Raw genomic sequence first — 288358 nt, 5'->3', positions numbered from 1 at the left:
TCTCTGATGCTCCAACATTTCTTTTCTTTCTCGTTGCCTTCTAACAGTCTCTCTCTCATATGTTTCTTCTTTACCCTTTTCTTTCTCCTGTTTATAACTTTTGCCAACTGGCACTCGATGACCCTACTGGGCATCAGTTTAAACCAACACAGGGTTTAAGAAGCCTGCCAACACCTGCCTGTCCAGAACCTGGAGGCAGAAAGAATCTTGCCTGTGCTTTGCTAGACTTGATTTGTACACAGGTGCTGCTCTTTTGCTATGTAAAGCACGCCTGAAGTAAGCATGCAGGCAAGAGCCATCCAAGATTCACATTTTTGTTATTACCTACCAAGGAGGAGGTCCTGACCAGTCATCAGCATATTAGGGCAACAAAGTGGACTCCTGAACAACAGTCGATCACACAAATCATTCACCCTATTTGGTAGCGATGGGAAGGTAGAAAGCGTGGTAAACATCCCTAAAACCAGTTAGATTTTCCCTTCCTTCTTGGTAGGGTGTTTGTCAATGTAGTCATGGCAATAAACACAGAATAGCTGGCTGGAAAGGTTAAAAGCAACTTTAGAAATCCTCCACAGCAGCAGTTTCCAAACATAGTTCATGTACATCAGAATCACTTGTGGTGCTTGGTAAAAAGTAGGATTCTCAGACCCTAAACCAAGGCCTTCCAAACCACAGCCTCTAGACACAGGACCCTAGAGCACTATTTCATGTGAGTATCTCACCAACAGTAGGGTTTCAGAACTTCTGTTAGGCCAACCCACATTTACCCACTTGCTCTACATGCTGTTCTTTGGGGGAGCAGATGGCCATGGAGATTGAGCACAGTGGCTTCTAGAAAGGGTCAGAATGGAAGGCAAAGTTAGGGAAACTAAGAACCTCCAAAACAAACTGGTGATGTCTTTGAACAGACCTCCAGGTGACATTGCCAGGCCCTGGCACATGAGACATTTACACTGTAAAGAGCCTGAGTTTGACATGACAGAGACTGCACAGCAAGCTAAAGCCATGCTCCAGTTGTTGTCATTCAAATAACCTTTGTTTCCGGAGAATGGAGCTCAGTGGCAGGAGCACAGTGTTGTCACTGGATCATTGGCCTAGTCTGCCAGAATCTCCCTGACTCTCCAGGCCAGGTTAGTTTTCCTTCCACTATGTTCCCTTGGGACCCTAAACAATGTCCCTATCATATGACACATGTCACAGTGCATTAAATCAATAATTATCTATTTACATGTCTTTTTTTTCCACTGTAAACTCCATCTAAGGTATCTGTTTTTACTGTATATCACTTTCCCTATAAGGTATCTATATATTACCAACACCCAGCAGGAAGTGCTCAGCATTTGCTGAATGAATGAGTGTGTATTTTAGATCATTCCAACTTGGTTAGGATTTTTTCTGCAGGATTCCAAATACATTTATTTAGAAAAGCAACCTATGTGTTTCACAATTTAAAACACTGTCCCCCCTGAGGATGGGAAACAACAATCACAAAGGTGAGGCCGCCCCTGCCAAATTCAGTTGACCTATTCTTGTAAATAAAGTCTTTCAAACACAGTCCCTCCTCTTCATTTGTGTTATTATTTATAGCTGCTTTCATGATAAAATGGCAGAGCTGAGTAGCTGCCACAGAGAGACAGACTGTATGGCCCACAAAGCCGAAAATATTAACAATCTGGCCCTTTCCAAAAGTGTTTGCCAACTCCCGCCCTAAAATCAGATAGACCTGACTGTGTGACATTGGACACGTTGCTTAACCTCTCTAAACCTCGGTTTTCTCATCTGGGTAGTGGGGGTAATAATGGCATTCTACCTTACAGGGTTCTTGTTTGGAACAAATGGGATAATCCTATAGACCTGCGTGAAGTAGGTGTTCAGAAAATTATAGCTGTTAGCTTTAGAAGTTTAAAAAATGTGCCTATATTCCTTCTTGTCCTTTTTCTGTTATTCCTCATCTGTTTGTTTTTTAAAAAATTGATAAAACTAGAACATTCCCTAACTTTAATGGAGGATTTGCCATTTGAAAGAACTTTGGGCTCAACCCCTTTTTTATGATAAACTGCTCAGCTCCTCAGAACAAAGACTCTAAAAAAAAAAAATTCTTTAATTCTATAAAAAGCCCAAGGCAAGATCTTTGGGTGTTTAATAAACATGCTTTGATATGAGATGTTTGTTTTGCACAAGCTTCAATCATAATAGACAGAGCTGGGGTTTGACGTCACATCCATTTGTCCCCTAATGTGGGACCTGTCTTACATGGTATCCACTGCCTCTAAAACCAAACACCCACAGCGCTTCTATTAAATTTCTTTAAAAAATGTGGAGGCGGGGGTGGAGCACTAAATACTTCATTTTTTTTCTTTTCTTTTCTTTTTCTTTTTAGCAAGAAAGGTCTGAATGGTAAATAAGAGACCAAGCCAAGAATCTCCAAAGGCATCTTTTACTTAACTTGTAACCCTCATTTCTGGAAAGCCTGCTGACCACTCTTGTTAAAATAAATAGCTTAAGTCCTTTAATCAGACAGATGTCCCACAGAGAGGATTGTAGCTCAAGCTAAGGAGGATAGCCCTCTGACTCACCTAACATCTTACTTATTAGTTTCTCTTTCTGATCATGGAGCTTAAATGAAATTTCAGTCTTTCCTTTAGTATTCACAATTTCCAAAGTTTTGGCATTGACCAAGACTCTGCCCTACGGCAAATTCCAGCAGCAGGCAACTCCTACCTTGACTGCTTTCAGGACTCATCTACTCATCTGAGGAGTTACCTGCTGGGACATTGGGTCTAGTCTGCCATAGGAATGAAAATTTAGAGCATTTGCTAGTGTACAAGCCTGTGCTCTAAAAGTCCGGCTGCGGTGTGGATTTGTAGAGTTGGGATATTCACGCATTGGATTTGAATCTGTCTAGATTCAAGAAATTTCTTTTGGAATTTTACCCTGACCTTCAAGGAATAAGCTTAGTCTGCTCTTGTGTCAGTTTGGGTTCTTCAAGAAGAAGCCACTAAGAAATAATTAGACATGCCTGAGAGTAACTGGGAGCAAAGCCCATAAAGGGGGCACAAAACTAGGGAGTAGGCAGGGGAGCCTTCAGAATGTGATGCAGGCCTAACCTAAGTGAAAGGAGAGAAGAACTGGGTAGAAGGAACCTCAGACTGCAGCACAACTCTGTGGAACTTTCGGCCAGGCCAGTGGGGAGACCCAGAGCTAAGACTGCCTGTCGCAGACACCTTATGTTGGGCAGAAATGGCCCAGCTCTAGTCTCCCCCATCTCAGTCATTGGCTGAAACCAGTCTAGGGAGACTGCGGGCTTGCAGGGAAAGCTGGGGTGCACCCGAAGGTGCAGTGGTTGGATGATGAACTATACGTCTTGCATTTGAAAGGGGATCCGAGGAGCACACTTCCATGATTACCACTGCCCACCCCTTATGTCTCACAGATCCACTTCTCCACACAAGTTCAAAGAGCAATTCCTTCATGGTTCCCATAGTTCATTCTTCCTGGGGAGACACTTAGAAAAAGGAGGTTAGTGGAACAAACTCGAGTCCCATCTCTGCAGTTAGCCTTAGAACCAAAACTGGCACTCGCCCTCTCTCCTCTACTATCCAGCCTAAATTTCTCTTGTTTTTAGCCTTTACTTCGACAGGTGTCGGTGGCTGTCATGCTGCTCGAACCCCAACCCCCATCCCTGAGGGGTGTTCACATCCTCCCAGCACCAGGGTTGCTACCTGTGCCTGTTCAGTTCCAGCCAGGTCACAGATTACCAAGAGGTGCCCAAGGAGGTAATCTGAATTATACATGTGCTCATCCCTGCCCCCATTTTATAAAAATCTCTCTTTTTCTGATTGGGGTCAATTATTTCTGATTTTATCTCTTGTCTGCTAGTCTCTGGACACAAGGGTTTCAAAATGTCCAAGCTGGGGGTGTACCTTGTAATTCAATGGGACTCTTTGCTCTGTCCCCAGGCAAGAGAGTACTTCCTTGGAGGAGCAGGACTTCGGACCCTGCAAGGCCCAGAATTACCAGGATGAGTCAGTCGTGCGGAGTAACTGTCAGTGAGATAGACCCCCGTTTCTGACTTTGTATTTTTCCTAGAGGCGATACGTTTTCATAAAGCGGTCTTTAAAAGGTCCTGTGTCCTGAAGGATGGCACTCCATCCTGTCGGGTGTTGCCACCATATTAGCACTTCAACTGTACCTGCAGGAGGCCATTCTAATGCTCTAGGGGGCCGCTGCTTCTGGCCATTGGCAAGGAATGTGTTGTGGAAGGAGTTTCCAAGCTGGCTCCTAATGGTCTCTACCTACTAGGATTCATGCCCTATGTAATTCCCTCCCCCTGAGTGTGAGCTGGACCTGGTGACTTACTGCTAACAGACAGAACGCAAGCAAAGTAACGGGATATCATCTTTGAGATTAGCCACAAAAAGACTGGCTTCTATCTGGCTTGCCCTCTTATTTTCTTACTTACACACTCACACGTCCAGATGCCATGTTTGAGTTCTCATAAGGAACCTGTGAGGCAAGGAACTGAGGCCCTCAGGCCAACATCCTGCGAGAAACAGAAACCCAAGAACAACCATTTGTGAGTTTGGTCCCGGGTGCTCCCTCAATTGAGCCTGGAGATGACTCCAGCTTAGCTCACATCTTGGTTGCAGCCTTGTGAGACACCCTTAGCCAGAAGATCTAGCCAAACTACACCAGATTTCTGACCCACAGAAACTGTGAGATATGTGCTGTTTTATTCTGTTAAGTTTTAAGGTGATTTGTAATGCCTCAATAGACAACAAACACACATTTTTATCTTGGGCCATTTCTTCACAAAGTAGACACTCAGGTATGCTACTCTCAGCTCTGCCGGTTAGGAGCATTTCCTTTCTTCACGCCCTTTGAAGTTCATTTCTGAGGGTGGCTGTAATGTAGCTGCTGTCCACTTTTGGCTTGCTCCCATATGCAAAGCCAGCCCATTCCCAATTCAAGCTCAAGCATTTTTCTTCTGTTTAAGCTGGTCACATAGCTCTCCCCCCCCCCGCCCCACCCCCTTAAATGGCATAGGTAGGTGCAAGTTGAGGAAGAGATGCTGGTGAAACTGTGGTGGGTGACATGGGAGTCTGAACTATCTGCTCCTAAAGTTTACTTGTGCCTTCTGGTACTGCTTGGGCTCAATCCTGAATGCACCAGTTCTGTCTTTTAATGGGCTACTGCTGGATCTGTCTTACTTTATGACTTGGTGGGCCTAAAATAATCCAATTCATAAATCGGGTAGTTCTGGGTATTTGGTGCCCCTTGCTCAAGCATTTGATGTCTGCCAGGGCTCAGTACCACATCAAGAGCTATTTCTTGAAAGGTACATAATGTTTAGCTGCAGATGGCGTGACCAAGCTCGGAACTCCAGGCGCCTGCACTGTGATTCTCCCCCTGGGACGTACCATAAATCCACTTTCCCACCACTGACAACTTGACCAGCATAGTCTGGGGGAAGTTATGGCCCAAGCAGCCCAGCGGCTTGTATTAGACCTGCTGCAGAGCCCTTTTCTGCTCTGGGCCCCATTTGAAGCTGGAAGTCTTTCATGACCCTGGTAATATGGACTGGCACAATATTCCTAGGTATAGAGTGTCTTGCTCCTAGAACCTCGAAGGCTTCTCAGTCACAGTGCTTCCTTCTTTGTAGCAGAGGAATTAATGTAAAATGCAGTAATGATGGGTCTCTTGACTTTCTCCATCTTCAACTTCAATATTTGTCCATCTCAATTTTACATTTGAGGACAAGGGAAATGACCCCCATTTGGATCCATGGGCCCAGTGGAACCACTGTAAGTTGGGCTTCAGCCAGGACTTTAATTGTACTCTCATGCACCTACTGTTATTTATTCATTTGTTTATTTTACGTCTCTCCAGAATATAAGCTTTTAGAGAGTCATAACTTTGTAGATTTTAGTCTCTGCTGTATCTCCGGCACCTTCAACAGTGATTGGCACATAGTAGGTGCACAATGATTGAGTGACTCAATTGCATCATCATTTTAATTTGAATTGCTTTGAGTAAGACTGTATTTCTTGTCCTGTAAACTGCCTTTTCCTCACTGTCATTATCATTAAAAGTATAATAATAGTATAGTAATAATAAATTTTGCTCCTTCCGTTGCTGGACATTAGCTGTTGCCATCTCAGAGCAGACAAAGGGGCTGCTCCAATCTTGAAAATCTAATTGTCTAAGGGTGAACTTGGCAACGGTCTGGATTATTTAGAGACCATGAATATATCCTAACCTCTTGTGTTCTGTTAGCATCCTGTTGTCAGCTGTAAAGGGACACTTACACTGTATTACAATTGCCATTTTACTTGTCTATTACTTCCCCTAGATTAGATCCCTTACAAGAAGGAACTTCTTTTCATCATATACAACTGGGACCTAGCACAATGCCTGGCAAAGAGTGGGAAATTAAATGAATGCTCATGAATAAATGAATCAAGTCAGCCTGTCAGGGCTAAGCAGCACATTAATTTAGATAAAAACAGATTCCTTCTGAGCTTCACTCTAAAGCAGCCACTTTCAACCTTTTTTCACCTCATGGCACACATAAACTATTACTACAATTCTGTGGCACACCAAAAAAAATATTATATTTCTTGCCAATCTGACAAAAAAAATAGGTATAATTTTGATTCACTGGATGACTATTGTGTTGGCTGCTGTCATTTTTTTAGTTGACAATCTAAGGGAAAAGGGGTCAGTGCCCCTGGCTAAATAGTCAGGTACTGCATGTTTTAGAAATTATTGTGGCACACCAGTGTGCCACGGCACACCTGCTGAGAATCGCTGCTCTAAAGTGATGCTCCATATTCAAGCACCAACATGAGAATGAGTCAGCTGTCTCACTGGATCTGGGCCAGAACTGGACTGAACTCTGGGAGTTTTGAAAAGGAACTTTTTCTGGACTTTCACCCCAGGGTATTCATTGCTCTGTGGGATATGTGATGAAATTTCTATCTTTAGAAATAAACATTGCCTCAAGATAGAAAAAGGAGGAAAAAGATTATACTCTATTGACAGACTTAAAAGTTGTTGCACTATGAAAAAATCTAATCTTCTTACATATGTGTGTGTACCTGCATTTATATTCACATTATATAAGTAAATATGTGTGCACATGTATATACATGCATACATGTAGAAAGAGTTATTAAAGTCTAGTTTGCCTTAGCAGGAAAATACAAAATGATGAATAGATGTTAATGGTATAGGGATTTTTCTATATTTCTCCTATGGAAGATAATCATTTGGTAGTTTAAGTAGACTTACTCTAATTAAATATGCCAGGGTATTCATTTAACAAACATTCAGCTAATACATACACTATTTACTGCACAAGTACTATGTCTCCAGTGTTATTCTAGGGATATATTAAGGAGGGTAGGGGAGGGGGGGAGAAAGAGAGAGAAAGAGAGCCCCTGTCCATGGGAAACATAAAATAAGCATAATAAAATGATATAGTTTGTTAGATGGTGATAAGTGCTATGGGGGGAAAAACTGAGCAATGTAGTTCAAAAGTGTGCAAGTATGTATGTCTGGGAGAGAGGGAGTGGCAGGAGTTATGGAAGGTGAGAGTTTACAGAGTTAAATGGGATGATCAGAGTAAGCCCATTAAGAAGATGAAGCTTGCCCGGCCAGGCGTGGCTCAGCAGTTGAGCATCAACCTAGGATCCAGGCGATCAGGGTTCGATTTCAGGGCAGGGCACATGTCCGGGTTGCGGGCTCGATCAATGACTCTCTCATCATTGATGTTTCTATCTCTCTCTCTCCCTCTCCTTTCCTCTCTCTGAAATCAATAAAGATAAAAAAAAAAAAAAAAAAAGAAGGTGAGATTTGAACAAAAAGTTAAAGAATGGGAGGGAATTAGTAAAGTGATTATCTTTGAAATTAACATATAAAATATTATCTAAGTTCTTATCATATAGTAAAAATATTTTAATTAAACTAAGAGTTTCAATAGTTATATTCAAATGAATATCTGAATAAAGACAGACATAATTAATTGTAAAAATCAAAATATTGAATACCTATAATTAATAAAATTCACTATTTTAACTGAAGCTTATACAGTGTAAAAATAATTGAGAGCTAAAGGAAGAGGGAAACTGTCACAGAACATATATTACAGCTGCCAAAGAAATGCAATTATTTCATCTAGTAACTTGAGTACTTAAGGTCTCCTATTATGTAGTGAAGACCGAAGTAGTCCAAAGCAATGCAATAATAACAAATGATCTGGAGGGCATTTGCTATTGGCCACACCCAGGGTTAAGCCTTTTTCATGGATTATTTTGTATAATTATTTCAAATACTACTCATGTTATAAATGATAAAACTGAGTCTTGGAGAGGTTACATTATTTACCTGAGGCCACACAGTTAGCAAGTGGCCAGTTCTGGATATGATCCCAGGTTTGTTTGACATCAGAACCCACTATCTCACTCTTTCAATTCTGTTGCCCCTCTACTACATTTTACTATTACATTTGTGGCTGTGATGGGAGATAGAATGTGAGATAAATCTTCACTGGAGCAGAGGAGAAATGTAAATAAGATCTGACAATTATATTGCACTATTACCTGGTCCCAGAACTTAAGAAGAGTTACTCAAAGACATTAAGGCTGTAATCCACATGTAAGCCTTGTGACTCGATAGCCTTTGGAAACCAAGGTTGTACAGCTACATCTTAAGTGAGAACACACCAACAAGCACTTTCCAGGATTTGAGATTACTAAACACACCTGTTGAAGATCTAAGATAGTCCCAGTTCTATTTAGCAGCCCGTATTATTTTCAGGCTCCACTGCAGAAAGTCAGAAAGAAAATGCTGAACAGGCAATTGGCCTATTTGTAAACTACGGAAGTAATTGTGACTCAAGATACAGCGCTGCATAAACCAAACATGAACAAAGCCCTGAGAAAAGCATGATAAGGTAGTGAGAAGATTCCAGAACTGAGAGCAGAAGATCTGAGTTCTTGCCCTGGCTTCATTAATTCATGTGACCTTAGTCAAGTCACTCACCTCTGTGAGCTTTGGTTTCCTCATACATATAATATCCAATGCTGTAAAGCTTAAATGGCATTGAGTGTACTTCCTCCAGTGACTAAGGATTGGCTGTCACAAATAATTCATTTGTATATGTATCTCCAGAGCCAGAAAATTTGGTTCAGGAAGCTCAGAATGGGAAACTCCAGTGCTGGGGAGGCAATAAATACTAAGAGGTAAGTAATCATGAACTTAGTAAGGATTGGCTATCAGGTACTCCACCGAACCCAAAGAGCCCTCAAGGCCAGAGTTACAGGAATGAGTAGTTTCTCCCAGCCTCTGTGTGTTCTGCCCCGTGAGCCCCACTACAGTGCAGACGCAGAGAAGCAAAGACCACAACACAAGAGGGCCCAGTGCATGAAATTAGGGAGGAGAGAAGAGTGGAGGGAAAAAAAAGACGTGAGGCAAGGAGGTGTTGTTAGCTCTTAGGCTGGTGCAGTAAACACAATATTCAGGAAAAGTTAGCACCTCTCTATCAGGAAGGAAGGGAGACTCAGGCACCCATTCAAAGCTCTGAAAATTCCTCAACATATTTTGGAAGTGAGAGCATATTGACTTTATTGAGAGTAGTTTCTGGAGTAGCATGGGCTTCAGGAGTTCCTGGACTATGTGACCCAGGAATGAGCACGCCACAGAAGAAGTCTAACAACAGTTAGCAATGTCCATTTAGTGCCTGGCTTTTGAGCCTGGCTGACCCATTGCCCTGGACATGTCATCCAATTTGACTGTCATTCCCTGCTTCCCTGTTAGCTTTACCTTAGGGGGCCAGCCCTTACTCTCATTCCAACTGCCTGAACTCTGAGTAGGTTTCAGTTTCTTTTAATCAAAAGCAGCTTGACCAGCAAGAATACCACCATGTGCCTTCCTGCTGGCTCATAAAATAGGCCAGAAACAAGAGCAGTGTTTCTCCCCAATCTCCCCACATCCACATTCCTGGTTCTGTGCCAAGTCTGTAACAGCTGCTAGAGTGGATGGGTACCAGGCTTTCCTCCTGGGTTTTTAGGCTTTAGCTTCACAAACCAAGAGATACCTCCTCACCCTCTTGATTTTGGTGTCCCCCGTTATCTCTGGTGAAATAGCCCCTGTCCCTGTAGAACTCATTAAGGCAACCAGCCACCCCACCCTTGAGGCAGGGGACTCACACAGTCAGCATCAAAGATAAGGAAAAGTCACTGGGGCTTGGGAAGCAGGTGGCAATGAGAAGGAGGGAAGATCCCAACTGTGTAAAGAAAGCAGCATGGTGGCTCCCAATAAATTGATGGAATTGGATAATAACACCCTATAGAAAGGTGATCAGGGCATTCTAAGCAATAATTGGTTATCTATTCCTTAGAGTTTCTTCAGATCTGAGTGGCTGCCTCTATTTTCCACATTCCTTCCCAAGGCATGTTCATGGAAGGCATTTGCCGGGTAGGGATGATCTGAGCCTGAGCTGCCAACATTCAAGTGTTTGGTCTTACCTTCTCAGGAGAAAAGTGAAATTGGAGGGGTTAAAAATATCCTATCCACACAGCTTCTGGAGCACTGCCAGAGCCAGGGAGGAGGGAGGGCCCTCAGGAATGCCAGGTCACTCCCTGCCGGGGCAGCTTATGGCTTCAGCTCACAGGGAAGCCAGACCAGGCCAGTAATGCCAAGGCAGGAAGGGAGAGCCAGGTGAGGAATGGGGATAGCATGTGGTGGGTCAGAGATCAGAGGGAAGGTCAACCAAGGGGCTGATACCAGAGATGGAGCTTAAAATGTAGGAAAGACCAAATGAGAGTTGGGCAAGGATGGGATAAATCTGGGGAGTGCAATAGAGTTTATTAAGATGAAACTGGCAAACTGCCACAGCCCTTCAGTGCACATTTAGTACACTCCCTTAATATCCTGAAGCAAGGCCTTGAAGTGTCAGTTTCTCACTGGACTTGCAGTGCACAGGCCAGGGCATGCTGGGAACAGAGGAGAAGCCCTGAGCCAACATGAGTGGGACTTGCCAGAGACAGGGGCAACCCAGAGGAGAGCCTAGCGATAAGAGACCAAGAGCAAGACCAAGACCAAGAGAAGGTTTAGAAAATACTGCCCCATTTAGAAATACTGCCAAGGTCAAAAGGACAACTAACACAGGAGAACAGCTTAAGGAAATGGCCTCAGTGGCCTCTGGCAGACACCAGGAGTGGGATAGGATGGAAGACGGTTGGGATGGGGGATTGTGAGATGTAAAGCTAAGTCTTTTAGGAAAGTCTATCCAATAGGAAATGGAGAAGAGCAAGAGATGGTCCAATCCCAGGTAATGGGCAGGCAAGTGTGTGCAGGGGATGCAGATACTTGATGGTGGGGTACAGGGTGGAATTCCCCTGAGTGAACTCAAAAGCCCAAAAGAAATAAATAGAAGGGAGCATAGAGGGGCACTCAGGGGCATCCAGAGAGAATCATTGCCCAAAGACACTGAAGCACCTGGGGCTTATTTCAGCCTGAGAACCAGAAACCATTTCCAGACCTACATTGACTGGTAGGGCAAGGGTTATTGATACTCCTCCCAACCAGAAACCCCTCAGGCTTGGGATGGAAGGGGTAGGCTTTAGATGCCTGGGTACCAATTATGAACAGTGAGATGAGATGAGGATCGGTATAGAACCTAACAAAGAAAGATTCAGATGGGAGCCAGCAAGAGTACCTGAGACTCAATGGGACTTATGCCAACTCATGAGAGAAAGAAATCAAGGGCTGTTGTGGTGAGATGGCCATTCAAACATGCCACTGTCAAGATTGTGAATAGGTGTATTCTCTCTGGAGTCCAAGTGGGCAATATGTAGAAATATCCATGAAAATATGCCCTGGCTTTGATCAAGAAATTCTGCTTTTGGGGATATAATCTAAGGAAATGAGGATTGGTGTGAACTCGGCTTTCTGTACAAGGAAGCTCACCATCATGTTACTCATATCTAAGGAAAATTGGAAGCAATACAAACATTCAATGATAGAGAAATGAGCTGGCGAAAGTAAGGAACTTTTGGAAAATGAACTGTTATATGGTCACACTAAATATACCGTTGAGGAATCCTACATGGTATGGAAAATCCTTATGCTGTAAATGCTAAGTGGGAAAAGAAAAATCAAATCAAAACAAAATAAACAGAAGTAGAAAGTGGCATATATAGAGTAACTTTGTGAAAAATTTAAATATATCTACACATAAAAAAAGATTGAAAGGAGGAAACACTAAGACATTAATAATTACTATCTTGGATAGTGATATCATAGGTTATTTAGAAATTCTACTAATTTGTAAACATGAGCCTATATTATTATAAAGAGAAAACATAAACATATTGTGTACACCCAAAGGGAATTAGGGGGTGGGGTGAAATTTATTATGTTGAGGTGTTCTGCCTCCTTATGAGACACTTCATAATTGGCCTCAAAATTACACACATGCACATGGTTTGCAAGGCTTCTACCATATTTAGAGCACTGCTGTTTCTCATTACAAACACACAACATTACAGACACAAAATACCCTAAATTTTTTTACTTCTAAATTACTGAAATCTTTCTTTAGCTATACTTGACCCATACGTGTAACACAGTAAAGCCAAATGAGACCTAACCTAGTTGAAACAAATACAAATGTTTACTACTGTATTATTCAATGGGATCAGTGTTATCATAGCCCAAGCGCCTTGATTTATAAAGCCTGCCAGAGCTTCTGCAGCAAGTGAACTGGGAAAGGGGGAGCAGCAGAGCTGGGGGTAAGAAGGACTAGCGAAGCTATAGTAATGAGCAGCCCAGAGTCAATAGTGGGCTGGGTATCAGGATCACTGGGATGGTATCCAGGAATTCTAATCTGATGGAATTCAGCAGTAGCAGATGGTTTCGTGGATTGTTTTTTTAAATGTTTCAAGAATAGAGACTCATTTAGCTCAGTTAATGGTGGAGATGGGGAGAGTAAGAAGATGGTGGTGTAGGGATGCAGAATGTAAGGAAGTCAGGGAACACTCTTAACAGCTGTACAGTTGCATCTCACAGAGACCACAACATCATTTAAAAGCTAGAAGCTGCTTTAGAATGCAATGCATCTTGCATTATCCTGGGGGCCCCTAGGCACCCATCAGCCTGACTCAAAGGCCATCTTTGCAATGATACAGCTATTCTTGGTCATTGTTCTATTGTTCCTGCCACTTACTGCCAACTTTCTGTATTCTTCTTTTTGTCTTATGGCTTCTGCCCACTGATGGCATCAGTCACCTCATGGTTTGTGCTTTCTGTGTATGTTTTTCCCTCTATGTGTTTTTCTAATATCTGTTCCTGCCACCAATAGCAGGGGCTCTCCAATGCCTCCTATTTAAACTCTTCAACACAGAAGGTCTTATTGGTGCTGTCGCTTATCTTTTTCCTCATGAGGTAGAGCTTACTTGTCAGAGTACTTCACCGAACACTGATAAACCTACAGATGGGCCACCTTTGGATGAGACGTCCAAATTTGGCAGAATCAGCTAAGGGCAGGATGTGGAAGCTGTGGCCAGCTTTCCTCAGAAGGGGCAATGGGCATTCCAGGAGTATAAGAGATTCCTCCTCAATGCAGAGGTTCATCCAATTTAAGGTAGACCCCAGCCAGAGGTTAAAGTAAGACAGATTTCTGCCCTTAGAAAAATAAAAGCTGGTGAGGTTGTCAGAATGATAGTCTCGGGAGGGAAAATGAATCAGGACTAATTAAATAGACAGGGCACACATGGGAAAAGACTACCACATAATGCACATTTGAATGCCTACACTCAGCCATATCAGATTTCAGGCTTGGGATCATGTAACATAGATGGTGGTAGGTTGGTAGACGGACTTCCTATCACAATAAGTTTTTCTTGGTCAGTATTAGCTCAGGACTGAGCCATATTGAACCAACACACTGGATGCCTCTGGACCCCTGTAGAAATTCCACAGATGCTTTCACATTATATAGGGAGGCAACTTTTCCTCTCTGATGAGTATATTCTTTAGCTAACAGTGGTTCAGGAAATACTTCCTGAAGTTTTGGCTCAGGAACTCTGGACTAAAACATTCAACATAGATTTTCCAGTCCATCCTAAAAGAGCATTACAGTATTAAATATTTTTTCTATAACATATGTATCAGTTTCCTGTGGCTGCTGTAACAAATTACCATAAATTTGGGTGGTTTAAAAAAATTTTATTCTTTCACAGTTCTGGAGGCTAAAAGCCCCAAATTAAGGCATTGGCAGGCCCATGCTCCCTCTGAAGGCTCTAGATACGAATCCTTCCTGGCTTCTTCCTGGCTGTTGATGGTTGCCAGTGATCCTTGGTGTTCCTTGGCTTACAGCTGTACTGCTCTAATTTCTACTTTTCTTTACCTGGCCATCTTCCCCCTGTGTATGTAGGTCTTTGTCTCTTTCTCTTCTTATAAGGATTTCAGTCATCAAATTAAGGCCCACCCTAATCCTGTATGACTTTATTTTAACTAGTTACATCTCCAAAGACCCTATTTCCAAACAAGGTCATATTCTGAAGTTCCAGGCAGACATGAATTTGGGGGTGCATTAGTCAACCCAGTACAACATGTTAAACATTTTGCAATCTTTGGTCAAACTAATAATGGAAAGAAAATCCTATGTTTTTCTTAGACTCCATTAGATGAGGTATATTTGTTATTTGTATCTCTAAAATGGACTGAAACTATGAAACCTTAGGTCTTTGACTAGCTACCTAGCATTATTATAGATTCTCAAAGGATCTGGGCAGAAGGGACATTGGGTAAATGAACACTGCTTATGACTAAGTGGGACTTTGGCTCTTAATCCCATGGAGCACCCCATTTTTAAAGATTTGGGCTGAACCATGGGGCCTCTGGTCTAATGCCCTGAACAAAGGCAAGAAAATGACCCAGAGTCAGGACTATAATTTTCCATAGTGACAAGAGGTCAAAAAGGATTCACTCAAATAAAAAATGTCCCAATGGAAAGAGAAAGTTGATCTCTCTACCCTGGGAAGCAGCAGACACAGAGGATAAAAACATGGGCTTTGAGTCAAGTTTGACATGAATTCAGATCCTGGTTTCACCACTTACTTTCTGGGTGACTTTATTCAAACTAATCATTCTCTTTAAGGCTCAGTTTCCTCATTATAACAATGGAGATAGTAATATCTTCCTCACAGAGCTACTGTGAAGAGTAAATGAGATAATCTACGTCATTCATTTAGTACATGGGAAGTGCTAGCTACAATCATTACCAAGGCCTGGAACAACCTGCCTAAACTGTTCCTATCAGGCCTTTCATCTTCTGGACCCCACACTGATTTCTATTGGAACTTCCTAGATCAAGAAGGCCCTCCCCTGGGGGAGGCATTCTAAGACCCTCTGTTGCCAGCTATGTGAGAGACAAGTTCTCCAAAAAGCCAAACCAAAGAGCACACTCATCACTCACCTAAGCTAGAAGTTGTAACCTGGAGGTTGCAGACTGGCAGCTCCCAGGCCAGATTCTGCTCCTTATGAGATTTTCTTGACCTGAACAAAATTTTTAAAAATTTGGAATTTGTTGGCCACATTTAAAAATCCAATGATGTTTTTTAAAATCCAAATTTCTGGTTTAAAAAAATCAGAAATCAGGCAATACTACGCCTAAGTTTTCCTATGACTAAAGTGTCCTTACACTGTATTGTACAAATTGGCACACTTCTGAAAGTGAGAGGAGGCTCTGTTAATAATTATGCCGAGCAGGTATTAACTGAAACTGCCTGAGGCAAGTCGGGATACGTGGTCAGTCACCCTCCCTCAGTGGTCTGGAGCTAAGTAAGAATAAATTTCTCCTGCTGGGGGTCTGTCTGCTTGTCCTTACCTCTAGGGTTTTGAGTTTTCAACTTCTTTTTTAACACCTTTGTATATCACACCTAATAATTAGTTTTCCATCACCAGAAGCCAGCATCTCTGACCTGGGCCTCTATCACCTTCCTTCTCTAAGAAGGAAGAGTGTAGGGCAAGCCACCAGTCAGTATATAAGCTGGACTTCATTTAGGTGCTATCAGGGATTCTGATAGAATTTCCAATAGAGTAACAAGAACTATGTAATGTCATTAACACTTTGTCATCATCTGATCTCTTATTAAAGAATTCTTGTCTGCATCTATAAGGCATATATCATTGAGTTATGTCACATGTATCACAATAACCATTTAGAGACATTGCAAAATTCTTGAAGTGTCTTCTGAATCATAAAATGATTGGTTTGAGAGGAACATCAACAAATTCTTTGAAAATTCTTAATTTTCAAGGAGTCCCCATCTAATGAATATATTGTATTCCAAAAGTTTGCTTGTAAGTCTAGCATAAAGAAGCAATGTGTTGTCATCCAACACACATACACAGACCAAAAATAAAATGTATTACATATATTACAAAATAAACATGCTATAAAATATCTAAAGATTAGTACTGAGTACTGATCTATCCCTAGGTATTAGTAGTCGGAACTCTATTTAGTAAGAGAAAGTATCTTCTAGGTGTTCTTTTTTTCTAAAAAAAATTACACTTTAGAAATTCTGAACCAAGGCCATTGGTGGGAGAAGTAGCTTACTGAGGGGGTTAGGGAGACATTCTCCTCTTCTGCCCATTTGTATGTGCAAATGTTTATTCATGGAGTGTTTGTAGGACAGGTACAATCTGTATAATAAATATCACAACTCTTTATTACATAGAATATTTAATGAATAGAGAAAATGTCGTTCCTTGATCAGAATGGATTATTTGAAACTTTCAGTGTGGGATATTTAGAGCTGGTGGGTGTATAGGAGAGCCCGGTTTGAAGAAACAGGTGATTGCTTTAAGTTCAATCTCTGCTATTAACTTGTTGGGCAACTTTGGGTAAGTAGCTTACCCTCCTTGAGATACAGCTTTCTTATCAGAAATCTGAATGAGAATGATAACAATAATTCATATTTCACAGACTTGTTCTGAAGATAAATTGAAATAATACATGTATGTGATAGAGCTTATACACTGTGAAATGTTATAGAACCAAAAATAATAGAAAAGTAAATTGATGCTTATTGAGCTCTTATTATGAATGAAGAACTGAGTAATGAAATTATTATTAACTAGCCATCAATACTAATTGCAGTGGCAGCAATAATATCCTTAAAATTGCCAATCTAACTCTTCCTCTGTTGGATACAAATGAAGAGACCAGAGCATCCCTTCTACTCTAAGCAGAAACCAATTAGCCTCCTCCCACTGAAAACACTTACAGGACACCAGTCTTGTAAACACCCTGCCTTCTAATTTTGATGACAATATTACAAATGGATATGATGCTGCATCCTGGCCCACACCCCAGAGTAGGAGTGATATTGACTCATTGAGACTTGTGAATATCATGAAGAAGAAATGCTCCACTTAAAGAGTTGGATAATGGCAACTTTCAGCCAGACTTGTATTTAATATTTCTATGGGGTGGGCGAAGACAATGGTCTTGGGTCGAACTAGAACCCACTAATGATATTATTATTTTGTGCCTAGAACTTAGACTGTTATTGTGTGTTAGTTTGCTGCCATAACAAAGTACTACAGATTGAGTGGCTTAACAGAAACTTATTTTCTCAAAATAATTTAGTCCGGAAGCTAAGAGTCTAAGATCAAGGTGTTGGCGTGGTTGGTTTCTTCTGAGCATTCTCTTGGCTTGTAGATAAACAGCTGTCTTCTCCCTGTGCCTTCACATGGTCTGTGTCCTAATCTCTTCTTATAAAGACACCAGTCACTTTGGATTAGGGCCCACACTAATGGCCTCATTTTAACTTAAGTACCTCTTTAAAGACCCTATCTCCAAATACAGTTACATTCTGAGGTAGTAGGGGTTGGAACTTTGATATATTAATTTTGAGGGGACACAATTCAGCTCATAACACCTTCCCTGTCTACTTCCCTGTCAGTGATCTACTCCTCAAGAAAATTTCTCTGTGATCTCTATCTCCTTTATCTTTCCTTTCTCCCCATAGTCCTTCCCTGCCCCCACTACCAAAACAACGTAGCCCCTTCAGTTTTCAGAGCATTTCAAACAATGATTCACAAATACAACATTGCTGTTGGCAGCAGCAGCTCCATTTCTAAGACTTGGTGTTCAGAAAAGCTCGTGTAGATAGATGGAGTAGAAGTAGTATCACAGAGATACCACTTCTCCGTGAAACACTCAAAAAGTTCTTCTAGAATCCACTGTTCCTTGACCCATATTCTAAGCTTCTACTTTTTTTGAGTCTCTAAGTAACTCCAAGATCTATATCACAACCTCTTATCTACCGGTCTACTTATTTCCTTAAATCCTGGTTTCTTGGTAAGCCTGTTTTATCTTTCAGTCATTTTTCTGGCATGAAACCCTTTCCTCGTCCCCCGCTTGGTTCTTAGTCATTAGCCAGAGGGAAATCATTAGAATCTGACTTGATCTTGTTCATGCCAATTAAGGGTATTGTCTTCATCTATTCACAGAAGAGATCTGAAACAGTTTCATTTTGCAGCCCAGCTCAGGCGAACTTTTAAACAAGGCAACTTGTTGTCTTGATGCCTTGCTTGCCAGTCCATCTGTTCTCCACCCTGCATATACTAAGCTGATGGTTTCAGTGATGTTACACAAGAGGTATTTCATCAGTCTTTTGGCTAGTAAGACATATAGGCATGCTTGTGACCTCATATATTCTGGTTCCATGTAGCTCCGAGACGAAATTAATTGTACTGATGAATATCCTAAACTGAATATGTCATCAAGCATAATATGGATATCAAATCCATCCATGGACAAGGGTGTTAATCCATCAGTGAAAATCAATTCATTTTTTAAGGTCTTTGAAGCAAAAGTTTATAGAGATTTTGAGGCACCAATCTTATAGGATTATTAACTCATAATACTATTTTCCCCCTGTATTTTATTCTTCTAGTTTAAGCCCCACATTGTCAGGTATTGGAATAATTTCAGAATAAAATCATTTAAATCTAGATATCTCAAGTGACTGGATAATAATAGCTCTTCTGATGCCATGGAATGTAACGTCCTCTTGAATGAACTTAAGAGGAAACTTTGCTGAAACAGGTTTGTAAAACTAAATATTTTTCAACTTTTACAAGCAGTCACTTCCCAATCCTCTGGCAAGCATGCTACAGGCAGCCACCCCTATATAAATATGCAGTTAGAAAGATAAACACTCATTAAAGTCCCTAGTGGTAGCATTGTTTCTCAGGGTTCAGCAATATTTGTTCAGTGGGTAGATAAAGAAAGAGATTAGCAATGTTTCCTTTGGGCTCTATTTCTTCCTAATGCCAGCCAGACTTTTCCCTAAGAGAAAGGCTGTACTCTGGGCAAGTGTTCCAGAATGGTTCAGGACAACTTTCTACTTCAAGAACAGACCAGCTTGTCATTGGTTCCATGTTAAGCCACCCAGTTTTTAAGGGCCATTATTTTTTACTAACTTAATAAGGCAGACCTCCAAAATAATAAAAGTAAATTTGCAGTATAGATTTCATATTTAAAGATGTTAGTATAGCTTAAATATTTACACATTAAACTAAGAATGATTCAGATAGATGCCTGATCTAATTTCATAGACTCACAGACATTTGAAGACCTTAATCTATCAGTTACTATGGAAAGATCCCTGGTCTTGGTTCCAGTCTAATTAGGCCAATGACTAACTGTGATTTCTGGGAAAGCTGGGCTGGCCTTTCCTTATAAAATAAAACCGTGGAGTAGGTGAGTTTTAACATCCCTCTGACTCTGAAAATTATGATATTTTCTTGGGGGAAAAAACACCAGATCTCATCTTCCCATCTCATAGGTTTTTGTGAGGACCAAATGACAAGATGTACCCCAACGCATAGTCATCCATTGAATAAAATACACAGGTGAAGGGTGGCTCTATTTGCTTTCTTACCTAGTTAGCATTTGGTAGAATAAATAAAAGAAAAACAATAGCAGAAAATGTTTACCTCTCCACTTTAGAGGAGGAAGGAACTAATTTAAGAACCTAGAGTTATTTATGGTTCTTTCAGATAAAGACTAGGTGAAGTAATTAAACTTGGCACGTATTATTATGTTGGTTACAAGCAGTTGATGCAAAATCTTTGTCAAACAAAGCAATATGGTCTTTTTATCTGATTAAAACTTTAAAAATATTAATAAGCTAATCTTTTTAAGAGATAAATTTAGTATTCAGTCATATGTACAGTTATTTTCTTTAAGCCTTTTTGTTTATTGATTAATTCCAAGTACTTTTCCAGGGGCTGGGGGATACAGTGGTGAACAAAACAGGCAGAGTCCCTTCTATCACATAGCTAACATTTTCACACTGGTGTGGTAAAATAAAAAATATACCAATAAACTAATAACTATAATAAGCCAGTAGAGGGGTAAGTGCGATGGCAACGTTTAAAGCAGGGTAAGGAAGATAGGGCTGGGGAACATGTCAGTGGTCTGGAGCATTTGAGGAGAGATTGGAAGGAAGCAAAGAACAAGTCACATAGCTATAGGAAGGGAGCCCATTCCAGGCAGAGGGGACTGTAAAGGCAAAATCCCCAAGGCAAGAGAGCCCCTGGGATACGTGGGGAAGAGCAAGACAGCCAGGGAGGCAGAGGAAGAATAACAGGAGTGATTCTCCAGGATGTTTTTCTAAGAAAAGTGCGGTTAAACTCATTTTCATCTTAACATTAATTTGCATTAAGTCTAACAGAAATTATTCAACTTTTGGTCTCTGCCTCAGTTTTTCATTTGTAAAATGTTGTGAGGGCTAAATGACTCACTAAATATAAAGAATAATTAAGACAGTGTCTAGCCCAGAGTTAACCATGGAAGGCTAGTTTTGTTTTGTTTTTAATAAAAAATTGTATTTACTTAGAAGCATCAGAATGTCAACAGCTGCAACTGTTTTTTCAATTACAGAGTGGTACTTAGTTGACAGAATAATAATTATTCCCTATAAGCTGCGTCAGAGACAACCGAAGATGAACAAACTACCATCCCCATATCTAACTAATTTGGGCGCTGCACCAACAAGAACCTGCTTTAAATTTCCATGCCAGTTTCCAACCCCCACGCTGCACCAGGGAAGGGTAGTGGCTGCTGAAAATGCCACCAGGACAGGGTTACCTAAGGACACATTTGGTAACATGTTAAGTATACAAAAAAAAGACTGTAAGGTTTAAAAACAAATCTTGCACAGCCTTACATTTCCATTTTTTTTCTTAAAAAGAGTGAGTTGTGTACGGGGAGAGTTAAATACTTTATAGACAAGAAAAAAAAAACCTGCAGTAAAGCCAGCTTACTCACCATCATCACCTTCTTCACCTTCCTCCTTTCCCTCCTCTTCCTTCTTTTTCTTGCCTTTTCCAGCCTTGACGGCCCCCCTTTGTGCCGCATCAGGCTCTCCTTCGCTCGGTGTGCAGCACCCCCTTTCCATATTCCTCCTTCAGCTCAGCAGCCTTCTCTCCCCAGGCTGCTTGTCTCCTGCGGCAGCGCGGCTCCACATCTCTCCCACCTTCTTTGCGGCATCACCGACGGACAGGCCGAGATGCTCTCCTTTAAGTTTTGGGATCCTTGAATTCCTTTTTTCGTTTTCCCTTTAGAAGGGATATAGTTTTCATTTCTCTTTCATAACGGGTCTTGTCCGCCTTTGCCATGTGTTCAGATTTTCCTTTCTCTTTAGCAGACATGGTCTTCCACTCTCTGAGCACTTCTTAGAAAACTCTGAGAAGCTGACCGAAGCATCTGGATGCTACTTCTTGTGCTCTTCCCGGCAAGTTTGCAAAGAAAGCATACGATGGCATTTTGCCCCTCGGATTCTTAGGATCTCCTTTGCCCGTGTTTAGTTCCTTTTCCTCAGTGGGTACACAGTTGCCCAGTGCCTGTCTAGCTCACGCTTGGCCCAGCACTGTCTCCATGGAGCTCAATGTACTGCAATGGAGGTCTGTGGAAGGCTAGTCTTTATTACTGTCATCACCATCATTATCATCTTTTTATTCACAACAATATCAACAGTTCAATTTTTAGGCCAATAGTATTATTTTGCACCAACCATTTATTGGGAGAGTTTCCTTACACATGTTGTTAAAATATTAAATAGGGTCATGGTACATAGTGACTCAAGCACAGAGGTTGATTTATCCAATGTCTTGCAGAGAGCTTAAAGCAACAAAAAAACTGGGGTTTGAAACTTAATATGTTAATCTAGACATACAATTAATATGATATCACATCCATACACTCACTTGAATTTTTCTTTACTTTTTTCCAGCCTTACTCTGTTTCCTCTCTCCTCATGACAACACAGAATTCTTGAATGTTTGCAATGTCTTTCACATTCATTTCCAGCATGTGGTCTGAATTGATTCCTTGTTTCTCAATTACAACCATCATGGAATCAAGATTAATAACCTGCTTGGTGAGTTTTGTCCAGTTTGGAATCTGGCACCTTTGTACTCAGTGTGGCCTGTCAGGCTCTCCACGATTCTTTCTAAAAGTCCCAGCAGTGGGGGTCAAAGACAGCTACAGTGACTGAGAACCAAACTGCCTTACCTGCTTTCATTATTTCAACTCTTCTACAAGGCATTTAATCACGGTCAAGGAGAGTCTGAAAATGGATTTAAAGTTCACCAGTATAGTCCCAGTGCTTAGAACAATGCCTGGCACATTGGAGGTACTCAGTAAATATTTGTGCAATGAATAAAATGGGATAGGTCTGGCTGACGATGGATGCTGCACTCTCCTAAACAGACTGTCACTTAAGTATGACTGAGAGGAAGAGGATCTGTCCACTGTACCCTTCTGTGGGGTTGGGCTCCCATCTCCACTGTCCACATGGAGCATTTGCCTTCATTACCAGTCCCTTCATCTCAGGGCACTAGGTACCTGGACAGACTTTGCTTTAGGCAAGTGATTTTGTAGCTGTTGCACTTGGTTTCACTAGTTAAACAAGTTGAGCAGAGTTTATGGAAAAGACAAAACAAAACAAAAACAATATCTTGGATTTTTATTTCTGGGCTCACTGGTCAATCCCTCAATATTTCTCCAGAAAATACTTAGTCCCTTCTATACCAGACACAAACCTACGTAACATAATACTGTAGGCCTTCACAATCTAGTTAGTATAAATAAACACTACCAAATAAAATACTGCATGAGAACCACAAATGCCACAAAAATAGGGTTCTAAGTATCACATCATGTCAAATGGGATGATTGTTTTCAGTGAGGAGAAGAGGAAGGCTTCATCAGAGGAGGTATTCTCTCTAGCATGGAAAGAATGAAGAACATTTCAATAGGCAGAGTGGTTATATGGCATTAATAAGTACTGTAATTACAAGATAGCAACACTATACCATCTGTCATATATGTTTAACTATCAGTCCAGCATCCATTATGCCTCTGATTTTTGTTTGTTTGTCTGTGATTCTTTGTCTTTCAAAGCCATGATCCTGAGTCATTTTAACCAAGAAACATTTATATATAAAAAACAAGTGTGTGTTGGTGTGTAAGGGCAGGTGCTGGGACACTGTTAATAGAATGTGGTGCTGGTATTGCCCTTCATTCCTTCTTTTCTTTACCAAGCACATGAGCCACCTGTCCCAGATAACAGATTTTTGATATTCATTCTTTCTCAGTTAATAATTGTATTTATTTTGCAAAAATGAGTTGCCATCTTTCTCTGTTTACAAATATCATATTGTTCCTGACTAAAAAAAGAAGAGTGGATGCCCTGGCCAGTGTGGCTCAGTTGGTGGAGCATTATCCCGTGCACCCAGAGGTCGCCAGTTTGATTCCTGGTCAGGGCACGTGCTCTGGTTTCAGGCCTGATCCCAGTAGAGGGTGGGCAGGAGGCAGCCAATTGATGCTACTCTTTCATTGATGTTTCTCCCTCTCCCTCTCTCTTCCTTTTTCTCTATAAATTCAATAAAAATATATTTTTTAAAAAAAGAAGAGTGAAGAATATGGCAGATGTTTAACATATTTTTTAAAAAAGTTAAGGGGAGGTTGAGGTTGAGGAACTTTTCCCAATTCTTTTCCCATAGTTTTACCTATTTACTCAGTTAACACTTATGGAATGTCTGCTATGTCTCAGCACAGATGATGGGAAGGTGTTCTCGGTAGAGTGGTTATATTACAATATATCCTCTAACTCTTCAAGAGAAATGCTGTACTTTTTTCCTATATGTTGTGTGATCTAGCTCTAGATAAATGCTTTAATTTTGGTTGTTCGTTTCCCCTACCGTGTTGATGAATCTCACTACATAAGGAGCATTTCATGGTAAGGAGCAAGTAGCACAGTTAGGGGGTCATGCATTCAACTAGTATTTATTGAGCAATTTTTACGAGCTAAGTACTGTACATAAGAATTGAGTAATTTAGTTTCTGAGAACGACAATCAGTTTAAGCCAGAAAAGAGTGGAGCAGTTTTACAGTTACGCACAAAATTTATTTTTGTTCGGTAGGGGTGTGGGAAGAAGGCAGACAAAAGTCGAAGATCAGATTCCTGACTGGAAGGAATTCAAAGTGTCCACCTGAGAAATCTCCATTTAAGCATCAAGGGCAGAGGAACTGCTCTCTATCGGAGGGTGCAAAAGGTGACTTGTTTCTAAGCCCCCTTCGCCCGTCCTGGGGCGAGCCGCACGGACTGGCCCACTCGGCCGGACAGTCTGCGGGCTCTGGTGCAGCTGACAGGAGGCGCCCTGCGCGCGGGAGCCAGCGACCACCCCACCTGCCGCAGGGCGCCGACCCCGCCCCCGGGCGCCGAGCCCCGCCCCCAGGCGCGCGGGCCAATGGGCTGGGCCCGAGGGGCGGGGCGAGGCCGGGCGGGCGGAGCGAGGCCGGGGGCGGGGCGGCGGCGGCCAGCGCGGTCGTGGCGGTGGCAGCCGGGGCGGCGGCGGCTTGGCCGAGCGTCCGCGGGTCGTGGGGGGATGGGGTCTGCGAGCTCCAGCCCTCGGCCGCCGGGGCGACGGCCGTGAGTGTCGGGCGGGCGTCCGCGTCCGGGACGCAGGATGGAGCGTTGCGGTGAGTGTGGGTCGGCGGCGCTCGCTCCGGCCGCGGCGGCTGCGACTCGGGGCTGGGGTCACCCGGGGCGGCCGCCGGCGAGGTGCGGTACAAGGTCCGGGCGGCCCACGCGGTGGCCCTGAGCGAAGGCGGTGCGGCTGCGGTGTGCGCCAGGGGCCGGGCCGGCGTCCTCAGGGCTTCTGGCCCTTCGGGGAGGGTAAACCGAGGGACCGGAGCAATGGGTGAGCCGGAGCGGCAGGAGCGGAGAAGCCGGGCGGGCGCGAGCCGCCGCTTCGCTGACACTGCGGGTCCCGGGTGGGTATCTCGAGTTCGCCGCCGCCGCCGGGGGGAGACTCGCCGGGCGGACTTTCACCCCACTCCAGGTTCCCGCGAGCTCCCGGCCGCCCCTCTCCCCGTGCTGGCCCCGCGCCCTCCCCCGCCTCCTGTCGGAATGCAGGGGCTCCTCTCCTTTCCCCCACTGGGTCTTCACGCTCGCCTTCTTCACTTGGGATCTTTTTCGAAGTTTGGTGACGTTTTCCGAAATTTCAGTCCGACAAATTCAAAGGCTTAGATAAAATAACAGACATCTCTTGTGCCATATCTACTTTTAACTTTAATTTAATTTTATTTATCACTCTTCACCTCACCTAGGCCCAGGCTGTTTATCATTTGGGGGTGGGAAGCTCTGAATGTGGAAAACCCCTCTCCTTCCCTTTCTGCCCGAGTGCCCCCCTCTGGTGCGTCACTGTCACTCTCTCCATACCTCTCCCCTTCTACCCCCACTTCTCTCTCTTCCTTCTGTAGCTGCCCCTTCCGTCCCCCCACCCTCACCCCTACCTCCACCCCCACATCTATCATTTCCCAGCCTTGGCCCAAGAGCAAATCCTGTGCTTTGCAAAATGCAGCTACCACTAGAAGGAGAGAGTATCCCTGGGAGTTTGTTTCCCTAAACATCCCAGGACTTCATGATCCAGACCTCATTCTCAGGTCAGCTTTCCTTTGGCAGGAAGAGTAACCAGGGACTCTTCTTGTCTGTGATCCCCTCTGACTAGTCCAGACTCTATCTTGCTTTTTCAACACTACTCCTCATTAGAGACAAAAGTGACTTTATCTTCGCGCTCCCCCCCACCCCCATTGAATTTTTTGGATCTTTGATATCCTGTCTTCTGACCTTGGCGCTTTTGGAGAAGTTGGGAGGTGCTTTGTGAAAATTCCAAGACCGCGATGGAACTGAAATAGCCAAGGCGCTTTTGGTTCCACATTTACCCTTTTCTTTCTAATTCTTTTTTGGGAATTAGCTTCACCTCCTATTCAGTTGGGGGGAGGCCTTTCCTCGTCACGAAAAATAATTTTAAATTAGATGTGACTTAATATTTAGAATGAGTAAAGAAATCACAACAAATACTGCGAAGGTCTTGGAGATTTAGATCTGTTTCTTCAGAGATTTCTTTAGGCAGTTTGCCAGAAATGCATACTTAGAAATGCTTCTTGATTGTAGGAACTGCGCAAGTGAGGAATCCTGATGCTTATGCTTCATTAGCTTTTATGGTACAAATAGCTCTAGTGTTCTGATTCCGAGAAGAGTTTGAGTGAACTTGAAGGAAAGTGATAGGACTGGGTAGAAAATGTTTCAGTCCCCACATTGGCAGGAAATAAACTTTGGCTGAGATGAAAAAGCACTGTTCAGGGAATCTGTGGTGGCTGGTCATTCTTGCTCTGCCCACCTCTCTAAAATAGAACACCCACCTAAATTATCAGTGCCATCACCTCTGACTGTAAAGGCCCTTTAGCTAGGAATTTGGACTTCTGCAACCATTGCTGTTGGTCCCTAGGATTAGTAGTATGTTGAACAAAACTCATGCCCAGAAGGCACCCTGGAAGAATTTGTATTGGTGGTTCATTTCAGCATTCACTCAGGCAATTGAGTGTGATCCCATTCTTTGTTAAGGTCCTATGGAACCTTTTAGTCTATTGGGTAGAAGTAGACAATTATGAATAAATAGAGCCTAAGACAATCTTGGGTTACCCAAGAAATGTATGTTGAATGTCCTTTGGGGAAAGTAGAGGGATGATTTATTTTCAGTGGAGAGAATGAAAAGGTTTCTTAGAAAAGGCTATGTTTTGTATGAATTGAAGTTAAGAAAATGATTTTAATAAGCACAGAAGGCAGAAGGGTCCTTCTGGCCAGAATTGCTGGTTATGTCTAATGCGTGCCAGGATGCCACTGATCGGCGCGCGTGATTCTTCTTTGAAGACTATTTTGTGTGCTTGTTTGTAATTTCCTACCTCACCTCCAGCATGATGATGAGCTACAATACATAAAGGCACCTTCACTTGTAATGAAACGAGGTTTGAAAGGAAGGTTAGGAATACATTTTGGTACGATGAGGATTTTTCTGTTTCTGTTTTGTCTTTATTATTGCTCCAGTAAGCACAAGAGCCATTTGGTGATACTGCTTCCCTGGAAAATAATTTTTCTTTTTTTAAAAAAATGTTTTAGAATTTGTCACCAAGAAAGTTTTCCAATACCATAATCTTCCTTTCTAAGGAAGAGGGCGGAAAATATTTTTTAAAGTATTATGGAAGGATGTTGAGTTTGAGGGACTATTCAAAAGGAGCTTCGTATAGTTTTACTTATTTATGTAGTATTCATTGAGCACCAGCGTGATAATAGGTGTTTATATACTTAGAGTTTTGACAGATGTATACACCCATGTAATCACCACAATAATCAAGATATAGAACATTTCCATCACACCAAAAACTTCCCTCAGGCTTATTTAGAACTCCCCCACCCAACCACCACAATCCCTGTCCCCAGGCAACTATTGATGTCTTTGTTACTAGTGGTTATTTTCCATTTTTTTTTAGAATTTCATGTATATGAAATCATACAGTATATATTTTGTGCCTGGCTTCTTTCGTTTAGCACCTCAAACACATTGAGATTTCATCTATGGTTCATCTATGGTTTTTGCTATAGTGTGGATATTTATTAAGTAGTATTCCATTGTAAGGCTGTATCGCAATTTGTTTATCCATTTATGTGTTGATGGACATTTGTGTTGTTTCCAGTTTTTTACTATGATGAAAAAAGTTGCTATGTACATTTGTGTACAAGTTTTTGGATGAATTTATGTTTTCATTTCAAGAGTAGAATTGCTGGGTTGTATGGTAAATGTATGTTTAACTGGATAAGAAACTGCCAGGTTGTTCTCCAAAGTGGTTGTGTACCTTGTGTAGCAGCAATGAGTGAGAATTTTAGTTTTTCTGCATCCTGCCCCAAATTTGGTATTTCCATCTAGCTAAAATTAAGAATTTTAGTAGATATTCAGTAGTACTTCATTGTGGTTTAAATTTGCATTTCCCTGATACTAATGGTGTTGAGCACTGTTTCATATGCTTATTGCCCAGTTGTGTATCTTCCTTTGCAAAATGTCTGTTTATATCTTTGACTCATTGAATTTTTGTTTTCCTCTTATCGAGTTGTAAGAGCTCTTGAAACAATTTGTATGCAAGTCCTTTGTCAGATACTTTCTCCCAATTTGTGGCTTATATTTCATTCCTTAACAGTTGTCTTTCTAAGGGAAGTTTTAAATTTTGATGAAGTCCAGTTTACCAATGTTTTCTTACGGTTCTTGTTTTTTGTGTCCATCTAAGAAATTGCTCCCTAGATTTTCTCCCATTTTTTTTTTTTTTTTGAGGTATCCTCAAGCCTTTTTTAATGGACAAGATTATAAATATTTTAGGCTTACAGGCTATAGCAATACAATTACTCAGTTCTGCTTTGTAGCTCAAAAGCAGTTATTGACAATACATAAATGATTGGGCAGTGCTGTGTTCCCCCAAAGCTTTTATTTATAAAAATAACCAAAGAATATATATGCATAATCCGATGTAGTGAACCCAATGTGGTGCAGGGGCTGGGTGGAGGGGGGAAAAGGGTGGGAAAATGGGGGACATCTGTCATACTGTCAACAATTAAAAAAATGGGCAGCTACCCCCTCTGACTCCTGAATTTAAAGAATTTATTGTTTTTTAAAAAATATGTCTTTATTGATTTCAGAGAGAGGAATGGAGAGGAGAGAGAGAGACAGAAACATCAATGATGAGAGAGTCATTGGCTGCTTCCGGCAAGCCCCCCACTGGGGATCGGGCCTACAACCTGGGCATGTTCTCTGATGGGGAATCAAACCTCGATCTCCTGGATCATAGGTCAATGCTCAGCTGCTGAGTCATGTTGGCCTGGCAAGAACTGGTAGTTTTAAGTTATATATTTAGGTCCATGATACATGTTGAGTTAATTTTTGGGTACTCTGTGAAGTAATTGGAGGATCATTTTTCTCTCAAATGTATATCAAGTTATTTAGCACCATTTGACTGCCTTTCTCCCATTGAATTACTTTGGTACCTCTTGAAAATCAATTCACTGTATATATGTGGGTCTATTTCTGGACTCTTCTATTCTGTTGATCCATGTCTCTCTTTATACCAACATCATTCTATCTTGACTACTGTAGCTCTGTATTAAATCTTGAAATCAGGCAGTGCAAGTCCTACAACTTTGCTCTTTTTCAAAACTATTTTGGCTGTTCCATATCTTTTACATATGTACATTTTAGACTTGGCCTGTCAATTTCTACAAAAAATTCAAGGGGGGATTTATTTGGAATTGCTTGAAACTATACATGAATTTGAGGGAAATTAAAGTCTTAACAGTATTGAATCTTCTAATCCATGAACATGGTATACTTGTTGATTTATTCAGTTCTTTAATTTGCACTAGTGTTTTGTTTTAAATTTAGGATCTTATACATATTTGGTTAAATTTATTTCTAAAAATATTTTGTTTTTTTGATGTTACTGTAAATAGTATTAGTTTCTAAAATTGTATTTTCCAGTTGTTTGTTGCTAGTATAGAAATAAAATTGATTGTGGTATATTGGCCTTGTATTCTGTGACCTTGCTATGTTTATTTATATGCCATTCGGATGTCAGTATAACCCCATCTGCAGTTTTGACAAGCTTATTTATAGGTCCCTAAGGATTTTCTAGGTATACAAACATGTCATATTAGAATAAAGCATTTTACTTCTTCCCTTTAAACTTGTATGTGTTTTTTTTTCTTGTTTTATTATACTGTCTAAAACCTTCAGTAACATTTTTGATCCTGATCTTAAGGGGAAAACATTGACTTTCATCATTAACTATGATGTTGGCTGTAGATTTTTGGTAAATGCCTTTTGTGAGGTTGAAGGAATTCTTTTCTGTTCCTACTTTGCTGACTGTTTTGATCATGAATGGATGTGGGATTTTGTCATATGCTTTTTCTGCATCTATTGCGACGATACTCTTTTTCTGTTGAATATTAAACAAAGCTTGCATTCCTGGGGCAAACTCTTTTTGGTGATAATGTATTATCTTTTTAATATATTGTTGGGTTTCACTTGCTAATACTGTGTTAAGAAATCAGGTATGTTTTTCTGGAAATGTCATTGTCTGGTTTCAGTATAAGGGTAACATTGACCTCAGAAAATGAGTGGGAAAGTGTTCCTGTCTTCTCTATTTTCTGAGAGTTTTTGTCAGATTATTTTATCTGACTCAATAGATTTCATCAGTGAGGCTATCTGGGTCTGCAGTCTTTGTTCTGAGACATTTTCAATTTATTCAATACCTATAAGGTTATTCGAATTTTCTATTTCTTGTGTTAGGTTTGGTCATTTGTGTCATTCAAGAAATTTTTCCACTTTATCTGAGTTGTTGAATTTATTGGCAAAGTTGTTTGTAACGTTGCCTTGTTACTGTCTTAATATCTATAGGGTCTATACTGATGTCTCTTTTCTTCATTAATGGTATTAGTAATTTGTTTTCTCTCCTTACTTTTTTTTCAGTCTAGCTAGATATGTATTTTTATAAATGATTTTTTCAAAGAACAAGCTTTTAGTTACATTGATTTTTCTCTGTTGTCTGTTTTCTATATCATCGATTTCTACTCTTACCATTGTTTCCTTCCTTTTACTTTGTTTAAATTGTTCTTTGTTCTCTAGCTTCTTAAAGTAGAGGAAGCTTAGATCATTGACTTTAGGCCCTTCTTTTTAACACATCAGCTAAAGCTGTGTATTTCTCTAACCACTGCTTTCACTGTGTAACTTACACCTTTTGAAATGAGTTTTCATTTTCATTCGGTTCAAAATAATTTCATATTTCCCTTGTGGAAATGATGCATGGATTACTTAAGAGTATAGCTTATAATTTACAAATATTTAGGGATTTCCAAATTTAATTTTGTTTGGGTCAGAGAACATATACTGTATGATTTCAGTCCTCTTAAATTTATTGAGACTCATTGTATGCATGGTCCCATATATGGTCTTAGTGAACATTTTATGTGCGTTTGAAAAGAATGCGTTTGAAAATTCTGCTGTTTTTAAGTAGAATTTTTTGTAAATGTCTATGAGGACAAGTTGGCTGATAATAGTGTTCAAATCGTCTATACCCTTACAGATTTTCTGTTATCTGTTCTATCAGTTAATGAGACAAGATTGTTGAAATCTTAACTGTCATGGGGTATATCTATTTTTCCTGACACTTCTGTCAGTTTTTGCCTCATATATTCTGGTGCTCTATTTTTAGGTGCATATACTTTTAGATTAAGTCTTTATAATGAATTGACTTAGTTATCATTATGAAATGTTACTCTTTAATCTTTGGTAAAACTTATCTGATATAATAGAACTATTTCTACTTTTTTATGATTAATATTTGCATGCATATCTTTTTCTGTTGTTTTACTTTCAATATATCTGTATGTTTACATTTCAAATCTGTTACTTCTAGTCAGTATGTAGTTGAGTCTTTTTTATCAAGTTGGACAATTTCTGCCTTTTCATAGGTGTGTTTAGAGTATTTCTGTTTAACGTAATTATTGATATGATTGGGTTTAAGTCTTTCACCTAGCTGTTTATTTTTAATTTGTCTCATCTTTTTTTTTTCTTTTCTCTTTTTCTTCTTTTGGATTAATTTTTTGAAATTCCATTTATGTCCATTATTGGCTTACCAACTGTACCTCTGAAGATTTTATTATATATTTCTACTTATTATAGGAAACCTTCAAATAATATGCTGTTTCACATATAATATAAGAACCTTATTGTGTACTTTCATTTTCCTCCTCCCTTACTTTTTGCTATTGTCAAACATTTTACTTCAGTATGTGTTGTAAATGCCACAGCACACTGTCACTTTTGTTTGAAATTTTTAAATAAATTTACAAAATGAGCCTTGTTTTGAAGCTTCCATTGGGTGAGTCTAGAATGCCATTTTTGTTAGGATTGGTTTGAATGTACTACGAACACATGCCTTTCTGGGATCTCCTTGAGTGTTTAACAGGTCTCTACTCTGGCCGATGAAAACTCAAGAGGTCTCCCAGTCCTGTGGGAGCAGTGGGGAAAGTCCTGCTACAGCTCCCAGGAAATTCTTTGCCCATCCTTGTGGAATTTCACACTACACATGTGCAGCTTTATATTCAGCAAGAGAATTAAGGAATTGCCTGTGCAAATTTCTGGAGTCTTCTTCCTTCCTCTCTGTTACTCTGTCCTACAGATTCCAGCTGCTGCCCCAGTCTCCCTGGACTACGATCCCTGTAAACCTCAACTTAACGGGAGTACCAGGCTTTGCTTGGCTTCTCTCTTCCTGTGCCATGGGTTAGAGTGTGCCTCTAGGCAGAAAGTTGGGGCAGTTGTAAGGTTCAGCCTCATTAGTTTGTGATCCCTTCTCTCAAGAATCACAGTTTTGTGCTGTCTGTAGTACAATGTCTGAAAACAGTATACTAGAAGGGCAAGTCTGGTCTCATTTATTCTTGTACTTGATATATATAAATTTTAAGGCTTTTTTAAAAACTACAGATTTTCTTTCCATCTTTTCCTTGCAGTTTATATGTTTAATAAAGTGTGTTGTTTGCTCTATAGAACAGCTGAGTCTAGATTTTGCTGAGGGCAGTCTGTGCTGTAATTTAACATGTTCCTCTGTCTTCTGCATTGCTTATAGAGTGGTAATTGGATCTAGAGCAAGGTTTCTTAGCCTTGACACTATTGACCATTTGGGCCAGGTAATTCTTTGGTAGGGGTTGGAGTGGGAGGGTTGCGCGTTTCTCTCCTGTGCAAGTAGGATATTTAGCAGCATCCCTGGCATCTATCCACTAGATGTCAGTACAACCTCTTCCTGAGTTGTGACAACCAAAAATGTCTCCAGGCATTGTCAGATGTTTTTAGACCCATGTTCTGTTATGAAAAGTAGGCTACTTAAACTACAGAATCAACTTAAGGAAGATGAAGACACCTCCCTAGCAAAAATAACAATACTCTATTAACACTGCAGAGAACTCATGAAAAAGATTTTAACAGTATGGAAGTTGAGGCTTCACAGATGGCTGACTTACGAGCAACATTACAGAGGATATGAATTTCTGTTTGAGAAGGAAAGAATACTAGAGACAATAATAATGTAAAATGGTAAAAATTTAAGTAGTTTTTCAGTTATATGTTTCTTCAGTAAATGTTTTTTCTGCAACTTGTTGAACAACATTTTAAGATGTTGAACTTCTACAATAGATGTACAGATAATTTTACTTTTTTAAAAAAAATATTTTACTGTTTAATTATAAACCAAGAATTTGGGACTTGCAGAAAGGTATTATTGCAATAACATACTTTTCATACTTGTAACTTATATATGTGTGTTATTACTATAAACAAAATACAAGTGAGGGGATTAATAAAATAACACTTTTAATTTAAAAGTGAACTACCATTTTTTCAAATGTTTCCAAATGTTATTATCCTCCTTATCAAGGAAGAAGGATTGAGAAGATAACAGAAAATGACGTATTTTTAAAAAGATTTAAGAGGAAGATTGGGATTGAGAAACTTGTCAAGAGTTTCCTCAGATAACCTTACTTAAAATTTAACCACCTAGTGTTCATTGAGGACCCACTCTCTGACAACAGTTGTGTGTTTTGAGATAGTTTAGAGAGAGATCTGGTGGGAACGTTCTGAAAGTAACCCAAAGCAGATTTTCCTCCATTGAGTTCTTGAGAGTTGCCCTGCCACTGCCCTCCTCCTTGGCCTTCAGAATCCTTTCCTCTCTCCCCATTGGTGTCCTCCAGTTTAGTCACCAGTGGTTTCCATGGTGAGTGTCCATGGTGCATCATTGTAGTTATCTCTAGTATCTCTCGTGCTTTAGATCTTAGTAGTGTTAGGTTTAAGGCTTAATTGGGTAAGTTTTTAAAAATTAAGTCTATGAAATAAATGTAGAGGCCAGGTAATCAAGGAGCCTGGGGCTCTCATATTAAACAACGTAGGGGCCTAATTGGCTTTCCTTCCCTAGTACTGTGTGCGTGAGAAGTGTCCCTCTTCCCTTTCTGTCAGTGGGCAGTCTCTGTCTCTATCATTTCTCTTTGTGTCTCTTCCTTGTTCTGTCTCCATCTTATTTTCCCCTCCACTTGTCTCTGCATCTTTCTTGGTCTTTCCCTCTGTCTTCTTCACCTCTCCACAATTGTTTCTTGCCTTCTCACATCTCTCTTTGTCTCTCGTCCACAGATTTTTCTCTCTCTCCCTCCTGTGTGCTCCTTTCTGTCTCTTGTCACACCACTACCTCCACCCCACATACCCTTTCTCCCCATCAAGACCTTGTTCAAGATGTTGTTAATGACATTGCCAGTTCCACTTTAATAAGAAACGCAATCTTCTTTATTAAGAGTAATAGTGGATAAGATAGCACAAAATAATATATTCTAAAATAAATGTAAGGGGGTGTTTCAGGTTGAATGACTTTCTCATATTTTTTCTTGAAAATCTTAATTATGATTTTATCAGGGTTGCACTGCTCCCCCACCCCCACTCCTTTGGCCTGGGATGTCCTGAGTCTCTTCTTGATAGTTTGTTTCAGTTCAGGGCATTATCAGTTTCCATGGTGAAAGTCCATGGCGCGTTTTTCTTTTTAAGCGTAGTTAGAAGGACAGTTTGTTTTTGAGGTTTCCTAAGTATCTGTGGCATGTCCTTGGTACTGTTGTGTTTGGGGTTTAAAGGAGTAAATTTATGTAAGGTGAGTTTAAAAATTCAGTGTGGGGCTAAAGTAACCAAGGAGCTGAGCATTTTCATATTTATCTTTCCCAAGTAACACTTGAAGGACCAAATTTGCTTTATTTCGCCAGCATTGTTTTTCTTGTAAGAGTTCAAAGATGTGAGAGACGTTCCTCTTTGTCAATGAGTATGTTCTCCCTCTCTCACTACTTCACTTGTTGGCTTTATCATGCTCACTTCCTTTTTCAAATATCTCTGTAAGTAGGTAGTTTTTCCTTTCTCTTATTTCTCATTCTTGTTTTCTTTTGGCCTTCACCTGTTTCTGCCTTGCTTGGTTTTGCCTCCCCCTGTGCCTGCACCCCCATCTTTTCTCTCTCTCCTCCTCACAGACTTTGTCTGCTTTCTCCCATGTGTGATAATTTTTCTCTGCCTCCACCGCTATCCAGTCGCCCTCCCCATACGCCCTTTGTTTCTCCAGTTCTTTGTGAATGTTCCAGCACTGTGGTAAATGGCATTGCTTGTTCCAGTGAGTAGTATGACATGGAAGCTTATGTGCTTTCAGCCCCTGCTGCTTTCTTTATTTCGTCTTTCAAAGACATTTTTCTTATTCTGAGCAAGTTTGAGAGTTGAAGAAAGTAATATCGCTTTAAGTTAGCGATTTTCAACTGGTGTGCCATGGCACACTAGTGTGCTGCGAGAATTTTTAAAACATTCAATACCTGACCATTTAGTCAGGAGGACCTCTCTTCCCTGAGATTGCCAAATAAAATAATGACAGCAGCCAACACAATAGCCTTCCGGTGTGAATGAATCAAAATTATACCTATTTTTTTTGTCAGATCAGCAAAAAATGTATTTTTTGGTGTGCCACAGAACTTTAGTAATTAGTTTATGTGTGCCATGGGATGAAAAGGTTGAAAATCGGTGCTCTAAGTGGAAAGTATTCCCCTCCACAGAGGGGAGAGTAGTTGGCTGGTTTTGAGGTTGGTTCATTCTTCTAAAACGGAGTTGAGCCCCAGGCCTCGTTACACTTTACCTGCGTGCGTCCTGTTTTTGTTTTCTTAAAGGAGTTGGAGAGGAAGAAACAAGGTGGTCGAACGAAGTTCGTCGTAAGAAATGCAGATTGCTCCCCTTGGGAAACTCCCATTAGCCAGATCTAGTCGTCAGGTGACTCGTCCCGAAGGTTCGCTCCGCCTAGCCCGCTGCGCTGTGTCTACCGTGTTGTGCTGTTGGGACAGCGTGTGGCTTTGGGTGCCGCTGACAGCCAGAGTCCCGCGCGCGAGAACTGGGCGTCGAGCCCCGCCCCCAGGCCTGCTGGCCAATGGGCTGGGCCCAAGGGGGCGGGGCGGGTCCGGGCGGGAGGAGCAAAGCCAGGGGACGGGGCGGGGCGGCGGCTGCGGGCGGCGCGGTCGTGGCGGTAGCTGCAGGGGCGGCGGCGACTTGGCCTGGCGTCCGCGAGTTTTGGGAGATGGGGCCGACGAGCTCCAGCCCTCGACGGCGGCGTCGCCGGCGGCCTTGAGTGTTGGGAGGGCGTCCGCGTTTGGGACGCGGGATGGAGCGCCGCGGTGAGTTTGGGGCGGTGGCTGCGTCCCCGGGCTTGGGGTCACCCGCGGCGGCCGCCCGTGAGCTGCCGTCCAGGGTCCCGGCGGCCCACGCGGTGGCCCCGAGCGGAGGCGGCTGCGGTCTGCGCTGGAGGCTGGTTCTTCGGGGAGGGGTCGGACCCGGGCGAGGGGCGCGCGGCCCCGGGGCGTTGGAGCCGGGAGGGCGCGAGCGGATGGTGACGGCAATAAAAGTAAACACAGCACGTCCCACGGTCGGCATCCTGTTCTGGGAGCGCTCCTCGTTTAAGTTCCTTATTTCTCACGACAGGTCCGAGGTTGCTTCACTCGTTTTTCACGTGGGAAAACAGGCTAGAAACCTGCCGGAATATATAGACCAGGAACTGGCAGAGCGCGGCTTTAAGCCCAGGCCGCTGGGCTTCAGAACCTGGGCTCCTGACCGTTACTCCCGGTCTCGCTCTTCCTGCGGCGGCCCCGCTCGCGCTCCCTGACAGCAGCCCTCGCCTCAGCTGGGTCCATTCCCGAGACTAAGATTTCCGTGGGGCATTGTTTTCCTCGTCTCTGTGTTTTGGGCTGAGGAGGGGTGTTTCTTCCTGTCTCAATGATTTTTTCCAATTCCGTTGTGGATGTGTTTGGGGCTTGACGGTATTTTTGGGTTTTTTTTCAATTTCTTTTTGATGGGTGAGCTCAAGTCTGAGACTCTTCAAACTGGAGCCCTAGTGACTGAGGAGCCTCTTATCTCCATGTTAAACCCCCCCCCCCCCCCAAGAAGAAATTGGCCTCATACCTTTTCGGAGGACAGGACTGTAGCTGCTGAAGGATCAGCTGAACGCCCTTCCCCTTTCCCCAGCGTCTCCGTGATCATCTCCTGCCCCTCACTGTCAGTGTTCGCCGCCCTTTTTGCCCCATTTCCCCCCTCTGTTTTTAAATCCTGGGGTGGAGAACGTGCTCTTTGGCATTGGGTAGTTTGGGCTGGTCAAGGCAGAGCCCTGCCTGCCAGGAATGCTAGACATTCTGGAGGCGGGAGAGGTTGTGCAGCTTCCTCTTTTTAAAACGTGCTGGGTTCTAACTGCACAGGAATGAAGTGTATGTGCACTGCGTGCCTTTCTTTCAAATTACAGTTATTTGCATATTATTGCTAAAACTTTTGACATGCTCCTATTCTCTTTTTGTGGAGAGTGTCTTCTAAAAATGTAAAGACCTCCAGAATGAGGTTTTTTTCTGATTTATTTAGAATTTTTAAGTTAGATTCTTACCAAATCAGAAACTGTGCTGAAATAGCAGATTTCTGAAATAACTGGCAGTTTTTTCCTGAGTTAGAAAGAGTAAGATGGGAAACATTAACTGCCAATATTTGGGGCAGTTTTATACTTCAATTAGCCTACTGCCTAAAATGAAAATACTTCTATAATGATACATTTAGGGTGGTGGGGGGTACATGGGGCACCCGACATTACCACAGGCTATTGAAGTCTTGGAAAAACCACGTTCCAGGGTACTGGAAGTTAGTGTTCACATTTCTAGAGAAATTAGTTTTGCACAGTAATTTTCTGTTTGCTACAAAGTTCTTTGAAAGAAGTTTTTAATGTTGATGGTTTGGAGTTGAAAGTGATGCATGGGAATTAGGAGAGTTTCACAGATATTTTGCTCAACAATGTATTTGCACAGTTCAGACTTCACTTGGAAGTGATTTAGTAGGTTTCCATGAAGTCAGTTATGTTTCTGGAATTGTTTCTAGTCCTATATTTCTTGCTCACAGTCTCCAGATATATTGTAGTGAAGCCACATCTTGTTCATTACTTGTGTTAAAAAATAATCTCCCACAATAAAGCACTGCTAGTAATGACTAACAGTTATTGAGTCTTCATGATGAGACAGGCACTGTGCTAAGCGCTCACCATATTATTACCTCATTTAATTAAATTGCCAGTTGCAATCTGTTACTAACTACATTTTCTGTTAAACCAACTGGAGAATGTTCATTTTGGGACATGGAAAAGTAGTGTGGATGATCTCAGAAAGTGTATATCCTCCAAACTTTCTCGTTATCATTGTTCAACTTTATGAAAGCTTGAAAAAACCTAGTTATTTAAAATTTTTTAACTGTAAATTTTTTTCAGTTTGAAATATGAAAAGTAGTAAAGTATGTATAACAAAATTAGTACATTACTCACCATAATGCTGACTAGAGGTAGAGTATAACCCTTTTTAGTTCCTTCTTTCCCACTGCTTTTTGTTTTCTTTTTTTTTTACTGAATTTCTTAGTCTTGACTAAAAATGTTTAAGCAGTTTTGAAACACTTTACAACTTTGAGTTACTAATATGACACTTGTTAAATAAATTATTTTTTGCTGATATAAGTGAATTGTTTTATTTGGAACTTTTGATACGACTTCAGTTTTTATAACCACCTTTTTACCAATGACAACGACCAATTCTCTAATTTATTAAACTAAAAGCTGTCAAAATTAGTCAGAATGACTTCATTAAGTAAGCTGCAAAGGTGATGTTAGGTTAATAGTCTTCTCAATTAGTGATTTGTAAAAGAGCTGCCAAAATAAGACACTTAAGTGTTTGGGGATTTTTGTTGTTGTTGGGGAGACTTACGTATAACAATAGTGCATTAAAAATTGTCCTACGTTCATTTTAGAAATTATTTACACATTTAAGGGTTAATGTTAGGTAGGTTTGAACCTAGTTTAAATGTAGAAATTACATTCTCAGAAATAATTTGAGATTAAAAAGACTATTCAATAAGGGAACTTTGAAAACTATTAAAGAAGTATTGGGACATCTTTAATCATCAGAGGTAGAGAAATAATAATAGAAATCCAACTTTGATTTTTAGTTTTATGTAATCTGGCCTTTACTCAGCTTCGTATGCTTGGGGTTTTGTTGTTTTATTTTTGTGTGTGTTATTTTGAAAGATACTGTTTTAGAGACAAATTTTAAAAAAACATTGATATTTTCCAATTAAAACACTGCAACAATCTGGAGTTAATCATTTTTGTTTATATAAAAATTAATTAAAACTTTATAAGCTCAGGTTCATTCTGCAAATAGTTGTCAGTATCATCCCTCATATGCCACATACTATGCTATGAACAGAAAACAAATGGTTAGCAAACAGATGTGGTCTTGATTTCTTTGAGACTGTCACCTAGATAGTATAAGGTTCATGTCTTCCTATCGAGGTGAAAGCACCTAATAGGAGATTCTGCTGTAGCTTGGTGGTGGTAGTGGTGGTGTTTATGGGGGCAGGGGTGGTCCAGGAAGGTTTCTTGGAGGAAGTGATCTTTGAGCTGAGATTAGAATGGATAAACAAAGGGAAAGGAGTAGTCCTGGCAAATGGAACTGCGTCGAGATAGGACCAGGAGTTGAACAGTCATTGCTTTTAAAGTTGTAGGGTCATGGACCCATTATGAGTGTGAAACCAATTTGGTGGGTTGCAACCAGCATTTTAAAAAATGAAATGGAATAGAATAGAGTATATCATCTGAGTATATCACCTGGCTCCTTATCCGGAATCTGTTTTCTGTTATGTATTCCTACACATAACACCACACACAAACACAACATACTTAATGTGTATACTGGCTCATAATATAAAATTATTTTTTACTGTGGGACACGGTAAACATTGTCAGAAGAATGAGAAGCAGTTGTATGTGGCAGGAGTGTTGAGAGTGTTGACTAGGAATCTTGATTCCAGAGGACATTGCAGAGGTAGATAGGAGCCAGATCTCATGCTGAGCCTTGTAATGCACGATAGCTTCTTCTTCACCCTTTGAAAGAGTTTTGAGCAGAGAAATGACGTAAGATTCATGTTTTGAAAGTATACTCAACATTTTGGAGTGGGAAAAGAATGATGTTGATAGATCATTAGGAAATTAATAACTAGCGTAGACAAAAAATGATAGTAATTCACCTAGAGTGGTAGTAGAGATAGAAGTGGATAAATGAAAGAGAAGTAGATTAGGAAGAAAAATAGAGAGTTAGGTGAGGTTAGGATAGTGTAAATGATACAATAATGTATCTTACACATGACCTGGAAATGAATATTACATAAAAGTTGTTTAAATCTTACAGAAGTCCTTAGTAATTCTGCCATTTTCAAAGTATCTAAATATTCAAGACAAAATATTTGAAAAATGTTTTAATGATGATGCTTGAGCTAATTTAACTCCACAAGTCATTTCCTTTTTGATTCTAAGAGATACAAACAAAATTAGGACTTCTTCTTGTGGAAAGGTAAAATGTAAACATGAATCAGAAACAATTTTCTTGACTTCCAACTATGTACCAGGATTAGGTGTTTTATCATATGAAGTCTTTTTAAAAAATATATATTTTTATTGATTTTTTAGAGAGAGAGGGAGAGAGAAACATTGATATGAGAGCAGAATATTGATTGGCTTCCTCCTGCTCCCCCATCCCGTATCCAGCCTGCAACCCAGGCATGTAGGCATGTGTTCTGACTGGGAATTGAACCAGAAACCCCTTGGTGCACGGGACAGTGCCCAACCAACTCAGCCACACTGGCCAGGGCATCATACAGAGTCTCTTTTAATTTTGTGTTTCCTTTTAATCCTCATACACAGCCTGTAAGCAAATTGTACAGGTCACATATTTCGAAAGTATTCAGCCAGGATTCAAATCTAATTCCTTCTTGTTCCAAAAGATTGTGTTTTTAATATACCATCCTAAAATTACCAAAAATAATGCCCCGATAATCATACATTTGTTTGTTCAACCAATCCAGATGTGTCAGATTAGTGGACACCCTAAGAACTTGTTTTCAACAAAGAAATATTCTTGCTGAAACTTGGTAACCCAGATTATATCTATTCATATGTGTATGTATGTGTATGCATTATTATTGAGAACTAAATGTAATTGAACTTCTTTTATGTATTGTATGGATACTTTTATACCATTGTCTCTTTTATTGCTTACAATAATCTTATGAGGTAGATATTGTCAGGATGTTATTCCCAAAGTAAAGAGATGATTAACGGTTTATCAGATCACACATAGTAAGTGATGGAGAGGGATTTTGAAAACAGGTCTTTTTTTTTCTTCAAAACTCATATTTCATCGTTATTTTTGAAGGTGATGTCATAGAGGGAGAATATGTCTTTCCACTAAGTGACATTTCAGGATAACTTTTGCAAATTACAAAAATTCTGTACCCTAGGAGTTAAGAGCATGGGTTTAGATGACAAGGCAGATCTGAGTTTAAGTACCAGTTCATCATTTATCAGCTAAGAGCTCAGACAAATTATTTAACCTCCAAACCTCAGGTTCTTTAACATAATATGTGAAATGAAGATAATAGTAGTTTGCATATCATAAAGTTGTCAAGATTTCTGACAATAAATGGAAGCTGCCACTGTTAATAGTAGTACAGTACAGTGTTTGTGGTGGTTGGTTTTAATACAATTCTGAGGTGGGCTATGGGCTATTTGTGTAAACCTAATAGAATGTTCCCCCTGGTTGATGTGGTATTTGTGTTTCTCTTTTTTTGTTGTTTTTTTCTCACCCCTTTAAGGATTTCAGTTTTTCTGACTGATATATGAAAGGATGATTGCTCACAAACAGAAAAAGACAAAGAAAAAACGTGTTTTGTCATCAGGCCAGCTCTCTACTGATGTTACAACTTCTGAAATGGGGCTCAAGTCTGTAAGTTCCAACTCCGTTTTTGATCCGGATTACATCAAGGAGTTGGTGAATGATATCAGGAAGTTCTCCCATATGCTTTTGTATTTGAAAGAAGCTATTCTTTCAGGTTTGTCAACTATTTTCTCTTAGCATACTTACTGGATAGGTTGTAAAATTTTAAATGCCAGCCTGGTTACAGATAAGTGTGTACATAGTGGTAGAAAGAGGGTATTCTATAATTATTTTAGCCTTTCCCCCCAAATGTTTGATGTTTACAGTGTAAACTGTTTTATAATCAGATACAGTGCAGTGCATTGTGGGAATGTGAATACAAAAACAAAAAGAGGGCTTCGGTTCTTAGCAGTTGGGCCCATTCGGCAGAGGGAATTTTAGATCATTGGAATTTTAACCTTTTTAATAGTAACAGTACATTGATTGATCTTTAATACGCTGACTTATGTTTATAATTTATATGGTTGATACTTCTGCCTAGATTTGGTTTTCTATAAACCTAATCTAAAAATCACTGCATTTGAGTGAGTTTTTTTCCCTTCAAAAATCAAACTTCATCTTGTTTTGCTGTCCTTCAGTTTGCTTCAGTTAAGGGATAATCACAGCAGTTACTCCCCGTTTACTTAGCTGTGGCTAGTGGAGCACGAGACTTGATTCTTCAGAGGTGAAGAATTATACACATCTGTACTCCCTGACTTGGTCTTAGTACCCAAGTCCTGTAACTCTTAGTGCCTCTTTTATATACAAATTTGATGGCATTGATAATAAAGATACAGCCTGTGTTCTTTTGTGATAAGTAGCACTTCATTTCTATGTTTGTAAGTGGTTTGTCTGGGTGTGGAAAATGAAGATACCTAGTGTTACTCATATGAGACCTCCAGGTGTTTCATAGACATTTATAAGAAACCAATAAATATTTTCTGTGTATATAAGTTAAAAATTAATTTTCTGATAAACAGAAACTAAAACCATATCATGTTTTAAATATTGCTTTAGGAGTTTATTCTAGCCTAACTCTAATTTTTCAGGTGGAAATGCCCAAAATAACTGGACTTGAATTGTAGCCTCAAATTTTAGCATTTGAATTTTCTTGAAAGCAACAGTCACATAAGCCATTCTTTTGAGACTATGTGTATGTGTATGTGTGTATGTATATGTATTTTATATTACTTTTAATTTGTGAGTAGACAGTTGAGAGATTAGGAAGAAAGAGAATTGAAAGCTGATCCTAAGTGAAAAAAGAGAAAAATGACATCACATGTAAGATAGCCTAAAGAGACCACCCCTTGAGATAAAAAAAGTATGTGTATAAAAATATCTTTTTTCACAGAAATTTAATATTAAGAAGCTGTAAGCATATTATCCTTCTAGTAAGAAAACCAGTACTTCAGAATTTAAATATTTGATTATATTGCTTATAATCAAATGGCTGGCAAATTAATTAAAAATGTAAAATTAATCTTTTGGATAACCAACTCATTAGTAAGCAGTAGTCAGAGAATTTTCATTATTTACCTTTGGATTGATTTTAATGCTTGGTTCTTCAATCAGAGTTAAAAGGATATATGTATGCCATCTCAGAATAAATCTTGGATTTGACAGGAATTTGTGTTTTTCTGTCTTTGGATCATTATTATCAAAATCTGGAAATATATTATTTAGTTTATTTGAGTAGTTTTCCTTAAACAAGGCAGTATGTATAACATATAAATAAATTAACCTCATTATAAATGATAAGCTACATAATATTGATCATGATTTTCAGCCTGTTAGAGTATCAGACTATTATTTAATAGAATTGTTACAAGAATCACAAAATATAATCTTTAGGAAAACAGATAAAAAATGTAAAATTCTGTAACTCTTTAAGGTGGTATTATTATATGTTTCTATAGACTAGACATAGGCCATTCTTTTGTATTCTGGGTAGTGAGAAATATCCCTAGACTTCTGCTATTCTTTGGTACCATCATAGTTGTAAATTGTGGCCAGGCAGCAAAGAGCTATTTCACCATTTTTCTTTTGCAGTGAAGGAGCCTTGTCAGGGGCCTTGCCAATATTTTGTCTTTGCCTCCTTAAGAGGAAGGATGCCAAATTTTTGTCATTGTTTATGTATGAACTTTTAATTCATATCAATTGACTGTTAAAAAGCCAAAAAGTTAGCTTTTAAGAACTTAGAATGTAGGTATACAATTAAATCACCTTTTGGTGTGATTTGAATGCCATTTTCTTTATATACTTTATCTCTCATGAAGCAGTGATTAGCAAATCACTTGACTGTTGCCTCTGGTGTTCAATCATATTGTTGAGGGTAGACTTTACGTTTTACAGAGTACTTTTACATACAAGCAGTATTGAATAGCGGTCTCCACAAAGACAGGTACTTTTAGCCCCATTTCACAGATGAGTTGTATGTATAACAGATTGTGTGATGTCATCAACCCTTTAATGATTTAATAGTGGTTTCATTTGGAACCCAGAGGTGACAAATGCAGAATGGTGTGTTCTTTCCATTCTCTATAACCCGCATAACATGGCAAGTACTCTGTAAAAACACTGCTCAGTTTTCATTATTTCATTAGCTAAATCTTTTTTCACTGGGGATTATCTAGATCTGCACTATCCAGTATGGTAGCCTCTAGACATGTGGCTTCTTAAATTTTTAATTAAAATAAAAAATTCAGCTTCGCAGTTGCAGTAGCCACATTTCAAGTGCTTTTTAGCCACATATGGCTAGTGGCATATTGGACAGTGAAGTTACAAAAATTTCCATCATTGCAGAAATTTTTATTGGACAGTGCTGGTACAGACATTTGGCCTTTATCAGTCTTGAGAAATTGAGATGAATTCTTAACTATAAGTATTTTTGATTTCTATAGCATTAAAGGGAAATCTAGAAAATTGTTATGGGAGCAAATTTGAGAAACTTTTACCTGGAAATAGGCACTCTTGGGGTCTATTTGAATTCCCCTTCCTTAAGTTGCCTTTGGAGTGTGTATAGCTTTTATGCCCTTCTTTGATTTGAACAAGCTCATCAATTTCCTGGCAGGTTATAGAGTTTGGTTCAATAGGTAGTAAGGGATGACAGAAAGAGCTCTGGAAAGAAAATCGCATGACTTAGGTTCTAGGTCTACATCTTTTACTGACTAGTTTTGGAATATGGCCTAAGTCACTTAATAATTTGTTAAGAATGAGGTGCTTACACCAGATGCTATCAGTTTTATAATCCTGTGATTCAAAATTTGATAGGAGTTGGAGATTCTACATTGTTCTGAATATTGTCAGTTCATAGCTGAAGAAGACAGCTGAGTATTTGTTTTCAAAGTACATAGTGCATTTTAGAGGACATCCACCTCCCACCATTCTATAGGATTTTTTAAATGTGAGTTTTATTATAATTATCTTAAGTGTGACATTTATGAAAATTTCCCAAGTGAGAATGTAAGGCTCATATTGCAGTAGTTGTTGAACAACTGATTAGAGAAAATAGGTGTTTGCCAAAGAGCCCTGTGTCCCTTAACAAGGGTTAAGATATGTGTGCAGTTTGCCTCTACTGTTTTTATTTACAAATAAAAGTGGAGAGCCTAATGCCAGAGTTCAGAGAACTGTGAAAACACTTGCTTTGATAGGGTAAGAGATGGAGTTGTTAATTCTCTCTGTCCCCTACTTATTTCCAGAAGGAGGTTACCCTGCAGTCTCATACAAGTAGCAGATGTGGAATTTGAAGTTTATGTCTCTATCTTGTGTTATTAAGATGCATTATGAATAATTACAGGGGCCAATTTTGCATCTTACATTAAAATGCTGAAGGCACTGAACTAAACATACATCCTCTGTGTTTAAGTATAACACCATAGATTTTTTTATATATATATATATATATATATATATATATATATAGTGTAAGTACCAATTCAGGTTTATGGTTGCCCCTTGAGGAATAATGTGTTCTGAATTCCAAAGAACAGATTCATAAATCTTCCAGTTTATACAGTAATCTTAAACTCTCTTTTTGACAAACCTCATTCACAGGTGGAATACCACTTGAAGCTCAAAATTTGGAAATTTGAAAAGTGCAAGGCTTTTTAATTGGGCTAGAAAGAATAGTGCAGATTATGTAATTTTTCTGGTACTTAATGCTTTGAAGTCTCCTTTGCCATTATAAAATATATTTGAAAGTCAGCAGTTGGTTTAATACTTCTTTTAGTATATTGATTATATGACACTATTTTTTAAATGTACTTTAATAAAAGTTTACTATTGTGAAAATGGTGTCTTGCTTTTCTCTTTCGTTTGTTTTTTAAATAGGCTAGAAAGGGAGATAAAACTGTCATCAGTTTCAGAGAAAGTAGTTCTTTAACTTTTTTTTTTTTTTAAATATATCTTTATTGATTTCAGAGAAAGGAAAGGAGAGGGAGAGAGAGATAGAAACATCAATCATGAGAGAGTCACTGACCAAGCCCGCAACCCGGGCATGTGCCCTGACCGGGAATCGAACCCCGATCACCTGGATCCTAGGTCGATGCTCAAGCTCAACCGCTGAGCCACTCCCGGCCGGGCTTTTTTTTTTTTAATATCTTTATTGATTTCAGAGAGGGAGAGAGAGAGTTGAAACATCAATGATGAGAGAGTCATTGATCGGCTGCCTCCTGCACGCCTCTGACTGGGGATTGAGCCCGCAACCGAGGCATGTGCCCTGACCAGGAATTGAACCGCGATCTCCTGGATCCTAGGTCGATGCTCAACCGCTGAGCCATGCCCGGCTGGGCTCTTTAACTTTTAAAAGGACTTTCTAACTTAAAGAGTTTTTGTCACTTTTATTTTGTAAAATAATGAATTCGGGGTCCTAAATTTGATAGAACTATAGTTAGAAGAGGGATGTTAACTTTCTAGAGCAAATTTTATTGAACAAAAGGACTTAAATAACAAGTTTAATGACATTAATATGTTTTGTTATGAGAGGGAAGTTCTGCATAAATTTTCCAAGTCTTAATTGAAATCCTGTCTTACATATTAACCCAATTTTTCCCAGGGTGAATGAATATACAGGAGGATATGTAAATTTCAGACAAATTTCAGTGAGTGTTAATTTGACTACTGATGACTGTTACTTAGTTTATAGCCCCTATAGTGTACCAGAAATTTTGTGAAATATTAGAAACATTAAGTTGCAAGTCTCAGACATGCCCTTTTGCTGTGTTCTTTTAGAAGTAAACCTCTCTAGAGGTGATTTCTAGTGGATATCACTTTAGGATTGGTTAATGTGAATGTTAATAGGTTATACCTTAGTGCCTAGAAAATATGGATTGAATCTTTGAGGAATGAAGTATGACATGCAGGTAACTCATTCATTACACATGTGCCAGCTCTTGGGAGGTTACTTTCCTCTTCTGTACTTGCTTAGAATGGTTTACCTAATGTAACACCACTTAAAATAGTAACTGGCATATTCAGTATGTCAAAAGCCTATTAGATCACAGATTATAGAATACTGTCATTAACTATGACTTCTTTAACCATGTTGATATATTGATTAAGAGCACAAATTCTAGAGCTGGAATGCCTAATGTGGAACCTTCATTTTGCCCCTGGGTAAGTTACTTGTCTTCTCTGTGCCTCAGTTTCTACATATGTTCAAAGAAGTTAATAGTACCTTCCTCATTGGGTTGTTGTGAGGATTAAATGATTCCATAAAAGTAAAGCTCTCAGAATAAGTGTTTTAAAATGTCAGTTGTTATTTTTACAATCCCCAAATGGCTGGATAAAGAAAGCTGCTGTTCACGTTTCACTTTTATCCTGTAAATTCACAAGTTATTACAGCAAAAAAACGGAGTTTCCTAGTGATAAGTTCTGAAACTTTTCCTCGTTTTCATTGCTCTCCCAGAGAGGTTAAGCTGAATTAACAAGACTGATTTTAAAAATTGTCAGTTTTTTTAAACCAAGGAAAACACCATGGACTTTTTCATTTATTTACTTAAGTATTTCCATGAAGTGTTTGCAGTATAAACACTGTGGTGTATTGTGTTAATACATGAGAACTAAAAAGTGGAGCTGGCTAATCTGTTTTCACTTGATAAGCTGAATGAAGCAGAAAATAAATGGCACAAATGAGTGAAACAAATTAAAATTTGGATTACCATATTACGGGGATGGTAGATAAACAAACATTGGGATACTGGAGTTTTACTATTCCAGATAACTAGTGTTAAGATTTTGGTTGAACATTATTACATTTGCATAAATAATACCTTTGTGTAGTATAAATTAAATTTCATTACATTTACAATGTGGCTTCTATAAAATTTAAAAATTATCTTGTATTTAGTTATGTGACTAAGTTAAATACTGTAATTTAACTTTATAGGTATAGAAATATTTTTATAAAGTATATCTTTATTTTCTTTTCAAGTAGTTTACTAATTTATATTTTATGTACAAAATGAAATTGATACTTAACTTTAATGTCTCATTTTTATTAGCCAAATTATTGTGGGATCTTGCTATATAAGTGTGTTTGTTATTGAATGTAATTTTATGTGAGACAAATCTTTTCAAAGGTATTTAGTTTGGCTTACAGATTTAATAGTAATAATAGCTGTTTATATTAAAACTATAAAGCAGTTTTGTTTCTGCTAATTTATTTGATATTCACAGCATATTTTTTTTTACAGTAGCTAGGACAGGCTTTCTTATTAATTCCATTTTACTGATGATTAATCTGAGATCAGAGAATCTAAGAGTTTTGTATAGAGTCATTTCAAGGAAGTGTGGCGGGTCAAACATTGGAACTCAGACTTCTTAATCTAAATCTATTTTCTACCATCCCAATTAGCCACTTAACCTTTCTTCTGTCCTGGGGAAGAAGAGTTACTGCCTCGTGTGCTTTGCTCGTTGCTGGTACTGTCTGTGTGTCGTGAGGGTGGGGGAATATTTAGTGTTGCTGAAGGAGCTACTTAAACTCCTTAAAACTTTTTTAAAAACTTATATTTTGAGCTTGCAGAAAGAATTTGAGGTAGCTTTATTTTTTTATAAGGGAAAAGAACATTTGGTAAAAAAAAGTTCTAGCTGAAGTATTATCAGGATATAGTGATGTGCTAGTAGCTGACACTTCTACCAAAAATTACAGGAAAGTTTATGAATCTTTGTAATCAACATTTTCTTTAGTTGTAATGTTCATTTTTGTTGCTTAATAGACATCAGAAGTGTGTTCAATCACAGGAAATTATTTATAGGGTAATTCTAAATAACTCAGTTACTATTTTTCAGCATTTTGATTTGAAACAACTTCAGTATGTATTTATAAGGACTTCCTTTTAGGAAAGAACTTCAACTTGGTAAAACATTTATGTTGATAGTTATTGGAATGTTTGCAGTGATTTTTTGAGAAAAACCTTGATAGCATGGAATCTTGATGTTAAAAATTATTCCCAAAGAGTTTTTGTTTATGTACCCTGTATCTATTACTGTTTACTGTGTTAGAAATTAAAACTAAGAAAATTGAAAAACATTTAATAGTTTTGAAATCTGTTCATTTCAACATATTTAATTTCCTTGACTCTGAGAAGACCAGAATTAATTACCTTGGTTTATTTAGGCATTTATGCCATTAGTATTTTGTAGTTCCTGCTTTTAATATCCAACAGTAATTTTGAATATCGATGGTTGTTGTTGACACTCAAAAATCAAGCTCTTTTGGCCTGAGACCTCAAAATAAGACAAAATATTCTTACAGTATTCTCTAAGTATATTAATGTCTCTAGATTTTTATTGTGAAACATCAGAGTAGGGGATAGAAATGACTGTCTTTCTTTTCTCTTTTAAGCTAACATAGGTTTCAAAAAGAGTCCAGTACAACTTTATGATACTAGATATGAAGTAGCTACCATTATCTTCTTTTTACAGGCTAGGAAACTGAGGCACAGAGAGGCTAAGTAACTCAACCAAGGTCTCTTAGCCATGGAGTGGGAATTCACATTCAGGCAATCTGGTTTTAGAGGCTATGCTTTTTTTTTTAACCCTCACCCAAGGATATTTTTTAATTTTTTTAAAATTTTTTTTATTTTAGAGAGAGAGGAAAGGAGAGTAACCTCAATATGAGAGGGAAGCATTGATTGGTTGCCTCCCTTGAACCCGAAATGTAGGTATGTGCCCTGACCAGGAATGGAACCTGCAACTTATGGTGTATAGAACAATGCTCCAACTAACAGAGCCACCTTGCCAGGGCTACAAGCTATGCTTTTAACCAACCGCTGAGCTATATTGCCTCAACTAAGTAAACCAACTGAACTAACACCCACAATTATAAAACACAAAATAGATGTTGATCATTTATTTAATTAAGATAATTAATAACAATTATTCAGCTACTTTCATACACACATTTCCTAGGAAATAAAAATACATAAATGAATTTTTAATTATAAAAGTAATACATATTTTTGGAAAACATTTTAATAGTACATAAAGTTTCTGAAATCCTTTGCCTATTTGTATTTCATTTTTTAATAGACTTTATTTTTATAATAGTTTCAGATGTACAGAAAAATTGAGAAGATAGCACAGAGAGTTCTCATATACTCTTAAACCCAGTGTCTCCTATTAACATCTTACATTACTATGGCATATTTGTTAATGAACCAGTATTTGATATAATGATACATTATTAATGAAAGTCCATAGTTTATTCAGATTCCATAAGTTGTTCCTAACGTCTCTTCTAGGATCCTATAATTATCATGTCCTTTTACCCTCCTTGGTCATGAGTTTCTCAAATTTTCTCACTTTTGATCACCTTGACAGTTTAAAGAGTATTGACTAGGTATTTTGTAGGATGCACTGTGATTAAAATTTGTCTGCTGTTTTTCTTGTGATTATCCTGGGGTTATGGGATGTTGGGAGGAAGATAGTGCCATGTTTATCACATCATATCAGGAGTACTTATTATGAACATGGTTTACCACTGTTGATGTTGACCAGGATCACTCCTGTTAAGTGGTAATTGTTGTTTCTCTACTGTAAAGTTACGCTTTTTCTTTTCTTTTTTAAAATATATCTTTATTGATTTCAGAGAGAGGAAAGGAGAGGGAGAGAGAGAGAGATAGAAACATCAATGATGAGAGAGTCCTCATTGATCATCTGCCTCCTGCACACCCCATGACTGGGAGTTAAGCCTGCAACCCGGGCATGTGCCCTGACCAGGAATCAAACCACGATTGCCTGGATCCTAGGTCGATGCTCAACTGCTGAGCCATGCCCGGCTGGGCTACTGTAAAGTTACTCTTTTTGCCTTCCTTTCCATACTTTTTGGAAAGAAGTCACTATGCACATGCTTCACCTTCTTGAGGACAAAGTATCTCTATCAATTATTAAGAACTCTTCTATACAAGAGATGATTTCTTCTCTTTCACTTACTTTTATTCAGTCATTTATTTGTATCAGTATGGACTCATGGATATTTACTTTATACTTTGGGTTATAATGTAGTACTACTTTATTTATTTGTAGCTCAAATTGTTCTACCTTTGGACATTGGGAGCTCTTTCAGTTGACTCCTGTGCACTCTTGGCATACCTCTTTAATATGAGGGGTTGTTTCTTTCAAGCTCTTACTTTCCGGTACTACAAGATACTCCTAACTCATCTTCTGTATTTCCTGCCCCAGTCCTGGATTCAGCCATTTCTCTAAAGAGTCCTGGTTCCTTTTATTGGAGAATGGTATTAGAAACTAAGATCAGGGTGTTAGGTGTGTTCCTTGTTACTGGAGTGCCACTTCTTTTAGGCCCTCTAAGCTGACAGAGCAAAGAAATATGTGTATACTAACCTATATACTAACGTATATCTACAAATATTTCTATATGTAGCCACGTATATCTATATTAAGCTAAACATGAATTCTTACTCAAGTACCCACCTCTAATCCCTCACCACATGCATCATTATAGCCTCCTCCCCCGCTTAATTGTACATTTTCACTCCGACAGTGAGATGCCTGGCTTCTAACTCAGTTGTTTAGTTCCAGTATACATGTATAGCAGTATTATAATTGCTAACCTGAATCTTCATTGAAAATACTTTATCAGATAGAGTACAGATTTTATGTGCATTTTATTTGCCCTTAGTTTTGTAGACTATTTATTTCCAAGGCTACTTAGGCCAGCACCTGATCCCTTGTATTTTTTTTCCTATCAGAATTTATTGGTTGAATTAGTCAGATTTTCTCTTGAAGACACTATTCTCTCTGCTTCCATCACTACCTGAACTATTTTTCTATGCCTCTTCTTAGAATACTCTTCACCCTGATATATGCAGCTCCCAGCCTTGCCTGCTCTTCTTATCCTACATAGTTCTCTTTCCTTTGTTTTTTGGTTAATCCTCACCTGAGGATATTTTTGCCATTGATTTTTAGAAAGAGTGGAGGGGATGGGGGTAGGAAGAGAAAGAGAGAGAGAGAGAGAGAGAGAGAGAGAGAGAGAAACATCAATGTGAAAGAGAGACATGTATTGGTTGCCTCCTGCGCGTGCCACAACCAGGGCAGCGGATCGAACCTGCAACTTAGGTATGTGCCCTTGACCAGGAATTGAACCCAAGACCCTTTGGTGCATGATCTTGATAATGCTGTTAGTGACTGGAATATTTGATGGATGATAGTAGAATTTCTTGTTTTTGTTTTTTATCCTATACCCAGTTTTTCTAGTGATTATCTTTTAACATTTCTCTAAAAATTAATTGTATAATTATAATATGATACTATTTTAAATGTTTTTTTCAATTATTTCAGTAGGGAAGCAGTATATAACATTGAGAGTGTGGCTTCTGGCCCTGGCCCGTGTGGCTAATTTGGTTGAGCGTCCTCCCGTCCATCTAAAGGTTGCCGATTCAATGCCTGGTCAGGGCGCATGGCTGGGTTGTAGGCTGGACCCCCGGTAGGGGGCCCTAGGAGGCACCAACCCATGTTTCTTTCTCTGTCCCTAAAAATCAATAAAAAAATATATTTTTAAAAGTGTGGCTTCTAGAATTACACTCTATGATTTAAATTCTGGTTTCATAGTTTAGTAACTTGGTGAACTTAGGTGTGCCTCAATTTTCTCATCTGTTACAATAAAGATTTTGAAATCATCTGCCTGTTAGTATCAGTGTGAAAGTTAAATGAGATGATATTGTTTAAGTCCTTTTAACAGTGCCTAGCACATAGGAAGCACTTAATGTTAACTATTATAAAACCCTAGTGCTCTGTAAGGTTATGGAAAGGAAAATTACTTCGGAGTATTGTATTTAATGTGATTGTCTTTTGAAACTTCTGAGGATTATTTCAGGGGTTTTAAAGGTTATAGGGTGATTTTACATTTTGGTTTCCCTGGGATAGTGACCCAGGAATATGCCTGTAAGTGCTGTCATGATTATGAGTAGCACCCCAGTTTTCACTGGCTAGAGTATTCTGGTTTGAATGAAAAATTATATGTTCTTGACTATTGGTTAATATATCAGACATTGTAAGGCTTTACTCTGTTATGTATTAAAAAGCATATTAGAATAAAAACACTAAGACAGGAAAAACGTACCTTATAAAGTTTCCTTAAGGGAAATCTGGAGAGCATATTTAGAGAGAGAAAACTAAAAAAGGTAGTGCCAAATTGACCATTACTGTCAGAGCATTGAAATCATTAATGAATTAAGATGATTAAAGTTTTTTTGAAGGCTATACATATATATAAATTGAATATAATTGCAGTGGTGAGAATAGAAGTAAAAATATTAGTAGGCAAAAATTGTGGAGCCAATGCTTCTACTTGACATATGCTTCAGAATGGTGGTTCATACTTTAGATTCCTGAAACTTGGTTTTGGAATAAAATTTAATTTTTTTTTTTTCTTTTTTAAAGACTGCTTTAAAGAAGTCATTCACATACGTCTGGATGAACTTCTCCGTGTTTTAAAGTCTGTAATGAATAAACATCAGAACCTCAATTCTGTTGATCTTCAAAATGCTGCAGAAATGCTTACTGCAAAAGTGAAAGGTAAGAAAGGTGTATTAAAGTGGGTTGGTGAGGGCAGAAAAGATCCAAATGATACATTTTCATTCATAACCACAATAGAGCAATCTCCTCTCGTGGCATTTGTATGATATATATTAATAGAGGCTATATGTATTTCAATATTTAATATTCCCACTGTCATACCTAAAACTCTTCCTCTTAAAAATTAAGACTTTATTTGGCAGAAAACACACTAAAAATACTAACTGAAGTAAACTAAACAACTGATGTTTAAGATGTTTGAGTTTTTAAAGTGTCCATGCTCTTTTGAAGTAGGCTATTAGTGTACAAAAAGTCTTTGCCGTGTGAGGACAGTTGGTGCTAGAAAAGTTATAGTGACTCAACTTAAACTAGGGAACCAAATGGAGAAAAAGAACACTTAATTGGAACACTACTTAAAGTGTGAAAAATGAAACTAAAATTGTATAGTAAGTTTATCGTGTGTGTGTGTGTGTGTGTGTGTGTGTGTGTGTGTGTGTGTGAAAAACGTGCTAAAAGAATCAAGAATTGGGACATTATCCTCTGATTAAATGACTTGCTGCCCCAAAGTAGTAGAATCTGGGCTGCAGTATATAAGAAGGATTGAGGGCAAACGGAGTATTGGGGAAGAAATGAAACTGGTGGCACAGAGCTCATTTAGGAAATGGTTAGAAATAATGAGCCAGAGGAGGGTTGGCAGCCTGATCTAAGGCAGAAGCTGGGATGTGGCAAAAGTGGAATATGGTTGTTACAGAAGAGGGGATGGATATTGATTTGATGAAACATACCACAGGTTGAATATTAGGGGTTAAGTTGGAGCTTGGAATTGAAGATGTGGACTTGAGAGTTGTTGATGTGTAAATGGAGATGGGAGAGGAAGACACTGACTCGGTGTGCAGAGTAAATAGAGGACTGAGTTTGAGATCCCAGAGACAGAAGATAGAGAAACCAGAGAAACACCTTAAGATGTAAGGAGATGATCTGGAGAAAGATGTAATGAAATTTAAAAGTGCAAGGGTCTAAGGAGTGCTTTTCAATGTTAAATGTCACTGATACGTAATGTGATTTTAAGTAATGTAACTATAAAAAGCAACTCCCCATGGGTTGAATAAAGAAAGGAAAGGCTAGGCTTCATTGTGGAACATAATTACCTGTCCTGCGCCTCAAAGGTCAAGTAGGTTAATACTGGGCTAGAGGGCAGTGTTGGAGCCTGTGACAGAGGGCGCTTGTATAAGAACTCTGGATGTTGAGGAACATGATATATAATTGGTGAACACATATCTAGCGAGGGCAAATGGCAACTGTCAAGAGATGAGGCAGGAAGAGCAAAAAAATCATTTTTAATAAAACATAGTCTATGTACTTAAGAACTGCCTCCTCTACTTTTTACATAGACTTATCTTGTGTGGTTCTCTTTTTCTGTATTTCAAGCACTGAAAAGAAAGTAAATGAAAACTTCTCTTGTGACTTTTTAAAATTTGCTTAGTAACCAAATTTGTTTTTAAATAGACTGTTTATAAGTGCCATTTAACTTAACTTAGATAGGGAAATTTGTGTCTATAGATAGTAAAATTTCCATGCTTGGAAATAGCAACCACAGTTCATTCAATTGTTGTCAGTAGCTATTGTGTACAGTCAGGATGTCCTGGGGAAGGAGTGTGCCTGTGCGTAGCTGGTGTCCACATTCCAGAAACAGACTTGAAGAAAATGGCCTCTCAGCTGTCTTGAAGATTTTTTTTTTTTTTTTGAGGAAAAGCAGTCTTTTGAATATTATTTCCCACTATGACTGTCTTTACCCTTGGGATTATTGTTAGGATTTTACTTTTGTGTTGGATGAAATTTAAAAGGTTACTTTGTTGGGAAACTTATTCTGGTTCAGTAGGATTACATGAGACTGGAGACTAGAAAACTTCAAAAAATTACATTTTCTTTGATGTAAGTTTGTTTTTAAATACCCCCAACACCCTCCCCCCCACATACACACACTTTTATTCTTGAGGTCGTCTAAAAATATCGCTGACACCTCAAATGAAAATACTTGCGTATGTGTATGTCAGCACTACAAGATGTTCTCTTTTTATCATCCTTTTTGTACAAGTGATAGCATTCTGCTCCTTGCTTATTGTTCTGAGTTATCTGTACATAAAGGGCGTCCTCCTCCTCTTGTTGTTATTTGTTTTCTTTTTCCAAAGCTGCATGGTATAATCCATTATATTTATATACTATAATTTATTTTACCAATTCACTACTAATAGATGTTTGAATTGTTTCCAGTTTTTTTTTTTTTGTTACAAACAATGCTTCAATGATACCTATGTAAATTCCTAGATGGGTAGTTACTGGATCAGAGAGTGTGTGCATTCATATTTTGGGTATTGCCTGATGCCCTCTATAGAGATTTCCCCTTCTGATAGCAGTGCTGAAAAGGTTGATTTTCTGCACCTTTGCAAGAAGAGCTGGTTATAAAGCTTTGTTATCCAATCTTTGAATACCCAGTTATAGTAAAATTGGTACCTCAGTGTAGATTTGATTTGCATTTTTTTCTCATTTTGAGTGCAGTTAAGTATCTTTTTATATGTTTCAGAGCCATTTTTACATCCTTTTATGTGAATTGACCCTTTATCCATTTTTTTCCTGATGGTTGGTCTTTTTTTTTTAGTATTGATCTGTATGAAGTCTCTGTAAGTGAAAATTAGTCCTAATCTTTGATATAAGTTGAAGATTTTCTTTAGTTTATCTTTCCATTTGCTTTTTTTTTTAATTTTTTACATTTACATTTATCAATCTCTTGTATGTTTTTTGGTTTTAGGAATTAGAAAGGATATCTCTGTTTTGAGATTATAATAGCATTCTCCAGTGTTTTTTCTTCTAATGTTTTTATGGTGTCATTTATTAAATAAGTCTTTGATATGTTCTAGAGTATTTCCTTGTCTAGCTAATTTATCAAATAATTCATCTTTTCCTACTGATTTGTTATGTCATCTTTATCATACATACACTAGGTTTTCACATATTTTTATATCTATTTCTGGTCCTTTTGGTGTCCCATTGATTTGCTTACTCATGTGCCGATAGCACACTGTCTCTATCGTAGTTCCACAGAATGTTTTAGTATCTAATAAGGGTAGCTCCCCTTTCCAGATTTATTTTTCCATGAAGATATTTGAATTGGCTTGTCTAGTTCCAAAAAATATCTTGGTATTTTGAGAGTTATTTGAGTTAATTTTATGAATTAAGGAGAATTTATGTACTTAGCATTTCTGTATGAGAATATAGTATGCATTTCATTTCAAGATGTCTTTTATGTTTTAGAAACAACTTTTAAGTTTTCATTTTGTGACTCTTTCAGCTTTTCCGCCCTCTCAAGCATCCCCCCATGCAAGTGGTGAATTTTTTCTTCCATTATATCTTTTAATTCAGTGGTTTTCAAACTTCAAACCTGTTTTATGACATCAAGTTAGTGGACCATGACCAGCATTTTTAAAGTATGAAAGAGAATAGAAAAGGAAAATCAGAATGCAACACTCATTGAATAAAACTTAAGGATGTTTCAAAAACTTTATAGGTGTTATATAACTGATCACTATTATGTGTGTATGGTATGATATACTAGGTCATCATGTTAAACTGTATTTCTTAATGAAGGTGTGGTTAAAAAAGTTTGAAAGCTGCTATTCTTATAGGTTGTATGTATGAAAGATGTTTATGTGATTTCTTAAAGACATAGTCAATGTAAGTCTTAGTGCTTATTGTTGAGACTTAATAGGGAATCCAAGGGAGAAAATTATTTGAACCTGGAGCAAAATTTTGATGAGATTTTGAAAAAGGACTATGAGTGGAGCAAGAGTAGAGACAGAGACACCAGTGAACAAGTTGTTAAATAGTTCAGACTAGGGGTACAGTGTGGCCTTTTGAACTAAGTCTTGGCAGTGGGGATGGAAAGGAGAAGAAACTATTTTAGAGGCATTTTGAAAGCTAAGCTAATGAACTAAGGCATGTATGGAAAAGAGTAGGTTTGAGGGGCAGAACAGAAAGGAAGATAAAGTACATCTTGAGATTGCAATGCTGATGGGTAAAGACTGGGAAGTAGGGGGAAGAATATATGAAACAGACCATTGGAAAGGTGGGTCTGAAGCTCAGAGGTTAAAACTAGACAAATAGTTTAAGAATTCATTCCCTTAAAGGTGTGCAAGTGAACGAGGTTCTGTGGGGATAATGTACAGAGAAAGAAGAAGGCCAAGGTGAGAAATTCAGGCTGGGTAGGAACAACTGTATGAAGTGCAGATTATCTAGATAGATATAGAACATGAGTATGCTTATGTTTACTAATTACCAAGCACTGTACTCTAGATGCTTTACATTTATTTTCTCAGTTGTTCCTTTCAATAACAAGTTGGGTAATGTATCCAGAGTGACACAGGAAGTGGTAGAGGCCAGATTTGAACTCAGATCTGAAACTCTGAAGCCTTCTAATTACTATAACACATTGCTTCTAAGAAAGCAGAATACTTCAAGGTGGAAGGAAGTGTTTAAAATTTGTAGTAATAATAGCTCACATTATTGAGGATGTACTTACTCTATGCCAGAAACTGTTAAGCTCTTTTCATGGATTATCCCATTAATCCTCGCAGCAAATTTTTGAGGTCAATACTATTGTTTCATCACCTCCTGTTTTGCAGCTAATGAAGCTGAAGCCTAGAGAAGTTTGCCCAAGGTTGTGTACATATTAAGTGGTAGAGTTTTTGAGCATTGCAGAATGGTCAAGTGGGATGAAAATTTAGAATACAAAAGGCCACTAAGTTTGACTAGTAGGGGATTATTGTTGACTGTGTTGTTCAGTGGTATTGAGTGAAAATATTAACTAACATGTATTGAACATTTTCGGTGTAACAGGCTCTGTTCTAAGTTCATTCAATCTTTACAACAGTTCTCAAAGTACATTTTCATTTTATAAATGAGGAAATTGAGGCACAGAGCAATTAAGTTACTTAACCAAGTAAGAGACAGCGTTAGGATTTAATCTAGGCAGACTGGCTTCAGAACCCATCCAGTACCCAAGTAGCCAACTACTACCAGTGGGCTAACTCTGGCCTGCTGCCTGTTGTTGTGAATAGTTTTATTAGAACACAGCCACTCTTATTTGTTTGTGTATCATTGTATCTCATTTGTTTAAGTTTGGCTCCTTGAGGCAGAGTTGAATAGTTGCAACAGACCACATGGTCTGAAAAGTCTAAAATATTTATTATCTAGCTCTGTACAGAAAAGGTTTTCTAACCCATGATAATCATTAAACTGGATGAAAAGCCAAATTGGTGAATTCAATCATGACCTATTTATAGAGGCTTGGCAGTAAAGAAATGTTATGTTAGATTGGGTGGTAGCTTTAAGAAGAAATATGGTAAAATGAAAATTTTTTTTCACATAGGAAAGATTTGTGTATGTCAGTAGCATATGAAAAAACATGTCAAGTGAAGCTATGAGAGAGGAGTGATGGTGGTAAAAGGTTTTGGAGAATGCAAGAGAGTGGGAAGTTTATTATTGGAAAGGAGCCAAAGACTTTTTTTTTTTTTGAAACACTGAGGAGGAGCCAAAAAGAGAAAGGATATTAGAAATACAGGGCTGTTTTGAAATGGAGGCAAGGGCAGTAATAGGAATTTTCATTAGATGGCTGTATCTCGTTCAGGTGGGGATGAAGATAAGGGAGGAAAATGGTTCAGATAATTGTCTGTTCACTAAAAATTATTTTTTTAACCCCCCAATCACATTTAGTATATCTGAAAAAGTATATTTATAGGAAAGTAAAGAGTAATTATAGGATTTTGGATAGTGTTAAAAAGTATTTAACAAGTTAAAGTTTGGAAATATGAGTAGGCTTTACGTTTTTGCTCATGGTACGTTATAAATTACTATTTAAAGTCTATTTTCCAATGAGGTTTTAGAAACAACTTTATTGAGGTACAATTGACATACAGTAAACTGCACTATTTAAAGGGTACCGTTTCATCAGTTTTGACATGCATGCTCTTGTGAAACTATCACAATCCAGATAATGTATGTTCTTTTTCAATCCCTCCCCTCTGTGCCTCCCTGAGTATCCCTGTCACCAATTTTGATAAGTTGTGTTTAATTTTCATTCTGTGCAAAATACTTTCTACTTTCCTTTTTTCTTTGTTCCATGAGTTATTTAGAAGTATGTTACTTAGTTTTCTAATATTTAGGGATTTTTCCAGAGATCTTTCTGTTTAATTTATTCCATCTAGTCACAGAACATATTTCGCCTGATTTGAATCTTTTTAAACCCATTGAGATGTGTTTTATGGCCAGTAATATGGTAAATATTCACTGTGACCTTGAAAAGAATGTATTTTGTTGTTATTAGAGCATTCTATAATTATCCATCTGGTCGAGGTGGCAGGTGGTATTGTCAAAGTCTTCCATATTCATACTGATTTTCTATCTACGTTTTCTGTCAGTTATTGAGAGGGTTATTGAAATCTCTGGCATTACTGTGAATTTGTCTACTTCCCATTGTAGTTCTATTAGTTTTTGCTTCATCCATTTTGAAGTTTTTATTGGGTGCATGCATGCATAGGATTATGTCCTTTCCATAAATTGACTTCTTTACTATAAAATGACCTTCTTTATCCTCGGTAGTTTCCTGTTGCTCAGAAGGCTACTTTGTGTGATGTTGGGCAGTAAGCCGGGCAGTTATAAAGCTTACCACATTTGTTTCTTGTCGTTCAGAGTTCTTGTCCTTTGTTGCCTGATAGCCAGTGTCTTGAAAACCTCTGTCTCATATATTTTGTTATGGGTTTCTTTTAGTTGTTGCAGATAGAAGTATATGCCTGTTTTTCCATCTTGGCCAGAGCAGAAGTCCAAAAATGTTTTAAAAATTAATTATGATGGTTCTTAGGTTTTTCCTTTTGTTTGTATTGGGAATACGTAGAAGAATCTGATGAAAGATAGGGACCTTAGCCCCACCTATCTACAGAGGCTTATATGTGTAAAATCTTGGTTATAATTTCATGAGGTTTGCAGGCTTAGGGTTTAATTCATTCCTGCTTAGGGATCCTTCTTTCCCGCAAGCATTTTCAACCCTAGTTACACGCTAGAATCACCTGGGGAACTTTAATATATATCTGTGCTTCACCCAGACCTATGAAATCTGCACCTTTGGTGGTGGGACCCAGACTTTGGTTTTAAAACTCCCCAGGTAATTCTAATATGCAGCCAAGTTTCAGAACAACTCTGTTTTAAGGCAAAGAAGTGCCTTCGTCTCCAGCTGGTTTCTCTACCTTCCCTTTGGTGGCAAGGATCCTAGGGAAGGTAGGATACAGGAACCCAGTTGCTTCAGTTGCTTCTTAAGCTCAACCTGAGTAGAATGAGTTACTTTTTAAAAATGGATAATTCCCCCTTCAGGTTTTGTTCTGATAAATTGTATCTGGATTTTTAGCAAAGGTGCACACAGAGAAATTATAAGAAGAAACATTTTTCAGTTATGTTTCACAGTTTGCTTTAACAATGCAAAGTGTTAGAATATCCCTCTGATAAGCAAAAGACAGCTGTACATGGACCTCAGAGCCCAAACGCCTGTAAGAAAGAAGGCTGTAAATAAGTAGGAATTTACATTTTCTAAAACATTGGGTATTTTTTATATGATATGCTTTGTGTATAGGTTTTATGCTATGTCAAGTGTATATATGATTTGTTATTGGTAATTCACAGTGAAAAATGTACTTCATGTTGACTTAAGTAAGCCACAGTGTGTTTAGCTGTTTTTTAAAAATGCCATAAAGCAATAAGCAAGAGAAAAGAGCACAGAGCACTCTTAATGAGAGAGGTCTGGTGTAACATGGACTCTGGGACTCCAAGACTGATTGATTTCACATTGAGTCACTTCTTAGATGTGTCAAGTTATATATAATGCATGGAGTAGTCAGTTTGGAATGCCAGCTACTTTTATGTAAGCTGATTCTTCTGTGTGATTTTTTAAAAAATGAAGAACTTGAACATCATGTTCATTTTGTGTATTATGCTGTTCATTTTCTGAATTGTCTAATGCTTCTATGAGTAATAGTGAATTTTTAAGGGATTAAATGACTTTATATAAATCTAGTTTAAAATATTTTCTCCCTCATTGACTTTAATCAACCTCTACCTATAGCTGTGAACTTCACAGATGTTAATGAAGAAAACAAAAATGACCTCTTCAGAGAAGTGTTTTCTTCCATTGAAACCTTGGCCTTTACCTTTGGGAATATGTAAGTAGAGGACTGTCATTTAAAGAATTTTGGGCCTAGGTATCTCAGTGAGAATTATGTCACGTAATTCAGTAAATGCATGTTAAGTAAAGTGTTAACCGATATAAAATATCACATTGGAAAAGCTATATACTGTGTTGTTTTATTTCTGTATTTGAAGGATGCCTTTAGAGTTGTTTAGAAGCATCATTCATTTGCAAGTGACTGTGTGGTTTATGTGAATAGAGTTCTAGGAATTTATTTCTTAGGGTCTTATTGAAAAAAATGTATTCTGGATGACATGTTGAATGTAAATTCTGTGACAGAGCAGTGTAATGACTTGTCTTTTTATTTGTTTCTCTTTTTTTTTTAACCTTTTTCAATAGCCTGACAAACTTCCTTATGGGAGATGTAGGCAATGATTCATTATTTCGACTACCTGTTTCTCAGGAAAGTAAGGTAGGCCAAGTTTGTGTGAAAGCAGACTTTAATATTTTTAACTTAATATTTCAGTAATTTTCTAATCTTAATCTCAGCATCACTCTTTCATAGTTTTTTATCTTTGCAGGAAAAACACATCAGTTTATATTAAATATAATTTATAGTCAATTTCTAGAGCAAAAAAGTAATTGTACTTTTTAAGTAGAACTGTCATTTAAAAGAACATATCTGATAATTTTAGTGTCTTATGTAATGAATCTATGTCATATGGTCCAAAATTTTAGTAAGCAATTCTTATCTATTTTTCCCTCTTGACATTGTCTTAGATCTTAAAGACTGGTGGAATCTTAGAAAAATAATGCAAGAAGTAAAGAAGTGTTAATCTCACAAATCCTACAGTTTGTTATCATGAAAGACTTGTTAACAGACCTATAGGTCTTAAGTCTCCCTAGGAGCATCCCTATAAGTATGTCAGAGGATTGGGTTCTGATTCCCAAGTGGAAGAAAAATTGCTGTGAAATAATAGGACATAGAGGAATGTATGTAGAATATTGCTTTAAAGATTTATAGTAGTAGTATTCTTATTTAAATAATTTCCCCACCCACCAAATGCAAAATATTTAAACAAACTGCATTAGGAACATATGTTGATCATTTGCTGTTAAGGACGATCAAATCCAAAAAGGATTTCAACAAATATTTGGAAATGTGTTAAATACTTGTATATCAAAATAATATAAAAGTTTCAGGTCTTTCTTAAAATGATACACAACATATGAATGACTAAGGCATTTGTTGTATGTGCTACAATATTGAGAAAAGAAACTTGACTATTTCTGAAGTCATCCATTGATGAATCAAGGAGGATAGTGTATAAACCACATCAGGATGGTGAACAATTTTAAGATCTTTGAATATTTTGCTATCTTTCTTCATTATTATCTTTCAAACGTGCTACTAGTTCAGAAGATGTAATAAAAATTATATCTGTGTGACAAGGCTCTGAACATTTTAACTTTTCAGTGTGAATCATAATTCCTGTTCCTGTGCCTCTGTTACGCATACAAATTATACTAATTTTTAATAGGAAATACTTTTGGCTTTTTTTCCTTTGTACATTGTTTTCCTTTTTGCAGTTTTTAATTCCTTGAAATTGAAATAAAATCCATGATGATACAATACTAATAATTAAAATAAAATTACTTTGTTTGATGAAGAGTTTGAAAAATATCTTTAAAAATAATAGTTTCCATTTATTTAATAGTGCTTATTATGTGTTATATACTGTGCGAAGCCTATATCATCTCAGTCCTTAAAATAGCCTTATGAAAGTAGTGTTCTTATCCCATTTTACAGATGGGCAAACTAAAATTAAGTGAGCTTAAATTAAATATGTAGCCCAGTGTCATACAGCTAATATGTGATAGACCTGGATTTTAATCCCAGGTCCTTTGGTCCCTTTTGCATCGAATCCCTGCATATTCTATATTGCCCAACTAAACAGATCAAATTTGTTTGTGATCTCACAATTTTGGTGGATAATGTTTTCCTGCACTGTCCAATAAGGCATCCTCTTGCCACATGTAGCTCTATTCATTTAAATTAATTAAATTAGATAAAATTAAAAACTTACTTCTCATTTACATTAGCCACTTTTCAAATGCTGAAATAGCTACATGTAGCTGATAGCTAGCTACCTTATTGTACATTACAGATGTAGAACATTTCCATCATCATAGAAAGTTCTGCACTACACTCCCCAATAGACATTCAGGGAAAATACTTGTCATATAATAAAATAGTAAAAGATTGCTGGAAGAGATAGGTCTTTGTCTTCTATTTAGATAGCAATCTATTTAGATTTCTTCTATAACTTCTTAATATTTTTGAGATCTACAGAACTTAATGTTTTGAGTGGATTCATTAATGTTAACGCTGTTAGTAAACAGTGAGGTTATTCATTCTTGGACCTTGAGAACTGCTGTTGTAAAAAGCTATATAATTCTTAGAAAATGTTTTGGCATTTGAACAGAATTCTCAGGCCTTTTGAGTTCTAAATATTTGAAATTCTTTAGCAGGAATTATGTCAGTAACAAATTAGAGTGAAAAAATTCTGAAACAAAGATCTGTTACCTTCTGCTCTAATCTTAAATTTGTTTTCTTCCATGTTGTAAGTCTTTTGAAAATGTTTCTATGGAATCAGTGAACTCATCCAATGAAAAAGGTAATTTAAACCTTTTTCCAGCTTTTTGCAGTTATTCAATAAATGTTTTGAATTTTGATAAATGTTTTGGATCTCTTCTTGCTTAGTAACCTAATATATTTATTTTAACATAAACTGATATGTCAAGTTTTACATATAAAACTTAAGGAAAAAAACCTGCTAGGGAAGATATTGTGATGATAGAGACTGATCAAGAATTATATTGTGCTTGTAACTTGATGAATAATAGAAATACTCATTAAGATGAAAATAAATTTTAATTTGAAACATTTTAAGTTTAAACTGTGACCCTGTAATTCTAAATTTGTAACTTGTATTTTTTAAACCAGTCTTCATTGAAGAACATTTTAGAATTTGAATATTTCTTTGTTTAGAATTTACATGATCATATCTAATGTGTACTTACCTTAATACTTTTATTTTCAGTAAATTTTTCTCCTGTAGAGCTAGACAGCATGCTGTTAAAGAACACTGACCCTGTAGAACTGGCTTTGTCATATGCTAAAACATGGTCAAAGTATACTAAGAACATAGTGTCATGGGTTGAAAAAAAGCTTAACTTGGGTAAGTAGCCCTTTGGGGCATCTGATTAACTTTGGAATGTAAGAACTAAATTGTTTGCAATTCATTTGCTACAGATTGTGAGTAATATGATTCCAAATTAGTGGCCGTTCATTGTAGTGACTAAATCATTGTCCATTGTCTCTTGAAATAAGAAAGACTCTTCTTACAATAAATGTACTTATTGAACATGCTGTAGGGCAACCACTACATCTGGGCACACAGAGACAAACAGTATACCGTGTTTGCCTTTAAGGAAGTCATACTTTAGTAGGTAAAAAGAAATGCAATCAGATAATATGGTAAAAGGAGATAAAATCAGCAACAGATGTATGAACAGAAGGCAGTGGAAACATAGAAGGAACATCTTAATAGCTAATATTTTCCCAGTGTTTATGGTTGACAAAATGCTTTTACATCCATTATCTCATTTAATCCTTACCAAAACCCTGGGATGTAGGCAAGACAAGAATTAGTATTCCCATTTTACAGCTGAGACAAACAAGATAGGTGATTTGCTTAAGGTTAGAGCTCAGATTGCCTAAGATCACATAGCAGTAACTGGAAGAATATAGAATTGACCCAAAGCTGATGAGAATCCCCTCAGGGTCACCTGAATAGTCTTATAGAAGGACAGTGTACAGGCCTAGGTCCCATTCCCCAGAGAGGCGAGGTCTAAGCAAGTGTCTTTTGAAAGTTTCCCAGTTGATTTTGACAAACACCTCTGATAATCACAGCATCATATCATGATGTGGAACAGTATTTGTGATCACTTTTTGATTGGGGAATTACCAAAAAATTTGGAGCATGGGAGAAGATAAAATAAGTTTTATAATCTTCTGATACTTTCTTTGACCTTTTCAGAATTGGAGTCCACTAGAAATATTGTCAAGTTGGCAGAGGCAACTAGAACTAACTTTGGACTACAGGTAAGTGTTTAGTGAGATTATTTAGATGAACTCCTGATAGTGCCTTGCAAAATCAGAAAATTTTATAGTTAATATAGGAAAGAACTTAAATGCTAAACTTTTTATTAACAGAATAAAATCCTTTTAAATTGACCCGGATACCCATTATGAAAAAAACCTAGAAAATTCACAATTTTATATGAATGTTATCTTGTTAGCTACTAATTTTGCTAATTTTATAATTAATTTTTTTCAATATTTTTCCCATAGTCATATTTATGACTAGCTATTTTTCTTTTAAAAAAAGGGTTAAGCTTAAAATTTCTCCTTTTGAAGAAGAGTAGTAGGGGGAGGGTTTGGAACTCTAGTGCAATTTCTATTGGAAAATTTACTTTTCAATTTTAAATTCTAGGAGTTTATGCCACTGCAGTCTCTCTTTACCAATGCTCTTCTTAATGATATAGGGAGCAGTCACCTTTTACAACAAACAATTGCAGCTCTCCAAGCCAACAAATTTGTGCAGGTAAAAATTTATATGTATAATACACCTTTTAAAAAAATAACAGCATATCTTTAGAAAACAGCTTTTTTCTTTCTTTTTTAAAATTACCCTTGACAGCCTCTACTTGGGAGGAAAAATGAAATGGAAAAACAAAGGAAAGAAATGAAAGAACTTTGGAAACAGGAACAAAATAAAATGGTTAGTATTTTAATGGAGTTTTATCTACCTATTTGTGAATATCTCAAATCATCTGCAATATTAGGGTGTCCCCAAAACTGTATGCACACTTTGAATAATTATTAATTCCAATGGGTTAATTCTGAAAAGAAAGAAACATCAGTTCAGCTCTCAGCTTTTAGTAGTATATACATTTTGGGGGACACCCTTGCAGCAACTACCCTGGGAAATGCATATCTTACTCCATAGTTTTTCTAAAATGCTGTATTAACTATCTTGCTGAATATGCTAAAGAAACCTGTAACTTAAGAGTTTCTTTCTTATTCTGTATTTAATACTCTTTTTTTTCTGTGTAGCTTGAAACAGAGACTGCTCTTAAAAAGGCAAAATTGTTATGCATACAACGTCAAGATGAGTATGAAAAAGCGAAGTCTTCCATGTTTCGTGCAGAAGAGGAGCATCAGTACGCAAGTGGTGGGTCAGGAAAGAACCTCAACAAGCAGCTGGAAAAAAAGCGAAGGCTGGAAGAGGAGGCTCTTCAAAAAGTAATGATTTTTTGTTGCTTTTTGCCGGTTAAATTAGCAGTAATCTAGAGCTTTGGTTCTCTAACGTTAGCGTGCATCAGGATCACCTGGAAGGCTTGTTGAACAAGACCACCGGGCCGCACCCCCAGGGTTTCCGAGTCAGTAGATCTAGGTGGGTGTACCCCAGGCAGCTTGAGTTTGTCGCAGGGCCCCAGGTGCTGCTGCTCCTGGTGGGGATCCACACTTTGAGAATCACTATAAGTAAAGAGATTTCTGCTTATCTTTTGAATTCTTTGGTTTGTTTGTGAAAGAAGTATCTTAGAGAAGGCAGTAGTTTAATATTTTTGACTTGATTCTTTATGAGTGTATATGTGTAGTAATTCCAACACCTGATAACAAGGCCAGGCTGAAGCTGTGTCTTTATGAAATATCATTTGATAAATTTTGTAAGAAAATTATGTAGAAAGTGGAAAATGTACGTAAAAAGGGCTAAGTAGAATGGACATTTATTTTATAGGCAAACAATATACTAATTGTACATCGCATTTGACTAGTCATTAAAGTTAAGTGCTTTTGAATAACTGGCCAAAACAAATTATTTCTCTTTAAAAGTTTGCTATTTAAGACAAAAATTTCAGAATTTTTATACATAAAGGCTTTCAATTATTTAAACTGAGCTTTACTACAATAGAATTTGTTTTAAAATAGAGATTCTCAGGTCTAGTGTTATTTTTTTTTCTGTGTTACTCCTGAAGGTAGAAGAAGCAAATGAACTCTACAAAGTTTGTGTGACAAATGTTGAAGAAAGACGAAATGATCTAGAAAATACTAAAAGAGAAATTTTAGCACAACTCCGGAAGCTTGTTTTCCAGTGTGATCTTACCCTTAAAGCTGTAAGTACTTTCTTCAGTACTTTGAAGACAAGAAGGGAAAAAAAGTATTTACCTGCAGAAGGGAGAGAGAGATGCTTGATGTGTCATGATTAAATTAAATCCCATGATTCTTATGGAATTTAATTTCTGCAGTTAATGGAACATTTAGAGTTTGAAAATTTACTTTCAGTTCTTAATAGTGGTATATGATTTAAGTTACTTTTTTTTTTCCTAGTTTCCCCCACTCCCACCCCATGAATAGATGATTTGTTTAATTAAAATTGATGTCTAAGACTTTGAAATTGCCTTTGTGCCACTGTCTATTTTGACTTGGTTGACAAAATGGATTTGACCTCTGAAACATGTCAGCACTATGAGATCTGTTTTTCAAAATTTGAATAAACTAAATATTAAAATTGAGCCCAGTGATCAATTTGAAAAAAAAAAAAGTCTTGTCCTCAAGTGTTTTCATTGGCCTCTTTTTAAAAAAATTTATCTTTATTGTTGAAAGTATTACAGATGTCCCCTTTTCAACATGTCTTTTTTATGTTGTGTTACATTTAAACCTATGTAAATATTTGTTTATTTTGGGGTATGTTGTGAATGTGATTGATTGATTCATAGAGAGAGATATATACACATACATAATTTATGTGTATGTATCTGTACATACACATACATTTACTTAATTTTAAATTCTGGTCACTTATTGTTAATATTTGGAAATACAATTAATTTTTGTGTGCTGATCTGGTATCTTGCAACCTTGCTAAACTCATTATTAGTTGTAGGAGCTATTTTGTAGAACCATTAGGGTTTTCTATGGAGAAAATCATGTTGTCTGCAAACAGGGACTGTTTTATTTCTTCCTTTCCAACCTGTATTCCTTTTCTTTCTTTTTCTGTTTGCACTGACTTAGGACTTCCAGTTTATTATTGAATAGGAGTAGTGAGAGAAGATAGCCTTGCCTTATGCTTGATCTTAGAGGGAAAGCACTTAATCTTTCATTATTAAATATGATGATAACTTTAGGTGTTTTGAAAATGTCCTTTATCAGGTTAAGGAATTTCCCCCTTTTCTGGTTTGCTGGGAATTTTATCACAAAGTTGTTGGATTTTGTCAGACGATTTTTTGGAACCAGTTGATTGATCTGATAATGTAGTTTTCTTCTTAATATGATGGATTAACTTATATTCGAGCGTTGATTTAGCCTTGTATTCCCAGTGTCAGCCTCTCTTGGTTGTGATGCATTGCTCCTTTTATATATTGGTATCAGGGTAATTCTGGCCTCATACATTGAGTTGGGAAGTGTTTTCTCCTATTTTCTGAAAGGGATGTTGTAGAACTGATGTTCTTTTTAAATGTTTGGTGGCATTCTCTAGTGAAAGAAAGCATTTGGGCTCTGAGTTTTCGTTTTCAGGAGACATTTACTATGTATAGTTTCTTTGATATAGGCCTACTTGAGTTAATTGTTTGTTTTTGGGTGAAGTTTTGGTAGTTTGTGGCTTTCATGGAATTGGTCCCATTCATCTAAGCTGTCAGATTTATGTGCATGGAGTTGTTTATAGTATATTCTCTACCCTTTTAATGCCTGTAGTGATATTCTCGCTTTCAATCCTGATATTGGTGATTTGTGCCTTCTTTCTCTCTCTCTGGTTAGCCTGGCTAGGGGTTTATAAATGTCATTGCTCTTTTCAAAGAAACAGTTTTTTATTTCATTGGTTTTTCTCTCTCTTTTTTAATGTATTTCTGCTTGATATGGGCTTATTTTGCCTTAATTTTTTTTCAAAGTTTATTTTATTTTTTTCCATCACCTTTTTTCCCCTATATACCTCCTCCACCTCCACCCACCACCCTGCCCACCCCTGCAGTCACCACACTGATGCTTTTGTTTTTAATTACTTAAAGGTGGAAGCTTAGATTGTTCATTGAAACCTCCCTGCTTTTTAAATACAAATATTTAATGATTTAAATTTTCCTCTAGGTACTGTTTATCTACATCCCTCAAATTTTGAACTATGTATTTTAATTTTTGTACAATTCAGAATGTTTTCTAATTTCCCTCGAAACTTTATTTTTGTCCTGTGGATAACATAGAAGTTTGTTAATTTCTTTTTCTGGCTGTCTTCCTGATACTGATTTCTAGTGTAACTCTGTTATGGTGAGAGAAATACTGAGTATGATTTCAGTTCTCTTAAATTTGTTATGGTTTGTTTTATAATTCTGTCTTGATGAATGTTCCAAGTGTGCCCTTGAAAACAGTGTTTATTCTACTGTTGTTGGCAAGAGTGTTTCAGAAATGTCAATAGTTCCTGTCGGTTTATTGTGTTACTTATTTCTTCTGTGTCCTTGGTTTACTTCTATGAATTACTGAAAAAGGAGTTTTGACATTTTCTACATATTGTAAATTTTTAGTTCTATCAGTTTTTGCTTCCTGTATTTTGAAACTGTTAGATGCTTATTCATTAACAACTGTTATATATTCTTGGTGAATAGATCCTTTTATTCTTATGAAATGCCTTTTTATCCTGGTAATTTTCCTTGCATTTTAGTGTACTTCATTTAATATTGCTATAGCTATTTCAGTTTTCTCTTGCCTTATTTTTAGCGTGGTATATCTTTTTCCATTTTTTACTTTTAACTTTATCATTATATTTGAAGTGAGTTTCTTATATAGCATATATTTGTCTTGACTTTTTATTTTTTTAAAGAATAGTTTATTGACTTTTAGAGAGAGAGGAAGAACAAGGGGGAGAGAGAGAGAGAGAGAGAGAGAAAAACATCGATGAGAGAACAAAACATGGATCAGCTGCCTCGTACATGCCTCCTACTGGGGATTGAGCCCAAAACTGGGGCATGTCCCCTGACCAGGAATCAAACTGGCAACCTTTTGGTACATGAGACAACACCCAACCAACTGAGCCGCACTGACCAGGGCTGTCTTGACTTTAAAAATCTATTTTGACAATCTTTTAAGTGAAGCGTTTAAACCATTTATATTTAATGTTAATGTATTTTCAAGATTTAGGTCTACTGTTTCATTATTGGTTTTCTGTTTGTACTTTATATTTCCCTTTATCTGTCTTTAGCTGCTTATTTTAATTTACATTTTAATTTATCTATTTAATTTACCTAATACAAGGGTGGGCAAAAAGAGGTTACAGTTGTGAGTATGTGAATTTATTCTTGTATTATTATTTATTGATTAATTATTGTATTTTTCATATAAATAACTGTAAAGTACTTTGTTCCATGCTGTATATATTCCTTTTGTAATAAGAATCTGTCTTTTGAACAAGATTCCCCACATTATTCATTTGCATATTAACTTTTTTGAAGCACTTGTTTAGAGAGAAGTTATAAATAACTTGATCAAGATTGCCTAGCATATAAGTTGTAAAGCTCTAACATAAGAAAAACCTGGTTGAATGATGTTAGAGCCTATGCTCTTAAATACTATGCTATCTTGATGAATGATTATTTAGTCTGGATTTCAACAACTCCAGAATTAGTATGATGTTTATATTAGCTAAAAAAGATCTGTTTCCTTGTCGACCTTTGAAGTCGTACTGTACTAATATAATTCCTCTTCCACAAGACAACACTTTAAATATTTAAAGATAATTATTATCTTCCTTCCCTGGATTTCCCCCCCATATTAAACATCCCAAAATCTGATTACTTTTTTTCATATAGCATGGTTTTAAGTTCTCTCATGAGCTGCAATCTTGTTTATCTACATTCCTCTTAAAAAAAGAGATGCTACTTGGTGATCCAACAATTATGATTTCCTTTAATTTGATATTATGGGAACAAGAGGTTGCCTAATGTTGTATATAATATATCTTGTGTTTATTAGTGCCTACTAGTTACATGAAAGAAAAGTAAGACAGCTGCTCTCAAGGAGTTTAGCATCTATTTAGAGAGAGAGAACTAACACATCTGAAAAATTGAAAAGCAATATATATCAGTGTATAAAGTAAACTTAGAGTTCCCCAAACTTGAACAAATTCCCAAACTCATAAAAACCACTACTTTATGTAATGTGTAGGGACAGTTTATATAGAGGTTCTACATACATATTTGGAAGTAAAATTTCTTATTAGCTAGAATTCTTTTGAATGGCATTATTCACATTCAGATCCAAGCAGAGAGCAAATCCTGCATCAGTTCTTGATTGTAGATATTATTTTCTAGTTAAGAATCATGACTGTCTCAGATATATGTTTTCTTCTCCTCCATCAAATAATGTGGTCTTTTTGGTGACTTATTTTTCAATACTACCTCCCAAATTGTTTTTATTTTTTATTTATTTATTTATTTATTTATTTATTTATTTATTTATTTATTTATTTATTTTAAATATATCTTTATTGATTTCAGAGAGAGGAAAGGAGAGGGAGAGAGAGAGATAGAAACATCAACGATGAGAGAGTCATTGATCCGCTGCAGCCTGCAACCCGGGCATGTGTCCTGACCGGGAATCGAACCCTGATCGCCTGGATCCTAGGTGGATGCTTAACCACTGAGCAACGCCCAGCCGGGCCCCAAATTGTTTTTAAAAATATGTTTCCACTCTAGGATATATCATTGCGTATATATTGCAGAGAAGACAAAATCATTTGAAATATAAAGATGATAGACTATCAGATTGATTTACTACCTTAAGGAACATACACAAATCAGATTCACATTTCAGAAAAATAGTTATATCATGGCCATTCTTGAATATTCAGAATTGTCTTGATGTATAGAGTACTGAAATATGTGGGATGTAGAGCATAATTACATTTCTAAATGAGAGGAAGGAGAAATAAATGACCAAGTCAGTTACTAAAGACCTAATCAAATCAATGGGCTTTGAAGAATGGGAAAAATGAGAACAAGTTTTGTTTTATTTTATTTTAAGAACCTTCAAGAAAATTATAATTAAAAAAAATACAGGATATAAAATTATATTGAACAAAAATTAATTTTTAGATTATTGCTCATTTATGTAGGAGAAATTTTTCCCATTGATTTGGAATTATGGAAAATTGTACTTCACGAACTGTCGGAAAAATTTGCACTAGTCCATGTGCCAGTGGAGTAACTAAAAATTAGATGTAGATGACAAAAGCTGGACTTAGAATTGGAAGTCCTGTGTGCTTGAGTGAGCAATATCAGAAAACATACAAAAGTACAGTATGACCCTGACTAATAACACTTTCTATTACTATTTGTTTGGTCATTTCCCCAAATGGGGATACTGGCAATCCATTGGGGACCTAGAAGAAAGGGACTAAGGTCCTGACGCAGACAGTACATTGGGGGCCAAAAAGGTTTAGAGGCATGATGACTTTTTAGGTACCTGTGAGCCACCCCAGTTAAGATGCCTAACAAGTCCTGCACGACCTACCCCAGGGGGGCCTCACTCTAGCATTTCTGTTCATTGTGGGAGAAGGCTGAATCATTTAGGGAAAAGAGATTTTAAGATTGGACTACCTGTGTATATTATTGCTTAAGTCTTTTATTATTAATAAACACCCAGAGACATTCAGCGCATGAATGTGTTACTCCAGTCTATTCATTTGGCTTTTCAAATTATTGGTGTTTTTAACTAGGTTCATAAAATGTATTAAAAGTATTAAAAATATATGGTTACCTTTGGTATCAATAGAGTAAGTTCGGTTTACCATTAAATGGAGAATTTCATGATCATAGCTAGTTGCTGGACCTAAGCTTTATCATCTGCAGTTTGAATTTCCTTGGTTCCTTGAAAAAGGAACAAATAAGCTGTTCTGTTAGGTGCACTTTTCACATACTATTTGGGCTGAGTCTTAGTTATCTTTGAGGAATGCCTGTCTACCTTGGAAAAGACTTAGGGGCTAATCGTAAGTTCAACATATCACTAGGTATATCTAGAGCTGAAGAGGAAATGTGACAGTCTTTGAAATAACATTGAGCCAATGTTGGCATTCATTCACATTCCCCACAAAGGAGACAGAGTGGTATTTAAAAATATGTCAGATCTGTTGTACTTTTTTTTCCCTTCTCGTTTCCTTTTTGAAAAATGTACCTTTATTGTTGAGAGTATTACAGATGTCCCCCCCTCCACCCAGTCCCTCCTCACCCCAGGCCTTCACACTATTGTCGGTGTCCAGGGGTTATGCATATATGCATATAAGTTCTTTGGTTAATCTCTGCCTCCCACCCCTCCCCCCTTCCCTCTGAGACCCATTAGTTTGTGCCATACTTCTATGCCTCTGGACGGGTTTTGTTCGTCAGTTTATTTTGTTCATTAGATTCCACATATAAGTGAGATCATGTGATACTTGTCTTTCTCTGACTGGCTTATTTCACTTAGTATAATACTCTCCAGTTCCATCCATGCTGTCTCAAGGGTAAGAGATCCTTCTTTTTATAGCTGCATAGTATTCCATGGTGTAAATGTGCCAAAGCTTTTTTATCCACTCATCTACTCATGGGCACTTGGGCTGTTTCCTTTTTATTGAATTTATTGGGGTGATAATGGTTAACAAAATTATTCAGGTTTCAAGTGCACAATTCCACAACACATTGTCTGTACACAGTATTGTGTGTTCTCCACCAGTCTCCTGCCATCACCATTTACTGCCCCCATACCCTCCTCCACCTCCCTCCACCCACCCCACAGCAGACACTCATGTGTCCATGAGTTTTTTCTTTTTTTTCTATTTTGCTCAGTCCCTCCACCCCTCTCCTAGACCCCCGAATAGCTGTCCAGGCTTCTTATTGTGGTTTAGATGACTGCCCCCCTTTCTGGCCCCACTTTTTCAATCTGCTTCAGTCATATTGACCTTTCATCTGTTTCTTGAGTGCAAAAAGCTGTTCCCCACTCATTTTGCCCTAAGGTCTTTTGTCTGGATTGGTTTTTTCACTGAAACTTTTAATTCATTCTTTCTTATATCAGGTCTCAGTTCAAGTGCTATTTCCTCAGAAGGGCCTGCACTAATTTACCATTTAAAAGTACCCTTCCGTAAACATATCTGGTCATATTTCATAGCTTGACAATCTTATATAATATTATTAACAGTTTCCACTACCAGAAATTATCTTATTTACTTAATTTGCTCTCTTTGTTTGACACCAGTGTGAGGAGAACTTAAACTGTATGAGGACTGGGATTGCATCAGTTTGTTTGCCATAATATACTCAGTGCCTAGGTTTTTGTGAGCATTAAATTAGTTAATTCATGTGAAGTTCTCAGAGTGGATCTGGTATATTAGAAGCTATCAGCTGTTATATTGTTGTTACTATAAGTAGTAGTAGTGATAGTTTATTTACACATTTGTAGAAACTCACTGGAATCATGTACTTTGAATAGAGTACATTCAAGATAATACCTAATTATAAAAATTGAGCACTCTAGGATACATTTTACAAATAAAGCATTTTTATAGGATTGAAAAGTGAAAGTCAAAATAATAGTGCTCTGATTAGAACTTCCCCCCACATTTTTCATGTAAAAGTGGAGACAGTTGTGGTCAGATCATTAGAGTACAGAGCTGGGGATCCTCAGAAGTATATTTATCTCCCCAAATTGTGAACCAGTAGGAAACGGGGTTGTGTCTTTGAACTTTCCGGTTTAAAGCCAGTTCTGCTGGAAATGATTGCACCTAGATTGGATGAAAACTTTTCTTTCTCTTCTAGACCTTGCACAGAGTCAGGCAATGTGGTATGCCCACGATGATACTTAGTGTTGTATGCTTCACTGCATTGTCTTTTTCTTGGTGCTGCCTCTTGAAATAAATGCATATTTACATAGCATTCTGTATATCATAAGTTATTTTGCCTTTTGTCTCTATCTGTGATCATAGGTAACCGTTAACCTCTTCCAGATGCAACAACTACAGGCTGCCTCCCTCGCAAACAATTTACAGTCTCTCTGTGATAGTGCCAAACTCTATGACCCCGGCCAAGAGTATAGTGAGTTTGTCAGGGCCACGAATTCAACTGAAGAAGAAAAAGTTGATGGGTGAGAATTAATGTACAGCTGAAATTTTTTTCAAGAGATAAAATATTTATTGCTAAGTTCCTGTCTGGTATAAAGTGGTCTTTTTTAACATTGGCAGAATTAACTTTAATTTTTTCTGAATTTTTAAATATTATTTAAGATATAACTCACTTAAGAGTAAAAAAACTTTGTTTGACCCAGAGCTCAGTTCTTTGAGATTTAGGAATCTTTTAAGAATGGCAGGTCATGGTTATATGTATTTTGAATGTATAGTACACAGATTTAACCTACATTTGCCACAGAGATTATACTAGAAAAGTTGAACTGTAATATGAATTGACTTTACTTTTGCTACTCTTCTTTATTTCAGCTGTAATAAGTATAAATGATTAGTTTTACTCAAACCCCCTTTAGGAAGTTGAACCATGTAATATGGTTTGTTCTTCATATTTAGTTAAATTACTCTACATTCATTAAATTAACATTTTTCTGAAAATAGAATAAAATAGACTGCTTATTAGTCATCCTCAGTGATGAATTTTATTTGGGTTTTCCTTAGGAATGTAACTAAGCAGTTAACAAATAGTTCCCACACTTCTGGATATGGACCTTCTGACTCTTTAGAGGACGTTGTGCGCATTCCCGACAGTTCTAGTAAGATTGAAGAGGACAGATGCTCCAACAGTGCAGATATCACAGGTAGATTTTCACATTAAAGACAGCACTAATTTTATGAAAGATCAGATTTTTAAATGATTATTAAATGAGTTGCAACCCTAGAATTTAAAAATCAGGCCTCGAATTGTAACTTTATAAAGCCGTATTCACAGTTTTAAGCACTGTGCTTGTCTTAAACTCAATTATTGATTACGGTTAAAGCAACTTGATTTATCTCATTTTATGTAAGTCAGTATTTTGCCTTATGCCAAGTTTAACTTCAAATATTCTTGTCTTAAAGGTCCTTCTTTCATAAGGTCATGGACGTTTGGGATGTTCAGTGACTCTGAGAGCACTGGAGGAAGCAGCGAGTCTAGATCTTTGGATTCGGAATCTATAAGTCCAGGTATGTAACTATTTAAGTCTAGCAGTGAAAATTCAGTGAAAGATTAAAATATTTCTTTTGGGAAATATTTTATAACTACCTTATTTTTATAATGAATTGTCTCAGAGAGAGCTGTGTGTGTGTGTGTGTGTGTGTGTGTGTATTTAAAAGAAAAAAAATGAAACAAACCATCTTAAATTCACCACCCAGCCTAAGAAATAGAACATTATCAGTAAATTAGGTACCTGTGTACACCTTCTTGATAACATTGTCCATTCCACCAGAATAAACCATCGTCCTGAATTTTGTGACTCATTCCCTAGCCATTTTAAATGTTTTAGCACCTCTATGTAGTTGAGCTTTGACCTCTTCAGTGTGATTTACAGATAGAAACATGCTGTTCTTTTGTGACTTGTTTCATGTGTCTTTTTTATTTGAGATCCGTATTGGTGTAAGCAGCCATCTTTATTTTATGCTATACTTTGAATAGTATTCTATTTTGTGAACATAACTATCATCTGTCTTTTGGATAGTTCATAGTTAATTGCTATAATGAACACTATAGTTAACACTAATTCTTGTGCCTGTGATTACTTATTCTTATTAATTTTTTACAAATGTACTTTATGGGTACTTTGATAATCTCATTCTCTTTAGAGAAGCAGAGAAGGTGTTTTAAAAGCTCCTATCGTGGCTTCAAAGAGGATAACGTGCTGTGGGTGATACTACAACTAGCAGGAGAACGTAGCACTTGAACCCAGGAGATTTTTACTTTGACATTTTTCTTCTCTACTCCTCTACCAAAGACCATTCTAGTTCTGTTCTTCCTGGTGTTGTACCTTCCTCTAGGACCTTAGCTCTGCAGGAGATAATGTTAAGGATTTAACAAAGTCCAGGCATTATTTTTTTAGTATTCTACATATTATAGATATATATGCATATACATAAATCTCTCGAATTTAAGTTAGAGATAATTTCCATGCAGCACTGGCATTTGCAGGTTTACTTTGTGTCCTCCTATAAAACTAGCTCTGTTCAGGGGACACTCTGGAGACGTGAGCCTAAATATTTAACTAAATTTTTGTAATTAGCTTTATAGAAACAATGTGGTTCCAGCAATCCCCAGAAATTAAGACCTGTTCTAGAGAAGACCCTAAATTATTTGGAATCCTATGAGACTTCATGTAAATTAGACAGAAATGTGCAAACTCGGTCACAAGGTAAATGAGTGAAGACCTGAGAACGCCTAGTTTGGGAAAGAGGAAACTTGAGGACATGACAGCTGTCCTTAAATATTGAAAGTGTAAAGGTAGAATGCTTTTGCTTGCTCCTTTAGGGAGAAGTATGGCCTAAGACTAGGATTTATAGAGAGGCAGATTTCTGCTCAATAATATAAAGAAGCCATTTTACAATTAGAATAGTTATAAAAATAGAATATGTGACCTCATGATTTCTCTTTCATTGCCGACACATTCAAAGCAAAAACTAGGTGACTACCTTTTAAGCATATTGTGCAGAGGAATCTTTGGGGGAGAGAGTGTTGGTTTAAATCTTTTATAAAGCCCTTTCTAACTCTGAACCTTAGACAGTTAAAGCTGTGAGTTAAGTGAATTCTTAACTATAACCCTGTTTCTAATATCAGCAGGGAGCAAATAAAAATAAACATCATTGCCTAGTTGGGCTGCTTCTGAACATGCTCTAATACACATGGCCATGTCCTTTGCTGACATAGCTTGCATCCTAGGCTCTCAGCTCCCTGTCAGGAATCATTGTTCCTGGTTCTCAGTCTCTTGTCTTACTGGTAACATAAATATGATTCTTACTATTATATTTCTGAATTTAAATATTTCTGTGTATTTTACAAAGCTTTAGGTTATATTGTATACATTATTTATAGCTTAATTCAACAAGCACTTAATGACAACTTTGCTATTGTGCCAGCTACTCTGTCAGGTATTAGATACGACATGAGTAGAAAATACTCCCTGTCTTGTAGAGCTTACAGTTTCTAACACTATCAGAAATTGACAATTAATTGCCTCATTGGGATGTATGATCCTCAATTTTAAATTTATCTGGAAAAATCAGTTTGGGTTCAGTTTTGTTTTGTTCCCAGGAATAAGTATCAGAATTTCCTGTATCCAAAGTCTTGAGAATGGAAGCAAATTTTTTACATTGTAGCTACTAAAATAGTATGACTGTGTTATTCAAAAGATGTTGTCATTTTTGCCTTTGCTGGGTAGCTCCTTTGGTTAGAGCATTGTCCTGATACACCAAGGTTGCAGGTTTGATCTCTGGTCAGGACACATATAAGAAGCAACTAATGAATGCATCAATTAAGTGGAACAGCAACAACAAAAAGATGTTGTTATTACCCATTTATAAAATTCTACAGTGCATGGTCAGGTAATTATATTCATAATTTTCTTTTAGGAGACTTTCATCGAAAACTTCCACGTACTCCATCCAGTGGAACCATGTCTTCTGCAGATGATCTAGATGAAAGAGAGCCACCTTCCCCTTCAGAAGCTGGTATTGACACACTCTGAATGTCACCGAATCAAGTTCTCACTGAATCAGTTGAATCAATAGCACTGCATAATATTAGGAAATAGTATAATTTAAAGAATTACTTTGCTGTGTATTAAACAGAAGCCATTATAATGACTTAAATATATCAAATATATCCCAACAAGTTATGTACAAGTATGGGTAGATAATAACCAAATGTTACAAATACAAAAAATGACACTACTTGATCTAAAATGTATTAGCATGGTGCTAAAATAGGCTAGATATTTTGATCTTTCATAAACCTAATCTAGTGATTTAACTGTTAAAAGGGTTGCCATGCATGAGAAATTCTGAAAAAGCCTCTTCAATAGAAATAGAGCAAGGAGTTAAACAGGAAAAGTAAATAAGAGTATTTCTTGAGGACAAGGAAGGTTGTGGATGTTGAAGGATATGAAAGAGAAGTCTTTTACCTTAATGACCTGAATTAGACTCATATAAGTTGGTTTTGTATATTTGAAACCTCCAGATACCTGTTTTGGCATCGTTTCCTAAAACAATACAGAACATTTGACCTCCAGCAGGATATTCATATATTTCTAGCTAGTATTATCTATAATTCTGATAACTTAAGAATAGCTTTATCCTTAATGCAGATATGACATTTACCTCATACAGCTGGTGGTCTTTGAAGCTTTTATAAAAGGGTCATTTTCTGAGAATGTGATGCCACCTTTGTAACACCCTTTCCAGCTCAATAAAGGGCATATTAATAACAGTGTTAACTTTCTGATTCTGAAAACATGCTGAGCTATTTTAGAAGTATCTTATTGGTTTGGTGGTGATTTTTACTCATCGTTAAAATGTTTGTTAAATGTATGCCTTGTAAAAGATTTCTAAGTTAGATCTCTATTTTGATGTTGTAGACGCAAAATAATAGCTTTTTGTAATATAATATATAAATGATTGCAAATTTTTCAAAATGTACTGTCCTATGGAAAAAAAGGGTCATCTTACGATTCTTGTATAATGATCTCTTTCTATTGCAAGGACCCAATTCACTTGGAACATATAAGAAAACATTGATGTCAAAGGCAGCTCTCACTCACAAGTTTCGCAAATTGAGATCCCCCACGAAATGTAGGGATTGTGAAAGCATTGTAGTATTCCAAGGTGTTGAATGTGAAGAGGTAAGATTCTGGAATTACAGTAGGCCCTTAATGCTTTTGTTTTATACTTTTTAAATTATTTTTACTGATTAGGATCATTTGCAAATAAATTGAACCAAAATGTACCTTCTACAATTTTATATTTCATTTTGCTGTTAAATGTATTTCAGACACCACAAGTAATACCTTCTAAATTCATTATTGTAGTCTTACCACTCTACCTACAGCTTGTCCAGTTGTGAATAGTTTTAAGACAAGTTAACCAGTTTTAAACTATCATTTTCTTTTTCTTTTCTTTTTTAAGTTTTATCTTTATTGTTGAAACTATTACAGACATCCTCTTTTTTTTTTTAGTGTCTCCTTGTTTGTCACCGAAAGTGTTTGGAAAATTTAGTCATCATTTGTGGTCATCAAAAACTTCTGGGAAAAATACACTTATTTGGAGCAGAATTCACACAAGTTGCAAAAAAGGAACCAGATGGCATCCCTTTTATACTCAAAATATGTGCCTCAGAAATTGAAAGTAGAGCCTTGTCTCTACAGGTAAGTTGTAACTCTTGACATTTAAATTTTTAAACATAAATGCCTATGTGATTTGCTCTAATGATAAGAACACTTTAAAGGAAAACAGTGCTCTCAATTTTTAATAAGTAATTTTATTCAGATTTATTTGGAAAATATTACCTTATTTGACCCAAGTTATTTCTGTAATATATTAATAAAAATTGAAAGAGACACATTAGAGATATTTAGATGTCTGCATTTAGCCATTTGTTCTAAAGCAGAATTTTGCAATATTTTCCCCCTTTCTTCTCAAGGGAATTTATCGTGTATGTGGAAACAAAATAAAAACTGAAAAACTGTGTCAAGCTTTGGAAAATGGAATGCACTTGGTAGACATTTCAGAGTTTAGTTCACATGACATCTGTGACGTCTTGAAATTATACCTTCGACAGGTAAAGTCTTTACCCTTAAAAGCTACCATTAATTAGAAAAGACAAAATATGATTTATATTTTGCTGATAACATTTGTTACACATATATACAGTTTACAGACCGTTGGTACACTCATTTCCCATCACCTAACTTAAAGAAATAGAACGTTACTATACCTTTTAAGAGGGTTCTGTTTGCCCCTCCCCATTGTAGCCTATAACCCCACCCTAGTGGTCTTTCCTAACCATGTTAATAACTCCCTCTCTTTTCTTAATAGCTATAATACCTTTTGTGTATTCCTAAATAGTGTATTATTAAGTTTTAGAAAACTAAGCAGAAAGCGTAAATCTAGTTGTATAAAGAAAGGCTATTGTTCACATTGTTGTAAGAAAGGTCGATTCAGTAAGAACAGTGTCTAGATCCTAGTCAGCTTTACCTTCATTGGTACAGTATTTTAAAATTGCTGTGTGGAAGGTCAGTGGGCAAGGTCATGAATGCATCCTGGAAGTTCACACACTTGGGGCATCATGCAGAGCTATCCTATAAGCTGGGTTCTGGAAGTTCAGCAGGAATATGGTTGGGGAGTGGGCTACTGTGTATCTCTTCTTTCTGTGCTCACCGTTACACCTGCAGTTTACAGGATTAGGTCCAAAGAAACACTTACATGGGGTGAAGTAAGTGGCCTTTGTGGCTTCAAGGAGCAGCCCATAGAGGGGTTACTGGGACACTCAGCACATTGTCACGATGAGTCAAGTGTTAAAAATGACCTGGGCCAAGCCCAGCTTCCTTCTGTTTTCCCGTGAAAATGAAGGGACAGCATAGTGACCACAGACCTGAACATGGCGCTCTTCAGAGTTCTGCTCTCCAGCTGTCATCCTGGCACCTTTCTTCTCTGCCCTCTTCTCTTTGCTCTGTCTTACTGATTTATTCTTATGCTTTAGTCATGCCCATCTCCTGAGCAAGACAGAGTAAGAGTAAATATTTAAAACCTTATTTATCTGTCTTTATTCTGTTTTCTTAATGGTAATTGGAGCGTGTGGATGATATGGAAGGATATAGTATTTGAGGCTGGAAGTTATTTTTTAGTTCAGAATTTTGAAGGCATTTTTTTTGGTTCTCTTTGAAGCCTCAGATCCTTCCTGTTCCCAAGTCTTTGTATGTGGCCCATACAAAGCTTGTAGACCTCCTTTTTCTCTCTGAAAGCTTGTAGACCTCCTTTTTCTCTACTCTGAAAGGTCACAGTGCTATGCCTTGATGTGGATGTATTTCATCTAGTTTAGGCACTCCAAGAGCTCTGTCATTCTGGCTACTTGTCCTTTAGTTCTTGGAACTTTCATTTTATTAGTGGCCACCATTTAGACATAGTTTTTATACATAGTATAGTTTTAGACCTTCAAGTTTATCTTCCAAGTTTTTAGGTTTTTTGTTTGTTTTTTGCCTATTTTGATTTGTCTTCCATTGTTGTTTGCTTAAAATGAAAGAGTTGGGAATTGAGATGTCTTTGGAAGCTCTTGAATACATGAAGGCTTTGAAGATTTGGAGCTTTACTGTAGTGTGATCTAGGTGGGCTGTTTGAGAAACACCTGGTGTCTGCATCTCTAGGTCTCTATTGGGCTGGTCTGATACCTTAGAAGAGGGTCTTTTACTTCCCAGAGATGTGGTGTCAGACTTTGGGAGTCACGTAGGGTAAGAAGGTTCTAGGATCTCTGCATTTAGCATGCATACAGTCACTGAGTTCCTGTTTTTAGATAATTGCTCACCTGCTTCTTGTGCTTGGCATTGCCAGTCCAGAGAACCCTCAGTTTTGCACTGCTCAGAGAAGAAATCCCAGACTTCTGGGGAAGAGGTTGCTCAGGAACAAGGATCTGGAGACCTAATGCTTCTTGGCTCGCCCTCCCTCCTTTAGAATCAGAGGACCTCATGCTGGCAGTGCCTGAGTTCCCTTAGGATCCTGTAAACCATGTTGGATCTCAGTTTGGAATTGCAGCTTTCTCAGGCCTTCTAAGTCAGCACTTGTTTATCTGCTCTTCAGCTTGTGGAATGTTGCTTCTGGCTCCGTTCATTCCTGTTCTCTCAGTTCTGTGGGTTTAACTGTATTTCAGTGAGGTTTTGGAGAAAAAGAAATTAGGTACAAATGTTGGACCTGCCAGATTAGCCCAGGAAACTATTGATATCTCTATAATCATACTTTACAGGATTCTCAGCTGAGAAATGGAAACAAATTACCTTGGAATGACTGTGAATCTCAGTTAATCATCCTTTATCTCTTCTAGCCAGTCAGGGAAAGGAAGTGAATGGGGTCCAATACTATCAGCTCTTATTCTGTCTCAGGAATAGTATTGAACCAAGACTTTAGTGTGGGAAGCCATACTGAAAATCTACAGTTTTAGAGATTAGCCTTTGTTTTACTCATATACCAAGTGGGAAATCTGAAACTCCAAGAGGTTAATTTACTTTCTGCAGATCCCGCAGTGGTAGAGGTAGAAATTGATCTCAAAGCATCCCCTCTCTGGGACCAGCAGGAGAAACTGGATAAGCAAGTGCCTGCCTCACCGCAGATAGTATAGGGCATCAGCTAAGTAGAGATACACTGTATTTTCTGTCACTGAGCAGTGGAATTATTGAAGTGAGTTATGCCAGTAGACAGATCAAGGTGGCATACCCTTTGATAGTTTGAGAGAACTTTTTCTTTTCTCAAGTTGTATTTAAAAGTTAGATAAAATGTTGACAGTTTCTTTCTTGTAAGTCATATTATCTTATGCTAATCTTCCTCTGATTTAAGTAAAACACAAGGACCCTATGGAATTTTGTTCTGTTTCTCCCATACCAGTAAAACTCAGAGTATAAGCTTTTCCTAATTAATTTGACTTATTTTGTATATCATCCTGGGTTTGTTTCAATAAAACAGCTAAAGATCATGCTAACTTTGTGACAGTAATGAATGTAAGGTTTAGAGTTTTACTGAATATCAGTTAGCTCATTTTTAATACAGATAAAATTTATGTATTATGTCAGATTCACTGTATAGATTGAATCTGTAGCAAATGTATGTACATTTCTGAATGAACATATTGACCTTAAGTCTTGTTGATCTAAAGGGGCATGTTAAACCATTCAGTAGCTATTCAGTAGATTATTAACAGGGGGAGGGGATGGGAAGAGGATTGGACAGGACAGTATGACATTTCTAATATATTTTTATTTCTTTAGCTTCCAGAACCATTTGTTTTATTCCGATTGTACAAGGAATTTATAGACCTTGCAAAAGAGATCCAACATGTAAATGAAGAACAAGAGACAAAAAAGGATAACCTCGAGGACAAAAAATGGCCAAGTACATGTATAGAAATAAACCGAATTCTTCTAAAAAGCAAGGACCTTTTAAGACAATTGCCAGTATCAAATTTTAACAGTCTTCATTACCTCATAGTACATCTTAAGCGGTAAGAACTTTGTATAAGAAGAGCATCCATTAGGGGATGGATAATTGATCAGGTTTTGTTTTTGTTTTTTAAAAAATTGTAGTAAGCCTGGCTGGTATGCTCAGTGGTTGGTCGTTGACCCATGAACCAGGAGGTCGCGGTTCGATTCCCAGTCAGGGCACATGCCCTGGTTCTGGGCTCGATCCCCAGTGACGAGTGTACAGGAGGCAGCCAATCAGTGACACTCATTATTGATGTTTCTGTCTCTCTGCCTCTTCCTTCCTCTCTCTGAAATCAATAAAAACATACTTTTAAAAAATTTTAAAAAGATTGTGGTAAAATACACGTAACAAATTTATCATCTTACTCATTTTTAAGTGTACTTACAGTTCAGTAATATTAAGTACATTCACATTATTATGCTATTGGTTGTTGTTTTTTCTTTAATTTACTGATTTGGGGGAGAGGGGAGAGAGAAACATTTATTTTTTGTTCCCCTTTTTATGCAATTATTGGTTGATTCTTGTATGTGTCCTGACCTGGTATTGAACCCACAACTTTTGCTTACTGGGATGACACTTTAACCAACTGAGCTACCTGGCCAGGGCTGTGCTATTGTTTTTCAAATGAACATTGCATTTCTAATATGTGTTAGGGAAAGGGAGATAATGAATGTATTCACGAAGCCAACATCTTTCCTTTAGATGCCTTCTATGTGTGAGGCTCTGGTTAGGGAAACAGGAATGAAAGCATAAGGTTTCTGTCACCTGTTGTGCTTGTCAACTTGGGGGCTAGACCTGGAGACAAATGTGATGCAGCATCAGTTGTGAATCAGAGAAGGTAGCCCTGAGCCAGATTTGAAGAACTAAATAGTGGTTTGGTGGCAGAGAATGTGCAGAAGGCATTCCTGAAAGAGGGTAACAGACACACAGATGTAAGGGATCATTTTGCATTCGGGAAGTGTAAGTAATTTGGTTAGGCTCGGATGTAACAAGCAGTAGCAGGAGTGAGCTACATAGAGGCCTGGTAAAGAAAATCTTACATACCTAGCAGATGAGTTGAATGTCTTCCTTCTGTACCCACTGAAAAATTTTGAGCCAGGAATTTGACATGCTCAGATTTGCCTGTCAGATCTTTCTGGCAGCAATATGGAGAATGGTTTGGAGGGGAGGCCTTTACTCCAATTACGATTTTCTTGATAGAAAAGATGATGAGAGGGTGAAGTAAAGCCAGAGCAGTGGGAGTGACAGTAGAGCAGAGAGATCTTTAGGATGTAGAAATCACCTAGGCGTAAAGACTAGTTGTGGGCAATGAGAGAGAATTTGACAATGATGTTTAAGTTTCCAGCCTAAGGACCTACAGCTTTGAAGGGTTTTTTTCCCCTGCTGATAAAACTCTAGTAGTTCCTTCTACTTACTTAAATTTTACCTGATACTATGAAACCCAACTCTGTGTGTTTTCAACATTTAATCAAATAAAATTTTTTTTTTCTTAATCTTCTACAACCTATTTTTTCTCCACGCTTCCTAACCCATAGTTAACTTCTCTCAAGGAAGTCTGACAGGCAGGTCTCATGCAGCTTTCTGTATTCTACTCTGCAGGGTTGTGGATCATGCAGAAGAAAACAAGATGAACTCCAAAAACTTGGGGTTGATATTTGGACCGAGTCTCATTAGGCCAAGGCCAACAGCTGCTCCGATCACCATCTCCTCTCTTGCTGAGTACACAAATCAAGCGCGATTGGTGGAGTTCCTCATTACTTACTCCCAGAAGATCTTTGATGGGTCCCTACAGCCACGCGATGTAATTGTGTGTGGTACAGGTGGTGGTGCACCACAGGCAGATCAGGGCTGTGTTCTGAAGCCTCCGTTATCACCGGAAGAAAGAGAACCAGAACATTACATGAAGTCACTGTTTTACTCTTCAAAGGAAGTGAGTTTTGACCTTTGTGGAGTTGTGTTGGAACTTCGTAGTGTTTATGTTAAGTTAAAAATCTTTGAACTATTTATTGTGGGATGTGTTTTGCTTCAAGTTTAAATGTTCTCTCCCATCAACAGGATATCCATACTGCAGACAGTGAAAGCAAAATTCTTGAACCAGCTGCATCATTTGAGGAATCAGAACAAAAGCAGAACGCATTAGAAAAATGTGATGCTTGTCTCATTGGTGAGTGGCCATGTAAAATACTTAAAGCTATGTCAGTAAACCGTGAATAAAAGCCAGGGTGAGTGGGGATGAGGGAAGTCAGAGAAGGAAGCTTCTTCAGTAAATGAATCTTGCTAGCCATGAAGAAAGCTGTCCGCGAATGTATCTCACTTTTAAGTGAATATCATTCTTCAAATAGTCTTTCTAATAAACATAGGTGTTTGTGTGCTCTTTCTGAAACTTTTTCTTGTTTTTATTTTTGCCATCAATTACAGTCATGGCAGAAGTGTGTTGAATAGTATGATAGCTCATTAGTATCTCTGTTACTATGCATCGTTGTGTTGATCTAACTGCCCATAAAGGGTCAACCAGACTTCTAAAATTTTTTAAATTTAGGCTCCTAAAACTCCTAAATATTTTTTCAAATGTTTTACCTGTCACCTGCCTTTCGCACATTAAGCACATATATGTTTATGTCTTTTTTATCTCCTTGACTGCAGTCATTTTATTCATTGTAGGATAATTTTAGTTGCAGTGATTGGTAACTATCAAGCTGGTGGAAAGTCTTCCATTTATTACTGTAATTCTATACATCACTGGAGCTGAATTCCAGTTTTTAAAAGTTTAGCCATATGTGTTAAATTTCATGTTTAATCAAGTAGCAGTGACATAGCCTGGCTGGGTCTCAAAAGTAGGGGGCTGACATTCACTTAGTACCGGCCTGCTTTCTGCTGAGCACTGTGCTTATTGTTTGATTCCACTGATCTGAGTAAATCTTCGTAACAGTGCTATAAAGTAGGTGGTATTAGCCCCACTCCCCGTCGTCTAATAGTGCAAGAGAGATGAAATCATTCCAAAGGTCATGCCCCTAATAAATCATTCAGTCTGTATTTGAACCTGTGTTTGTGCTTATTTCACTATCCTATGATCTAGTACTCCCAATTAGAATAGTTATAATAATAAATGTCATTTGTGAGTGTTTATTACATAGCAGATAATTCTAAGATTTTTCATGATTAGATCATGTAGGCCACACATAGCATAGATACAGTTATGATTCTCTTTTGGCAACTGAAGAGACACTGAGGGACAGTGAGATTGCCTTGCCCAGTGCAGAAGTGGTAGAGCTGAGCTAACCCCAGCAACTGGACTTTGGAGTATGCACTCTTAGTCATTAGGCTATGAGTTTTCTCCTCAGAACTTAAGAATATACTTTGATGGGTGCCTACAGCCCGACCACAATGAGTCACGTTCTTTAGAGTGAACTGTAAATGTGGGGATGGAAAACAACAGTGTTGCTTTGGAAACCCCGGGAAGAGAGATGGGCAGTCTCAGATAAGGAGGAAGGTTAGATGAGATGGCAGCTGACAGTGATTCTGATGGGCACCTGTCAGCAGACCGCTGCCCAAAAGAGCATGAGCACAGGGCTGAAATTCTTCAGAAATGGGAACTTTTTAAGGGAAGACGCAGCAAAAAGGTACAGGGTTTAAAGGAAGTGAGGGTTCTAGTTTGCGAAAACATGGACCATGGGTCCAGACTTGATAGGAGAAGAAAGTAAGTCTGGGAGTAAACAGTAAATGGAGTGAATGGCATTTTTTCCTTAAAGTAAAACTATTGAACCTTAATTGGACAGAATGAATGTTATAGTACATTTATTAATTGATCAGATTGAAAGACATCTAAGGCATTTCATATAATAGCTCTCACTGTGGGCTGAGTGTAACTGAAAAGCAGATTTAGGGAGTTGGCAAAAGCATTGGGATTCAAGGGCACATCTATATCTGGCTGGTCTGTAAATTGGTGTAACTTTTCTGAGGTGAATTTACCAATGTCTGCTTGTTAAAACTGTGACAGCCTTTTGACCCAGCAATTACTTATTTGTTCATGCACGGCACATAAAAAAGTTCAGCCCGGCCGATATGGCTCAGTGGTTGAGTGTTGACCCATGAACCAAGAGGTCCCCAGTTCGATTCCCAGTCAGGGCGCATGCCTGGCTTGTGGGCTCAATCCCTGGTGGGGAGTGTGCAGGAGGCAGGCGATCAATGATGTTTCTCTCTCATCGATGTTTCTATCTCTCTGTTCCTCTCCCTTCCTCTTTCTCTAAAATCAATAAAAGCGTATTTTAAAAAAAAGAAGTACTTCAAGTGGTGGGGGTTTTTTGTTGTTTGTTTGTGTTTTACCAACCTGCAGTGGATTTTGTAACTTTATTATATTGATTTAGGTAAATATAAAATTCTAACATTTTAATTCAGAGTCCACCTTTAAACTCCTCTGCACAAATAACTGAGAATAACTTGGAAAATATGTGTAAGACCCTTGTTGTTTGGAGAGCATGTCTCTCTGTAACTTATTCAGATTCTTTTGCTAACCAGGTGCCAGGAAGTTTGATTTTTAAATAAATCTGTTTCTTTTTCAGACAACAAAGTGCGTTTGCTGGTTGACCACGAGCTTGAATCAGCATCACAAAAGATGGAAGATTTTTATAAAACTTCTAAGCCATTTCCTTTGAAATCCAATAGGGAAACAAACAGTGTTGTTGAGAGGTATACTCCAAGGACCAAGATTAGACCTGTAAGTTTGCCCGTTGATAGACTGCTGCTTCTTGCAAGCTCTCCTCATGAGAGAAATGGCAGAAATGTGGGAAATGTAAATTCAGACAAGTTTTGCAAGAATCCTACCTTTGAAGGAGTTAGTAGAAAAGACACCCCTACTATTTGTTGCAAATTTGATGGCTTTGACCAGCAAACTCTACAAAAAACCGGAGAGAAACAGTGTGAACAAAATAACCTAAATTCAAAGACTGCAGTGATTGCACCCAGTACACTCCAGGAAGGAGGAGTGATGACGAGCATCAGGGTTGTTGGGGACCATCAAGTCAGTGCCACCCACCCCAGTAAACCATACACAGAACCAGTCAGGTCAACAGTCCAGGTGTTGGAGAGGCGGTCCTCTGACTCCTGCTCTCCTGCTCCTGTCAGAGCCCCCAGAACACTGCAGCCCCAGCACTGGACAACGTTTTATAAACCACGTGCTCCTGCTGGTAGCGTGAGAGGGGCTGAGGAGAAGCCTGCAGCATCCTCCCCTGCAGCGCCTCCTGGCACAGCTCGCGCTGCTCAGGGGCATGTGCTGAAACCGATTCCAGACTCTGAAAGCACACCAGCCTGTCCCGGGCAGCCGACGAGCAAGCCTAAAGAGAACTCTGAGGAGCTTGGCCTGCCCGAGGTGCATCCCACATGTCAGAGGCCAAGGCTTAAACGAATGCAGCAGTTTGAAGACCTTGAAGATGAAACCCCACAGTTTGTGTAGAGTTGTCAAAATTCAGCTTTTCTTTTTCTGTTTTGTTTTGTTTTGTGGTATCGTGTTTGTTTTGTGAAAGAATTTTTGACAGGGCCTTTTATATAGGATTGCCAAATCGTGGATTTTGCGTTTTGTCATTGTATGTGTTACCCTGTGTTGGTTGTATTGAATGGTGGAATGTTTCAATAGGGCCACATCTGTGTCTCACTGGAATGATCTGTATTTTTGAAGTTGTGAGTAAGTAGGTGGACTCATATTTTTTAAAGTTAAGTTGATTTTCCCCATGAAATGGTCCATTTAAATGCATCCCTAATATATGATATAGTTCTCAACTAATAGCTGCAATTGGGAAAACTCAGCTTTATTTTTTGAAATGAAACTGTGCTTATTTATAAAAGGAATGTTTCTGAATGCAGGTGCCTGAAAGATCTTTGTTTAGTATGATTGTTTTTTTAAACACAATTTTATAGTGCATTTTTGACCCTTGTGCTTTTATGGTATGTATGTAACCTTTTGTCAATTGGCAGTTTACTTTCTAATATTTACGTAATGGCCAAAAGGCTTGCAAATCTGTATTTAATTGCATTTCAATTAATTGCCAGATTTACAAGTAGTAGATGAATTATACCAAAAAAATGCACTTAAACCTATTTCTAAATTGTATAGTGCAGTTATGTCTCATTTGGTTTTAGGTGATTTTAATACATTTAAGAGTTTTTTACCTTTTGGCTTTGTTCTGCATACACTTTTGTTGTCCAACAGTTCTGAACCTTTTGGTATTTTATATAATGGTCCAAAAAGTGTTTTAAAATTTAATGCATTTCCTCGTGATACTGTCTTGGTTAAAAAAAAACACCAACACAACATTTCTTTTGTATGAAATGTTTTACTTGTGAATAATTTTATGTACTTTTTCTACCTGTACTTTTAACCATTGACAATGTATGTTTCATCAGAATCGTGCAGAAGATTTATTTAAGTTGATTCTAAGTATAGTTCAGTAAGCCTCGTGTTTGGAACGTGAGAGGAGGTATAGAGGATTGGATATATTTCATGTATAAAATTCCCAGTTTTTAGAACTAGTGCAGTTCTTTTATTTTCTGGGTTTCATCATTTTGCCTAAAAAAGGATATAAAAGGGACAAAAAAAATAAAATAGCCTCTTTTTGTATGTGTGAATTCTGTTTGTAGTAAATGCTTTTGTATGACCATATTATACTTGATAAAATATATATATATTAACCTGTTAAATTATTTCAAGTTCTTGTGGCTTCTCTGAAAGCGTTGCCTCTTAGAGTGTGAACCTTGACGCTTTATTAACCATTGGCTTAGTGATCAACACTTGGGCTCTTATGTCCTTTGACTTACTACAACATGGTGGAATGCATTTTACGGGACGCTGTTACATAGTTTTATATAACAAACGCTTTGTGCTGGGGCCTTGTTTTTAGTTCTCATTGTAGAAAATATAAAAATTGTATTGCTACGAAAACTTAAAAAGAAAATAAGGGTCAAGAGTTATTGAGCCATCTCTGTCTGCTAAGTCCCTACATAAATTATTTCAAGTTCACAGCAGCCTATAGTGAGTAGGAAAGTATTTTATTCTTCCCGTGATACAGACAAGGAAACTGAGGCTTAGTTAGATGACATGCTCTGGGCTCCACAGGTGTAACAGTGGGTCACATCTCAAACACAGGGCTGTCAGATGCTGATGGATAGTGCTCTGAATGGCTGTGTAATTGCTAAGTAATAATATCAGGCAGTGTTTAACAGTATAAAATTCGCCTTTTGGTGGCATTAAGTACATTCACATTGTTCTGTAACCATGACCACTGTCCATCTCCAGAACTTTCTCATCACCCCATACTGAAACTTAAAATATACTTTTAAACTCTGTCAGTTTTCTTTTACTGAATTGAGACAACCCAGTGAAAGGATATGTAGTCAACTTGCCGCTCTGCTTCCCCTCACTGAAACCTCACAAGCGAGAGCTCCGCTTCCGGGCTTTTTCTGCCTGCAGGGCTCTCTGGCATCGTGTCCAGCTCAAGCTGTTAGTCTGTAGACGCTCCTTAGTTTCCTAGGGCATTAAGCAACTATCTCCTGAGAGGATGTTGCCGTCTCTAGAGAACCCGGGACATGCACTGTGCCCCGATACCCAGCAATGTAGTGGCAGTCACTGGCCAGGAAGCTGTTTTATGGCACATGGAATGAATGAGCCAGGGAAGGGGCAGTGGCGGGAAGTCCCTCTAGAGCTGCCAGACCAGAAAGCTTTGTGGAAAACATATTGTTCAAGTTCCCAAGAAGTCATTTGTGAAGGGTTGATAATAACTGTACTAGGTAGGCTTTTTTTACATGCTGAGAACTTAATTAGGATTTATGAGTATAATTACTTTGAGGGCACCTCAGGCAATGTATTTCTTTTGATACAGAGATGAAGAGATGACCCCTATGAGATTTGTTGCCTAGAGATCTCAGAAGCAAATAGTATCATACCTCACTTCCTTGGGTGATTTTAAGATGGTACTGTGATTACACTACCCCTACTAACACTGTTACTTACGGTATTTATACAACTATAAAAATCTCTTTAAATGGAAAGCATTGTGTATTTTTATGACAAATTATAGTCAACATAGTTCTCTGGGTTTTTCTTTCCCAGAGGCAGGAAATTGTTTTGATGTGTTGGTTATGATTATAAATGTAGACAATTCAGTAACTAGTTACACTAATCTACAGTTTAGCAAAGTTGCCACATTCACAATAATTATGCAAGAGTCAGTTATATGTCTGTATATCACCAACTAAACAGAAAATGAAAGTTTTTAGATCTCTTAAACAACAGTATGAAAATTTGAAATACCTAAGAATAAATCTAACAAAATACAAGATCTTCATGGAGAAAATTTCAGACCATATAAGAGGCATTGAAGGAGATCTTAAATCAATGGAATGTTCCATGATGTACATGGATTGGAAGACTCAACATTGTGAAGATACTCATTTTCCTTATATTTATTTGTAGATTTTGATGTAGTCCCATCCAATATAATTTTTGAACCATTTGAAAAGAAAGTAAGTTACAATGTCCCATTACACCTAAGTACTTTAGTGATCCTTCCTCAAAACAAGAATACTCCTACCTAACCACACCACAGTATGACCATTAAAGCAAGGAGGGAGGGTGTGTGGAGGGGGAGAGAGTAACCAAAGAATTTATATGCATATATGCACAACCCAAGGACACGGACAACGGTGGGGAGAGGGACTGAGGAGGGGAGTGGGACGGTGCAGTGGGTCATTGGGGAGAAAAAGGGACATCTGTAATATTTTAAACCAAAATAAAATTTAAAAAAAAAGCAAGGAGTTTAACATTGGCAGAGGCCGCCTACCCCACAGAGCACGTTGGGCCTGCTGCCTGTTCCCGCACTGTTTCCCTGCCCCCGCACCCCAGCCCAGGATCAGACGGTGCACTCAGCTGTCCTCCCTTCTCCTTCCGTCTGGAACAGGTTTTCAGTCTTTTCTTGAGACTTTTGAAGGATATAGGCCAGGTATTTTATAGACTGTCCCTCAGTTTGGGTTTATCTAATGTTCCCTCACGATCAGATTCAGGATAAACATTTTTCGTCAGGAATACCATGGAAATGATGTATTCTCACTGTCACACCATGGGGCACACTATCAAGTTGTCCCATTGCTGGTCATTTCACTGGGATCACTTGGCCAGGATAGTACCTATCATGTTTCTTCATTGTAAGGTTAACAAAAAGGACTTGGTGAGGAGATTCTTTGAGACTCTATAAATGTCCGGTTTCTTATTAAGATGTCACCAGTTAAAGTCCATTAACACTCCTTGCTTCAATCACTCTTGTTCTGGTCACCAAATGGTTGCTTATGCTTTGAACAATATTCTGTCTGAGGGGTCCCCTCCCCGCTTATCCTTTATTCATTTATATGAGTATGGGCCCATGGGTTCCTACTTTATTCAGTAAGCTGCAATATATTGCTGTCATTTGCTTTGATACTTCTGCCAGGGTCGGTCTGTGGGAATCTTCCAGCTCACCTCTATGTCCTCCTGACCTCTGAGCTCGGCCTTGTTCTATGACGCAGGAAAGTACCCCAAGCCGAACTCGCACTTCCCCCTGCCCCGGCCATTTTTCCAAGGAGCCCTGGTTCCTTTCAAAGGAAAACAGTATGTGGAAAACAAGAGCTGAGAACTGCTCATTGCTACTGGAAAGTCATTTGTATTAAGCCCTACTGGTGGACAGATCAAAGAATACGTGTGTATACACACACACATGTATTTCTTACACACATACACATTGAATACCTTGAGTTCACATTGATATGATACCTTCTAGCTCAGTACTTCGGGGTTAATCTAGTCTTTACGTATATGTAACTCCTTTCTCTCAGAGTGAGGAACCTGGCTACCATCATCCAAAATATATTATTTGCCTACCTTTGTTTCAACCCCCCAGCAGTGCCAGCGTCTACGTGGGCCCACCTAGCCCCAGATGTGCCAAGTAAGTCCTCAACTATTGCCGCACTGGTCCTGACCACACTGATCCCTAACATACCTTGAAGCCCTGTCAGCGAGGATGGGGCCAGCTGAATCCTTGACCCCAGTGATAGCAATCCTGACTATGTCATTTGAATCCCAGGCCCTGGTCATCTGGCTGAATCCTCCACCCCAACAGGAAGGGGAGGGAAGGGATAAATTCATGATCTTTTGGTAATAAATCACCTACTAAATATTTATTGAATTAGGAAAAGTTTAAAAATGAGTGGTTATACGTATTTATAAGAAATATTCAGCCCTGGCCATGTGTCTCAGTGGTTAGAGTGTCAGCCCGTGCACTGAAGGGTCACAGGTTCGATTCCAGGTCTAGGGCACATACCCGGGTTGCGGATTCACTCTCTGCTCCCAGTCAGGGCACGTGTGGGAGGCAACCAGTCCATATGTCTCTCTCACATCAATTTCTCTCTCTCTCTCTCTCTCTCTCTCTCTCTCTCTCTCTCTCTCTCTCTCTCTCTCCTCTCCCCTCCCTCCCTTCCACTCTCTGAAAAGCAATAGAAAAAATATCCTAAGGTGAGGACAGAAAAATATATTAAAATTTTTTTAAAAAAGAGTAATGTTTAGCTTTGGTCAGTGTGGCTCAGTTGGTTGAGCTTCATTCCATGCACCAAAAGATCACTGATTTGATTCCTGGTCAGGGCACATACCCAGGTGGTGGGTTCAATCCCATCAGGGTGTGTGTGAGAGGCAACCGATCAATGTTTCTCTCTCCCTCCCTTTCTCTCTCAAATCAATAAAATAGATTTTTTTTTAAAAAGAAATGTTTAAACAGATGGATATATTTATGAAATTTATAGAAAGTTTAAGTGTTTTGCTGTCCCTTTTTTGACTCAGCTCTAATGCTTACAAATAATTTTTAAATAATATTTACTCCCTATAATAACTAAACCATATTACATATGCTGTTTTTTAATGTCTTTACAATCAGCCAGTTTAATTACTCTGCGTATATAAAATTAGCATACTTTTCAGGAAATGGAGTAAAAGAGACCAACTGTCCATGTTTCTGAGTTACAAGTTCTATTTGGGTTTGTTGTTCGCTTTTAAGGAAACAATAAATAATAATAGCCGTATATCTCATGAAAACCTGTCTCAGGTTTCTGGATATGTCCTGCCCACTCGTCACAGGATATTTCAAGTCTTTCTTAGAGTGTTGAAAGAATTGAAAAGAAAATATGATGTAACAGTGTAACCAGTGAGCTTTTGTTTAGAGAGTACTGATTAATAAGTAAATGTGGCCCAGAAATATAAAAGTCAGGACACAGACCAAGTGTGTAAGATCTTATTTACAATCGCAGGCACAGAGCCAGCCAGCCATATAACTGTCACTGCCTGCTAAATTAGTTATATCTCATTTCATTTTACATCAGAAATTTGCTTTCTGAGATCTACTTCCAAGGACATCAAAATTTTCTTGTATCCAACTATTTTCTTCAAAGTTGTGAGAGGTCATCTAGTCAGTTGCCAAATCAAGATGTGTTGTGATTCAACACAGGAGAAAGCATTGAGTCTGTGCATTCTCCATCCACAGGTGCAGATACATATTTCATAATTCAGATTCAGTGAGAGTTTCAAGTGATTTTTTGTTTTAAATCATAAATGCGGTAGTGCGTAAATGAATATGAATCATTTAAAGAATAATTATAAAATTAACTCCCATTTGCCCCCAGCCCCCTTAATAGGATGTTAAGCCACCAGAGGCTGCCTCCCTGGTCATATGCCTGCCTCTTCCCCACACCAGCTGTAACCACTATTTTGAATTTTATGTTACTCATTCCCTGGTTTTTAAAAATATTTGCTACCTGTGTATTATTTAATTTTGCCTGTTTGGTTTTTTTTTAACCTTTTACAAGTGAAATCATTATGTGATTCTCTTACGGCCTGTGTCATACATTCAGCATGTTTTTGAGATTAGCCCTTATAGATCTTTGTAGCTGCAAACATATTTTTCCTTCTTTTTTTTTTTAAACTACTGTGAAGTATTCCTGTGGTAAATATACTACAATTCATTACTCATCCCACAGTTGATAAACAATTAGGTTGCTCCTAGTGTTTTGGGTTTTTTTTCTCACTATGAATAAAGCTACATTGAAAACTTAATTTTTACTTTTTCTTTCCTTCACTTTTTTTAAACAAAGTTGCTTTGTGGGTGCCATCTGATTTAATCCTCACCAAATCAGGTATTCTTAACTGTCTTTTTCAGATGAGCAAGTAGACTTCAAAGAGGTTAAATCACTTACCGTAAGTTATGCAGCTAATAAGAAAGGGTGATAGGACTTGAACCCACATCTTTATTATAAGTTTTGTCTTTACTGTTTATAAATTCTGTCTTTCTAAATGATTAAATCTTCATTTTGTTAAGACAGAGGCTGTCATAAATCATATACTTTCGGGCTAGATTTTCTTCTTTCTTGCTGCTAGGATACTGAAGCTTAGGGTTATCATATCCCAACTCGATGGTCATTTTTAGTGGATGTGCATTAAAGCTTATTCACTTAGTTATAACTAAGTTGCATCTAGAATTGCCAAAGTTTTTCAGGGTTACGGCTGGTTTTGTAGGTTAAACTTTGCTAATGAGAGAACAGAGCAGGTACCAGAGTAAACGAGTTTCCCCTCCACCCTGTATCTCAGAACAGTGCGGTCATGGGGAGCTGGTGAAGATTTCAAGCATAGGGAACAGGGCTTGCATGAGATCTCTTAGCTTCTGCTCCTAACCAGGAAAATATTAGCAATCAGGTGAGAAACGGGCCCTCAATGAAGCCACTGTCTTCGGGGAGGATGACCTAAATTCCAGTTTATTTTTAGCAACATAATCGACAGGGATTAGTGGCCCTTGTGAATTCGGTGAAGGTTGGGCAGGGTAGAGAAGGGGGTGCTTAACCTGGAAGCCATGGACTTAATAGGTTTCTTCTGTCATAAGTGAAAACAAGAGATGAAAGTTAAACATCCTGCTTGCTCCTTTAGGAAGAATGAAGTCCCACGCCTGAGCTCAACGGAGGCAGTTTTCGTGTCGGTATTTTCTAAGGAAGCAGTTTATGATTAGAACTATTTTCAAATAAAATGCATTATCTTGTGATTTGGTGAGTTCCCAAAACTAAAAAAGTGTTCAAGACAAAAACTAAATACCATCCACAAGGGTTATTGTTAGGGAGGAAATTGGCTAGGTAATCTGTAAAGTCCTTTCAAGCTCTGATCATGATTCTGTGACCTTGAATTTAAAGGGACTGAAATGAAAACATCTAGGTGCTAGAAACCCTAACATCATTGCATTAAGCAATTTCAGTGTTTTCACTTTGTCACTGTTATTAATGTCAGCGCATTACCTAGTAAACATCTTTGAAGTGCTAGAGAAGAAATTGTCAACCTAAAATTATATAAAGAGTAAAAATATCCTTGAGAAATGAAGGTGAACTATTGATGTTTTTGAAAAACAAAGAAGAGAATTACTCACTCACAGGCCTGTAGACAGGTTGTTAGGCAGAAGGAAAATGACCCTTAGATGGAAATACAGAAATGCAGGAAAGAATGAAAACCTCCAGAAAGGTGAATGTAGATGAATATTGACTATTATGAAACAATACTAGTAATATGGAGTCTGAAGTTTATGTAGAGTTAAAATACATGACAACAATAATGGAAAAGGCAAAAAGAATGGAAGTATTATAAAGTTCTAGCATTACCAAGAAGTGGTAACTGTATTCTATTTATGTCTTGTAATATCAAAAAGAATGGTAAGTTAAAAGGAAAGAAGTGAAATATTTGAGTAATCTAAAAGACAAGCAGAAGGAAAAAAATGAAACAGTGGGACAAATAGAAAATAAAAGTTGGGTAGTAGATATAAAACCACCTAAATCAGCAATTACATAAAGTGAAAATGGAATGAATACTCCAACTAAGAAACTAATGTTATCAGACTAGGGAAGAAAATGAAACTTATCTACATCCTGTGTACAGGAGACACATCTTAAAGTCACACAAACTATAAGGATGGGAAAAGAGGAGCCATGCAACTACTAAGGACAGACCTGATGTAGCTATACCAGTATCAGAGAAAACAGATTTTTAAGTCAAGAAGCATTACTAAAGATAAAGAGGGATATTCTGTAATGATAAATCAATCTATAAGGAAGATTTCACAATTATCAATAACATTGTTTCAAATGTACAAGTCGAAATAGACAAAAGGAAAAATGGACAAATCCACGATCATAAGCATTACTTTAACATCTCTCTGAACAGACAAAAAAGTAGTGAAAATATAGATCTGAAGAACACAGTTAACAAATGACCTAATTTACATACAGAGGACACTGACGGTGGTAACAGAAGTCATATTTCATTTAAGCTCATATTTAAAATTTACCAAAATTGACAATAACCAGGCCATGAAGACAGCCTCAGAACATTTCAGAGGATCGAAATAATTCAAAATATGCTCTCTGGCTTCGGGGAAATTACGCTAGAAATCAGTAACAAAAGATAACTAGAAAATCCTCAAATACCTAGAAATTAAGCAGAACACACTTCTAAATAATCCGTGGGTCAAAGAAGAAATAACAGCAGACATTAGAAAATATTTTAAACTGAGTGATCACGAAGACGTGCCATATCAAAAGTTGTGGGCTGCAGCTAAAGCAATGCTTAGAGAGAGATTTATAACCTTAACTACATTTACTATAAAAGTCAAAAGGTTAAAATCAATTAAACTTCATTTCAAGAGACAAGAATAATAAATCCAAAAAATGTAGGAAGGACACACTAAACAGCAGATATCAGAAAGCCAAAGAAAAGCAATAAAGCCAAAAGCTGGTTCTTAGAAAAAATTAAGAAAGTTGATAAGCCCCCAGTAAGAAATCAATAAAATAGAAAAAAATAAATAACATCTGGAGTGGAAAAGAGAATATTAGAGTGACTACAAACATTAAAAAGATGTGATATAATGAACAACTGAACATCAATTTTAACACTTAATAAGGACAAATTCCTCAAAAATTAAAAGGGCAAAAAGAAATAGGAAACCTGGAGAGTCCCCATCTATTAGTAGAAATTGAATCGGTTAAAAGCCCTCCCACAAAGAAAAGTAAGATCTCACCAGTGAATTCTTTCAAGCATTTAAGGAACTTTATACAAATTACTCCAGTATATAGAAAAAGGGAATAATTCCAAACAATCTGAGTTGATCCTAAACTTAATACGAAAGCCTGAACAGGACATCACAATATATAGAAAAGAAACTTGTAATAATCAAAAAGGATAATGTAACATTACCAAGTGCATGAAAACGTGGTTTAACATTTGAAAAATCAACACATTTGCCATATTTTTTTTTAAAGGGAGAAAAATATAGTTAGTAAGATGCAAGTTTAAAAAAAGGATTTGATGAAATTCAACAGCCATTTTTGATTAAAAAAACAATGCTTAGTAAACTGTTAATAGGACTTCCCTAAACTGATAGAGTTGCAGTCTACTTCGGACAGATTGAGATTAAATATTTAAGTTTTGCCGCTGAGATCAGGAGCAACACAAGGATACGTGTTATCACTGCTTCTATTCAACATTGTGCTAGAGATTCTAGCCATAAAATAAGGCAAGAAAAGGAAATAAAGGGCATAAAGATTTTTTATAGGACGAAATAAAAGTCATATGGTTGCAGATGATACAATTATGTACATAGGAAATGCAAATGAATTTACCAATTATTAGAATTAGTTGGACAGGATGAATATCATAGTCCATGTATTAGTTGGTCAGATATGAAAGACATCTAAGGCATTTCATACGCTGTGCTGTCATGGTGGCTTTAGTGTAACTGAAAAGCAAATTGAGTTGACAAAAGCCTTAGGATTCAGGGAACACCTACATTTAGTTGGCATATAAATTGTGTAACTTTTTTGAGGCTAATTTACCAAGGTAATGTGACATTTACAATGCGACAATGTAATTGTGACAACCCATTGACCCAGCACTTTCACTTCTATGAATTTGTCTTGTGGAAATACTTGCTGAAATTTTCATAAAAGGAATTTCACAGAAGCAAGTTTTTCAAAATTAACAGTGTGCTTTGTAGTTGTTTATCACATTAATTTTAGTACACACACATATATAATTTTATTCAAAATGTACCTTTAATCCTTTAATATAATTTAGGGATAAATATTTCTATGGAGTAGGTAAGAGTTTTTGCCTGCTAAGCAGGAAGGGGTATTCACTAATGCCTATGTATCTTTTAGAGAGAGAATAACTTGTCTAATGAAATTATATACTTTATTGTTCTGAAAGTGAGTCTGTCAACTCAGGCTTTTTCATCAAGTGCCACACACGTTTGATTTTGATATAGTTTGATTTCCCTATGATGTTATATACCTGCTTGGAGACAGAGGTCACAACATCATCCCTCTCTCGAAAGGAAAGGTCCGGAAACCTCCAGCCGACTTCTTCCAGGACCTGGCTCGACCGGCAGCTGCTATAGACGCCGACCTCCCACGGCAGGAACAGGAGATGTAAATGGGGACAAGCTGGGGCGCGCTCTGCGCATCTGGAATGTCACCGTCTCGCCCGCGGTGAAACTGTAGAGGGAGGTTAGGTAATTTCCTTCGGTCAGGATGGGAACCTGGACCAGTCGGACTTCCACGCTGTTGACGGTTCTGCTCTCCCACGGTGTGGTGCATGTTACAAGAAATGTTGATCACGATCAGGTACTGTTCCAGGGACTTTGCATCTATCACTCAGCGAACTTTAGTGAGCTCTCTATTGATTTATAAGGCTAGATAGCTATGAACTCAGTCAAGCTTGGCTAGTAATTAAGTGCCCTTCAAGTTCAGTTTGTAAAAAATTCATTAACATTCATTCCTTAAAAAATAAAAAGACAAAAAACGTCAGGTTTTTGGCCTTGGACCAAGATGTTCTTAAAAAAAAAAAAAAAGAAAGAAATCAATAAATATCTAGATCTTGCTCAGCTTCAAATTCTTGAGCTGCTTTCAGTTCACTGCAGCCCAAACACGCAGTGACATTTGATAAGCCTGCCGAGAGACTTTTGAGCAAACACGTATCATACATTTGTGTTTTGAAATTTATAAACAGGACGTGCTGATTGTAAAGTTCCACTGATTTCTTTGCTTCTGTAAAATGGTCTCTTTCAATCTCTTGTCAATAAAATGCAGTCCTAAAGCTGATAGATAAATTTAGTAAGAGACGATTTTACTTTCTAGGGTGGAACTAAATTCTTACTTATAGAGATAATTTCCTGACTGCGGTGGTTAAAAAAAAAAAATCTCTCCAGTATAAATTAAGTAGTTGTAAAGAGAGGACAGGATTTTTTCAAACAGCTGTCTCCTGTTAAACATAAGCTTTTATGTTTCAAATGGCAATCAAGAGCTTCATTTTCTAATATTTTTCTGTAACAGCCGAAGTATTTTCATTTTTACTGGTGATAATCACCTGGACTGTGCAAAGAAAATGCCCTTAAGCCTGTTTCTAAATCTTGTGGTTTAGTTAAATCTCTTTACCTGGATTTTAAAATATGTTGACAGTTTGTCTTTCTTCACTTGGTCTTAGGCATATTTAAATTTTAAATTTCCAATCAGATTCAATGCCGACAACTTAAATATTTATGTAATGATGAAAAAAGCTCAGAACTGGATTACAGATTAAAAAATCAAAGTGTATTCACTTATATGTGGAATCTAAAAAACAAAACAAATGAACCAACAAGATGAAACAGAAACAAACTCATAGATGCAGAATAAACTGATGGCTGCCGGCAGGGCGGCGGTTGGGGTTGGGCAGAAAAGGGGGTTAAGAGCTACAAACTGCCGGTTATAAAATAAGTCAGAGGAATGTAAAGTACAGCACAGGAAATAGTAATATCGTAATAACTATGTATGGTGACAGATGCTGCTAAACTTACTGCGATGATCACTTTGTAAGGTACATAAATGTCGAATCATTACGTTGTGTACCCAAAACTGATATAATATTGTAAGTCAACTATGATTAAAAAGAAATTTTAAAAAATCAATGTACATACAACAAAGCAGAAATATTGGAAGAGGGGTGAACTACTAGTGTTTTAAAGCCATCGAACCACATTCTAAAAATATGACTTTGAATCTCACAATTCAGTGACCAACTTAAGTGTATTTTTTCATTGTAAAAGGACACATTATTAAACTGTCAACAACTGAAACATGCATATAAAACAAATGCAACACAGTTTTAAGCTTTCTCACAACTAGGGAAAACATTTAAAATATTGTATATATTTATAATACATCAACTATATATCTAAGTATATAATATATAATTATGCATCTTCATATGGGAACAGTGCACAGATTGTTTACTAGCTAGCACAGAGATCGGGCTAAATCTGTTTCTGAATAGTTGAACGAGTCGTGTTATTTAGAGTATGACATGTGGTTCAGAGCAGGGGCAGCAAGCTGGGGCCCACATAACACATCTGACCCGCCACCTGTTTTTGTAAATAAGTAGTATTGGAGCGCAGTCGTGCCCGGTCACTTATGTAGTGTCTGTGCCTGCTGAGTAGGTGGGACAGAGACCCTGCAGCCTGCAAAGCCTAAAATATTTACGATCTGTCCCTTTGCAGAAAAAAGTTTACAGAGCCCTGGGTCTCATGAATGAGTCAAACTGTGAGCTAAATATTTCTCTTGCTATTCCAATAAGTGTTTGTTTTACGCACAGGAATTCCCTCCTCTGGGTTTTGACTGATGCATCTAAAATAGAATATAAGACAGGCCAAAATAGTCTAAACGTCCACATTAGTATCTGCATTTACATTTGTCTGTAGCACATGTTTTCTATGACCTTGTTAGGGCTGCTGAATGTATACATAAACTCAATTTTTGGAACCTATTTTTGCGACTCATGGCTCCTGTAAGATCATGGTCTCTTAGACTTTATTTAGGACTGTGAGCCATAATCTAGGTTTTCAACATTTTCAGTCGCTTCTCTGGCTGTGAGATGAGTACATTTTTTTTCATGGGAAGTTCTAAATGGCACTAAGGACTCGAGGGAAATGAATAACCTGTTCCGTTTGCCCTGGAGCCTTGGTTTCAGTCCTCACTGTGTAAAACATAAAAGAATCGTATCCCTTTGGGGAACCCAGAAAGAAAATCACGGTAGCTGACCTGTGTGAGCCTCCGTTCCATGCCAGGCACTCTAGGTGCTCTGCGCACATGCTCTCGTTCCTTCCACACAAGCTTAAGAATAGGTTGGTGTGCCATCCCTGCTTCACAAGCCAGGACACTCAGTCTTCACTGAGACACTTGTCCGAGATTATAATCTAGGTTATGGCTCACAGACCTAAATAACCAGTAATTGACAGAGCCAGGCAGGACTCACACACAGAATTGGCAGATTACAAAGTCAGGGCTCTCATTCTCACTGTTAAATCACAGGTGTTAGTGTTTACTGTGCACCTTCAAATAGCTTCACGTGTCTTTCAGCATGGTCAAACAGCCAAACTGGAGAGTGTGATGGAGCTACCTGGTCAGTTGACACCTGTTTCTCGTCACTGGGGGTGTCCTTCCTTGCCGTCACTCCTTCCGTATTGCCTAGCCTTCCTGTTCCACTCCTCAGCTCCCCAACCCCCAACCCCCAACCTGCGCGCTAGGGGCGAGTTGGGAAATCCTCCCTTCAGGGTCTCTGGTGTCTCATCCTACTGCTGAGCCTCAGCCTGTAGACACACGCCAGCTTCTGAAGGCCATTCCACAAGAGAAGATGCTGCTGTTTCTGTTGTGGGAATCACGGATGGAAAAAGATCTGACTGATACAAATGGGCAGCGCTGCGGAGTGCGGATGTGTGAGCCCACTCTCCGTGGCTGGTGCACTGTGCAGACACGTGAGAGCCTGACGGGTTGGAGAGCTCCTCTAGGTAACGGGCACGATGAATCCAAGGCTCAATTACAGAGATGGGAGGGCATTTTAAATGTTTCTTAGAGTGCATACTGGGGCAATGAGTTTTTTTAATACGGAGATGGATAAAGTATGTGATGAATTTTCAATCTAGAGATCTCAAAAGCAAACAGAATTAAGATCCCCTCTTCCTTAGTTCAGATGCTACTTGACAAATGCTACTATGGCTTCCTTAGGCCCAGCCAGTATAGTGCTTCTTACATTTGTAAACTCTGAGGCTTCTTCCAGGTATGCATGGATGGTCCTATAACATAAAAAATTATTAATGTAATTTTATCTGGGGATGGCGTGGGGTGGCAAACTAACATGTCTGTATCGCACTTAATGGACGAACAACACCAGAGACATTCTGATATAGAGAAACAGCAAGAATGCCTATCACTACTCTCTCTACTAGTTAACATTGTACTAGGAATACTGGACAACACAATTAAGCATGAGAAAGAATGCAGAGGTAAAAAACTTGGATGAGATAAAATGTTCACTATTTGTAGATGAAATATAATTGCAAACATAAACCTCAAAGAGAATCCTAACAAACTACAAACAAGAGAATTTGGTGAGATGATGGGGTACAGGATAAGGATCCTAAGTTAATGAGTAGCACCCAATGGCTACCTTGAAATAGTATCACTGTACTACCTGTTGGTAACTGTCTCTGGTAGAGAGTAGCCACAGAGCTGACTCTTTTGTCTAGATTTTCTGATTTAAAAACAATATATTTATCTTCCCAACTCTGAAAACTCTTCAAGCTCATGTCCTCAAATTACACAACAGAATCTTTCTCAACCAATAGAGAGAAGATGGTAAGCTAATTAAACATTTTTCCTAAGCAGCCTAAAACAAACAAACAAACAAACAAAAAACCTCAACAGAATGTTTGGCGTGTTTGTCATCTGAGGGCATCTCAGTTTGTTCCCTCTCCTATAACAGGGGTGGTCCTATGGTCCTAGCTGAGACTTTTCGATTTATGTGAATTGGGTCTTTTGAGCATTTTCAAAGAAAAAGCAACTTTCAGGCAAGGTTGTTATAGCTATTTCAATAATCACTGTGCATATGTCTCCAGTAATAATACTTAAAATCAGATGATGCTGACCCAGTTAGAGCTAAGGATTAAAGAAATCTGCTTAGAATTTAATTGCGTCCACTAGAGAGACTGCCAAGAGAAATACATTCCACATAATGCCCTTCAGAGAACCTCTCATTAGCCAGACTGCAAACCTTTGATTTCTTTTCACTTGACATACAACTGCCTGGAATTCATTTAAACATGCTTGTAATATACGTTCATACGTGGTCACAGCATATTGGTTTAGTCTTTTATTTTTTCTTGATAACATATACAGTCTTATGCAGAACTTAGTTGTTTATAGCTTTACCCAAAAATAAAAATTAGAGGTCATGTAATTTTAATACAAATTATACACACTCCAGATACTTTCTTTGTATAATTTCTACTCAACTTCAAATACATCAGAATTATGAAAAAGTTAAAGCATTGCCTTTTAAACTAGAGCCAGTTGTTCTGACTATAAGCCTTTAATTTCAATTCCCCAAAACACAAATGCACTCTATTCCTCCTCCCATCAACCAGATGCCGTAGAATCTGCCCAGAAATGTCTCTGTGCTTTCCCTAATCTTTGCCAAGTTTGCCCATCTCCTTATGTCTATAATATATATTTGTTTTTATGTTGGATCTGTTGGATCTATTGCTATTGCATTTTGTCTAAAATGTGTTCTTAGCACATGTCCTATGGCAAATGCATTTACATCAATATTATCTATTGTAGACTAGAAATTCTCAGAAGGCAGGGTCTTTAACACCTGGGTTGCATGCTTTGGGTTGTACTTTGTGGTCTTGAACCTTTGAACTTTGGCTCTGCATTAAGACCACCTGGGGAGGTTTATACTTTCAGTTATGTAGATGTTACCCCTAAGGATTTCAATTCAGTATATGTGGGATGGGCCTGTACTTCAATATTTTATAAAAGCTTTACAGGTAGTTCTGATGCATAGCTGAGCATTGAGAGGCACTCTTTATAAAATTACACCTAATTCTATCCATAGTACCCAGCATAATTGCCTGGCACACAGACAACCCTCCTAAACTGTTTACGTAACTGGTGAACTGGCTCGAGATCAAGCTTCACTGGAGGCGCCCGTCATTGGCGGTTATTACATCAAGTCCAATGAGTCTAAGTAAATAAAATGCCAACAAAACCACAGCTGCACTTGTCTGAGTTGTGTCATTTGAGCCCACCAAATTATTGATTTAATCCGGACAGGTCCAACCTTTTTTGTGATTAAAAAAATTTTTTTGGTAAAGAGATTCTGGGTGCTAACAATGTAAGAATGCACAAAGAATATGCCTTTGTTGTCATAAAACATTCTTTTCATTTGTGGAGTCCTTTTCCTTGAATTAAAAATGAATAAATAGCCATGCATTCAAATAAGAGTTTCACATAAAAGATTTCAGGCCTGCATTGTATGATTCAGTAAGGTAAAATTCCCAAAGATTTGTGGGTGATGTAATGGAAGTCAATGCTATATTTTCTTAGTATAAACCAATTCCACTCCTGGTGGTTTCTGCTACAGCGACTGGTTTGTAGTAATCTGAAAGCTGTGAGAATTACCTGAACTTGAATGATAGAGCCTGAAGGCAAACCCTGGCACCCTCATGGAACACTGGCCTGTCTTTCTAATCTCTGAGGTGCTTCTCCAATGCAAGGTGCATCACAATCATCTGGAAAGATTGTTCAGCATACCCATTCCTCGGCCTCGAGACCTGAGAGATCCTGATTGAGTAGCTTGGCCACCAAGCCCAGGACTCTGCATGTTTAATGGCCATTCCAAGTTGATTCTGTGCAGTGGGTATGACATCTACAGAAAGATGCTCTGGGTTGTACTTTGTTTTTTTTCATGACCAGCAGCCAAAAGAAACCTATGCAAGGGATTCACAGCCTAGGCCGTCCTGCAAATTCTCCCATGCTAGGCATGTATTACACTGTTTTTATTAGACCTGATTTTTAACAAATGTATGTGTGCACCAAAGAACCTTCTATTGCCCTTGGAGACATTTATTCCTGGTTGAAATTCAGTCTTGGAGCCAATTTTTTCAAACCCAGTGAATGAAAGTGTTTTACCAAAGCTGTTGGGAATGTTTTACAAATCCTACCCTTTAGTCTGAGTGAAAATACAATACAGACTCACTAATACAACCTCAGATAACATTCATAATCTAATCAAGAGAATATTACCAAGTGATCTGACATAATAACAGTTCTCTGTTGTGAGGAGCAGTTAGTAAACACTTAATGTTGCAAAAATGTTCACTGGAAATGGTGATTCAGGCTGTGAAGTCCTCGTGGGAGGAGAGGAGAGAGGAAAAGGAATACAAGCCACTCTTTCCAACTACGTCAGTGTCATTGGATTTTCCTGCCTTTGGGCTAGGGTGTCGTCAGAGAGACCTGAGGTGAGCACCTTCCTTCTGTCCCTCTTAACTTGTCTAGTATTTCCCCTGCTCTCTCCAGTGCCCTCCTTTTTTGCTGTCCCTTACTTTTTCTCAGAAGTGTGATCGAAGTCTGAGGTCCAGAGCCCTTCGAAGGGGGGTATTTGACCTTTTAGAAGGACAGGTGATACCTGTTCCTGCAGGCTTTCCATCAAAGGTCTCGCCCTCAAGATTGAAAGGGCATGTGTAAAACCAACCCACCTTTGCATGCTACAGTAGTAATTAAAGTCTATTGTGATGCTCTCTGAAATGGGGAGGAAATAGGCAGCCAGTACCTAAAATTGACTAGAACCCCAGACAAGCTGCCAATACGTGGCTGAGTCACCAAAAGATGATAATGTTTGCAGTCTATCAGCACGGCAGGAGGTTAGAATGGAAATCAGCGGAAAAACAGATGACTCAGTTTTCCTTTTTCGAAAACACTCAATCTCAGCTGTTTGATTTCCCTATTGAAATAAAGGGGACAAAAACCACGACTGACCAGCGCAGGTCTAGTTTGGAGAGTAAGCAACCGCTTCCTTCATCGGTGTCCATGGAAAAGGGGACCCTTCTGAAGCTCACTGATGTGCTGGGTAACTGCAGAAGCTACGGCCTTATACCAGGAACAGGAGACGTAGGTCAGAGGAAGATTCAACTATGTATTTATTTCCTGCTTTGTCAGACTCATGTGGTGGGAAAGAATGAGAAGGCCTCTCTGTTTCCGCCCCAGCTTGTCTATTTACACACGCTGTGACCTTGGCAGTTCGTCCTATCCAAAAATGTTTCCTCATCTGTGAAATGAGAATGCTATCTGCATCAGAGGGCAGTTGTGAGGGACAGGGGCCCCGAGTCAGCACACCTGAGTTAACGTGCATCTTAAGCCCTATAAAAATGTGAAGTATCTTTGCTGCTGTGAAGGTGTTTGGAGGGATAGTGATGGTTACTGGGTCACAAAATGAGGCAGGAGGGAAGTGTACTGTTAATGCACTTAGAGGGGAAATAGTCAATGTTTGCATGGACTTCTGTTATCACAGGCATATTTTTATATGTATGAAGATGGACCTACATTTTAAAAGCTCAATCAGATCATCATTGATTTCAAAGTATTACGTAGCAAATGCATCAACAGTGGACGTTTCTTATCAAAGCAAGAGTAGCCATCACTTAGTGCTCCCTCTAGACTGAGCACAGTGATAAACTCTTCTTTTCATATCATCTCAGTTAATCATGGCCCTGTGAGGTAGGGGTTCTCAACAGCCACCCTCAATAACCCTATGCAACAGATATTATTAGTCCCACTTTACAGGTGATGAAGCTGAACAAAATTAAAATTTAAAAATTTTCCCAGGGTCATGCACCTACTAAGCTGTGGAATAGAGTTTCAAATCCAAGTGTGTCTTAAGCTAAAGCATGTGTCCTTAATCACCAAAATCTTGAAGAGGGTGGAAGCCACACTATTTTCCCTTGACTTGGAACAGAGTCTTGTCTCTGTGACAAGTTGACCTTGGCTTAAGTTTCTGTCTTTGAAATTGGCACACGATTATGAGCATAGCTCAAGCACCCACACGCACTCTTGGCCCATCAACCATGAACTTGCTAAGAAAGAGAAGTGTGATGTGGCTGACAGAGGGGGTTTCCGAGAGCGGAAGGTCTTATTCCTGCCTTAATAGGAATGAGCTATGTGTTCCTGAGTAAGTAATTTATACGCTGAGCCTCAATTTCCTCCGTAAGTGGAGGTCATTATGTCTATCCAGCCCCCCTTACAGGGAGTTGTGAGGATCCAGTGAGATGGTGTACGTGAAAGTATTTTTATATATTTAAGAGTGTCTTTAACCAAAAAGAGGTTGGGTGAACATTTGGCGAGTGGGATAGAAAAAGAAAAATAACCATTAATCCCATGCCTGTCACAGTCGCTCCTTTCATGATATATTTGAACATCCAAAGAAGCGCCTTTCAAAGTATAGTGTGCCTACTGGTGGGACATAAGATTATTTCAAGTGGTCCACGGACAATGTATTTTAATAGTTCTGGGCTCTAAAGTACTCTAGAAAAATATAAAAACCCCGTGATTGCCCAGATTATTGCCGAAGACTCAGCTAACTACTACAAAAAGTGAGCCAATTTAAAATCAATTAAATATCATAAAGTACAGGGGTTACATGGGTCTGGCAAACATGTAAAAGTAGAAGGCAAATGTTCTTAGGAAGCACTGACAGAAGCTCGCTCTGTTTGAAAGCAGATTTATCTCAGAGGAGCTTGTCGGGGCTGCCTCTGATTGATCTTAGTGATCTCTCCAAGGCCTCCACAGAGTAATAACAGTAAAGGGGTCTGTTGACATTCTGCCCAGAGCTCACCCCGTGCACCACCTCCCCTACTCTGGTCAAATGCACTCAGCTCGAGTCCAAGGCTGGTTTTATTTCTTCTCTAACCTGCATTACCCAGAGGCTGCAAACCGTAGATGAACCCTCTACTCAGGGCATGAGTCTTCAGTTTGAAAGCAAGAATTTACTTTTGGTATCTTGAAAGTCCTGATCCAACACCTTTCACAGGGAAAGCCTACGTGCTCTGGGAAAGGTCTGCAGCAGCCTCGCCGGGATTCCCTCCGGCTGGAATTCATTCCTGGGTTAGGCCCTGAGTGTTTGCCATTCTCCAGCTGCCATTTAGCTGCTAAAGGTTGAAAGCCAGTGATAACTATTTTACTACAAGGTTTGTTTTGTCTTTGATGACAAGGCTTTCACTTAAGAGGGCTTCTCCAGGCCGCTTTGAGAAATCAACATTGACCTGATATGACCTCTTTAAAAGTAACACAGTCTCCGTACTAAGGGTCTTGCATGGATTATGTCCAATCTTTCTCCAGATATAATCTAACAAACTTAAATAGCTGTTGAGAGAAAAATAAAGAAGCATCATACATTAAAACAACAACAAAACCCTACAGGTATTTTCTCGAGGAGCTCCTGGTTTAATGCAGACATTTTCTCTCAACATTTTAATAACAACATCCAATTTTGAAAACAGAGAGAGGTTTAAAGAGTCACCAGAAGTCACACAGCTAAGGGGCAGATCTGAGATATGGATCCAGTTCTCTCTGGTTTCAAAGACTGTGGTTTTCCACAATACCACACAGTTCTCACATTCAAGTCTTCATTGATTGATATTGAGAAACAGCATTTTTGAAATAATTCAATTTTATTAAGGAGTAAAGAGAATCCTAATTTGGTTAAGCTATGAGGACAGAGGCTGCTTCCACACCATTCATGGGGACTCCCAGAAAACTGCTAAAGGGGACTTTTTGGACTATCTGTGTTCCAAGGCTATCTGTGTTCTGCTAAAATGACCAGGTCACATTCCCAAGAGTCCAGGGCAGGGACCAACTGACCCACCATTTGCAGCTAAGTGTGAGGACCTCTTTCCCATTCCAACTTCCCCTGCCCCAAGGGGGTAACAGAGGAGGAGGCAGAGGGCCAGGTGCTGTGAGTCAGTAAGGAAGGGCTGATGTGGAGCTGTCTGCAGAGAGAGATTTCCCTCACCCAAGAGAGGTTTTGTCCCTTTGACAAATTTAGCTGAAGGAATCTGACAATCAACCACAAGCTTTCTTTTTGTGGCTGAGTAGACGGCAACCACGTGAAATATTTTCCCACATTTCTACCACGTCACAGAATGCTGCCTAAGTCATTTCCATGCTCCTCTGTCTTCCCCATGCTCAAGGTCAAACAGCAACTGAAGAACTGTCACTGTTTTTGGTCATTGTGTGGTTTTGCCCACTTGGCGGGTCAACTGGAAGTGAGCTCCTCCTGGTCATTTGTGTGTTGTGAGGTGGCACCAGAACACAGGTTCTGAGCCTGTTGTTCCAAGTTAAGCAGACGCACCCTTTCCAAGACTGGAGGTTTCACTTGCCAACCTCCTTATTGCAAGTTCCGGAGGGCAGGCGCCGGGTCTTCCCCAGCATTGTAAGGAGACACACCCCTTCCACACAGACACTCGTCACTGCTCCTGTTTTTCTTATTAAAAGGGTCACCATAAAGAACTTGTTCTGAATTACTCCATGTCCTTGATTCTCAAAAAAGAGACCAGAATGTCTCTTTCCCTCTGCTTCTCAAGTTTGTCACTTGGTTGCTTGACTCTGGCCAGAGTCAGGAAACCGAGCTCGAAATGCCCCGGGATTGCAGGGTGGCAGGCCTGGCTGGGGAGCGGGGTTGCGCGGGTGTTATCAGACTCTGTGCACCACCAGCAGCTCAGAACCCCCGCTGCGGCCCATGTGATAACAGCTCAGACTAATGGTCTGCTATGAAACACTCCTCGGCATCCCCTGAAACTCTGTTATCTTCCAAGTCTCTTGCACTTAATACCCAGAAAATGTGAAATCCCTGGGCTCTGGTGGGTTTTCTGAAAGTCAAGTCAGCAAAACTCTAAACAGCTTTTGAAGTGCGTGTGTAAAATGTACTTGGACTAGCAACCTGCCTCCTCACTTTTGATAACAGCTTGATTGAGTTTTTTCTGCTAGAGCAGAGCTCTCCACTCTCAGTGTGTAGACAGCCCCCGCCCCCACCTCCTGAAGTCCATGGGCAGTTCCCAAAGGCACATGGATACATGTCCAGATCTTTAATTCCCATGTGAATGATTTCCCCAAATTGATCCTGCTGATGAAGGTCAGGGTGTCAGTAGATGCTCCGTGCTCTCTGGAGAATGAGAGAAAAGTTGGACCAACAGCAGAGATGTGATCGGTGCTGGGTGCCTGGGAGAGAAGAGTTCGGGAAGCCGAGGGGGCCCGGCGGACTGCAGTGCAGCTTAAGGTGGAGGAGACCCAGAAGCTGGAGCCTTGCTTTCCCAGGGACAGAAGACTTCCGAAAGGGTCCAGCTCTCCCAGCGCAGAAATAACTGTAACCGGGGGAAAACTTCGAGAAAACATTTTTGTTGGTGCTGATTATTCGTTGACACTGTCTATCTGAATCGAACAACAAGACTACCTATAATTTGCCCCCTAATTCGATGAATATAATAGTGTGTGCATGTGTGTGGTGGGAGGGGGTTGTGTAGGAATAATTTGGCCCCGAAGATCTCTATACACTAAATTACTCTCGCATTTTAGATGGCTTACTAGACGTGTACTTTGCTTAACAAAGGATCAGAAAAGAGCAAAGGCAAGATGAGACTGTAAACTTGAGTTTGTTACCAATTTATAATTCACGTTATCTCACTTAACCTCATTTTCCTATGTCCAAGTTAAGATAGGTGCCTCTAGGGTGAGAGTCCTCCACTCCCTGCCTTGGCCTCCTCGATGAATCTGCAGCTGCGCCTTGCGGGCCTCTTTCTCTGCAGCTTCTGTGGAATGCCAAGTGCCCCTTCCCCTGCCCAAGGCTAATTCCACCTCCTCTCCTTCCTTGGGACCCCATCAATCACCCCTCACCAACTTCAGTATCTTTCTTTCAACTGGCTCTTTCCCACATACTAACGTGGTCAAATCTCTCCTGTCTTCAGGGAAACGGAGACCTGCTTGACCGGATGTCGCCCTGTAGTTACTGTCCCACTCGCCCTCTACCCTCACAGTCAAGCTACTTAAAACAACAGCTGTACTCTTCACGTCTTACTCCTCAACCCTCTGCTGTCTTATTTCTGTGTCCCATTAAAACTCTTTTCTCAGAGCCCTGGCCATGGCTCAGTTGGTTAGAGCATTGTCCTAATATGCCGAGATTGCAGGTTTGACCCCTTGGGGCAGGGCACATACAAGAATCAACCCATGAATATATAAATATGTGGAACAACAAATCAATGTTTCCCTCTCTCTCTCTTTCTTTTCCTCTCTTTCAAATCAACACTATTAATAATAATAAGAAACACAGAATGATTAAGTTCCATTAGTTTGGTCATTAATATCTACTACACCATAATAAGTGATGGGGCCTGGACCTCTTTTATGACACTGTGTAAACGTTCCCATCAAGGCAAAGTAGAAAATTGGCGTGTCATTCATGCTGTGGTGGCCAATCAAGTCAAAGCGATATGCAATAGCTCCAAGCCACAAACTCGCTAATGACACCACGTCAGGTAAGAGTCAAGCTTGACTAAAAGATGAAATTGAACTGTAGCTATTTTAGGGAAAAGCAAAGTTCTGGATTACATTCTTATAAGTTGGTAAAGAAATTTTTTATGACACAGGCAATAGTGTGGAGAAGGCCTGGGGGTTTCATGACACAGACAATAGTGTGGAGAAGGCCTGGGGGTTTCATGACACAGACAATAGTGTGGAGAAGGCCTGGGGGAAGGATAGGTGGATGCGGGGTGGAGGGGATCAATGGGGGAAGAAAAGGGGACATTGCTAATACTTTCAACAATAAAGATACATTTTTTTAAAAAGAAATTTTTTATGTATTTCAATATCGTTTTACTTAATTCAGAAATTATTTTTATTTTGGTATAATCATTCTCAGAAAAAATGTAAATTTAATCTAGTAACACAGTTACTAATCCATAGTAGTAGATAGTAATTTTATATTATCCTGAGGAGGTAGGGATAAATGCACTACCCAAATTCTCATTATTTCTAAATTTTTTCTCATCCAAAGATATTTTTAAGTACAGGACTTTTAGAGATTATTTTTCTGGAGAAATTCCTTCTGCTCTGTGTCAAATGGTTTTGCAATATTCATCATTTCTCTCTGGTGATAAACTATGTGCAGTTGCCTCTACTTTTAAAAACAAAGGAAAAATGTGTTTACGGTTTCACTATGAGGCTCCTTAGAAAGAATTCTTGTAACACTTAGTGAATAATAAATTTTAAACAAAAAGTTGGCTTAAAACTTGAGACAGATATAAATATCCCACTTGATTTATTGGCCACCAAAGTATGTGAAGAATCAGTTGGTATAAGTGCGAATGTTTTGGTAAATTATGAAGTGCTTCGCTCCCAGCTGGTACACGCAACGGCTGGTGCGTTTGGAACCTGCCACACATTCTCCTGCTCGTTACGCCTTCATGCTGCTTACTATGTTTTTTTAAAATGTCAACTTTTTCCTCATCAGTACAGAATTGACAATATTGAAATTTGGGAGTTCTTTTATTTTCTTAAAAGATACGACAGTGTGGTTCTTGAAACTCTGCTGCAGCTCTCCTGAGGTCTGTGCTTCTGTTAATATTGTCCTCATGGACCTACCCAGGGACTTTACTCGGGTACATTCCAATAGGCTACAAATAATTTTTTTTTTCCAGTCGGTCCACATCATATCCTCTCTGTAATTAATATAACTCACATTAGTCAGGAGTCTTTCGGATGCAATTAATAGAAGCCAAACATGAGCTAAGTTAGGCAAAAGAGGATTTTATTGGAAGGATCGGGGTGTCTTACAGCTAAATTGCCTGAAAGAAAATCAAGGGAGCAGCTGTGTCCCCAGGACAGCTGGAAAGGGGCACAGCTGCAGCTGGGACTTCTGCTGTCTGCCGTGGCCTCTCTCTGCGCATTCCCTGCATTCCCTCTCGCTGCAGATCAGATTTCCCCCCGTGGCGGGGTGCACAGTCTCGGGACCTAGGCTAGCCTGCATGGCACTTTCGTGCAAATTAGAAAAGGCGCTGCTGCTTTGGATAGAGGTGGTCTCAGTTGCAGAGTTTGGTGAGCGGAAAGCACTTTTGTGAAGAAAAAAAAAAAGGGCACTCATTTCCTTAAATGCAGCCCTAGCCAAGGCCCAAGGTTCGGTCAGCAAAAGCAAGTGAGATTTCAGCCCAAATTCCACTCTTCACCTGGGTGCCTTTGTACAAACTGAATCTAGTGACTCAGCATGGCCTCTAATTTCTCATAGCCTCTGAACTTCCATAATGATAAACTCATCCTTCTCTCAGATCCATTGTAGAAAATTCTGTGAATAGGCTCTGATTGGCCCAGCTAAGGCCAGGGTGTAGGGACCTATAGCATTGACCAGTCTACTATAAACCTTCCCTTGGCATTCGGGTCGCCCTCAGAGAAGAACAAATCTTTATGGGCTAAGTAGATGACCTGCTAGCAGCTTCTACCCTGCCTTGGATTTCTTTTTCAATAAGTAACTTTCATAAACTAATGTTTATTCATTTATTGCTCTATTACCTTGTCAAATATTATCAAATAAGCAGAGGAAATATTTATGTTACTCATGATGACTGAATGATTTAGTTTTGAATTTGTAGGACTAAACTTAAATTTAGAAATCAAGGTATTTTTCCTTTATCTTAGTTATGATGCCTCAAAACTGTCTTTATGCTTATTACATAGATTCATAATGCTTCCCACCTCACCCGTCATTACTGCTTTCAAAGAAATATATTATGTTCAATGATGGTTTTGGGGGATGTTCTATTTTCCTCAGCGTGTTCCAAGTGAACTGATGGTTACCTATTGGTATTAGTTTCATTATCAAATTTATCTACACTCCAAAATGACAGTTATTCTAACTCATTTAACTTACACATTTGCCAGAGCTTTTTTCCAAATGGAAAAATATATATATTTTTTCTACTACTGAGTTTTTGTTGGCAGAATAACTGGTACAAGTAACAAAATGTCTCCTCCTTGATAACATTGCATTTCAACCCTCCGAAATAGGAATGACAGATCTTAAAAACATTAGCATTTGTCTTGACATCTTTGTACTTATGAAGATAAATATGGGTTGAAATCCTCCACTTAACTTCACAGTTCCAATCCATGTGTGGGGTTCTAGCTTGAACCCATTGCATTCTCTACATTTACATCAATTCCAGATTTACCCCAACCAATTAGTGCAAGATTTTCAACCTTTTTCATTTCATGGCACACATAAATTAATTACTAAAATTCTGCAGCACACCAAAGATATATTATGTTTTTTGACACTCTGGCAAAAAATAAATAAAAAATAGGTATGATTTTGATTCATTCACACTGGATGGCTACTGTTGTGTTGGCTGTTGTCATTTTTTTATTTGGCAATCTAAGGGCAAAGAGGCCAGTGGCCTTGACTAAATAGTCAGGTATTAAATATTTTAAAATTTCTTGCGGCTCACTAGTTGAAAATCACTGAATTAATGTTAACTGGTGATAACCATGAGAATAAAATATGCAGTTATCTGCATCATTCTTGACTAATGGCATATTCCTAGAAATATTTGAGATAACTGTGAGCACAGGCTTTTATTCTGACATAATTTTTTAACAACTGTAGTTACCTAGGAGAGAAATTCACACTTAAATAGAGCTGTAGTATTTAAAGAATAAGCGTCCTCAGCAACTCTAATCATTAAGGAAATGCAAATCAAAATCACAACAAAACACCATTTTACACCCATTAAGATGCCTATTCTAAAACAAAACAATAGCCAGGAAATAACAAGCATTGGTGAGGATGTGGAGAAATTGGAACCCTTGTGCACCACAGATGGAAACGTAAAATTTTATTGCTGTTATGAAAAACAGTATGGCAGTTCCTAAAAATTTAAATATAGAATTACCATTTAACCCAACAGTACCATTTCTGGGTGCATTTCCCAAAAAAACTGGAAGCAGAGACATGAACAGATATTTGCGTACCCACGTTCATAGCAGCATTATTGACAATAGAGAAAAGGTGGAAACAGCTCAGAAGACTCTGGGTCAATGTACGGATCAAGATCATGGGCATTTACATACAACGAACTATTTGGCCTTGAAAAGAAAACCAAATGGGGACACATGCTACAACATGATGAACCTTGAGGATTATGCTAAATGAAATAAGCTAGATGCAAAAGAACAAATATCATATTTGATTTATGTGGCTGCCTAGAGTAGCTGAATTCATAGACACAGAAGTAGAATGGTGGTTGCCAGGGACAGAGGGAGGAGGGCATGGGGAGTTATTGTTCAACAGGTGGATAGCTTCAGTTTTGCAGGATGAAAAAGTTCTGATGATGGATAGTGATGACGGTTGGACAACAAGGCGAATGAATGTACTTAATACTACTGAATTATACACTTAAAAATGGCTAAAACGGTAAGCTTTATGTCATGTATATTTTAGCACAATAAAAAAGAGTGTCAACATCAACAAACATTTGTTCAAGCAAGAACAACAGTTAGATGGGAATAATGCCATTGGACTATCATCAGTTAAATTATAGCAAAGTGCTCATAGTTTATGCTTTTCTTTTGTAACTCAATGAAAAGTGGATTATTTTTAAAACTGTGACAGAACACAGTTTACACAGCTGATATCTGCTGACTACAGCTTTTTTTCCCTTTGGGAATTTGGAGGGAGGCATATTCCTTCACTAAGCTGTGGCTCCCCCACAGCGACCCCACATCCTCTCCAAGTTCATCGTCCCAGGAGAATCTGGCCTAATCACTCCCAGGGCTTAATCTATATGCTGATCATTCCCAAATCTGTGTCTCCATCCCAGAACTGCCCGCTGAATACCTCCACTCAGATGTCGTCATAGGGACCTCAAAGTCAGTAAGTCAAACGCAAGCCCATCTTCTCTCCCGCTTCCTCCTACTCCCCAGGGCCCTCCTCTGGCGCCCTCCTCAGTTACGAGCGCCACCAGCTCACTGTGAGGCCAGCCAAGCCCCAAAGCCCAGTCGTTCTCGCTGACCTCTCCCTCTCCCTTATCACCCACTTCCAATAAGCCACTGCATCTCTTTCCTTCTGCCACTCCAGTCCCTCCCCCATCACTGCCCTTGCTCAGGCTCTCTGCTTCCCTCACCCATCCCATGCTGCCAGCGTGAACCTACTACTCTTGGCAGCCACTGGATTAAAATCTGCCACAGCCTCTTGCATGATAAAAACCAGACTCTTTAGCATGTGACAAGATCTGAATGATTCTGCACAGGGCTTGCTTCTGTTTGCAGGTGCCCTGCACCTGTGGGCCACTCAGAGATCACTTCGTAGGTGCTCAGAAAATCTCGATGGAGCCCATAATAATCATCAGTTCTGAGTCTGGTGCCTGTTTCCCCATTCTAGCCTCTTTTGCAGCACTCCGTCCACACCCTGCACTCCAGCCTCGCTTCAGTGGTGGTCTCTCTGGGCAGGATAAGCTGTTCTGCCTCCCTGTCTATGTATAGGGTTTAAATGACTGGAACCCAGTGTTGTCATGTGTGACCCTGAGCGAAGTATTTCATCCCACTAGGCTTCAGGCTCCTCATCTATAAAATAGAGTGACTGTCTGCCTCACAAAACTGTAGTGAGGATGAAAATGACACAACACATGCAAAAGCAGCTCGTAAGCCACAAAAGCACCATAAAATGTCATTCTGTGATGCATCAGAGCCTATCTTTAATGCCACCACCTGCAAAAAGCCTTTTTGATGTCCTAAGTGGAAACCGTTCTCCTCCACCTGGGAGCCCTGCCATGTACAGCCCGTATCCCTCATGCTTCCATCACATGCTCCTTCATTTATCTCAGTCCCTGCCTCATGTCTACAACCAGACGACGAACCCCACGAAGCATCCATTCCTACTCCATGGCTCTCTCCCCACCCCATGTAGGTCTCAAGGGTCTAGAGTCTTTCAAAGAGAAGCAACTTCCTATTTGAGGAGGTAGAGAGTGAAGGTTCCCAGTGGTGAGGTACCAGGTGCCCTCAAGATCATGGGTCCAACTCCAGAGGACGCGTCCGCCCAGCAACGCCTCACTGTGAGCTGGGATGACAGTAGCTGGCTCCCCCACTGCGCCTCCTCAAGCACAGCCTGTGTCAGATGCGGCTGGTCAGTCGTGGACTCTGTCCGCTGAGCCTGGACTCGGCCAGTAACTTTTCCAGCACAGCTCCAGGTAGCTGCGACTTATAGATCAATTTTAGCACAAAACGTAAAAAAACCATTTACCAGCTACTAAGCTCAGAGATGCCCTCAATACCTGGCCTAAAGCCACTGCAGAGCAAGATAAATGGCTAAAAAGGAGAAAGATCGCCTCAGATCTGGCAAGTGGGTTGATGGGGCTCACAGGGGCCATTGAACCCTGGGTGCTGGCTCAAGGCAGGGCTTGTGGGGGCCAAAGCTCACCTTATATTAATGCAAAGAGACCTTATCCCATATTTTAAGGTCAGAGATTCCCAGCACCCCTTTGATGGAGGTGGGAGCCTAAGGGACTTGGTTTCCCACAAAATGCCCCCACCTCAGCTGGCTTAGCTCTCAGTCACTGGTGTCTTTAGGTTTCTCCCTCCTTTCCTAAAAAGGAGCTAGCAGAGCCCCGGCCTCCTTTCCTCAACAAAGGGCTTATGTGTAATTTAAAGGGATTATGCTTTGGGGAAGGGGGGGACCAGCCTTTAATCAGCCTGAGAAGGACACAGCAGCCTGAACTGGAGGTGCTCTGGGGCACTGATGTCCATTGCTTCCCAGGAGCCTTGGCCATAGACGGAGGGCTCTGCGTGATCTGCTCTTCTGTGGTCACCAGCATGGGCTTCTTGAGGCAGATCCAGCTTCTGCTCTGGAAGAACTGGACCCTGAGGAAAAGGCAAAAGGTAACAGGTGCAATCTGTGGTCTCAGAGTGACATGTGGAGCCAATGAACAGGTGGAAAGTGTGGGGTGGGCTGGGCGCAGGGAGGATGAGCCACTGATGGGCTGGTTGCCACTCAGCACCGAAGCAGCGGTCAGCATCGGGCTGCTCTGTGAGCCGCTCTGATAAGTGTCCTTCACAGGCACACATGCTTCCCTGTTCTGAGATGGACATTTTTCACCTACAGCCCGGCATGGTCACATTCGAGTCTTTTGCCCTCCCTGCCTATGGATCCGTTGCCCACGCATCCCGCCCCCTGTCCCTGGTTTGTAAACGCGCCAGTCCCGTCCACACACCCTTGAGTATCCGTGCTGTGCAGTGGGAAGAGCCCAGGTCCTGAAGAACAGACTCAACAGAAAACAAGGCTCTCCAGAGCTTCCCAGCCCAGAAATACTTTATGTCACTCATTCTACGAGGCACACTGGTTTTTCACATTTCTGAAATTGGGATACAGCTCACAATCAAGTGACAGTTAAACCAAACATATTTGTTTCTTCCATAGTGTGCAATGATTCCATGCCCGTGGCAAGCATGTTGCTGATACAGAGATTGCCCCTATTTTCAAAGGCAGGGTTTGGCTCAGAGCCCTTCGCAGTCACCGTTCCCTTTCCCTGTGTTGGTGGTTGTCCCCTCTTCAGGGACTCTATCTTCTCCCTCCTCTCGGAGGAGCACATTGACAGCCCCTCTCAGGTGAGATGAGGCCCCCAAGCTGAGGACCTTGGCTGGAAGAATCTCCCAACATGCACCTAGTCTGGGCTGACATTCCTTTGATACCATCCTGATGGCCTAGAAATTGAAATCTCTTGTCTGATGTGCCTCCAACCCACTTCCCCACTGCTAACACATTGCAAGAATTTATAGATGTCTGGGTAAAGGTGGAGGCATCCTCCACAGCCCTCAGGGTACTCCTGAGGGAGGGTCTGTGGCTTCTTCTCTAGGCTTTTGGTTTTTCTAGAAGCTTCTGCCTCCAGAAAATGGTGACTCTAAAAAAAAAAAAAAAAGAAAGTTCAGCCCATAACTCAACTCCTAGGTTTTTAATTTCTCAAACTTCCATGGTTTGGGTGTTCACTATTATGAGCAAGAGCAAAAACAGATACCAAATTTCCCCATTCCTCCTCTCCCAGTCCCTACGGGCATAAGATAAAAATCTTCAGATGTTCCTCCCTCCCTTTTTTTTTTCTTCTTCTGTTAACATGTATCAAGTGTTACTAAGTGCTTGGCGCTTTAGGGTCACCTCATTTAATCCTCACATCGAGTCCATGAGGGAGACACCACTATTATCCTCAGGGGTCACTGAGGTCATTGAGGCTTCTGAGAAGGTTAATGACTGACTGGTGGAGCTGGGCCTGGGACTCCAGGACAGGCAGACATGGTCATCACCCCACAATGTCCTCATGTATCAAGCCCTATCTAATAGGCTGGCCATGGAGACCACAAAGATAAGGCAGCCATCTCATTCTTTACCCAAACCAAGGCAGTTAGGAATGTGGCAGGGGGCACTATTCACCTACTAACAATCGCACCAGAACAACAAATGTAAGTTAACTGGGCCTGGCAAACTGGGCTGTATCATTACCCTACATGCCCTACATGGCCAGGTGAGGTAGACACAGCCCCTGCTCTCATGGAATTTGGAGCCAGGCACAATTACTAAGCCAAATAATGTGAGCAACAGTGGAGTAGAAGGGAGCCCAGGGTGGGAGCTGAGGATGAGCTCTGGCAGCTCAGAGGAGAAACTGGGGTGGGAGCAGGTGAGAGAAGACTTCTCAAAGAATCCATCCCTAGGAAGTGTATGTTCAGGGACAAGAGATCTCCACACTGCCTGGGACAAATGCACAGCCACCCACATTTGCAATGGGCTGGGCACTGGCAGGGAGGTTTTACAAAGATCATTAGGTTTGTCTCTTGCCCCTGAGAGCTCACAGCCTAAGGGGCCTCTTGGTGGCATCCCCCAGTCCAGCTTCCATGTCAGGGTAGGATTTTTGGGAGAGGCCAGATGGCTCCTGAAAGTAGAGGGCTTATCATTTCCAGGACACCAGACCTGGGCGCTGGGTACAGCCATGACCTTTGGTCCCAGGTGGAGCTTTAGGTGAAGAGAGCCTGGCAGGTCCCGGGTGGCTGGGCAGCCAGCTCCAAGGACACCCAAGTCCTGGGCCACATTCATCCAGGCTATGAGTCCCGTCTGGGTTCTGGGTGCAGGAGGGAGAATCACAGCTCATTGCAAGCCTTGGCTACCCACTTTTAAATTGAAAACAGACTAGGAGGGGAAAAAATCTAAGTGGCCAAGATTTAAAACAACAAGCACAACTCTGCCCTTCCCTGGGACCCCTCTTCCCCCAAGTAGGTTGAGTGGTAAAGAGAGGGGGAGGGGAAGCAGAAAAGACAGAGAACAAGGAAATACCAGTTTGGAAGGGAAAAAAAATTTCCACCAGCCCCTTCTGAGTTTGGCTGGACTTAATTAAAGCTACAGACATGTTTAAAGGGAAGGGGTGGGGGTAGCCAGAGCTGCTCTGAAAACATGTTTTTAATTACGCTGTGGAATTTCTCCCTAGGGTATGCCCTGCACAGTGGAGCATCAAGGATGCCGCTCTGGGCTCCGGTGCTGAGCGCGATTCTGGGGGAGGGAGAAGAGGTTGTTGTGAGGACCTGCCAGGCAGGAAAAGAATTGCTAGTGGTCTTTTTGCAGGGAGTGAAGTGTGAAATGCAGTCCCTCCAAAACAAACGCCCACGGAGTTAGAACAATAACACAGGCCTCTCAACAAATGTTTTTCAGATTAGCGACCACTACCTGTGCCAGTGGTTCTCTGCCCCAGCTGCACATGGGAATTACCTGAGAAGTTTTAAAAAACAAAACGAGCCCTAGCAGCTTTGGCTCAGTGGGTAAAGCGTAGGCCCCTGGGACTGAAGGGTCCCGGGTTCAATTTCGGCCTAGGGCAAGTGCCTCGGTTGCAGGCTCGATCCCCAGCCCTGGTCCTGGATGTGCGGGAGGCAACCAGTAGATGTGTCTCTCTCACGTTGACGTTTCTCTCTCTCCCACTCTCAAAAGCAATGGGGGAAAAAATATCCGCGGTGAAGATTAAAACAAAACAGAAAATCAAACTGATGTCCCACAATCAGAGGTGCTGGTGTAATTGATCTGGGGCACGGCCTAAACTCCCCACATGATTCCAGCACGCAGCCACATGAGAGCTGCAGACCAGGGTCAACCAAGGGGATCATGTGAGGGGCAGGGATTACAGGCAGAGAACAGCAGCCCTAACGCAGAGATGAGGCGAAGAGGAACACCTGCAAAGCCACACTTGTCCTAGGGCCAGGCGCAGAATGAAGGAGGAGTGGAAAATTCTGATCTGGCCCCTCAGATGGGAGGACTTTAAATCTCAGTGGCTTGCAAAAACCAGGTACTTCAAAAACACAGGAATGAGTGAGAGAGTCTGGGAGTGAGGGAGCGAGAGAGTGGAGGGAGTAGGTAAGAGTGTGTGACTAACATTGCAGAGCGATGAGATGCATGAGCTTGGGTTTGGGAATTTTTTCTGTGGGGGAGGTAAGCCAGGCTGGCTGATCCCTCCCCTGGTCCAAGCCCCCTAACATATAGAGCAGGGGACAGGTGGTGGTTAGTTTCTCAGGAAGCCCCACTGACAAACTGGCAAAAGAGCTGTTCTGACCCAGAAAGGGAGAAAGGGAGGAAACATGAATGTGAGTGAAGGCCTAGGAGTTTGCAGATAATTATAATTGTATCTCCTGGCTCTTGAGGCCTTTACAATCAGCTGTCACCTACAGTGTCCTGGTGGTCCGTGTGAGAAGTAAGAGTCAATAGTAAATGGCTCATGTTTGTTAAATGTTATTTACCTGGGGCCAGATTCTGCTTTTGGTCTTTCACAAGGTGAATTCACTTCACCCTCACAACTGCTCTGGGAAGAGGGTCCTGGCATCAGCCCCCATGTTAAAGTTGAATTGGTCACCTAATGTCATACAGCTAATAGGGAATAGAGACAGGTATAAAGCTCAGTATTGACACACTCTTAACCCTCAGTGTAAACTGTAGGACAAAACGGTCCCATTCCACAGACGATAAAACTGAGACTCAGAGATTAAGAAAGCACAAAAGTGATTCTTAACCATTCCCAAGCCAGCATCAATGTCTAACACACTGGACTACTCCCAGAAAGACTTGCTCATGGAAACAGGCTGACTTACTTGATAGAAAGCCACGGTTGCAGGCAGTTGCCTTAAGGAGGAGGCAAATGTGTAGGATCTGGACCGGTTATCTCATCCTTGGTAAAGACACCGGGCACAGCTTCCGGTTTCATTGTCTGCACCTATTACTCACATCGCTATCTTGCCAGACTTGCTCCCCAACCTGAGTGTTACTCAGTGACAGGGAGGACCTAGATGGAAGGTGTGAAGCCAGGGCAGTTTGTTAAATCTGAAAGCTGTTGGTGACCTGAGCCTCTGTGTCATCTCCAGATGTCCCAGAGGAGCCTCCTAGACCAGTCTTGACAGAGGTTCAGTCATTCCATACTTACTGGGCACTTACTATGAGTCCTGCCCCTTGTTGGGTGCTAGACTCGCAGTAGTGATGAGGTTGGATGGGGTCCCTGCCCTCAGGAAGCTTACAGCCCGTGAGGGGTCCACGTACATTAAGGAGTCGTGACCCTCGCGTACCATGAATGATAAGACCGGAGCGTGGGCGGCCGTGGGAACAGCTGTGCTGGTCTGGGAAGAGCAGGGAGTCAATGAGGGGGGGTCACGGGGGAGAGGCTCAGCCCCCCCCCCCTTGATTTGCATACCCGGAAAGGACAGCACATTCCAAGGGCTGTCAAGTGTGCTTGGGGTCAGTCCCTTTAATGCTGCATGGGAATTGTTCAGTGCTGGTGTTTTGCCGTCTCATGGGAGAATGTGTAGGAGGAACCCTGAAAAATGAGCACCCGAAGGGAAGTCTATTACTCTTTTTTCTTCCCGCAGTATCTGTGCGTGTTTCCTCTAACGCACACTCCCTAGACACATTCTGAGTAGCCCATTTTGTGATAAGTTACAGCTGCAGAATCCCCACCTGCCCTAAACAGTTTTTGCTTTTTTTTTTCTTCAATGCCTTTTCCTTTTTCCTTCGTCGATTTATGTTATGATCTGTAATAACTTGGTTGCCAGCAGACGTTACTAGCAACAAAGGAACAAACACTTACTGAGCACCTGGTATGGTGCCCACTGTTTTGCTGAGAGTTTAAGTACATTTCTCTGGAAGGAACAACAAATGGGTTAAAGACCATGTGAATAGCCCCTACCTGATCTATATACACTTAAGTCTCTATTCTTAGCCATCTGCTTAAGTTCTTTAAATCTTATGAGTTTCCTTCCTAACGTCTCTGGAATGGGGATTAGGTAGAAGAACTATTCTACCAGCTCACATCCCCCCTGTCTCCTATCTCCCCATAATCCCACGCCTCTGACCTCCACCCTCATTAGCAGTGGTTCAGATGGTGGGCTGCAACAACCAGCTGGTTCTTCCTTTGGAGTCAAGAGTCCTCAAACTCTAAATTGAACCTAAATTTAAATATAAACTTTCGCTTTTGAAATGCCCCATGCGGTGTGTGAAGTCCAGGCTGGAGCCACCGCTGATCTCTGAGAATCCCAAGATCAGAACAGGATACCCTGGAGGCAGGTGGATCCAATGCCGTTAAACCCTGAGAACCCACACTTTTCTTAAAAATGAAGAAATTAAGGCTTAAATGACTAGAGAGTTGACTGCAATAAGTGGATGGATTTGAAAAGCCCCAGCTACTTCTAGAACAGTGTCCCACCAGGCCACACTTTGCAGATTGTGTGTTGGATTTGACAAAGATGAAGATGCATTGGAAGTATTTATTAGGAATGTGGAAGAGTTTGAGTTAACGAATGTTGACAAGGTTCAATGTGATGCATGTTCATTATCTGACAGAATGTCCACGTCATTTGATACAGTAATTATGAACCCTCCCTTTGGGACCAAAAATAATGAAGGAAGAGATATGGCATTTCTAAAGACTGCTTTGGAAGTGGCAAGAATAGCAGTATATTCTTTACACAAATCCTCAACTAGAGAACATATTCAAAAGAAAGCTGCAAAATGGAAAATCAAGGTAGACAAACATCACTGCAGAGCTGAGATATGGCCTGCCAACATCATACAAATTTCATAAAAAGAAATCAGTGGACATTGAAGTGCACCTAATTTGGTTTTCTTTTTAAAAGCCTCCAAAGACAAAAGCAGCTGAAACCCTAAGTAAAATGAATTAAAAAGTTGTTTAAAAATAAATAAATATGAATTTTTAACCATATGTTGGTATCAGCAAATGTCTTCCAGTATTGTGAAAATCCACAGCAGTATGCCCTGCTTTGTCTCTTAAGGAAGGAGAAATTGTTGAAGGAAAACCCAGATTTCTGTTGACTTTGCTATGGATCACAGTATTTCACAGAACCATTTGCACATGATTCATTCATCAGTGATCACGTATCAAAGGCTAGAGTGTGTTAGAAGGCAGGTCAGTGGGAGGAGCAGGGCACTGACTCTGGAGACAGGAGGCTGGATTTTGGTCCCGATGCTGTCACTGTTGAGGGGACTCTGCACCAGCAACCTCCCTGGGCCTCTGTTTCCTTACCCTCAGAAAGCGAGTTTAGAATGAGATCTTTACTACCTGCAGCAGCATCATTACATGGGAGAGCCGGTAGGGCCTTACAGAATCAGAGCCTGCATTCATGTGCACAGAACATCCAGAAAGCACTGGAGCACATATCTTGATGGTCCTGGATGAAAGTCCTGAGCTAATGCAGTTTTCTAAAGTAGAGGCAAAGTGGAGCCCAGATGGACACCAAGTGTGGCTGGTCTAACATATCATAGCAGAGGTAATGTGGGAGAGAGGATAAAAAAAGGAAGCCCTTTAGGAAATACCTCACAACCAAGTCCTATTGCATAGACAGGTGCTGAGATGGAGTGTGTCTGTTCTGGGTGTGTTTCCCATAATCCCTTCGCGTCACTGGTCTTTCTCTTTCTGTTTTGTTACCCAGATTCGCTTTGCAGTGGAACTCCTGTGGCCTTTGTCTTTATTTCTGGTCTTGATCTGGTTAAGGAATGTCAACCCACTCTACAGCAAACATGAATGTAAGCATAACAGAGGTAGGCTTGGTAGACCCAGAGGTCCCATCCTTTTGTTTAGAAAGGTCTTGGGGGTTGGGGTGCCAGGATCATATCTGTTTATTATCATTTCATGCCTGCAAGGCAGAAAACACATTGATTAGTGTTACCCAAAGTAATCTTTTATTCTTACACATTCTATGCAAATACTTGTATGTGGTTACTGATAAACTGTGATTATTTTTGTTTTTGTTTTTGTTATTTTTTCCTAAACCTAAACTCCTACTAGTATTTAAAGGGAGCAGAGCATAGATGAGTTCTTTTAAACATTTTGGAGACCAGTTTAGGGATAGGTTATACATAGTGCTAGAGAAAAATAAGGAAAGGATGCTGTGACAATCATGCTTAATAAAATGTTATTTCTTGGACCCTAGGGTGTCCTGAGATTTAGGGTGGGCCTATGAGTGTCTCCTTGATACTATGTCCCTCTGGGAAAACCTCATCTGGTTTCTGGACAGGATAATATCTCCTCCTCTAGGCAGCTGATGTGAGACCTCAAGAGTTACGCAAGGCTGCTGGATTCCCTACCTCCTGTCTTCGCTCTTCACCCTCCTGTACCTGAGTTCTAAGCTAAGCCTCAAGTTCTGAATCAGCTGCCTGTCCATCAAACTCTTGCTTTTCTACCCCACCCCTACCAGAAGGAGCCTGTAATCTGCAACCTTCTTGCCTGCTTAGGGTCAGGTGCTTATAAGAAGGAATAGGTGAGCCCTGGCCCATGTGGCTAAGTTGGTTGGAGTGTCTTCCTGAACACCGACAGGTCACATGGGGGAGGCAACCAATCCATGTTTCTCTCTCTCTTTTTCTCTCTCTCTCCCTTCCTCTCTCCCTCCCCTTTCCTCACTCTCTAAAAAAAAAAAATCAAAAAAAAAAATCAATAAAAACATGTCCTCAAGGTGAGAATTAAAAAAAAAGGGGGGGGGGGACTGGTGAACCTCTTCTCCTCAAGGGTCAGCATCTTGTGGAGGCCTCTTGAGCCAATATCCCTTCTTCCCTCCCATCATAAACTGATGTGCTCCCCTCTGGTCTCCCTCTGCACTTCCATCTGTGTCTCCCTTAGAACATCTGTCTGCCCCCCACTACACTGGGCACTTGAGAGAAGAGACCCTGTCCCCGGCATTCAGCTCATGGCCTGGCATATAGGATGCTCCTGCTTCTTAAATGCTGATGAATGAAGGAAAGTACCAGAGGGGCCAGGCTCCTTCCTCAGAGGCCCCAGCTCCAGAGGCCTTGATCCTACTGGGTCCGGAAGATTAACTCCTTGTCTTCATTTCCTCTATTAAAGGCCATTTTCCCAACAAGGCGATGCCCTCAGCAGGAATTTTGCCGTGGCTCCAGGGAATTTTCTGCAATGTGAACAATCCTTGTTTTAAAAATCCCACTCCTGGAGAATCTCCTGGAATTGTGTCCAACTATAACAACTCCATGTAAGTGCTGAGATTCCCACCTAAGGAGGAGGGAATCCTACACCCCTTTTCCTCTCCTATCCTGGAGCGCATGTGCACCAGGGCATGTAATGCTGAATGGATGTTTCTGTGGCTTGCTGAACCCTTAAGCTCATAGAAGCAGGACACATTTCCTCTCTGGAGCATTCTATTAGCTGTCAGGGCACTTAGGAGAAAGCTTGGAGCTAAGACCACATGACATGATTTCTTGGTCCTTATATTTCCAAGACTTGACCTGAAATCTGATGGCATCACCTTGCTGAGATGTGTCCACTGACTGCCTCCAGGTCATCCATCTTCTTGGGTGGAGTCACTGAATGAGAAAAACTCAGGTTTTTGTCCTGATACCTTACATCACTCCACCCTGGTCAGCCCTGACAGATCTCTGATCCTTCAAAAGCCTTCTTGGAGCCCTGGCTGGTGTGGCTCGGTTGGTTGAGGGTCCTCCCATGCACCGAAAGGTTGCCAGATGGACTCCCAGTCAGGGCACGTACCTGGGTTGCATGTTCGACGTGTAAGAGAGGCAACCGATCGATGTAACTTTCTCATATTAACATCTCTCTCTCTCTCTCTCCATAACCCTTTCTCTCTCTAAAATCAATCAAAAAATATATTTAAAAACAAAAGAAAAAGAAAAAATGTTTTATAAAAAGCCTTCTTGAACAGTGCTTGCTTTGGCAGCACATATAGTAAAACTGGAATGATACAGAGAAGATCAGCATGGCCTTTGCCCAAGAATGACACGCAAATTTGTGAAGCGTTCCATTTAAAAAAGCCTTCTTGGACACCTAAATGCTAAGAAAAATGTCAGGGAATATTTTGAGGGTGAATTAAATAAGGTTTACAAGATGAAGTCTGCTTCCTGGAAGAAAGGGACAAATTCCAAATCGTCTTTTGTAGATGCCATCAGTTCCCATGGGTGGCAAAACTTGAGGACATGCTGGAGGGAGCAGTTCTAACCTGTGGGACTGAAGACCATTCCAAGAAACTGATGAAAACTGATGGCCCCTCTTCCAAGAAAGATGAGCGCACACACGCGCGCACATACACACACACACAACATTACACCGATGTCAGGGGACTCGTGGATTCCAGGTTAATGACTTCTGGTCTGGGCTTGAATTTCAAGTCCAATTCCATAGGAAGAGAGTCTACCTTTGAGTTCCTGTTAAGAAGTGGGAGGACATGATGTGAGCATGGCCTACAGACAGGCTCAGGGATGAGAATAGGGTTGTCCTTCACCCACTGGGCTGACCTTGGGCTGAAGCAAAAAGTCATCAACCAGGGCTTGTGGTAGAGCAGGCTTCAACCCAATGGTGTAAACACCAAGTCAGATGAAAACTGAGGTATCTGGTTACTCCAGTTTTGCCTCTGGATATAATTCCTCCAAGACAAAACTACATTTCGACTGGAAAAAAAGAACATTTAGTATGCCAGCCTTATGCTTAGAGATAGCCTTCCCCACTGGGGAGGAACTATGGCTGCTTTTGTCCTATAATAGCAGAGTTGAGTAACTGTGACAGAATTATGGCCCACGAGCCTACAATATATATCTACTTACTGTCCCCTGGATTATGAAAAGGTAGGAGAGGGACAGCTGTCTTCCTAGGACAGTCAGGAGGTGATAATTAGCTGGGCTCCATAGCTGCAAACACTACCGCGAGGCTTTAATTCACAACCTACACTTTGAGCTTGAGTCTCTTTGAAGTGCTTGAGAAAAAATGCCTGCCTATCTAGAGAGATCCCATGGATCGCACAGTGGGATCTGGGGAGCCTTGGAGACATCTCAGTGAGGTTAAATGGGGCTTTGGTGGGACTAGCACTGAAAGTATCTATAGATTGAAGGGTGAAAGTTGGTGAAGGGAGGCTTCAGACTCTAGTTTGTACTCAGCATTTGAACCAGGGAATCTAGGTTTCATGTTTCACACATACATTATAGGTGAAATATTGGCTTATTCAAGGGCCTTTTGCATGCAAGGCACAGAAACCCCTTTAAACAAGTTTAAGCCCCAAAGGGAAATATATGGTTTGGACACTAGACCTTCTCACAAGGCCAGGGTGCTGCACGCAGGTGTCAGGAGGGGTGGGAGAAGAACTGGAGAGCCGTCAGGAGCTGCTCTCTGCCGTCTGGGGCTGCTCTCTCTCTGGGCACCCACTTTACTTGCCTCTTTGTGGACCAGTGTGCCCTGCTTCCCAATGTCCAGGCTGGTGCTGGTTGTTCAGGTCACAACACCTTGGCTTGGGCAATCAGAAGAGCATCCTTGAATATCATTTAAATTCCTGGGAACAAATCCGGTTGGCCTGGCTTCATTCTCCTTGGCCCATCAACCTTGGCAGAGGTGTGTGTGCGCATGTGCAGGGAGGAACTTGTGGATTAAGGATGGCTGTCAAAACATCCCCCTATAAATGGCTGGCAGGGCAGGTTTCAGTGAAGTGGGCAATAGCCAGGAAGAACCTCCAATAATATCTGCTAATATCCCATTTAAGGCTTCTCTGGACAGAAGACACCTAGAGAATGAGGTTAGGAGGTGACCTAGGCCTGCCAAAGTTGGAATATTGAACAAGTTGCTCACTGCCTCTGTCTGCTATCATATATGTACAAGGAAATAAAAATATTATTCTCCTTTTACCTTGGGACTATTGCAAAGATATATAATGTAGTAGCAAGGTCAAGTAGATGGTATCTTTAAAAATTGCACAAGGTGGTATCATTGTTATTATGAAAATGGCATCTATGTCTTTATTGATGAGGCACTGTCTTTCTTCCAGCTTGGCAAGGGTGTATCGTGATTTTCAAGAACTCCTCATGGATGCACCAGAGAGCCAGCATCTTGGCCAGGTTTGGACGGAACTCCGCACCTTATCCCAACTCATGGACACCCTCCAGACTCACCCTGAGAGAACTGCAGGTAAGGTGGGCTTCAGTGTTCTCAGCCATCACTTGCCTCTCACCTGCCTCAGACATCAGAGAGACTAAAGATGCAGGAAAGAGTGGAGAGATTTGGTGAGAAAAGATGCTAGAAGAGGCAGAAAGGAATGGAGTGTGGAGATGGTGAGAGGCTCCTCTTCCCGCCAGCCTAGAAGGAGGAAGTCGGGAAGGAGGGCGAGCAGGGTCTTACCTCAGGTTAAGTCCAGAGACAGAAAGGAACGTGTCAGGAGAGCTTGTGTTCTGGGAATTATGAGGCTAGGTTAGGTGCTGGAAGCAGGGGAAGAGGGATTTTCAGAGGTAAAGGCATGGGGCAGCTCTCATAGAGTTGTAGATATCGAGCTATCCAGGAACGTGTATGAGCAATGCCAAGTAGCATTAAGGACTCAGCGAGGTCAGAGAGCATATGTTTACCATGACATAAATATGTACGATAGTTTGATTTCTTCCGACGACATTCATCATCCCAGGCCCTGAGGCAGAGAAGGTGCAGAGTTGGGGGAAACAGAGCCAGGCGCTTGTAGGGGGGCCATAGAAAGTCCAGGAGGCAGGGGTTGAGGGTGGTGGTTGAACAACATGTGTTGGGTCCAGGATGGACCAGAAGCTAGAAGTGCTGAAATGGGCCAGGGGGAAATGGTGGAGGAGAGAGGGTGGCAAGGAACTAGAGATCTCAAGGGGGTTCATGACCCTATTTAAGGGGTGAGAAAATGAGCAGGGTTGACTGTTGTGGTAAAAAAATGGAGTATGTGAATTCAGGATTTCAAAGGCAGGCAGGACACGTGAGAACAAGCCCCCCGGTGTGGCCATGCTGGTTGAAGTGGAGCAGAGGCAAGGAAATGAGAGGCCAGGCTGGGTGGGTCTCATGCTCACTGAGGCTGGTGGGTAGGAGAGCCCCTTGGAGTCAGGAACAGTGAGGAGAAAGGGTGGGGGAGCTCCCTCTCCTGTGTCTCTTCTCCCAGGGAAAGCAAGAAAGAACAAACCCAACCCCGGTAACCACTCTGACTTCTCTTCTTCTTAAAGCACAAGTGGATGTTGTGTAGTTGTCATGTCCACAGGAGGCTCTGCTACAGATGGTCAGAGGGACTGGACATGCCAATGGCCTGGGTACCAGCTGGAACCATCCCCAGGAAGGGGGCGGGCTGATGAGTGGCTGGGAGGGAGCAAGGCCTGCCAGGAACCCAGAGGTCACACACGAAGTCCAGGGGTGGAGAATAGGCTGCTGGTGTGGGGAAGGCTGTTCAGGGAGTGGGGCTCAGAGCCTGTGAAGGAAGCAGTTTGGATCCGGGAGATGTCTGCTCCTAGGATGGGGATGGGAGGTGAGGACTCTCAGGATGACCTAGAGGATGACAGGGATCAAGAAGAGGTCTACTGAGGGGACTGGCGGTCTGGGTGAACAGCCCCTACTCAAGGTTCCAAACCAGAAAGTGGGGAGAATGGTGCAGATCAGCCGGGAGCCTCACTGTGCAGTTCATTCAACATCCAGCCGACGTTAGGAGAGTGCCTACAGAGCCAGGCCTGTGCTAGGCCCTGGGGTTGGCAATGTGTCAGACCGAGTGCCCGGCCGCCTCCACAGCAGGCCTGGATGGACTGAGGGAACAGGGTCTGCCTGGCGGGCAGGTGGAGCTTCAAGAGCTCAGGGGAGTCAGGAGGGGCAAGTCTTCTAAGGAGAGTCTGATGGTCCTCCCATCGGCCACCTTCTCCCTTCACTCCCCATAGGAGCAACAAAGGGCAGGACAGGAGTCTGTTCAGATGGGACTTTAAGATGACTTCATTACATTCGAATTGTTTCAAAAATAGTATACCTACAACTTATATAGTAAAACCAAATTACGAACACTACATCATTTGCTGCTTCACGTAGAAGACTTTACTTAGCTGGAGCTTGAAAGACAATCAGCATTTTAATAGTAAGAGAAAAGGGGTGGGGCGCCAACCAGAGGGCATCTTGTTTCTAAGGTTAAAGAGCAGAAGGGAAAATGGCTGTGTGTCCCCCACAGTGACGGCCTACCTTGTTCATCCGACATTTCATTCCTGTGTTTGATCCTCGCTTGGAGTCTGGCTGGGGAGGGAAGTGTAAAGGAAGTCATTTCAAACCTCAGTTTCTCTGTGGTCTTCATAGTGTGTGTGTGAGAACCCAAATCACTCCTTCCTACCCCAAAGCAGGACGAGTTTTGCCCTGGGCCACAGTGGTTCCTTCTACAGGCCTCAGGCTTTCGGGGGGGGGGGGATCCCTAAATGCCAGCAGCTTCGGAGGTCTGGGGACAGCAGGTCAGGGAAGGCCAGCCAAGACTCTCCAAAGACTCTGCAGAAACTTGACCTTAGTGGCCATGAGAGGGGATGGGCACCATCCCCAAGTAACGTTTGGGACACTGTCTCTGAAGGAATTCCAGGCTGGGGACCGAGGTACACCATCAGCACTGCTGCGGAGGGTTGTCTTTGAAAGCGAGGTGGCGGCTGTCGCTGGTGTGTGCTTTCGCCAGTCAGTTCCCCAGTCGCCTGGGAAAGTATGCTGTTGGTTGACCAGGTGGCATTTCCCTTTCCAGCAAACCTGTAGTGCAGCATTCTCAACAGGGGAGGACTGATGGTGCAAGACAGACGGGAAGCCCCCTCCCCTCTCCCCCCCAAGGAAGCTCTGCGGTCTCTCAATCATCTTTAAACACCTTCCTGAGCCCCACGTTCCCCTGGCTTCCCTCCCCCCTTAGCCCCCCTTAGCTCCCCGGGCCTCAGCTGCCCCTCCCCCACTGCTGATCTTCCCAGGGAAGGGAACAAGAAGAACCACATTTTAAACTAAATTTATTTTTCTTTCCTCAGGCCCCCAGCTCACATTTCTCCCTTGTGAGTGCAGTGAAACCTCTGTCTGGTATCAGCCACCTCTTACATTTTGGGCCCCACGCTCTCCCCACAGGGCGGCCCCCACCCCTCCCCAAGTGTGTGGGACCAGAATGCTCTGCCCCTTCTCCGAGGGCCACAGCAGCCCCGTCAGCTGGGTGGGACCTGTGAGACACCAGGGCAAAATCCCTCCCTGTCTCCCTCTCCCCAGCACGGTGTCAGTATGTAAGGTCAGGTGGGTGAGTTAAAGAGTAACAAAGAGATAAACAGTGAAATTGGGGTCGTGACTTTCAGGTCAAGACAACAGGTACTTACAGGGTGCCCATGCCGTTCCATTCACCGAGGCTCTGATTCCACGTCTGGTCTAAAGCTGGGAGTCCGAGAGAGGTGACTTCAAGGGCATACCTCTGTGTGCCCAGCATGACTAGGTCCGATGAGGAGTTTTAATGAAAGTAGAATCCATAGCCCCCTGCTTCAGGAGGGGAGTGTGTGCAAGTGCGTGTGTGTGTGCACGTGTGCGCGTGGGTGGGGGTGTGTAATGTAACACTGTACATAAAGAAATGATTGGGAGAACAACTGAGCTGTTGCCCCAGCAGGAGGAGAGGGAGCAGGAGCTGAGTCTGGAAGATGACAGGGCTTATCAAAAAAAAGGGAAGGCAAGAATCAAATACAACAGCCCCTCTCAGAGCCCTCCTCCTCCCTCAGACTCCCTCCTGGTCAGGTTCCCCTAAAGCCTTTGGGCTTTTCTTATGCAGAGGGTAGTGATGCTGGCCCGCCCAGTGGCACATCTCTAAAGGGCACCCATCCTGGAGAGAAGCGACTGTGAGGAGGAGCCTCAGGACAGGTCTCCCTGCCTTAGCTGCAGGGCCAGGCCTGTGGTTGACCCATCTCCTTTCAAGAAGAAGTGAGCAGCAACCTCATCATGACAGGGCACTATACAAGGAGTCATAACCTGAAAACGGAAGGGATGGCTGTCACGTACTCAGGTCGCTAGGCCTCTTGGTGAGAGAAGAATTTTAGGAGAAGGTCTCTGGAAGGAGCATTTGATGATTAAATCCAGTTAAAGAACTAAGCGATAAGCAGTCAGCCAAGCTCCCAAGGAGTTGAGATGGAGAGACAGGCATTTCCATGCAACCCAAATGCTTTCCCTTGATGCTGAAATGATTTCGTAAATATCTGGGCCCCTAACCTTCTGCTCTGGTCAGCACCTCATGCACTGTAACAGTGGACAGCTTGAGGCTGAGTGTTGGCCCTGGAAGCAGGCGGAGGAGGTGGGCACCCTGGGTGTGACTCTCCTGGAAGGGGTTAGGATAATATGAATGCAATCAGATTAAGCATCAATTGACTGCTCACTATTTTCAGGCCTGAGAGATAAGCACTTTGTATTCCTTGTCTCTCATTGTCACCCTCGCAACAATCCCAAGAACTAGATGTGGAAAGTACAGGTACAGAGAGATTCAATCACTTGCCCCAAGGTTACCTAAACTGTTAAGAGTCCTCTGTGCCTCCCCATAAAGAAATTTCTGCTGCTAGCAGGTTTTGAGTGGAGCTAGAAAGAATGTGACCGGGAAGATCAGGACATGAAACTGCAAGCCCAGGTAACAGGCCACTCCCCCTTTCCACTTGGAACTTTTCTTGCCCCAAACAGCCCCATCTCTCTTAGTTCATGTCAATACTTTGAGCTTAGGGCCTTAACTGAGATTTCAGAAATGCCAAGAAGGATCCTCTACCCCATGAAACAACTGCAGTGTGGACAGAGCCTGCGACTCCTCCAATCCTAGACTGGCAATTCTCAACCTTAGCACTACTGGCACTTTGGACCAGATAGTTCTTTGTTTTGTGAGGGGAGGGGATTTGTCCTGTGCATCCTTGCTCTCTACCCACTAGCACCTCCCCAATTGTGACAACCAAACATGTCTCCAGATGGTGCCAAATATTCCCAGGGGACAAAATCCCCTGCTTCAGCTCCTTACTCTGATCCCATTGAGAGCCGCTGTCCTAGACCAACGCACAAAGTGTCTATGACCCCACACTGGACCCTGAGCTAACTTTTCCCGCCTTCTGTGCCTTCTCACTAAATTTTGCCCAGCCGCTTCAGCAGCAAATCCTGTGACTGCGTCGGATGACTGCTGACTGGCAGGAGCCCTGACCTCCAGGTGCTCCCAGGAAACCCAGGAACAGAGTTAGAAATGTTTCCAGTGAATTCTAGATGTTTTCTCTTTTTGACCCACCTGCCCTGCAGCACCATGATCTTTCTCTCATTCATATACAGGAAAAGGAATACGAATTCGGGATGTCTTAAGAGATGAAGAAACACTGACACTATTTCTCATGAGAAACATTGGCCTGGCTGATTCAGTCGTCCACCTTCTGGTCAACTCCCAGGTCCGGCCGGAGCAGGTAGGTGCATCTCCTCGGCCAGTGGTCCCTGGAAGGGAGGGGTGAGCATGAGCCTTAGAAAGGAAAGGCTCTTTTTCTCCTTCTTGCTTTCACATTCAGTATCCATAATTCATGCCACACATTCAGAAAAATACCTGGGGGTTACTTGAGTTGCTGTGCATTCCCTCGTGGGATTCTGAGACGGGATAAATCCTGGCAACAGCAACACAGCATCTCAGAGGTTTATGACTGGAAGGAAACTTAGAGATCATGTGGCTCAATTTCCTCTTCTAGTTGAGGAAACTGAGGTATATTCCTGTATTCATTAAATATTTAGGGACATTTAGGTACTAGAACACAATGTGAACAATATGGGCAAACCCCCATCTCTGGGAGCTTAGTGTGGGGCCCACAGGCGATACTGAAGAAAGCAGGTTGAGATGGGTACTGTGAGGACAATCTGGCAGAGTCAGAAGTTAGGGAGGGACTGGGGGTGTGGAATGGGGGCAGTTTTAAATGAGGCAGTCAGGGAAGTCCTTCTGGAGGAGGTGGTATTTGAGCAAACCTGATGGAAGAGAAGGAGGCCATAGAAAGAACTGTGAGGAGAGTTCCAGGCCCAGAAGCTGGCAGTGCAGAGACTGGATTGTGCAGGGGTAACCCCCAGGTTACAGAGCCTGGTAACAGCAGCAGAGCAGACCTTTGTTTCCTGCACTATTTTTCCATGCCAGGCAAACTTTCTCCTCTCTCCCTGTTGCATAACCTGACTAATCCCTGCTCCCAAATCTATTTCCTCCATGTCCATGATCTCTTATACTTATTCAGAGCATTTTTACCACTAACATGTGACTTTCGCATCTGTTAGCTCTGAGCTCCACCTGAATCCTGAAATAGGGGGAAATGAAGTTGGGACTGAGTGACTTCCACAAGGCTCCAGAGCTAGTATTGGCAGCAGAAACCAGGTTTCCTCATTCCTAATCCAGTCTGCCTCACTCCAGTTCAGTGGTGTTCAGAGTCCGAGACCAGCAGCATCCACAGCACTGGGAGCTTATTAGCAGCACAGATTCTCAGCCCCATTCCAGATTAACCAGCAAGCTGTGTTTTAACCTGTCCTCCAGGTGATTCGGACAGGCTCTGGGGTGAGACCTCAGCTTTAATTTGGGGCTTTACAGCTCCTGGCCAGCATCCTGGGTGTGTGGCTCCTGGCAAGGCCCTTGGAGTTAGGCCTGGCTGCCCTGCACCGCTTTCCTTCCCCCCAACCCCAGCCACCCCAGGGAGTGGTGGCGGCAGCATCGATTGGTCATTTTCCCCTCTGCTTTCCCTTCAACTCATAAAACCCAAGTCCTGGAAATGCCTGTGATGACTTCCAGTTGGTAATAAAAGGAAGGTGGAGATAAGGGCAGGAATTTAGGGGAAATTTCTTTCCAGTTCCTCACTGCGTGACGTTTGGATCTCCAGCTGCTGTGCCGCTGGCATCAGGGCTGAGGCCTCTCCTGTGAGGAGAAGGGTCCTGGTGGCCAGGCTGTGACCTTATTTAGTGTTGCTGGCTCTAATTAGCTCATGCTTCCCTGACCAGCAAACCCCAGAGCTTAAGAGGGAGCCCAGAGCTCCTGCGCTTGCAGAGGCCACTCATGGTGACCAGCTTCCTCTGCGCCCCCTGCCCACCCAGCTTCTCAGCCTGGCTGCCCCCTTGTCTCTGTCTCAGTCTCAGTTTCTGTCCAACTTGGTGGCTCCTTAACAGCACCGTCCACTAGAAGCTCCTCCACAGTGGCAATGCTCTTTCTTGGGCTGTCCAATGCAGTAGCCACTAGCCCACACATGGCAGGCAGGCACTTGAAACAGAGCTAGTGCTGCTGAGAAACTGAACTTTAAGTGTTATTTAATTTTAATTATTTTAAATTTAAATAGCCACATGTGGTTTACTGCTCTCTAGTTGATCACCCTCATCAAATGTGGAATTTTGTTCCTTACCATCAGGACTGGCTACCCTTCCTGGTCCTTTCTGCCTGGTGTCTGAGCACCACTCAGAAGGGAATCCTATCACCCCCTCTTTCTCCATCTAGGGAGTTATTAGGTGATGAGAGTGGTATAGTTCTCTGGTCTGGCCCTCGTCCCATCTGCAGCCCTGTAAACTCCTAGACTTGCTTCAAAGCCAAGTTCAAATGTTTCTCTTCAGTGAAATCGTTCATAAACCCTCCTCTCTTTGTCCTGCCCCCTCCCTCTTCCCTTCTCCATAAAAAGCTAAAAGTTAATAGTTAAGCACAAGCTGTAGGTTCAGATCTCAGCAAGGCCACATGGTTAACTGAGTGACCCCCAGCAAGTTAATTAATGACTTTGTGCCTCTGTTTCCTCATCTGTAAAACGGAGATAATAAAAGTGCCCCCATATGTGGTTGTGGTGGGGGGTTAAAGAATGAATATATGTAAAACACTTAGAACAGTGCCCAGTACACAGTAAACACTCAGTAAACACTTGCTATTTTTACTAACAATTCTCAACGCTCCCTCTTCTGTGCTCTGACTTTACTACATTCAATCTAGTACTTGCATTTCCAGGTAGCCAAGTGAGCTCCTGGAAAAGCAGAAAACTCATCTTGTTTTCTCTGCATCACCAGTAATTAGTCTAATCCCTTCCTGATGGGAACTTGGGGAATGAACACCGGCTGAATGAGTGACTGAGTGAAGGATGAGCGGGGAACTTCTGGGGTGTCCCAGCTTTCCCACCAGCCTGCTGTGTAACCTTTTCAAGTTCTCTAACCCCTTCCCCATTGCTTTTCTCCCCTGGAATATTAGAGGTTTGGAGAAAATGAGCTCATTGTTTCCTTCCACCTCAAAATGTTTTATACGCTGGGATTGGGGGTTGGAATTTGCCTGGACTAAGAAGTAAAGTGTAGGCTAAACAGGAAGGCTCTGCTGTAATACATACCCAGTGACAGTCCCCTGAGACTGATGGAGTCCACACCAACCCAGCATCATCTGTGACCAGTGCTTCATTTTAATCAAGCTTCCATCTAAAGTTTGGATAGTCCCCATGCAGGGGGCAGCAGAGCCTGGGCCCTCTCTGCTCTCCAGCCCAGAGGACTGTGTAATTAATTGGAAGCTGTGGAAAGATTGCAGAGACCAGGGAAGATCATGAACTTGTTCTCGGTACTCAGGGTCCTGTCCTCTGCTGGGAGCCCAGGACTCCTGGAGGCCAGTTTCTGCACTGGCTGGCTAAAGGTCCTGGCCAGGGTTGAGTCCTCCTTAGCCTCTCGAGGCAATCTTGGGGAATGTGCTTCAATGGACACTGTCCATGAGCTCCGCAAGAGCTGGGGGATGTGCCCTATCCAGGGGTGAAGGCCATCAGGTAAAATACAAGATGTCTAATTTAATTTGATTTCAGATAAGCAACAAATAAATTTGGGGGGAATAAGTATGTGCCGTGTGGGCTCTGTTTGGGACATATTGTACTAAAAGCTGTTCATTGTTTATCTGAAATTCAAATTTAATGGGGCATCCAATATATTTATTTGCTAAATCTGGTGAGAAAAGAGAAAGGCTGGTCATTTTCCATCACTCCAAATGCATTCTAGCCACTCCCCACCTGAGCTTCAGGGAGCAGGTCCTGATGGTACCTAAGCATTGGTGGACTGAGAAGGGATCTCTCCAATTTTAATGGCTCGCTGATAAAGTGAGGCTTGCGAGTGTATTAGTTTCCTGTTGCTGCTCTAACAAATCACCATAAACTTAATGACTTAAAACAACACAAATTTATTATCTTATGGTTCTAGAGGTCAGAAGTCTGAAAGTAAAGGTATTGGCAGGGCTGCACTCCTTTCCGGGGGGGAGGAGGGGGGGAGTCTAGAAGGAAATCCATTTTCCGGTTTCCAGAGGCTGCCCCTGACCACATCCCTTGGCTGGTGTTCTTCTTTTATTTCCAAGGCCAGTAGTGACTAATTAAGTCTTTCTTGCATTGCATTACTCTGACATCGTTCCTTTGGCCTCCCTTCTCCACATTTAAAAGACCCTTGTGATTATATTGGGTCCACCCAGATAATTCAAAAATAAAATTAGCTGATGAGCAATCTTAATTTCATCTGCTATCTTAATCCCCCATTGCCATGCAATGTTATGTAGTCATGAGTTCTGTTGGGGGGGGACATGGACATCTCTGGAGGGCGGCGTTCTCCTATCACAGGCAGTCTTCCAGTGTTGCTTCTCCTTTCTGCAGTTTGCTCACGGAGTCCCAGACCTGGTGCTGAAGGACATTGCCTGCAGCGAGGCCCTCCTGGAGCGCTTCATAATCTTCAACCAGCGCCGAGGGGCGCAGACCGCACGTGAGGCCATGTGCGCCCTCTCCCAGGGCACCCTCCAGTGGATGGAAGACACCCTGTATGCCAACGTGGACTTCTTCAAACTCTTCCATGTGGTAAGGGAGGTATTTAGCTTCTTGCCCCTTGGAAGGTAATTCCTAGGGCAGCAGGGCCTGGTGACAGGCCATCAGGGACCTGTGAATTGACAGTCAGGGAGGGAGGAAGCCTGGCATTCAAGACAATCCTTAAGGAAATTCTAGATTCCAAAGGCCAAGGAATATTGACTGATAACACTTCTAGAGCAGTGGCCCAGGCTACTGGGAGTCACCACTAGGTGTGTGGTTGTGGCAGGTCAATGTCTACCCCAAAAGTGGGGGAAATCCTCTCCCCCACCATTAGCAGTGTGGAAAGGAGAAGGGGGCCTGGTTGGACTCCCTGCCCTACTGTTTCCTAGTTAGGTTGTCATGGACAAGATAGTTCACTTTTCCTGGCCCCATCACTCATCTATAAAGCAGATATAATGCTTTATAAAGTGGTAGAAAAATATAAATGAAAAATATATGCAAACCATTTAATACATTTCAGTAAGTGAGAGCTTCATCCTTTCTGCTATGAGTCTGCTCTTGACCCCAAAGGTTGCTGTTTCTGGGTGGAAAAAAATAACAGAGGAATTTCATATTGTTGAAAATTTGGAAAGCCCTGATCTGGCTCAACCCTGTGTCCCAGAACTGCACCCCCCACACACCTAGGGACCTGATAATATCTCTCTTCTTTTGTCAGAAGGGTAAAATGAGAGGGAATTGTGTAAAGGGGACATAGAGCAGCGGTTCTCACACTTCAGAGCGCATGAAGATCATCAGGGAAGCTGGTAAAAGATGCAAGTTCCAAATTCCCATCCCCTGAGGCTGGTTCAGGAGATCTGGGCCAGGCTCAGAATCTGCCCTATTACCTTAGGAGCTCACTGTAGGCCACTATTTAAGAAACACTCAAAATTAGAATCCATCAGAGAAAGGAACATATATAATATTTCTAGCATTGAATTGTGGTGTGTGTGTGTGTATTTTAATTTCTGAAACTGTGTTGTGAGGAGTGTCAGTCACTGAAAGCTTGGTTGAGAAATTAATGTTTTTTGCCTTTTTATGATTGTTCTCTCAAGTTTCAGAAAACCCATTCTCAGATTTTCTTAAAAAGCAAGATGAAGGCTTTTACAAACAAAATAAAATAAAACAAGACCACACAGTTTCTGGCAGAGTTCACACTTCATTCCTTTCAAAGTGTGACTTTCTCTTGGAACATTACAGTGTTCCCAGCTCCTCAGGGTGGGCCTCCAGAGTGGTAAGAGGAGTTGGGAACTTTGGAGGCTACCGCCACTGAGAACTCAGGGCCCCAGAAAAGTCTCTCAGCTCCCCACACTGCAGGGACTATAAAAAGCCATGTGGTTTAAACTTCTCTGTCCAAAGTTCCAAAGAAACCTAATTTCACACACACTCCTTGGTTTGTTTCCAGAATCAGACAGAAGAGTGAGATATTACAGTCCCTTACTCCGGGCTGTGAACACCAGCACAGCCAAGAGGCAGTATCTGTGTTTGCAGAGCTGTTGGCGGTTCCCTGGGCACAGAGGAACGTGCAGTCCTCTGGTCACTAGGAAAAGGGTGGGTCTTGTGTTTCTGTTTAAAGGACCTTGGCTGCTGGTCTAGGTAAATGTACCTTTGGGGCACAATCAGTAGCTCTGGGAGAACAGTTCTGGAAGTAGCAGGATAAAGGGGACTGTACCCAAACTTAGGCCAGTGGCTTCAGAACATTTATTTATCAGACGAGAAAGACCAGAAAGACTTTCTGCCTTTAGACACTGCTTTGGCAAGTGCTAGAGTTCAGAAACCAGAGGAGAACTTTGGCCAGTCACCCTCACTGACCTGAGATGGGTCTGCACCCTTGCTTGCCACCTGTGTACACGTGTCCTTGCACTCAAACCAGAACTGGGCACCTACCAGGTACCAGTCATGTGCCAAGGCCAAGGCTCTAAGCGTGCCCCTCCCGCCCTCACTGAACTCTCTGTCAGCCTCAAGACCAGCGACCTGGCCATGTCATAGATGCACAGCTCAGAAACGCCAATACCGACAACACTGGGCCCTAGAGCAGTGGTTCCCAGCCAGGCTGCCCATTGAATGACCTGAGGAGCTTTTAAAAACTACGAGTGCTCAGCCCCCACCCACTGAGATTCTGATTCAGCTGGCCTTTAGTATTTTTCAAAGCTTCCCAGATCATTCCAACATCCAGCCAGGGTTGCGAATTATTGACCTAAAATATAGGACTTTGATTTAGTCTCAATTTCTGTAGAGCAAACATAATACTAATAGTACCCTAAGTGCCTCCAAGGCTTCGAAGCATTTTCATTTGATCACCCATAGACCAGGGTGCTGTGGAGACACATCCTCTCTGCCTGGGGGGAAACCAGGGGGGAGATGGGCCTGGAGGACTCTCCTTACTGACATCTTCTTGTTCCTGCCCATCTCTATGGGGAAAGACTGGACTAACACAGGACCCATGGAGCCCAAGCAAAAAAGACAAACACCCTGTCCGGTGCCCTTCAAATGTGCTTTTCCATTTGACAACTGGACAGAGCAGCTAAATTAAAAAAAAAATTACTAATAAGAAAACCTAAAAGAAATTACAGGCATTAAGGTAGGATTTTTGCTTTTATTGCTCCTGTACCCATTTTAGCAGTGTTTTTAGATAAACAACCCTGAGGAGGCACAGAAAGGCTCAGGGCAGATCCTGCGACCCTCAGGAGGGGTGGCGGGGAGGCAGCTCTGAGCCTGGGATGAGGTGTTATTGCAGCTGGTTGGCCGGCAGCCACGCTGAGCTCCAGTGCGGGGAGTGCTGGGCCTCTGTTCTCCTGGGCGGTTTCTCATATGCACGTAGCCAGTGTATAAATAAGGTTTTATTAAATGCCAAGTCAGTGCTTATTAACAAAGAAAGAGGGACAACCTCAGTAAACCACTGTGACGGCACCTGCCCCTGCTGTGTAAGAAGCTGGGTGTGTGGGGGGTGGGGTTTGGGGAGATGGGGGTGGGAGTGTAACCTCCAGCCCCTGAAACCCGGGGGAGCTGAAAGAATTAGAGAGGGGCTTTGGGGGTTAGCACCAACTGGGGCCAGCTGTGTTTTTCCTCGGCCCCTTGGAGTCAGAAGTGAGTGTTGTCATCTTCAAATAATCCAAATGCAGGACCACCGCCATAATCCACCCCACCCATCCCCATACAGACACTTACACACACTTGAGCGTGTGCAAGCACTCGCATGCACGTGCACGCATTGGATGCCCAGAGACAGGTGGGCTGGGAAACAAACAGGCAGCTGGGGGGAGGGCCTTTCTGTGGGGAGATTTATCCCCTCTTGGTTTCACCTCGGTTGAGAGCTTGAAAGAGCTTGTCTTCACCTGTGGTCTTTGGGCTCACCGCCCCCAGCTTGAAACTCAGCAGCTCAGACCTGGGCCCACGGTATCGTGACAGCCAACACTACCTGAAACGTTCACACCTCGTAAAAAATGATGTGTCAGTTTCGGGTGAAGGGTTGGGACGTTTCCCATCTGATTTGGCCCCGAGTAAGCAAGCCCCTCCTTCTCCTCCCTCTAGATCCTTCCTGTTTTCTCTAGACTCTGGTGCACAGCTTTGAAATCTTACTGAGAAGCAAATCTGTCCCTTCTGCTCTGATGTTTATTTGTGGGAGTCCAGCAGGGGAACTGAGGAGGGTGCCAAGACCTGCCACACTGCTGGGAAATGGTTTCCCTCCCTTCCCCCTCGCAGTGGATGTTGATAGAGGAAATCTGGCCTCCCCAGCATGTTGGCCCATGGTTTTCCCCTCTGCAGTCGCTTCCACTGTGGCATGATTCAGCTTTCTTTCCTTCCCCTCAGCTATTACTCTGTCACGGTTTTTTATTTTTCTGACTTCATTTCGCCCATGTCTCTTTGACTGTGGGGTGGCTGAACATTGCGTTCCAGGAAAGAAAGGACCCAGTCTTGGGGGTCCAGAGATGTGCTCCTTTCAATGTCCTGCTTTGTTCTTGGCTCTGCTCCCTAAATTCCTGAATCGTGGGGGAAAAGTGTGGGCGGATCACCCGCTGCCCAGTGTGAGCTGGCCATGGTTTCTGCTCCCTGTGATCATTCAGTGTGGTTTGCTAAATTTTAACTACACCTTTCAATTTTCGGATGGTATCACTATGTCAAAATTCTCTGGAAAAGCCCCACATCTCCAGGATTTTACAATGACGTCTCACTAATGACTTAACTTCATAATTTCCTCTCTCTTCTGATTTCGGAATCTCTGGACTGTCAACTTTCTCCCACTTCTGTGTGAGGGTTTGGGGAGGGAAGAAGAAAGAGGAGTGATGCCCAGTGCCAGCAGCATGGGGTGAGGGGGTGAGCAGAGGGCTGTTAGCCGAAAACAAAGCAAAATCAGAAAATAGGTTTGTTTTCTTTTTAAGATTTATTAAGCCACAGCAAGTTTATGTGATTGACAGCATTAGCATTTGTTTCTGCCTACATGTACAAAACTGTCTATTACAAATTTTTCCCAGGTCCACAGATTTCAGTAAAGAAGAAATAAAAAGGCAATAGGAGAGAGGAACGTTAATGTACATTGAATGTGCATTAGGCCTATAGGCTTAATTGGCTGACCTGATTTCTTTTAGGCTCCAGGCATACAGTAGGCTAGGGCTTATTTTTATGACTAATCAGATATTCCTTTTATGAACTTAAAAAGAAAAAAATACTAAGAGGTCAAAACTAAAGTCACTCAGGACACGAGCGGACCCCTGTGAAGACTGCTTTTGGGATAAATGATCCTGAGGTCCTGGGCTTTATTAAATAGGTACAGCCCAGCCAGACATGGCTCAGCGGTTGAGCATCGACCTAGGATCCAGGCAGTTGGGGTTCGATTCCTGGTCAGGGCACATGCCCTGGTTGCGGGCTCGATCCCCAGTCGGGGGCGTGCAGGAGGCAGCCGATCAATGACTCTCTCATCATTGATGTTTCTATCTCTCTCTCTCCCTCTCCTTTCCTCTCTCTGAAATCAATAAAGATATATTAAAAAAAAAAATAGATACAGATTGAGCACCTATGTATTAGGCACCAGGTTCTCTCAAACCAGGGTAAACTGGTTTGAAGAAGGAATTGGCCTCATATTTCTTATACCTACAGAACAATAGTTCTCAACCTTTTTATAGATTAGGACTACCTTTGAAAATCTGACAGTAGTTCTAAACCTTTTCCCTGGAGAAATATAGACACAGACATATACAGACACTCAGGGGGTGGGGGGTGCATGGAACCTCTGAAGCCAGACAGCAGGCTAAGAGTTTTGGTATTAAAATTTCTTTCCTGCCTACCATTAATATACAACCTTTTCTAAAGGGTTTCAATATGGCCACAGATTCTTCCTTAATTTATGAGGTGATCAGCTTCTCCCCTGGGCATGAGACCCAGTGATGAGAGGACCAGAAAGTGGGCAGCCCGCTGGAACACACAGAGATCTCCTGGTGGCCCTGGGTTGGCCCCTAACTTGCTGTTATTTAAGTGGATCTCAGCCTCCCCATTTGTAAGATTGCGACAGCAAGGCCTGTGTCACGTATCCCATGGGATGGTAGTGACAGTCACAGTAGAGAAGAGATGGAGAAGCACTTTGAAACGAAAGCATTTTTGCTCTTACCAAAGCAAGAATGCAGCCACTTTGCAGAGGCCCCACTGTCCCCTCATCATTGTTCCACTCCCAGAAATGTCTTCCTCAAACACTTAGGCGCAACATTCTCCTTCCTCAGACCTCTCAGACTGGCAAGAAATCTGTCTCACGGAGTGACCTCTGGACTGCCCCTAGATTCCAAACTCAGTTTTGCTTTCATCAACCACAAATACCAGGACTGAAGTCACAATGGAGAGAAAAAGACCTAGTTTCTGTTGAGCCAAAGAGAGTCCCATAACTTGTCTGTTCACATACCCCAGAGCCCACCCTCTCATCAGACACTCTGTCCCCTCCAGTCCTGGGAGACAGCATGTCTCTGTGACCTCTCCCATTACAGTTTGGCATTTCCCCCCCACCTCTGAGTGATTTAGTCTGAATTCTCCACTCATGACGCATTTCCTGGTACTCAGGGTGTCCCCCCTGGTTGCCCCCTCACCACTGAAGCCAGCTTCCTCTCTTTTCATCTGATGCTTAACAACTGACAGGTTGCAATAAACATGCTTTAAATCCACATTCTCCTAGTTGCCTAGCAACAACTTCCCTCCCGGATAAATCTGGATTTCCTGTAGTGCAGCCCGGGGCTGAACACAGGGGGCCTCACTGCCTGTCCACCGCCTCATCTGCCTTTCACCTCTGTCTGGGTGCTTTCAAGACAGCAGCTCATCCTCCACTCCAGAACCTGCCCCTGGCTCCCACAGGCCATGTCATCCCTGTAGAGACACTTTTAACCTATGGCTACCCATTTACCCTTGTGTTAGGTAGATCCTCAACTTAGAAATCAATACTGTTTTCTAGATGGTCTTCTTTGAATAAGAGAAAGTAAACTAAAAAATTCAACTCATAACCCTAGCCAGTTTGGCTCAGTGGTTAGAGTGTCGGCCTGCAGACTGAAGAGTCTTGGATTCAATTCCGATCAGGGGCACATACCTCGGTTGCAGGCTCAATCCCCAGCCCTGGTTGGGCCCTTGTGGGAGGCAATCGATCCATGTGTCTCTTTCACACTGATGTTTCTCTCTCTCCCTCCCTCTCCCTCTCTCTCTCTCTGTCCTTCCCACTCTTTCTGAAAAACAATGGAAAAAATATCCTTGGGTGAAGAATAAAATAAAAAATTCAACTCATAAAATGTTCCTTTTGTGTGCTGGCAACATGGTATCTGTTTAATTACCCCATTGGATTCAAAGCATCAGCAAATACTGCTCAAACACGATTTTTTTTAGTAGCTAAAATGCTTTATTCTGCCTTCAGAAAAAATATTACACAGTTCCTAAGGACAGGCATGTTTCTTGTCCCTTGGGAACCCAAACAGAGGTCTCAAATAACCAGAATCTTCCTGGCTGCTGTCAAGGGCCTTGTATCCATTTTTTAAGTCCTTGATCAAGGCGCAAGGACCCCTCAGACCAACCACAGTCGATGGGAGATGATAGAGACATAATCTTTCCAAAGCCCTATTTATATATCCAGCCTCCTTAGGAGATCTAACCAGACCTTCAACTTGGGTTGGCAGTGCTGAGCCCTGTTGTGACATGGAAGTGTTGCTTGTTATTTTGGAAATTAAGAGAACTTGTTTGGTATAGGAAGCCGTGTGTGTGTGTGTGTGTGTGTGATATTTATCATTTAGTCTATGACCTTTTTTGTAGAGATGTTTTTACATTTCCACTCAAGCTTACATTCATTTCCGGTTCTTCTGGCAGGAACAATCCATGAGAATTTGAATAGATAATGGGGGAGTCAAAGGAAGAGGAGAGTCCTGGGAAAGTTATTTTATAATTTATGGCAACATCATTCAGACAATTGGTGACCAGGTTTATATGGAGGGCTTCCGGGAAAGACAGGGTGGGGGAGGTACAGGCACTGGTCTGAGATGTAAGTGGTATCTAAAACAAAGGTATGAGTACAAGACTTTCATTTTTTAAAATATGTTTTTACTGATTTTAGAGAGAGAGGAAAGAAGAGGGACAGAGAGAGAAACATCGATGAGAGAGATATCCATTGGCTGCCTCCTGCACGCCCCCCACTGGGGATTGAGCCCGAAACCCAGGCATGTGCCCTGACCGGGAATTGAACAAGGGACCTCTTGGTCCATGGGTTGACGCTCAACCACTGAGCCAGGCCGGCTGAGCAAGACTCTCATTTTTTTATCATATCCACTGGAAAGAGGTAGGGAAGAAACTGCAGATACAGTACTAGGACACAGGTCAGTACATATTTGAATAATGAATATTATTAAATTATTAACAAGACTGAAAAAGAGTGTTAACAGGACATAAAAATGCATCTCAAACTGTTGTTCTTCTGGTCCCCTCCCTGCAAATTCCTGGCCCTGTTCTTTCTTATCTGACCATCTCTCTAGTCACTCTCTCTAGCTGACTCTCCTCACGTTCCTCCCTCCACCAGGAATTCCCGGCCCTCCCCTTCCATGTACAAACATTGCCCTCACCCTCACTATTGTCAACTGATCTTCCAAACATCAACTCAAGTGTCACCTTCCCTGTCCCCAAGTGGAATTGACCTCACTCCCTTCCTGTAAGTTACCATCATACCTGTAGAGATATACAGCCTAAAACCTCAATAGACTCTCTCTTTTCTATTAAATTGTAGTTAATTTACTCATTAATTAATACAATGCATATTTATTGAGCACCTACTATATAGCATCTGATGAGGATATAAAAACAAAATAAAGCCTATTCCTGTGCTTAATGAGTTTACAGTGTAGTGGAGAGATACATTAAAAATAATTACAAATCAATATAAAGTGATAAATGAATGCACTGAGAATTCTAGGAACAGCGAAGAGGGTCACCTAACCCATGGGGGAGGAAGGCAGGAAGAGCATGGTAGCGAGGGAAAGAAGACCTTCTGGAGAAGGTGAGGTGGCTTCAGATGAGTTGACTCTGGTTACTAGGGGCAGGGTGAAGATGGGTAGAATGGGTGGGTTGGCATTTTATCTTTAGGCCCTAAAGTGATAGGCATGGTATCTAAAAGCTACAAGCTTTGCAGAGGCCTACAAAAATTTTTGAAACTAAAAAAAAATAAAATAAAAAATGATAGCTATGAAACACAAAGAAAAACTTTAGAATTAAAATGAAGAAACATTAAATTGAATGTTTAGGGAAAATAATACTAAACTTTATTATTAAATTTCATAAAATTTAAAATTCAGAAACTAGTTTATAGTTAAAGGTGTCCCACTTTTCAGACAGTCCTAAGTATTTGCAATGATTGCAAATTATAAATGATACCAGGTTATTTATTAAATGAATTCCTCAAGACCAATTAATTTGAAAAACAAAATTAAGATCCTTAAAAATGTATATGTAGATATCTATCTATATTAGTAGATAGATATCAATACATATAGATATGGATAGAGAACAGGTGATTTTCAATGAGTTGAATTTGATGCGGTATGGAGTTTTAAGACCAGTGTGCCTAGAGCCAATGGAGGTGAAGGAGAGGAATGGGCAGAAGATGCCCTCTTAGGCAAAACACAGCCACAGATAATCTCCAGCCCCAAAAGTAAACTGAGGAAAACAGACAACAAACTCACAAAGAAAGGGATTAAAGTAATTAAAGTAATAGAGCTGGTGACTGATTGATTGATGTCCAGTCTCTTTGGAGACATGAATGTGATAGTTCCTTACTCTCTGTGCCTCTGGGCTCCTAGCCCCTTTTAGGTGCCTTCCCGTCACCTAGGACCCGCTTATTTTCCCTGCACAGCTTCTTTGGACTCCAGAGGGCTCATGCTGCCCAGCACTCAGACACAGCTCCAGTTTCTAAATCTCCAGGCTGGGGATTCTGACAATGGAATCGGAATAGGGAAACATTCAGTGATGCCTTCCAGGCTTCTAGCTTTGGTGACTGGGCAGAAGGTGGTGCCATCAACTGGAAAAAGGTGCACAGAAACAGAAGCTGGTTCGAAGGAAGATAACACGATCAGTTTAGAACAAGTTGGATCTGGGAAAAGGTCCAGCAGACAGTTGGGTGTATAAGTCTGGAGCTCTGGGGAGAGGTCTGGGTTGGAGACGCAGACTTAGAAGTCATCAACAAAAAGGTAGCAGATTAAATGATCAAGGAAACGAGACTCCCCAGGGAGAGTGTGCAGAGTGAGAGGAGAGGGGCATGAAGACCTTCGGGAACCTCAGCCGAAGGGGCAGGTGGAGGCAAGGAGCCGTGAGAAAGGCAGAGAAGGAACAGGGCAAGCCAGATGAGAGCAATGACGAGTGTGTCAGGGGAGGAAAAAGACATGATCAAAAGTGTCAAGAAAAGCAGAGAGGGCTGAAAAGATAAGAATTCTAAGTGTCCATTAGACTTAAAAACTAGGTGGAAACTGGGGGTTCTAGTTAAAGCTTTAAAAAATATAGATGATGATAGATAGATAGATGATAGATAGATAGATAGATAGATAGATAGATAGATAGATAGATAGATAGATGATAGATAGATAGATGATGATAGATGATAGATAGATAGATAGATAGATAGATAGATAGATAGATAGATAGATAGATACTTTTATTGACTTTAGAAAGAGAGGGAGAGGGAGAGAGAGAAACATCATGATGAGAAACATCCATCGGCTGCCTCCTGCACGCCCCTACTGGGGATCGGACCTTTTGGTGCACAGGACAACGCTCAGCTAACTGAGCCACACTGGCTAGGGCTAGTTAAAGCTTCTTAATAGCATGGTGAGGGTGGAAGATAGGGAAGTGCTGGTGAAGAGGTGAAGTCCCTGGATGGAGACTAATCATCTAAAAAATGTGGAAATACAAGCTGGGGGGGGGGGGGAGGGAAGTTAGAGTGTAGCTCCAGGGGGAAGAGGGATCAGAGGAAGTTTTTTCTTTCATATGTGAGAATCTTGAGCGCATATACATGATAATAATGATGGGAAGGCTGAAGATACATCAGTGAGATTCTTGAAGATGAACTTCAGGAAGGGAGGACTTTGCTTTGCTCCTTGCTGTACCTCCAGCACCTGGCACACAGCAGACAATACGTATTTGTCAAAATGTGTGACTATGTCATTTAGAGACTACAGTTGGCTGTAAGTAACAGAATGCTGAAAAAATGGGTTTCATTTTCCTCCTGAAGCAAGGTCCTGTGGTGGGTCATTCAGGAGTGCTCTAGAGGCTCCAGATATTGATCAGATGTCATCCTGGGTATTTCTGTGTGCGTGTTTTTGATGGATATTAACATTTTAATCAATAGACTGAGGATTGCCCTCCTCAGTGTGAATGGGCCTCATCCAATCAGAGGCCTGAATGGAACAAAGGGGCTGACTCTTCCTCAAGTAAAAGAGAATTCCTCCTGCCTGGCTGCCTTTGAACTGGGACACTGGCTTTTTTCAAACTGGAACATCAGCTCTTCCTGGGTCTCCATCCTGCTGACTCTCCCTGCAGACCTTGGGATTTGCCGGCCTCCAAAATTGTATTAGCCAATTCTTTATAATAAATCTCTGCATGCACAAACACACACGTACATAATATATATTATACAGTAGGTCCTCACTTAAGATCATTGATAGGTTCTGTGACTTTAAGCAAAACAATGTATGACAAAAGCAATTTTACCACAGACTGATATAAACAACAGTTAAGTTCCTGTGGCATGGCATCAATGTTATAACAAAACGACATTTAATGGGACAACATTGAATGTTGAAAGAACTGTTATTCAAGGACCTGCTATATATAATATATATAACGTATTAGTGTATTTAATATATAAAATATATACATCTACTGGATATGTTTTTCAGGAGAAGCCTGACTAATACACTGCCCTAAATGAGCGTATCACTTTATAGTGCATCATGTATATAGACAATTATAGCCGGCATGCTTGTTCCTATAATAAGAGCATTTATTCGTCAAATTATACGTATACATGACATGGTTCCTTTCTTCATGGAGCTTAGCATCTAATAAGAGAGACAGATGACAAGTAAGTAGCAGAATAACGGCCAGTGGTGAGAGTGCGAGGAAGGAAAGAAACAAGGTTCCTTGGAAGGGCAGAGCAGGGCAGGGCAAGCAAAGGAGCATAGAGCAAAGGCTGTCATCTCAGCCTACCATGGGGACAGCTGTCTTTTACATAAATAGACTTTAATTCTGTAAGTTAGGAGAAGAATGGACAGGACTTTGTGATAACTTACCACTGGCAAACCTTTTCACCTGCTCGCTTCGTCTCTTCCTGCCTATTATTCTCAGCCCCACCCTCCTATGGGAAAAACAGGAATTAAGGTGCTTTCCCAGCATACACTGAGGCTATTTGCAGGGAGTTTGAAGTAAGTTGTGGCAAGACCAATGCTTAGGCCCAGTGTCAAGGTTATGCAGAAAAGATACTTCTTTTTTTTTTTTTTTTTTTAATTTTATTATTGTTTAAAATATTACAGATGTCCCTATTTCTCCCCAATGACCCGTTCCACCAGGATACTTCTTCATGGCATGGTTTCAATGGTGGCTTTGCTCCTCCTACATCTGGAAAATTCCTTTCCTGTCTGCTGTATAACTGTTGTGCCTACAAAGCCTTTCATTTCAGTTAGGAAATAAGCCTCAAATGCCCCATGAGTGTGCCTACATCATTTCTTCAGTTTCAGGATGAGAGAATGCACCCTTGCACCTAGAGTAGGAGAAAAGGGAGTAGAATGTGTCGCTGGAAAAGAGAGGCTGGTCAAAGCCCAGCTCCACCTGCTCTCTGCTTTGCCACAGCTGGATCCATCCACCCTTCATTTAGGGGAACCACACTGGCAAATGAGAAGCTGAGGTTGTGGCTTGTGGTCACAAGTATTTGAATCAGAATTACATGTCGAGCTTGTTAAAACGCAGATCTTCTCCAGGCCTAGTCAAAACGCACACTCGAGTTTGAAAATCACTGTTTTAAAATTTAGAATTCAGTCCTGAAAAACAGAGGATCAGTGATTCAGGCAGTTTTGAAACTATTAAGAATGAAGTCATTCATTCAGGACTCGAACTTGGTTTCTGGAAAACAAGGTGTTCACAACAGGCCCTGGGACTTAGAACCAGCAAGTGGAGGTCCACATTCCCCACTACCGTGGAAAATGCTTGAGCAATTCTGTGTTGTCGCATGGGCCTGGAGTCATCAGACCTCCACTGTCACTGGAGAATCTGCAGGGGAACTTCTTTCTCTTTCAAGCTGCAGTTTGAAAGCAAGGTGGTGTAACTGGCCAAATCTCTTACATAAGAAAGTGGTGTTGAACAAAGGAAGACACACAATCTGCCCTAAAGGACACAAAGGGAGCAAAGACTTGAACAATGACAAGGAAACCTGGGAGCATATACAAAGCCCAAGGGGAACAGTTGGGCACCACTCGCAGGTAGCCTTCCCTTAGGTCTGTTTTTCTTCCTTCAGGAGCCTTGTTCGGTGTCACTAAACCAGAAATCAGAATCATTGGCGTATTTCATGCCACCATGAAGCTATTTGTGACTGACCAGCTCAGCAGGGTGATTTGCAATAAGAGCCTTTGATTTTCTCAATTAGATAAAAAGAAGTTTGTTTCTGGAAGCAATCTTGCAGAAGAGGTCCTGTGATCAAAAAAAAAAGAGGAAATGTTTTTCAAGCATACAGAAGACAGGGCCCATGTGTGACTGTATAACTACATATATATTTTAAAAAATATTTTCCCATCAATTACAGCTTCCTACACTCCTAGACAGCAGTTCTCAAGGTATCAATCTGAGATCCTGGGGAAGAATATTATCTGATATGTCACCAAGAATTCAAGAGGTAAGTGCCCTGATGACAGTTAATTATAATTTAACTTTATCTTTCCACCAATTTACCACACTTTTTATGTCAGACAATTTAACTGTACCTCAAACCTGTTTGTGGAGAAATATATTTGATCTTTCCATCTAGCAATTTCAAAGCACCTGTTTATATCCTAAATTACCTGTACTCCTGAGTCGGAGGAAAAAGAAGGGAACCATCCCTCTGATTTCACACCTAGGAAGAAACGCAACCTCATTTGGTGTGGCACAGATTAGCAGTGGACTCCCATGGAATCTAAGTGTTTCTAGTTCTGAGGTGGTCCATTATTCTATTATGCTCTTGAAATCCACATCAATCTATACCACAATAGTAATAGCACATATTTATAGAGTCCTTGCAGGGCTAAATATCTTACATATATTGACTCATTTCATCACAATGAAAGTAATTGACTTTTTGTGTTGTTTTGTGACAGATGTGCATATTCCAATTAACATCTGGTTGCACAAGATATTTTTTTTATCCCATATAGAAATTGATCTCCCACTCAATCGATGAGACGTGCTGGGGGCATAATGAATTCCAAATATGGTCACTGCCCTTGTGAAACATATAGTCCAATGGGGAAGAGAGTTGTAAATAAACAATTACTTTCAAGTATAATGAATATCATAAAGGTGGCAAAAGATGAAACATAACTCCTCCCCCCTCCAGTATTCTCCTCTGACGTGAGCTTAGCCACGCTGGAAAACTGCATGGTTGGAATCTGTTTTTATAAAGTTAAGCTCAGCCTCAACAGAGCAGAGCAGAGAAAGTTAGGGCAGAGTGTGTGCAGGGAAAGTTAGAGAAGGGCCCATTGTACTGATGGCCACCTGCTGCTGCACTGGGAGTCTCTGTTTAACATTCTTTTATTTATAAGCATTTAAAAAATTCAAATCAGTATAATAGGGTTGAAGGTGACTGAGAATGCAAAAAGAAAAATTTCCAAAGCATATCAACACTTTTAGCTCTGTGTGGGAGTTCCAGAAGGTTTCTTGCCTGTCTCGAGAGCAAGTCTAAGCATTGATGAGCTAAGTTGAAGCAGATGACACCCTTTATATTAACTGATACTAAACCATTTGACCTGGGAACAGCCCCTTCATTGATGAGTGCTTGGGTTAAATGAGCAACATCATAATAACCCCTTACAAGACTGTCCTAAGACTTACTGTTGTTAAAGCAATTTGAGATTCCGACTTTATTATCGAAGCCCAGACTGTGATTATAGGCATGACTCACTGTGGATTCTATATGGCGCTCGGTAGCTTCAGAGGGCAAGTGTTGGCATGTGGACAAGGAGAGGGGATGGCAGGTAAACATCACTTATTGCAGTAGGGAACTGTTTTCAGTCTCACCTGATTGACTCCCAATTGTTTTTTAAATTCCCAAGTGCTTTTGAAAATGAATAATAATGTGGGTTAGGGAAACAAAAGCAGCATTGTTTTTATTTTGTATTTTCCCTTAAAGCAAAGTCAAATGGCATGGTGGGAGTTGAGACCCAGGCCAGTCTGGCAGCTCTCAACTTAGTCCTAAGCATTGCAAAGGATGAAGCCAGAGAGTGCCACAGGTACCCACCTAGAGAAGAGACCACCAGCCTCTTCTTAGTTGGGTGCAGAATTCAGAAGTGTTGTTTTCTTTTAAAAGTATTTTTCTAAGTCCGGAGACTTCATCTGTTCTATACTTGCTTGGATCTTAAAACACACACACACACACACACAGAAATCACAAACCACACATTTCAGGAAAATGAAAGAGTTCACATTTGATAAAATTAAGCTAATAAGGTAATTTTCCAATTATAAGAAACTAAATTCTAAGCTATTCATCTAAAGAAATTTGCTCTAACCTTGCCTTTCTAGGACAAGCCATTCCTCCATTAATTTATATCCCAAATTTTTCTAGTATCCCCATCCTGGTAGAATAACAGAGGCCAAGAACAGAGAAGTATTCTCCACATTTCCCCAAAGATACAATCCCAAGGAATTCAAGAATAGGGGACTAGAAGAGAGCTGTGGTATTAAAAGGAGTTGAGGTCCACTCTTTGATGTTCTTTAAGTGGATGGCAGTAGGGTTAAATGTTGCTGAAAATATGGATGTTTTCTTTTAAATGTGGAAGGCAAATACATATGTGGAGGTGTCCCTGAGACTTTGGAACTTGATTTCATAGTGGGTTATGACTCTGACTGCCTTTGCCTTGCCCCAGTTCATCCACCGTCCAAGTGTCCAAGACTTGCTGTGGGTAACCAGGCCCCTCGTGCAGACTGGTGGCCCAGGGACCTTCACCCAGCTGACGGGCGTCCTATCTGACCTCTTGTGTGGCTACCCAGAGGGAGGAGGCTCTCAGGTGTTTTCCTTCAACTGGTATGAGGACAATAACTATAAGGCCTTCCTGGGGATTGACTCCATGAGGAAAGATCCTGTCTATTCTGAAGACAAAAGAGCAAGTAAGTTTTCTGAGCCTTGTGTATAAATCAGGCTGTGATGTCAGTTAGGCTGATGGTTTGACACTTTCAGGCGAAACCAGTCCCAGCATCGACTCTCCCTGGTCTTGCGGAGGGGCCTTGGGCAAAGAGCTTCTCCTCCCAGAGAACATATTCCCCCTAATAGGAAGGGGGTGGTGTGCATAAAGGGGCTGGATGTGAGCCATGGAAAGAACTGAGACCCACTTGGAAAGGGAACAGAGAGGACATTCCCCACTGATCTGATTGAACTGAGGTTATGTTCTAGAGGAAGGGAAGAAAGATAAATGAGGAGGCAGCCAGAGCTGCAAGCCAAGCTCAGGTCAGAAGGGCACTGGCAAGTAAACACGGCTGTGGGATGTTTTTACAAACACAATGCACTGAAAATGTGTGTGTCTAGTACTGAATTATGTTCCCAATGGCAAGTCCCTGGCAAGTCCTCTTTCCCACCTTTCAGTATTTTTTTTGGCTCCTACGGGGTAATGTAAAGTGAGGTGGGGAAGAAATGCAACTGGGTGACCCTTTAGTTAAACATTAAAGAGGCAGCGAGGTGCACACCAAAAGTCATTGGACCCTAAAATAGCCACACACAGCCAAGAAGTGAAGCAGCTAATTGAAGGAAAATCATTGAGACTAAAGCTGAGATTTCAAGGGGAGGCCTTGTATGGCCTCTCAGTCCCTTTCATCTGAGAACAGCCTCTGTTCCTTGCAATAAGCACAAGCAGCCTTCTCTGCCCCCGTTTTCCAAAGCAGAAGCCACAAGGCAAGCCTCGTCCTTTGTTTCTCTGATGAGGCCCTCGTTGAGATGAACTGTGGCATTTTGTTACTTACTAATAATGAGCTTGTTATTGGTGGGGTACAGCCTATTAATTTAGGTTATTTGTCAAATCCTCCAGCATAGAGTTGAATAAGACATGTGATTTGCACACACTAATGACCATGTTTAGCTCTGAGCAATGGGAGTTTCTATAAAATCTATCCCTTCTTTCCTGGCAGCGACCTTTTGTAACGCATTGATCCAGAGCCTGGAGTCCAACCCTTTCACCAAAATAGCCTGGAGGGCAGCAAAGCCTCTGCTGATGGGAAAAATCCTCTTTACTCCTGATTCCCCTGCAGCACGCAGGATTCTGAAGAATGTAAGGTCCCAGCTGGTCTTGTCCCTTCTACCTTGGACCACTCAGAAGAATGAGGGGGGAGGAAAGAAAGGGGAGAGAGGAGGGTTGGAGAGAGGGAGAGGGAGAGTAAGAGGGAGAGAGACAGAGACTGTGCCCTCCTGGTAGTGAGGCTCCTGTTTGTTTTTTGCTAAGTAGACTCTTGAGTTCCTCCCCCATCATTTAAATGCTTTGGGCCAGCACCTCTGCCTAGGCCCTCCCCTCTCTACCCAGCCTACAACGAGCTTTTCTTTCCCGGCACCTAAGTTATTTCCCTAATGGAAGGGTCCACGTGCTCTGAATCCTGGCTACCTGATAGGGAGGGAGACATGTACTCACAGGGAGTCAAAATCTAGCCTTAGGTTCTGAGATAATAATATCAATATTACACGTACCTCTGAGATACCAAGAAATTAGATTCTGTCAGTCTGGGAGGCTGGGAAATAGCAGATTGTTCTGGAAACTATCAGTAGACTGAGAAAATTAAGACAAGTCCTTGAAAAGCCTTTCCTAAACATTGAGGGTTGGTGCCGTAAGCAGGAAAGACATAACCAAAGGCTCTCTCTCACTTTTTTCTCTCCGTTCTTGTCTCTGTCTATCTCTGTCTGGTTTTAGGCCAACTCGACGTTTGAAGAGCTGGAGCGCATTAGGAAGTTGGTTAAAGCCTGGAAAGAAGTGGGGCCCCAGATCTGGCACTTTTTTGACAAGAGCACACAGATGACCATGATCAGAGTATGCATGGCAGGGGCAGGGGAGGAGTAGGGCAAAGAAAGTTCCACTTGTTTCCTTTTCTCAGTAAAGGGTTAACCACTACTGGACTTAGATCAAAATATAACAAGCAGGCCCAAAGGCATTAGTTGTAGAAGCTGTCACCAAGCAGAGTCACTGACTGAGTGGGAAATATATGTCTTCAATTCTGGGGAAATGTAAGAACTACCACATGACCAGTGGCTTCCTGAGGTTTCTTGCTTTTATGAATTCACTTGAGGACCTCAGCTTCAAAGAGGCATCTCCTCAAGGAGCCAGCTCTGTAACTGCAAAGACGGTTCTAATTTCCAGCTTTGCAAAGCCAGGAGACAAGGCTTCGATACAGTGGCGATAATTAAAAGAATAAAAAGATCCAGAAGAAAAAGAAAGTTTCCTATATACTATTTCCCCTGCCCCTCTCCTCACCCCAACATACACATCCTCCCTCTACTACAGAGACTTGTGCATTGGGGGAAATGGGATATAGATAGGTAGGCCTTATGATGGAAGAAAACCCACTAGTTTTTTAGGGAGCCTTAGAGTCTCTAACCCTATTCATTAAACATTGGAAATGGCCCAAGAACAAGACCAAAGATCCTGTGGAACTTTCTAAATGCCGTGACTGTATTGCTTTTTTCCCCAAGGTCGCCCTGGCAAACCCAACAGTAAAAGCCTTTTTGAAGACGCAGTTTAGTGATATTACTGCCGAGGCTGTGCTGAACTTTCTCTACAAGGGTCCTCGAGAGAGCCAGGCTGATGACACAGCCAACTTCAACTGGAGAGACATATTTAATGTCACTGATCGTGCCCTACACCTGGCTAATCAATACCTGGAGGTAAGGGGCAGCAAGCCACCTAAGGGCTACACTGGGTCCTTTGAAGACAGCCCTGTAGATGGGCCCAGAGATCTCTCAGCAGGTCAAGTGGTCTTCGGTTTCAGCTCTCATTTTCCCCACTGAATAAATAAGAATTCCTACAGCCCCCAAAGAGAGATGGATCCTGTTCTCTAACAGCTTTCCACATTTAAAGCAGTTCCCTTTTCATATCTCCTGCCTCCTAACAGCTCCCTGACTCCTCCTTCTTGCAGCCCCTGGAGCATCTGTGTCTGTCCTCAGCCCCCTCCTGTCTGCCATTGCTTCAGTGATCATCACTGGCCAGTGTCCCCCACACCTTGAGTCTAAGGTCCTACTACTTGCTGGACGCTCTCACCCCAGGTTCTGTAGGCACATCGGACTCAACATGTCCAAAAACAAATTTGTGTTCTCCTGTGCCAATTACTGTCTTCAGCATTTTTCCAAATCTTCAAGCTAGAGATTTTAGTGCCATCCTTCATTCTTCTTCTTTCTCTTCCACAAAACAGCTGTCACTTATTGAGTGTTACTTTGTGCCAAGCCCTGGGTTAAGTGTTTTTACATATGTATACCAAAATTAATTGTAGTGTAGATTATAATAAATAATTTTTTTAAAGCCTTTATTTGGGCAAAAAGAATTGCAATCCAGGAAACACAGATCAGTTAGCAGTCTAAATTGTGTTCTGCGGAGACAAAGGGGAGACTGTCTTTTCTAGCAAAAGTTCCCATTCAAGTTCTCAGTTAGGTCCCTTTTATGTAAATGAGATATTTAAATTTGTACACTTCTGATTGGCCCTAATTGCACAGTCCTGATCGATGGGCATTATGTGCCCTGACTGGTTATTATGAAGCAGTTCTGATTAGACAAGGCAGGTAGAAAGATGAAACCAGGAACTCCCTTGTAATAGTTGACTCGGCTGGCGTGAAGAGCAGGGCATAGTATGGGAAGCTGCGAGTTCAGTCTGAGGTTCTTTCTGGTATACAGAGCATGTGAGACGCTCCTATCAGTAAATGACAACTAGGCTCCTATTGTTATCGGTGGGGAGCTCTTCATGTCTCCACCTGTTGTTGGGGGAAGTGAGCTTCCTGAGATGTCACAAGAAAAGGAATTATCTGAGATTCGAACAGGAGGATGAGATATTGTAGAAAGTTTTATTTCTGTGGAATTAAATCCTTGGGTTTCCAAGGTCCTCTCTCCCCCTGTCCTACCGTGGAGGAAGTGTAGCTGTGTCCTTAGCAGAGCTAGGATTAAAGCCCTTGCCCAAAGTTTCCATTCCATATTTGCATAGCCTAGTCCAGCACCAGGCTAGCTTAGCTCATGTTCCCAGCTATAGTCCATCAGTGCATTGCATGTGGGGTATTCATGGCCATGGACCATGCAGCTTCTAGGAATATAAGCAAATGCAAGGAAGTAGGAGCAAAACCAGAGGACCAAGAAAGGAACCAGAGAGAATTCCTTTGTCTGGGGATTTTAACCTTCTAAACTTTCATGTGTTTGCATTGGCTCTGCCTTCTCTCGCTAATTATCTTTGTTTCCATGTTAGACTGACAGGCACCTTCCCTATGTCACCCAACTTCACTGTGTGTGCATCTGTCTCCCCTTTATTGGATCTCTTCCCCCAGTGATTTGAAGGGAATGGACTGGTGGTTCCCTGGGGAGTGTAAAATTACAGCTTCCTGTTGAAGCTGCCCAGATGGCCATTTGTTCCTTTCATATTATTAATAACTAGCTAGTTACGAAAGTAACACTATTATTTATAAAATTTGGGCACTCAGTTGACCATGGGGAATCCACCTCAGCAGATAATTTCCTTCTCAGGATTCACATCAAATGAACCTTTCTTCTCAGGAAAACACATACATTAGCTCATTTAATCCTCACAATAACCTCATGAAGTGTGCACTATCATTGTTCCCATTTTACAGATGCAGAAGCCAAGGTTTAAAGAGATTAAATAAGATCCCATCCCACAGCTGTTAGACAGGACCCAGATCTGGGTGCTCCTGAGTTCAGAGCCTACTCTTCTCACCCCTCTACTGCCTCTATTATGTCCAGTCACCAAGGATAATTCTTCACCCAATTCCAATGCACAGGTTTTTTTCCTACACCATCAAGCAATTCTCTAATACCAGCTGGGTGTCCTACAATTCAACTCAGTTCTGACACTGTCTACTTGGAGATTGCATCATACACCACAGATTAAGGGCTCAGTCCCATAACACTGCCCATCCTCAACTTCAATCACCAATCACAAATCCAGGTCGTTCGACTGGCTATAGATCAGAGTTTTCCACGACCCGCTTCATGGGATGGATTAATTTGCTAAAGCAGCTTACAGAACTCAGATAAACTTGCTGGGTTACTGGTTTATTATTAAAGGATATATCTCAGGGACAGCCAGGTGGAAGAGATGCATAGGGCAAGATATGTGGGAATGTTACTGGATTGCCACCTGAGTCGGAGGTGGTTCTCCTCTCCTCAGCTCTTGTCATGCTTGTGAGAAAGAATTCAGATAAGTGACAGAAAGCCATGTTGAAGCAAAGCCCCTTTTAAGAGTTTTGCCTATATTATAACCACAACAATAGATAGTGGTGGGCATAACTGTTGTTTTTTAAATTTTTATTTATTGACTTTTAGGGAGAGAGAAAGAGAGAGAAACATCAATTTGTTGTTCCACTTATTTATGCATTTATTGGTTGCTTCGTGTATGTGCCCTGATGGAGATCAAACCCGCAACCTTGGCATATAGGGACAACACCCTAACGGAACTGAGCTACCTGACCAGGGCAAGAATACTTTTAAAAAATATATATCACAAGTAGAATTTTTTAATTTGTCACCATTAAATGTCTGAATTTTAAACAGATTCTTGGAGTGGGGGGCTCATATCCATCAACTTATTCAACTTAGCACTTATCTCATCTCCAGTAGTTTTTCCAGAACTACTACCTTCACCATGAAGCTCCATGAATTTTCTGAGTTCAAACTTGGGCTTCTTCAGCATTCTGACTTTTCTAACAAAGACCTCATAGAACAGATTGGCAGCCTTTTCTGTGTCTTTCCAATGCTAGCTGGAATCAGTTTATTGACCACTTCTTTCAAGTCATTTTTCTGCACCTCTAGGTCACGATTTCCATCATTTTCTTCCGGATTTGGCCGACCTATTGATTCTGAGCAGAGGAGGTCTTGCAAATCTGATTGCTGAGTTTTTTGAATAGACAAAGCAAATAACTATCGGTAGTCTCTACATCAATATGAGCTTCAGTCATGGTCTGCCATTTTTTGGCTGCGGAGCACATTTTGTAAAACATGACCCTTGAGACCATCAGATACACTTTTGATTCCTTGAGTTCTTGTGACTAGTGTCTTCCCAATATTTCTTATATTAAACATAGCTGGTGCTTTCACATCACACCAATCTTCTGTAGAAAATGGATCAACTACTTTCTTCTTGGCTCCCTTTTTACCACCTTTCATAAGGCTCTTGTTCTTGCACCGCCATGGTGCTGCTGAGAGAACCAAAAGGGGTGATATAAAGAACACTTCCTGTCTTTTTTTTTGACTTGACATTTGCATGATGACATGAAGGTCTTGTTTTCTTGAAGAAATTTTTGTGTGTGTGTAGCTTGTGCTTACTGTAGCACCAGACACCAAACAGATACTTTATATATATTAATTGCTTAAATAGTTAAGAATTCAGTCTTTGGAGCCAGACTGCCTGGGTTTAAATCTCTACTAGTTGTGCCTCAGTTTCCCCATTTGTAAAATGGGGATATTAATATTAGGAGTTCTTAATAAATAGACTTGTTATGAGAATTGAGTTAATTCATGCCAAGCACTTGGAACAGTTCTGGGCATACAGTAAGCACTTAGTAAATATTAACTTTTAAACAAGGAGAAGGAAAGTGGCATTAGTGAAATCATGCGCAGCCACTGAGCCATCCCGATCCTCCTCTAGGGATTACAAAGCTGATAATTATATCCAGCCTCAATCACCAACCCTTCCTGAGGGCTTTGCAATCCCATTAGCCTCCTGAAGTGCTCCTAGGCAAAGGCCAGGTGGTCACAGGTCAGTGGCCTCCCCTAGGGGGTCCTAAGAGGGGTTTTGATGGTGGCAGAAGCTCAGCAGGTGATTATGCTGAGGTTTCTGATCTTCCTGCCTGTGGGGGGGAGTGGGGAGGAAAGCAAGGAGCGGGAATGAACTGGAAGGAGAAGGTAGGAGGGGGATATGTACAGTGAGGAAGAAATTGGTCATTGTCATTGGTCTGGGATTTTTCTACTGTTGTTCTTATGTTTTGGGAAGTCTAGAGGAGCCTTGGAGACTCCCCAGCTCTCATTCTGAGGACTGCTCTGTAGAAGACAGGGCATGAAACGTGCACCTACTACCACCCTTGATAGCTCTAAGGGTCTTTCCAGGACAGGGCAGAAGTGTTCCCCTTCACAGACTGTTTACAGCTTGACTGAGGCTTTCTTTTTCAATAATACAACTTGTTCTAAAGAGCTGTGAGAGGTTCCTGGGGCAGCCTCTAAGCTTACTTCCCTGCCTATTCCAAAAGAGAAAAGAAAAAGAAAAAAAAAAAAAGCCCTTAAGGGAAATTAAGCAAAAAACAATTTTTAAAATAAAAATTATGTCAATCTAGGTCAATGTGCACTCAGACATGATAAAAAAAAACAATAGAAGCAAAGACCTTTAAGCCTTTTGTCACTATGGAAAAAGGGGTGATTCAATACTTTTTTCTCTACGACTAATAGAAAGGCTAAATACCCTTCCTCTCTGCTTGGGCTGAGGTCTTAGTTACTGGACGTTCCATTGAGTGGCCTGGAGTGTGTCTCATTCCTCAGGGGCCACCTTGCTGGGTCGCGTGCATTCGATGTTAGGCTACTGCTTGTGGTAACTTCTCACCCTCCCAGGGAGCACAAATGGGCTTGGATCTCTGCTTCTTCTGAGCTGAGTCACTCTAAGAAAGTCACTTTACCTTCTAAGACTTAATTCTCATAAAGTCCAGAGAGCAACACAACAGGCCTTATCGGGTTGTTGTTGACAAATGAGAGAAGTTTGCAGAGCACTCAGCACACGGATGCCATTGATTAGTTAGGCATGAAGGTAAGCTCTCTGCCTCGAGTTCTTCATCTATTAGGTGGGGTGGGGATGCCTTCCTTTCCAGGTGCCGTGAGGATGAAATGGGAGAGGGCTGGGTGCATAGTAGAAATGGTCGATGTATGGCAGCTCTTACTGTGAACCACATGAATGTCTACCCTTGAACCACAGACCAAGTAAGGAATGTTCCTTTTTCTCAGATTCCAAACTCTGTGTAAACATTAGCCAGGGACTGTGGAGCTATTCTTCATATTAACCTTAGTGAATTGGCTTAGAGTCAGGAATGTCGGACCATCCCCGAAGGCCCAGCAGATGGCTCTGCGCACCACTCTGGCGCTTCTGTCCAGTGGCTCCAGAATGTTTCCTGTCCTTGAAGCACCTCGTCAGTAAGGGTTTTCTACAACCCCATTCATCTTATAAGCGTGTTTTGTCTTTCCCCTGATGTCCTGCCCTGAGCAGGGGAAAAAAAGAAATTAATGAGCCCTGGCCCAGTGGCTCAGTTTCCCTTACACCAAAAGGCTGTAGGTTTGATTTCCAGTCAGGGCACATACCTTGGCTGTGGGTTCAGTCCCCAATTGGGGCACATATGGAGGGAAACGATCGATGTTTCTCCCTCACATCAATATTTCTCTCTCTTTCTCTTTCTCTCTCTCTCCCCCTCTCCCTCTCTCTCTCTAAAATCAATAAACATATCCTCAGTGAGGATTGAGGGGGAAAAAAGGAAATGAATGAAAGGTAAACCTCCTGGTCAGTAGGTGGGCAGTGGACTAAGGAAAGGGGCGAAAGTGACATTCTGGGAGCCTCATATCTTTAGCATGTGGAGAGATCCGCTCCTACAGGCCTTCTAATCACCCTGTTCTCCACATCTAAGGAGACTGAGGGCAAGTGTGTCTTCTTATAGGTAAATCTCTTAAACTAGCATGTGTACACTTTTACAGTCATAATTTATATGTCATATTCACATATATTTTTCTGGAGAAAAAGCACAGTTAGAAAAATTAATAATTTACTCCTCTGATTACCCTTTAGTTAAAACAAATATACACAGCCTTCCCTTTTGATTTCTTCGTTTAGGGAAAGGTTAGGCCTGGCACAGATGGAATACTATCTAGAGTTCACAGTGTATTTTAATTTCATAGTATATTTGAATTTCAGATCTTGAATTTCACATCAGGAAGCTGAATTCAGCCAAACTTTAATATGGAAATACCTCTGATCAAGGCATAAACTGTATTTTAACCAGCCACAACTCCCTTTCCCTAAGTCTTGAAAAAAAACGTGTATTCATTAACTGCTTTTTCCTCTGCTGTCAACACAGTCAATATATGTGCTAACTCCATATTACCTACACGGTGATTATCTTGTTGATGAATTATCAGTAGCGGGATTTTTTTGGACTACTTTTCCTCAGTACCTTGTGTGCTCTTGGGCACAGGCCACCACCACCCAACCAGAAATGTACTCAGAGGTGTATTTTTCAGGCTAGCCTAAGAAAAATAGGATTAGGAAGATTGAGCTACTGATTGTGTAATGTACTTTAGAGTCAAATGTATAGATATTTGTGAAATATCTGTCCTATTGCTTTCTTCTGTTGACTCATTGATTCTAAAATGTGCATTAGGAGGTGAGGGAGAAGCTGGAGGAGAGGTAGGAAGGGTACCAAAGTCTATACCATGAGAGCAATCTTATTTCAGGAGCCATGAACTGGATCACAAGCTACTCATGGGCAATGACCTTATTTTATGCTTCATCAGTCTCGCAGAAACATAGAACTGGGCTGAGGAAGGAAAACAAAGGTGTGTGTGGGGGGGGAGGTACGGTCATGGGTGGAGGAAAGGGACTTGTACTTGAGTCTGCTATGAGCCAGCCACTATGGGGGACACTTTTACATGTCGTCTCATGCACTGCTCCTAACCTGCCCGGCAGGCAAGACTATTGTCATTTTATAGAATTAAAAATTGACATGCCTAACATACTACAGCAGATAAGTGGGGATCCAGAATTCTAATGCAGACCTGACTGGCTCTGATAAAGATGTTCTTTCTCTTATACTAGTAGGGGGTTCTGTAAGAATTCTTGGAATAAGTTATATAATGAGTCAGATGAAACCACCAATTATTTTAGAATATTGAGGATTAACAGACACTATTCTGATTAGGCCTTTTCTGCTTGAAAATAACTAGATTTATAGTAGAAAACGAAAAAGATTTGAGCTCATTCAGCGATTCATATGTTCGCATGTACTGAGCTGCCTACATCTGAATAAATACAATAAATTCGTGACCCGGAGAAGCTCACACTCTATGGGGAGCGAGAAGCATGTCATTAGATAATGCTGTAGTAGTGTCATCTCGAAGGATGGCTAGAACAATACTGTAATCTGATGGAGTAGAAACAGGTTACACAAATCCAAATTCAAAACGTCACGAATCACCCTGGCCTGTCTTGCTCAGTGGTTAGAGCACTGGCCCTTGGGACCCAAGGGTTCCGGGTTCGATTCCCAGTCAAGGGCACGTATCTCAGTTGCAGGCTCGATCCCTGGCCCCCACTTGGGAGACAACCAATCGATGTTTCTCTCTCACATCGATGTTTTTCTCTCTCTCCCCTTCTCCCTCCCTTCTACTCTCTCTATAAATCAATGGGAAAATGTCTTCAGGTGAGGATTTAAAAAAAAGTCACAAATCCTCCAAGGATTGTCAATTCTTCCTTCAAATTATCTCTGAAATTCCTCCTCTCCCTTTTCACTTGTGGCCTATGTTTAGAGAGGTCTGTACCATCCTCCAGTCTCTCTCTCCTGTTCAGTTCCCATACTGCCTCCAACGAGATCTTTCTAAAACCCTAGCCTCCCTGTGGTGTTCCTGCCTAAAGCTCCTCAGTGGCCTCTCATTGCTGCAATGGTGACATCCACCTCTGCCTACCCTCTTCATGACTCTTCCACATTATATGGGATGGATGGCCTGCTGACTGGTTACTCCTTCCCATCTCAGCCCCTCTCCCCTTTCAACTCAGAGCCTGTGTTTCAGGGCATCTATGCACCATATCCCCTCTACCGTAGCCCTTGACACTGATTTATTCATATTCCTCCCCACCCCCATAAGCCTGAACCTTTTAAGGTTCCAGACTGTCCTATTTATCTTTGGATTTCCCGATTTACCTTAGTGGAGCTTCAGTGGCATAAAGTAGACACCCATAAATGCCAAATTAAAACTGAAGATAGATTTAACACTGGGCCTTAAAGATTGAACTGGCTGGCTAAACAAAGAAGAATGACAATTCAGGCCAGAGGGAAGAGCATTAGCAAAGTGGAGAGGTATGAACCCGCAAGACAAGTTCGCAAGAAGCAGGTAGCCTGGGCAGGGGTGTGGCTGCCTCAGGGGGTGAGTGAGCATGGAGAGCCGCAGTAGTGCCCAGAGATGGGACTAGAAAGGTCAGCTGTCCTAGGCTGAGAGCAGCTTCTTCCTGTTGTGATAAGACATCATCTCTAGCACTTATTTATGGGCTCCATGAGTTTGGGCAACATTGCTGTCCCACTGTCTGAAAAATGAGGGTGAAACTGGGGCTGCCGTTCTGGTGGTACTCACCCAGGTGAGTGAACCAGAATATACTCTGATTGGTCAGTGCTGGACTATATTGACTATTCAATATTTTGAATATAATAACACCCACCTCCCAGAGTTGTTGGAATGATTAAACAGGGAAGCTCTGAGAGCCAAAGTCCCCTGCAGTCATCAACCAGGTTCTTTATTGTTTTCTCTTGGACCTGACTAAACAGCAAGCGTTACCTGGTGGCTTTGCTCCAGTGTGAGGCTTCATGCTCCAACTTGGCCTTTTTATTTATTTATTTCATGATTGTATTTGTTTATTTCAGAAACAGACATTTTTTAGCAGCTGTGCATTTCCTCTCCTTTGTTTTCCGCCGTGTTGCATTTCCTCACTCTTTGTGGTTGACATTTCAGATGTCTGTTCACAGGACCTGATGTGTTGGATAAAATTTATTGCACTGCCTTGGGCTTCCATCTCACCATCCCACCAACTCACACAGCCCAAAGCTATTTTATCCCATGGCTTTTTCCATGTGGTGGGAAATGAATCTTAAGGGTTACAGTCCAGATCTGCCAGGAAATTCATTCTGGGATGTTTGCCCACATCCATTGGCATTTTTCAAAAGGAACCCCAGGTGCCCACATTAACACCAGCAGGACCCCTTCAGGCTTCCATTGGCATCCAGCAGCCGTTTTGTGCTCAGCCTTAGTTTGGAAATTAAAGATGTAAAAAGCAAGATATAGAACCAAAATATGGGCAGGATATAGAACCAAAGTGTGGGTGCAGTGCCTCCCTTATCCCTGAAGACTCACCCCCGCAGGTCCTGGGTGTACTAGTCAAAACATGTTAGCACAGGGTGCCAGCCCCCTTTGATTATCAAGTTCAAACAAAAAGATTTGCTTGCTTTCTTTGCTTCTACTGGACAACACTTCCCACTTACTAGATAATTTAATTTATCTATTACTTAATGTGTTTGAATGAGAGTCGGAGAGGTCAGAGTTGAAGAAGGAAGCCTGCTGCTCCCGCGGCTTCTCCTCCCAAGGTGGCGTTTGATTTCGCTGTGTCAACAAATGACCGCACTCTGGCGAGGCCTGAGCGCAGCTGCCGGCCCTGGAGGGAGCTGCAGCCTCTTCCGCCAGGATGCACTCTGCTTCCTGGTGCCGATCCGCCAGACAGCCGGCCAGGAACTGCAGGACTGGTGTGGACTTCAAATGGTGGTGGCCATGTCCCCTGGGTTTTGCTAAAGCAGTTGGGGACTGAAGGGGACAAGGAAACCCCTTTTCTTAGCCGACTGCCTCTGGCTGTCATAGGGTGTTACAGGGATCTCTTTGAGATGCTGAACTCTGGTTGCAAAATTTGCCCAGAGTCTGCCTCTGTCTCTCTATTCACTGACAATGCCCTTTGAATTCTTTCCCAGGAGTGGTGCTATCTTTATACTGCGCTTCTTACACTGGCCAGTTCTTATTCCAGCTCCATTCTTCCCAAACATCCATGATTGCACAGTTTCTTTCCGTGTAGAGCCAAATAGCTTTTATAGATAGACTCCATGGCCTCAGCCTCATTTGAACCTACTATGTTTCAATTTATAATCAGACCAGACCAAATATGTACGTCAAAATCAATGACCTTGGCTTAGTCATTCATCTTTGCCTCCCCAATACACTCATGCACATACTCACGTGAACAGACAGGCTTATCAGCCAAGATTTTAACTTCAGGGATCAGAGAAAGTACCAATAAGGAATGAGGCAGGTGGCTTCCACATAAGAATTCAAGGTCACATCATAAATTATACCTCAGAGGACGACCCAGGGACTTCTGATAATGTCCAAAGCAGTTTCCACAATTGCTCTGCCTTGACCTCAGGAAGATTTGGTGAGAATGACATTCTGGATTAGCTATCAGACCTTCCTCTGGGTAGAATTGTTTGATTTGCACCTGACGGCCAGTGAGCAGCTAGTGAACACCAGTGGGCCAGACCCGCTCCTCCCCACTGCTCAGGTGGGGTGTGGCGCTTTGGCTTCTGTACATAGCATTGTTCTAACCAGATGAAGTGCTGTGGATCAGTTCAGGACAGGTTGTGTTCCCAGACATATTATTTTAAAAAAAATAACTGCCTCCCCGTCCCCCCCCCCACCTGACAAACAGCTGTCATGAATGAAAGGTAACCTGGCAGGGGCTTAAAAGCTTCTAGACTCTGTTGTCTTCCAAGATATTTTGCAAAACCAGTAATAAAAATGGCATTTATTGAGACAGTTCAATAATGTGGTTAACCGCGTGGTGAACTAGGCTCCATCCAAAGGACACTCAACTGTGGCTCACTGCGCCTCACAGTTGAGTCTGGAGTGAGGATTGTAACGGACTTCCTAAGGTGGTCATGTGGATTCGAAGGACTAATACGAGCAAAGCCCTCGGGCCAGTTTGGAGCACACAGTAAGCCTTCAACAAGCCTCAGCTTTTATTCTCACCAAGAGGCACTGCTGGTCCTTCACAAACACCATCCTGTGATCCTTGGAGCACAGTTTTGAGGTAGGACGCATCTCAACTCTAGAGAGAGGGAAACAGGCCACACAGGTGGGAAACGACAGAGTGGGGATGGCCTTCGGCCCGTTTGTCTCTTAAACACTACGTTATAGCACTTTCCAACTTTGAAAAAGGGTCAGATGTTTCAGGGTAGAAATGAGTGTTTGCAAACCTTTTAAGTTTTGTTTTTCCAGAGAGTATCAGGGTAGCGATCTAGGGGGACACAGCAGGAAGCATGACTGAATCAGCTGCCTGATAAAACAGCCAGGATGGAGCCCACGTCACCACAGGACTCAACAATGTCACGGAAAACATCAGCCGCTTATTCCCATATAAATTTCCCTTTAAGACATGAAAGAGGACTTCAAAGAGAATGGACTAGCCAGCTTGGAGGGTCACATATGAAAATGCATTTGTTTTTATTGCTTTTGTTTTTGCTTTTTTGGGGTAGGGTGGGGATTTGTTTTGTTTTGTTTTTTGCTTCAATTAGAGTTGAGCTCTCATTAGCATCAAGGCAAAAATTCACTCTCCACTGATTTTTTTCCAGTTTACCATATGAATTTGAGGTGCACAGGATTACATTCAAAACATACAGTAGTAAAGCTATATTTCTTGCAGCATTCAGGACTTCTAAATTCAATTCAATTCTGTAAACACTTACTGAGTCCTTTTTGTGAGAACATGCTATTCCAGAGACCACAGTGACTAAGACACAACCCCGGACCTCAAGGAACTCACTGCACCTAGAGCTGTGCTGAGCTGTCCAGTAACCATGCAACTTTTTAAATTTAAATCAATTAAAGTGAAAAATTCAATGCCTCAGATGCACAAGCCACATTTCAAGTGCTCAATGGCCAGATGTGCTTACTGGCTACCATATGGGATAGGGTATCAATACAGAACACTTCCACATTCCAGCAAGTTCTACTGGACAGAGCTGCTCTAGAGCAAGAGATCTTCCAGTTCAGGAATTATGTTGCCCCAGATTTGGGGTGGAATATGGCTTACTCTCAGAGCAATGGTGGGGAACAGCACCACCCTCAGACTCAACACTTAAAAGACACGGATTCAGATTCAGATTCTGACCTATATTGACCTTGGACAAGGCCCTTTGCCCCTCGCCCCTCCAATGGTACTTTCCTCGCAGGTAAAGCAAGGACATCAGACCACAAGATTTCTATGTCTCCTTCTGTCCAAATATCCTGTAATGCTGTGAGTGAATTGGTGGAACATCCCGTGTGTGTGTGTGTGTGTGTGTGTGTAGGTGTGTGTGGGTGTGACAACATGCCACAGCTAAAAGAAACTACAAAGAAAAAGTCCATCTCCCAAACTAATTATTTTGGTGTTTGTTTTTTTTAGAAATTTATTTGCAGATTCACTCTAATTTCAATTCTAAAATTCTCTATATGCAGCCCTAAACTCACCAAACTGATTTTAAAAATGAGATTATTCCATTATTCGTTTTTGTAGAATGCCAAGGTCTCCCTAAAAGAAACTGAATTTTTAAAAAAAAATACACTCTAGCAGTTCTGCCTTGATGTCTCCTTGCCCCAGCAGCAGCCTGCCGATTCTCTGTACCCACAGCAGTGTTGGTGAGTACTGACAAACACGGGGAGCTTGGTCTTGGACTGTGGTGCACGGGGCTCCCCCCAAAAGCATAAAGTAGCAAACCCTCTGTTATTTCTATCTAGAAAAAAAGAACATTTACTGAGGACTTTCAGTGTCATGAGGCACTTAAGTCCTTCGTCTCACTTAAGGACTGACCGATGTTAGACTGGGCAATGCCTGCTTGCAAAAGAATAGCTGACCAAAGAGAAATGTCCATTCCCATTTCCATTTCTATGATATGTGCCTACACTTACTGGTATTTCCTAAAGAAATACCAATCCCATTTCATTTTAAAATAACTGTCTTCTTACTGTGGTGTCCCTTAAGCCTTAACCCTCTAGATTTTCTCATGTACTCTATTCCTCCTTCCTGTATCAGCTGGAAAACTAATAGCTTCCTTTGTTTTCTTTCTTTTTATCTGGAAGACTGGGAACATTACAGGGGACCCTCTCCCAGGATGTGGAGTCTGGGGTGGGACATTTGGTGCAGAAGGCCCAGGGAGGGTTGGTTTGCAGCGCCTTGTTCAAATTCAGCTCCTCAGTGAAGGGCTCTGGTTCATGCTCTGCCGCCCTGGGCAGGGTTCAGCAGTGAGGGGTTTGGGTGAGTGAGGTGGGTTTGCCTGCTTCTTACCAGTGCCGCAGGAGCCTGGGTCTCTGGTCAGGTCCTTGCAATCAGTTCGCCCTTCTCACTACTTTGTTTCTCCTGGTAATTGTTGTGGGAGCAACTGCACTGGAGTTTGATATCTACTCTACCACTTTGGGGAAGTTACTCAGCCTCTTTGAGCCTAAGTTTCCTGGGCTGCAAAGTGAGGATAAATAATTACTGCTCTCCTACTTCACAAGACGGTTGTGAGCATGTGGAGGGCCTGTAGACCCAGCAATACCCCTGGCTCCTGGTGTGGGGGGAGAAAGTCTGGGCCTGGAGTTGGAAAGCATGGAGGGAATCCAGGGCCTGCCATGTTCTAGCTGTCTGACCTCTGGCAGGTCTCTCGTGTTCAGCTTCTCTTCTTTAAAATGAGGATTCCAGGTAACTGAGGTTCTGTGAGAGTGTATTTGTTCCTTTAGGCCTGCCTGACGTCAACAGCCTTCTAACCTCTCTTCCTGCTTCCCCCTTTGCCCCACCAGTGATCTTTTGGAAACACGATCTGATCCATATGTCTTGCTGCCGCTTAAAACCCTATAGTGGCTCTTTGGGGTTTTTAGGGATTGTTTGGAACCCTCCTGGTTTTAGCGTAGGGAGCCTTGTGTCCCAGGAAACCCCTCCATTAATTGGTCACACTACAGAGTCTAACAGGGCAATCAACCCGGTCCCCACCCACCTTTCTAGGGCTCATCTCTCTCCATTCATCTCTGTTCACCTACATAATTCAATGCACATTGGAACTACCTGGGGAGTGTTTGACAAAATGCTGATGCCTGGCCCTGCCTCTTGAGAATCTGATTTCATTGTCTGGAGTGTGGCCTGAGTGTGGGTATCTTTTCAAAGCTCCCCAGTGGCTCTAAGGCACAGCCAAGGGTGGGGGCCACTGCTCTATTCTTGCAGATCTGCAGACACCCCGAGTGCTGTTCCCTGTGCCTGAGTAGGCCTCTCTCCTGTGCTCCTCCCAGAGGCTAATTTCTGCTCATCTTCATCCTACTCAGGAGTCCTCCTCCAGGCAGCCCTCAGAGCCCTGCTGGTAGACTTAGCTACGACCCTCCACGGGGCTCGCGGCCTACGCTGGGCTCGCTTCATCAGAAGCCGATCGTTCTGCACTATGACTGTGGGTTACTCAACCCTCTCCCTCATTAGGTCTTGAGTTTCCTTCGGGAAGAGATTTTATCTTTCCTCCTTGTATCCCTGGAGCCAAGCAGGCTCTGGCACACTGCAGGTTCTCAGTAAGTAGTCGGTGAACAAATTAATCAAGACAAGGCCATCTGACCTCTTGTGAGTTACATTCTAAGAAAGAAACATCAACACAGTAACCCTAGTGTATTATGGGAGCCAGAGGTGAAGGAAAAACAGGTCCAAGTACCATATAACACTTTAATGAATTTATAAACAACCCCTAATATTCAAATTAAATGAAATTCTTAGTTTTGCTCTTCTGTGGGTAATGATTTTTTTTCTTTTCTCAGGGGAGAAAAAAGATATATTAGGAAATTCCTCCTTTGCTGGCATTACCTGTCCGTGACACTGTGATGGGAAATGACTCTCAGACTAACCACTCTGGCCTCCTCATTCTCTTTCTGGCCCCTCGCTCTTCCCTCAGCTGGCCACCCTAGCGGGTTTGCAGACAGGCAGGGAGGTTCACTGTGTCTGTCTTTAAAACTCTTTTATCGGCAGGCTTCTGATCTTCAAAGCAGCCTGTATTCAATGTGACCCCACTCCCTTGACTCCCATGCTGGGGAGTGAGAGTTGTGAGTATTGTTGTCATTTTGACAACTTGCCTATTTGGACAGCCTGGGACAGCCGAGTAGTACAGACCTCACTACATCTGCAGGATTTAAAGCAAGTCAGCATTTCCTAGCCCCCTTTCACCCCCAAATCTAGACACATTGAAAAATTGACACCAGACTCCAGAGTTAAGCAAACAGTAATACTGTTTATAGATCCCCTTGCATTTGACCTACCCCCTGGGGCAATAGCCCTTACCCTCTGCCCTTTATTGCAATTGAGTCTTTGCAGTTGTTGTTCCTCAGACTCTCTCAACCTTTGTGATTTTCTGTAGTGCTTGGTCCTGGACAAGTTTGAAAGCTACGATGATGAAGTTCAGCTCACACAACGAGCCCTGTCTCTGCTGGAGGAAAACAGGTTCTGGGCTGGTGTGGTGTTTCCTGACATGTATCCCTGGACCAGCTCCCTACCACCCCATGTGAAATACAAGATCAGGATGGACATAGATGTGGTGGAGAAAACCAATAAGATCAAAGACAGGTGATGTTTCAGGCAATCTCAGAAAGCCCTGGGCATCCCTGGGGATGTAAGAGGCAGGGAGAGGGGCCACCCATCTCCTCTTGAGACAGGAGAGTCCCTTGGGAAGAAAAAGGAAGGCTTTGGTATCAAAGAACTAAACTAAGCAGTTGGTGGGACCAGGAGAGCTCAGCTACCCTGCCTTCATACCCTCAACTCGGCACTTCTCCCTGGTTGGCCTTTGAGCAACTTGGGAGCTAGAAACCTCTGGGTACTGAATTATCTTCATATAAAGATTCTGCAAATGGGGTTTCTTCAAAGTCACAGAGAAATTACATTTGGTACAGAGTAAAGGACTGAGACTGGACTCAGTTTCTAAATCAATAAAGTTAGAGAAAATAAGAAATTTTATAAAGCTCAAAATAGAGTCCTGAAATGAAAACAATTACAAGTCACGTTGTGGCTAATGGTCATAACTGAGATTTAAGCTGTGAACCAGAAAACAGAGCTGGATAGCTTGGAAAGGATCAGGGGAAAGGTTTCAGGAGAGTGAGTTCTGAGTCACCTTGTGCTTGTGAAGTGTGTATGAGCTGTCTTTTCCCCTTCCCATCCTTCCTCCCTCCCTCCATTTTTTCTATAGGTACTGGGATTCTGGTCCCAGGGCTGATCCTGTGGAAGATTTCCGATACATCTGGGGAGGGTTTGCCTATCTGCAGGACATGATTGAACAGGGGATCACGAGGAGTCAGGTCCAGTCTGAGGTTCCTGTGGGAATTTACCTCCAGCAGATGCCGTACCCATGTTTTGTGGATGACTCGTGAGTGGGAAGCTCCCAGTCCCACTTCTGCACCAGCTAATCCGGTTGTGGTTGGGATGGGGTACTCCCCAGGCTTCAGCCTCTTGGGAGAGAAATCCCTGGGCCTGGGGCCAGCTTGGAGAGAATGGAGCTCTGACTGAGGAGTGTGCTTCTCCCAGGCTGGCTCTAGGCTGGGCCAGGTGGGCAAGTGAAGTGGCCAGGAGAAAGGAGTTGGTGTCGTGGGTGGAAAAAGGAAGGTGAAAATTAAATCAAGGGACGTGAGGTTGGGGGGAGGGACAAAGGCTTTTTAAATTTCCACTACAGAGTATGTTTGGTATGTGGAAGGGCTCTGGTCAGTGTTTGCCCAATGATTGCCAAATCAACAAATTAGGACTCTGCATTGCAAGTAGGTCCGGTTCCTAGGAGCCTCGGAATAATGCAGCTCCTTCCCTCATTAACATTCCCATGAAGTATGCTCAGTGAAAAGGTGGAGGAATGTGTTGGATGAGCTCAGGTCCTCCTTGCCTGCCCACCCCCATCCCCAGGCCTGTACATTTGTTGGCCAGTAACAAGCAAAGTAAGTAGCCTAGTGTTTTCTGATTGTGCAGTTGGGGGGTGGTAAAGAGAGGGACAGAGAGGCAGAAGGGGCTGGGAGGGCTCCTTTACCATGGTGGGTGGGGGCAGAGATGCTCCCAGGACAGAGGCAGAGACCTACAACTGGCTTAGGGATTCAACTCCTAGAAAAAAACGGGACGTTCACAATAGTGTACGTGTGTGTGTGCGGGGTTCAGGGAGGAGAGAAGCATGCACAGCCTGAAGAAAGGAAGAGTCGAATTGCCAGCTGGCAAGACAGTAAAATAAAACCCAGTATGGGCACAGGAAACTCTCTTTCAACATCCTAGTCCAATCCATTCTCCTTCCTGGGCTCTACGAAGACTAAAGAGATAACAGTGGCCATTCTGTAGTCAGTTTGGGTTTGGACACTAGGCAGACATGGAATGTGGAGCCAAGGGCAGAAGTCAGAGTTCCCCTTTTAGGATCAGCATGGGAGTGGCCGGCAGGGAAGTGGGTAGACAGAGGAGACAATGAGGGATCTGGCCATTGGGTGTGGGGAGCCCTCTAGTGGCAGGTCCCAGGAGTGCGGGCCTTATGAATTTCCAAATCTCCCTGGGCCAGCTTGAGGGGAACCCTCCCAAGCTGTAATTGGGCACTTCCTGTAACACCCGACAGGTTTCAATAGGTAATAATTCCAATAATATCAAGCACAGGGAAACGTGTGTGAAGTTTACAATAAAATAATTCCAGATGATCAAATCTACCCTGCTTGCTGGAATGTATATCCACAGATTTACTCCACAGGTACAGGGATGGTGGAGTCAGTGGCTATTGGATCACCGATTGATGTATTGATGGCCTTTGGAAAGTGCCACACTGATGAGTTATTTTGTGCCTCTTCCTGCATAACTGAGGTTTGATCCTGCAGGGTAGATAGTGCCACCCCCTTCTGGTGCCCAAGTATTGATCTCACCACCACCAGCTCTCATTGTTTGTGGTCCACATTCTTGGAATTCAGTGTCATTTAACACATATCTGTCTACCCCAGTCACATGCCACATCAGCAAGTCTTACAAGTAGGTATATACTGTGTAACATACATAGTATGGTTTTATTTACACATTTTACTTATAGAGCATTCATCTGGGCTAACCAAAAAGCTACCATCCTGCTCTAAAGAAAAAGTAATCCTTTAGGGAAAAGTATTAAAAGATTCAAGCCCACTGGAGATTTTCTTGCCTTTCCTACATCAAGGCTTTGCTCTCAATACATTCATTCAACAAACATTTACTTCGCCTCTACCAGGTACAGGGAATTCTACTATTCTGCTTCTCTCCTCTTGCTTCAGTTTTATGATCATCCTGAACCGCTGTTTCCCTATCTTCATGGTGCTGGCCTGGATCTATTCTGTTTCCATGACTGTAAAGAGCATCGTCTTGGAGAAGGAGTTGAGGCTGAAGGAGACCTTGAAGAATCAGGGTGTCTCCAACACAGTGATTTGGTGTACCTGGTTCCTGGACAGCTTCTCTATTATGTCAATGAGCATCTTCCTCCTGACAATATTCATCATGGTAAGCCAAATGCAGGAGGCCCAGAAAACCTTGAATAGTTTTGTTCCTCCCACCTTTCCTCATGTTAATGAACTTGTGCCTAGATTTGTCATCTGGCCACCGAGGATAGCATAACATGCAACTGCCCAGCCATTTCAGCCAAGGTGGAAGACACTCAGATAGACAAAGTCGCACCCAAGAAGCCACTGTACCATAGCATCTTCCCTGCTCCCACTTTCTGCCCAGAGAGCCACAGTCCACATAGATTATCTGGCCATTTTCCATGGACTATCTGGAGAAGCTGCTGTTAACAGAGCCCAGCACAGGGTGATTCTGTGTCCAAAGGGTTCTTTCTTTCCAAGCACAGAAGAAATGAATACAAGGAGCGTTTTCTTGGGATTACTGTCCCAACTACCAGATACGTTGGGAATGTGAGGACTCCTTTCAGTGTATTTGGAGAGGAGACCTCAACTGTTTATTAATTATCTTCACAGTCCCACTACTCATGGCTTGACCACAGAACATTCTGCTGCCTGCAGAATCTTCAAGACCTCTCTGTTTCAAAGGATGGAATTTGGAGTCTATCTTTTCTTAGTGATAGGAATTTTTATAGCCTCAGACAATGTTCACAGGTCCATCTGCTAAGAACTTGCAGCTCCCTCACAAGCCAGACTTGGAAATAAATCACTGTTTCATTATTTCACAATTATTTCACATTGCCACCCTTCATTTTTAGTTCCTCCACAGTAGATAATTTTCTGTACTTATTAAATGATAAGGACATGAATTTAGGTAGTTTTTAATATTTACTTGATGAGACTTGACATACGTTTTAGATGTCAGGCTTTGCAAGTTCCTGCTGTAGTGTCACCAAGCTTGTTCTGCCTCTTTACCATCATATTCAGTGACCCTTTGCACTAGGCAACGTGTTGACCCACAGACTCGGCTTAAGAGTATACCATTCTTGCTGGACCATACCTGGTGCCTACCTGATTCAGGAATGTTCCATTACATATCCTGTCCAGCCAACAAATATCCATTTAAACTAAATCCTGCCCCTTCTCTTTGCAGTAGAATGCACTAGATCTGAGGGGTTTTGATTTTAGTGTTACACTGAGATCCAGTGAGCTGTGGCCTTAGCCAAACCCTGTGCTAGAGTGCTATCAAAACCAATGCTGAGATAGAGGTCATTCTGTTAAACATGACCCAACCCAGATGTGGCTTTAAATATGCAAGAGTCCCAGAGCTCCACAAAGGTGAGGGGAGAAGCTGAGTACCTTGTCTTCCTCTAGGGGGTCTCCTGTTCCTTCCAATCCTTCAGTCTACTACTTTTTCCACTGCCAAGACATTTGTGTCCTCACAACAAAAGGAGTCAAAATGCATAAGCATCTGACTTACACAAAATGCATAAACTTGGATGACATCATGCAATGGCCATGAGACTTGTTGCTGATAAGTGACACTGAGATCACCCTTCCTCAGAATGAGCACTGGGACTTCAAAGTTTTTAGGATGTGAGGTAAAGAATGTTCACCACTAGTTACTTGTACAAAAAGCTTTTGCCTTGTGGGAACCAGAACATTGTTCTAGTAATGAAGGAAACAGCTTTCTACAGCAAAATAGGATTTTCCTCTTAATGACAACTCCCATCTTTCCCTTGTCCTTCCTTCCCACCTCAACTGTGCAGGAAAGAAACTGGAAGCTGGTACAATGGGATGGTTCACACTTGTTCTTCAAGCTATTAAGAACAAAACAGAAAAGTGGGCCTTAGAGGAAGACAAGGCCAATGAAACTGTTGGGTCAGCCAAGTGAATTTCATCTCTGCCTTAAATCAAGAGAAATTATATAGCCCTAGAAGTTTGTAAAACTTTGCTTTGAGCTGAGATAAGAAATGGAGTTCATTCTTCTGAGAACAACAACAACCACCTTAAAATTCTTCCAGCCAAAAGCCACAGGTTCAGCCGTGGACTTGTTTTTATTGCGTTGTGTGTGATTAAGGAGACTAAGGAAAAGGAGTGAGCTTTCCAGGTGATGTGGAGGCCTCTTCAACACAAAATCAGGAGCTCTGAGTCCTAATCTCGACTTTTATTTAGATTTCCTCAAAGTTTGGTTATAGTTAAGCACAGCTCTCTTCCGCCTCTCTTTGGCATTTGTTTTATTATGTTTTTTTTAATCTGTTCTGTCAAAGCCCAGCTGGCATGAGAGCACGAATGGAGAAGAAATGGTAGCAACAGCAGAGAAGTAGCACATTTGTTCTACTCAGCTCTCAAATGCCAATGACAGAACTTGCCAGTTGGTCTCTCCTTTCCCCTGAGAGGAACCCAGGGCTGCAGGGTACCACTACCTGTTAATCAGAACAAATTAAGAGGTGAATCTTATATGTATTTTTATGTTCCCAAGAATAGGATGACCTGTCTGTATTTGGAGTTATATGCAAAGGGTGAATGAAATCCTCATAGGATGCCATAGCAGAGCAGAACCAAGAAAGCCTAATTCATTTGAACATTTCTGTTTATTCTATAATGTAATGTGGCAGCAGCTCATTTATTAAAAACAGCTAGTTTGGACCTATTTTTTACATAGCCAAAGTGACTGATTCGTTAGTTAATGTGAAAGATACTGAGCATTACTTATTGGTTCTATGAAATATATTTGTATGATATTATGGATGGGGAGGTATTAATCTACTTCCAAGTGATATGGATTAATTACTGATATTTTCACCTATGTGAGAGGCAAATCTCAGAATACAAGTACAAATGATTTAGTCAGTAGGCCAGGCTCCAGGAAAAATGTAAAATCTTGTTGGGTGGCCTCCCATCTCCCTCTTTTTACTTTTTATTTTTATTTTTTGAGCATGAACCCATTGCTGCCTTTATATGCTGTAAAATAAGTTTCTTGGTTAATTCCATCTCCATCTTTTGTTTTTCATCTGCTCAGTATATCCCAGGGCTGTTGATGCCCCAAGACCCCCTATGCAGATCTTCCCCCTCTGCTCAAATCCCACCAAGTATTTGCTTAATTGATACATAATAATTGGTTGATCCTGATAACGTATTACCCTCCTAGGGAAATGGCATTCATAGAATTTAAGGAACTCAATACACTGAGTCTTAAATGTGGAAATTTAGGCACCAACAATAGGCTGGTGGGAGAGATCCCTTTGGGGCAGAGGGCTTCTGAAGGCCCCGGAGAGGTCACCCCTTGAGAGTGACGGTGCCCCCGGACCTGGGTGGAAATTGCTGACTCAAGTGGCCTCTGTGGTTTTAGCATGGAAGGATCCTGCATCACAGCGACCCGGTCATCCTGTTCCTGTTCCTGTGGGCTTTCTCCACGGCCACCAGCATGCAGTGCTTCCTGCTCAGCACCTTCTTCTCCAGGGCCAGCCTGGCAGCAGCCTGCAGCGGTGTTGTCTACTTCACCCTCTACCTGCCCCACATCCTCTGCTTCGCCTGGCAGGACCGGATGACGGCCGACCTGAAGATGGCAGTGGTGAGGGACCCAGGGCTCAGCCCTGGCACATGACACAGTTCCTCTGAGGGGTCTGTAGCAATCTCAGAGGACTGGCCCGCCCTTTGAAGGGAGCCACCTTGCCTTGTGGCTCAGAGGGACTCAGTAAGGCTTCAGGACACCGGGGTAATGGGAGTGACGCGACAGTTCCTCCTCACCAAACCTGCTTGATTAGTCTGCCCCGGGAAGTAATTGAAAACCAGTTCAGCTCATAGGTCCTTTGTGTATCCACAAGGGGAAAACAGCCAGGCCCATTTCACTCAGTTTTCTTTTCCTAGCGTTTGACAAGATTCAGAAGGAAGGGAGCTTGCCCCCTCACTGTTCTGTCCAAAAAGATGTTTCCCTGAATTAAAAGTTTTGTTTGTCGCCAAAAGAACTTCAGTTGGGGCAGCTCTCCAAGTGTCTTTATCGTGTTCCACCACTGCACACAGAAAGGGGTGCAGAAACGAGCCAGTCCAGAGTCAGGCCCTCTTGCCAGGAGAGGTCTCCAGAAATTGAACTTCTGATTGCCCTAGAGACCTCTTAGTTCACAATTCCAAAACACCACTGTCTTTTACCCTAATTGTTTTCAAACAGGCTTTTTTCACCATCTCATTGACCAGGCCAAAGGCTTCTGGGCTGTGGGGGGGCAGCTTTCCTTGTCCTCCAGAATCTCCCTGTCCACAGTTCTCTGTGCGGTGAGGTTGAGAAAGGACTATCACCCGCTTCTTGTTGGGGAAAGATCTAAGGTCTAAGTTGTTCTCACAATTCAAATTTATTTGGCTCCAGAGCTGCCAAGGCATCTGCCTTCTATTTCTTAAATAAGAAACTAATTGCTGCTGTTTACAGCACTCAATTTTCTAAAATGATCACAATGGGCTAGTAGCAAGAAATCCTTCCGACTCTGCCTGGGGGTAGAGCTGGACGATCTTGGTATATTGAGTGGATGGTCAGTAGTTTGAGGCCATAGAGAAATTCTTGGGTGTGTGGATCCACCAAGAAGCTATAGTTCTGGAAACTGTGTGGATCAGGGATGGGCTGAGATTTTTTAAATGATTTTTGTGAACATATAGCTAGAGAACCCCTTCTTTTTGCAGAGATTCTGAACCCCATCCTAGGTCCTCCAAACTATTGGGGAGGCCTCTGAGCAGAGGAAATGGGAACAGCCCATCCCTCTGCCTGTGTTATGTGCCTTCTGTCAGGTCAGGGGCCGCTGTGAGGACTCAACTGGGGAATTCCTCTTCAGACACCTTCTCTGCATACTCCTGCTCAGTTGACTAGGACTCTCCACAAAGAACCTAGAAAAGGGTATGGAGATGAGGGAGGTGAGATAGTCAATGTTATCTGAGGCATTTCTGGACTCTGACAGACCTCAGGAGGGCACGGGACCATCCCCTGCATGGCCCCCTAGCCTGTCCTCGGAAACTGATGACTGTGGACCCTTCCAATGGGATTCTCACAAACAGCTCAAGTTAGTTTCTTTGTTTTTAAGAATGAGGGAGAAAGAGGTGGAAAGGTAGGGAGGTGGACAAGTACCTTTGGGCTTTCTGTGTGTTATGCTGCGTTGTGTCCATCTTCCCCATTACACATCTGTGTTCCATTGAACAGGTGAGAGGTGGCCCGGTGGGTAGCAGGCAGGGCTCTCTGAGACCTGAGAGGCATTCCTAGAATTCTTGTCCTCTGGGAAAACTGCCTTAAGCCCTCCCTGGGGTGGCTTTACAGCTGAACACACGAGGACCCTCTTTTGGCCCCCCTCCCTACCTTATGAGCATCTGAGTGCTACTGGGTTGGGTAAGAAACCCTCTGTTCACCTTGTGCGCCCTCTGCCCCATTGCAGAGCCTGCTGTCTCCTGTGGCATTTGGCTTTGGCACTGAGTACCTGGCTCGCTTTGAGGAGCAAGGACTGGGGCTGCAGTGGAGCAATATCGGGAATAGTCCCATGGAAGGGGATGGGTTCAGTTTCCTGATGTCCATGAAGATGCTGCTCCTTGATGCTGCTCTGTATGGCTTTCTTGCCTGGTACCTCGACCAGGTGTTTCCAGGTAAGGGTCCTATTCATAGGGTAAAAGTAACTGGGTGCTGCAGATCCCCAGCCCTCTCCCTTTCATCTAGTTTAAATCTCATCCTTTCTAAGCTCTTTCAATCTGGGCTCTCAGAGCCAGCATTTGAAACTGAAATCCAGGAGTCAACAATCCTCAAGTGAATGCTGTTGGCTTCACATGAGAAAAAGACCCAGGACCCGATCTTTTGTCAGCACTTCCACATAAGCTTCCCAGTCCAGGCCTCTTCCTTCCACTACCACCTCCTGCCAGTCTGTTCTCCCACTGTATTTGGAGATCCTTTCAGGATCTAGGTCCAACTGTATCAACCTTCAAGTCCTTCCAGGGACTTTTCCTCTTGTTCAGAGTAAAATCCATTGTTCCAACCCTGGCCTACAAGAGGCTTCATCGCCCGCCTCCAACTATGTTCCTCATCTCCTATCACCCCATGTTTCTCTGCTGCAGCAACGCCAGCCTCCTTACTGGTAGTTCTTCAATACAGTGAGTTCATTTCCTCCTCAAGGCCTTTGCGCCTGCCGCTCTCACTGCCTGGAGCATGTTTCTACACACACACACACACACACACACACACACACACGCTCACACACACACAATCTACGGGTTTGCTTCCTTACTTTGTTCAGGCCTCTGTTCACATGTCATCTTATCACTGGACTCTTTCCAGACTGAAACTACCTAAACATCTATCCCTATGTTATTAATAATATTTCAGTGCTAATGTCCCATTGTCCTAGTTTGCTTTTTAAAAATCACCATCTGACATGATATTTCTTTATGTGTATGTGTATTGACCTCTCCCAGTAGAATATGGGCCCAGGAAAACAAGTCCATGGTCTGTTTTGTTCACTGTTAGAGTTTCAGTGCCTAGAATGGTACCCTACTTTGGGTGGATAAATATCTTATTCATCTGCATCATGGAAAATCAGCTCCTGAATCAAAACTGGCTATTTGCACACTTTTCATTTGCTTTGTAGAAATCAGGTTTTCCTTCAAATTAATCTTTCCTGGTAGCTAGAGAAGTCCCACCTCCATTTGAGTAGTCTCCAAGTCAACCAAAAGCCACCTTGTGGTATGGCATCCATGGCCTGGCTCTTGATGTTGTGGCCAGGAGCTGGCAGGGGAGAGGGAGCCTGGACCTGTTCCCTGGCAAGGGACATACTCACAGTTCTCAGATCATCTCAGGGCAGCATTTGTTGGCAGAAATATGTAGGCAGCAAACCTAGAATAGGGAAAAGATCACTAGGCTGAGTCAGGAGGACTGGGTTTGGATCCCAGTTCTGTGACTACTTAGTTGCCTAGGGCTGTCATAACAAAGCACCACAAACCAGGTGGCTTTAAACAACAAGAATTTATCATCTCAAAGTTCTGGAGGCTAGAAGTCCAAAGTCAAGGTGTCGGCAGGGCCAAGATCCATCTGAAACCTGCATGTAAAGGACCCTACCCTGCCTTTTCCAGCTTCTGGTGGTTTCTCAGCAATCTTTGGCTTTTCTTGGATTGTAGATGCATCACTCAAATCCTCCTTCTTCGCATGTCGTTCTCTCTGTTTCTGTCTATCTTCACTTGGCCATCGCCTTATAAGGACACCAGTAACATTGGATTAGGGGCCCACCCTACTCCAATGTAACTTAATCTCAACTAATCATACCAACAATGACTCTATTTCCAAACAAGGCTGCGATTCTGAGGAGTCTGGTGTCTTTGTTTCTGATACCATTTCTGACACCAAATGTGTCATTTTCCCAACACCAAGCAATTCTCCAATATTAACTGGGTGTTCAACAATTCAATTCAATTCAATTCTGATAGTAACTCTCCAGAATGAGTGCAGACCCCACAGTTTCAGTCCCACAAGACTGCTCCCACTTCAGATGCCAGCTGCAAATGCTGTGCCCTGTCTGCCACACTTTTGCGCAGCTGACTACAAATTCAGGAGTTCAATATGTCACTAGAACAACTCACTAAAACTCAGGAAGCTGGTCTACTTACAGTTATAGCTTTATAATAAAGAATACAACTCAGGAACAGACAAACAGAAGAGATGAATAGGGCAAAGTACAGGAGGAGTGGGGTGTGGAGCTTCCCTACTCTCTCCAGGTGCATTATCCCCCAAGCACCTTGAAATGCCCATGAACCTGGAAGCTCCCTGAATGTCATTGTTCAAGTTTTTATAACCCTATCCCCAATCCCCTTCCCTTCCCCAGAGGTGGTGGGTGGGGCTGAAAGTTCCCACCCTCTTTTTATATGTTGTTGTTTTACTGATGATGGGACCCATCTTAAAGCTATTTAGGGGCCCCACCGAATCACCTCATTAGCATAAATTCAGGTGCGGTTGACGACTGTGCTCCTTATGAATAACAAAAGACACTCCTATCACTCAGGAAAATCCAAGAATTTTAGGAGCTCTACCAGAAACTGGGAATGAAGACCAAGTATATTTTATATTCTATCATAGACATCAAATATCATTTTTTGGTGGGGAGGCTACACAGTTCAATCCATAACAGTGACTTTGAGCAATACACTTGAACTTGCTCAGCCACAGCTTTTTCTATCTCATTGGGCCATTAGAAGGAGATAAGTGAAAATTAGCTGTATTGAGAATGAAATTTGTGCATAATTCAAGAGCTTTATTTCAGCTAAGCTAAGGCTTTAGTTTGTTTAACAACTATTTACTGAGCAGCACCTATGTGTTTGGTTTACCACCAGGTTCTTGGAAAAGCGGGTGGAAAGGACAGGCCCAGGCCTGCCCTAAAGGAGCTTACAGTCTAGCAGTGGCCATGAAACATGGGATAACTATTAAATAAGCAAGGACATTATTCTGTCAAAACCAACATTTTACAGGGAACAAAGTTTGCTAAGGGAACTGGACAAGAAATTTGGGAACCTTTTCCTTGAAACCCAGATGGTTCCAGCAGAGTGGGGAGTTTAAATCAGTGGTTTTAGAACCAGTTGACCAGTGTTAGAATTCCAGCATCTCTGTTTAATTAGCTGTGACTTTGGGCAGGTGATTCCAATTCAGTGTGCCTCCCTTTCCTTATCCACAAGAATACTACTACCACCTATCCCCTAGGGTTGTTTTGAGGATTAAATTCTTTAACATATGGAAGGTGCTAACAGTAATGCCTGACACAGAAAGAGCATCTAACAAATGTCAGTGATTGGCATCATTATTATTACCCAGTAATTATTGAAAAGGGCAAGACTAAATTCTGTAATAAATGTTTTCTTAGAAAAACTGTCAGCCAAGATCATCAGTCTTAGTGTTGCAGGTTTCACCCCCCAAAAAAGACCTTTTGAATTAAAACATGTTGGAAGGAGTGGTCTCTGTGGTATCCCGTGGGTAGCTGCGTAACGGTTTATGAATTATAAATATCTATAGTGACAATTGGAAGTTTAAATAGATAAATTCTAGATCTTATAGAACCATGATAAGGCAAGATGGCTTGGGTTTTCTCTCTTTATTTGCCCTGTCTATTTTTAGGGGACTATGGAACCCCACTTCCTTGGTACTTCCTTCTACAAGAGTCCTATTGGCTTGGAGGTGAAGGTGAGTTGTTTTTTTAAATTTAAAAATTAAAAAACACACACAAAAACTTCAAAGTTTGAGCTAACTACTTTGGCTATACATGGGATATGTGTGGGTTACAGAGGTGGCTCTACATCAAGTGTGTGATTCCTAATTCCTCTGCCGCCTCCTGGGAGCTCAGCCACCGCACAGCCTCTGGGAACCCACCTTTTGTGAGTCGCTGGGCCAGGGTGAGTGGCTGAGCATTGCCCAACTTGTGCGCAGTGGATTAAATTGCCTTAGTAAAAGAAGGCCAAACCACTTCAGGGTACAAATGACTTTTGCAGCTTCTCAATTTAAACCAAAGAGAGCCACGGAACCAGGAAGGAACCTTTGCATTCATCTTCTCCTGCCTCCTTTTTCATTTCTCTTCACCTTTTCAAAATATGAACTAATTCATTCTTTTAAGGTAAGGGCTCCACCAGGGTCTGGGACAGAGCTGTGATCTCAAGGCGAACGCTCTCAGGCTCTCCTGGTATTGCTTTTCACAGTGGTTGAGGAAGAGGGCTGAAAGGGCATTTGGCCAGAATGCAGCTTAGATAAAATTTACCTTCCCTACTGAACAGGACAGGAGGCCGGAGGGAGAGTTCTAGGAAAGCCACAGATTCTTTTGTGAGGTATGAGAAGGCAGCGACATTCCTGACCTGAGAGCTGGGGACTCCCCTGGAGCTGGGAGGTTCTGGAAACAAAGGAAATATTTTCCAATCTGTTTGTTCCTCAGCTACCTGCTTTTAACTTTGTATTGTTGGGCCTGAGCCAGGATTTATCCTTTAAGTACTAAGATAGGTGTTTGTTTTCTCTCCCAGGATTAGCCCAGGGCCTTTAAAAGGCTTAGGTGAGTTTTTTTCTTTTTTTTTTTTTTTTAAATGATTCAAACAAATAGCACTTCCACTGCTCAGTATTTTTCCATTTCATTGATTTGTCTGTCTCGTTTATCTATAAACTTCTAAATTTCGACTATAACAGAGCTGTAATCCATTAAGTTATGAATGGGAATTTTATAAATCTATAAAGTTATAAATGGGAATTTTCAAGAGTATGTTCCTGGAATGTTCCTAACTTCAATGAATATCAGGATTTGTCGGCTTTTTCCCCCCTCTACATTCTCAGCAGATACTCTGCCTCTCAAAAAAACAACAAAAACAAAACTTAAATCAAATGTACTGCTTCAAAAATAAATCACATATTTTTGCCAACAGAAGCCAAATATTTTTCACCTGTCTCACAGTCTAGACTGAAATAGATTCCAAAATCTCTCTAAAATCAGAACAGAGCTGAGCTTCTCCCCCTGACCCCTCCTTTCACAGATGAAGGAATAGAGCCCAAGAGACAGCCAGCGTCTTGCCCGAGGTCCCACTGGTCATGCGGGACAAAATCTGGAACTGGGGCCCACATTTTCTGAGAAGGAACTCACTCCAATGACTAAACTTTTTAGAAGAATATTTCCTCCTGCTGTTTTATTACACGTTGGTACAGTATCATAGCTAATAATGTGATCAAAGGCATTGTGGACAATAGATTTTAAAACCCTTCAGGAAACAGAAGTGGAAGTTCTGGAGGTGGCAGGTCCCTGACCACCAGGCCCAGTGCCTGCTCCCCCACCACCCGCAGATCTACAGAGGCGGCATGGACAGAGGGGCCCTGGCAGGCTGGTGCATTATAAACTCCCCTGCTCATGCGGGTGCGCTGGAGGCTGGAGCCTTTAGAGGCTTGGCGACAGCGGTTTCCTCCTGCCCCTGCTCCCCTCTCTGGCTGGCTCGCTCTCCTGCCTCTCTTCCCCTTCCAGGATGTCCTGATGTCCTTTTAAACCAAACGCCAAGGTTACACAAAAAATGCCTCTGTGTGCGTGTGTGTGTGTGTAGGTGTGGGTGGGTGTTTGTATGTGGGTGGGTGTGAATATGTGGGTGGGTGTGGGTGTGTTGTGTGAGAGTATGTGTGAATGTGAGAATGTGTGTGTGTGACATGCCTGTGGTGTATGTGTGTGTGTTTTTAAACTATACTTCACAATGTGTGCAAGCCTTACCTCAACCAGGCTCAATTCAGGTGTTAATCCCAAAATATTTAATGTCCATAAAAGTAGATTTCGCTGGTAAACCATTTCTCAATCTGTAAATTAAGCTGGCTGCCCATTACATCACCTTGAATGGACTTTTATTCAAGGTTCGCCATGACTTTGACACACTTGAGATTGGAGTGAAAAGTACTTCTGATCAGCTAAAAAATTTAACCCACTTCAAATTCAGTCTTGATTTTGTTAATATATATTTTTAATCACAATGTCTGACATTAGGAGCCTCTGCTGGCATGTTAAGGGGATGAGATGAAACTCCTGTTAAAAAACTCTCCCTGGTCTGGGCAAAGGTCACACAGTGTGGCCCACTGGGGGCATTGCCGGCCACTTGCAGAACCTCACAGACCGGCAGGTCAGAGGTTGGCAGGGCCCTGCTCAGGGCTGGTCCCTGGGAATGCTGACTTGGCCTTTGGAGGGAACTGCGCTTTTCAGTTATGGGAGGAAACTCTGCCCCCACCTCACTTCCCTCCTTTCCTGCCTCTGCTGGTGTGCAGCTCTCACAAGAGAGTAACAGTGGCTTCTGGTTGGTGCAGGTTGTTCAACCAGAGAAGAACGGGTCCTGGAAAAGACGGAACCCGTAACGGAGGAAATGGAGGACCCGGAACACCCAGAGGGAATAAATGGTAAAAACCTCAGTAAAGAATGCAGAGCAGAGGCAAGGAAAAGGGCCCGAGCAAACCACCTCTGAACTGGGATGACGGGGAGCCGGGGAAACTGGTTCTCTGTTGACAAGGGTTAACCCTGATAGCTCCTCCAGGGTCCAGCTGCACGTTTGCGGAATGAATGGCCCAGCCAGACATGAACGCATATTTCCTGGAGAAAGCAAATACCAAGTATGTTGTACGTTTGTGCCCTTGTTAGGCAAGTCCCAAGTGGGTTGCACAAATGTGCTGACTTCCGAGGATTTAGCAAGAACAATAACTTGGGTCACTGGGACTTAAGGCGGATATGAGCTATAAGGAAAGACAAAAATAAATGCTTCTGTGCACAGGGGGAGAGTGTAGTGGTGCTGACTTCACTTGTGGTTTACAAATCTAGATGCCCATTCATTCAAGCCTGCAAAGGCCTTTTCTGGCCTTGGAGGTTACCTAATGATTGCTGAGCTAATGAACAAGGCTAGAAGCGTTCCCCTGGCCTTTGCCTCCCTTCCCTTCCCTCTTGAACCAGTTCTGTACCTCTTCCAGTGTTCTCCATTCCCTAAGCATATGCATTTCTCTGCAGATGCTAAAACGTTCTTGCTATTCTCACCCTGGGTTTAGAGAGGCAGCCTGGCCTCTGGACTTTGCCCAACATTGCATGAGGGCGTCGGGCCTCCATGCTTCTGGCCAAACCCAGGTGCCATTTCACAAGGCTGAGGGTGGTGGCCCACAGCTTCTCAAAGAGGTAGTTTGCAGTCAATAGCACCCCTGGGATGACTCTCCTCCTAGAGTGGAATTCCAAGGCCAAAGTCAAGGGGCTGGAGGATGGTCCCATCTCAGCTATAGGCAAGGCCAGGAGGAACAGAGAGAAGTATTGGGATGTAAATGACCAGAACTACAATGTTAAGATGCAAATGAAGTAGTGCTCTATAGGGTGAATTAAGCAGGGAGAGACCGGAGGCCAGGGAGAGGTGGACACCACAGTAATGAGGGTCTGCAATGGAGGGGAATGTGGGAGTAGAAGAGTGGAGGGGCTGAGTTTGAGGGACATTATCGAAGAAAACTGGACTGTCCCACCCACTTAATTGGAGAAACTCTGGAGTTGTCAAAGTTGCCTCAAGGATTTGAGCCAAGGTGATAAGGAGAATGGCAGCTCCAGGAATGGACATGGGAGAGTCTGAAGGACAAAGTTGTTTGGGAAGGAGATGAGGAGCCTGAGCTGCTACCAGAAATCCACAAGGAAATGCCCCATAGACTGCTGGGAGTGAGGGCCTGGGACTGAAGATTGAGTTTAGGGCTGACTCCCCATATAGACAGTAAGTGCACTCGGGGTTCAAATCCCAGCTCTGCCACTCATGAACCTGTGACCTTGATTGGACACTTGATGTCTCTAAGTCTTAGGTTTCCTCATCTGTAGAAATGGTCATAATAATATGTACCCCATAGGGCCATTAAAAGGGTGAGATGAGGTATTCTATAGAAAACACTTGAAACAGTGCTTGGCACATAGAAATTGTTCAACAAATGTTAGGTGTTATTACCATTATTATTACAAAGCTCATGGCTAAAGCCATGGGGGCAGGTGAAATTATAGGCAGAAGGCAATGGTCTGAAGAAAGGATTTGGGGGAACATGTGCACTAAGAAGTCATATTTACCTCATGTTCATTTTTTCCTTCCAAGACTCCTTCTTTGAGCGTGAGCCCCCAGGCCTGGCTCCTGGGGTATGCGTGAAAAACCTGGTGAAGATTTTTGAGCCCTATGGCAGGCCAGCCGTGGACCGTCTTAGCATTACCTTCTATGAGAACCAGATCACCGCGTTCCTCGGTCACAACGGAGCGGGGAAAACCACCACCTTGTGAGTCTTCGGGGAAGGACGCTGGATCGCCATTTGTCCTGTCATTTTCTGGCTTTATTCTTTCCCTCTTAGCTCCAGTCTACTCTTTCCCACTGAATTTCAGTGACGAAAATGTGCTCTGTGTCTGTGTCCCAGGAATGCGTAAAGCGCACTGCAGTATTCAGTGCTCACCGACATACATTGTTTCATTTGAAGTTGGAGAGGGAGGTGGATTATGTTTATCGCCACCTATGTGTGCCAAGGAAGCAGACATCCAGACAGTTGAAGTGACTTCCCGAGGCCACCAAGCCGCAATGGTTCAGTGGGGGAAGAGCCAGGGCCTCCCACAACTGTCTCTTGTCTCTGACAGTGCAAGCCCACCCCCCACCCCCACCTCACCAGCGTGACTGTCGTCGGTGGTGGTGAGAAAGTCATGGCCATCACCATCATATGCTCTCAGCCTGTAGAGTTCTACTTATTTTCAAAGAGCATTCCTTTTCCTACCTAGGAGGGTTGGCGGTAGTTCTGGAGAAAGTAAAAAGGGTGCAGTCTCTAGAGGAGTAACAGCCTGGTGTTTGAAGGCCAAGTTCAGGGAAGAGGAAGGCTGGGCGCAGGCCGCTCAGCTCTGGAAGCTCCAGTCACTTTTTTAAGGGACCTGAGCGCCATCTGCTGAGAAGGAGGACACTAAGGCGCTAAGGTTTCCCAAGCTGCTGCAGAGGCGGCCCTCTCAGGGGGCAGGAATCCATGTGACTGACAGGCAGCCCTCAAGTCCTTTGGCTTCGTTCAGAGCCCCAGGAAGGAACAGCAGTGTACACCCTGCGCTGGAATGTTCTCCGAGGGCGGTTCAGTGTGAATGGAATGTGGGGCTGGTGCCATTGCATTTGGTTCTGTTTCCCTCTAGTGGTTGATCAACAGAGATTTCAGCTGCTAAGTACAAATTCAGATAGCCTGAGATTGTATCTGAACTCAGGGCCAGAGCTGGGTGGGGCAGTGTGGGATCCCTCTGACTTTTCTGCTTGTTCACTAATATGGTCAGAGAACTCCGTCCAGGACCCCAGGCCTTCTCGCAGGCAAACACATTACTTCATCGACTGCTGAAATGCAGCTTCCCCTGGGGGTTGAAACACAATGTTTAATACAAATAATATTTCTGAGTTTTACTTTATATTGGCACTCTTCTAAGTGCTTTATAGGTATTAACTCATTTACTTCTCTCAACAACTTCATGAGGTGGGTGTCATTATTTCTCATTTTCCAAAAAAGACTAACCTTGCTATTGTGCTTTTTATGTTTTGGATCCAAAGATGATATGGTTGGTGGTAATTGTCATGTCTGGCTTGAATCAGTTAATCAACAAATACATATTGAATGCCTGGGCTTCTCATGAAGATCCTTCCTCTGTGCTTTGTAATGGTGACATCAGGCAAAGCATTGGCCCAGGCACTGAACACTTTTTATTGAGCCCCCAGAGAACCCAGAGCTGTGATGGCTGAGTTGGGGAGGGACCTTGGGGTGTAAGTGAATGTTCTGCAGCTGGGAATCCTGGAGTCCCACTGGTACACCTGGGAACACTGGGAAATAAATAGAAGCAAGGAAAGAAGGCAGATGTGGTCATCTCATTTGGGCCTGGACATACACATTGGTGCTAAGCTCTGTGTGGGAAACTGTTGGTCCCCACAGCTAAGGATGGGTTGGGTTCAGTGAGAGCCATGGACAGGAATCACTGTGAGAGTCCTCACCTACCCTGGGGTAAGGGCTGCCATCCCAAGGCACTCCTCAAGGCCATCCTTTCTGCCACTGGCTTCTGTGTTCGGCAGGTCCATCCTGACAGGTCTGTTGCCACCGACATCAGGGACTGTGCTCATTGGGGGAAAGGACATTGAAACCAGCCTGGCTACAGTCCGACAGAGCCTTGGCATGTGTCCCCAGCACAACATCCTGTTCCACCAGTAAGTAGAACAGGAATTGAGACCCTCCCCATGTCTCATTCTTACCCTGCCCCCAACACACATGTTCTCTAGAACCCAGCACAGGGATGCCAGCTCTGGAAGCAGGAGGCAACACCCTTGCTTGGTTTCCCCATGTTCAGAGTCCTTTGTCCTGCTTGTAATGGGAGGTGGCCCTCAGGTATGCCTGTGGTACTTGGACCTGAGGTCTCCTCCCTCATAAGAGTGACCACCTTCTTCTCTGAGAGGTGGCTGATCCCCAGGCCCCTTGCTCAGCTCTGAAGTGCTCCCTCTGCCAAGAGAGGAGACCAGTGTCCCATTTTCTCTCTTAAACCAGACACTGAAAGTTGACTTTTCAGGAGGCTTTCAGTTGCTTTTTTTCCAAACTTGTATTTCTTATTTAAAGAGTTCTATATAGTCATTGAGAAAGGAAAGAAGGAAATACAGATTAAAAGAAGAAAATAAAAGTCACCTATAATTTTACACCCAGAGATAACCACTGATAACACCTGGGTATATAATTTTTCAAGACTTTCTCTTATGCACATATAGATATGCACATACACTTTAAAATTATAAAAGAGAGTAAAACTCTGCATACAATTTTGTAAACTGCCATTTTTTTAAAAATGTGCTTGCTTTCTTTTAATATAAAATATCATGAACATCTTTTCATGTCATTACATATTCTTCTAAAAATACTTGTTAATGTTTACATACTGTGCCATTGTATAAATGTACTATTTAAGCTGTCCCCTCTTATTAGCTATTTTAGCAAGGTCTGTTTTTTGTTTTGTTTTCTATTATAAATGACACCATGACAAACATCCTAATGCTAAACCTCTGTGCTCATCCTTAGCTATTTCTGTAAGTTAAATTGCTAGAGGCGGATCTGCTGAGCCCACTGCCTTTCTTGTCGCCCCATCCCCACAGCCTCACAGTGGCTGAGCACATCCTGTTCTACGCCCAGCTGAAAGGCAAGTCCTGGGACGAGGCCCAGCTGGAGATGGAGGCCATGCTGGAGGACACGGGCCTCCACCACAAGAGGAATGAAGAAGCTCAGGATCTGTCAGGTGCTCGGTGATGGAAAAGGCAGGGCTACAGATACCATTGTTCCCCAGTGCACGGGATGTGCGTGCGTGTGTGTGTGTGTGTGTGTGTGTGTGTGTGTTCTAAGGCTTATAACAAGAGACATCCTAAGGGCTGGAACACTTGTATAAAGTGATTCTGAGCATCTAGAGCAGGCCCTCTGGACCATTTCCCACGTGGAACATAGCAGCCTGGGTTGTATTTGTTCTGATGTTTATGTGTTTGAACTAAAATGTGACAACAGCCTTCAGAAGGTCTAGTCCTGAGAAGCAGAGATGGCCTCTTCTGCACTGAAAGAGGCCTGCACCCCACTAGGGTTTGAGTGCTTGAAGGCTGCATAAGCATCTAAGGAGGTGGCATCAAACCACTGCCAGAGTTAGGGTACCCCCCTCATGACACCGGCCACGGGCCTTTCCCATCCTGTCCTCCACAGCCCTGGTGACCCAGCCCCACCTGTACCTCTAGGTGGCATGCAGAGGAAGCTGTCCGTCGCCATAGCCTTCGTGGGCGATGCCAAGGTGGTCGTGCTGGATGAGCCTACCTCTGGCGTGGACCCCTACTCGAGACGCTCCATCTGGGACCTGCTCCTGAAGTATCGCTCAGGTAATGCCTCGGTGCCCTGTGCTCTCACTGAAGCTTCATCTGTGATCCCTGCTCCCTCAGACCTGGCATTTGGTAACTGAGTGTATAGTAGCAGCCATACTATACTCACACGGGGGCCTCCTTGGTGACTTGGGTGAATCTAAGTTCCAGCAGAAGCCTCCCGAGAGTTTTACACAAATGTAAGCAGGCAGTCACTAACGGAGCACCCTTCTTTCCAAAATATTCTAAAACCTTCTCTCAGCTCTTCTGTCTCAAACAATGGGTGCAGCTTTAAGTGAAATTCCCCTTTGACTAAAGAGACCCAAGTCACCTGCAAATGTCCCAGGAAGCTCCACAGCCACTGAGTGGCCACTCAGGATGAGGTGTGAGGCTGACGTGCCAGCATCCTGGCCCCAGCAGACTGCTGCCGATGGCGATGTCTCAGAATGGTACTTCTCTGCCCACCATAGGGCCCTCCAGCCAGAGACTGCAGATCCAGAAGGGCAGCAGACAGCGCCCAGCACCCACAAAAGGGAGGGCGTGGTTCAATCCTGTGGCCCATTTGCCATCCGGGAATCCTCATTGCAGTTTTTTGTGTGTGTGTTTTTAAAATGACATTTCCAGCTAGCATGAGAAAGATAGAGTCTTTGTGTGCTTTGCAAAAATTATAAATGCAGTGCTCAGTGATCCAGAGACTATACGTCTAAAACTCAGCGGACAGTGACTGACCATGATAAATACGTCCCCTATACGGTGGTTGGTTTGAATCACATCCTCTGCCTGATGGGCAGTACTGTGTGACAGGCAGGGTGCTATTGCTGTTATCATGCTGCAGATACTTGATTTTATTTATTAAGCCGCAGTTTTGGACCCATGTAGTGGAGAAGTTGCTGGTCACCCTCCCTCGCCAAGCCCAGCTTAGCCTGCCCTGTGACGCCCGCCCCGCCCTTGCAGGCAGAACCATCATCATGTCCACTCACCACATGGACGAGGCCGACCTCCTTGGGGACCGCATCGCCATCATTTCCCAGGGGAGGCTCTGCTGCTCGGGCACCCCGCTCTTCCTGAAGAACTGCTTTGGCACGGGCTTCTACTTGACCTTGGTGCGCAAGATGAAAAGCGTCCAGGGCCGGAGGACGGGCTGTGAGGTACGCGCCCGCCCGGGAGGGAGCTGTCCCGGTGGGCAGGATGCACGGCACAGTGCTGCCCGTCTGGACATTCCACCCAAAGCAGGCTCCGGACACCGGAATTGCCCTCTTTGTTTCTCGGGCCATTTGCAGGTTTTGATGAACTGACATTCCAAACCCTCCTGCGGAGATGCTTTACCCCAAACGAAACGACTGGTTTTAAATGACCTAAGGTTCTTATACTCTAGAACCCTAAATGACACAGGTTGTGTGGTGCAACATATAAGTTATGCCTTATTTTGCAAGGTTATACTGTCTGAAGGAGAGTAGTTGTTTAAGCATCCTTTTGTTCCATTCCACCATTTCTGTTCCTTAATCGACCCCTGATTCCACTGGTAAATGAAAGCTAAGAAAAGGCTTCCTTGGAGTCTTAACCTAAAAATAATGAAGCCCCCAAATACCACCTAGCGTGTCAGGAGATCCGAGTTCAGGTGTGAGCCACAAGGTGGACGGACGAGTTGTGTCATCCCAGGCAAACGACTTAATTCCTTGTTTTTTTTTTGCATACAGAAAATGAAACTAATAATCTCTGATTCTGCTTCCCAGGGATGTGGTGAAGATAAGTGAGAAAAGTATTACGAACAACATTCAGGCGGTCACGCTTTACTGGACTGTAGCGTCACTGATGCTTCTGGCCCCTGTAGTTTAAGCGTCTGGCTGCTCTGGGGTTTTCCTGTCCTGGGTGTAGTGCCACAGCCCAGCATGCACCCCCGGGGAGGGAGGAGCAGAAGGTCTTGCACAGTCAGACCTACTCCTGTCACATAAGCAATGACAAGCCAAGGGATCCTTTGAGGTTCTTCTACTCTCTGTGCCTGAGTCACAGGATAAGATCAAATAGCTACACCTTCAAAATGCTCAGATGAAGTAATAGATTAAACCTGTGAAGAAAAATGTGTTGACCACACTTGGTGGTGAGAAACAAATAAGGCATGGTGGTGACGACACTCCACATTAGGGAGATGCTGCCGTTGAAGTGACTGGTGTCTGTCTATTGTAGGGGACCTGCAGCTGTGCACCTAAGGCTTTCTCCATCAGGTGTCCAGCCCATGTAGATGAGATCACTCCAGAACAAGTCTTGGATGGTAAGGGCTGGGGCAGGCCATATCTTGGTTCTTGTCTGGTGATCACCTCTCAGTATTGTTGGGTGTGTCTCCTGCTGTTATGCATTTTAATGCGAGTGACCAGAATACTCAATGTGCTTCTCAAGTCCAGGGCATGCAATTGTTCAACTCCTTCTTGGAGCTTCTTTTTCCATTCCCAAAAGGATTTTCAAAGTCATGCTCCTGAGGGCCCTCTCCCTTTAATGAGGAGTCTTTGTTCACTCAGTGCCCTCGCCTATAACTGAGCCTCCATTCCTGGGGTCCTCCTGCCCTGGCTCCAGGCCACATGCCTGAGTGCCAGGAGGGAGGGCCTTCTAAAGGTACCAGGTGGGGCCTCCTGGTGGAACCATGGTGAACTTTTCCAGAGAGTCAAATGCGCTGTACAGATGCCGTATCTGTGGGCTATTGCTCATCTTGGTTACTCTTAACTTTCCCCTCAATTTACCAATTTTCCAACAATTGTCCCTTGGATTAGGGTGCATTAAACCTTGTAAGAGGTGCCCCACCTCAAGGGTGACGCAGAGGAGAGGCCGTCACCATAGAAATACTCACTCCCAGGATCTGCTCTTAGGAACCCTGAGTGATTGCCAGCAACTCTTTGCATTTCTCCCCTAATGCCCACCTCCAACCCCTCCCCTGGGGTGTCTTTTCAAATGTAATCCACAAGCCCCATATCCCTAAATAGGAGCAATACTAAACCTGTGGACTGTCCCAGGTAAATGAAGTGGGAAAGTATCTGCTTATCAAAGAAAAAACAAAGTTTCCTACTTAGCACAATTTTTTTTTTCTCTAAATCTGAGGAATTTACAAACTAACATCTGGTGAAACAAAGAAACTGGACAATACTTCTGTACTATGCTTAAAATTTGAGGGAAATGCCCAGAGTCGCATCATTTTCACTTCTCCCCCTCTTTGCAATGACAGAACCCATGGTGAACACGACACATCCTTTTAAGGTGACATTTGTCTGTCTGCTTCCTAGCAGGCTTGGCTGTGGGTTCCTCCTGCTTTCTGAGGTTCCCTCCCAGGGGGAATCTTGGTCAAGAAACTGATAATTTTTAAAAATGAAAACTAATTACTGTGGTGCACCAAAATCAAGTTGGATGTTGGGTGATTTTTTAAAATATTCTTTGGTTTCTAAATAAAGGTTTATTTTCTTTTGATGGAATAGGGGGGCTGTGCATGGTAAGCACAGTAAGTAGTCATACCCCGAGTCAGAGAAGATGTCTTTCTAATCCCCAGCCCACTCCCTGGAGGGCTTTTCCCTTGTACACACCCATGCACCACACACTGGCGCCCAAGCCTCCCAGCGGCCCTGAAGGACCACTCTGGAAAGGCTGACACGCATCTAAGACACAATTCCTGGGAATCCAGCAGCTTCATATTGGACTTCCTTCCTAAGAGAACAATGAACGTGACCCCCAGAGAGCTGCTAGGGCAGAGCTGCTTCCTCATGCAAGGAGCCTCCAGACTCTGCATGAAGTCATCCTGAACTGGAGACAATTGGGTCCGGCTTGCAGATTTGATATTAAACAAGCTTTCAGTCCAGCTAGGGAGAAGGATTTTGGTTGAAAGCCATGAAATCCCTTGAAGTGGGTCATTTCTAAAACAAAAAATGAAAAGAACCCACTGGGTATCCTGCCCTGAGAGGACTGTTTGTGGAAATGCGCTTGACAGCTGGGTTCCAGTTCCCCCAAATCCCTTTACCTTTGACCTCCTCTCAGGATAATGGGCTAGGGGACTGGCTTTTCACATGGATGCTTTAAACTTTTTAAAATTAGATGTTTAATTTTTAAGTAATACATACTTGTGCATAAAATGCAATTTTGATTGTATGAGGATATCGGTCAGTACTTGAAACTGGGCATTTCCCCACACACCCCACGCTCCATCCCCCTGGTCCATCTCCACAGCTCCTCAACCCCCTCCTGCATCTGCTGTGAGCTGGGTATTACGTTTGGTTTTGTTTGAGGAGACAGGTGTAAGGGAACTGGCACAGTCCTCCAATAAGTTAGACCGGCATGGGGTGTGATTTAGAAAGGGGAGTTCCCGCCCAGCTTAGTTACCAGGTCTAGGTATGCCTCTTGAGCAAGTCCCCTACAACTTGGGCCAGACCAGGCAAATGAAAGCGACTTAACCCTCAGGCTTGTGGTGAATACAAGTGAGCAGCAATAATGACAAGTGCTTTCTTACTACAGATGATGCTCATGATAACAATAGACACCAACGCTCATCTGTGCACCAAGCACATCCTTCCAAATTTCTTGTGTGGATTAATTAACTCACCCAGTTCTCACAAATAGCAGTTAAGTCGATGCCATTATTTTCCCCTTTTCACCAATGAAGAGACTAGCATTTGACCTGCCCAATGTTACATAACGTGTAAGGGACAGAACATTCATTCTATTGGACAAAGGAGAAAATTGGCTCGGGGGCATTGCATGACCTCCCAAGGTCGCACAGCTAGTTAGTGGTGTGTTTGCCCCTCTTAGTGCCCATCACGGACCCAACTAAGCTAAAACTAGACATCAACAAGTGTTACTCCTCTACAAGAGTCACCCCTTTGGAACAAGATGCCCCTCCCTCAACTGGGAAGGAAGAAGGGACCCGGCCAAGCTGACAGTCTTCCAGGCTCTGGAAAACAGTGGACCTCAGTCTTTCCTCTTGTCCTAGGGGACGTGAATGAGCTGATGGAGGTGGTTCGCCACCATGTTCCTGAGGCAAAGCTGGTGGAATGCATTGGCCAAGAACTCATCTTCCTTCTTCCGAATAAGAATTTCAAGCAGAGGGCCTACGCCAGCCTTTTCCGAGAGCTGGAGGAGACACTGGCTGACCTGGGGCTCAGTAGTTTTGGAATTTCTGACACTCCCCTGGAAGAGGTAAGGCAGAGGTTACTGCTAGAAGACTTGCAAAAGTCTCACACTAGGGGCAAGTTTTGTGGAGGCAAAAAAAGCCATAAGTCCCCACCCAGGTATAGCAGCTATCTTCATTTTTTGGCTTACTGCCTCCTGCCTTTGTCCACACGCATACATATTTTATGTAATCGTGGTCACCGTGTGCATACACTTTCGTGTTTATAGAAGACTATGTTTTTAGATAAAGAGTCATAATGTGTTTTCTTCCCATTATGAAGCAATCCCCAACAAAACTGAGCTTGGCTTAGATTTTTCTGACAGTGGGAATGTCTAAATCAAATTCTCTCTTTTTTCCCCTTGACAGATATTTCTGAAGGTCACAGAGAACTCTGACTCAGGACCTCTGTTCGCTGGTACTGGAACAGTGCTCGAGTTTGTGGCTTTTTCCCTCGCCGCACCCCTTCCCTAAGCTCTATTTTGAGAATCTAAGGAAAAACTCACGAAACACCAAAACAGGCACACACTCCTTCACAGTATTTATCTGACATCCAAATAACAGGCACTTGGCATTCTTGGTTCCTTTGAAGGACAAAGAAAGGAGAGATGGAATTAGGTCTGGGTAGGAACACTGGGTGAGTCAGCTTCCCTGTACCTGAACTCCTCATCAGCCTGCCAAGTCCCTGTTCCTGCCAGTTCACCATCCTCACCGCCTCTTCTTATCTCCTCCAGGCCTCTGATCAGCTCCTGTCTGCAGGAGTGATAGCCTGCAGAGCCCTTAGAGATAACAGTGACAGTAAATACAACCCAGATGCCAGCTAGGATCCCCTATCCCCTTTGAGACCAAGATAAAATTATCCTGAATCCACACTTAGCGTCCCGGTGGAAATTTGAAACTGTGGGGACCATCTTTCCTGTGGATTCTGGGGGTCTCTCTTCTATATATGTGAGCATCGGTACCATCTTTCGTGATTTCTACCTAAACCTCTAAGCCACACAAAACATTCATGAGTGCAGTAGGTTTTACCGTGGAGGGTGGGGCTGGGAGATGAACATGCCAGAGGGGTTACCTGCCACAACACCGGCTACTTTGATAGAACGAAGAACAATAGGCATCCGCCCATGCTGATAAAGCCTGCTCCCTGGCTCCTCCCTGGCTCTCATTTTCCTCTCTCCAGCAAAGCTGTGAGGCAATTCTCCTTTGCTGCCTTAAACTCCTGCCACTGGTTACCTCCTTCCATCCAGTGTGGCATATCATGGTGTTTTCCTGTACAAAAACTGCTTCCTCCCTGTGGGGTTTCTGGTGCCAACTCTTAAATAATATGGTTTTCATCTTGCTTCATGAGAGATCCCAGAAGTTTATTTATCAGTTATGCCCAGAACTTTCAATGGTCAAATTTTCCAGCCAAATGTGCTCCATGACCCAGGTATGTGATGTGGTGGCCAGAAGAGGTGGACATCCTGGCAGATGGGGAGTGAAAGGGAGTCCTCTGGAGGGAGTGGGGACAGCTCACCACAGGGCCCAGGGATTTCTCTTCAACTCTAAAGACACAGAAATTGAATTCTCTCAGCTTAGCCAAAGTCAAAGACTTACATAAAAACCAAGACTAGAATGAAAATATGCTCATTTATAGCAGAAGCTATGCTGGATTCCAGAAGTTGGGGTCTTTTATCTGAAGACACTAATCCTTCTTAGTAATTAGGCCCTCTCAAAAGAATAAATTACATGTCAGAAGACCAGCCAGCCTGGGCATAGAATGGAATGCTCCAAAGAGGTAGTCAAGGATGGAGATTAAGAATGTAGCCTCTGGAATGAGACTGACCAAACACCAAGCCTGAGCTCCACAATTTGCTAACCGAGTGGCTTTTGGTAAATACTTAGCCTCTTTGTACCTCAGTTTCTTCATCTGATAAATGGAAATAATAATAGTATCAACCTTTTAGTGCTGTTGAGAGAATTAAATGAGTTAATGCATGCCAAGTCTTAACACAGTATGCAACTTCTGATTAAGATTTAGACACTCTAATCTCACCATTTACAAACTTGTGAGCCTTCTATGCTTTGGAAAGTACTTAACATCCGCTGTTTTATTTGATTGTCACTATGAGATAGGTAAGGCAGGGATTAACCCTACCCTGGGAAACTGAGCTCACACAGGTTGAATGACTTGCCTAAAGTCATACAGGCTTTTGAGTCTTGCTTGCTGGTTCTAGCTTTCAAATCTAGTGCCCTCGGTGCCGAACTCTCACTGCCCCCCATTTTTCAGATGACTAAATGCATTTGTTTTGAATTTGCTCCGTTTTAGAGGACATTTCCAGATATAGTCGAAACAGTCTGAAAGAACCAGTAGCTCTTCATTGGACTCACTGGTTTCAGGGTACCAAGAGGGCCCCTGCCACTTCTGAAGGGGGTGGCTCAGAGCCAGTTACCACTAGAGGGCAGCAGAGCCAGGGACAAATTGGGATTCTAACTACGAACTTCACTCTGGCTGGGACAGTGGGCTCCAGGCTGGATGGGACATCAGGGGTAGACATGAAGAGAGGCAGCAGGCATCCAGAGGGAAGGCCGGCCACAGCACACATCAAATCTGAGCCCCAATCAGGAGAAAAGAGACTGGAGAACTAGGACTGGCGCCCTGTAGTCGATGAGCCTCGGCAGAAATTCTTCCTGCTCTGAGCAGCCAGGCCTGTTGCATTGCGGGTGCCTGAGAATGCTAGCGGAAGGGATGACTGAGCTGCTCCAGCTCCCTTTGCAGCTGCCCTTGTCCTGAGGTATGTTAGGCGGGTTAAAACAGCAGCTGGGGACCAACCAGAGGTCCTCCAGGCTCTCCCTTTATGTCCAACAACATGCTCCGCAAATGAACATTGAACAGTGATAAACTATAGATTCAATATAACCAATAACCTGCAATGGTATATACAGCACATTCACATGTGTTAGCTCATTTGACGTTTACAACAACCCTGTGAAATGTTCTCATTTTCATTTTACAGAAGAGAAAACTTGGATTCAGGCAGCTTGAGCCACTTAGCCAAATTTATCTAGTAAGAGTCAGAATTCGAACCCAGGTCTCTCAACTCCTAGTTCATTAGTCTTTCCACCACTTCACACTGGCCTCTAAAAATTTAGAAAGAACCAAGTTGACTCTGCCTTTTACTTTTCTTTTAATACACAGGTTATACGTGAACATACTTTTTTGTAAAAAAATGTCAAATTATACAAAAAAAGCTAAAATCACCCTTCCCACTTCATCCCCCACCCCTTACCCAGCTCTGCCCTGTGGTGGTAACCTCTGTCAACGGTTGATAGGCAATCTGTCAAAGCTTGGCAGTTATGAATGTGTATGTTTAGAAAATATGATGTCTCTTTGTATATGATGTATACACTCTCTAACATAAATTTGATCTTATTATACATGTCATCTGCTAATTAGCAATATGTTTTCCACCTCTCAGTGCATTTAGATCTGTTTTGTTCCTTTGAACTACTATAGAGAATATTTAAATGATTTCAGCTTATTCTGTCTGTAGATGATTTACACTAAACAACAGAATTTTTAAAAGTTTATTAACCTACCTGGCCTGATATTTTGTTGCTGATTTAAATGAAGGGAAATCTAATGCAGTAAGAAAAAAATAGCACATGAGAGACAGACCTTGTGGGTGTTTTTTCTAAATTACTAATTCATCCTCAGGCAGCACTCAGCAGAAAAGAGAAACCATCAGCCTGCGACACCCCTGTTCTGGCCCTAGCAAGGAGGTGACACAGACTCCCCAGGACTCCAACTGCTCTGGGGAGCCAGCTGCTCCCACCCACGGCCAGCCTCCCCGGGAGCCAGAGGAGCAGCGCGGGAGGCTCAACGCGGGAGCCCGGCTGCTCACTCAGCACGTGCAGGCGCTGCTGGTCAAGCGACTCCACCATTCGGTCCGCAGCCGTGAGGACTTCCTGGCCCAGGTAGCACTGTGGCCCTTTGGCTTTGCTTGGTGGCTCCTGGCCTCCCCATCCCCTGCCAGGCTTTCCGTGCACAGGGGTCAAGCACAGCAGTGAGCACTCTCTTTAAGTTCTGTTGCCTTTGTTTCCTCCTTGCCAACCTTTATTTTGATTCTTGCTTAACACAAAGCTTCTCTGAGTATCCGACCTCACTAAGCAGAGAAAATAGAATAATAGTGAATCTGTCAACATTGTTATTATTTTTACAATAAAGGGTAAAGCCATGTTTTCATTCATTTTTGCAGTGACCCTACATATCAAGGTCACTGTCCTCTTTTTTTCTTTGTATCTTTTTATTTAGAAAAAGAAACTCTGGTTCACCTCTGGCTAAGCGCTGGCCTACTTCAGTATTTTGGTGGTTTGTTTTAATCCCCACTCTAGGATATGTTTATTGATTTTAGAGAGAGAAACGTCAATCAGTTGCCTCCCTTACGCTCTCCAACTGGAGCATCGAACCCACAACCTAGCTCTGCGCCCTAACAGGGAGTCGAACACGTGACCGTTCGGTGTGTACGACACGCCAACCAGCCGGAACCACCTGGCGGGGTTCCTCCAGTGCTCGGTGTCGGCCTACTTCACCCCCTTCAAGGGTTCCCAGGACCTTCTGTTTTCTCCTACATGTCTTGCCGTCGCACATCCTGCGCATAGCGTTCCCCAGAAGCCTGACCTTCCGCCAGGGCCCAGTTATGAGGCTGCAGGGTAAACGTTTAAAAGAATGAACGTGTGCGTGTGAGTGTGTCTTTTACACACCACCGGTCACAGCCCACGTCGCCATGCTTACTTCCCCACAGATTGTGCTCCCGGCCACCTTTGTGTTTTTGGCTCTGATGCTTTCCCTGATCGTCCCTCCTTTTGGTGACTATCCTGCTTTGACCCTTCACCCCTGGATGTATGGGCGTCAGTACACCTTCTTCAGGTATGGAGACTTGTCCCCAGAGGCGATCATTTGCCTCCATGGGATGTGGGCCTCCTAGGGCACATGCTGCTTGGTGGGGTCCTGACCTTCCCCACCCCCTGATAGTCACCAACCTAGTAAGGGGCCTTGGGCTGCCCTCAGAAAGGACATGAAGGTACCCGCCACTTGGGAAAAGTGATGCCAAGCGGATAACCCGGACGGCCAGGAGTAAGGAAAGAGAAAGCAAAGGTTTGGTGAGTGGTTGCAGCTTCATCTTTGCAGGGCACAGGCGATATGCCATCAGATCACTGGGCATGTCTGGGGAGGCTGCCCCCTTCCTAGAAGACCTATAACCACCCAAAGCAGCATTATGTGCCTTGTGTACAGGCCTGGCATGTAGTAACCACTCAATAAAACATTTGTTGAGTTATATGTTGGCTGCTTTATCCCTCTGTCCCAGTTACGTGTCCATTGAATGAGCCCTTCTCACATTGTCTAGCATGGACCAGCCAGGCAATGAGCAGCTTGCAGCACTAGCAGACATCCTCCTGAACAAGCCAGGCTTTGGCAACCGCTGCCTAAAGGAAGAGTGGCTTCCGTAAGTCTCTGTGCACCCCTGTCCTAACACCAACAGCTGCCCTGGGAGGCCCAGATGGTGGGGCACCGGGAACACAGGGTTGAGATAGGCCCCGTCTCAGTCCCACTCTGCACCACATGGACCCTGCATCTGCCTGCCCACCACTCACCTGCTTCTTCATCCCCTGCGGCAAAGGTGTTCACTGCCTCGCAGGAAGCCCCTGCAGCATTGCACAACTCTTTATGTCTGTAACTCTCAATATCAAAAGTTGCATACTAAGTTGATTTATGCTTCCCACATCTTATTTGAAAGGAATCTGAACAGGGGAAGGAGGGAGATGGGGAATGTCAGTTGTGTAATTGGACCTAGAATGGTATTAATTCCATACAAGGGCAACTTTCAATTATTGCTGTAAGTATAGAGAAGAGAGTTTTAGAGGGCAGTTGAAATCCACCAAGAATCCTAAAACTTTACCACAGTTTTAACTGCTTCTCTCATTCAGTTTTTTCAGAGCTATGGATTAGGACCAAAATAGACTAATTTCAAATTCCTCCTTTATTTGTTGTCTCTCAATAGCTAGAGCCACCAGAAGAGAAAACAGAAAAATCTGTCAACAGACTAGATAATTATTCCCCTGTGCCACACCAAGTCAATAAAAAAAACCCTAGTCTTCATTTTTCTTGGGCAGAAACTGACCTCTAATAGTGTAGGAAGAAAATGTGGGACTCAGAGGACAGAGAGGAAGGCTAAGAAGGAGGGGCGGGGCACTATTTCTCATTTCTAGGACTTTTTCTCAACTTTGAAGCTGGTTGTGAAATATTTTCTTGTCTTCCTTGAGGGAGTACCCCTGTGGCAACTCAACCCCCTGGAAGACACCCTCTGTGTCCCCGAACGTCACTCACCTGTTCCAGAAGCAGAAATGGACACCTGACCACCCCTCGCCCTCCTGCCAGTGCAGCACCAGGGAGAAGCTCACCATGCTCCCTGAGTGCCCCGAGGGTGCAGGGGGCCTCCCGCCCCCTCAGGTACCTCCACCCTCCATGGGAACCCAGAGGCCCTGAATCTGCCTGTGACAGCAGGGGATGTGTAAAATATGTTGTGTCCCCCAACCCTCTGGCCAAATAACATTTTAAATTGACAGCTGAGTGCAGGACTAAAAGAAGGTTCCTGGGTGTTCTCAGCAGGGCTTCCATAGCACCCTGTCTTGCCGCTTGGGGGAAGTCATTGACTAATAGCTTCATCTTCCACCAGACACTTCCTATGCAATCTAGTAAGAAAATATCTTTAAGTATTGAAACATAATACAAGTCATGCATGCTCATTATAGGAAAATTAGAAAATACAGATAAGTCAGAAGAAGAAAATCATCTAATCACTTGGAAATAATCACCAATAACATTTGGTTTTTGTCCATTCAAACTGTCTTATATTCAAAATGCTGTCTTGAAACCTTCTAGTTTCACTTAATAGCATATTATGAACATATGCCCATGTCAATATGCATCTACATCATTGTTTTTAATGCCTGTATACTTTCCCACTATTTGGATTTACTTAAAGTTATTTAACTAATCTCTCATTGTTGGACCTGTGGATTTTCAATTTTTCTCCATTATAAACAATGTTGTAGTGTCCATTCAAATGCATATGTATTTGCACACTTATTAGCAATCTTAATTGTACCAACACACACATGCACACACACACACAGCCAACAACCTATGTTTTGCAGGGACATCAACAATCTCAGCTCTGAGCAGCATCCTCTTTTGGGTGTTCTGAACTCCAGAATGTATCACAGTGAGCCTCTCCCAGGGCTTTCAGAGACAGAAGGTGCCATCTGTAATGATTTGCCAGTGAATGAATGGTCCCCAGAGAGGCAGCGTGGCACAGTGTCAAGAGCACAGGCATGGGCATCAGAGAGCCATGGGCTGGTTACTTGCTTCTCTTAACCTTAATTTCCTCACTTATAAATTGGGGATAACTAATTTATTTCATAACATTATATGAGAATTCAATGAAATAATGTGGGTAAGGAGATTGTGTTATTTAGAATTACGTTCAACTCAATGATGACAACCCTAAACTAACAGTGGATAAAATAAGACGCTGTGTTTCCCTCCCCCGTAAAAGTTTATGCAGGTGGTCCGTGGCACTCTGTTTTGCTGCTTCTCCATGGTAAATAGACCTCAACCTCATTGGCCAAGGTGGCAAAATCGACTTTCCAGGCCACGGAATGGAAGAGGGGTGAATGAAAAGAGAGGGCAGAGTATGCAGATATGCTGTCTTCTAGGAAGATTTCAAGATGCTACCACACTTATACATCATTGGCCAGCATCAAAAGTCAAGGGAGCCTGGGAACCATAGTCTTTATTCTGGGTGACCTTGTACCCAACAAAAAGCCTATTAGTATGGCCAATGGCAGAAGGGCAGAGCAGGTCATGGGAGACAACTAAATTTGGCCATAGCATCAATTCCGGCTCCTGGCTTGTAAACGATTCTGTGTTTATGAGTGCTCTATCTTTTCTCTTTTTTCACATGCTAAAAGCATATGCCTTTCTATTTCTCAAGCAATATATTTTCCCTTTGAATCATAACTCAGCCACCCCAGCATCACAGCGACCCCAAAAGAGGCCCCGTGGCTGCTTCTACTTGAATGCATCCAGCATTGGGACGGAGAGTTCTCACACTGAGGATTTGGCTAGAGCAGGGAGGGAAGGCCAGGAGTAGCTATGCGGAGATTCATTTCCTCAGTGAATCCTAACTTCAAGCCTGCCTGTCTAGCTTATAAAAACTTATTTTCAGTGGTTAGTCCCTGGGGAAAAAAAATTTAACAGGCCACTTACAGCCAAAGTCCTGGAAACAGACAAACCAGTTCCTGTGATTTTTCTTTCACATGGGCATTTCCTCACTATCATTCATGTCTCTCTTGGGAGCAAAACACATTTAACATCACAAATCTGCACAGGAGCTACTTCCTTTCTCTCCCCACCCCCCACCCCCCCACACACACTCATACGTACGTCCACTCGCTCAAACACACTGTCCCATTCAGCCTGGAATTAAGCCAGAGGCATGGCTTGGGGCTTGGTTCAGAGGTGGGAAATTGTCCTCATGTGGAAAACTGGATGGTGGATGCAGTCTTCTGTAGGGTCCCATCCTGTTCTCACATTCTTCAAGTGATGGTGGCTCCTCAGGTGGACATGCTTTACCCTGACTTCTAGAATTCATAGACTTAAAGTTATAGGAGGATTTTATTTAACAGAATTTTTAGAAAACAATTTATCATAAACTTCCCAGGCACCAGCAATTGTTCCAGCCTAGATCCTACCCAGAGAGCATGGCAGTTCCCATAAGTGCCATCCTCAGCCTGAGAAGCAGGGTGATGGAGTAAAGGGTGAGGGCTGTGGAGCCAGACAGAAGTAGGTTCAAATCCGACGTCAACCACCTACAAGTTCTGCACCTGGTGCAAGTTAGCCAACCTTTCTGAGCCCCTCTTTCTCTGTCTGCAAATCACAGTAATAATTCCTCTCTCATAAGGGTGTGGGGATTAAGGGATATATTATAATGTACTAGAGCATTTAACACAGCGCCTGCACACAGCGTTCTGTAGCTGCTAGTTCTCCGTCTAGCATCAGAGAGAGGAACGAGGTGAAGGAAGGAAAATGGGAAAAAGGGAGGAGACAGAAAGTGATTAAAAATGAGAAGCCTGGTGTGTGATGATGGTGGTTTCAAAGCCACCAAAAATTTCCTCAGCTTCCTTTGGTTGACACCCTTGACACCCAAGGTTCATGACTGACCCTGAAATTAAACCAACATTACATGTTCCCAAATTTAAAATACTATTGCCCCCTGGTGGCCAGACTCGTGCTCTTTTGAATTCTCCAAAGCCTTTTGATGAACCAGCTTCCAGTCCTAGATGTATTTTGAAGGTGATTTTATAAATTGTAAGGTCCTATTTGAATTCTTGCACTCGTATCACAAATTTATTGTTTCAGCTATATCCCAGGCGCTGCGCTGGGTGCTGGGACACAGCAGCTAACGTAACTTTTGGTGAACAAGCCGTTTCACAAACTGTAAAGCCTCAAATCCCAAAGTAACTAACACCAATGTCTCGTTGCCTCAGAGGATACAGCGCAGCACTGAAATCCTACAAGACCTCACAGACAGGAACATCTCCGACTTCTTAGTAAAAACGTATCCCGCTCTTATACTAAGCAGGTAAGAAGAGACCCCGTTGTGCTTTTCATCCTGGCTCCCTGTGGAAACTATTAACTAAAGGCAGAAGGTAATTTTCTCTCATGACTTAGCAACAATCAGGGCAGTGGAATTGTTTTCTTTTTCCTAATTTAAGGTCCTCACCTAACAGAAAAAGTAATCGAGACATATGCAAGTAAAATACAACTTAAGTGTACTTTTTTATTTTGTTTAGACTGACCAATCTTAATGATTAACCCATGCACTACTAAAGTAAAGTAAAACATGTATAGGATTTATCTAATAATGCAGCCTCATATTTTAACTAGTTAAGAAAAAGAAACAAAGTTTGGAGGGAGGAAAGAGAGTAAAGGGGGAAAGGTAGAGGGCAAAGAAACAAGACAGAGGAGTAAGAGGCAAAAAGCAGAAAGTAAAAAAATAGCCCAAGATAGGACAGAGGCAGTGGTGTAGTATCTGAGTGAGCCCACCGTATGGCCAGGTCCATTGCATCTGCCATAGTCTACCTGTAAATTACCATTGGTAGCACTGCCCTTTAATATGCCTGTGAGCCCTTCTACAAATGTCCACCTCTCCCAGCTCAGCAGCTGTTATCAGGCCCCAGCTGGGGGTGGACTGGCTTTAGCAGCTCCTATCAGAGCGAGCAGCTTGACAAGAGCGTGCTGCTGAAATGGCATCACAGGGAACTCCGATCCAGGCCCCACGTGCTCCGGGGCTGTAAAATAAAACAAACTGTCTAATTTTAATAGTACTTTCAGTTGCCTCCCCTACCAGAGCCATGCACAAAGAGTAAATGGACCCAATTAACTAGAACACACTGCAGGTGGTGAAAGCAGCTGCAGATAAGGCAGTGCCAAGCCAGCAGTTAGCAAAATAAAGAATGCCATCCATGCCCAAAAGGTAAAGCAGATAATGGGATAAACAACAGCCACCCCAAACTTTGTTCTCAGCAGCAAGTTTACAACATGGAATTTTGGATTTTGTGCTTGATAATGATAGTTCGTGGGCCTGACCTATGAGGTCTGCAGTTGGCATCTTGTTGTCTCATATCTTGTCTTTTTATCCATTTGGCTGGAAGTCAGTCTCTGAACTCTGGGCTTGGAGTGAGTCAGAACTTCCCCCAAGTGTGCAGGTGATTATTAGAGCCTTATTTGTGCAGGTAGAAGAGAGGAGGGCTTTAGCCTTCACTCCACACTGGCACGATAGTTGCCATATTACCTGGTTCCAGATGGTCTGACAAATCACCTGACAACAGGGCCACCCAGAAAGCCCAGCATGTGAGACGAGACTTGAAGAGCCAGGAGTGAAAAACATCAGTCCTTTACCTGCAGGTGTATTCCCTGGGCTCCTAGGCTGGGAGGTTTCCACGTTGCTTGGGTATCAGGAAATGCAGAAATGTCCCTGAAGACTGGACACCCCAATGAGTGTTTGGGAAGGAAAGTTAAAACTGCTGTGCTTGTGGGATTCATTGCATGATCTGCTTTCACTTTCAGCTTAAAGAGCAAATTCTGGGTCAATGAACAGAGGTAAGAAACTATTTTTATAAGAAATTAAAATCTCAAATTTATCTATTTAAAATGCACAGAAGAAAGCCACACCTCGAAGCAAGTAGATGGAATGTTCTGTACTTGCTGAGAAGTTACAGGACATGTCCAGAAGGACATGTGGCTAGATACACACTGGACCCAGCAGGTGCCCAGCGGTAGATCTCCATGGAGGACATAGGTGGGAAGTGATATTCCCTGAAGAGTGGTCCCAGAGCCTTTTCACTCACGAGAGGCTCTAAAAGCTCTAAGCATATAACAGTTTACAATACTAATGAGAGGCCATATGACTGAAGCCCTGGCACTTATTTCTTGTAAGCTGTTGGAAGTCTGGCCCAGCCCCATACTCAAGTCACTTGAATGGTTCCAGAGGTTTGGAGAATCCTCCAGGGATATTCTAGGAGTGAGCTGACCTTCCAAGCTCCCTTGGCAACAGGCCTCTAGAATGAATGCAGAGCTGATGCTGACTTGATTCTAGACCATGAAAGTGAGATCCAGCTTTTAGAATTGCTTTCTGGAGAGAGTATGAATCCTCAGCTAAAGCAGAAGGTTGAGGCGGGAGCACAATTTGAATGCCTGAAAAATAAAGTTTAGCAAATTAATTTCATTTGGAAAAGAGTTTGGCTTTTATCCTGCCATTGAAAGGTTTTAAGCCAGAGTGGCCTTCCAAGATCTGGGTTTGAGCATGATCACTGGAGACGTCCAGAGCAGTGTGGAAGATGGGCTAGGAGTGGGAGACCCAAGACTAAGACCTCAGTAAGGAGCTAGAGCTTGAGTCAAGGCAGGAGATGGTGAGGGCTACCTGAGGAAGGGGTGGCGTTGAGAGGCATGGAGAGCTGGGCACAGCAAGACTGGTCCTGATTAGATCAAAGTGGGTCCAGTGCTACCTGAAGTACCTTTAAAATATAGACATGGCTCAGGAGAGGAATTGTTGTTTGGATGAGGAGAAGAGTCAGGGAAGACTTTAAAGAGAAGGTGACATATGACAGATGACTCGGAGTTGTCCTGATACTCAAGAAAGGGAAAGGCAGCCTGGCCGGGCGTGGCTCAACAGTTGAGCATCGACCTAGGATCCAGGAGATCGGGGTTCGATTCCTGATCACGGCACATGTCCGGGTTGTGGGCTCGATCAGTGACTCTCTCGTCATTGATGTTTCTATCTCTCTCTCCCTCTCCTGTACTCTCTCTGAAATCAATAAAGATATATTTTTAAAAAAGAAAGAAAAAAGAAAGGGAAAGGCAGCCCTGAGAAGCTAGAAGCCTTGCAGAGGCAACCCAGGCCATTGGCAGCTCTGCATGTGATTGGACGTGGCCGGGATTTGCCACTCAAGGGAAGGCATGAGGAGGGTTGGAAAGGTCAGCAGAGACCAAGTTCCTAGGGGTGAGAACTCATCTATCTGGAAGCAACGAGGAAGCATGAAAACTAGGTTTGTAAAGTGGAGCCACGTTGCTCACTAGTGCAGACAGTTTCCCCAGAGTACACATTTCCCTAGAGAAACAGAACTGCTGGCGAGCATGAAGCCCCACAGACATGGTTCACGGCACTGATCTGAGGACTTCTTGCTCCTTGTCAGGTACGGAGGAATTTCCATCGGGGGAAAGCTGCCGGTTCTCCCCATCACTGGGGAGGCACTTGTTGGATTTCTGAGGGACCTCGGCCAGATGATGAATGTGAGCGCGGTATGTAAACAGACTGCAGGTTTGGGTAGGACTTCCCACGCACCAGTTATTATGAAACAGAAATTCGGAGCGTTAGGACTGAAAATCAAAACCCTCTTGCTTGTCCATTATGGTTTTCTAGGGCCCTGTCACCGGAGAGGCCGCTCAAGAAATGCCTGCTTTCCTTAGACATCTAGAAACGGAAGACAACATTAAGGTACTGGCCCTGCGTGATCTGCCCTAGAGCTAAAAATCCACGTGAGCCGGTGACTTTATTTTTATTTTCCCAGCTTGATGAAATCCCATTGCATCTGCAGTTGAAATCTAGCACGGAATGTCTTCCAGCTGCCAAACCCTTCCTCCCCCTCGCATTCCTTTTCCTGCACCCATTTTTCCTTTAAACAGCTGTTAGCGCAGGGCCTCGGGGTCACGTCGGGCCTGAGGGAGCCTGTCTCTGCCCTCCAGGTGTGGTTTAACAACAAGGGCTGGCACGCCATGGTCGCCTTTCTCAACGTGGCCCGAAACGCCATCCTACGAGCCAGCCTGCACCCGGACAGGGACCCCGAGGAGTACGGCATCACCGCCCTAAGCCAGCCCCTGAACCTGACCAAGGAGCAGCTCTCGGAGATTACCGTGTAAGCCAGAGGGGCCCCGGCTCCCCAGCTTTCTGGTCGCCCCCGCCCCTCTTTGGAGACCCGAGCGGACCCTCCCGAAGAGGAGCTGCGGGCTGGACGGCAAGGTTGTTTAACCGGCCAGCATGAGCATGGGGCTTTGTGGACCAGACTGCCCGGCCATCCTTTCTCTGATTTATTAGGAAAGCAAGCATAGATTTGGTTCCGTTCCCTTTTGGCTCCTGGTAAGAACTTGCGCCTGGAGCTCCCACAAATTTCCTCCTTTGCAGTATGTGAATGATGCCGGCAGCTGGGAGAGTTCAGTAAATCTTTCGTCTCCTCGGCAGGAATTATCTCAGATTCCGGTCATTTCCCTCAGGCTGCGGAGACGTTGGCAGATCCTCGCCTTCCTCAGGCTTAGGCCCTTACTGCACAACTCCAGACAATAAAACAACAGTCCTGTGCAATCTGTAGTATGTTTGTAGCCTTTGTGAGTGCAAACTTCCAGTAAGTGGTAGGCTCCTTGTTTTCCAATCCCAGGACTGTCTGAGTGCCCTCGACACTGGGCCCTCCACGTGCCCAGTGTCATTGGCTAAAAGTTGGCCCAAGGCCCTTGGGGCACCCTCCAGGCCCTCAGCTGAGGAAGAATCGTGTGTCCTGTGTTTATTCTCACTCAGCCCTGCCAAGTCTTTTGAATCTGAAATCTGAAATAGGAATCCTTTTTGATTATAAAATAGTGTATGTTCATTAAGTAAAGTTTACAGAATAGAGTTTTAAGAACTTCTTATCCATAACCCTACACAGTTTAAGGTATTTCCTCTGCACATTTTTGTGTGTTTCCCTTTCAGTCATTTGCTCTACGCTTATTACTGTGTGGGTCATGCTGTTTCTAGTTCTATAAGGATACTGACTGGCACATATGGTGCCCTTGTGAGAATTGGTTAAAGATGCTCGTCTCTCTAGGTGGGCTGTGTCCCATGCAAGGGCTTATGGCTTGTACCTGAAGTTCAGTTTGGATTTCAGCCCCCACTTGCCCTCTTAGCCAGATGCCTTCTATGTGGTCCAGGAAAGAGTGACGAGAGCCAAGTCTTGCATAATTGTCCTGTTCTCTTCTCTCTTGAACTTACTTTATGAGCATTTCTCCCTGCTGTGATGTGTTTCATGTTCTCACAAGATAATTTACTTCTTTTAACAAAAGAAATAAATTTTACAGACCATATGACTGTCTACTTAGAAAATTCAAGAGAAGCTATAGACAAATTATTAGAAGTGATAAGAGCATTGTAGTATATGATATTAGTATAAAAATCCATTTCTATACCCATCAATAAATAATTTGAAAAGGTAATAAAAAAGTTTATCTCCACTTTCATATTAACATGAAACAATATTCAACATTGACATCAAATAGAAAACCCAAAAATATCCACTTAACCTTGACCTAGGTTAAGACAGTTGAATGAAATGATCAACATCAGGCTGGGAAGGGGGTTCTACAGGACTGGGTGAGCCTCCCCAGAGCCTGGCTTTGTTTTTCTTTGGCATCTGCTGCTCCTTCCTCACCTCTCCCTCCCTGTCTCCTGTCCTGCTGCAGGCTGACCACTTCCGTGGATGCTGTGGTTGCCATCTGCGTTATTTTCGCCATGTCCTTCATCCCAGCCAGCTTTGTTCTTTATTTGATCCAGGAGAGAGTGAACAAAGCCAAGCACCTCCAGTTTGTCAGCGGAGTGAGCCCCACCATCTACTGGCTGACCAACTTCCTCTGGGACATCGTAAGTGGCAGGTCACGGTGCCTCTCTCACCTCCCTTGGCCTAAGGGGTGGGCCCTTGTGTCTGCTCTGATTGAGGGACATGGCAGGGTGGGGCTCTTACACAGCCAGGACTGCTGGAAGGTGCTGTGCCAAGGGCCTTGTGTGTCTGCTGTCTGTTGACATCTTCTTAGAAAGGCACAGAACTAGGAGCCTCAAGCTAGGAAAGACTGTAGGGCTCAGTTTAACTGCTGAGTGGGAGCTCTGTGTGCCCTGCTTCAAGGGGCCTTCTGACCCATCCAATAATTACTGCACTTGGGGAATGAGGCTGGCCTTCCTGAGAATAATCTGGGGCTGGAGAAGTAATATCCATCAGACTTTCACCCACATCCCCTTCTTAAATCCTGCCCCACCCCCAAACAAGTAAGGATGGAACTTCCCCTGTGGCAGAGTCACCAGATAAATATAGGACACCCTGTTAAATTTGAACTTCAGACAAACAATGAATTTTTAGAACAAGTATGTTTTATTCCCAAATATTGCATAGGATATAGTTGTACTAAAAGATTTATTTGTTGTTTACCTGAAATTCTAATTTAACTAGGCTCCTATATTTTTATTTGCTAAATCTGGCAATCCTACCTATTGGCCTTATTTTGATTTCCCAAAGTAGTCATACCTTCACTATATCAGGTTAGCGATCACATGAGGGAAAATGAAGAAAAATTGTGTAGCAAATCAACAGAGACTGGCACCCTTCTCACAACCAGTGTTGGAGGAGGCAGAGAGGGGTCAGCATGGGGTACTTCATGACAGGCCACAGGGTCAAAGTTAATTGGCAGCAAAGACCTAGTTATATTATAGTAGAGATAATTGTGACACCAACTCCAGGTATTCTGGGTGTCTTGGGCAATGAGATCCTTTGTTTTATCTCAACATTCTGACTAACGTGAATCCCCATTCATGTGATAAGATGCATCATGAAGGAGACCCACACAAACATCCTCTCCACTATGACTTTTAGTAAGGATTCCTAGAGACATTATTTATTTTACTTGACTTATTAAACAGCCACCACTTAACAATACAAAACCAGAAATTATCAGTAACAACTACATTCTTTCCTCTGTTTTCTGTCTGTATGAAAAAACACTCATGAACATGTGGGGAGGAGGTCAGATTCTACAGCCTCACTTTGGACAAAAACGTCGCTTATCAGAGCCCGCATTGGCCTCGTGCTTTGAACATGAAAAGAGCTAGGCGCACCTGCATTGAAAAGTTATTAACATGCTCATTTTTTCACTCTACATTTTTTAAAAGAAACAGAATTAACCACTTGGGGCTGACCTGTGCATGTGCCTGGCTACAAAAAAAGATGTCTGAGCCCAAGGAGGGAGATGTGGACAGGACGGACTAGTGTCTGTGGGGAGGTGATACCAGCCAACTAGACGCCCCAGTGAAGGGTAGAAAATGGCAGGCTTCCTGATGCTCTGGAATATTCAGTCTAGGCTGGAATTCAAATTCTGGGCTCGATAGTGGAGCTTAGCACCCTCATTAGCCAGTAGCAAGAAGGCAACGCAGGCTGGGGGTCGTTATTGAGTGAATGAGCACTCACTGTTTCTATCATTCATTTAGCACACATGTGATATCTTACATTCTTATCTTTTTATTTACATCATGTTTCTCTCTTTTAAATTTTGAAACAATAGCAAACTTACGGAATTGTTGCAAAGACCGTTCAAAACTGTTTCTCAGAGTCATTTGAGAGTAACTTCCCAGTAAGATGTTCCTTCCCACGTGCGCACACAGACACACACAGCAGCACCTCTGGCTCAGGCAGCACCGATACCCCACCTCCACCTAACCCTCAGGCCCCATCAAGTTTCATCAGTTGCCTTATAATGTCTTTCATAGAAAAGGGTCTAGCTCAGCATCGTGCATTGAATGTAGTTGTCCTGTCTCTCCAGTTTTCCTCAGCCTGGAATGTTTCATCAGTTGTTCTTTGACTCCCGTGACCTTGACATTTTTGACTACCACAGGACAGTTATTTTGCAGAATGTCCCTCAGTTTGGATTTGCCCGATGTTGCCTTGTGATAGGTTCAGGTTACCACGGCAGCAGCAGCACAAAGGGATGCTCTGTCTTCTCACTGCGTCCTATCAGGCGGCCGCTGCTCTCAATTTGTCCCTCTACTGATGGTGGCCACTTGATGAAGGTGGTGTCTGCTGAGCTTCTCCACTGTAAAGTTACTTTTTTTTTTATAATGAATAAGAATTTTGGGAGGACGTATTTTAAAGCTGTGTAAATATCCTGTTTGTTATCAAATTTTCCATTCTTTCATTTATTTATTTATAACTAAAGGGAGTCATCTTTCCTGTGTTAGTCCATGAATTGCAATTGGATATCATTATTATTTATCCTGATGCTCAAATTATCCCCAGTTTGGCCAATGGGAGCCCGTTCAAGCTGGCTTATGCCTCCTTTGACTTGTCCCCACGGTCCTTGAGCACCTCCTTGCTCTCTAGCACAGCAAGACGCTCCAGGTTCACCCTCCACTTCCTCCCAGCCCTACCTGGAATCACCTGTGTCCCCAAGGAATCCTGGTTCCTTTCAGTGGAAAATGGCCCTTAAAACCAAGATCTGGGTGCTAGGTAGATTCTATGCTCCTGAGGTCTCAATGATCCCAGGTCTTCTCAGTGGAGAGAACTAGGGGAGATATATATGCATATACATAAATAAAAACACATTTACATCTCTATTTATCCACCTATATGCTGAACGCTGTGGGCTCACTAAAACCTCTAGTTCTAATCCAGCACTATAGGCTCACTGTGGCTTTCAGTTTTCCATATTTGTAACTGCCTTCTCTGTGAGTGATACACAAGCATCTATCACCCCCAGCTCATTACCTACCTGAGCAATACACCTGAATGTAATAAGCCTCCCATCTCTACCACCATCCCCTCCGCCATGTGGACACCCTCCTCTCCCTGCCCCAGCTGACTCCACATGGAGATCCTCATTCCACTCTGGCTCTGATACCCCACACCAGGCCAACACCCCCCTCACCCCACTGGGGGCTCTCACATCCCGCTAGCCCACCCTCTGTGAGACACCCTTCTCACCTTCTTGGGGTCTCACCCTGTTTAGGATCACTGTGACTCCACCGCTAACCCCATCAGAGCTGCCCATCTTTCCCTGTCCATCCTAATGGCTTTAGGACTGAATTGTGTAGGAAGAGAAAAGAAGGGAGGAAGCAATGAAAGGATGTCATTTATTTGAGCTTCATGAGGCCAGGGACTCTATCTTAAGTTTTTCTGAATTCTGGAGACATACTTAGAAAGTAGAATCAATAGGACTTCATGATCAATTAGAAAGGGAGAGTGAGAGATCAGGTAGAATTTTATAATTCATTCTTTTAAAAGATACAGGCTGAAGGTCCCTTGCACAGGGAGGTAGAGTAGGGTAGGGAGACTAGGGACAACTTAACATGTTTGCTAACCAAGAAGTGTTTAGACAAATAGAATCAGAATCCCAGCCCATATGTACTAGAGGAGCTGCCCAGTCCTCGTTAGGCAGACAGGAGACAGAGGTCCAGGGGGTAAAGCGCCTTGCTCTCCTCTTCTCTCTTCAAGATGAATTATGCTGTGAGTGCTGCACTGGTGGTGGGCATTTTCGTTGCGTTTCAGAAGAAAGCCTACACTTCTCCAAACAATCTTCCTGCCCTTGTTGCACTGCTCATGTTGTACGGGTGAGTTGTGTGGGCTGTTAGCTAATGCACCGAAAGGGAAGCCAGTGGAGGGGCGTGAGCTCCTGGCAGAACCCGGGGTTTCTGGTGGCAAGGTTAGCTTCAGCCTGACCAGAGACCTGTCTGGCCTCTCTCTCTGACTTCATGCATGGAGGTGTTCCTGAGGCTCGGTCCACTCAGGGACAATGGAGACGCCCACATGGCCTGAATCTCCTTCCATTTAAACTGTGTGTAACCAAATTCTGAGACTCTATCACTCCCCTGTTTCTTGCCCAGCTGCAATTCTACTTTCTCTGTAGCCAATCTGTCCATCTCAGTGTCTCCATCTGTACTGGCCAAGAGTTACGTGCACACAGTAGAAAACTCCAGCTGAAAAGCTGTTCCTGAGTCAGGGCCCAAGGAGGTCGCAGAGATTAAATTCAGTGAAATTATAGAGCAAAGCATGCATCTTATGTCCAGGCCTACCACATACTACATGTTTACCCTGGACAAGAAATATACCTCATCTTGGCCTCAGTTTCATTATCTGTAAAGTAGAGATAATGATACCTGGCCCTTCCTATGTGGGCCAGTAGAGTCTTACTGGAGCAATGGTCTCCATTTATCTGTATTGAAAAGAGAATTCAGGAACTAGCATGTTTGTGACATGTCAGCTCCAGTGAACTGTGACAATGATCCTGTTGAGATGTCGGCTCAGCTTTGCTGATCCAGACCAGAGTACAAAGCATTGCAGGGTAAACAGTGCTCCTGTGCACTGTACCAGGCTTTGTAATTTATGTACATTCACAGTTACCATCCCATTTGTTCCTCACAAAACCCCCATGAGATGGTCAGGGAAGGCATTATAATCTCAAGTCAAAGATTTTAATTGAGACCAAGGAGTGGAGTATCTCTTTGGTCTTCCTGGGACTCTCGCCAGTTCAAACATATCACCTGCTGTGTGAGGGGAATGTATTATATCCAAGGGTACAGCAGATGGAGTGGAAATTGGCACTCCGTCCCACTGAGCTGTGTCATTCACACAGATGGGCAGTCATCCCCATGATGTACCCAGCATCCTTCCTGTTTGATGTCCCCAGCACTGCCTACGTGGCCTTGTCCTGTGCTAATCTCTTTATTGGCATCAACAGCAGTGCCGTCACCTTCACCTTGGAATTATTTGAGAAAAACCAGGTAAGCATGACTTTCTTGGCTTCCTTGTTTGATGACCAGGATGCTGGAGAGTATGTGATGGTCAAGCAGAGCCATGGGCCAGCGCTGTGTCTGGACAAGCTCGGTGCATAAATGACTCCCTCCCTCCCTCCCTCCCTCCCTCCCTCCCTCCCTCCCTCCCTCCTTCCCTCCCTCCTTCCCTCCCTCCCTCCCTTCTTCTTTCATTTTTAAAATTCCTTAAATTCATGTGTGTACACTAGTGTCATTGTTTTCCGAGCTCATTTTCAAGCTATAAATGACCTTTTATGATCCTTCTTACTCCTTCAAGGTTCTCTTGAGGACTTTGGGTGTTATGTTTTACACACAGACACACAGACACACACACACACACACACACACACACACACACACAGCATTCATGTGATTTCAAAATTTAAAGGGAGCCAAAAGGCATACATTGAAAAGTCTCCTTCCTACTCTTGTTTTGCAATCACTTAGTTCCTTTCTCCAGAGGCAACCTTTCATTTGAGTTTCTGATGAGCTCTGGAGACATATAAGTGAACCATATGTAGTCTTTCTCCACTTTCTTATGCAAATCCTAGCAGAGTAATATATATCATTCTACATGAAAATTAATCCTGAGGATAGGGTTAGGAATTTATCATGTTGAATGAGTCATTTTATGACCTGTAAAGTCCAGTTGTCCCATCCGAAACCCTCCCCAGACTTCTCTTCACCCAGGACAAAGTGGCCAGACCAGTTCCTAAACACAATGGCAGCGGCTATCTTTGCTCAAAGCCTGCTGTGTCCGATCCCTGACCATGGCTGTCCTGGGAACACTCCAAGGGTTGGTGGTATCGCCCATGTGCCTGTGTCCCTTGTGGCCTCTCTAGCCTTTCCTTCCCTTTTTAGGTCTTTGCAGTTCAGAGGGTAGGCACCAGCCAGCGATCTGCTCTGCCACCCTGCAGCCTGCCCCCTGGCCCCACTCCTGCATCTGGGCCCTGCTGGGAGGACCCAAGGCCAGTCTGCACCAACCACCCAGTCTCCTGGCTTCCTGACAGTGACTCTTTCCCAAACCCTGACAGGCTTTCTGTGGCCACTAAGTGAAGAACAACCCCCCCCCCACTTCTATCTCATGACTGATAAAATACACCACGTCACAGTCAGATCACAAAAGGGAGGTCGATGAGAACACAGACTCCCCTCCCGATGCCACCCCACTCACCCGCCCCCGCAATGGCCGGAGCATCTTGGCAGACCGAAAAGGCTGCTCTTCTGAGCTGTTTTTGTCACAGGCTCCCAGCCCACTAAGTCCTAAGGGAGTGTGTTACTTCAGAATAATTAAATGGTAAGCTTAAAGCAATTCAAAACATTTCCCTCCTGCCAGATGCACTCATTTAGCCAACATTTATCGAGCACACCCTCCTCCCTTGCATAAAAGCTGGTTGCTTTCACATAAATTATCAGACAGATGCTGCAGAAATACCCAGCATCCTGGAGGAGGTTCCCCAGGTCCCAGTAGCTGATGTCCCTAGGCAGTCAAAAGGTGTCAAGTAAGCGATCACCACGCAATGGATGTGGACAAGTACGGATATAAACAAGCATGACCCGCTCACAGTGCCCTTCGAGAACTCCCTTTCCAGTCAGGAAATGACCTGCACACCAATTTAGGAATCGATACAAACCTAAGGATACAACATCCCATATGACAAAACATGAGAGTGGCAAGACACATAACACGCAAAGATCAGAGTAGGCCCAAAAGAGCTGGGCTGCAGGGGTCAGGAGAATCTTGGTGGAGGAAATTCAATTTGAGCCTGGCCTGGGATAAGTAGAATTTTATTAGCCCATTTAATAAATAATGAAGTGTCTACTCCGAGCTAATCATTGTACAAGGTATTGAGAAAGGACACCAAATGATTGGGACCCAGTCCTTGTCCTCCGGGGACCACTCACTAGGAGAGAAAGTAGACAGGTAAAAAACAATTAACCCTCGCGACGTGGAAAGTATTGTGAGAGTGGAGTGGGTATTTTGCCGTGGGACTCTGGGAAGGCTTATGAGAGGAGGGGTTATTGGAGCCAGCTTTGTGAAGAAAGGCTTTCTTTCCTGCCAATAACGATGGTTAGCAGAAGCTGCAAGTGCAAAGGCCCACAGGCAACAGAGCAGAGTGCCTTTTGGTAACTGTAGGGGGCAGTGGGAGGCGGAAGAGGAAGGAGGCTGTGCGGTGGGGATGGACCAGAGGAGTGGGCAGCAGTGGCCCCTTTACCCTCACCTCCTCCCCCTTCTGCCTGCTTGGGGGAGGCTCTGCCTAACACTTCGAGGCTGAGGCAGCAAGCGCAATCTGAGCACCTGAAAACAAGTCCCCCCCAGCTCAACACAGACACCAGAGAGAGTTTCTGCCTTCTTTAGTGCTGGTGACATTTGCACACAGTCCATCGCTACGTGTGCTCCGGGGACCCTCTCCTCTTTGGTCAAAGCTAAGCTAAGATAGAGCAGATGAGAGAGCCTCAGTTCCCAGTGACAGCGATGGCTCACAGCTGTACCAGGGGCTAGAGAGCCCCGGCCGCATTCCCAGAAGCTGCTGCATCTCCTGGTAACAAATGCCTTGGAGGGCTGTGTGTAATTTCAAAGTGAGTCTGCAGTGAGATCCCCCAAAGAGTCACCTCTTGTCAGTGTTTCAGAATTTTCCTGTCTGCTTGACAAATCCCTCCTGCAGACAGTCGGGCCGCCTGGCCAGTCTGTCTGCAGTCCTTGCCCTGGTCCTTCCTCTGAGGGCATCCAGGCCCCACCCTGCTCAGGATGGGGTATGTGGGCTTGGCCTCACCCCTGACTGCCCTGCTTTTCTGTTTCAGACGCTGCTCAGATTCAATGCGATGCTGAAGAAGCTGCTCATTGTCTTCCCCCACTTCTGCCTGGGCCGGGGCCTCATTGACCTGGCACTGAGCCAGGCTGTGACAGACGTCTATGCCCGGTTTGGTGGGTGGCAGTCGAGGCTGGTTGAGCACGGCCCTGGCTCCTTCGAGGCTCGGGGTGCTAAAGCAGGGGTTTCTATCCATCCCCGCAGCCTGGGCTGGGGGTAGGGGCACCTGGTTGGCCTGGGTAGTCTTGCCGCCTAGAAGCGATCAGGGCACCTCTGTTTCCTTGGCTGAGGAGCCACAGGAGGGGTGACGGGCAGGCTCTACTCTTCCTACCCTGACTCGAGGAGCCAAGATGAGCCGTGTCTGGCTCTGGCTCACTCCCTTGCATAAGGCCTGGCCTAGCGGAGCCGAGTGTGGAAACCAGGTCTGTAGGGGCACCTGGGGCAGCAGAGTGGACCTAATTCCTGTCGCTTTTGGCTGGCCTCTGTTCCCAGGCGAAGAGAACTCTCCAAATCCGTTCCAGTGGGACCTTATTGGGAAGAACCTGGTTGCCATGGCGGCAGAAGGGGTGGTGTACTTCCTTCTGACCCTCCTCCTGCAGCACCACTTCTTCCTCACCCGATGGTACGTCCACGCTGCTGCCCCGAGGGGGCCAGCATCTGGGGCCGTGGCTTTATGTCCACATGGTCATCTTTCTCCTCATGAGCCCCACACCATGATGGTTTTCACGTTCTCAAAGCCTGGCTTGCTGAGTAACGCAAGAAGAAGGGACCTAAAATTGGCACAAAAGAATTAGTGAAGACTCTAAACTTTAAAGTATTTAAAATACAATGTTACTGGCCTCAAGCCCTAATATTTAACCCCTCATTTAATTAACAGATGCTCATTTTAAACTGGATGATAGCATGGCAAATGACAATGGTTAAGGGGTCTCCATACAGCTCTATGCATTCATAGGAAAAAGACAAAGGAGGCCCCTTTGTTAATTAAAGGTGTGAGAGTAGGGACAGGGCAGGGGAGGAAGGGAGTGATGTGGGGCGATATGAAATGAGTGCAGCCAGGATCAATGTGGGGGGAGTGATAGTGCGCCTCTCCGGGGGAGGTGGCTGCCAGCCGTGCCCCAGCCCAGCCATTCCTCCCCAGGCTTCTCCCCAGACCCTGCCTCATCCTGACATGGGCAATCAAGTTTCCAGAAGGCAGCCCCTAGAACCCAGGGCTGACTCTGGGCTTGAGCACTTGCCCTCTCTGCCTAATGCCTAATGCCTTTCCTGTTGGGAGTCCTCTTAAGAATTCAAGTCTTAGGGGATAGAGAGCCAGGCTGGGGCAGAAGAGAGGGAATGGGAAGAGGCGAAGAGGACAGTGCTGAGGACGCTGTGCACCAGCCCAATGCGGGCCCCTTTCCTCCCTCCAGGATTGCTGAGCCTGTGAAGGAGCCTATCATGGATGAAGATGATGATGTGGCTGAAGAAAGACAAAGAATTATCAGCAGGGGAAATAAAACTGATATCTTAAGTCTCAATGAACTAACCAAGGTAAGGAAATAGGTGTAGGCGTGTTCGTTTGGAGGCGCAGCTGGACCCAGAGATGGCACGACATTGTCATTTGCCTTCTGTAGAATAAGCGATGTGCCTATGCAAGAGACCTGTTTGTCTAATTTTATGTGAGCCTGTCTTCTTGGTGCTTAACTTGTCTTCCAAGATCATAGAATTCCAACACATTTTCCCTAGTATTCATCTGGGGTACTGATGCAGGGCCTCAGCCAGAGCCTCACTAATGTTTCTCTGGCTGATTTCTACACAGGCTCAGTTTCAAGATTCCTGGGGTTCACAGCACCTCTCTGAATGTCTTGTTAATCTGTAACCTCTTCATGTTGGTAGTTTTCGCCTAAGCTATTCTTTGCTCTCTCTTGCCTTCCCTGATTTAACCTCTCTCAGTCCTAAGTCCAGTTCTCTGATCTTGCAGATTTATTCAGGCACCTCCAGCCCCACGGTGGACAGGCTGTGTGTGGGGGTCCGTCCTGGAGAGGTGGGTACGCTGCAGGTCACACTGGAAAGGGCTTCAGAAAATCATCTCCTGTGCACACTTCTCCTCCTCACTAAGCCGAGCTATCGAGTAAATATAAAACACAGATCACCATAGGTCATTTTAAATTTTCTAGTAGCCATAGGAAAAAGGTAAAAACAGGTGAAATTAATCTTAATTACTTATTTTATCCAATATATCTCAAATGTTATCGCTTCAACATATAATTCATATAAAACATTATGAGGTATTTTACATTCTTTTGTTCTGTTCTAAGCTTTCAAAATCCAGTATGTTTTACACTTAAGCACATATCAATTCAGCCTGGATTCATTTTTAGTGCTCATTAGTAACTGTAGGGGAGGAAAGATCCTCTTTCCTACTACCTTCGGACTTTCTCAGGCTCCGTAAATTGCTCTGACAAAAGACAGATTAACAAGAGGAAAACAAAGAGAAGTTTGTTAGCAGGTGCATCTCATGTACATGCGGAAGGAAATGACGCAAACGGTTGGTTAGAGCTTGGTCTTTATTAGCATCTTAGCAAGGAACAGGACATTGTTAGAGAAGCGACAAGACAAAGGAAAGGGACTTTGAGTCCAGGGTAGCAGATGGTAGGGAGGCAAATATATGGGGAACTAATGGCAGATAATGGCAGGTTAGTAAAATTTGTTATGTAGATTCCCCTGGTGCCATCTCCAGGCTGGCGAGGGTCTAAAGTTGTCTTCAGTGACTGTCTTTCCTGGTAGAGAGGGGAGGGGAAACACCTCGTAAATTTATGTCCTGCTTTTAGGCAAATAGGGAGAAGACAGAAAACTTTTCTTATATCTGCTTCTTAATTTCCTTCAGCTCAAAATCATCCTTATGCCAAAGTGGCATATTTTGGGGGAGCATATTCTGCTACCCTGCACCACATGGAGCTTGTGGCCCCCTAATGGAAGCACAAGTCTAGAATATAACCCCCAACACACACACACTTTGCTCTAGGGCCTGATACTCCAGATCCTCTTGGGCTCTAGGGTGAGGCCGGTTCTGTGTGTTCCCCCTCAGTGCTTTGGCCTCCTGGGAGTGAATGGAGCTGGCAAAACGACCACTTTCAAAATGCTCACTGGGGACACTACAGTAACCTCAGGCGATGCCACTGTAGGAGGCAAGAGGTAAGTGTCCCGCTCGTCTTGTCCCAGGGTATCTCCCATAGGTCCCGGGCCATGTCCCTGTTCTAGCATAGGGAGCGTGAGCATCAGACACTGTGTCTGAGGGTGACTCTAAGAGCCTAAAAGATCTGTGCGGAGTGGTGAACATCTCAGTGAGCGCGGTCCAAAAAGTCCAAGATATGGACCTCCTGGAAAATGGAATAGAATTGTGATTGTTAGGAGTTTCCTCTGTTGCATGGATTCTCAGAGAGTACCAGGTGCACTAAGTCAGTGGTGTTTACTCTTTTGGAGTCATGAAGTCCTTCAGCATTTGATGAACACTTGTACCTTCTTCATATAAAAAATACACCATTGCCTCTCATGACCTCCCTCCACATATTTTTGCAAAGAGTTTTGGGGAATTTACTGAGCCCTGAAGCACATTTATGGCTCTGCAGGATCCCCAGGCCTCCGGTTGAGAATCCCTGTTATGCAGCATCCCTTTTCTGAGCTAGATGGAGTTGGGTTCAAGGGCCCTCAAGGGCTGTAATCTGCATTGGCTATTTCTGTGCTGATGTTTGGTTTTGCCAGGCCAAGGAACCTTTATAAAGAAAAACTGGCATGCACTTGGGAGTCTGGGAGGTGCCTTCTGCTCTTTGTAATAAGGTGTGAGTGAAGAGGCTGATTCTCTGTGGACACAGGATGGAGAACAGGAGCTCATGCCTGTTTGCCTCTTTCTAGATGTTCCTTGAACAGCAGAGCTCACACACATTAGATGTGCCTAGAGGAACTCTAGGCCTTGGTTTATAAGTGGAATTAAGCACTGCTCATGTCTGCACAGCATTTGCCTGACTAAGGCCTCATTACCTAAGAGCCATCCTCAACATGGTCCAATGCCCACTGGAAAGGGGAGTCCTGAGCATGCTCACTGGCTCAGGCAGGATGAACTTGGTGCCCAGGCCTTCCCAGGTCATCCCTGTTGGGTCCAGAGCAAAGGGACTGGCAGGGTTGTAGCAAGACCGTGGCTGGATCTATCTGGTCTGCAGATCCAGCTTAGCTTACAATCAAGCAAGTGACTTCACAGTGGTAACAAAAGGAGTCTTAGGGGACAGGGTGCAGAAGACAGGGGGCTGTAATGGGACTTGTCACAAGACATCAAGTTACAGTCCAAATGAGACAAAGTCTGATGCTCAAAAGTTAAAACCAAGATGAAAGCTACAAAGAAACTATAGATTTAAGACACAAAATTGGGTTCTCTGGTTTGGAAGCTCCTATGAATTTCACCAAGTACACTCCTTGCTTCCCTGGCTGGTTTTAACTGGCCCAGCCATACCTGGAGTTGTTTTTGTCATAGTGGGGGACCGTCATAGTGTATAGCGTCTCTCTGTTCCATCCTGTTATATCCATCCTTTCTTCATAGACCCTGAGCTATAAGGGAAAGGAGAAATAGTTCATCCAGTGTATGGACAGTTTATTTTTCCTTTGAGGCGATGTATTTTCTAGCGAGGGAGAATATATTAGTCAAAGCGAGTTGATAGAACTCAATTCCCTTCATCTCTTCTCCTTGCCAGCCTCTTGCTCTAGGGTATGATCCATGTGGTTCATCTTTAATTGACTATATATCTCTGCCAATAAATACAGATGGAGAAGTTTACTTTCATTGGGGGGCATGTATCTTCTCTAACTACTTCCCAAGTGTCTGAAAGGGTTCAAAATTCACTGTTCAGTTTCTGAAACCTGACCTTCCCTTTGTTTTTAAAGGAACATATGAGGTGAGCCAATCCAAAACCAAAGCTAATCTGGGGAACAGGTATTCCGTTTATCCTGGACAGCGAAACTGGAGGACCTGGCTGGGGTCCGAGCTGAGAAGGCCTGCAGGCCGCCCGTTTCTGAGGGCCCCTGCTTTGATTCCTCGGTGTATGCACAGTTCTGAAGCAAAGCGGGAGAAAAGAGGAGGCAGCTTCTTACCCTGTTGGCAGAAGCTCCTCCAGCCCCAGCTCTCTGCTCACCCCCTCTCTGATGGAAACTCTCTAATCGTTTATTCTTGTTGCAGTATTTTAACCAATATTTCTGAAGTCCGTCGAAGTATGGGCTACTGTCCTCAGTTTGATGCAGTTGATGACCTGCTCACTGGGCGAGAACACCTTTACCTTTACGCCCGGCTTCGGGGAGTGCCAGCCGAGGAAATCCAGAGGGTAAACAGCTGTTGTGGCAACCTAGGGGTTTGGAAAACCGTCAGGCTATTTCACAAGAGTGCAGTTATTTAGCAATGGGAAAGCCATAGAATGCTATCCATTCATTCATTCACCAAATGCCTACTGAGTGTCTACTATGTGCCAAGTACTGTTCTGGATGAGGGGGTATAGCAATGAGAAAAATAGACAAAAATGTCCCTGCCCTCATCTCTTACAAAACAATATATATCTGAGTCCTTTCACCCAGAATCCCATTTCTGGGAATTTACCCTGCAGGTGCTCCTCCCACAGTACAAAATGCACATGCAAAAAGTTATTCACTGCATTTTAGCTGAAAATATTGGAAATTACCTAAATGTTCAGGAATAAGATGTTGGTTGAATAACTTACAATATATACATACAAGAAAGCCTTATGCAGCTGCAAAAAGAAAGAAAGAAAGGAAAGAAAGAACAAGGAAAATCCCTGAAATGACATGGAGTTATTTCCAAGAGAGATTTTCAAGTAAAAAAAAAAAAAGCAAAGTACAAAATGGCACATGCATAATGCTTTTTATGTAAGAAACTAAGAAAAATAAGAAAGCACACATTTTCCTGCTTGTCTTTACAAACAGAAAGGATAAATCAGAAAACACTAAATTCCATCATGGACAAGAGGGAAATGGGTGACAGGGAAATGGGAGGGAATGACACTTCTCTGAGTATACCTTTTTGTATAGTTTTCATTTTTGGAAGCATGTTAATAATATTCTGCATATTCAAAAAATAAAACTAAATAAGAATGGGAAGGGAGTAAAAATGAAAACAAAAAGAAAATCCTAACACTGAAAGTAAACTGAAACAAATTAATCCAATTTTATTTCAAATAAATATTATTTGCAGAGGGGGAGGGGAAGAACTAATACAGATAACTGATGATGCAGTACTTGACTATATATCCTAAGTCTTAAGTAAATGAAGCAGAGAGAAAAAACTACAAACGAATTCTGAGCTCTCTTTAGTCTATTTACTTTTTATAGTGGCATGGGTAAACAGTTCTGAAATCAGTTAGATGTGTTACAGGAGTAAGTAAATGAATAAATGTGTTAATGTTGCTGGGAGCCAACATTTTCACTGTGGAAGAAGAGACATACAAATATGGAAAGGGGGAAAGCAAGCAATTACCCTGTGGGGATGGATTGGAATTGGAAATGCACTGTAAACTCATGAAATATTTATATGTACAAGCTTGTGCATGCACGCATAATGTATCCCTGTGTATTGTGCATATGCATGTATAGGTATGTGCATAGACGTGTGTATGTTTGTGTATGGATATAACTGAAAAGGCTAAGAAGAAGAAATACCCCAGTAGCAACCATTCCCCACTAAAAGAAACTATGACTCTTCAAACAAATGACAAATTCCAAGTCTGGGACAGCATAGGTATTAAATGAGCTTGGAAAATCTTATGCCAGGAGTAAAGAAGTGCTTAAGAAAAAACAGAGGCATGTCACAAGTACACAGGAGCCATGTCGAAAGGGCTCCCAATGGCCATATATGGGACAATTTGGGCATCAAAATAATGAAATACCACAATAAATTATAAAACACAGGGAGGGATAGGAATTCATAAGTCAATGCTATTAAATGGATAAATAAACAGGAGAGAAGGGAAGATTCTTGCTTACAGTCAAATTCTGAGACAACTGGTTATGTGGAAGAAGTTATGGAGTTGGAAAACCATTTTGCAATGATTATAGTAAAGATTGGATTACACAAGAATCATCAACAGTTGATAAATCTAGGGGAAATTTTTTATGACAAGCAAGATATTTGTGTGGTTTAAAAATATGCCCCACAAATTGCTTATTGGTTGCAAGGGGGAAGCATAATCATTTTTCAATAGAGGAATTAGACAACACCTTGACTGGGTGATCAAAATTAACATTGCCTGAGAGGCAGATGGCTATCTCACGCCACAGATGCAATGCCCTGAGAAGGGCACAGTTTCACTTAGTAATATTCTGATTGGGAATGCATAAACCTGCATCTTACCATGAGGAAACATCAGAGAAACTCTAAAGGAACATTCTATTTTAAAATTACAGGGGCTGTAATCTTCAAAAGAATCAAAATCATAAAAGACAAAGAAAGCAGAGGAAGGTTATGGAAATGCTCCTGATCACAGGAGGTTAAGTAGACACAGTGACTGAATAATGGACACTAGCCTGCATCCTGTACTGGAGAGAAAGTAATGCTACGAAGGACATTATTAGGCCAATTGACAAAACTGGACTGTGAACGGTAGATTAGATAAAAGTATAGTGACAATGCTAAATTTACTGACATGTGTAACTGTGTCGTGGTTATGTAAGAGAATAACCTTATCTTTAGAAAACAGACTCTGAGGTATTTAGGAGTGAAGGGCCACGATGTATCTTTGGGCCTGAAAAAATTGTGTGTGTGTGTGTGTGTGTGTGCGTGTGTGTGCATGTGTGTATGTCTGTGTCTGTGTAAGAGAGGGGGAGAAAGAGTTATGAGTGTTCTTTTTACTATTCTTATTTTTACACCTTACTGTAAGATGAAAACTGTTCCAAATAAAAAGTAAAAAACAGAGCTTACATTCTAGTGGGAGGACAGACAATAATAGATACGTGAAATAAACAGTATACTTGTGAATGAAAGTCCTTAGGGGGGAAATTAAGCAGAGGATTGTTGGCATGTGGTTTGTGTGTTAAGGTAGGGTGGCCCAAGGAAGACCTCACTGAGGACGTGAACTCTGAGTGGGGACATGAAGGAGCTGAGAGGGGCCAGGTGGATATCTAGGGGAAGAACATTCCAGGCAGAACTATACCTGTGCAAGGCAGAAGCATGGGGGTTTATCTCCAGTGACTTCCCTAGTTTTATTCCTGTGCACATGCATGTGCATGCATGTGTGTGCACACACACACCTGTTACTCTCCATCACAGTTCCCTGTTTAGTTCCCTTAAATCACAGTTATAATCTGTCATTCTACTCAATCTGTGAGTACAAGGTCATTGGCTATGTTTATCATTATCCTCCAGTGCCTAGTACAGAGCCTGGCTCATAGTGGGTGCTCAGTAAGTACATATTTGGTGCACAAGACCTCAAGTGTGACGCTTGTTGAGGGGTGGAATCAGCGAGACCCACCATCTTCTCAAACAGACCCCAGGACTCTTCCCCTTCCCCTTCTAGCCATAGTCTGGGACACTGGGTCCTGCTCTTTAAAAGGCTGAAGCCCATTTCCCAGGGGGCTGCACCCAATGGGTGCTGAGCTGACCAAGCTGGAATCTAAGGCGCAGAGTGGAAAGAAGACTCCTGGTCTTTGAAGCATGTGCCAAAGAACATGAGCCAACAGGTGGCACTGTCATCCCAGATGTGTGAGATCTGGGAGCTCAAGGCTCTGAATTGGTGGAGGTCTGAGATGCCTGCTTGTCTTTGCCAAATGGGATTTCTTTCTCTTTCCCAGGTGGCAAACTGGAGTATTCAGAGCCTGGGCCTGTCTCTCTATGCGGACCGCCTGGTGGGAACCTACAGTGGGGGCAATAAGCGGAAACTCTCCACAGCCATTGCCCTGATCGGCTGCCCACCGCTGGTGTTGCTGGTAAGAGGCCTTGTGACCTGTGGGGACTGGCAGGCCCAAGGGTTGGATTCAAGTGATGCATCTCTGTGGTTGGGTCAGCAGATTTAGAAAATTCAGTGGTCAGTTTTTATCTGGATATTCATTTTGAACAAATCAGCCCAGTGCTTGGTGTGCAGCTCTTGGGAAAAACAGGAGTCACAACACATTTTCCCTTTAAGTTCCTGGGAAGTCTCTTGTGGGCCCACAGGCTCACAGCAGGGAAGTTCAGCCCCTCTGTGGAGTGTCGACGTCGGCTCAGAAATTACTACTGCCAGAAAAGGTCTGTTTGGGGTTTGAAGTGGACAGGAGCATTAGCCTGGATCAGAGGCTCATGTGACTCTCACTTGGAGCCTGAGGCCCCCATGCTCATAAGGTCTGGGGTTTATGAGGCCATGGGTCTCAGGACTTGGAGGGAACCAGAAAAGTCTCAAAGTTGCCTCCTTGCCTCCTTGCAAACATGTGTGTAAGAGTTGGGGAATTTTGTTTGCTTGTTTGTTTTTAAGGTAATTTTACCTTTGCCTTAATCAACTTTAACCCATTTCTGGGATGAAACAGGTCTAGAGATATGCACTCCCCCGATTCTCCACCTCCCTTCCACCTTCCACACACTGTGCACCGGTACCCTGGCTCTCACCCCACTGGGGAGTGACTTGTGCATTGTCTGCCAGAGATAATGCTCAGAGGGAGCCAATCATAGGCGGGCAGTAAGCCAGGCCCCTGCCCTCTCTGCCGCCCCACAGGACGAGCCCACCACAGGCATGGACCCCCAGGCACGCCGCATGCTATGGAACACCATCGTGAACATCATCAGAGAAGGGAGGGCTGTGGTCCTCACGTCCCACAGGCAAGAGAGTCCCAGGGGCTGGGGTGGAGCAGGCAGGTGGGTGGGAGTCCCCACCCCTCACCTCCTCTCTTCTACCCCACAGCATGGAGGAATGTGAGGCCCTGTGTACCCGGCTGGCCATCATGGTGAAGGGCACCTTTCAGTGTCTGGGCACCAGTCAGCACCTCAAGTACAAGTAAGGAGATGGTGGGGCAGAGGGCACCTTTTTTACCTTCATGGGGCAGGGATGGGGGTAATAAGCAGGCCCTTTGCTCTCTACCGACACTTGGGAGGGTCCTGCTGCCCCCTCACCCCATGGGCAGAGGCAGGTGGTGGACAGGCCTCGTTCAGCAGCAGCAAAAGGAAAAAGCCATCTGCTGAAAGAAACTCTCTATACTGTGCTAAGTGCCTGTGGCCGAAGGCTCCCCGAGTCTCCAGATAGAGCATTCTGATTGGGGCATGTGCACAGCCTGGCTGGGAGGAGGGAGAGTCACTATCACTGCCTCATTACCCTGCCACTTGTCCCAACAAATCCAGGACCGAAGACCTGTTTAACAAGCCCGCAATCAACTTACGAATGGTTAGAGAATTAGTTTTCCTTTCTGGCATGTCATATGTTTTTGAGTTTGAGAAATGACTGTGTATTATACAACAAAACTAGAAACGCCAGTAATCTTCACTACACTGTAAATTGTAAACTGCTGTGAATAGTGTGGTATTAACAATTGTTTCCCTGCCAAAGCTGCCAATCAGTTATAATAAGATTATGACAAAACACCATGCTCCCTTGCATTCTGATACACATTATAAATTAGGAAGGGTGGATTTGCAGTTATCACTTGTTTTTTTAACAAATGCTTTTGGAGAGCCCAGAATATAAAAGTCCCTGTGCTGGTGGGTGAAAGGAACAGCAGGTAACCCACCTTACCTATGCTGAGATGTGGCCAGGGGCCTGTGTGGCACAGTAGTCATCATTCCTCCCTGCATCAGGGCAGACTGGTGATCAAGAGAAAGGTCTAGGAGATTGGCTTCACTGGGATATTTGACCCATGATTTCTTGAGCAACTATAGCTGGGACACTGCACAGACATATAGAGGAACTTCTGCACATGAGGTCACCAGACCTATGTCAGCAGCTTCCTGTGTCTGCTGCTGGAGACACGGCTGTTCCCTCCTCCTTTCCCTTTCACTCTTCACTATCCCCATGGTAGGGCAGGTGAGAGGGAACTGTTCCCCGGGTGGAGGGACAGTTTTCCAGAACTGAAAGGTAGAGGCATTTTATGTAGAGGGGAGTGACCTTGATCCTGGAGGGAATGCTGAAATATGTTATAACTGACACGGGTATGCCGGGACGGACCATGCTCTGTGGTGGACCATTCTTTATCCACATTAGGTGACCTGTTCACCTGGTGAAGGGGTCAGGAAGCACCTGGCCCTGGCAGCTCCATTTGTTTTGGAAGTGTCCACAGGAAAGTGCTGCCTTTCCAAGCCTTTCCCCAACCTGGCCAGCCTCTTAAAGGACCAGGCAGCCTTTCCACCACTGAGTGAGAGCGCCGGCCCCGCTGGCCTTCATGGGCAGGCCTGTGATCGCTGCAGAGGGCTAAAACCACCTTTGACTTCAGCAAGTATGTGAGACGGAAAGGAGCAGGGAGCATCCATGCCTCCAGGAGGCTGTGACATAGGTCTGGTGGGCCACCTCACCACACACAGACACCTAGACCTCTAAAAACTAGCACCAAACTATTTCTCCAGGAACTATCGTGGGTTTTTCCTCCCCGTTTTAAACGTGCACAAAAGACCTATAGTGTGGCCTTTAATCCCCAATATTTTTGATGAGTTTATTCCTTATTTAGAGACTGCCTTAGACCCAACCACTAACAGGCCTGTACCACGCCTCCGTGGGTGTCCCCTAGGTTCGGAGATGGCTATGTCGTCACAATGAAGATCAAACCCCCAAAGGATGGCTTGCTTCCCGACCTGAACCCCGTGGAGCAGTTCTTCCAGGGAAACTTCCCTGGCAGCGTGCAGAGGGAGAGGCACCACAACATGGTTCAGTTCCAGGTCCCCTCCTCCTCGCTGGCCAAGATCTTCCGGCTGCTGCTCTCCCACAAGGACAGCCTGCTCATTGAGGAGTACTCCATCACGCAGACCACGCTGGACCAGGCGAGTCCCGGGGGCGGTGCAGCGCAGGGCCGTGCAAGGACTGGACGCCCAGCCTGGGCCGGACCCCTCCAGGGAGGCAGGGCAAGCCTGCGATCCAGCCCCCGCTCCCCTGCCCAGTAGGCGGGGCTCGGCCTGTCAGAAGTTGCTGCCCAGCACTACTTCCTCAGCAGCAAATTTGGCTGACTTTGCAGCACCCTTCACCACTACACTATGACTTTATTTCCTCCTTCCTGGCTTGCGGTGGTGGCTTTTTTCTTTCTTTTTCAAATCAACTTTATTGATGCTTAATTTACATACAACAAAAGGCGCCCATTGAAGGTGTCCAGTTCAGTGAGTTTTGATAAACATGGGCGTTGTGTATCGGGTTTTTAAAATGCGATCACTTTTTACTGCGGTTAAATATGCATAACGTAATTACCTATTTTAGTGTACAAGTCAGTGGCATTTAAGTACATTCCTTTTGCTGTGCAACCGTCACCACCATCCATCTCCAGAAACTGTTCATCTTTCCAAATTAAAACTCTATATCCATTAAGCATTAGCCCCTCACCCCCAGCCACCTGTAACCTCTGTTCTATTTAATGTTAACCACTCCACGTACCTCATGTAAGTGGAATTACGCAGTATTTTGTCCCTTTTTGTCTAGCTTATGTCACTTGACGTGTCCTCAAGATTCATCCACGTTGTAGCACGTGTCAGAATAGCCTTCTTTTAAAGGCTGAATTATATTCCATTGTATGTATATATCATGTTTTGCTTATCCGTGCATCCATTTGGACATTTGGGTGTTTCTGGCTGTGTGCTTTTGTTGCTGTGTGTTTTAAATAGACATCCTTAAGGACTGCTCAGTAATGCAGTGGGAATAGGCAGGTCTCCATTTGTCCTCTGAGGAGCTGGCTCACCAGCACCTTCTCAGCCGTAAGCAGATGAGGGCAGGGGTGGGAGTCACGGCCACACTGCTCATTGAATAAAGAACGGAGGAGAGATCTGACTCCTGTTTAGTTTTGTGGTTTTAGTTTCTTCAGAGGTTTAGAAGATTGCTGCTACTTGAGATCTGCCTTGCTTTGTATACCCCACATCCTTTGAATCCTCCCACAGGATTTGGCTTAGCTCAGGATTCTAAGAAACAAGCCCTGCCCAGAGCACTGGCGGCTGGGTTCCCTCTGGTGGGCCAGACTCCCCTCCTGTAGCACCTAAGTTGCTCCAGCAGGGCTGTATATTAACTGTGGAAAAGAGACAGCAAAGTGGGCGGGTGGGCAGAGGAATGGAGGGTATCATCTTTCTGGAAACATGTACCTATTCTTGCTCTTTTCTTGCCTTCAGGTATTTGTGAACTTTGCTAAACACCACACTGAAACTTACGACCTCCCTTTCCACCCTCGAGCTGCTGGAGCCAGCCGACAAGCCAAGGTATCCCACCACTCTTTCCCAGTCCACTGCTTGGTCCAGGGGGCCTGAGGGGCTCCAAGGCTCAGATATGCCTCCTGCAGAGGGCCCCGATGAACCACACGCACTCCATGTCCCCAGCTCGCCCTCCCCTCCAGTTCCGTGCTGAAGGACTTTTCAATCTGTCGTGGTGTGGATTCCTTTTATAGTCAGGAAACCATTTGGATGGTATGGGAAAGCATTTTTAAAAAGAATTTTCCCACATGTTTTTGCTTACAGCAAAAAGAATTTAGATTTTGGAAATAAGAACCAAACAAAATAGGAGAAAATATTAAAGTGTCTTGATTGTTGGGATATTTGACATCTATGTCTGGTCATGTGTTTGAGTTTCAAAGGAAAGGAATAAAGTGACACTTCATTTCAATGATGGACACATTTGGTTAGAGTGAGGAGTATTGTCTGCTTTAGGAAGAGGGCTCTTTGTTCTTTATAAAATTATCAAGATAGATAGAAGGAAGAAGCAATAGAAGGAAGAAGCAATAGAAGGTATGTATCCTGGACTGTGACAACTCAGGGGACAGTGCTTCCAGGTTCCTGCTCTGGCATTGCACCCCGACCCCATGTAGGAGCACTCCCACCCCATCCTAGTTCCAGAGGGGATGGGGGTTAGAGAACATACTGGAGGATGCACCAAGATCAAGGTGTCTTGGTTTAAGTCTAGGATTATAAAGGGACAAATTAACTCAGTCATTCTCTCTAGACTTACCTGAAGAGTAAATCGAAAAAATCAAAGCACTTTTCCAATCAGCAAAGATGCGCAAACTTTTATTTCCCAAAATATTCTCATTCCTCTCACCAGTTTCTCAATTTTAAGAAAAATGAAATACTGCTAATGATGGAAACACTGCTTTCCAAGGTCACACTTATGATGAATTTTTCACCTTCTTTTTGACCAGTAGAAACCTAATGGCTGCTTGGCAAGGTTGACTTTGCACCCCATCTGCCAAGAGGGCCCAGCAATGTCTAAGTAAAAGTACCTGTCCAGGGAAAGTTAGTTTTGCTAAGATCTTCCAGCCTCTTTCTCATACGTAGGTCTTGAATTTGCTGATTACACCAGTAGAAAGCCATTTGCAGTTGTGAATACCTTTTATAACTCAGAATACATTATTGGGTAGCAAAAGTGTTGCCTAGAACTACCAATGTCTTCCCTACCCCCACCTGGCATATTGTCTCTTAAAGGGCTAATACCAAGCCATCTCTGGGCCAGGTGAGGGGGCTGATGGTCTATGATCTATAGAAGTTCACTTCAAACCTGCCTTCTTGGCTTTTAAGACAGGAAGAGCCTGGTAAGTTTCTTGGCCTAAAAAGCAAACATTAAGGCACTGTGATAGCCTTTGGAAACCACCAGAGGGTGTAGCTTCCCTCTGAGGTATGAGCATGTATGCACAGAGAGGATGTGAGCCTTCATGGTGTCTGCACTCTAGAGCCAGAGAGACCTGAGGGGTCATCTGGCCCAGACTGCTCACAGACACAGAAACAGAATAGCCCACAGCCTTGGAGATCTCATAGAATCACAGTGCCCGTGGCCGAGCTTCCTCCAACAATTAATTGATGGCTATTTAACCTTTAAAATCTAAAAGCCATAGCACCATCTCTTTGGACAACTGAGATGACGAGAGTCCGTCTGATCTCTCTCCGTAGGTCTGACCTCCTTCCACAAGGAACTCCAGGCAGCAGGAAGCGCAAGAGCCTCTGCCACGCGGTCATCCGATCGACCACCCAGCGTCAGAAAGGCCTCGGCAGCAGAAACAAACACATGTGGGGCATACAGAGAACTCCAAAGGGGGCTTTTTCAGAAGGAGGCCAAACTGACTGGTTCACCTGGGACACCTGATGGTGAAACTGACCCTTTTCATCCAGACCATAGAAGTAGAAGCCCCAGTTCATCCTACTAGTAGCTTTGATCTCAACATGACTTGCACATCAAGTGGATCTGCTTTTCTCTGTATGTGTGTCTGTTTTATTTTTAAGGAGAAAATAAAATGCAAATCTATTTCTCACACACTCTCTGAATTCACTGATCCCCCTGGTGTGCATCATCTGGGATAGTTTTAGACATAATTTGTGCCCGTGCAGCTTCCTGTCGTTGTGTGAACTTGTGTGAGAGTGATTGCCGCAGGACTGCCAGCCACAGCAGGATTCTGCAGCACTGGGTGGTAGTGAAGGGACTAGCCTTGGTTTCGTGCCAAGCCTGCTCTATAGGGCTTGAGGGAAACACCCACTGGCCGTGCGTGTGAACATTACCCATGGTTGACTGGGTATTATTTGAATCTGGGTTTCACGTCTGTTTACTCGGCTTATTTGAGGGCCTGCCTCACAGGTATAATTAGACAGGAGAAGACGAGGCAAGGGCTGCTGAGAGTGGATCTTTGGTTGGATATGAGATCCAACATGTCTTTGTAACTGTTTAAAGATGTCAAGGCCTTATTCACACAGGGCCATGCCATTTCCAGGTGCCGGCGTGTCATCTTCTGCTGTGATGACATGAGGCAGTGGTTCACAGGATGTCTAATGGTTCGCGTAAAGCTTACCAAGAATCTAAAAAGAATAGTTTTGAACCAAACCATTTCAAATGACTTGTGGGAGAACAATGGGCCATGCTCTTGATCCTGACCTTAGCTATCTTCTGCATTACACTAGGCTGTCCCATGGCCACAAGGGACTGCTAGCTGCCCATACCTGGGGTCCTGGTAGGTGGGTTTCCCTTCTGATTCATCATCCCTGTGAGCCACATACACTCTAAGGCTGTTTTCCATAGTTGCATCCTGGTTGTAGCCTGGTGGGCTCTGCAGGAGTTCCTTTGAGTCCTCTGTTGAGGGTCCTCTGCCTGTCCCAGCCCCAGCCCCAGCCCCAGTCCTGACACCTCTGCTACCAACCAGGGCCCCAAAAGATGCAGGGTGTTGGGTTCCCACCCCTGGACTGTCCCTGGTCACACTGGGCTGAGGGAATGGGGCCCATGGCTTGCCATGCTCCCCTTTTTCATCTTGCAGATGTACTACAGCGGCAGGAAGCAGACTTAGGTCCTTCCAGAACCTGCAACCAGGGGGTGAAGCAGACATTGCAGCTTCGCCTGTCCAGAGTGAACGGCTGGAAGAAGCCTCTTCACAAATACCAGGCAGTATCCTGGGCCATGTTTGTGACCTTGGCATTTTTATTCTCATGCTGCCTGGTATGTGGAAGTGTATTACCTACAGAGTATCCTTTCACTGGCGCAGCACCTGCTTGTAGTCTAGAGTCGTGGGGGGCTGGGGGATGGCCATAGGGAGGACTCCTCCACCAGAGCAGGCTCCAGATATGTGCCAGGGACACACTCCCTCTGAGCTCTGTCCTCTATGCTGAGTCAACCCTAAGGGTTACCCTCTGCTCCCAACTCCTCACTCCATACACCTCCCACTCTAAGGCGTCCAACATACCCCCCCCCACACACACACACACACCACACACACACATAATCTCTTCCCTGTTCTCTGTGAGACTCACTACCTTGGTGTTCTGGTTAAAAGTGCAGATGCTTATGCAGAAGCATTGGCCCTCACCTGGGGTTGTTGCAGAGAGAGTGCACCTGGCTTCAAGGGGGCAGCAAGGGGGCCCCAGGGTGGGGGGCAGAGGCCACAGAATCTGGAAGGAAGTGAGACCTGGACCACCACAGCTTTCACAAGGATGCACAGAGGTCCATCTATGTTGTCCAATAAAGAACAGTGAGTTTAATGAAGACTTTAGAAAATGCTAAAGCCTTTACAATGCACAGCTCAAGTTTGCTCACTGCAAGCCTCTGTCAGGTGCCTGCTATGGGACCCCATCCCCCATTACAGAGCTTTCCAGGTCAGCCCTCAGGTGGCTCACTGGTGGGGTTTCAGGTCTGCCATCCTGCAGGAGTGGCTATATTCTGTGGCTGGCCCAAGGAGACAAGTGCCTTTATACGTTAGTGGTGTGCCTCAGGTTGGATGGAGGCTTTGTGTCTGTCTGATCCTCTTGCAATAGCAACTCTTTTACAGGCCAGGCCTGAGCATACAGGCACCCCTCCCCCACCCCCCTTTACCCTCCCCCTCATTACACCCCCGCCCCCCGCTTAGCTGCACAGTGGACCCCATATGAGTTTGCCCTGGTTGCTGCTATAACAAGTACCAGAGACTGGAGAGTTAAACAAACAAATTTATTCTCTCAGTTCTGAGGCTAGATATCAAGGTTGGGCAGCGTGGAGCACCCTCTGAAGGCTCCAGGGCAGGACCTGTTCCAGGCCTCTCTCCTAGCTCTGATGGCCTCAGGTGTCTCTTGGTTGCAGACCCCTTCCTTCTCTGGGTCCTCACATAGTCCGTCCTCTGTTCTACTCTCTTCTCAAGAGGACACCAGTCCTATGGATAGGGACCCACCCTAAGGACCTCACCTTAACTTGATCATCCACAAAGACCCGATTTCCAAGTAACATTACACTCGCGGGTACTGAGGGTTAGGCCTGCAGCATCTTTTGGGGGACACAGTTGAGCCCTAACTTGGGTTTTGCTTAACCCATTATCTTCATTCTCCTGTGACCCATAACTCAGACCTGTTTTGGCTCCACATCTTTGTCCTTTGGTCACACTGAGCTCCTATCTGCTGCATGGTGCAGCAAGGATTCAGGCTCACCTGCACCCTCTGCCCACACATGCCCTGCCATCTGCTACCCCTGGGCAACTCAGTGCCCAGTCTGTGCTGCACCTCCCACTTGTCCTAAGTGGTGGACATAACATGTCCCAGGCTCAGGTTGCTTTTGGGGCACATTTGCCAGTCCAATTCCCCACAGACAGGCACCCCCACGCCAACCAATGTCATCCCAGAGAGAAGAGAGCAGGTGACTGTGGCAACAGGAACCCTGTTGTGGGCCCTGCTCTCTGCCTCCTGCTGCTGCAACCCAGAGGACAGGTTAACAGTGAGAGGAGGACCTGTCCTGGGCTGGGGCCTTCAGCACTACCCAAAGAAACACCTTCAGGAGCCCAATGCCGCGCCTGAGAAAGCTTCACACAAAACCTAAAAGTGCCTTGAGCAGTGCCTAGAAGAACCCTACAGGACACCTTGGAAAGCCATGCACAGCTCCTGCCAGAGCTTCACACAGTACCTTGGGAAGCCCGATGAATCACCTTGGTTAGCCTGATAGAGCCTCGAGCAGTTTAGGGAAAAACAATGCACAACCCCGTGGGAGCCCAGTGCACAGCCTGCCTGAGCCCCACAGAACACCTTTGTGAGCTGCTGCAGTGCCTGGGAGAGGCCTGAGCAGTCCCTTGAAGAGCCCTGAACAACATCTTGTTAAGCGCCGTGCAGAACTTGTCAGCGCCCACACAACAACTGGGGATCCTGGTAAAGCACCTGAGACAGCATCACACAACTGCCAGGGCGAGCCCCGAGCAGTGCTTGGAGAAGCCACGCAGAACCCCCAGAAGCCCCGAGCAGCACCTGCCCACACCCCACCCTACCACTGTGATGTGTTCCCATCACTCCAGGGCGAGAGAACGGGAGGCAGAAGAATATCTGCAGTGAGTCACTGCCCACAGATCAAAACACCATCATGTGATTCAGGACTTCTATTGCCATCTCTGTAGGGTCACCGGGGGAGTGCTGGGACATATGGCCAGGCAATACCAACGGCCCTGCACCCACTGGGAGGCTGCCAAGTTTAATTCTACAGCACTTGTAAGGGGCCCTGCGGTGCTGTTTGTCTAACAAGCAAGGCAAAGCAGCAGTACATTTGCAGAGTGGAATAATATGCAGCCATAAGAAAGAAAGAAATATTACCTTTTGCAACAGCATGGATGGACCTGGAGATTATTATGCTAAGTGAAATAAGCCAGTCAGAGAAAGACAAACATTTAGGTCTCACATAAATGTGGAATCTAATGAACAAAATAAACTGACGAATAAAATAGAAACAGAGACATGGATACATGGAAGAAACTGACAGCTGTCAGAGGGGACAGGGGAGGAGGAGACTGAATGAAAGAAAGTGAAGGGGTTCGCCAAGAACATTTACACGTAGACTCAGACAACAGGGTGGTGATGGCCAGAGGGAAGGTGGGGTGGGAGCTGGGGGGAGAGAGGTGGGCAAAGGGGGAGATAGGGGATCTATAATAGTGTCAACGATAAAAATAAAGTTAAAAAAACTGGGGAAAATCTACATGTGTAACACAAGTGGACTGTTCAGTACATTTTGGCACATATATTCAATGGTATGCTACATTGCAATTAAATATAATACTGTAAAAGACTAATTAATGAAAATAAGAAGAAAACTGTGAAGTTATATATATTAATTGCAAAGGATATATACCATGATATTAACAGTGAATGTCTCTATAGAAGGAGTATAGTTTCTTTTTGTTATTTTTGTGATATTTACTAAATTTGATGAAAATAAATTATTTTAGAAAAGGGTGGAAAAGGGTATGAGGGTAAAAACAGAATTTCCCCCTTAATACTTGCTTGATAAACTTCTCCTGGTTCTATAATACAAAAATATCTACTGTATTGTTTTATTTGAAATCACGTTACAGCTCTTTTTCATGGCTGGGCATCATATTAAAGGCTAAGGTGAGGCCTATAACCTAAGAAGCAAAAACGAGAGGGGGCCTGAGGGGAGGGGGCAAGAAGGAAAGGGGGGGGAGGGAGGGGAAACCAGCCCCCCCCCCCCCCGCAGCCTCCGCAGGTGTGTCTGGCGCGCGCCCCTTTCCCGGAGCAGCAGGAGCGCCGCGGGCAGGGCGCTCGCGCTCCTCCGCAGGTTTGGAAACGCTGACGCGGCGGCAGAGCCCGGCCCCCGGGGCAGGTGCTGCTGGGGCCTCCGCGTCCTGGGTGCGGGGCCCGGGCCGGGGCAGGACGCGGGAGGGGGTCCCAGCGCCGCTGCCCCCGGGCTGCGGCGGCCTCACCCCCGCGGCTGCCCGTCCGTCCGCGCGGCCCCGTCGGCGCGCAGGGGCCCGGGGGGCGCAGCAGCCGCCTGCCCGGGGCTCGGCCGCGGAGCCTCGGTGCTCAGCCGGCGGCGGCCTCAGGTTTGGCCTCGACCGCAGGTCCAAGTCCCACTTTCCCGGGACCTCGCCCCACGGTCTCCACGGCGACAGCCCTGAGGCGCTTCCCCATTTCTCCTGTCTCTGCAGGTGGTCCCCCAAACGCGTCTCTATTGGCTGTCATCAGCGCCCCCAACCGCCCGAAAGGCCCCCAACCGTCCCCTCAACCGTCCCTTCAACCGTCCCCCCAACCGTCCCCCAACCGTCCCCAGATCCACTTCCGTCCTGGCCCCAAGGGCTGCCAGACGCGCCCCAGCCGCGCCCTCGGGGCTCTGGGCACTTGGAGGGGGAAGCGCAGCCCGGTGGCCAGAGGGCGAACCCTGAGTCCTGATGAGCTTGTGGTGAGTGAGCCAGGGATCCCCTTTATGAAGGGACCGGTGCCTTGGGACGTGCCCTCCCTGTGGTGCTGTCACAGGGCACTGGTCATTCTTTCTTCTTTCTTTCTGTGAGCCATGGCTCAGGTGCTTTAAGCATATTTTATAACTGAGAACACTGAGAGGTTAAAGCAGTTGCACAAGTTTATAATAGTGGGGAGTTTCAATCAAGCGGAAAATTGGACTTCTGAATCTTATGATAGATATTGAAAATGTATCATTTCTTTTGAATTTTAGCTTTAAATCACCAAACAGTATAAACTATGCTTTTGTTTGGGTGCATATTTTTCTGTATCTGCCTTTTAAGTGTCAAACAAAATTGAAATCTTCTTAACAATAGTAAAAGCCATGAGACCTTGTGACTAAAAATTTTTTATTTCTAAATTACTTTATATTGGGAGAAAAAGGTGTTATTAAAATTTTTATGGACCTAGAGTTAGATGTTTATGAGCATTGTATTTCCATTTGCTGAGAAAATAATAGAGAAACATACTTAGATAATGTTTTAAATTTAATTTTTCAATTGCAGTTTTCAATCAGTATTATGTTGTATTAGTTTCAGGTACACAGTGCAGTGGTTAGACAATCACATACTTGACGAAGTGGTCACCCTGATGCTTCAAGTACCCACCTGGCACTGTACATAGTTATTACAATACCATCGACTCTATTCCCTATGCTGTCCTTTACACCCAGGTGACTATTTTGTGACTCCCAAGTTGTACTTCTTAATCCCTTTACCTTGTCCACCCAGCCCCCAACACTCTTCCCATCTGTATCCATGAGCCAGTTTCTATTTTGTTCATTTATTTTGCTCTTTAGATTCCACTTATAAGTGAAATACTATGGTGTTTCTCTTTCTCTGTCTGACTTATTTTACTTATCATAATACCCCTAGGGCCATCCATGCTTTGGCAAAACGAGATTTCATTCTTTTTTGTGGACAAGTAATATTCTATTGTATACAGGGTGTCCTTCCAAAATATATACACACTTTAACAGCTGACAGCTCAATTTTGAAAATGAAATGCAATTTAGTAAACACTGCCTTTATAATTATTCAAAGTGTTTGTGTGCATTTTGGGGAGACACCCTATAGATGTACCACCATTTTGTGTATAATGTAAGATATGAGCACAGTGTCATTTTTTCCATATAGATATGAAAGTGTCTCAGAATTTACAAATATTTTTTACATTAAAAAGACATTAAGCACCTTCATTGAGGCATAATTTACATACCATAAAATTAATAAAAGTCACCCATTTCAAGTGTACAATTCAAGGATTTTTAGTGAATTTACTGAAATGTGCAAATATCACTAAAATTTAATTTTAGAACATGTTCATCAACTCTCATGCCATTTACAGCTAGTCTTCAATGGATTCTTTCAGTTTTTCATCTTGAGATATCTGCAGCATCCGGCACTGTTGACCATTAGCCGTCTTAAAAACATGGTATATACCGTATTTTTAAAAAATATACATAATTTTATTACAGAATTTTTAAACAACAAAATGCAACATTCTAAAAAACCCCGAATTTATTGTTCGACACTAATTCCTATGAGTTTGCTGTGCTCCTATCATACACAAATCAAGAAATTAAAGAAACCATTAAATATTTAGAAACATTTAACATCAGAAACTTTAAAATCTAACTGTATTAGTTTAGTGTCCCCTCAAAAAAGTCCAAGCTGCATTTTTTAAAAAGTATTTTCTCTGCAAAGAATCTTATTAGCTGTACAAAAATCTGTCCAGTTTTTATACTGAAGCTACCATTGAGCTGCACTTGAATTTGCATTCTTAGCAAAGCAAGTGCCTGAGAAAACAGATGTCACTGCAGCCACCTCATTACTGGACAGCCGCCCACCTTCATCCCCCCCACCTCTCACCCCTCTGTGCCCTCTCTGCCCTGTGGGCTGCAGGGCCTCCTTCCCGCTTTCCTTTGCCCTGCGAGCAGGGAGGCAGGGGTGTCCGTTTGTCCTTTAGCTCGGCCGCTTCTTGTCCATCTGGCTGCTTATGGTCGGCGGGCTGCTCAGGCCGCTTGCTGCCCCGTTTGCTGCCGGATCCCCGCTGGACGAGCCGGGGCGGCCACTTTCCATGGGGGGGGAGGCGTGATGTTCAGAGAAATACAGGGAGGAGGCAGACAGAGGCCTCTTCGGAGCTTTGGGATCCGATTTCTTTCCTGATCGCCTTCGGGAGACACAAGCTTTGGTCCCCCGTCACAGCAGGCTTTGTCACTCTGCCAAGTCTGGGGGCTTTGCCTTTCCTTTTGCAGCAGGGTCTTCCCTCTCTCCGAACATTTCTTGGAGAATTCAGGGAACCGACAGGCAGAGCCAGTTGGCCTGCTGCTTCCTGTGCTCTCCGGGCGGGTCTGCGGGACGGAGGAACAGCCACTGACCATTTCTTTGCTTTTTTCTCTCCTTTTTATTTCAGAACATGGGGGAAAGTCTGTATTTCCCAGAGGGTGCCTGAAACTCTCTACTTTTATTTTATTAGCTTTATTGAAGTATAATTGATATACAAAAACTACACATATTTCATGTACGGAACATATGCATACACAAATGATGCCATGACCTCAATCAAGGCTATAAACACAGCGTTACTTCTAGGAGTTTCCCTGTGTCCCTTTGCTTTTGCTTTTTGTAAGAACACGTCACATGACATGTACCCTCCTGACAAATGTTCAAGTGCACAGCACCTTGTTGTCCGTGGTATGTTGTACAGCAGATGCCTTGAACTGAATCATCTTGGGTAACTAACTTCACACCCCTTGAATAACAACTCCCCATTGCTTTCCTCTCCCATTTCCTGACAACCACTATTTTATTTTTGCTTCTATAAGTTTGACTAGTTTAGATACACCTCACATAAATGGAATCATGCAGTATTTGACCTTCTGTGACTGATTTCGCTCAGCATGTCTTCCAGGCTCATGCATGTCATTGTAAATAGTAGGATTTCCTCCCTTTTTCAGGCAGAATAGTATTCCAACTATGTATATGCAACTTTTTATTCATCCATTCATCTATTGATGAACAACTGGGATGTTTCCATGTCTTGGCAATTGTGAATAATGCTGCAATCCACATGGGTGTGCACATATCTTTTCAGATCCTGATTTTGATTCTTTTGGATAAAATAGCCAGGATTGGGATTGCTGGATTATATGGTACATTTATTTTTAATTTTTTTTAGGAGCCTCCATACTATTTTCCAGGCAGGCTGCATCATTTTACATTCCCACAAGAATGAACAGGGTTCCAATTTCTCCCCTTCCTGGCTAACACTTATTATTATCAATTATTATTTTATAATTACCATCCTCATGGGTGTGAAGTGATACCTCATTGTGGTTTTGATTTGTGTTTATCAATGGTGACAAATAGAAAGCTTTTCCTCTAAGGCCAGGATTCCCACTCTTGACCTTCTAGTCAACATATTCCTGGAAGGCCTTGCCAAAGCAATTAGGAAAGAAAGAAGAGTAAAAGACATTCAGATCAGGAAGGAAGAAGTAACATTATTGTTTGCAGATGACATGATGTTATTTGTAGAAAGCCCTAAAGACCTGGACAACAAAACAACAACGCCCCCTGGAACTAATAAGCACATTCAGTACAGTGGCAGTAGATACAATCAGCTTGCAAAAGTCAGTCCTATTTTTATAGACTAACAATGACCATTCTGAAAAGGAAATTAACAAAACAATCTCCTCAGAAGAGCATCAAAAAAAAAAAAAAAGTAAGGAATAAACTTTATCAAGGAGGTGAAAGACTTGCATACTGAAAACTGTAAACATTGATGAAAGAAATGAAAGAAGACACAAATAAATAGAGAGACACCTGCTGTTCATGGAGTGAAGGATGTAATATTGTTAAAATATTAAATGACATTCAGAACTTTTTATTCTGTCTCCCCGTCCTTTCTTACTGACGTGCCGTGGTACTGTTCTCATATATTAAGTTTCATATGTCATGTTTTGTGCATCTGTTTCTAGGATGTCTAATACTTGCCAGTGACCTGTTTTATGCTACACCAATGTCATACCATGTAAATAACTTTAGCTTTATAATGGTTTTAAATATCGGGTAGAACACTTTTGTTCACTGTGCTTAGCTTTGTCTTGTCACTTTTGGCCTTTTGCATTTACATATCATTTTTTTAAATTGTCATATTTCTTTAAAAATCAAAACCTGGTCTTGATTAGAATTGTATTGACTCCATAATCAGTGTGGGAAGATTTACTGTCTGTACAGTATTTGAGGCTTCTAAATATTCATGAATATGGTATGTCTTCCTTTATGTAGGCTTTCTTTCTTATTTCTGTCAATAAAGCTTTACAACTTTCTCCTTAAAAGTACATCTTTTGTTAGATTAATTTGTAGGTAGTTTATGCTTTTCAATGGAAACTGTATTTTTAAACATTATGGTTGCTATTCAGATGAATATGATTGTTTTGCTTTTTCAAACCCTCTTTTGGAAACAATTATAGACATAAAGTTGCAAAGATAGGACATAGAGTCTTGTGAGCCCTTCACCCATCTTCTACCAACTGCGACATCTTATGTAACTGTAGTACAATATCAAATCAGAAATCGACACTGCAATGATATTGTCAATTAGATTATAGGCCTTATTCAGTTTTCTCATTTTTGCATGACATTCTCTCTCTCTCTCTCTCTCTCTCTCTCAAGGGCTTGAACCCAGGTCCCTTAGGTGGCACCCAAAGGCAATGACCACAAATGGCTCTATTACAGGGCTTGAGCAGCATCCGGGACAGAGTCTAAGCAGAAAGCTGTGTGGACACCGCGGAGCCTGCAGCCATGCATCACCCCAGGCCCTGTGCACAGAGAGGCCTGCTCTCCTGTCCCATCCTGCTCCCCCATGGCCAAATGTGGAGAATGGCGTATGGACCCCACTCTCTGATGCCTAATGCCTCCAGATCCAAACCTCCCTTTGGGTCCTTGGGAAGCTGCTGGGCTGAAGTATGGACACTGGGTCCGTGGCCCATTGAGGAGCGCCAGGGCACTCTCCAGCTCTGCCACCCCACTCTGCTGACCCAGCCTAAGGAAAAGGGCGACCATCCTGAAATGAAGACTTTGATCCAGTAGCTGCTAGAAGGTGAGGCTAAGACACAGGAGAAACCTGAGGGGAAGCCAACCAGAAAGCAGAAGCATATACTTTCATAGTGGGGACCTGTGTGGAGCACACGGGTCGGTACTATATTGGACAAAAATGTATGATATGATGGAAATAAAGCAGAGCAGCTACACTGATGCAAAGGCCATAGAGGTGAAGAATCACCTGTGGAAAAAAAGGACATGGCTCAGAGCTGGTGACAGCTGCCCTGAGAGCACAGTGACTGGCGCCAGCTCGCCCCCACTTTTAGTTGGCTCAGGCAGCCCAGGTGGCCCAGGACAAGAGCCTAAGCTTCCCCTTGGCATGGGCAACCCTGAATACCCTGCCTTCTGCTATGGTTGCATGGTGAAGCTCAGCCCTTTAGCCTCCTGCTATCTGGAGCATTTTCGATGCTCTAGGTGACATCACTGATTAGTGGCCACCACTGATCACACCTACAGTTGTATGTTGCCTCACAACTTACAGATGGTGATCTCAATTAATCCCCACAAGAAGCTGCAAGGAAGGGGACCACCCCCAGCTCACAAAGGTAAACTGACTCTCAGAGATGCGGTGTTACCTGCCCAAGCTGCCTGGGCCCACCTAGGACTTTGGTGCAAGATTCCATGGTATCCCCAGCCTGTAGCCCATGGGACAGCCTACTTTACCCTGCTCCCACTTATTCAGACCAGGGCTCCCTCCCAGCCAGGACTCCCTTCATTCCTCCAGCCCCTTAAGCACTGGAATCGTGGAAAATGAGCTTTCTGGGCTCAGCCTGGAGTCGGGAAATGAATTGCAGTTGAAGAGAAGCCCTGAGACAACGGGTGGTGTGGCTCCTCAGTGCCATGCTATCGTCAAGGGCCCCGGGAGGGACTTGGGAGCCAGGTGTGTTCCATGGAGAGCACCCAGACAATGTGTAGCCCTTTGTGGCTAGTCTCAGTACCCAAAGGCAGGCCTGGAAAGGCTTGACCACTCTGTGCTTGCAGACAGCACAGGCTTCTGAGGCCCATGTGCACATCTAGCCTGTGACCTGGTGGGAGGGAGCCCACCAGGGAAAACCTGAGAAAGTAAGTAGTCTGTTGCCTCTAGATCAGCTGTGGGCAGTGAGGGTGTGTGTGTGTGTGTGTGTGTGTGTGTGTGTGTGTGTGTGCCTGAGGGTCACAGCACTAGACTGCTGCATGAAAAGAGCCCTTGCTTGTAGGGGAAGCAGCACCGCAGGGCCCCTTACAAGTGGCTGTAGAATTAAACTTGGCAGCCTCCCAGTGGGTGCAGGGCCGTTGGTATTGCCTGGCCATATGTCCCAGCACTCCCCCGGTGACCCTACAGAGATGGCAATAGAAGTCCTGAATCACATGATGGTGTTTTGATCTGTGGGCAGTGACTCACTGCAGATATTCTTCTGCCTCCCGTTCTCTCGCCCTGGAGTGATGGGAACACATCACAGTGGTAGCGTGGGGTGTGGGCAGGTGCTGCTCGGGGCTTCTGGGGGTTCTGCGTGGCTTCTCCAAGCACTGCTCGGGGCTCGCCCTGGCCGTTGTGTGATGCTGCCTCGGGTGCTGCACCGGGCTCCCTAGCTGTAGTGTGGGCGCTGGCAGGTGCTGCTCGGCCCTTACGGAAGGGTTGTTCAGGGCTCTCTCAGGGGTTGTTCAGGGCTCTCCCAAGGGTTGTTTGGGGCTCTCCCAGGGGTTGTTCAGGGCTCTCCCACGGGTTGTTTGGGGCTCTCCCAGGCACTGCACCAACTCACGAAGGGGTTCTGTGGGTCTAAGGTAGGCTCTCCACTGGACTCCCACAATATTGTGCAGGGTTTTTCCCAAAACTGCTCGGAGCCTATCACGCATTGTACGGGGCTAACCAAGGTGCTTAATTGGGGCTCCCCAAGGTATTGTGTGAAGCCCTGGCAGGGGCTGGAAGAGGCTGCCCAAGGTGTCCTCTAGGGGTCTTCTAGGCATTGCTCCAGGCACTTTTTAGCATTGTGCAAAGCTTTCCCAGGCTGTGCATTGGGCTACCCAAGGTTTGGCAGGAGATTCTGGCAGGCACAGAGTAGGGCTTTTCATGGTGCTGTGCTGGACTCTCCTAGGCACCACTCAGGCTCTTGCAGGAGCTGTTATGGGCTCTTCCAGGTGCTACACTGGGCTCCACAAGGTGTTTCTTTGGGCTCTGGCAGGTGCTGTGCAGTGCTTTCCAAGGTGTTCGGGGGGTCTCTTCCAGGCACTTCTCAAGGCTCTCCCACGTGTTATGTTGGGCTTGCTTGGTGCTGCTTCTGGTTCCCAAGGTGTTGTGTAGGGCTCTTGCAGCAGTGCTCGAGGCTCTCTTATTTGTTGTGCAGGGCTCTCACATGCACTGCACCCGGCTCCATAACACATCGTGTTGAGCTATGGTAGGCACTACCCTGAGCTTCCCAAGGTTTTGCATGGCAGGGTGCAGGGCCTTTCATGGAGTTGAGCTGGCCTCTCCCGTGCGTTGTGTGGGGCTCTAGCAGGTGCAGCACCAGGCTCCCGAAGGTGTTTTGTGGAAGCTCTGGTGGAGGAGTCCTTCTGATGCCTCCCCCATTGGCCTCCCAACTCTTCACAAAAGGCAGGTGCTTCCCCGGTAAAGGGAAACTCTGTAGCTGATGTATTTCCACACACCAGGCAGCATGGGAATAAAAATGCCAAACATCACTAAGGCCAAGGTCACAAACATGACACAGAATATTACCTGGTATTTGTGGAGTTGCTTTGACCAGCTGTTAACTCTGGTCAGGCGAGGTGGCAATGTCTGCTTTGCCCTGCTGGTTGCAGGTTCTGGAAGGACGTGAACCTCTTTGCTGCCACCACAGTACATCTCCAAAATGAAAAAGGGGGGCATGGCAGGCCATGGGCCTCCTTCCCACAGCCCGGTGTGGCCGGGGACACTCCAGGGGTGAGAACTCATGACCCTGCATCTCTTGGGGTCACTGTTGGTAGCAGAGGTGGCAGGGCTGGCCCTGGGGCTGGGGCTGGGGCTGGGGCTGGGGCTGGAGCAGGCAGAGGACCCTCAAGAAGGGAATCAAAGGAACTCCCGCAGAGCCCACCAGGGCACAGTCAGGAGGCAAGTACGGAAAAAGCTCTTAGAGGGTATGTGGTTCTCAGGGCTGAGGAATCAGAAAGGAAACCCACTTACCAGGACCCCAGGTATGGGCAGCTAACAGTGCCTTGTGGCCAGGGACAGCCTATAGCAATGCAGAAGGCAGCTAAGGTCAGGATCAAGAGCATGGCCCAGGCCATCTCCTGGTAGGAGTGGCTTCTACACAAGTCTGGGTCTTGTTTATAAATGTGCATGGACTGACTCATCAAGAGACACATCGGTATGAGATGAAAACCAGGGTCAACCTGAGGCCTTCATCCCTGGGGAAAATTCAGGGAAAGCAATCTCTGCTGGTGTGATGAGGTGATCTGTTATCCTCTAGAAATCCTCCCTGAGGATTCATTTTGCAAGTTCCATTTGAAAACAGAACCAGAAACCGCGTTTCCAGAGAGTTCTGTGTTATTTCTGTGCAGGGACAGTGAAGACTTGTCACCTTGGGTATCTTAGTATCTGCCAGGTAGAGTGTCAGGGAGAGAACCGTGGCCCCTTCTGGCCAGTCAGGTGATCAGGAGCCACCAGGGAAGGAAAGGACATGGAGTCGGAGAGACTGGGGAGTGTTGGAGGGTGTGGGAGAGGGGTGAATATTTCACAGCTGCTACAAGTGGTCTTTCAGAAAACTCTGCTTCATTGGAAATGTTTGCCTGTGCAGAGTCCTTCATTGTCCCTTCAGAAAAAATGCATAGCAAATAAAGTTGATATTGAAAATATTCTCAGATTCATTCTTATTAGGCATGAATTCCCTTCAGAATTTTCCCTAGGGCCCATTTTGGCTGCTGTTCAGTGCTCTTGGTCATCCACCCTGGTTCTCTGGGTGTGATACCAGGTGGACATGGGGCCACAGTGACCCTGAGCTTGCTTGGGTTCCATGTCAATCTCAGGGAGACCTGAGAGAATATCACTTATAAAAAAAGGGCAAGATAGGAGGGTGGGGAGTGGGGAGACCACAGAAAGGTAATATTAATGTAAAAACATGATTTCCAAATTAAAACATCTTGCTGATATAAGAGCCAACTAACAGAAAAATTCATAGCCAAACCCCAAAGTCCCATCATCTGGAAAGTGAAATCAAGGCATTATTTTAGATGTTGGAAGAGAGAAGTAAAGAAGTGATAATTACAGGAAAAACTCAAGTGACAGGAAGAGCAGAAACTGGTGACACATTTTTCTTCGGGGGCCCAGGAGAGTCAATGGAGAAGATGCAAAGAAGGAAGATGCAAATGTGTATTTCAAGGAGATTTAAACTTTTGACCCAAAGTATGCTCCAAGAACCAGACAGGAATAGTTAAGAAAGGAATTAAGATTCCCTCAGATAGATGGGCACCTAAAAATTGTACCTGGCTTCAGATTTTGTAGAATTTAAAGGGGAGCGGATCTGCAAGTACTGAGAGTCTTTAGAACTTAATAGAGAAGCAGCCAAACTATCAGTAAAGTGTGAGGGCAAACCGAAAGATCTGAAATGTGTGAGGCTCAAAGCCGCCAGGTTCTCTCACTTGCTCTGTGGTGTCTGGTGCACAGCCAACACCAACTGTCCCTTCTCTGGCTCCCCAGCCCGACTTCCTCTGCTGCCTTGGCCAGGCTGCCTGCCCCCACAAGCTGAGCTCCTGCCTGCTGTATCCTGCCTCAGGCAATTCTGGGACAGGTGAGGTGCTGACAACCAGACACCCCTGGAGGTTTCTGTGTGGAGTGGGGGGCTCTCCAGCTAGGAGCCTGATAGTGTGTTTACAGGGAAAGGGGGTCTGTTGCTGGTAGAGTGAGAACAGAACCTGTGGGGGATGGAAGGGTCAGTGAGTGAGTGGGTGGTGTCAGAAGCCCAGATGGTTCCCTTGACAGAGCTTGGGTTGGGGTGGGGGGGGGCAAGGGGGTAGCCCTTTAGCTAAGATGGTGAAGGCAGAGCCTGAAGTGGGGATTCCTTGGCCCGCTCCACAGGAACCACAGCTGTGAAACTGGAAGTGACCTCAGGTAACCCTCCAGCACGGAGGCTGAGCTTCTCAGCAGCCCAAGGAGACCTCCTCCACTGGAGGGGTCCTGGAGGGTGAGAGAGATACTCATGCACCCCAAGTCCCAGCACTCAGGCTACTACCTCCTTGTCATCCTGGCCCAGAACCTTCTAATGAACAACCTTCTGCTGAAGGCTGACATAGTCTGTCCCCATTGCAGAGCAGGCCAGGTGGGAAGAAGCAGCAGGTGTCCCCCCAAAAAAGAGAAATTGGACAAGGCTTTGAGGATGGCACCCTTCTGAGCACGGTGCCTGGTGCCTGCGTGGGCCTGCCTTCCTGCCTCGGTGCTCTAACAGGTGCTCACTGCACCCCCATAGCGCTGCCCGCAAACTCTCAGGATGGGGCCCCGCATTCCATTCCTCTACCTGCAAACCTACTCTGGGCTTCAAGCACCCTGACCCTCTGATTCCCCTCCCGGCCCAAACATCTCCTCAGAGAGGCCTGTTTCCTGGCCGCCCCACCTGAAAAGGCACCTCTGTGCACCAATTCATTCTCCCTCCACGGCCACCCTTGCCTGCCTTCGTCTGGTGGAAGTGATGAGTGTGCTAGCCCGTGTATTGGTCCCCGAGGCCATCGGCAGCTGTCCCGTGAACTTTCCAAGGCCCGGAGCATAAAGCCCATGGCCTCCCGGCTTGTGCCTAGACTGCCCTGTAAGGCAGCAGAGATCAGACTGGCCTCCGTGAATGCTGCATGGCCCTCGGCGTGGGGGGACGGGTGGGGGCCAAAGGCCATCGCTGGCCAGCTGCGGCATGGGGCCAGGGGCAGTTGGGAAGATAAACTTTTTAGAAAGTTTTAGTCTTGCTTTTAGACCTGTCTTTAAATTCATCTCAAGGAACTTTGAAACACAGGAATTTGTACATCCTTAATGTGTACACCCTAAATACAAAGGAGAACTACCTTAACAAATAACAGTTTTTAGGAATAACATTGGTGGTACTGCTATTCTGCAACTGTTACATATATATTATGGGATATTTCAAATGAGTTTGTCATATAGTTTTATCATCCTGTTTTATCTTAGCCTGGGGAAAAAGAGATAGAAACATAAAACTGAAGATGTTCAATAAAAATCCTGTACTCGTAAATTTGATCTGAAATAATCAAGATAAACACTCAGTGCATTTTATCTTCCAAAAGACTTTCTGTAGCTGTGTTGACTAAATCCTCCTACAAAAGTAGCCCATAAATTAGCAATTAGCAAGACTCACACTCTGATTTCTTAACACCATTCCCATTGAAAAGGACCAGGGTTCCCTAGGCGGGTGTCTGAGTCCAAGTCTGGAGCAGAACATGTACAAGATGGGCCTAGAATATCTTGTCGTACAAGATTGCAAAAAATTACAAAGATTAGCAAAGTTGTCCAAAAGAACTCAGGAGTCAAGCTGAATGGGCTCCTGGGTATAGGTGGGGAAATCTGACCATCGAGTACAGTGATCCCTACAAGTGACTGAAACACAAATACATGTAAATACGTGAGTTTATAATGATAGTTTTTAAAGACAACAGTTCATTTGTCGCATTTAGAGGCTGGTAGTAAAGTCACACTTTATTTTGAACATTAGTCAATGACATAAAAGTTTCAAGCACTTATCCTGCCTTTCCAAAATAGATGGAACACCGGGAGACCAAAGAATAGGTGAGAAAGTCCTCTACAAAAATATTCAGTTAATAAGTGATGAAGGAATGACAGAATAGAAAACCCCCACTGATTACTAAGCACAATCAGCTGCTAACATTATCAAAAGAAAAATAACCAGATATCATATGTCTCCTGGTAGAACAGTATACTACCACCTATAAAGTGGTCCTAGAACAACCAAAAAGTAAAATCAGAACCTAATCAGGCATCCACACTGAACTATCACTTTAGAGGCAATATAAAGAACTGTCCAAAGTATATAAAAGACATATAACTCACAAAAATCAGTCCCTGTGAAACTCTGCAAGTGAAACACCTGGTTTCTTTGTCAAGCACAAACAGAGAACTGGAGTGGGCAGCCAAAAGAGACAAGGCCCTTCGGAGGCATATATCAACCGATATCAGTGTGGGAACCTCAACTGGATTTGATTCCAAAAAACAAACTATTGCAAAATTGCTACACTCTTAAGAAAATAAATTAGATATTATTAACATTAAGCAACTACCACTAACTGTGTTTGTGATAAAGATATTGTGATTAATTTTTAAGAGTTCTTATTGATAGAGATACTTAGATGCATAGATGAAATAATATCGTGACTGGGGTTGGCTTTCAAATATGTAGGGAAAGGAAAAAGTGAGTAGAATTATAAATTCAACTAAAGCGGCCTTAAGTTATCCATATGTAACCTGGTTGGTGGATACATGGGACCCATAATATTCAACTTCTTTTATGTATGCTTGAAAGTTTCCATAATAAATTGTCTGAAAAACAATTACAGACTCAATAAAATGCTGTCCTTTATGATTTGTGGCTTGTTTGTGAAATGAAAATTATTATGTTCTGGTTACTTCAGTAACTAAACTCCCCAAGTAAGTCCTATCTTCTTATAAATCAGAGTTTACAACACAAACACCCATAATCTCTTCTCTTAGTTGTGAAGAGAAAAATTAAAGGTCACACTCACAAATGAGAAGCAACTGTAGTTGGGATTATTTAAGGTAGTATGAGATAAGGACCTCAACTAACTCATTGAGGAAAAATAAGCTATCTGTTCAAAAAACGGGTGAGGATGTGAAGAGACATCTTTTCAGAGGACATACAGATGGAAATCAGACATATGAAAAGATACTCAACATCACTCATCATCAAGGAAATGCAAAACAAGCCAATGAGATATCACCTGCCACAATTTAAAAATTCAGCCACTGAATGCTGGCGAGGATGTCTAGAACAGGCAGCCCTTATGCACTGTTGGAAAGATGGCAAATTGGCGCAGCTTCTATGGAAAACAGTATGGAAATTCCTCCAAAAACGAAAAATAGATCTGCCACATGACTCAGTAATTCTATTGTGTGTATTTATCCAAAGAAAACAACATGGCCTCTAATAAATATATGCAAGCTTGGGTTCATCACAGCATTATCTACAATAGCTAAGATATGGAAGCCACTTAGTTTTCCAGCAATAAAAAAATGAATAGATTATATGGTATACACATAGAGACTGGAATATTACTCAGCAATAAAAAATGAATGTAATTCTGCTATTTGTGACAACCAAGATAGACCTGGAGGGTATTATGCTAAGTGAAATAAGTCAGACAAAGAAAGACAAATGCCCTGTGAATTCACTTATATGTGGAAATTTATAAAACATCAAACAAAACACACAAACTCATAGAAACAAAGAACAAACTGATGGTTGCCAGATGAGGGGAAGAGTGGAGTTGTTACTGGCAGAAAAACAGGCTTTAGCAACAAGTTTTGCCGGACCTTGGTTCAGCAACCTCAATACTTGAGCTCTGGCTAAGAAACAATTCAGAACCAAGACTCAAATATAAGCAAAAGTTTACTTAGAAAATTAAAGGGGTAGAAGAAATTAGCGGTAGGAGAAATGAGTTCAGGAAACAGCTTCAGAGGCCAAAAAAAGGGACCTTGGAGCTTAGGAGAAAGAGGCAAGGAAAATGCACCTGGGGCAATGGGGTGGGGAAAGTCATCCCTGTACCAAGGGCTTTTATCTGGAGGCCTTAGGGGAGAATCCCAACAGAACATGCATCAGCTTTCCTGGTGGGCCCTCTCCTGGGCTCCACTGGTGGTCAGTGCCAGGTGTTCATTAGTCAGTGTAGCTGGTCTTGGTCAGCTGGGTGTCACTCCTGAGAGCTGCTTCTATGCGCCTAGAGCTGGAACACAGCTGAAGCCCAGATGTCATCTTGCATGGGTGAATGCTGAAGGGGGTGGCCATGCAAAGGCCTATAGTTTTGGCCGTTGCTAGGCAACTGGGGCTCTGCGCCCTGATGACCCGCTGCACCTGCCTATTGTTCCTACTACAGAGGGATGGGTGAAACGGTGAAGGGAAATATAATCAATAATAGTGTGATACCTTTGCACAGTGACAAACGGTTTCTAGACTTAGAGTGGTGAGCACATAATAGGTATATAAATGTCTAATCACTATTTGTACCCTTGAAACTAATATAATACTGTATACAAATTATAATTTTTAAAGATAGTTTGAGAAATTTTGAGCTCATCCAATGTTTTCTTTAATCATTAAAAAAGAAAACAGAAATGAGCCAAAACAGTAAACAAATTAAAAAAAACAATTTCAAGAATTCCAAAGTACAAGGCAATCTTAGAAGTTAGTGAAATGTGAAACAAAACAATTACCTTCTGATTTTCTATTAAGTTTCTATTTTAAAAGAATCCTTTATTTCCTCATTAAATTCATTTTCTTCTTCCAAATTCCAGTTTTTCTCCCTTGTGATAATCATACACATGCAAAAATGCAAAAACAAAGAAACAAAAACCCCCTGAAAAATACATTCAAAACAAAGACAGTCTCTAAGTTCCACTCTCCTGAAATAATTCCTGTTAACATTTTCGTGAACATCCTTCTAAAGTTTCTCTCTCTATATATACATATATACATACACACGCACATTAAATAAATGAAAATAAAAATACTATTTGGAAACATCTTTTCACCCAGCAATGTTGTATTATTAAACATTATTTTTATCAAGTATTCAACATTATTTTTTTTAAATGGTCGCTTAGCTCTTTATTGGATGGCTATACCACAACTGATCTAACCAATCTCCTTCTGATGAGCATGTAGATGGTCTTTTTATTTTTTTATTTAAACCTTAACAATCAAACCATGAACATCCCTGTGCTTGTTACTTAACCTACTTTCTCTGAGCTTTAAGCTTACCCTATTATCTGCTCTGAGATCCCAGAGCTATACATCTGCCAATTACTTTTCCCAGACTCCGTCAAGAGCTGGCTTCCTGTTAGGTTCTTCCAATTAAAGACACTAGAGCTTCTATAGGCATTCTGTGCAATAGCTTCACTCCCCCCACCCCCTCACCCCTGCCCCTCAACAGCTAGACCACCCCTGCTGATGTTGGTTGATGTTGGCAGGGCTCTTCCACCCACTGGGCGGTCCTCACCACCTGCATTCTTCCCTGTTGTTCCTTCAAACATCTGGATTAATTTGTTTGTGCTGAAAGTACCTAGTATGGTTTCTGTTTCTCTGAATGGACCCTGAACCATATCATCATTATGTGGGCATCTTTTCCAGTGATCTTTGGGGTGAGTTCCTAACAGTGAAACAGCAGTTAGAGACTACACACATGTGAAGTTGCTATGTATTACCAAGCCACAAAAGCTGCGTCAATGTACACTTCAACCAGAGGGCATCGCTGCGCCTCTAGCTAATACTCGTCAGAGCACGGGAGTATTTTTATTTGCATTTTCCTCTATTCCTATTAGCAGTCATAAGTGTATTTTCTTGATTTGGGGAGCTGAAAGGATTTCCTCCTTCTCTTTCTCTCTCTCTCACCCCCTTCGTCCATCTCTAAAAATTAATTTTAGCCTGGCTGGGTGAGGCTCAGAGGTTGAGCATTGACCTGGGATCCAGGCTATTGGGGTACGATTCTTGGTCAGGGGACATGCCCGGATTGTGGGCTCGATCCCCAGTCGGGGGCATGCAAGAGGCAGCCGATCAATGACTCTCTCATCCCTGATGTTTCTATCCCTCTCTCTCCCTCTTCTTTCCTCTTTCTGAAATCAATAAAGATATATTTTTTAAAAAATAAAAATAAAATAAATAATTAATTTAAATTAATCTTTAAGTTTTTAAAAAATTTCAGTAACTATTTCAGGCTATGAGAAAAAGAGAAGAAGATTGTAACGAAGTGTGTGGAGAGTGGCAGTCCTGACAGCCATGCCTATAATCTGTTCATTGCTATGCCCAGGCATTGTGCACTTGAGCTGCACCATTAAGGGCCTCCACTGTCAGGGTTTTCTATTACTTGGAAGAGACGAGCTAAGGTTGAGTTACTTCTACCAAGGAAAGTGAGCAGATTTTTAATGAGGCCATGTGGAGTTCCCTTTCAGGAGGCAGCACTTCTCTGAGAATCCCTCTGGCTCTCGGATAGGCCTGGCTCACCTCCACAAAGCAGATGCGACCCATTCTCATAACACCAGACAGCTTGACAAAAATTCTGGGTATCAGGCTCCTGAAATTCCAATATTTCACCCTGAGTAAGGCGTGGTACCCACAGATCACCCAGGTAAAATGACCAACCATCTTCTGGATACTCCAACCATGATGCTACCTGAAAATGAGCATTACATGAAATTCTGGGCTTTGGAGTTATTCAGAACTTGGTTGATTTCTACTCAATCTCTTCCCTGGGAGCCAGACTGCTGAGAACTAAATGAGTGAAAATCCACAAAGCTCTTAGAACAGTGCCTGGCACATAGTAAATGTTGCACAAGCGTTATGTATGCATTTGTGTGTGTGTGTGTGTATGTGTGTATGAGACACAAATATGAATTTGCTGTTATTTCATGCAATTTACTTTTAAATTCAATAATATATCATCATATTATTTTTCCATAACAGGAAATATAGTACCTAGATGTCTATCTCATCCATATTAAAAACAACCTAGTGCTTTATTAGATGAATATGCTATTATTTATTGTCTGTATTGATGGTCAGGTAGGTGGTTTTCAGAATTTTACTAGAATAAACAATGTAGCCATCAATACTCTTTTATTCCTTTTATTATTTCAATTTTTACACTAAAAAGACTCCATTTGGAATTTATTTTGATCAAGGATATGAAATAGGTATTATCTAATTTGTATGCATATGTGGGTCTGTTCCTAGCCTTTCAATTCTCTTACACTGTTCTGTCTTCTCTCCAGTGGCACACTACCTTGCTATTTTATTTCACTTCTTTTACTCCCACAGTATGATATTATTTATATTGATAAAATGATGCTTTACCAGTTGAGGAGGCATATGCAGAAAGTAGAAAATAAAGGGCAAAAATGGTAGCCTCAAAATTCAGGAGAGCGGTCACTTCTGAGAGCGGGGTTGGGGTTGTGAATTTGGAGGTGCACACAGCTGGCTTCTCGGGGGCTGCCAACATTGTATTTCCTGAGGCCTGGGAGGTCACACAGGGGTTCACCTTGTACTAATTATTTAAACAGCACCAAAAGTATGCTTACTTACTTTTTCTGAAAAGATGATGTCCACAATTTAAGAATGTTTCTATTCCTGGCAGTGTGGCTCAGTTGGTTGAGCGCTGTCCCATGCACCTAAAGGTCGCTGGTTTGAATGTGGGTCAGGGCACATGCCCAGACTGGGGTTTGATCCCCAGAGGCAACCGATGGATGCGTCTCTCTCTCACCTTCTCCATTCCTCTCTCTAAAATCAATAAAAAATTTTATACATAAAGAGAATGTTTTTAGAAGTTCTTACAGCACTCAGAGTACCTTTTCCAAGCACGTGTGTAAAGAGGATTTAAAAATAGCCAGAGGGGTGGGTGCTCCCCTTGGGAAGGTTCTGCCCTGTCCCTTGGAACATGCTGCTGGAACGTTCCCAGTGCGTGGGGGCGGGAGGTGGGTGAGGGTGGCTGTTGGAAACCTCGAAGCCTCCTCTCCCTTCAGGCCTGCAGACCTGCAGGTCAGGTCCAAATGCGCTTCCCGTCCCTCTGCTGCTCCCCCAGCGCCCACATTGGGACTTGGGTCGCAGGGCCTGTGTGGCTGCTTCCAGGCCCGCGCCCAGCCTGGGCAGCTTCCCCGCTCTCTCTCCACCACCCTCGCTACCAGCTGCAGCGCTGTGAATGCCACCCAGTGTGTCACTGCCCGGCGTTCCCCTCGCACGCTCCTGGCCCAGTGAGCGCTCGCGTGGCCGCTGTCAGGGAGCCCCGCTGCCTGCTGGGGAAGGCCCAGTTGTCCCCTAGCCAGCACCCCTGGCTGCAGCCGGCCTGTGGCCTCTGGCCTTTGACACCTCCCCAAGCCCCGGAATCAGGGCGCCTGAACTTGTGCCTCTGCTCTGGGAGCCACCTTTCCAGCCTTGCTGACCTGGCTCTCCTGCCTCAGCCGTCACCCCAAACCGCCCAGTCGCCAAGGCCTGTCTCCCACGCCTTCTTCTGCACGAAGCTACCTTCAGCTGGCTCTGCCCCTCTCCTCAGGCCCCGGCCTCTCCTCCCAGGGTCAGGGTCTGGGTCCCTGACAGTGTCTGCTACCTCCCCACCCGCCCCTCCCAGGCCCTTTGTCCTCTGTCCCTCACAGTCCCTCCAGGACACCCCTGACCACCATGAGGCCCAGCAGGGGTTGGGGCCCCAGACCCCCAGTTCCATCTCAGGTCACCCCCAGCGCCAACCCTCTGCTCCACCCAGAATCTCCCCCCCTGGCTCTGAAAGGCCCGGGGCTGCTGCCTTTCCCTCCTCCCCTCCCCGCCCTCCCTGCCCTCCCCCTGTTTGCTTCTCCACACCCCGCCCTCTGCTTACACTCTGTTGAGATGGCATCTCCTCTCCATGAACCTTTCCTCGTGACTCGGGTTAATCGTCCTAGTTCTCCTTCTGAACTTCAGCGCCATTTAATTTCTGTTGACGTTTGTCACACACGTCCTCCAATTCTCCTTTTTCTATTTGCTTCTCTGGCCAATTGAATGACCAGTTCCTGGAGCTGCTGTGCTGGTTCTCAGACCTGAATTTTAAACTCCCGTGGTTCTGAGTGTGTCTCAGTGCCATAGGTTACTTGGGAAGACACGGTGACCCAATGACTACCGAGTCCCTGATTCACATCTGAGCTCGTACAGGTTCCCTGGCTTAGGCAACTGCACCTTTACATTCTTCCTCTCGAACTTCTCTCTGTTGCAGAATGGCGGTGATTTTAGTCCATAAAAGAGTGGGACAAAGCTAAATTGGGCAGATGCTCCATACCTTTCACTGTCCTATATTTTATTATCGCTGAAAATCAATTTGCTTCTTAATTCAGAGGAAGCCAGTTTCTCTGGGGAGTGGCTGAATTCCCCAGCTACCCTGTGGCCAAAGTCGACAGGGTTTGCATCTACTAGATGAGTTGGGGAAAGAAAACATCCAGCACACAATTTCAGAAAATTGTACTTGTTAAAGGCACCTAGAGCAGAGGCCTGAAACCAGCTCTGCACCCACAGGGGGAACCGGCGGTGCCTTTCCCTTCAGTAGTTAAAGCTGAGGCACCCCGAGCCTGTGCTGGGTCCCCATCAGACACCTACACCCCTTCCCTGCTGGACAGCTCCACCGGAGGACTCTTGAGGGCACCTCAAACTGGTGACAGCTAATGCTGGCTCCCTGTTTCTCCTCCCCTTCCTCCCTCTCTTCCCCCTCCTCCTCCTCTTAGTCTGAATTTGTTTTTTATTGATTTCAGAGAGAGGAAGGGAGACGGGGAGAGAGAGAAATTGATCAGCTGCCTCCTGCCCCCTCCTGCTGGGGACCCAGCCCGAAACCCAGGCCTGTGCCATGACCGGGAATGGAACCGAGACCGGGTGCATGGGACAAGGCTCAACCACCCGAGCCACACCGCTGGCTGTCCTCAACTCTGCTTTTTCTCTCTTGGAACCACCTCCAGCAGTTCCCCGGGAGCCATGGAAGTCAGCAGAGCCCTCCTGTCCCCTCTACTGCTCCCATTCCCCACACTCACTTTCCGAATGAAAACCTCCGGTGCCCCCCATCCCGACCCTTAGTCCCTCTGTCCAGCCATTGCAGGGCCTTTTGAGCTCTGGATTTTCACAGCGCCACCCACCGTCTTTCTGAACTGCACCTGAGCACCCTTTGCCTCTGTTTAACACCAGTTTCTGTTGTCTCTGAGCGAGATGCCCCTCCTCTCCTGTCTGCCTGGTGACAAACTCATCCTTGGAAACCCTGCCTGGGTGCCTGCGCTGGACCGTGAGCCCCGCGGCTCACTCGCCTTTGTATTGCTGGACCCGGCCTGCTGCCCAGCGCCCAACAGCAGATGCTCGGCTCCTGTCTGTTGACTTGACTGTGCAAATCCACCATCTCAGGCAGGTGATCCAGCAGAGAGATGGCCTATGCTGTCTTCTCATTTAAGTGGGTACCTTGGAGCCCCCGAGCAGCTAGCAGCCAGCACACGACTTTGCTTGCCCTGTCCCTCTGTGCCTTTGGCCGGGCAATTCTCCTCTCGTGCGCCATCTATTTCTCATCAGCCACCCTCCAGGCCAGTAAGTGAGGTGTCCTGGAAGGTCCCTGAGTTTGCAGTGAGTGCACCTAAGCCTCACTGACCTCTGCCGGCAACTCGCTGTGTGGCCTTAGACAAGTCAAGTATTTGTTTCTCAGCCTCAGGTTTTCCTTTTGTAAAATGGCAGGGCAGTGGGTCAGACTAAAATGAGTGGTTTTAGAAGTTCTTGGGTAGAGGTGCAAGAGCTGCCACTGGGGCCAGGACCTGGCCTTCAACCAGAGCAGCTCTGACTTGGTGTGTTTTATTTGGTTTCACATCTGGCTAACATTTCGGTTGGGCAAAGGTTCCTCAGTCAAAACCTGTTTGAATATCCCTGACTTAGATGAATTTTATAATCCCTCTTGCCCTTCTATTATCTTAGGAACCACAGTTCTTCATTTGTTAATAAAATACACTTTGCTGGTCTTCTGAAAAGGGCTTATTACCTCCTGGGACAATTTCTTCCTTTAGTTTGCTTAAAATTGAAATCTAATCATAGGTTCACTGGATCTCGGGACTGACTTGACTTGTACAATCTTAGCTTGTTTGTGTTTTTATTGTCTTTCCAACTTTTGCTCTCAGTTCATGCTGAGATTTGTTAGCTGACTATAAAACAGCTCTGGGATGAGGTCATCTTGGAGATCAGTGTGCCACTCTGAGAGCACAGAGGCAGGCTCACACTTGTTTTCTGTAAGCTGAGTGGGAAGAGAACCAGTGGGCATTGGCAGCATTCATTTTAACACCATTGAAAAAAGCATTTGTTAAAAAATTAAGATGCAAACTAAAATTTAGTGTATTCAAGTATAAAAGGGAAAAATACAGGCCTTTGGGTACTTACCACATGCAAGGTTCTGTGCTGGGGGTGACGGAGGGGAGTAAAAGCTAAGGCTGCACTATGTTATGTTGTAGAGTGTCTACCGATCAGAAATCTCCCAAGAAATGATTCCATTAACCTAAAAGTTTGAGGATCATAAATGTTTGTTTCCTACTGACAGTAAAGAGAGTCTTTGTGAGGCATTTTGGCCTTGTTGGTCTCACCTTCAAAGATGAATTTAGTTCAGACTTGCGCTTTCTCCTCTGACTCTGAATTCTTCGCAGTTTGGACATGAATGGTTGAATGGAGAGAAGGCACATTTCAAATTCTGCAATAACTGTTCCTTAGTGACTGACTTCTGTTTGTTTAATTTTTTTAAATGAAGCAAACTTGCCAGAGAAAGCATGGCCTTTTCCTCCATGCCTTTCCACAGGCTGTTCCGTGACCCTGGAACATTCTCCTTCCTGTCCTCACAGCTTATTACTATCACTAGCTGATTCTTTAAGTCTCTCTTTAGAGAGTGATGTCCTTTGGGAAGCCCTTAGATGTCTGGCCTATGCACCCACCTTGTGTCCTCCTGAAACAACTTGTACTTACCCTTGCTATAGAGCGCACTTGCATTTTATTGTTTCAGTCTGTTTCATCAGGACTTCTATGTAGGACTTACTGGTACTAACCATAAACACAACACATATGAGTTCACTTAATCCTCTCATTTCTATGAGGTAGGGACTCTATCATCACGGCTGTATACACGGGGAAACTAAGATATACAAGGTCAAGTGACTTGCCAGGGTCACATAGATAGACTAGCTGGGATTCTATTCCAGGCAGTCTAGTTCCAGAGTCTATACTCTTAAGCATGATGCCTTTCCACTACGAAGACAGTCTGCTCACAGGTGTATATCAGGGTCCAGCAATTTGCTTGTCCCTTAGCGGGCATTAAGGGACGTTTGTTGCAAGAGTGGATGAAGCATCATCCCCATCTCCAGGAACTTCCTGCGCAGGGCTTGGTCACAGAGACTAGCAGTGTGAGGTCAGGGCCAGGGCTGAGGGCCTGTGGGGGGAGGGAGGGATTCATGCTATCTGGGAGCTGGTCAGCTTCTCTCCCATGTCTTGTCCCAGGATCTTAGCCAGCACCTGACCCAGCTCTTTATGTCACAGTCCCTGGGACAGACAGGCCTGAGAGGTAAAAAGATTTGCCCCAAATCACAGTGGTTTGGGGTAGACTCAAACTAGACCTCCAGTCCCCCATCCCCCATTGGCTTTCCTTGCCTTCCAGGCCTTGTAGCTCCTCTTTCTCCCTGGTAAATGGACACATCGAGAACTTTGTGTGGGAGGTCTGCAGTCCTAGTTACCTCTGTTGGCATTTAACTGTCCTTTTGTGTTGAAGTTTCTCTTCCAGGAAGAGACAGTTTAGTAAGTGCAATTATTTGTTGGAGTTTTGCCACCATCTTTCTCCCCCAGGGACTGTGAGAAGCTTCCAAGAGAGCTGGTAAAGCCTGACTTAAGAATGCCTGCAGGGTTAGGCCAGGCCAGCAGGTTATTCATTCAGCAAATGTTTATGGAGCATATGCCCAGAGCCAGAGGCTATTGAGAGAACCCTAAGATGCTTGCCAGCAAAAGAGCTGCCAGTCTGGCCGGGGCCACATACTAATCAGGCGACCAGAGATGATGTTTCAGAGGATGACACAGGGTGTTCCCAGAGAGAACTGGGGTTAACTCACCCAGAGAGAACTCTCTGCAGGGCGTTCTGAAACAGCTGGGAAAGAATGAGCCAAGGAGCAGGGGAAGGGTCCCAGGTCGGAGAGAGGTGACAGTTCAGGGGCTACACCTGGTTTAGTGCCTAGAGCAAGAGCTGGAAGAGGGGAGAGGTGAGGCTGGAGAGGAAGACAGGGCCAGGCTTTGTGAAGCTTGACGAAAAACTTGGGACATTTTCATGAGAGCCCCAGGATATGAGACCTTAGGCCCATCTCTCTCACTCTTTTTTACTGATCTTAGAAAGAGAGGGAGGGAGGGAGGGAGGGAGGGAGGGAGGGAGGGAGGGAGGGAGGGAGGGAGGGAGGGAGGGAGGGAGGGACACAAAACCCCACATCAATGTGAGAGAGAAACATGGATCGGTTTCCACCGGTACGTGCCCCAACCGGGATCGACCTCGCAATGTGCCTATGTGCCCTGATCTGGGATCGAACCTGCCACCTTTTCGGTGTACTCAATGATGCTCCAACCGAGCCACACTGGCCAGAGCTCAGGCCCAACTTTTGTTTGCAATCTAAGGATGTGTGAGAGAGGAACACTCTGATCCTGGTGGTGACTGTCCACAAAAGAAGCTATTTTCCTAAGAACACTGGAGGCAAAATCAGTCAGGACGTCTAGGCCAGGGGTAATAACTGGCCCTGGTGCTCCACAGCCTTTGCCCTTGGACATTGTTTGGTTCCAGACACTGGGGCCAGGGAAGCTGCCATGCTCTGTGCTTTATTTCCCGCACTGGTCACAACAGACACTAGATGACGTTCTTGTGGGTTCGTGCTTTACCAGCACACTGCAAAGAAGGGCTCAATCCTGAAAAGCCAACTATCAACCCTGGTATATATTTTTTCTAAATGGGACTATCTTCTTGCATGTTACTATTATGAAAGTAATATGTTTCTTTGTAAAAAAAATTAAAATGTCAGAAGTGTATACAGCAGACAGTAGAATTTCCTGCCTCTTCTCCTAATCTCGTTTTCCCAAGAAAACCATTCTTCCTCCAGACTTTGAAAGAAGTGCATTGATATGTGTGCCCAGACAGTATCCCAAGTAAAAGCAGGCTCTTGGGCTCCTCAAAATGTCCTTCAGCTCTTCCTGGAAGTGCCCAGAAGGGTGCCTCACATGTGTGTGTAAACCTGTCAGTTGGTTGTGGCTCCACAGGACAACATCTCTGTTCCACTTCATGCAATCTTCTTTTGTATCCACTGCTCACAGGAGCTTGGAGAATATTACAGAAGCCAAACACCGAAGCCCATGCATGCATGCTGTCTCCAGATGTCTCCCAAGCTTCCAATCCTTAGTTGGAACAGTTGGGATGTGGAGTTTCAGGCAGAGGCGGGAAAGGGCCATCCATCTGCTCAGCATGTGCCAAACACCCTGTGTCATTGGGGCCTCCAAGGCTGCTCTGCTTAGATCCCAAGCATGTGCAGCTCTCTCAGGTGCTGCACCAGGCTCCCCAAGTGTTCTGTGGGGCTCAGGCAGGCTCCCCACTGGGGTCCAAGGTTTGGTGCAGAGTTTTCCCCAAAACTGCTAGGGCTCCATCAGGAGTTGTGCATGGCTATCCTAGTGCTTCACTGGGCTCCCCCAGGTGTTGTGTGAAGCTCTGGGAGGCGCTGCATGAGGCTTCCCCAGGGGTCTAGGCGGCGCTCAGGGCATTTTAGGCCTTGGGGCACCTTTCCCAGGCGCTGCCCTGGGGTCCCAAAGGGGGGGTGTGAGGTTGTGGCAGGCGCGGGGCAGGGCTCTCCCAGGCGCTGCCCTGGGCTGCTCAAGGTGTTTCTTTGGGCTCTGGCGGGTGTTGTGTTGTTTTGTGTGTTTTTTCCCTGCAATAAGTAGTCAATTAAAGAACAAAATTAACTCAACTCAAAATGTCGCAGCTGTAGTTTTGTTAGACATAAAGAAAAGGAGAGGCATAATGCAAGAAATCATTCTGTATCACAGGAACTCAGAGCTCTCAGCTCAGTCATGTTTGGAATAAAAATGCCTTTCGACATAATCCTGAATGACACCGAGTCACTTGTCCCTCTAGTCTGAGGCCTCGGAGTGGGGAGCGGGTCGCCTGTCCTCTGTCGGCCACAGAACTGACAACAAGGCCCAAGGGAAACGACAGTTTTCCTCTGGCAGAGTTCCTCTGGGGCTCAGGGGACCCCACATGCAGCCCGCACAGCAAGAGAGAAACCTGTTCGGGCTCCGACAGCCAGGACCCGGCCCCGTCCCCTGCGCTGCTCCTCCCCACGCCGACCTTCTCCCAGGCCGACGTCCACTTGCTCCCTCGGGGCCCCGTTACTGTCCCTCCCTGAACACTGTCCTGGGGGTGCTTGGTGGCCAGCGCCCGGTGCGGCTCCTAGACGGCGCGGCTGTGGCAGCAGCTGGCGGGCGGTGGCGGGTGTGGGGAGCCCGTGGCCTGGACAGCTGTCCTCGGAGGGACGGTCAGTGTTCTCTCCCCGGAGTCGTGGAGGAGCCCAGCCTGGCCCGTGACCTTCCTTGTGGCCCTGCGGCCTGCCTTGGGCAGTGGGGGGGCAGCGGCAGGGCCGGGGAGCGGGCCCATGGGTCTCTCCAGGGCCCTGGGAGGACCGCCCAGGGAGCGGGACCCCGCTAAGGCCTGAGGGGGCTCCCCTGGTGGGCGGGAGGCCGCAGCCGGCGGCGGCTTCTCTGCCCCGGGCTGCACCCCGAATGCGTGTCCAGGACAGCGGCTCCTCCAGGGAAGCCTGGTCTGCCCTGGGGCCGAGGGGCTCCCCGGCTGGGCATCCCCCAGAGTCTCCTGCTGGCAGGGGAAGGCTTCTGAGGGTGGCTCGGGGCTCCCTCAGGGTCGCCCACTGGGCTTCCTCACCCTGCACCATCTCGATCTTGGGTTTGTTGAAGGCGCCGCGCAGAAGGGCTCTTCCAGGCTCTGCTGGGGCTCTCCCAGGGCTTGGGGGGCTCTCTCAGGCCCTGCCCTGGGCTCCCAAGGTGTTTTCTGGGCTCCCCAGGCGCTGCTTGTTATCCTGTTAGACAAGTAAAAAGTTGATTGAAAATAAAGAATAATACTCAGAAAATGTGAAAAATACTATAACCCAGAGATGGAATAATTTATACTCATCTAATTATGTTTTCCTTTTAATGACGTTCACACTATACGCAGTTAAAAAGACGACTTCTAAAGAGTTGTGCTTTATGATTACAGTTTCATAAATTGAAACATCATCTGTGTAATGCACAGACAAAACTGTTGCAAAGGAAGACCTGAAAGAGAGAAAATGCCAGCAGTGGCTGCTGGTGGCTGGGGATTATGCGTGATGTTCATTTTTTAGAGGGGCAAATTTTGCAGTATCCCAAGGAATATGCATTGCTTAGGCAAGTTGGAAAAAAATTAGGTTTTTGTTTGATTTTAGCGTGTAATTTGAAGATCCTGGTCCAGTTAGGTTTCTGTGATTCTTTCCACAAAAGGATAAAGAAAAAAGTGCTTCTAGATTTTCTTCAAGTACCATAGTTGACAATACTTAAAGAGAATTTAAAAATGACTTAGATTTTTATAATAGTATTGCCAACCAAGTTTCTAAGGAATTAGACCTAGAAAGAAAAGTAGTGGGTTATTTGAAAGGAAACGATCTTTTCACACTAAACTATGATTCCTGGTTATTAAACTAAGTGAAAATCTGAAGTAATCTTCAAGCTATGAGATATTGGCTAACTGTGCACTTCTCCTAAGCTCCCCGTTCCAGACTCATGGAGTCTCTTTGTCAGCTGGGCTGTAAGATGGGGAGACATGTACCCCCCACCCAAGAACCCTGGCTCAATATGCCCTGCCCAGAAGGCTGGAGCTGCCCACTGCAGGGTCTCCATGAAGGGGTGGAAGGAACTTCCAGGGCACACCCCTGGAAGGGGGTGGCTGACACCTCTGTCCCCTTGATCAGCTAGGGTAGGCTGACATTCTGGGTCACTACTGTGTGTAGATGTGAGGTTGTGGGGGTCCCCCCATGTAAAGGTGTAGACAGGCAGGCATACCTTGGAGATATTGTGGCTCTGTTAGAAGCCACAGCAATAAAGCAATGATTGCAATAAAGCAAGTCACATAAATTTTTTGGTTTCCCAGGGCATAGAAAAGTTATATTTACAATATATTGTAGTCTATTAAGTGTACAATAACATTATGTCTAAAAAATGACGGATATACCTTGTTAAATAGTCTTTATTGCTAAAAAATGCTAACCATCATCTGAGCCTTCAGCAACTTGTCATCTTCTACCTGGCAGAGGGCCTTTCCTTGATGTTGACGGCTACTGACTGATCAGGGTGGTAGCTGCTGAAGGTTGGGAGTGGCTGTGGTAATTTCTTAAAACACAACAATAAAGTTTTCTGCATCCACTGACTCTTCCTTTCAGGAACCATTTCTCTGTAGACTGCGATTCTGTTTCATAACATTTTACCCACAATAGAACTTCTTTCAAAATTAGTCAATCCTCTCCAACCTGCTGCTGCTTTATTTACTAATGTTATGTAAAATTCTAACTTCCTTGCTGTCATTTCAATAATTTTTACAACAACGTCACCAGGAGTAGATTCCATTTCAAAAATAGAATCCCTTTTTGTTAATCTATAAAAAACAACTGCTCATCCATTAAGATTTCCCATAAAATGGCAGCACTTCAGTCACCTTTTCAGGCTTCCCTTCTAATTGTACTCCTCTTGCTATGATCACCACATCTGCAATTACTTGCTCCACTGAACTGTTGAACCCTCAATGTCATTCATGAGGGTTGGAATGAACTTCTTCCAAACTCTTGTTAATGTTGATAGTTTGACCTCTTCCCATGAACCATGAATGTTCTTAATGGCATCTAGAATGGTGAATTCTTTCCAGAAGGTTTTCAATTCACTTTGCTCAGATCCAGCAGAGGAATCACTATCTATGGCAGCCAAAGCTTTACAAAATGTACTTCCTAAATAATAGGCCTTGAAAGTTGAAATTACCCCTTGATCATGGGCACACAATGGATGGTGTGTTAACAGGCAAGAAAACAACATTAAGCAGAGCTCTTGGGTGACCAGGTGCATTGTCAAAGCGCAGTAGTATTTTGAAAGAAATCTTTTCTTCTGAGAAGTAAATCTCAACAGTGGGCTTAAAGTACTCAGTAAACCACGTTGCCAACAGTTGTGCTGTCACTCAGGCTTTGTTGTCCATTTACAGAACACAGGCAGAGTAGATTTATCAAATCTTTAAGGGCCCTAGTAAATGAGCAATGGCTTCAACTTAAAGTCACTGGCTGCATTAGCCCCTAACACAGAGAGTCAGCCTGTCCTTCGATGCTTTGAAGCCAGGCCTGTATTCTTCTCTCTAGCTACACTAGCCTTTTCTTCCAATATAGAGCCTATTTTGTCTGCATTGAAATTCTGTTGTTTAGAGCAGCTGCCTTCAGTAATGATCTTAGCTAGATCTTCTGGATAACTTACTACAGCTTCTAGTTCAGCACTTGCTGCTTTGTTTTGCCCTTTTATGTTATAGAGATGGCTTCTCTTCTTAAACCTCATGAACCAACCTCTGCCAGCTTCTGCTTTTCTTCTGAAGCTTCCTTACCTCTCTCAGCCTTCATAGGATTCAAGTTAGGGCTTTGCTCTGGATTAGGCTTTGGCTTAAGAGAATGTTGTGGCTGGTTTGATCATTTCTGCAGACGCTAAAGCCTTCTCCGTATCAGCTGTTTTGCTTTCTTATCATTTGTGTGTTCACTGGAGTAGCACTTTCCATTTCCTTTAAGAAGCTTTCCCTTCATTCACAACTTGGCTACCTGTTTGGTGCCAGAGGTCTAGCTTTCCACATGCCTCCTCCACAAGCTTAATCACTTCTAGCTTTTCATTTGAAGTGAGAGACCCCTGACTCTTTCTTTCACTATAACACTTAGAAGCCATTGTTAGGTTATTGATTGGCCTAATTTCAACATTGCTGTGTCTTGGGGAACAGGAGAGCTCAAGGAGCAGGAGGGAGATGGGGAATGGTCAGTCGGTGCAGCAGTAAGAACACACACAACATTTACCATTGAAGTGTGTTGTCTTATACAGGTGCAGTTTGGGCACCCTGAACCAGTTACAATAGTAACATCAAAGATCACTGATCACTGGTCACAATAATAGTATAATAATCATGAAAGCGTTTGAAATATTATGTGAATTACCAAAATGTGATACAGAGACAAAAAGTGAGAAAACGCTGTTGGGAAAACAGTGCTGATAGATTTGCAGGATGCAGGTGTCCAAAAGCCTTTCCTTTTTTAAAAGCACAGTACCTGTGAAGCACAATGAGGTGAAGGGCAATAAAACGAGATGTGCCTGTACTTAATGTAAGTTCCATTTAATTTCCAGGGTTCTGGAAACCGCACAAAATGATTTTAAAGCTGATGTAGAAAAATAAATAAGTGAAGGGATTGTCAAAGTAATAAAAAATAAAAGCTCTGCAGAAGAGGATTCACCTACAGATATTAAAATGTAGCTGAGTAAAGCCCTGTCATGGAAACAGCACTGTACTGCCATGGGCCATGGGGCCGTGAGACAGGCACAGAGTCTGAAGGGAGGTCTGAGCCCGTGTCCACGGGCACTGGGGGTGTCGGGAAAGGAGCCTTTCGCATTGACCAGGAAAGGCAACACGGTGACCGATAGCATGTTGTGACAAAGTAACCTGAGCTCCTATTTCAGTGAATGAAACGTAAATTCAAGATGATTTGGAAATCAAAATATAAAGAAAGCAAATAAAAATTATAAAATTAGCCATGAATGTGGAGGATATTTAATAACCTTGCAGTAAGGAAGACATTTTAAAGAAAGACAGTTTAAGAGGAGAATACAGCTAATTTTCAGATAAAACTACTCTGGTAAGATTAGAGCTTACTTACATGCAGATGAACTCAGGTTGTGATCTGTTTACTGTGAAGATAAATGAAAATACATAAAATTAACAAAAGTTGCTGACCCTGAGCATATTTTACACTAAATTCAAGTCAAGTTTTAGTCGATTTTGAGTACTGGTAGCTCGGAGTCTCCTGGGGCCAAGGCAAGGACCCCACTGTGGGACAGCACATGCCCACCCAACTCTGGTGACCTGCGTACCTGTGTCTCTTCATTTCTCTTTTGTAAAAAATCTGGAATGGGATTGCTGGTGCATATCATACATACTCTTTTCAGGTTTTAAGAAAATGGCAAACCTCTTTCCAAAGTGATGCAACCTTACTTTCCCACTAGCCCCGTGTGAGACTTCCACGTTCCCTACAGCTTCTCCAGCACTTGGTGCTGTTGGTCTTTTCACTTTAGCCTCACAGTCTGCAGTGCTACCTGCTGCTGTTCATCTGCACCCCCTAGTGCCAAATGAGGTCATCTCTCTTTCTTTTTATTTTTAATCCTCAATCAAGGATAGGTTTTTATTGATTTGAGAGAGACAGACAGACAGACAGACAGAGGGAAGAACATCAATGTGAGAAAAATCTTTTGGTTGCTTCCTGTACGCCCCCAACCAGAGGTGAAATCCACAACGTAGGTATGGGCCCTGACTGGGAATCGAACCCACAACCCTCTGGTGCACAGGATGATGGTCCAACCAAATGACACTCCCGGTCAGGGCCAGGTCAACCATCTGTATATGAGTCCACCTTGACAAACAGTTGGTTCAAATCTTTTGCCCATTTTAAAAGCATGGTTGTTATGCTCATAATCGACTTTTGAAAGTTCTTCATGCATTCTGGATACAAGTATATGATTTGTAAATATTTTATTTGTATCCGTGGCTTTTATTTTCATTTTCTAAATGGTGACTTTTGAGGGACAAGTGTTTGTAGTGTCGGATGAGCAGCAGCTCAAGAAAAGGACCTAATGGAGTCAGCTCTGCTGGCATGATGCCAAGCAGAGTGAGTGTAGAAATGATGTAACACAAGCATGCTCACCACACACACACACACACACCTGCACCGCATACACACATACGGCATATCCTCACACACACACAGGACCATGCCCGCACAGAAGCAAAAACCGGTGACTGAGTGGTGCTAGCCACTGGGTGACCTTGGGCCTAGCCCCAGCCCCGACTAAATAGCAATGACAAAGCATGGGGACACCCATACCTCTGGCGATATTTGTATTCGAAAGCACCGAGGTTGGTTCCTTGATGAGGTGTCTGAGCTCTTTTTGTGACTTCGTTTCAAATAATTGTATGTGCTCAGCCTGTTGGACACTAAGGAGGAGAAAAGAGGAACAGGGCACTCAGAGCCGTCACTGTACACACCCACCCAGCGTCTCAGAGCCACACCCCGGGGTCAGAGGGAAGGGGTCCTCACCCAACACGTGGGGCAGCTGCTGGAGGGACGGCAGCTCCAGAGCCCACCTGGCCTTGAGGCAGCAGCCCCAGCTCCTCACACTCCGTGAGGCCTGCTGCCGCCCCCCTCGGTCCCTGGAGGGACAGCTCTGCCTGCCTCACAGCCCAGAGAGTAAATCCGGACCTAGGAGTAGTGCACCGCCCAGCACACTTTCATTAAGCCAAGACTCTGGCTCCAGCGTGTGCCAGGAGCAGACCCCCTTGGGTTGCTCGCCCAGGGGCGGGAGCTCCGTGGAGCAGAACCTCACCCGCATCCCTGGGCAGCCTGGACAAGTGCGCTTGCTGTGGCTGCGTCTGGACCTGACTGATCTTTCCCCCTTAGCTCCACCTGGCTCTCCCGGCATTTTCCACACTCCCTCCAAGCCGGGGTCACAGCTGGGGGATGTAAACTCGCACTTGTGGATATGCAACTGGGAATACTCATTCTTTCCCATGGTGTGCACAAATGCCATCAAAATCTGCTTCTAATCACACCCCCTGGGTCTCCCGGAGCTCGCACTTGTCCTGAATAAATTTTACGTGAAACATCTAACTCTGACATAATGGTAAGGCAGGGGAGCCACAGCACAGAATTTTGAAGCTCTCAGGTGAGGAACTCGAGGCCAGAGTGCAACGTGCGTGCTTTAAAGGGACGTCCACCAGCTTTTCCTCCAACATTAACTCAGGGCAGTTTGACTTAATGCGTTCTTAATATCTTCCAGGAGGCTTTCTGGTCCACTGTGTGAATGTGGCTTTTCTTCACCCCTCTGCAGTGAGCACTCTCCATGTGTGCCTGTCTTCCTAGGGGGTCTCAGCCTCACCACAGTTTCACTCCCACTCGTGTTCTGAGGACCCCTCCGGATGCTCCTCAGGATGCTCCCAAGCTTCAAATGCAGCATTCAGCTGCCAACAGCTCCCCATGAGTCCCTGGCAGTGCCCTCCGCAGAGCGTTGGTGCCTTGGGTACTCCATCCCCTGGAGTGCAGGCTGTTCTAGTGACTTGCAGAAAAGGCAATGGGACACCACCTCCACGACAGGGTTAGAGAACCTGGCTACCACCCTGCTGCCCCCTCTCTCCCTCTCATTTGCTCAGCTGCCCTGTTGTGAGATGCTCCTTCATGTTGGAATATGAATGTGCCAAGGAATGGAAGGAGGCCCCTGGCCCCCAACTCAGGTGAACTGACCCTGCCAACAACCTGGTTGGTGATGAGCCTGGAGGGGCTCTACCCAGTCAGATGAGACCACAGGCCCTGCCAGCACCTTGACTGAAGCGTCACGAGAGATCCAGGCTCAGAGGGCCTACCTGAGCAGCGCTGGACTCCTGACCCACACCCACTGTGGGGTAACAAACTTGTGGTTTTAAGTGGCTGCATGTTAGGGTAAGTTTACTCTAATATCCCAACTTTCCCCTGGAAATCTATTCTTTGATGTCCAAACGCCTTGAAAGAGATGTGTTCAGTCCTGTATTCAGGATGCTTCCCCCTCTTAGGGGTGTCTTCCTGTGCGTCCCCACTCACAGTGGGTGTGTCACCGTTGCCCTCTTGGTTGCCTGCATTAGAACCCTGGAGGTCCCTGTCCTCATATCTCCAGTTGGCCATTATGTCCTGTGGATTTTGAGTTCTCCAGTGCCTCCCTGTCTTGTCCCTGAAGACTCATCACGTATGTCCTGAATGTCTGTCGCCAGCTCCCAGCCTGGCTGGCCTGTCCAGCTTGCCACCGCCAGGCTACTGCTCACACTGCTGTTGTGGCGCTCTTTCCAAAATGTGTTTCTGACCCCATCACCCCGCTGCTCTCCCACCCCCACCAGTTTGCTCAGAAGCTTTGGGAAGAGCCTGGGCTCTTGGGCACTGTTCCTATGCACTTCTATGGATCAGTTGTGGACATCCCCGCGCTCGATCACCTTCTCTCAGAGGTACAGGGTGTAACCATCCTGACTTCCAAAGAAAGTCTTCACAGGGTTGGGGAAGCCATCCCTGCCCTATTCAGGGCTTTGATGGAGCGTGCCACATGCCCCGTGCCTCCCCCTGGAGCTTGTCGTTTGTCCTCTGCAGCTTGTCTGGCTGGTGGACACCCTGTCACTGAGTTGAATGTTTTCATTATTGGGATTTCTGATCAGCACTTTTCTCGGTCCCCCTGCTCTACTTCCACGGTGTCCTGGTCCTGACTCGCGGAGCCTATTTATCTCTCTGAATATGTTAACCTACTTCTGTTTCATCTCTTTCATGTTTTCTGCAGTTCCTGGTACGGAATTGGCCCTGTGGCCTCTCAGGGTGTCCGTTTGTCCTTCGGGTATGGAGCTCATTTCCGGCCAGGGGCTGGGCCGCCTGCCAGAGGTCACCTGTGAACATGAGGGGACAAAGGCTGGCCAACCTGGACTGTGGGCTTGGGGGGCACATACTCAGGTAAAGATGGAAGACGAGCAGCTGCCCGACCATCAGGAGGCTGATGAGGGCCAACAGCAGCACGAACACCCCGATTATCACAACCGCTAAGGTCTTTGCCTTTAGGTGGAAATATGGCAAGAACAAGAGCCACGTGCTCTCACTGTCGATGTCTGTGGGGAGAAGAGACACCCGGCATTCAGCGTCTGCTGATATGGCAGCGCCTCTCCTCAGGGGAGCCCCATGGGACAGAGCTTAGCAGGCGGAGGGACTGCCAACCTACAAGCAGCGTCTCCCTGCCCAGGTGCCCACCTTCCTGCCCAGGTGGGTACCCCCCTGCCCAGGAGAGCCCTTCGTCCCCCACGTGTGTGTCCTGCCTTATGTAAGTGCCCTGGCAGCCCCCCTGTGTGCAGTGGGTGTTCTGATTCCCCCTATGGATCCAGAAGGTGAGGCTGGGAGAGGGTAACTCTCTGGGTCACAGAGCCTGACTCCTCTGCCTGTCCCCACCCCACTTTGTCCTGCAGGCCTGCAGCCTGGCCAAGCCCTGTCCATTCTGCACCAGCCACGCTCAAGTAGCCCTGGAAGCCCAGAGCTACCACGTGGGGCATTTCTAGGATATGGCCCCTGTGACGCTCACAGCCACACACTGCTTCCAAAGATTAAGTGCAAGAAAAGCCCTGAAGGCTGTGTGGGCAGAGCAGTGAAAACTGATTCCTCTCAAGTGGACTGGGGGGTGAGGCTAAGACACAAGAAACCCGAGGGGAAGCCAAGCAGCAAGCAGCAGCACGTACTTTCATATTGTGGATCGGTGCGGAGCACAGCCGGGTTCACAAGAAATTCGACAAAAACAAAGATCATGATGGCAATGAAACTGAGCACACAGAAGGTTGCCGAGGCGACTGTGCTGAAGAACCACCTGTGCGAAAGCAGACATGGCTCAGAGCTGGCGACGGCTACCCTCAGGGCACAGGAACTAGCGCCAGCCTGTCCCCACTTGTGGGGGCTCAGAGGGCCCAGGCTGCCCAGGGCACGTTCCTGACCTTGGCAAGAGCAACCCTGACCTTGACTTCTGCCCTGTTGCATGGTAGAGCTCAGCCCTTCCTCCTCCCGCTCTTTGTCCTTTGCGCACTGCTTTCCAGTGCTCTAGGTGGCGTCACTGACTCCTGGCCACCACTGATCACACCTACAGTTTTGTGTTGCCTCACAACATTCAAGCGTGATCTCATTTAATCCCCATCAGAAGCTGCAAAAAGAGGGGCCACTCTCAGCTCACAAAGGTAAACTGATTCTCAGAGATGGGGTGCTACCAGCCTAAGAAGCCCGGGCCCACCTACAAATTCAGTGCAAGATTCCAGAGTGTCCCCAGCCTGTACCCATGGGCCAGCCTGCTTTTCCCTGCCACCACCTATTCAGGCCAGGGCTCCCTCCCAGCCAGGATTCCCTTGCCTAGTCCTCTGTGCTCAGGGCCTGACAGCCCTGATGGGCAAAAAGTGAAGGGACCCAGGGCAGCAGGTCAAGCTCTTGTCAGCCCAGTCTGTCCCGTGGACAGGGCTGCTCCTCTCCAGTCTGAACCAGGGCCTCAAGTGCTATGCTCTGTGAGGACAGGCTTCACATAGCATGCCCAGGGTGGGCTCCATCCAAACATATTTCAGAACCAGACAGGGACACAAGGGGGGACCCTGAGCACGGCAGAGCTGAAGGATGGGACACAGCCCCCACTGCCCGTGGACCCCCAGCACATAAACCATGTCAGGGTCCCTCCCAGCTCCTCCCAGCTCCCTCACCAGTAATTCCTGCTCCCAATACAGTTGTTGAGCCATTTGCAGTGATGGTCAAACCCAGCAATGCATTTGTTGCAGGTCCGGCAATGTTTGGCTTTCTCGCCCCTGGAAGGAAAAATTTGGGAGAGGCAGCCTGTCAGCAACCTGTGCAGGGGAAGAAGCGGGTCAGAGGCCCCTCAGCCAATAGTGGAGAAACAGGCAGCAACAGCCCAAGCCAGAGAGATGCTGTGTCCAAGTCACCCCTGCCGCATCCTGCCAGGGTTTGAGGCCTGGAGGTCGGGCTAGGATCCCACCCTGAGCCACTGGGCCTCACTACCAGGCCACCCACTTATGTCCCCAGCGCCCCTAGAGACCCAGCTACCTGACCAGCGCAGTGATCTAGAAGGGCAAGGGGCTCATCTGAGAAACCCCAAGAAAGACAGTGCTCTCTGGCCTCTAGATCAGCATGGGGCTGGGGAGGGTGTTTGTGTGTGTGAGGGTCACAGCACCCACCCTCTGCATGTAAACAGCCCCTGCTTGTCGGGGAAACAGCAGGGCACCACCCCTCCCACGTGGCTGTAGAGTTACATCTGGCAGTCCACCCAGAGGGCACAGGGCCGTTGGTGTCGCCTGGCCCTATGCCCCAGCACTTACACAGTGGCCTCACAGAGATGGCAATAGAGGTCCTTGATCACGTGGTCTTGTTTAGATCTGTCGAACGTGGGCAGCGGTTTGCTGTACACCTTGTTCCTCACGCTGTCCTCCGCCGGGTCGATGGACACACAAACTAGGTACACTGTAACGAGGAACAATAAAATCCCGCCGCACACCTGGGGGGGTGTCAAGGAATAACTCAGCCCTGGGCCTGGTCAGCACCTCAGCAAGTGTCCAGGCTCTTGTGCTTGAGCAGGAGCTGTGGGCCCAGCTAGGGGCAGGGCCCCAGGACTCTCTTGCCCTTCATTTCTCCCTCCAGGAAGGACAAAGCAGAGCCTTGCTGGGAGGAGGCTTTCAAATTGGAGCCATGATGCCACAAGGGGCTAACAGTTGTATTTCTAAGGGTGTGGCTCTCACGAGCTTCACCAAGGGAAAGACCTGTGTGCACAGGTGGGCACCAAGCTGTCCCCTGAAGGGGGGGGGGGAGCCAGCCTTATTGGTGAATGGACAGCAGGGTTGGCCAGGTGGCTGGGTGGGATCTTCTCCTGGGCACCAAGTGAGGCTGCGACTGAGCTGTGTGGTCCAGGGGCTTAGGTCCCATATATGTACTCAGCTCCCATCAGACCACTGGCAGGGGTAGTGAGGACACCATATCTCACATGCAGACTCTCAGCCTCAAAGTGCAGGTGCTCAGGGCATGTATCCTGGGTTTGCCCAGTCAGCTCTGCAGAGCTGCCTGTGGCCAATATCCCAAGTCATTCCAAACTGCGGGTCTGCGGACAGGCTACCTCCTGGAACTTGTCCCTTGGGAACAATGAGAAGCTTCCAGGGGAAAGGGACCTTGATTTTTAGGGAACTTCCACCCAGATGCAGTGAGCAAAGCTGTCCACAGCCCCCTTGCACACGAAGCTGTCCAAACAAGAATAAACGTAAGTGCACCTAGTGCTTACGTTTGGGGAGAGAATCCACCAACTCCTCTGACCCAATGCCTTGGCTGCCAGCAATCAGCACTCGGCAGGTCCAAATGGACTCCTCGACATGCAGGTCACCCACAGGAATGATCACTGAAGGAAAGTTGGTCCCATTTTGCCCAAGGTGACCTGGCTGTTCACACTCAGGGACCTTCCCTCTGGGTGGGCTGAGCCCCTGGCTTGGAAAGGCCACAGGGTAGGCGATGCCCCCTCAAAGGTCCCTGCTTTTACTTTCAGAGGCAATCTTATTTGAGGTTCAAGTTTAAAATAAAGAGAAAAGAGAAGGGGGTTCCTGGTCACACTTGCATTACAAATCAGGAGCCACAAGCCCAGCCCTGAGGGTTTGCAGGAGCTGTTCTGAGAACAGGCTGGAAGGTTTCCTAGCAAAAATCTGTGTTGGTAAACAATGCAGAAGGCCCCAGTGCAGAAGGCCCGAGCTGAGGACAGGTCCTCCTCACATGGTTAACCTGTCCTCTGGTTTGCAGCAGCAGGAGGCAGAGAGCAGGGCCCACAGCAGGGTTCCCGATGCCACAGTCACCTGCTCTCTTCTCTCTGGGATAACATTGGTTGGCGTGGGGGTGCCTGTCTCTGGGGAATTGGACTGGCAAATGTGTGCCAAAGGCAGCCCGAGCCGGGGACATGCTGTGCCCACCACTTAGGACAAGTGAGAGGTACAGCACAGACTGGGCACTGAGTTGCCCAGGGGTGGCAGATGGCCAGGGCATGTGTGGGCAGAGGGTGCAGGTGAGCCTGAATCCTTGCTGCACCATGCAGCAGATAGGAGCTCAGTGTGACCACAGGACAAAGATGTGGAGCCAAAACAGGGCTGAGTTATGGGTAACAAGAGAGTGAAGATAACGGGTTAAGCAAAACCCACAGTTTGTGTCCCCCAAAAGATGCTGCAGGCCTAACCCTCAGCACCTGCGAGTGTAATGTTACTTGGAAATAGGGTCTTTGTGGATGATCAAGTTAAGGTGAGGTCCTTAGGGCGGGTCCCTATCCATAGGACTGGTGTCCTCTTGAGAAGAGAGTAGAACAGAGGATGGACTACGTGAGGACACAGAGAAGGAAGGGGTCTGCAACCAAGAGACACCTGAGGCCACCAGAGCTGGGAGAGAGGCCTGGAACAGGTCCTGCCCTGGAGCCTTCAGAGGGTGCTCCACGCTGCCCAACCTTGATGTCTGGCCCCAGAACTGAGAGAATAAATTTGTTTGTTTAACTCTCCCAGTCTCTGGTACTTGTTATAGCAGCAACCAAGGCAAACTCATATGGGGTCCACCGTGCTGTTAAGCTGGGCAGTTTGGGGGGGTAATGAGAGGGAGGATAAGGGGTGGACGGGTGCCTACACACTCAGGCCTGGCCTGTAAAAGAGTTGCTGTTGCAAGAGGAACAGACAGACACAAAGCCTCAAGCCACCCGGAGGCACACCACTGACATGGAAAGGCACTTGTTTTCTTGGGCCCGACACAGAATATAGCCACTCCTGCACGAGGACAGACCTGAAACCCCACCAGTGAGGCGTCTGAGGGCTGACCTGGAAAGCTCTTTCATGGAGGACAGGGTCCCATAGCAGGCACCTGACAGAGGCTTGCAGTGAGCAAACTTGAGCTGTGCATTATAAAGGCTTAAGCCTTTTTGAAAGTCCTCATTAAGCTCACTCTTCTTTGTTGGACAACATAGATGGACCCCTGTGCATCCTTGTGAAAGCTGCGGTGGTCCAGGTCTCACCTCCTTCCAGATTCCGTGGCCTCTGCCCCCCACCCTGGGGCCCCCTTGCTGCCCCCTTGAAGCCAGGTGCACTCTCTCTGCAGCAACCCCAGGTGAGGGCCAATGCTTCTGGGTAAGCATCTGCACTTTTAGCCAGGACACCAAGGTAGTGAGTGTCACAGAGAACAGGGAAGACATTATGTGTGTGTGTGTTGTGTGTGTGTACGGGGGGGGGGGCATATCTTGTACGCCTTGAGAACGGGAGTTGCATGGAGTGAGGAGTTGGGAGCAGAAGGTGACCCTTGGGGTTGACTCAGTATAGAGGACAGAGCTCAGAGGGAGAGTGTCCCTAGCACATATCTGGAGCCTGCTCTGGTGGAAGAGTCCTTCTAATGCTTCTCCCCGCTCCCCTGGCATCTCTAGACAACAGGCAAGTGCTGCTCCAGTGAAAGGATACCCCGTAGGCGATGCACTTCCAGCCACCCGGAAGCATGGGAATAAAAATTCCAAGCATGATTAGAGTCAGTGTCACAAATACGGCCCACGGTACTGCCTGGTGTTTGTTGTGAGGCTTCGACCAGCCGTTCACTCTGGACTCTTCAGGCGGCAATATTTGCCTCACCCTGATGCTCACAGGTTCTGGTAAAACTTGACTCAATTTTCTGCCACCACAGCATGCCTGCAAGATGCAAAAGGGGAGTATGGCAGGCCACTGTCCTCTTTCCCATAGCCTGTTGTGGCTGAGGACACTCCAGGCCTGAGAACCCACCACTCTGCATCTCCTGGGACCACTTTGGTAGCCGAGGTGGCAGGGCTGGGGCTGGGGCTGGGGCTGGGGCTGGGGCTGGGGCTGGAGCAGGCAGAGAACCCTCAACAGGAGAATCAAAGCAACTCCTGCAGAGCCCACCAGGCCACAGCCAGGATGCAGCTGTGGAAAACAGTTCTTAGAGAGTATGTGGCCCACAAGGCTGAGGAATCACAAGGGAAACCCAACCACCAGGACCCCAGGTATGGGCAGCTAGCACTCCCTCATGGCTAGGGGACAGCCTGTGGCAATACAGCTAAGGTCAAGATCAAGAGCATGGCCGGGCTCATCTCCTGGTAGGAATGGCTGATACACAAGTCTGGTCTTGTTTATAAACGTGCATGGACTGACTCATCAAGAGACCCATCAGTATGAGGTGAAAATCAGGGTCAACAGGAGACCCTCATTACCAGGGGAAATGTGATAATGCAGGGAAAGCAATCTCTGCTGGTGTTATGAAGTGATCTTTTACTCTTTAGAAATCCTCCCTGAGGATTCTTCTTGCAAGTTCCCCTAAAAAACAGAACCAGAAACCGTGTTTCCAGAGAGTTCTGTGTTATTTCTGTGCAGGGACAGTGAAGACCTGTCACCTCTGGGCATCCTGGTATCTCCCAGGTAGAGTGGCTGGGAGAGAACCGTGGCCCCTTCTGGCCAGTCAGGTGGTCAGGAGCCACCAGGGAAGGAAAGGACATGGAGTCGGAGAGACAGGGGAGTGTTGGAGGGTGTGGGAGAGGGGTGAATATTTCACAGCTGCTACGGGTGGTCTTTTAGAAAACTCTGCTTCATTAGAAATGTTTGCCTGTGCAGAGTCCTTCATTGTCCCTTCAGAAAAAATGCATAGAAAATAAAGTTGATATTGAAAATATTCTCAGATTCATTCTTCTTAGGCGTGAATTCCCTTGGGAATTTTCTCTAGGGCCCATTTTGGCTGCTTTTCAGTGCTCTTGGTCATCCACCCTGGTTCTCTGGGCGTGATACCAGGTGGACATGGGGCCACAGTGACCCTGAGCTTGCTTGGGTTCCATGTCAATCTCAGAGAGACCTGAGAGAATATCACTTATAAAACAAGAGCAAAGTACGGGGGTGGGGAGTGGGGTTGGGGAAGACCACAGAAAGGTAATATTAGTATAAAAACATGATTCCCAAATTAAAACATCTTGCTGATATAAGAGCCCACTAAGAAACAAACATAGCCCGCCGGGCGTGGCTCAGCGGTTGAGCATCGACCTAGGATCCTGGCGATCGGGGTTTGATTCCCGGTCAGAGCACAGGCTGGGGTTGCCGGCTCCATCCCAAGTCGAGGGCATGCAGGAGGGAGCCGATCAATGACTCTCTCATCATTGATGTTTCTATCTCTCTCTCCCTCTCCTTTCCTCTCTCTGAAATCAATAAAGATATATTTTTTAAAAAGACAAGAAATAAACATAGCCAAACACCAAAGTCCAGACCAGAATAGTAAAAAAATAATAATATTAGTTACAATGGATGGAGGCCTAAAGGTTGTATCTTTAGGCTTCAGATGTTGTAGAATTGCAAACAGAGCAATTCTACAAGTTCGAGAGTCTTTGGAAGCTAAAGTAGATGCAGGCAAACTATTACAAAAGTGTGAGAGCTAAGTGAAATCTTAAAATATGTGAGACTCAAAGTACACAAAACAAGTTCATGCCATCATATCTGAGAATTACCCACAGTGGTGAGCAAATGAATCTACAATTACATCTGAATCAGATCTAGAAGGAAGTCAAGTTGGAGCAACATCCAATGACAGAGCTATGAGTCTGTGCAACTGTCAGTAGTTACCCTTGGTCAGACGGCAGAGCGTCCGCAAGATGACAAATGTCAAAACTATGTGCGCCAGGCAAACACTTACCGCCAGTTTCTTAGGGCAGAAATAGGTAGGCAGTGACTGAAGTCTGAAGTTCTCAGAGGGCTTGCTCCGGGTTCTCCCAGGCTGTGAGCAGGGCTGTTGAAGATGCTGTATGGGGCCCTGGTACGTGCCATGCTGGGCTTCCCTTGGTGTTTCATGGGGCATCTCCAGGCACTGCTCCTGGCTCTCGCAGGCCCTGCTTGGGGCTCTTGCAGGTACAGCACCAGGCTCCCCTGGGTGTTGCAGGGGGTTCTCACTGATGCTGCTCTGCGGTCCCCATGATGCTGCCTGGGGCACCTCCAGGCACTGCTCCTCGATCTCCCAGGCCCTGCTTGGGGCTCTCGCAGGTACAGCACCAGGGGCCCCGTGGTGTTGCATGGGGCTCTCACTGGTGCTGCTCTGCGGTCCCCATGATGCTGCCTGGGGCACCTCCAGGCACTGCTCCTGGCTCTCGCAGGCCCTGCTTGGGGCTCCCATAGGTGCAGCACCAGGGGCCCCGGGGTGCTGCATGGGGTTCTCACTGGTGCTGCTCTGCGGTCCCCATGATGCTGCCTGGGGCACCTCCAGGCACTGCTCCTCGATCTCCCAGGCCCTGCTTGGGGCTCTCGCAGGTACAGCACCAGGGGCCCTGGGGTGTTGCATGGGGCTCTCACTGGTGC

At 43.4% G+C, this 288358-nt stretch overlaps 2 protein-coding genes and 2 pseudogenes across 13 annotated transcripts; 2 read left to right on the top strand and 2 right to left on the bottom strand.

Moving 5' to 3' along the window:
- Positions 1-21350: 21350 nt before the first annotated feature.
- On the bottom strand, positions 21351-22441 carry LOC308560960 (high mobility group protein B1 pseudogene; annotated as a pseudogene). The gene is made up of 2 exons: positions 22329-22441; positions 21351-21937 (listed from the first exon to the last, which is right to left on the bottom strand). The product of its transcript is annotated as a high mobility group protein B1 pseudogene (transcript).
- A 2458-nt stretch (positions 22442-24899) lies between these two features.
- ARHGAP29 (Rho GTPase activating protein 29) lies at positions 24900-93908 on the top strand. Of its 10 annotated transcripts, none has more exons than XM_081145993.1 (23): positions 24900-25075; positions 42244-42480; positions 54243-54377; positions 62539-62635; positions 63001-63073; positions 65231-65279; positions 65706-65843; positions 66705-66769; positions 67161-67271; positions 67368-67448; positions 67784-67972; positions 68707-68844; positions 76662-76819; positions 77358-77497; positions 77757-77861; positions 80274-80372; positions 81402-81541; positions 81875-82063; positions 82339-82476; positions 85667-85899; positions 87480-87810; positions 87936-88044; positions 90440-93908. In XM_081145993.1, the coding sequence occupies exons 2-23, from the start codon at positions 42276-42278 to the stop codon at positions 91327-91329; spliced, it is 3813 nt and encodes a 1270-aa protein (XP_081002119.1). In that variant the 5' UTR covers positions 24900-25075; positions 42244-42275; the 3' UTR covers positions 91330-93908. The 10 variants fall into 10 exon arrangements, with proteins under 10 accessions (XP_081002119.1, XP_081002124.1, XP_081002122.1 ...); XM_081145996.1 differs by having other exon boundaries at positions 24905-25075; positions 65724-65843; XM_081145997.1 differs by lacking the exon at positions 24900-25075 and adding an exon at positions 36514-36698 and having other exon boundaries at positions 65724-65843.
- A 26969-nt stretch (positions 93909-120877) lies between these two features.
- Positions 120878-240902, top strand: ABCA4 (ATP binding cassette subfamily A member 4; the record flags this gene model as incomplete). Its single annotated transcript, XM_081145372.1, has 52 exons — positions 120878-120922; positions 121679-121745; positions 122284-122471; positions 128820-128913; positions 130229-130370; positions 133158-133297; positions 138416-138543; positions 142729-142926; positions 156197-156286; positions 158514-158754; positions 159766-159905; positions 160536-160652; positions 161312-161503; positions 176999-177204; positions 177821-177997; positions 179880-180102; positions 183352-183573; positions 185408-185612; positions 189112-189177; positions 191800-191889; positions 193587-193761; positions 195558-195689; positions 196620-196759; positions 197241-197378; positions 198312-198505; positions 199542-199626; positions 202318-202523; positions 202864-202912; positions 206192-206451; positions 207279-207403; positions 207882-207980; positions 208798-208984; positions 212086-212180; positions 213668-213700; positions 215293-215398; positions 215520-215594; positions 215843-216012; positions 217583-217760; positions 221371-221486; positions 222509-222656; positions 225489-225612; positions 225989-226118; positions 226906-227026; positions 227457-227519; positions 228564-228670; positions 230700-230841; positions 234314-234448; positions 235207-235310; positions 235393-235485; positions 237203-237452; positions 238776-238862; positions 240540-240902. 52 exons carry the CDS (start codon positions 120878-120880, stop codon positions 240543-240545), a joined length of 7044 nt encoding a protein of 2347 aa, XP_081001498.1. The 3' UTR covers positions 240546-240902.
- LOC308560379 (small ribosomal subunit protein eS1 pseudogene) lies at positions 164377-172700 on the bottom strand (annotated as a pseudogene). Its single transcript has 3 exons — positions 172629-172700; positions 171125-171416; positions 164377-165025 (listed from the first exon to the last, which is right to left on the bottom strand). The product of its transcript is annotated as a small ribosomal subunit protein eS1 pseudogene (transcript).
- Positions 240903-288358: the final 47456 nt, after the last annotated feature.

Source organism: Miniopterus schreibersii, assembly GCF_964146895.1.
Source record: "Miniopterus schreibersii genome assembly, chromosome: 8".
Lineage (NCBI taxonomy): Eukaryota > Metazoa > Chordata > Mammalia > Chiroptera > Miniopteridae > Miniopterus > Miniopterus schreibersii.
Note: the sequence above shows the minus strand (reverse complement) of the source record. Positions and strands in the feature narration are given on the sequence as shown.

What these genes read in the sequence shown, in the direction of transcription:
- ARHGAP29 (XM_081145993.1), top strand. Translation starts at nt 42,276, where the DNA reads ATGATTGCTCACAAACAGAAAAAGACAAAGAAAAAACGTGTTTTGTCA. An exon ending in GAACTCATCCAATGAAAAAG is followed by an intron (nt 65,280 to 65,705) that starts GTAATTTAAACC and finishes TTTTATTTTCAG; the next exon opens with TAAATTTTTCTCCTGTAGAG. An exon ending in GAAGAAGAAAAAGTTGATGG is followed by an intron (nt 76,820 to 77,357) that starts GTGAGAATTAAT and finishes GGTTTTCCTTAG; the next exon opens with GAATGTAACTAAGCAGTTAA.